The 272108-nt window shown below is 49.8% G+C and overlaps 21 protein-coding genes, 1 long non-coding RNA gene and 2 other non-coding genes across 49 annotated transcripts; 15 read left to right on the forward strand and 9 right to left on the reverse strand.

The window, feature by feature from the left end:
* Window positions 1-583: 583 nt before the first annotated feature.
* On the reverse strand, window positions 584-3884 carry POLR2G (RNA polymerase II subunit G). Its single transcript, XM_027532274.1, has 8 exons — window positions 3773-3884; window positions 3531-3640; window positions 2159-2318; window positions 1577-1627; window positions 1405-1470; window positions 1230-1301; window positions 1006-1039; window positions 584-800 (listed from the first exon to the last, which is right to left on the reverse strand). The coding sequence occupies exons 1-8, from the start codon at window positions 3782-3784 to the stop codon at window positions 787-789; spliced, it is 519 nt and encodes a 172-aa protein (XP_027388075.1). The 5' UTR covers window positions 3785-3884; the 3' UTR covers window positions 584-786.
* A 20908-nt stretch (window positions 3885-24792) lies between these two features.
* Window positions 24793-27119, forward strand: ZBTB3 (zinc finger and BTB domain containing 3). The gene is given in 3 exon segments (XM_027532513.1): window positions 24793-24823; window positions 25263-26837; window positions 26839-27119. Coding segments are annotated over 2 exon segments (1758 nt in total). The 5' UTR covers window positions 24793-24823; window positions 25263-25313; the 3' UTR covers window positions 27073-27119.
* A 3848-nt stretch (window positions 27120-30967) lies between these two features.
* TTC9C (tetratricopeptide repeat domain 9C) lies at window positions 30968-40623 on the reverse strand. 2 transcript variants are annotated; one of them, XM_027532515.1, is made up of 4 exons: window positions 40535-40623; window positions 39232-39524; window positions 33912-34094; window positions 30968-32685 (listed from the first exon to the last, which is right to left on the reverse strand). In XM_027532515.1, the coding sequence occupies exons 2-4, from the start codon at window positions 39467-39469 to the stop codon at window positions 32591-32593; spliced, it is 516 nt and encodes a 171-aa protein (XP_027388316.1). In that variant the 5' UTR covers window positions 39470-39524; window positions 40535-40623; the 3' UTR covers window positions 30968-32590. The 2 variants fall into 2 exon arrangements, with proteins under 2 accessions (XP_027388316.1, XP_027388315.1); XM_027532514.1 differs by lacking the exon at window positions 40535-40623 and adding an exon at window positions 39949-40316.
* A 361-nt stretch (window positions 40624-40984) lies between these two features.
* Window positions 40985-52942, forward strand: HNRNPUL2 (heterogeneous nuclear ribonucleoprotein U like 2). Of its 2 annotated transcripts, XM_027532516.1 has the most exons (14): window positions 41201-41815; window positions 43745-43880; window positions 44179-44255; window positions 44424-44563; window positions 44864-44954; window positions 45043-45155; window positions 45366-45629; window positions 45801-45923; window positions 46302-46430; window positions 46949-47117; window positions 48454-48654; window positions 49668-49741; window positions 50002-50112; window positions 50232-52942. In XM_027532516.1, exons 1-14 carry the CDS (start codon window positions 41275-41277, stop codon window positions 50310-50312), a joined length of 2250 nt encoding a protein of 749 aa, XP_027388317.1. In that variant the 5' UTR covers window positions 41201-41274; the 3' UTR covers window positions 50313-52942. The 2 variants fall into 2 exon arrangements, with proteins under 2 accessions (XP_027388319.1, XP_027388317.1); XM_027532518.1 differs by lacking the exons at window positions 49668-49741; window positions 50232-52942 and having other exon boundaries at window positions 40985-41815; window positions 50002-50095.
* Window positions 52943-55068: 2126 nt separating this feature from the next.
* BSCL2 (BSCL2, seipin lipid droplet biogenesis associated) lies at window positions 55069-70431 on the forward strand. 8 transcript variants are annotated; one of them, XM_027531425.1, is made up of 13 exons: window positions 55812-56219; window positions 58061-58267; window positions 59780-60096; window positions 61331-61412; window positions 64771-64914; window positions 65615-65749; window positions 65938-66035; window positions 66607-66748; window positions 66890-66956; window positions 67138-67218; window positions 67316-67396; window positions 67523-68560; window positions 69086-70431. In XM_027531425.1, the coding sequence occupies exons 2-12, from the start codon at window positions 58181-58183 to the stop codon at window positions 67663-67665; spliced, it is 1377 nt and encodes a 458-aa protein (XP_027387226.1). In that variant the 5' UTR covers window positions 55812-56219; window positions 58061-58180; the 3' UTR covers window positions 67666-68560; window positions 69086-70431. The 8 variants fall into 8 exon arrangements, with proteins under 8 accessions (XP_027387223.1, XP_027387225.1, XP_027387226.1 ...); XM_027531422.1 differs by lacking the exons at window positions 55812-56219; window positions 69086-70431 and adding an exon at window positions 55069-55154 and having other exon boundaries at window positions 67129-67218; window positions 67523-67765; XM_027531424.1 differs by lacking the exon at window positions 69086-70431 and having other exon boundaries at window positions 55745-56219; window positions 67132-67218; window positions 67523-67765.
* On the reverse strand, window positions 56159-58855 carry GNG3 (G protein subunit gamma 3). Of its 2 annotated transcripts, XM_027531432.1 has the most exons (4): window positions 58674-58855; window positions 57455-57674; window positions 56957-57056; window positions 56159-56687 (listed from the first exon to the last, which is right to left on the reverse strand). In XM_027531432.1, exons 3-4 carry the CDS (start codon window positions 57053-57055, stop codon window positions 56559-56561), a joined length of 228 nt encoding a protein of 75 aa, XP_027387233.1. In that variant the 5' UTR covers window position 57056; window positions 57455-57674; window positions 58674-58855; the 3' UTR covers window positions 56159-56558. The 2 variants fall into 2 exon arrangements, with proteins under 2 accessions (XP_027387233.1, XP_027387232.1); XM_027531431.1 differs by lacking the exon at window positions 58674-58855 and having other exon boundaries at window positions 57455-57923.
* Window positions 67780-70431, forward strand: LRRN4CL (LRRN4 C-terminal like). Of its 2 annotated transcripts, none has more exons than XM_027531430.1 (2): window positions 67780-68560; window positions 69086-70431. In XM_027531430.1, exon 2 carries the CDS (start codon window positions 69091-69093, stop codon window positions 69787-69789), a length of 699 nt encoding a protein of 232 aa, XP_027387231.1. In that variant the 5' UTR covers window positions 67780-68560; window positions 69086-69090; the 3' UTR covers window positions 69790-70431. The 2 variants fall into 2 exon arrangements, with proteins under 2 accessions (XP_027387231.1, XP_027387230.1); XM_027531429.1 differs by lacking the exon at window positions 67780-68560 and adding an exon at window positions 68615-68943.
* Window positions 70432-77082: 6651 nt separating this feature from the next.
* UBXN1 (UBX domain protein 1) lies at window positions 77083-79768 on the forward strand. Of its 2 annotated transcripts, none has more exons than XM_027532271.1 (10): window positions 77083-77188; window positions 77296-77383; window positions 77522-77575; window positions 77662-77768; window positions 77855-77924; window positions 78161-78352; window positions 78448-78499; window positions 78616-78732; window positions 79266-79458; window positions 79623-79768. In XM_027532271.1, the coding sequence occupies exons 2-10, from the start codon at window positions 77325-77327 to the stop codon at window positions 79670-79672; spliced, it is 894 nt and encodes a 297-aa protein (XP_027388072.1). In that variant the 5' UTR covers window positions 77083-77188; window positions 77296-77324; the 3' UTR covers window positions 79673-79768. The 2 variants fall into 2 exon arrangements, with proteins under 2 accessions (XP_027388072.1, XP_027388073.1); XM_027532272.1 differs by having other exon boundaries at window positions 77662-77756.
* A 1569-nt stretch (window positions 79769-81337) lies between these two features.
* On the reverse strand, window positions 81338-82292 carry LOC113886267 (ubiquinol-cytochrome-c reductase complex assembly factor 3). Its single transcript, XM_027532343.1, has 2 exons — window positions 82084-82292; window positions 81338-81992 (listed from the first exon to the last, which is right to left on the reverse strand). The coding sequence occupies exons 1-2, from the start codon at window positions 82201-82203 to the stop codon at window positions 81831-81833; spliced, it is 282 nt and encodes a 93-aa protein (XP_027388144.1). The 5' UTR covers window positions 82204-82292; the 3' UTR covers window positions 81338-81830.
* Window positions 82293-84040: 1748 nt separating this feature from the next.
* LBHD1 (LBH domain containing 1) lies at window positions 84041-85546 on the forward strand. Its single transcript, XM_027531945.1, has 3 exons — window positions 84041-84680; window positions 85232-85459; window positions 85527-85546. The coding sequence occupies exons 1-3, from the start codon at window positions 84290-84292 to the stop codon at window positions 85544-85546; spliced, it is 639 nt and encodes a 212-aa protein (XP_027387746.1). The 5' UTR covers window positions 84041-84289.
* A 365-nt stretch (window positions 85547-85911) lies between these two features.
* On the reverse strand, window positions 85912-96117 carry CSKMT (citrate synthase lysine methyltransferase). Of its 4 annotated transcripts, none has more exons than XM_027531727.1 (4): window positions 87350-87499; window positions 86999-87068; window positions 86747-86880; window positions 85912-86584 (listed from the first exon to the last, which is right to left on the reverse strand). In XM_027531727.1, the coding sequence occupies exons 3-4, from the start codon at window positions 86811-86813 to the stop codon at window positions 85929-85931; spliced, it is 723 nt and encodes a 240-aa protein (XP_027387528.1). In that variant the 5' UTR covers window positions 86814-86880; window positions 86999-87068; window positions 87350-87499; the 3' UTR covers window positions 85912-85928. The 4 variants fall into 4 exon arrangements, with proteins under 4 accessions (XP_027387528.1, XP_027387526.1, XP_027387525.1 ...); XM_027531725.1 differs by having other exon boundaries at window positions 86987-87068; XM_027531724.1 differs by lacking the exon at window positions 87350-87499 and adding an exon at window positions 96094-96117 and having other exon boundaries at window positions 86747-87068.
* LOC113886629 lies at window positions 87146-87294 on the reverse strand. The gene has a single exon (XR_003509512.1). It is a non-coding gene; the product is annotated as a small nucleolar RNA SNORA57 (small nucleolar RNA).
* On the forward strand, window positions 87481-90876 carry C29H11orf98 (chromosome 29 C11orf98 homolog). The gene is made up of 4 exons (XM_027531729.1): window positions 87481-87567; window positions 87717-87841; window positions 90023-90120; window positions 90203-90876. The coding sequence occupies exons 1-4, from the start codon at window positions 87529-87531 to the stop codon at window positions 90310-90312; spliced, it is 372 nt and encodes a 123-aa protein (XP_027387530.1). The 5' UTR covers window positions 87481-87528; the 3' UTR covers window positions 90313-90876.
* A 452-nt stretch (window positions 96118-96569) lies between the features above and the next one.
* INTS5 (integrator complex subunit 5) lies at window positions 96570-101215 on the forward strand. Its single transcript, XM_027532865.1, has 2 exons — window positions 96570-96711; window positions 98071-101215. Exons 1-2 carry the CDS (start codon window positions 96632-96634, stop codon window positions 101045-101047), a joined length of 3057 nt encoding a protein of 1018 aa, XP_027388666.1. The 5' UTR covers window positions 96570-96631; the 3' UTR covers window positions 101048-101215.
* A 196-nt stretch (window positions 101216-101411) lies between these two features.
* On the forward strand, window positions 101412-116807 carry GANAB (glucosidase II alpha subunit). 2 transcript variants are annotated; one of them, XM_027532866.1, is made up of 25 exons: window positions 101412-101516; window positions 104572-104676; window positions 104822-104930; window positions 105180-105307; window positions 107844-108023; window positions 108496-108561; window positions 109389-109458; window positions 109633-109720; window positions 109807-109903; window positions 110125-110305; window positions 110860-111013; window positions 111232-111467; window positions 111550-111676; window positions 111778-111857; window positions 112077-112220; window positions 112313-112409; window positions 112691-112792; window positions 112967-113210; window positions 114056-114120; window positions 114310-114386; window positions 114495-114569; window positions 114721-114834; window positions 114959-115071; window positions 115529-115629; window positions 115719-116807. In XM_027532866.1, exons 1-25 carry the CDS (start codon window positions 101479-101481, stop codon window positions 115826-115828), a joined length of 2901 nt encoding a protein of 966 aa, XP_027388667.1. In that variant the 5' UTR covers window positions 101412-101478; the 3' UTR covers window positions 115829-116807. The 2 variants fall into 2 exon arrangements, with proteins under 2 accessions (XP_027388667.1, XP_027388668.1); XM_027532867.1 differs by lacking the exon at window positions 108496-108561 and having other exon boundaries at window positions 115719-116804.
* A 2296-nt stretch (window positions 116808-119103) lies between these two features.
* B3GAT3 (beta-1,3-glucuronyltransferase 3) lies at window positions 119104-123925 on the forward strand. Of its 2 annotated transcripts, XM_027531345.1 has the most exons (5): window positions 119127-119426; window positions 120558-120732; window positions 122060-122420; window positions 122577-122867; window positions 123445-123925. In XM_027531345.1, exons 1-5 carry the CDS (start codon window positions 119345-119347, stop codon window positions 123541-123543), a joined length of 1008 nt encoding a protein of 335 aa, XP_027387146.1. In that variant the 5' UTR covers window positions 119127-119344; the 3' UTR covers window positions 123544-123925. The 2 variants fall into 2 exon arrangements, with proteins under 2 accessions (XP_027387145.1, XP_027387146.1); XM_027531344.1 differs by lacking the exon at window positions 120558-120732 and having other exon boundaries at window positions 119104-119426.
* Window positions 123926-124067: 142 nt separating this feature from the next.
* ROM1 (retinal outer segment membrane protein 1) lies at window positions 124068-127404 on the reverse strand. The gene is made up of 4 exons (XM_027531346.1): window positions 127305-127404; window positions 125274-126272; window positions 124675-124921; window positions 124068-124573 (listed from the first exon to the last, which is right to left on the reverse strand). The coding sequence occupies exons 2-4, from the start codon at window positions 125861-125863 to the stop codon at window positions 124355-124357; spliced, it is 1056 nt and encodes a 351-aa protein (XP_027387147.1). The 5' UTR covers window positions 125864-126272; window positions 127305-127404; the 3' UTR covers window positions 124068-124354.
* Window positions 126378-135664, forward strand: EML3 (EMAP like 3). The gene is made up of 22 exons (XM_027531339.1): window positions 126378-126731; window positions 127566-127737; window positions 127825-128082; window positions 128177-128287; window positions 129312-129379; window positions 129544-129667; window positions 129886-130056; window positions 130250-130319; window positions 130398-130508; window positions 130749-130844; window positions 131197-131352; window positions 131515-131656; window positions 132074-132225; window positions 132306-132431; window positions 132516-132647; window positions 133101-133168; window positions 133709-133797; window positions 133869-133966; window positions 134083-134170; window positions 134638-134736; window positions 135026-135156; window positions 135239-135664. The coding sequence occupies exons 1-22, from the start codon at window positions 126710-126712 to the stop codon at window positions 135440-135442; spliced, it is 2688 nt and encodes an 895-aa protein (XP_027387140.1). The 5' UTR covers window positions 126378-126709; the 3' UTR covers window positions 135443-135664.
* A 262-nt stretch (window positions 135665-135926) lies between these two features.
* Window positions 135927-144758, forward strand: MTA2 (metastasis associated 1 family member 2). 2 transcript variants are annotated; one of them, XM_027531341.1, is made up of 18 exons: window positions 135927-136459; window positions 137218-137285; window positions 137660-137753; window positions 139590-139707; window positions 139837-139900; window positions 140084-140201; window positions 140480-140582; window positions 140784-140883; window positions 141057-141245; window positions 141349-141423; window positions 141549-141607; window positions 141758-141855; window positions 141965-142104; window positions 142361-142589; window positions 142914-143003; window positions 143340-143458; window positions 143559-143701; window positions 143923-144758. In XM_027531341.1, exons 1-18 carry the CDS (start codon window positions 136432-136434, stop codon window positions 144086-144088), a joined length of 2001 nt encoding a protein of 666 aa, XP_027387142.1. In that variant the 5' UTR covers window positions 135927-136431; the 3' UTR covers window positions 144089-144758. The 2 variants fall into 2 exon arrangements, with proteins under 2 accessions (XP_027387142.1, XP_027387143.1); XM_027531342.1 differs by lacking the exon at window positions 135927-136459 and adding an exon at window positions 136837-136860.
* LOC113885738 lies at window positions 144591-146435 on the reverse strand. Its single transcript, XR_003509319.1, has 2 exons — window positions 146354-146435; window positions 144591-145428 (listed from the first exon to the last, which is right to left on the reverse strand). It is a non-coding gene; the product is annotated as an uncharacterized LOC113885738 (long non-coding RNA).
* An 84-nt stretch (window positions 146436-146519) lies between these two features.
* On the forward strand, window positions 146520-155979 carry TUT1 (terminal uridylyl transferase 1, U6 snRNA-specific). The gene is made up of 9 exons (XM_027531340.1): window positions 146520-146675; window positions 148116-148306; window positions 151010-151325; window positions 151491-151591; window positions 152444-152913; window positions 153789-153898; window positions 154046-154156; window positions 154332-154418; window positions 154789-155979. Exons 1-9 carry the CDS (start codon window positions 146594-146596, stop codon window positions 155934-155936), a joined length of 2616 nt encoding a protein of 871 aa, XP_027387141.1. The 5' UTR covers window positions 146520-146593; the 3' UTR covers window positions 155937-155979.
* On the reverse strand, window positions 152089-152161 carry TRNAG-UCC. The gene has a single exon. It is a non-coding gene; the product is annotated as a tRNA-Gly (tRNA).
* A 959-nt stretch (window positions 155980-156938) lies between the features above and the next one.
* Window positions 156939-166609, forward strand: EEF1G (eukaryotic translation elongation factor 1 gamma). Its single transcript, XM_027531343.1, has 10 exons — window positions 156939-157042; window positions 158134-158292; window positions 158971-159034; window positions 159191-159333; window positions 159844-159987; window positions 162502-162631; window positions 163038-163251; window positions 165765-165937; window positions 166025-166149; window positions 166372-166609. The coding sequence occupies exons 1-10, from the start codon at window positions 157031-157033 to the stop codon at window positions 166528-166530; spliced, it is 1323 nt and encodes a 440-aa protein (XP_027387144.1). The 5' UTR covers window positions 156939-157030; the 3' UTR covers window positions 166531-166609.
* A 9535-nt stretch (window positions 166610-176144) lies between these two features.
* AHNAK (AHNAK nucleoprotein) lies at window positions 176145-268755 on the forward strand. Of its 8 annotated transcripts, none has more exons than XM_027532590.1 (6): window positions 176145-176336; window positions 186144-186243; window positions 186517-186673; window positions 187097-187284; window positions 225277-225376; window positions 268437-268755. In XM_027532590.1, the coding sequence occupies exons 3-6, from the start codon at window positions 186517-186519 to the stop codon at window positions 268442-268444; spliced, it is 453 nt and encodes a 150-aa protein (XP_027388391.1). In that variant the 5' UTR covers window positions 176145-176336; window positions 186144-186243; the 3' UTR covers window positions 268445-268755. The 8 variants fall into 8 exon arrangements, with proteins under 8 accessions (XP_027388391.1, XP_027388386.1, XP_027388385.1 ...); XM_027532585.1 differs by lacking the exons at window positions 225277-225376; window positions 268437-268755 and adding exons at window positions 188195-202522; window positions 202685-206769 and having other exon boundaries at window positions 176191-176336; XM_027532584.1 differs by lacking the exons at window positions 225277-225376; window positions 268437-268755 and adding exons at window positions 188195-201118; window positions 201281-206763 and having other exon boundaries at window positions 176191-176336.
* The last annotated feature ends 3353 nt before the right edge of the window (window positions 268756-272108 follow it).

Consider the following 272108-nt stretch of genomic DNA (forward strand, 5'->3'; position numbering starts at 1 on the left):
GTTGTGTTATCCCAATGAGATTATGAGCCCTTGCATATGTTCAGTTAGTATATTAATTGATTAGTAAACAAAGGCTATTGTTTATGTGCCCATCCTAAGGACTGGGACCCCACAATCTGTATCATTACTGTTCTATTATTCACCTCCGCCAACCCTACTGTCTCCTCTTCCCCCTCCCCAGCTACAATCTTGGTTATTTTAAAAGCTGAGAAGAGGGCAAATTCTCTGAAACTAGACCGGGGCCCTAGACTAGAGTAGCTCTAACGATACAACCATTTGCTGAAAACCAAAGACCCAACAAACTCTGGGAGACAGTGAAGGACAGGGAAGCCTGGCAAGCAGCAGTCCATGGGGTTGCAAAGAGTCGAACATGACGAAGCGACTGTACAACAACAACCCAACACTACAGCCTTACCTTCAGTGAGGTCAACTTGAGACCTTGGCAAGAGGGTCAGTCAGATCCCCTGGTGGCTGAGGCTAGTTAAGGCATCAGGCCTAGAAAAGAGGGGCTAGCAAGCCACTGGCCCTCCAGCCTTTTTACAAAATGAGTTGTTCTTACCAAAGAAAGGAGAGGACACTTCCATGAAAATCAAGGACCTTTTATGGTTAGAACACACAGTCAAAAATCTGGGAGTGGCTGCTAAGCCATAGGAAGAGCCAGGTGTCTTCTGAGGGCAAGGAACCCTCCTTGCCTCCCGATAGCAGCCAGACTGGGCCTCTGGACACCATGGGAAGTGTGACAGTCACACCTCCTAGACAGGGACCAAACAAGGTGGGTCATGGTGCTCAGCTCACAAGCCCTGCCGAGAACAGAAAAAGCACAGTGCTTAGACCCAGAGCTCGGGACAGCCCTAACCATGCACTTCTCATTCCAGGGGGCAAGTGTCCTTGGTCTTCCAAGCAGACAACATGAGAGTTTCTTTCATCAGTGGCTCAGGCATCAAATTCCATATTCACCTCCTGTGCCCACACACCCCTCCTCCAGACAACAACCCTGGCACTCACCCAGGTAATCATCCATCAGGGAGCCGATAGCAAACTGCAGGAGGAAAGAAAAATGGAAATGAAGCCAAAGCAAGCAGAGTGCTCTCCTCTAACCCTCAGCCCCAGGCCTTCTGCCCACCCATCTCTTCTTCCTGGCAGGAGAGCACAAAATCCCCAGGAACTCTGAATAGGAAGAATGCAACAGCTCGGCCTGGTATGAGCACGGTGGCAGTCAGGAGACTCACAATGTCATTCTTGTCCACACGGGTCCCCACAATCTTCAAGCGGATCTCATCATCCTGCTGAATCACAATGTCCTGGGGAGGAGGGAACAGTACATTCAGAAACCCCCAGGCCTATACCCTCCCTCAGAGTGGCTCATTCCCTTGGCCCTCTCACCAATTTCTTCTGCCCACTCACCTCATCCATCGTTTTGTAACACGGTGGGTTGGAGTTAGGATCAAATTCCATCTCTGATGGGATGGACTGAAAGTAAGGTCAAACTGGGTAAGAGCACTTGAAAAGGATGCTTCAGTAGATTCTCACGAGTACAGGTCTCCTCCTTAGACCCACCCAGCGTGCCTAGACTTACATGTCGAGAGATGAAGCAGGACATGGGCCCGATTTCTGTGAAGAGTCCAACCTAGAAGGGAAAAGAGAGACCTTGCTTTTTCTTTTGTCCCCCAAAGTCTCCTAAGCCTCCCATCTTTATCTGGTTCCTAACAATATTCTTCATGTTTTGAAACCACTGTGAAGTTTGTTGTGTGTTTGTTTTCCCAAGCTTTCATTTTAAGCTAAGGAAGTATAGTGGTAAACAGCTAAGACCTAGAACTTGTCATTCTGGGCTTTGAACACTTGTTGGACACATGACTGTGGCCAGGAGACTCAACTTCTCCAAGCTTCAGCACGGAGATAAAAGCACTCATTTCAGAGTCATTCCGAGACTTTGCACACCACCTGGCCCACAATGGAGGCTACTCCTGTTTTGACTCACTATTGACTTACACGCCCCTGAGTGAGGCAGGGCAAGATTACCATACTATTTGACAGGTGAGGAAACTTGAAGCATAGAGAAGTGATTTGACCAAAGACACAGAATTTGACCAAAGTGGGACCCATCCCAGATCTTCTAAAAGAGGGACCTTCCCACTACCTCCCCTGTGGATGGTCTTACCTTGTTGACCTGAGTGACCACCGCATCCACGACCTCCCCTTTAAAGGGCCGGAAAACAATGGCCTTGTACTTAACCGGATAAAGGACAAAGCCTCGGCCTGGCTGGATCACACCAGCACCGATATTGTCGATGGTAGTGACGGCAATTACAAAGCCATACCTGCAAGGAGGCAGAGAAACTGAAAGGCACTGTGTGTGGAAGGCCTCTGAAACCATCTGCCACGGCAGGGCTTCCCTGGTGGTCCAGTGGTTAAGAAGTCCCCTGCCAATTCAGGGGACGCAAGTTCAATTCCTGGTCCGGGAAGATTCCACACAGCACAGAAAAGCTAAGCCAGTGTGCTGCAACTACTAAGCACAAGCCCTAGAGCCCGTGTGCCTCAACAAGAGAAGCTACCACAATGAGAAGCCCACACACGGCAACTGAGCCCCACTTGCTGCAACTACAGAAAGCCCGTGCAGCAACAAAGACCCAGCGCAGCCAGGAAAAAAAATACAAAAAAGCATCTACTGCAAGAGTCACTGACCCTGGAGGTAAAGGGGGAGCACAAAGGGGGAGTAGTTGGCCCCCTGGCCCCAGGAGAGCTTAATGATCAAGAGAGAAGACAGGACAATCAGCAGCAGCTATAATGCCAAACGCTGCTCTCATAATTTCACAGTGTCCAAAAGAGCTGCAGTCCTTAATCTCAATCTTGGTGATGTCTCAGAATCACCTGGGAGAAACTTATTAAAATGCCTGTTCCTGGGCTGGTCCCCAGTCTTGATGCTGTAGGGATGAGATAAGGCTCAGGAACCTGTATGTTCAAAAAACACCTCAGCTTACTCTGATGCTGGATACCTGAGTACTCTATAGCCCTGCTCCTCCCCCCTCATTTACTTAACCTGTGCGGAGCTCCTCTGTGCAGAGCCCAGAAATGGTCAAGTCTCAGTCCTCTTCCTTCCTCCCGCTAACTCTCAATCTGCCTTATCCTGCCCATTCATTCAACAAACTTTTAGTGAGGCCCAAGATGTACCATGCCAGGTCTCTGGGTATGAGGGATAAAGAAAAACCAGCTCCACAAGGGCTGACCTCATTTTGTCTTTTTCACTGCATTGTTCCCAGGGCCCAGTACAGGGCCCTGGCACACAGCTGGAGCTTCAGAAATGTTTGCTGAGTTAATGACAAATGTTGGCTGAACAAAGGAAGTTGTTACGGAGCTTCCCAGAGGGCACCGTAGGAACCCAAAGCAGGAAGCAGCTAACTGCCTGGGAGGGTGAGAGAGTTTGCCAGGGTAGGTAGCAGAAGCTTTCACGGTGTGTAGGCGCTGGGAAGGGGATGCAGGCATAGAAAGCCGGGTGCGCAGTGCTTAAGCGGTAGGGAGGGTGCGACACTCACTTGCCGGTGCAGGTCCCCTCCACCTCGGTGAAGAGCTTTTGTTTCACCGTGTTGAGCAGGTTAGGGCCGAAGTATCGCGGGTGCAGAAGAATCTCGTGCTCCAGGGAGATCTGTGGGGAAAGTGGAATGGATTCGGGCAAGGAGCGGGAGGAATATGAGGCAAGAAGCCGCCCCTAGTCCCGGCCTTCTGCTTCGCTCCTCCTCTTGACCCTGCCCTCGCCGCCACCCGGTGCCCTGCTCACGTGGTAAAACATCTTCCAGGAGGAGGCTGAACAGGAGCGGGGTCTACGGCTTCACGAGCAGCAGAGCCTACACACCGACCGGAAATACAGCAACTTCTCCAACCCCGTTTCCGGGCCTGTCCCGAAAAGTGGGCGGGACTCACAGCCTCCGCGGGTTCCCATTGGGCTTCGCTGTCGTGGGCGGGGAAACCCATGAGGCTCCTCCCCTCCGTCCAGCCGTCAAAGTGCCCAACTCCCTTAAGCGTAACAGTATCTCGGATAGATTAGATGCTTAGCAAATACCTTTAAAAGGAATTAATTAATGAGAGATCGCATAAATAAAGCGCTTTAGTAAAGTCTATTCATTCTGCAAAGAGTTGAAGACTGCTTTCACATAGCAAGCATAGTAAGAAGCTATCCTTATCTCAATTAATCTATACAGCAACCCTACCCGACAGGCTTTGTTATTACTTTCATTTACAAATAAGATCCCAGGCTCAGAAGGGTGAGGTCACTCAGGGTCGGGATTCAAATTCAACATGCCTGACTCCAAGGCTCTTGCATATTCAGGCATTTATTACCGGGCTCTAATAGTTTAGAGTTGAAACCGGCCTAGTCAGAGCCCAGAAGGCAGCGCCCCCTCCCGGTGTGAAAAGAACCTCAAGTCACTGCTCTCCTCTAACCACCCTCCCTCGCCCCCTTACACACAAAGGCCTGTAGAACGGGTAAGCAAGCCTTGCCTGTTCCGTCAACTCTACCCCTACTTTTGCAGATAGTCCCTTTATTAAACTCAGCACGAGAATGAGCATGTAGTCTGTGGGCTGCTGAGGCTCGGATTGATAAAAGGGCCATGCGAAGAGAAACAGAAACACCATGAGACCCGCCCCTATGACAAAGGCTCAGCAAGGACTGCTGGTTCTAAAGCGACAGTCCCTGTGGTCTTGAACAAACCCGCCTGTTGCCTGAGCAAGTTTTAGTATATTGTAAGCAAGAAAGCCTGATTTCATTAGAGCTGTCACACACCGGTTTCCATTGATGCTGCCCATTTCCTAGAACGACTGAGGTCATTGGTCAGCTGCTCAGACTCCATGGGGATCCCCTCCACCTGAGACAGCACAAGGAAGCAGACAGCAGATCAAAGGGCAGGGCCTCAACAGCCTCAACTCCCTCCTTCCCTCTTTTGAAACCAGCCTCCCCGCAAGAGCAATGGTGTGGTGTGCTGGAGACCCTTACAAAAGCCAACTGTTAGTATTTCAGGCACTTTGCAAGCCAGTCGTTAAACACAGCTGTTATGAAGAATTTAGTTGTCTTAACTTACAATTAAATGAATTATACTAAAGAAGGCAAAGACGTAGATGAAACAAGTTTGCTATGCTATGCTATGCTAAGTCACTTCAGTCGTGTCCGACTCTGTGCGACCCCATAGACGGCAGCCCACCAGGCTCCCCCGTCCCTGGGATTCTCCAGGCAAGAACACTGGAATGGGTTGCCATTTCCTTCTCCAATGCATGAAAGTGAAAAGTGAAAGTGAAGTCACTCAGTCGTGTCCGACTCTTAGCGACCCCATGGATTGCAGCCTAACAGGCTCCTCCGTCCATGGGATTTTCCAAGCAAGAGTACTGGAGTGGGGTGCCATTGCCTTCTCCGTAGCAATATATTAATAATCGTTGAAGACAGATGATGGATAATGGTGGTTTCTTACACTTTCTTCCTTCTACTTTTCTGTGTTTGAAATTGTTCATAATAAAAAGTTTGAAACAAGACAAAAGTAACTGTGATATTTACAATAAAAACACCAACACATATATACTTGGTCTTCTTCCCCATTTCTGTCACAGAACTCCTAAAACCCTTGGAATTGCCTAAATGATAAAATGATAAAGATATCTTGATATTCATAACAAACCTCTTTCAACTACACCTGAGTTTATATCAGTGAAGTGAATTTTGGAAAGCACCTAAGCCAGGAGATAGAACCAAGTGCTGACCTGGCTAATGAATTAATCAACCCTGCCAGTGTAATGAAAATCTCCATAAAACCAAGTGGATGTGGTTCAGAGAGTCTAGGGTTGGTGGAGACCTGGAGAACTGGGAAGACTAGTGAGTTTGGACGGAGTATGGGAGCTCCACGCCCTTTTCCCAGTCAGAAGCACAGGTGACAGCCCGACTTACAATTGCCATTGGAAGGAGAGGGCAGTCTTGTAGGGCTGAGCTCTTAACATGTGGAAACCTGTGTTATCTTCGTGCTGATGGTGTCAGAATTGAGTTAAATTGTAGGACACTCATCTGGTGTTTGTGATTTGCTTGGAAGTATGGGAGAAAAAAACACACACATTGTAATTAGAGTCAGAGTCTTAAAACTCTCACTTCCTGTTTAATATAGTTTACTGTTATAAATGCTCTTCAGGTTATTTATACCCATTGTGTCTGTGTGGTGTAAATGTTATATATAACTGTAAATGCCATTACAGGTATATGAGTTTCAGTTGCTCTGACATCCTCACCAGCACTTGGTATTGTCAGCACAGTTTGTTTGTTTATTTGTTTGCTACCCTAATAACTGGTTGTAATTGTGGTTGTAATTTTCAGTTGCTTAATGACTAAGGATGTTGAGCATCTTTTCATGTGCTTATTTGCCAAGAGTGATATTTTCAAAACTTAAGTCAAATCGTATCAATCCCCTGCTTAGAACCCAATGGTTTCCCAAGGCACCAGAATAAAACCATCACTCTAATCTACCAGACAGGGGCCAGATTTAGTCGACTCTATTTTCTGCCTCTCTTCCTTTTGCTTTCTCCACTCTGGCCACACTGGCCTCCTCTCCCACCTCAGGAGAACTTGTTTCCTCTGCCTAAAATGTTGTCGGCTCTGATTTTCACCTGATGGGGATGTGGGAGCTTCTTCTCATTTTTCAGGTGTAAGCTCAGTGTCACCACTTCTGAGAGGCCTTCCATGACTACCCTGACTTAAGTAGACAAACCACAGTCACACTCCTCTATTGTATTGCTTTGTTTTATTTTTGTCACAGAAGTTGGCTCTATTTGGCATCTTTTTTCCTTTGGCTGTGCTTAGTCTTTGTTGCTGCATGCAGGCTTTCTCTAATTGCAGCAAGCGGGGCTACTCTTCATTGCAGCATGCAGGCTTCTCATTACAGTGGCTTCTCTTGTGGCAAAGCAAAGGCTCTAGGGCATGTGGGCTCAGTGGCTGTGGCACACAGGTTCAGTTGGCCCAAGGTATGTGGGATCTTCCTGGACTAGGGATCGAACCAGTGTCCCTTGCATTGCAAGGCAGATTCTTAACCACTGGATCACCGGGAAGCCCTGACATCATCTTATTAATTTATACATGTATATACTGCCTGTTTCCCCTCAAGATGGGCAGGGATTCTTGCTCTTGTGTTCCTCTATATCTCTGAAGCCTAGAAGAGCCCCTGGCACACAACAGGTGCTTGGGATGTATTTGCATCAGTAAGTGAATCTCTAGCACCTAACAGTGTGCTTGGCAAATAATCAAAGTGAAAATTGCTCAGTCGTGTCCAACTCTTTGTGACCCCATGAACTATACAGTCCATGGAATTCTCCAGGCCAGACTACTGGAGTGGGTAGCCATTCTCTTCTCCGGGGGATCTTCCCAACCCAGGGATTGAACCCAGGTCTCCTCCTTTGCTGGCTGATTCTTTACCAGCCGAGCAACCAGGGAGGCCTTAACAGTGGGCTTGGCAAATAATGGAGTTTAACAAATATGGGTGGACTGAACCTCATTCTTGTATTGAATCTATTATTATCTCTTCAAGCTCCTTAGGCTTTGCATGGCCATATAAATTCTCCCCTAGCCCTCATATCTTTGCATCCAAAGCTTCAGAATTCAGAGACAAGCTAGAACAGAAAGGAAATAGCAGTGAAGAACAATCACCTGTATTGACATTCGGAATACAAAGAAAGTCTGCTGACAGATTGTTTCATTTAGCTTTTGGTGCACAACAAACAACTCAAAAGCTTAGTGGCTTAAAACAACCACAGTAATTTATTTTTCTCATAAATCTACAATTTGAGCAACACTCAGTGGGGAAGGCATACTCCTGTTCCAGGCAACATCAGCTGGGGCAGTTCAGTTGGGGACTGGAGGATCCACTTCCAAGATGGCTCAGTCACATGGCTGGCAAGTTAAAGCTTGCTGTTAGCCAGGAGCCTGGTAGTGGCTGTGGCTGAAACACTTACAGGTACCGTCTTCATGTGGCCTGGTTCTTCACAGAATGGTGGCTGAGTTCTAAGTGCAAGTACCCCAAGAGGACCAGGCAGATCTATCTCTTCTTATGACTTAACTTTGTAAATCACATAGCATCACATCTCTCTGAGGTCACATCACATAGCATCACACCGCCCAGACTCAAGGTGAGAGATCTTACAGCAAGGAGCATCAGTGTCAAACTGTAAAAGGAGCATGTGGGAGGGAAGGTCTTGTTAAGGCCACCTTAGAGAACAAAAGCTGGTGCAAGAATAGGTCTTGCCAACCTACATAGTAGAGACGAGCCTTTGCGATGATGTCTGCCACCTGATGTCTCCCAAAGCTATATACGCAAGCAGCAGGTCCAGCCCCTGGAGGGCAATCTCTGAGAGAGGACCATCCAGCCCAGCTGCCCCTCACCCTGGTTCTAGGCTCCTCAGTAGAGAGGGTAACAGGCAGGAAGGCCAGGGGTCTCCAAACAGAGGAAATAACCTGCAAGTGTCAGACATTTTTTCTCTCTCTCAAAAATGGCAGGAGGAAACAAACTACATGTGTTAAGATTTTTTTCCCCTCTCTATATAAATGTAAAAAGGTTTCTCTTAAAATTCTGTGATGCCATGAGGACACCTGGCTCCACCCGAACTTAACTTTTCCCCAACCTTGAGCTAACCAATGTGGTTTTCTTATGGAAATGTTTGTCTTAAGCTATGTTAATGAACCATGTATTTACCCTAGACTCGTCTTCAAGAGTCTTCAACTTGGACGAAAAGTTATGACCAACCTAGACAGAATACTAAAAAGCAGAGACATTACTTTGCCAACAAAGGTCTGTCTAGTCAAGGCTATGTTTTTTCCAGTAGTCATGTATGGATGTGAAAGTTGGACCATAAAGAAAGCTGAGCACCAAAGAATTGATGCTTTTGAACTGTAGTATTGGAGAAGACTCTTGAGAGTCCCTTGGACAGCAAGGCGATCCAACCAGTCCATCCTAAAGGAAATCAGTCCTGAATATTCATTGGAAGGACTGATGCTGAAGCTGAAACTCCAATACTTTGGCCCCGTGATGGGAAGAACTGACTCATTTGAAAAGCCCCTGATGCTGGGCAAGATTGAAGGTGGGAGAAGAAGGGGACGACAGAGGATGAGACGGTTGGATGGCATCACCAACTCAATGTACATGACCTTGAGTAAGTTCCAGGAATTGGTGATGGATAGGGAAGCCTGGAGTGCTGCAATCCATGGGGTTGCAAAGATTTGGACACGACTGAGTGACTGAACTGAACTGAATTATCTTCAAGTCAGTTCTGCATAAGACTCAAAACTGACTTAACAAACCAGTATGTTTTACTCATGCAAATGTTCTCTTAAGCTATGTTCATGAGACTGTATTTGCTTGGAAACCTGCCTTTCTTCAAGATTCATGTCAATCATTTTATGGCCCGGGACAACTCCCCTTGTGCCAATGTTATCTCAAAATGCATGATGTGGATGAGGGGCCTGGTGCCAGTCTCTGAGTTTTGAGACATTTCCTTTCTCTAATTAGACTGCTAGGAGCTATATAACATCCAGCTAAAGACTAGCAGGGACCACTCTTTCTGTCTGATGTCTATGTCAGAAGCTTTCTCTATCTCTTTTATACTTAAATAAAACTTTGTTACACAAAAACTTTGAGTGATCAAGCCTTGTCTCTGGCCCCAGATTGAATTCTTCGTGTCTTTCATGGTTCAGCAACATGAACCAAGTTTCATCAACATGAACCAAGTTTCATCTTGGGGGCTCATCCAGGATTCTTCAGGACTAGGTAAAGATGCTTGGAGCTCTAGTTCTTTGTTCTTCTAGCAAAAATGTTTTCTGCTGTACTTTATTAACTCTATGGTGTGTTTGTGTGAATGAATGACATACCCTGTGCAAAGCAAGTGAGGAGCCCTGCTCTGCGGTTCCGCGGTGACCTCATAGGGCTTATGGCAGAAACCCTTTCAGGTTTTCTACAGACCTGCCAATGCCAAGAGGCACACAGTATCTCCTTTGGGGATGGGCCAGAAATGGGCAAAGCAGATAGACTGAACTCTCCTTTCTCGGTCCGACATTTTGGTCTCTTTGACCATTTCATAACTTCCTGGGAATTAGAACTACTAACCTGATCTGTCAGATCATAGACTTTCAAGGGACTTCTGATCCATGATGTTACTGTGTACTGTTACTTAGGTCCCAAACTTAGACTGATAGTCAGGAAGCACCTAACCTCACTAGGAGTCGAAAGTTCGGAGGCTAGATGGAGCTCTAGCTCCAAGAGCATCTCTCAGGTTAAAGGTTACTCAGATAGGAAGTACAGCTTCTTCCTTTGGTAACACTAGCTCTTAGTGGACCAGAGGAGGCTCTCCAGTGGCTTTTGTCCCAACTCTTTAGATATTCTTTCTGTGAAATTGTGGGAATGAACTGGAAGGACTGGCCCTAATAACTCGAGGACAAAAATCACTTTTTCCTCACTGGCCAGCCCTTCACCATCTCTTTTGCTATCGCTTATATCAGACACGACTGAGCGACTGAACTGAACTGATACTGGTGTGGTGACACTCGGAAGGAACATACCGGTTTTATGTTTGTACCAGTCTTATCGTGGTCAGGAATATACTGAGGGTCGTGCACAGGCACTCAGGTGATGAATGTTTCCCTCAGTGGTCTTAGCTTGGGAGGCATTCCAGAAGGTTACTCCGATTGCACCCCAGGTGGCATAAGAGGCAAGCAAGGTTCTAATGGTGAGGAACTGGACACTAGTCTGGGATGCCATCAGGTCTACCCCTGGTGCATCTCTACCCTGCCTCGGTGGTAGAGCCGGGAGGAGTGAGTATGGTGCCAGGGAAGGAAAGCTTTGGTGAAAAGTCTGTCTACACCCCCATCTAGAGCAGGAAGGGATGCCTCTGGTAGAAAGATGGTGCTTGTCACTTTTTTCTCTCTTACAGATTGGAGCTAACAATTCCAGCCTCACTCCTTTGAACTGTATCCTGAAAAACTGGGATAGATTTGATCCCCAGAGCTTAACGAATACATGCCTGGTCTTCTTATGTGATACTGCATGGCCATGGTATCCATTGGAGGACGGTGAACGGTGGCTGGTTGGAGGGTCTCTTAATTATAATACTGTTTTACAATTAGACCGGTTCTGTAGAAAACAAGGGAAATGGGTAGAAGTAGCATATGTGTTGCCCTTTTTCTCTCTGCGAGACATGCCAGCCTTATGTCCTAAGGGTATAGATTTGTGTGTGAAACCTTCAGCCCCCTCTTATCCTCCTACTTTGCCTCTGCACCGGGGCTCCAACCTGAGCAAACTGAAAGTCAGAGAACACCCACAGGAAGGGTTGCCTTGGTCTCAGTAAAAACCTAAACTGAGATTCAAACTGCCCAAGTAGAGGTCCAAACAACCCATCTCAGTACGACCTCAGACTACTCTGGTTTCAATAGAAACTCAGGCAATCAAAGTAAGAGAAGCTCAGACAGCAAAAACTAAGGGTGAAATACAGGATGATATGGAGGATGGGAGACAAAGAGATAAAGAAAATCAGGTTTATCCAATCTATCCCTGGGATCATATGCACAGAGCAGCCAGAGAGGCTGAGAAACAGCCACACAAGCTGTTGCCTCTTCATGAAACACCCACCAGGAGAAATAATCAGTCTATGAGAGTTAATATGCCATTTTCTTATCAAGAAATACAAAGAATCAAGGAGGATCTGGGAGACTACTTAGAGGACCCAGAAAAATATATTAGAACTTTTAAAGGTGTTACTCTGCTTTATGACCTTACTTGGAAAGATGTGATGTATATCCTGGGACAAACACCAAGTGCTGACTTGAAAACTTGAGTTTTGGGGAAAGCGGTTGCCTATGGAGATGAATGGCTTGGTAATGAATCAGTAGGGAAGAGGGAGGATGAGATAGCCGCCCTCCGCACTGGGAAGCAGGCAGTCTGAATTACAGAATCAGATTGGGACTATAACACGGCTAAAGGAAGATGGGATCAGTCATTTTGTCAGATGTGTTCTTGAAGGACTCAGACAAGCGGGTGCTAAGATTTTAAACTCTACCAAATTGGCAAACATAGAACAGGAAGAGAAGGAAGCTCCTGGTAAATTCCTAGATAGACTGAGAGAAGCCCTTCACAGATTCATTGAGATTGACCCCAAAAGTGAAGAAGGAACAGTGATCTTAAAATATAGATTTCTCACTCAGTCCACTCCAGATATCCGCTGTAAGCTATTAAAACAGGCATATGGACCAAAGCAGTCTTTAAATAATCTGTTACAACTATTACAGCTATTACAGCAGGGGTTATGAGGGAAAGAAAGAAAGGCAGAGAAAGACAAAGGAACAGGTGGAAGCCATTGTAATGGCTGTCAGAACCATTCTTAAACAGCCTGAGAAAAATGCCCAGAGGGACCCAGGTGCAAAGGGATGGGCTTGCTATTACTGTGGAAAGGAGGGCACTTCAAGGGGGATTGCCTTTAGGGATCTAAGCCGCCCTCGGCTCCATGTCCAGTCTGCAAGGGACCACACTAGAGGAGAGACTGCCCCCAGAGGCATACGTTTCAGGGGTTGGACTCTCAACACAATCAAGACTGAAGGTGCCCAGGGGTCCCCACACAAACTCCCGTTCTAATTACACCTGAGGAACCCCGGGTATTAATAACTGTGGGGGGCTAATCCCTAGATTTGCTTTTAGACACTGCTTACTGAAGCCCCTGGCCCACTTTCTTCCCTATCCGCTTCCATAATGGGACTGTCTGGACTAGCAAAACGGTATTATTTCAGTTGTCTTTAAGCTGCAACTGGGACTCTGTGCTATTTTTCACACAAGTTTCTGATCTTGCCAGAGTCTCCCTCACCCCTTTTGGGGAGGGATATACTGAGCAAGGTCCATGCCTCTATTTTCAAGAATATGGAGCCCTCCCTTTCTCTCCCATTAATTGAACAAAATGTAAATCCTATAGTGTGGGCTGATGGAAAATCTATGGGTCAAGCACAAAATGCTTTCCTGTAGTTGTCAAGCTCAAAGACCTGCATTTATTTCCACATAAAAAGCAGTATCCACTGAAACTTGAGGTTAAGGAAGGGTTAAAACCCATCATTGAGAATTTAAAGGAGCGGGGGCTAGTTATTCCCTGTAACAGTCCATGCAACACTTCTATTTTGGATATAAAGAAATCAAATGATAAATGGAGACTAGTTCAAGATTTATGAATAATAAATGAGGCTGTAGTTCCTTTACACCCCTGGTGCCTAATCCTTATACTCTATTGTCTGAAATTCCTGAACGAGCCAAATATTTCTCAGTAATTTATTTAAAAGATGCCTCCTATTCTGTGCCTTTGGCAAAGGAAAGTTTTTTGGTTTTTTTTTTTTTGCCTTTGAAGACCCTATGCCGCCAGCTTCTCAGTTAACCTGGACAGTTTTGCCCCAGGGATTTCACGACAGCCCCCGCCTATTTGGGCAAAGTTTGTCACAGGATCTACAAAACTTTAATAGCTCTGAGTGGTGCTACCATATGTAGATGATATTCTACTCTGTGATGAAACAGAGGAAGCTTGCTCACAAGCCTCAGAAGATTTCTTAAACTTTCTAACAGGCTGTGCTTATAAGGCTTCAAGGGAAAAGGCTCAGCTTTGTCAACAATCTGTTAAATATCTGGGCCTAATCTTATCAGAAGGACTAGGGCCATAGGCCCTGAGAGAATTAAACCTATACTAAATCATCCCCTACCTATGACTTTAAGACAATTGAGAGGATTTTTAGTAATCACAGGCTACTGCTGCATTTGCATTCCAAAACCAACAAACTGGTTTGGTCTCCAGATTCTCAAAGGCTTTTAAGGCTCTTCAGACTGCTCTCCTGCAAGCTCCCACTTTGAGCTTACCCACAGGGTCAGAATTTAATTTGTTTATCACTGAAAGAAAAGGTATGGCCTTGGGAGTTTTGACACAAGCCAGAGGGCCTCACCAGCAGCCTATAGGAGTGGAATCTTAAACTCTAAGATTAATATTTGGATGATAGATAGTAGGCTTCTTAAATACCAGTCATTGTTGTTAGGACCAATAACTAAGCTTAAAGTTGGTGGAAATTTAAATCCTGCCACTTTGCTTCCTGAGAAGGAAGATGAAACACCTGATCAAGATTGTTCCTAATTTCTAACTTTAAACTATGCAGCTCGGGAAATCTGATGGATACCCCATTAGACAATCCTGACATGAAAATATTTACAGATGGCAGTTCTTTTGTTGGGATGGGAAGCATAAAGCAAGTTACGCCATGGTGACGACTGAACAGGTTTTAGAAGCAAAATCTCTCCCCTAGGGAATGAGTGCTCAGCTAGCTGACTGGAGCTCTAGAGTTAAGCAAAAGGCAGCAAGTAAATATCTACACTGATTCTAAGTATGCTTATTTGACTTAACAAGCTCACGCTGCAATGTGGAAAGAAAGATAGCTTAAAACGGCAACAGGAGAACCTAGTAAGCATTTCAGAGAGATCAAGAGACTTTTAACTCCTCTATATTGTCCTAAAGGGAGAAGGCAATGGCAACCCACTCCAGTACTCTTGCCTGGAAAATCCCATGGATGGAGGAGCCTGGTAGGCTGCAGTGCATGGGGTTGTGAAGAGTCAGACACGACTGAGCGACTTCACTTGCATGCACTGCAGAAGGAAATGGCAACCCACTCCAGTGTTCTTGCCTGGAGAATCCCAGGGATGGCAGAGCCTGGTGGGCTACCATCTATGTGGTAGCACAGAGTCGGACATGACTGAAGGGACTTAGCAGCAGCAGCAGAGCATTGTCCTAAAGAAGTAGTTGTTGTGCATTACAAAGGGCACAGCAGGGACAGAGTAAAGTAGCTGAAGGTTGACTGTCAAGCCAGAAAAGCAGCACTTGAGGAAACCCCTTCACTGCAGATGCCTTTGATCTGGACAGGTCCTGTGGAATAGGAAAAACCACAATGTACTGAGGAAGAATTAGAAAGATACTAGAAAAGAGGAGCAAGGATTACTGATAAAGGATGGTTACAATTCGAGGATGGACAATTAATAATTCCTGAAAATGCTCAATGGAAAAGTTTTCCTAAAGCCTTGGAATTAACTAGTTATGTAACTCAACTCTCAGCTTTTCAGCAGGCATTAATGGAACTCCAGGAGGTGACTCCTGACCCAGCCATTGAGTCAAGCAAGCGTCTATTTGAGCCAGGAACCAAGGTCCTGATAAAAACATAAGGATCTGGGGGCCAATCCCTTGAGCCCCTCTGGGAAGGCCCTTACAAGGTTATTCTTTCTTCTCCCACAGCTGTCAAAGTGCCCGGGATTGATTCTGGGTGCACCACTCTCGAGTTAAGAGGTGGTACCTGACCAGAACTAAGTGATGTCATTTTATGTCTTTACTTTCTATATTCTGATTTTGTACTTTTCAGATGGGCCTGATAATCTATGTGAGCCTGCTTTTGCTGACTCTTAAAAATCCTGAGTCTGCCATTTGATCCTCAAGACAATGCCTTCCTGTCCTGGGCTCACTCCTACACTGCATTCCACAATCAGTCTAACTGCTGAGTCTGTGGGGCCCTCCCCTCTTCATCAGTAGAAGGCTTCCCTTGGTGGACATCTCCACTTCAAGGAAAGGACTTTCTCCAAGTCTGTGACTACCTTCGACAACAACAATCATACTGATGCCTCGTCTTAATCTGATGACATTTAACAATCCTAAAATGGCCTGGTGCAACACTTTGTACCTTAACTATGGACATAATGGGGCTTTTAACTTTGCTGATTGTTCTGTTTTTGCTATTTGCTCCCTGCATCTGTAACTGTATAGCTAGATTTGTTTCTAGTTGCAGGAAGGCTTTTAAGTTCCAAATGGCAGCTTCCCCCAACTACCTGGGGCCCCTGGATCATGAGACCCTCAATATGAGGGTTAGGAAAATATATTGCCTAACCAATTTAGGGACAACATCCCTTATCAGCTTGGAAGCAGTTACGGAACAAGAACAATGCCCCTTTCCCTTGGCAACATAATTCTCTTAAAATAAAAGGGGGAAATGAGAGGGTAACAGGAAGGAAGACCAGGGATCTCCGAATGGAGGAATAGGCTGGAAGTGTCAGACATTTTTTCTCTCTCTTAAGTGGCAGGAGGAACAAGCTACAAGTGTTAAGATTTTTCCCTTTGTCTACACAAATTTAAAAAGAGGTTTCTCTTAAAATTCTGCTTTGCCATGACACCTGGCTGCACCTGAACTTAACTTTTCCCAAACCTTCAACTAACCAATGTGTTTTTCTTATGGAAATGTTTGTCTTAAGCTATGTTAATGAGCTGTGAATTTACCCTAGACTCCATCTTCAAGTCGATTCCACCTAAGACACAGAGCTGACTTGACAAACCATGCAAATATTCTCTTAAGTAATGTTCATGAAACTGTATTTGCTTGAAAACCTGCCTTTCTTCAAGATTCATGTCACTCATTTTATGGCCGGGGACAACTCCCCTTGTGCCAATGTTATCTCGAAATGCACGATGTGGGTGAGGGGACTGGTGCCAGTCTCTGAGTTTTGAGACATTTCATTTCTCTAATTAACAGACTGCGAGGAGCCTGGTGGGCTGCAGTCTATGGGGTCGCTAAGAGTCAGACATGACTGAGTGACTTCACTTTCACTTTCTTTTTTTCTTTTTTTTTCCGCCGCCGCGCCCCGCTCATTGCACTTTCACTTTCCTCTTTCACGCATTGGAGAAGAAAATGGCAACCCACTCCAGTGTTCTTGCTTGGAGAATCCCAGGGCCAGGGAAGCCTGGTGGGCTGCCATCTATGGGGTCACACAGAATCGGACATGACTGAAGCGACTTAGCAGCAGTAGCAGAAGCAGGAGCTATATAAGTGAAAGTGAAAGTCGATCAGTCCTGTCCGACTCTTTGCGACTCCATGGACTATACAGTCTACGGAATTCTACAGGCTAGAATACTGGAGTGGGTAGCCTTTCCCTTCTCCAGGGGATCTTCCCAACCCAGGGATCGAACCCTTGTCTCCTGCATTGCAGGTGGATTCTTTACCAGCTGAGCCACAAGGGAAGCCCAGTAGCTATAAAACATCCAGCTAAAGACTAGCAGGGTGGCACTCTTTCTGCCTTCTTCTGATGTCTATGTCAGAAGCTTTCTCTATTTCTTTTATACTTTAATGAAATTTTATTACATGAAAGCTCTGAGCGATCAAGCCTCACCTCTGGCCCCGGATTGAATTCTTCTCCTCCGGAGGCCGAGAATTCTGGCATCTTTCATTGTTCTGAAGGAGGAAACAGACAAAACAGGCTCTATCTTGAAAGCAGAACTCCATCTTGGGCCGGACTGTGGACTTTGAGCTATATGCCCAGTATCTATGGAAATGACATATCAACTGGAAAACCAGGCGCCTCGGATGAAGAGGCCCAGGGCTCGTACCTAGACTCTCCGTTGCCTAAAAGAATACCCTAATTATCTGTATAACCATATAGAATCATACATTCTATTATGCTTATTGGGGTATGAACACAGGCCTGTTGATAATTGTCCACTGTTAACTACCTATGCTTAAGGCATATGAATCACGGGTTAACTTTGACTGTATCTTTCTTTTTCCTTTGTTCAGACTAGTTTGGGAATTTGGGGAGGTGGGTTTGTGCACTTACACTTACACAGGGTATATAAGGTTTTCACAAAAACTGGTCAGGGTCCTTGGCTAAGAAGAGACTCTGCCCTGGGCCCACCAGTGTAATAAACTGCACTCCACTATCTGCATTGTCCTTCTGAGTGAGTTTTTTTCCCAGAACGTGTGGCTTCAACAGTTCAGCAACAACCTTTCACTACTTCTGTGCCACTGGTTCTTCCAACAGCCATGATAATATGGCCCCCAACTGAGTCTGAATTCTCTGTCCATGGGTACTACAACAATCTTGAAGACCACCCATTGGACACTCTAAGAAGATAAATCTACAAAGTGGTCAGGAGTGTGACTTTGAAGATAGACCTAGATTCAATCTCAGCTCTGCCTTTTATCAGCTGTGTGTCTTTGGCCAAGTTACTTGTGCAAATCTCAGAAGAACCTCAGTCTCTGGTCTGAGGATAAGAAAGTGGTGGCAGAGATAAGAAAGGCTGTTATGGAATTAGAGATCATCAGTATTCAGTTCAGTTGCTCAGTCATGTCCAACTCTTTGCAACCCCATGGACTGCAGCATGTCAGGCCTACCTGTCCATCACCAACTCCTGGAATTTACCCGAATTCATGTCCATTGAGTCTGGGATGCCATCCAACCAGTTCATCTTCTGTCATCCCCTTCTCCTCCTGCCTTCAATCTTTCCCCACATCAGGGTCTTTTCAAATGAGTCAGTTCCTCCCATTAGGGGGCCAAAGTATTGGAGTTTCAGCTTCAACATCAGTCCTTCCAATGAATAGTCAGGACTGATTTCCTTTAAGATGGACTGGTTGGGTCTCCTTGCAGTCCAAGGGACTCTCAAGAGTCTTTTCCAACACCACATTTCAAAAGCATCAATTCTTCAGCACTCAGCTTTCTTTATAGTTCAACTCTCACATCTATCCATGACTACTGGAAAAACCATAGCTTTGACTAGATGGACCTTTGTTGACAAAGTAATGTCTCTGCTTCTTAATATGCTGTCTAGGTTGGTCATAACTTTTCATCCAAGGCACAAGAATCTTAATTTCATGGGGGCAGTCACCATCTGCAGTGATTTTGAAGTCCCCCCCCGAAATAAAGTCACCCACTGTTTCCCCATCTATTTGCCATGAAGTGATGAGACCAAATGACACGATCATAGTTTTCGGAATGTTGACTTTTAAGCCAATTTTTTCACTCTTCTCTTTCACTTTCATCAACAGGCTCTTTAGTTCTTCTTCACTTTCTGCCATAAGTGTGGTGTCATCTGCATGTCTGAGGTTATTGATATTTCTCCCAACAGTCTTGATTCCAAATTGTGCTTCATCCAGCCCAGTGTTTCTCATGATGTACTCTGCATGTAAGTTAAATAAGCAGGGTGACAATATACAGCCTTGACGTACTCCTTTCCCAATTTGGAACCAGTCTGTTGTTCCATGTCCAGTTCTAAATTACTTCTTGATCTGCATACAGATTTCTCAAGAGGCAGGTCAGGTGGTCTGGTATTCCCATCTATTTCAGAATTTTCCACAGTTTATTGTGATCCACACAGTCAAAGGCTTTGGCATAGTCAATAAAGCAGAAATAGATGTTTGTTTTTCTGGAACTCTCTTGCTTTTTCAATGATCCAACGGATGTTGGCAATTTGATCTCTGGTTCTTCTGCCTTTTTTAAATCCACCTTGAACATGTGGATGTTCATGGTTCATGTACTGTTGAAGCCTGGCTTGGAGAATTTTGAGCATTACTTTCCTAGCATGTGAGATGAGTGCAGTTGCCTGGTAGTCTGAGCATTCTTTGGCATTGCCTTTCTTTGGGATTGGAATGAAAACTGACCTTTTCCACTCCCATGGTCACTGCTGAGTTTTCCAAATTTGCTGGCATATTGAGTGCAGCACTTTCACAGCTCGCGGGAGTGGTGGCTGCGCGGCGCTGGAGCCGTGGCTATGAGGAGATACCCCACATCCAAGGGCAAAGGAGAAGCCCCAGCAAGATGGTAGGAGAGGTGAATTTGCATTTAGAATCAAACCCCATACCCACCAGAGATGCTCAGAGGGCTCAAACATACCTTGTGTGCACCAGGACCCAGAGACCCCACAGAGACTGAGACAGAACTGTGTTTGGGTGTCTCCTGAGGAGGTACAGGCCAGCAGTGGCCTACCACAGGGGCAGGGGCTCTGGGTGCAGCAGACCTGGGTATGGCAAAAGTCTTCTTGGAGGAGGTCGCCATTAACCCACCATAGAGCTGCCAGAACTTACACAGGACTGGGAAGCAGACTCTGGGAGGGCACAGATGGAACCTTGAGTACACCAGGACCCAGGAGAAAGGAGCAGTCACCCCACAAGAGACTGACCAAGACTTGGCCATGAGTCTCTGGCGGGGGTATGGGTCGGTGGTGGCCTGCTGTGGCATTGGGGGCTCTAAGTGTAGCAGTGCATGCATGGGATCTTTTGAAGGAGGTCACCATTATCTTCATTACCTCCACCATAGTTTGGTCTCAGGTCAAATAACAGGGAGGGAACACAACCCCAGCCTTGAACAGAAAATTGGATTAAAGATTTACTGAGCATGGCCCCACCCATAAGAACAAGACCCAGTTTCCCCCTCAGTCAGTCTCTCCCATCAGGAAACTTCCATAAGCCTCTTATCCTTCTCCATCAGAGGGCAGACAGACTGAAAAACACAATTACAGAAAACTAACCTATCTGATCACATGGACCACAGCCTTGTCTAACTCAGTGAAACTATGAGCCATGCTGTGTAGGCCAAACCAAGATGGCCAGGTCATGGTGGAGAGTTCTGACAAAGCATGGTCCACTGGAGAAAGGAATGGCAAACCACTTCAGTATTCTTGCCTTGAGAACCCCATGAACAGTATGACAAGGCAAAAAGATAGGCACTGAAGATGAACTCCCCAGGTCGGTAGGTGCCCAATATGCTACTGGAGATCAGTGGAGAAATAACTCCAGAAAGAATGAAGAGACAGAGCCAAAGCAAAAACAATACCCAGTTCTGGATGTAACTGGTGATGGAAGTAAAGTCAAATGCTGTAAAGAGCAATATTGCATAGGAACCTGAAATGTTAGGTCCATGAATCAAGGCAAATTGGAGGTGGTCAAACAGGAGATGGCAAGAGTGAACGTCGACATTTTAGGAATCAGCGAACTAAAATGGACTGCAATGGGTGAATTTAACTCAGATGACCATTATATCTACTACTGTGGGCAAGAATCCCTTAGAGGAAATGGAGTAGATATCATGGTCAACAAAACAGTCCGAAATGCAGTACTTGGATGCAATCTCAAAAACGACAGAATGATCTCTGTTTGTTTCCAAGGCAAACCATTCAATATCACAGTGATCCAAGCCTATGCCCCGATCAGTAATGCTGAAGAAGCTGAAGTTGAAAGGTTCTATGGAGACCTACAAGACCTTCTAGAACTAACACCCACAAAAGATGTCCTTTTCATTATAGGGGACTGGAATGCAAAATTAGGAAGTCAAGAAATACCTGGAGTAACAGGCAAATTTGGCCTTGGAGTACAGAATGAAGCAGGGCAAAGACTATCAGAGTTTTGTCAAGAGAAGGCACTGGTCATAGCAAACACCCTCTTCCAACAACACAAGAGAAGCCTCTACACATGGACATCACCAGATGGTCAATACTGAAATCAGATTGATTATATTCTTTGCAGCCAAAGATGGAGAAGCTCTATAGAGTCAGCAAAAACAAGACTGGGAGCTTACTGGGGCTCAGATCATGAACACCTTATTGCCAAATTCAGACTTAAATTGAAGAAAACCACTAGACCATTCAAGTATGACCTAAATCAAATCCCTTATGATTATACAGTGGAAGTGAGAAATAGATTCAAGGGATTAGATCTGATAGACAGAGTGCCTGATGAACTATGGACCGAGGTTCCTGACATTGTACAAAAGGCAGTGATAAAGACCATCCCCAAGTAAAAGAAATGTAAAAAAGCAAAATGGCTGTCTGAGGAGGCCTTATAAATAGCTGAGAAAAGAAGAGAAGAGAAAAGCAAAGGAGAAAAGGAAAGATATACCCGTTTGAATTCAGAGTTCCAAAGAATAGCAAGGAGAGATAAGAAAGCCTTCCTCAGTGATCAGTAAAAAGAAATAGAAGAAAACAATAGAATGGGAAAGACTAGATCTCTTCAAGAAAATTAGAGATACCAAGGGAAAATTTCATGCAAAAATGGGCTCAATAAAGGACAGAAATGGTATGGACCTAACAGAAGCAGAAGATATTAAGAAGAGGTGGCAAGAATACACAGAAGAACTGTACAAAAAAGATCTTCATGACCCAGATAGTCACGATGGTGTGGTCATTCACTTAGAGCCAGACATCCTGGAATGTGAAGTCAAGTGGGCCTTAGAAAGCATCACTATGAACAAAGCTAGTGGAGGTGATGGAATTCCAGGTGAACTATTTCAAATCCTAAAAGATGATGCTGTGAAAGTGCTGCACTCAATATGCCAGCAAATTTGGAAAACTCAGCAGTGACCATGGGAGTGGAAAAGGTCAGTTTTCATTCCAATCCCAAAGAAAGGCAATGCCAAAGAATGCTCAGACTACCAGGCAACTGCACTCATCTCACATGCTAGGAAAGTAATGCTCAAAATTCTCCAAGCCAGGCTTCAACAGTACATGAACCATGAACATCCACATGTTCAAGGTGGATTTAAAAAAGGCAGAAGAACCAGAGATCAAATTGCCAACATCCGTTGGATCATTGAAAAAGCAAGAGAGTTCCAGAAAAACAAACATCTATTTCTGCTTTATTGACTATGCCAAAGCCTTTGACTGTGTGGATCACAATAAACTGTGGAAAATTCTGAAATAGATGGGAATACCAGACCACCTGACCTGCCTCTTGAGAAATCTGTATGCAGATCAAGAAGTAATTTAGAACTGGACATGGAACAACAGACTGGTTCCAAATTGGGAAAGGAGTACGTCAAGGCTGTATATTGTCACCCTGCTTATTTAACTTACATGCAGAGTACATCATGAGAAACACTGGGCTGGATGAAGCACAATTTGGAATCAAGACTGTTGGGAGAAATATCAATAACCTCAGATATGCAGATGACACCACACTTATGGCAGAAAGTGAAGAAGAACTAAAGAGCCTGTTGATGAAAGTGAAAGAGAAGAGTGAAAAAGTTGGCTTAAAAGTCAACATTCCGAAAACTATGATCGTGTCATTTGGTCTCATCACTTCATGGCAAATAGATGGGGAAACAGTGGGTGACTTTATTTCGGGGGGGGGGGGACTTCAAAATCACTGCAGATGGTGACTGCAGCCATGAAATTAAAAGAGGCTTACTCCTTGGAAGGAAAGTTATGACCAATCTAGACAGCATATTAAGAAGCAGAGACATTACTTTGTCAACAAAGGTCCATCTAGTCAAAGCTATGGTTTTTCCAGGAGTCATGTATGAATTTGAGAGTTGAACTATAAAGAAAGCTGCATGCCGACGAATTGATGCTTTTCAACTGTGGTGTTGGAGAAGACTCTAATGAGTCCCTTGGACCGCAAGGAGATCCAACCAGTCCATCTTAAAGGAAATCAGTCCTGACTATTCATTGGAAGGCCTGATGTTGAAGCTGAAACACCAATACTTTGGCCACCTGATGCGAAGAACTGACTCATTTGAAAAGACCCTGATGCTGGGAAAGGTTGAAGGTAGAAGGGGATGACAGAAGATGAGATGGTTGGGTGGCATCACCAACTCAATGAACATGAATTTGGGTAAACTCCAGGAGCTGGTGATGTACAGGGAGGCCTGGAGTGCTGGAGTTGCAAAGACAGACACGATTGAGTGACTGAACTAAACAATAAATATTGTATGGCTTGGAAGACTATCTGGAAGAAGTGAGCTCTCAACCTGAGAGCAGTGTCGCCTGCATATCTCTAGTATAATGATGGAAGGTAGAAAGATGAACCGTCCCTAATTCTACTTAGATCTGATGAGTGCTTGGCTGCAGAATAAAGTGGAGATGCTAGGTGTGGCAGGTCAAGGGGTGAATAGTGGATGAAGCGCACTGTGGAGTTACCAGTGCCAATGGCCCGCTTCCCTGGTGGCTCAGCAGTAAAAGAATCTGCCTGCCAAAGGAGGAAATGCATGCTCGATTCCTGAGTCAGGAAGATACCTTGGAGAAGGAAACGACAACCCATTCCAGTATTCTTGCCTGGAAAATCCCAAGGACTGAGGAATCTGGTGGGCTATAGTTCATGGGGTTGCAAAGAGTCAGAAGCGACTCAGTAACTAAAAAAACCTTGTCAACATACTGTCCCTGTCTGAGGTCAGGCAGGTATCACTGACTCCCAATTTACAGCCCTTTCCTCTGGTTCCTCTAGGTACTTTGGAATATTTCTTAAGTAGCCACACTCTTTATTTTCACGCCCAGGGACATTTTAGGGCTGTGAGCCCATTCTCTCCTCTCCTATCAGCAACTGCCCACTACGCTCCAGACACAGAGAAGGACACGCGTCTCTTCACTAGAGTTCAGGCTAGGGACATTACAATCCACACAGCTGCTAGTTCTCTGACACCACCACTGCTGAGCCAGGAGCCTGGATCTATCAGACTGCGGGGAGTAAGGCAGTAGGGCATCTTCAAGTTTTTGAGGGATGAAGAGACCTTCAAGAGACAACTGCAGATTAGAGAGGTGTAGCCATCGCTCACGGTTAGGCAGAGCCGAGTCTAAGACCCGGACCTCCTGGGTACCACACCATTTTCTTGGTTCTCCTTTTCCCGGACACTCAGCAGCCGGGGTGACATGCTGCCTGCTAAGACACAACGCTCTGCGCCGTGGCAGGCCTCGAGCCCCGCCCCGAGGGCGTCGCGCTCCACTGCTCACAGGTCCCGGCCCTCCCACAGCCTCAGGTAGATGGAGAAGCTCAGCCAATCTCAAGGGCTCCGAGGCAAAGAAGGCGGGACGAGAAGAAAAAGTTTAGGACAGGAGCGCTAACCAATCGGGCGCCTAGCTGCCTGAGCGACGGCCACCAGCATCCACTTGGAGACACCGCCCTGAGTCGGGGGCATGGTTAGTAGAGAGTGAACTAATCCGAGACGAGGGAAGACAAATTTGAGCCACTTAAAACTAAGAAGGCGGGAAGGGGCGGAGCTCTCCCGGTGGCTGCTCGTTGGTGGGTGAGGGTCAGCTTTCTCTGCTAGTTCCCACCCTCGGACTTCTTAGCCCCTCGAATTCGAGAGAGGCTCAGGGAGTTCCCGGAGTAGGGCGAAGAGGTATCACCCGAGAAGGCCTGGGGTCGAGACTCTAGTTGGACGAGGTGCTGGAAGCTACCGGGTGGGCATCGAGGAAGCGGAGGCTGCCTAAGGGGCGGGACTTCCGGGGAGGGGCTTTGTGGAAGGGGCGGGGCCTGCTGCTACGGTTAGGCCGAGGGGCGGAGCTAAAAGTAGACCACTGGGTGTGACCTGGGAGAAAGAAGGGTAGTAATGTAAGGGAGCATCTTGGGGTCGGGATGCTGCTGCCAGAGGCTTTGGGGTGGCAAGTAATAGCTCAGAGCTGACGTTAAGATATATAGGGAGGTTACCTACCCTAACCCACTTTCCTCTCTTCCCAAGGGAGCCACTGGAGAGGATCTTCCTAAGGTCCCTTTCCCTTTGTGGAGTGCTATGGAGTTCCCAGAACACAGCCAGCAGCTGCTGCAGAGCCTCCGAGAGCAGCGGTCCCAGGGTTTCCTTTGTGACTGCACCGTGATGGTGGGTAGTACCCAGTTCTTGGCTCATCGGGCTGTGCTGGCCTCCTGCAGCCCATTTTTCCAGCTTTTCTACAAAGAGCGGGAACTGGACAAGAGGGATCTGGTGTGTATCCACAACGAGATTGTCACAGCCCCGGCCTTTGGACTGCTTCTGGACTTTATGTATGCTGGCCAGCTGGTCCTGAGGGGGGATACCCCTGTGGAGGATGTGCTGGCGGCTGCCAGCTACTTGCACATGAATGATATTGTCAAGGTGTGTAAGCGGCGGCTGCAAGCCCGGGGCCTGGCAGAGGCGGATAGTACCAAGAAGGAAGAAGAAACCAACTCACAACCCCCTAATTTGGAGTTTTTGTCCAGCACTTCCCGTGGTTCCCAGCCTTCGTTGGCATCAGCAGAGACATCAGGGCCCTGGGGCAAAGGGGAATGGAAAGGCTCTGCAGCTCCCTCACCTATCTGTCCTCCAGATGAGCCACCGATGCCAGCTGGGGCTGACACTACACAGCCTGGCGTGGAGGTTGAGTCATCGCATCTTCGGGCACCTCCTGTACCAGTGGCTGATGTCTCTCTTGCCAGCCCCAGCAGTTCCACAGAGACCAACCCTGCAAACTACTTCTCTGCGGGCCTCCCAACTGTTTCAGTGGAGCCACTGGCTCCACTTGATGTGGGTTCTGAGAGCCTGAGGGTGGTAGAACCAAGGGCAACTGGAGGACCATTGCAAGGCTTCTATCCTCCAACTTCAGTTGCAGTCCCAGTTCCATCCGAGGCTCCAGCCCCCGCGGAAGCTGAGCTGGTACAGGTGAAAGTAGAAGCAATTGTGATTTCTGATGAGGAGCCTGACGTGTCAGAGGAACAGCCTCGAGGCCCCGAGGGACTCTTCCCTCCTGGAGGAGCCATGTATGGTGGACAGCCCCCCCAGCCAGAGGCCTTTGAGGAGCCACGGGCAGCAGGATTGGAGGAGGTGGGGCCCAGTGACCACTTCCTGCCGCCAGATCCGCACCTACCCTACCATTTGCTGCCAGGTCCAGGGCAGTATCATCGAGGACTGGTGACCTCGCCCCTGCCTGCTCCACCCGCCCTGCATGAGCCACTCTACTTGCCTTCTGAGTATGAAACAGCCCCAGGAAGCTTTGGGGGTTTTACTGAGGATGTTCCTACTTGCAAGACATGTGGGAAGACCTTCTCATGCTCTTACACACTGCGGCGTCACGCCACAGTGCACACGCGGGAGCGACCCTACGAGTGCCGCTACTGCCTGCGCAGCTACACGCAGTCAGGGGACCTGTACCGCCACATCCGCAAGGCTCACAATGAGGACCTGGCCAAACGCAGCAAACCGGATCCAGAGGCTGGCCCCGTCCTGGGAGCGCAGCCCCTCCCTGGCTCCCCGACCGCAGACAGACAGAACAGCAGTGTTGGAGGGCCACCCAAAGATTTTGTACTTGGCTCCAAAAACTAACATCCGGGAGAGCATGAGCCGATGCCAGGCCTGCTCTTGCTGCCACCAGGGGGCAGCACGGGAGGTGGAAGCACCTGATTTCCTCTGCTGGGGACTGAATGAAGATTCTGCCCAGGCTGAAGGTTCCTACCCTTTTCTTTTCCCAGCCAGAGAGGACTTTATGGGTATTGCATCTCAGCCAACTCCTCGCCGCCCTGGGAATTTTCCTGAGATGTAATCGCTCTTCACTCTGCATTTTGGACCATAAAACTGGCAGTGAAAGTATTCCTCTGAACTGGTTGGCTGGTTTCTTCCACAAACCTGCATGCCTCCTGATTTTTTCATAGCTTTCCTCCAGGCTTTTTAGGAATCTGACACCTGCATTTGGGGTAGGGGTCAGGTTGCTTAGGAGGAAAAAAGTGAGATAAGTAGAGGGTAATGTAGACTTTACTTAGGAAAAGTATACGAATTAGGTTATTTTACACAGTTATGGTTTATTGTGGGAGAAGGCAGTGGCAACCCACTCCAGTACTCTTGCCTGGAAAATCCCATGGACGGAGGAGCGTGGTAGGCTGCAGTCCATGGGGTCCCTAGGAGTCGGACACGACTGAGCGACTTCACTTTCATGCGTTGGAGAAGGAAATGGCAACCCACTCCAGTACTCTTGCCTGGAGAATCCCAGGGACGGGGAAGCCTGGTGGGCTGCCGTCTTATGGGGTCGCAGAGTCGGACATGACTGAAACGACTTAGCAGCAGCAGCAGCAACATGGTTTATTGTTGTATTTGAGCTCCTGTGTCCTGGGCTGTATTGGGGACTTCATATACACATTTAATCCTCAACAATTTTTGAGGTATTATCCCTCTCCCCATTTTTTTCCCCACAGACAAGGAAACTTGAGACTGAACAATCTACGTTAACTTGTTCAAGGTCACAGAACTAGGTAAAGCGCAGGCCAGAATTTGAACCCTGGCTTATGACTTCATGCTGGTTTAAAACTTTGTTGAAGATGGTTAACTTTGAACTAGAAGCTGTTTCTTTTTTGAGTGTTGGGTTTTGTTGCCTTACCCCTTTCTGTCTGCTTTCCATGTAGAAAGACTTGGTTGACTGTTTCAACGACAAATACTGTATTAATGACTTGAAATTTTTGCCTGCGTCTTATATGTGGATTGAGGTCTCTGAAGACGACAAACTGGAAGGCAGGAAACACTACTGTGGTGGTAGGTGTGGAGGTTGAGGGCCTGTGAAATGGAAATGCTGGGTACTTGGGAAAACTAAAGCAAGAAACACTGGAAGAGAACCTCAGAGTTCATCTAGTCCAACTTTCTCACTTAAAAGGTGTGATGATAGCCTAGACAGGTCATATCACTCATCTATGATCACACAGGTGTTACTGGCAATAGAGATAGCAAAGAAATGGGAACTTGGGGTGTTGATGTGGCATGGAGGATAAAGCATTCTAGAAATCCAGGAGAAGGGTCTGCCCCTGCCTGTGGTAGAGTGGTATTTGTACGATGGACCAGAGGGCTCCCCACAAACCCTTTCTCTTTGACACATAAGGAACTGAGTGCAAAAAAAGCAGGAAGGAATATTTAGATGAAAATATGAGTGAATTTCCTGAATTTCTTCTCTTTTTGGATTTATTACATTCAGCACTGTGAACTCTTACTAGTAGGCTACTGTTTTTGAGTCATAGGAAGGAGACAGAGCTGAGCAAATATTTGGTCAAAGAAAGTTCCTTACCTGGTGCATTATGGAGAGCAAAAGTTGATGCTTAACATTTCCAAGGTTGGGAGTAAATTCCATGCCTTTCGTTTTCCTCGTGTTGGAATAACCTTTGTATCTTTCAAATGCCTAATTTTATTTATGCAAATACATTACTGCCTTAACTCCTTGGTGAAACAAGGCAAGATGTACATAAACCCAGTAAGAGCTATTTTAGCTGAGTGGAGCACCTTTTCCAAAGTCTTTCCTAGAGTAACTATCACGTCAAACTGCCTATAAGAATCAGTTGCCTTTAAAAGAGTGAACTTTATGATTGTGAATTATCTGTCAATTTTTTAAAAAGACATGGGGCTGGGGGTGGGCGGGGGGAGGAGAAATCGGTTGCCTCAGAATGGTTCCTAAAAGCAAGGCATAATATGTGTATATGTATATATCATGTATATAATTTCTCTGGACATCTGGGGGACACAGGAACCATTGTTACTGTCTTGGCCAAGTGCAATACAAACTAAAGAGGATCTGTTACTTGGTGACATTCTCTCCTGAAGAGCATTTATTTTTAGTTCCCAGCATGGAATGCTTTCTTCATTGGAGGTAGCAGCTAGGAATTTGTAAGACATTTAAAGCAGCAGCCAACACACTTACTGCTGCAGTTGCCTCTCTTTATCCATCTGCTGGACACCAAGAATGGTTTATGCCTGTCCGTAGAGGTGTGATCAATAGAGAAGTTTCTCTGGTTTCCACTTCTCTTGACGGCCCCATCCATGGATTCAAGGAGACATAGGTCAGCTCATCTAACCTCTAGTCCAACACTGGATCCTCCTTTTGCCAAGTGTTGAACCTCTGCTTGAAAGAGAACTCACTATCCCTAAAGGAAATCTATTTAACTGTTGGGCAACCCTTATCACTGACTAATGATTACTTCTACTGAGCCAAAATCGGCCTCCAATGGTGGGATGGATCAGGCCCCAGGCTACTAAGAGTTTAACCCCAAGAAGTTACTTGCTTTTGAGCTCCAAGCTGATTTAAGTTTTCAGACAACCAACCTTTGCTCTCCAGTTTTAGAAACATATTCCTAGCTTAGGATTTCACTTCTTTTCTTAATTGGCTATAAGCATATGCCTTCACTTGCCCTTAGCTTCACAATACTCACCATTTAGCCCTTCACATTTGATTTCAATTTCTCCAAAGCCAGCGATTCCAAAGATGATTTACTTGGTTATATACTAATACTTTTTTTTTTTTTCTAATACTTATTTTTATGGTTGGTTGGTTGTTTCGTTTTTTTGGGCAAATGATATAAAGTGCTCTAAAGTCCCCACCTCAATTTTATCAGTAAGCAATTTCAGCATGCCATCTCTAAAAGGACTCTTAAAGAAGAAAAAAGAAAAGGACCAAATACCATGATCACTTGGGTCAGAAGATACCCTAGAGAAGGAAATGGCAACCCATTCCAGTAATCTTGCCTGGGAAATTCCCATGGACAGAGGAGCCTGGTGGGATCCAGTCCATGGTGTCAGAGTCGGACACGACTGAATGACTAAACCAACAACCACTATGATCACACCCAACAAAACTGATAATTCCTGTTCAGAGCTTCCTGATTGTCCCATACTTTTTTTTTTTTTTCTCAAATCAGAATCCAAATTCTAAGGGTTTTAGGAGCTCTGTGCCAGGACTTCGGAGGAGACCTATACATATAATTTTTTTTCATTATTTCAGTCTTATAAACTTAGTTTTCTTCAAATAAGAATCCAAAGTAGAGTCATATTTATTTGGTTGATGTGTCTCAAACCTCTTTTTAAGATATAAAATCCCCTCTCCTTTTCCTTGCAATTTATTGCAGAAATTGGTTTTTGCATCTTATGGTTTCAGTCTGGGGTTTGCTGATTACCTTCCCATGATATCATTTAACATGTTCCTCTGTCCAAAAATTCCTTTCAAAATATATATTTAAATAAAATGTTGACTAAAAAGTAATATAGGTGTGTGTTATTTTGGCAAAATTGTAAAGATAGTGGGTATCAATTTGGCGGAATGCCATTCTTAATTGTTCCTTATGTGCCAAAGTACGAATCTTCACATCACCATGAATGCTTTCTCTAAAATCAAACCCTCAAATCCTGTGTGGAAACCCTTAAGGACTGGTAAGGTGCACTGCTTCCCCCTCCACAAACTTCTGAGTACACAGATTTAGCTACCTGATTTCTTCAGGATGTGGGCTGGGCAGGCCTCCTCCAGACCCATATCTGACTGCCTACCTTTGTCCACTTTCCCATTCATTAGCATCTTTGTTAGAGCTGGCCTTCAAATTAAAGACCAAAATGTAAGTCTGACCACTTTGTCTCTTAGTAATGCAAAAAAAGAAAAAAAGAAAAAAAAAAAAGATTAGTACAATATACATCTACAATACATTTTTAAATATCAGCTTTATTTTTTCCTCATTGATACAGAACATAGCTTACTATAACATCAAGTCTTAGTGGGGAAAAAAGAGAAAATCAGAAAGCAAAACCAGCCCCAAACAAAGATAACACACAACCATGACATAATTTGGCAACAGTCTAGGCTTAGAAATTTAAGCAGCTTGGAAGAGGACTAAAATATTCCTCTTTTGTTAGCTGTGTCCTTGGACTTAAAAGACTATTTGGTATAAAGACTTTTTGTTAAAAGCTGATGGTTGTACTATTTAAGAGTACAGGGAGATACAAAGAGGAGCCTAGTTCATCAAGAGAGACACATTACTGATTAAGAGAGAAGAGCTCATGTACACTTGGCAAGACCAAGAAGTTTTTGTCTGTAAACTGTGTTTATATGATGGCTAATGACATGTCCTTATTCCTTTCATTCATAAATACAGAGGCAGAGCTATTATGGCCTCATCTACTCTTGTACAACTCATACATTGTGGACATTAGAATAAGTGTGCAGAATGATAAAGGTGCTCCGGTTGAGGAAGCCTCCTACGGAGCCATGGCTGTACCAGATCTGCAGCCTGCACCTGTGCCCAACAAAGCTTCCAGAAAGTTCTGTCGGTGCTTAAAAGGCACAAAGGAAAGAGAACCTTTCCTCACTGTTTCCCTCCTCTTTAAGGAATGGAGTTCTTACAAAATACGAGGTGACAGGTAAAAAACAGATCTATGTTTCTATCCTGCTCTTTGTCGCATTGTTTCTAGAAGACTTGGTAAACTCTTGCCTTTCTTAGAGAAATGAGCATCCTATAGGTATGCAACTTAAAAATTCAAGCGTTTACAAGTTTTCTGGCATGAGGTCTTTTGAAAGGTTATAAAATATATACTTAGATGCTTGACTCCAGGGGTTTTAAGACAGAAGGGTTTAATAAAAAAAAATAAATAAGTATACTATATTAATGATCTGAGTGTGAGCAATAGCAAGGCTACAATAGTTAGAAATTATCAAGAGAAACAAGAGGAACTAGATACTTTTGTGGAGGATAAAGAATCTCAATGTATGTGGAACATTAAGAAAAAGGAATTAATGAAGTAGTTACTTTTAAATCTTTCATTTTGAGGCATGTGGGTCCAATTTATTATTGTCTAGTTTTACAGTATGTATTTGCCAGTTTGTGACCTGTGTAAGGGCTTCCCATTTTGGCTTTAGAAATCTGAGGAAACGAAGGGAAAACATTCCTTTCTGCCTGTCCTTATTACTTCATCTTCTGCTAAGCCTTATCCGTTGTATATGACTACATCTACCAACATCTATCATCAAAATCTATGCCAGAGCTATGATTAATCCACCTATAACTGATGAGTGTTTTCTGGTTGTATTTCTCAAGGCAAATGTTTCTGATATATAATACCATATATTAAAAGCCATATAAATAGAAAGATGGGGAAACAAAAACACAGCCTATGTAAGTGATAGAAGAGTTTGTGCAGCACTAGAAGCAAAACAGAAGTTCACCTCAGTCAGAGGTGTGGGGGTAATTTCTCTTGCTGAGGCTCAGGTTTCCCTTTGATGGGTCTCTAATGGTTCATCTAAGTTCAAGTGGAGGAGTATCTTTCTTCTTTTAACCAAACATGCCCAGGTAGAGCTGCTTCTCTTTCCGATGGTAGCTGCTGAGTTCCAACTGTGTCCGCTGAAGGTACCTCCGGACGTTGGCGTCTTAGAACAGGACAAAGGAGCCAATCAGAGACAGACCCGTAATTGTGCGTCCAGACAGGAGAGGACTGTGAACACCCTTCCATTTCTGAAAATTTCTAAGATCTGCGTATATCACAACTATTCTATGCAACGTACATTTCCTTCATTAATACCACTTTTAATCTCTAAAGAATCTCGTACAGGGACTTCCCTGGTGGTCCACTGGTTAAGAATCTACCTTCCAACGCCGAAGGTTCGATCCCTCATCAGGGAACTAAGATCCTCTCTAGTTGTGGCACAGGGACTTAGCTGTCCCACAACATGTATTATCACCTATTTTCAACAACATGTGGGGCAACTGAGTCCCTGTGCCACAACCAGAGAGGTCACACGTGGCAATAAACCCTGATGCAGTCAAATAAATAAATATATATTTTAAAAAATTATTGTACAAGGCTGAGCTGGTTTCTAACTTAATAATGAAAAGCATCTGAAGAAACAGTAATTTTAAGAGCACAGCCTCTAAACCTACTATACATGGGTGGCAGTTAATCTGTGTACCTGAAAGAAACATGAGCAATGGTTCATATTTTATATCTTTATTAATTCATGACTTTTCCAGGCTTCCCTGGTGGCTCAGATGGTAAAGAATCTGCCTGCAACGCAAGAAACCAGGGTAACTAACACTTTAATGACTTTTCCATTCAATTAGAGTGGTGCTGCTGAGTTATTTTACGTTTGGGGACCCCTCACTTCAGTAGCTGCTCTAAGCCATAATGCAAAATGGGAGACAATTTTCAGAGCTGAACCACCAACACAGGAACAAGTTTATCATTCTCTTAACAATATCCTTTTTGCCTTGGAAACAAGCCTCAAGTTCTCAGGATGCCTGTTCTTCTAGGTCATACCTGGGGTTAGCTGAGCTAAAGGATGAAAGGACAGTCATGCAAAAGCCAGACCTCAGCTGGAAAACTGGTAGAAACAAGGATTATCAAGTTTATTCACTGGAATCTAGATCCTATTTTAGTCTCCATCTAGGAACTGAAACTTGGAATTCATGAGTAGAAGGTCTGTTTGTTATACATCGTCATACACCTTTTTATACTTTTTTACTACTGAACGTGTGAATATATTATTACTTATTTTCACAATTCAATACATTGGAAAATGAACTACAATCCTCTCCCACAGATACTACCTCAGTGGGACTATTTTTTGTACTTCCCACTTCAGCCCCCTTCTCTCACCTTTTGGCTTCCTACTGACAGCAGCCATGAGGTAGTGCCGGGCCTGGTCATAGTCCTGCAGGTGGAAAAAGGCCACTCCAGCCCGATACAAGGCCTTGGCATTATCAGGCTGCCGCTCCAGGACTTTCTGGCTGTATTCTTTCACCCGTTCATAGTTTACTGGTTCCATCTGAAGGAGACAGGCTAATGGCAGCAAACGGAAGGAAGAGAGAAGAGGACCTTGTTACACGATGCCCCATCGCCCAACACAAGGAAGCACCAAATCCAGGATGCTACAGCAACACTCACTCACCCAGCAAATGCATCTGCATGTCCACCGTGCGCCAGACATCATGCTAGCCACTGGGGATACAGCAGTGGATACAAGTTTTACACACCTCACGGTTTACTTCACTATCTGTCAAATGCCCATTGCGTGTTGGGCTGGCCAAAAAGTTTGTTTGGGTTTTTCTGTAAGATGTTATGGAAGAACTCGAAGTTTTTGGCCAACCCAATACCTAGCGTGGGTCAGGCCCAGCTATAAAAGTTGATAAGACTAGGGCTTCCCTTATGGTCCAGTGGTTAGGAATCCGCCTGCCGATGCAGGAGACACGGGTTCGATCCCTGATCCGGAAAGATCTCACGTGCCACGGAGAAGCTAAGCCCTTGTGCCACCACTACTAAGCCTGTGCTCCAGAGCCTGGGAGCTCAACTACTGAAGCTCGAGTGCCCTAGAGTCTGTGCTTTGCAACAAGAGAAAGCCACCCAACAGAGAAGCCCGAGGCACCGCACCTGGAGAAAAGCCTGCGCAGCCACATTAAATCAATAATTTTTAAAAAGTTGATTAGACTATACTTTAAATTTATGGGGACTTTCCTGGCGGTCCAGTGGTTGGAACTCTCGGGGGGCAGGGGTTTGATCGCTAGCATGCCACGTGGTGAAAAAAGAAATTATTTAAAACTCTTCATTGTCTCTCTTCTACTCAAGGCTCTCTGTCTATCTTGACTCTCCCATTTCACAATTCTTGTCCTGAAGTCCTAGTAACAACAACGACTGCCATTAATAGTGTGAGTAAACAGTAAGCACTGTGCCAGGGGCTTGTTTAATCTTCTCATCCACCCTCTGAAGTCAGTTATGTGTTAGCATCTCCATTTAATGGATGAAGAAATCAAGGCTCACAAAGGTAAAGTAACTTGTCTAGGATCCCACAGCTTTTAGGTGGAATGAGTAAGAAATCTGAACCAAAGACTAACTCAAAAATTACCCTTCTCAATGATGATATATTATCTCACAAATTCCTTAGATAAAAGGATGGGACCTCAAAATACAAATCTGTGTAGGAGACAATGTTCAGGTCAATGTTCTGTCTTTCTGTAATTAAGAAGGGAAATGCATTTCCTGTTTAACAACTGTGGGAATTACACACAGCATTATTAAATCATGTGCTGGGAAGGAAGGAGTATCAGGGCTGTGTCTGCGTCCCTTCTACAACATCCCCACCAAGTGGCCATATGGTTCATACTTAAGTATTTCCCCAGCGTCAGCTAACCCATCAATGATGGGTTACCATGATGTAACCCATTGTTCCTTCATTCTACAACTAGTTCTGGGGTAATGACCATGTGCTAGGTGGAGGTAGGAGCAGGAGAAAAAGAGGAACAAGACAGACACCTTGGTGAGTGAGTAGAGCTTGCATCCTAATTCCCAGGCAGAAGGAACACACTAACAAATTCACTTATTTATTAGTGCTTTGTGGAAAATAGAACTGTACTGGGACAGAGACTGAATGAGGTCAGAGTGATGCTTGATTACAGAAGGCGTCCCTGAGAAAGTGACTTTTGGGCCAAGATCTGAATGACAGGGTCATTCAAGGGACAGGGCATTCTAGCCAAGAGAAGAGATCCTACCCAGCCGGAAGGTGGGTGTGTGCTTTGTGAATTCAGTCTACGGAGGAGCCAGATCACGTCAGGTTGTGCAGGTGAAGGTCAGAGTTTGAATATTTTCCTAAGTACAATAATATGCCATTGGAGGGTTTTAGCGATGAGGTCTGATTTCTTTATCTATGAAGTAGGGAAAATCATTACTACCTTGCAGAATTTTTGTGAAGGTGAGAGGTACTATAAATAAACTGCCCAACACATAAATTTCACTCTCATGTAAGTGAAATTTCTTAATTTTAGTGAGTCTTTAGGAAACATCTACCAAGCGCCTCCAAGCAGAGGGTCTACAGATGGATAAGCCAGTCTCTGCCTTCAGGTCCACCTGGACAGTCAAGATGAGTATGTATCTCATTTCCTTGATTTCTGACCAATTCCCCAAGGTGTATTCTATTCTCTAACATACAGTATTCTGCAATAAGAACTTAAGTACAGAGGCTTCCCTGGTGGCTCAGTGGTAAAGAATCCACCAGCCAATACAGGAGACATGGGTTCGATCCCTGATCTGGGAAGATCCCACATGCCAGAGCAAATAAGCCTATGTCTCACAACTATTGAGCTTGTGATCTAGGGCCCATGAGCCACAACAAGAGAAACCACCCCAATGAGAAGCCCAAGCACCTCAACTAGAGTGGCCCCCGCTCGCCAAACTAGAGAAAAGCCCTCGAAGCAACAAAGATCCAGCACAGCCACAAAAAAATTGGACTTGCCAGGTTTAATTTTAGCTCCACCACTTACTAGATGTTCCTTAAATCTACCTCAAAGGATTGCTATGATACTTAAGGTTTATATGTATATGTGTATCAAGGGCTTATACATGGCATTTCATAAATGTCACCTTAATGAGCCTTCCCTGACCACTACCATGCCTACGGCACTCACTATTCCCATTTTCTTTCTTTTGGCTATGCCACGCTGCATGTGGGATCTTTGTTTTTCCACCAGGGATAGAACTGGCACCCTCTGCTTTAGAAGCGTGGTGTCTTAATGACTGGACTGCCAGGGAAGTCCATACACCCATTTTCTGCTTTATCCGTTTCCACATTACTTATCATCTTTGTCAACTACAAATTGGTGCTTGCCAACAGCAGGAGGCTGAATCCTGGGCTACTGCAGCTGTAGGCCTTGACACGCCCTGAGGGAGTTCAGAATGAGGCACTTTGTGCCCCAAGAAAACAGGTCTTTAGATTGAACTCCCCCTTCACAAAAATCTTATATACTAACCTCCCCACACTGCCTCTTTGGAGCAGTTTTTTTTTTGGAGCTGTCTGAGGTGCTGTCTCCTGGGCTGCAGTCCTCATTTTGCCCCAAGTAAAACTTAACTCAAAACTCTCTCCTTGTGCCTCATTTTCAGTCAACATCGTCTAATACACAAGTTACTTCTTTTGTTAACTATCCATCTCCCCATGACAGCAGGGACCTTTATCTGTTTTACTATACTGCAATATCCTCAGTATGCTGCTACTGCTACTGCTGCTGCTAAGTCACTTCAGTCATGTCCAACTCTGTGCGACTCCATAGATGGCAGCCCACCAGGCTCCCCCGTCCCTGGGATTCTCCAGGCTTCAGAACACTGGAGTGGGTTGCCATTTCCTTCTCCAGTGCATGAAAGTGTAAAGTGTAAAGTGAAAAGTGAACGTGAAGTCGCTCAGTTGTGTCCAACTCTTAGCGACCCCATGCACTGCAGCCCACCAGGCTCCTCCGTCCATGGGATTTTCCAGGCAAGAGTACTGGAGTGGGGTGCCATTGCCTTCTCCAATCCTCAGTATATCAATAAATATTAATTTATTCAAAAAATAATTACTGAATGAACTGAAATAGTAGCTACTATAATTACGGTTACTTGAGTCTAAGAATAGCTTTGGACACACACTGTAAAACAGCTAGAATTTCACCAAATCATTGAGGACCAGGGTAGTAAAAAGGAAAAAAATTTAAACAATGATTACAAAGTGTATACTTCAAAACAAACTTAATTAGCTCTATGGTTACTTTGCCTGCCACAGAACAGACTTCAGAAGTCTCCTTTCTTTCAGCAGATGAATCCTAGTGATACTAACTCTGGACTATTTCTCCATGCAAGGCCAGCTGGATATGGAAGGTACAAGTTACCCAAGGTATCATCTAGCTGCTTTATATAGGAAGCAGGAAAATGAGGAAAAGCTATCCAAAACATCTAAGATGGATGACTTACACCACCAGCTGAAGCAAGTGCCTTCTTTCCTAAATTTTAAATATTAAAGAAACAACAGTCTAAACATAGGTTTGATACTGTGCAGGGTCTTTGGGGCTCCTGGGCACAAGGGCTTTGTGTCTGCCATTTCTTCGATTATAAGAAACAGTCTGCATTCAGCCTCTACGACCTTCCCTGAGGTCTGAAGGGCAGACTCAAGCAATTGTTAATTAGGGAAGGGTGGGGCTGGGAGACCAAGGAGAAACAGTCAAGAGCAACCTTGAGGCAAGGTCCTGTTTCCCCAACAGACAGTCTCAACAACATCTTAAGCTATTTTGTGGATACAGAAACGACCTCCAGGTGGGAGAAGTTAACAATTAACAATGGTATGCCACCCAGGAGCAGTGTAGACCCCAGAACAGCTGAACTGGAAGGTCAATGATGCTTAGCCTTACTTACTTCACCACCAACCCATTAGAAAAAACGTCCATGAGATGATTACATTCTTTGGACAATTTATACAAAACCTCACAGTATCTTCCCCAGGTGGGGACTTGTGGTTTTGAGGGCAGGAGCCTGCTCTGTTCCCCTTTGCCTGGCAAAACAAAAGAGCTATTCTTTTCTACTTCACCCAAAACTCTGTCTGTGAAATTTGATTCGGTACCAGTGTACAAACAAGCTGAGCTCAGCATCAGGTTCAGTATTTTCTCTGTGTGTGTTAGGTCCTCGATCGTGTCCAACTCTTTGCGATCTCATGGACTGTAGCCCTCCAGGCTCCTCCATCCATGGGATTTTCCAGGCAAGAATACTGGGGTGGGTTGCCATTTCCTTCTCCAAGGGATCTTCCCGACCCAGGGATTGAATCCACGTCTCCCGCATTGCAGGCAGACTCTTTACCGTCTGAGCCACCAGGAAGTCGTGCAAAATTTCTTAAACCTGTTAGCCATCACCTGGGAGTCTGATAGAAACGCAAATTGGTACACACAACTCACAAACCTCAGACCTATTAGATCGGAATCATGGTAGGCTCAAGAAGTTGTGTTTATCAAACTCTCCAAGTGAAGTCTAGAAGCACCGAAACTCAATTAGAGCCCCATAGATTGAAAGTATATTGCAATTCATGGTAGAATAACTAGATAACGACAGAAGAGCCGTCAGTGTTTTTCCCAATATTCTCAAACTTTCATATACCGGCCTTGACACTGTACCCTCCCGTCGGCCCTGTTCTTACCAGCCAGGTTGTTGTAGCAGTCTGTCTGGGTGGTGTGAAGTAGGTTTTCTTGTTCAGGTGTGAGGGCCGGGCCCTGAGGTCCCAGATTAGGTATCGGGGAGGGCAGACTTGGATCCAGACCCCGCAGCTGCAGCAGAGCTCGATGGTACCCACTTACAGCATCCCGGTACTTCCCTTCCCGGTAACACTGGTTCCCTTTCTCCTTGTACAGCTGAGCCTCCTGCAGGCGTTTCTCCATAACTCTGTCGCCCAGTGCTCTTGAGGAATTGGGACGTGAAAGAACAACCGAAGCTCTAGGAATAGGAGCGAAGCAACGAATTTTGGCAGCTGACTTAAAAAAGCAAGGAAATTCTCCTTCTCCAGGAGGCCTCTCAGGGAATGACTGCTTGATTCTACTACAGCCCCTTCCTTTCTTCTCTACAGTTACTTTTTAATCTCTCGAAGTGCAAGCATCTGATCAGGAAGTAGATGTGGGAACAGCAAAGCCTGAGATTAATTGATTTCCCAAAGCGGCGACTCCCGGGTGAGAAAAAAACACGAAAACTATAACGCAGTAACTAAAGAATCGTGGCCCGCGTCTGAACGCCGGCGGCTCTTATTTCCTCCTTTCGTTCGGACACGCCTCCCTGACTCGGAAGCGGAAGGGAGTAGGCGGGAATAACTGCTAAAAAGGGTCTAGGGGGCTTGCCTCCATCCCAGCTCTTTGTTTGCCCTTACTCAACAGCATTCGTTGACTTCTGGGCCGGGAGTTGGAGAACCGAGGTGAACGCAGTCCGTGCACCCCAACCACAGGCCGATGGTGGTACAGCCGTAGCGCCGCCCAGCTGCAAGCCCCCTTACCACCAGCGGCCAGCTCCCCGCCCCCCTGCAACAGGCCAAACCCGTAGTCTCTTCGCCGCACTTCGCTTTACAAGCCGGGAGCACGGAGAGGGCAGGGTCCAGCCTCCCGAGAGTTTGATGTCTGAAGGGTCGCGCGCATTGCACCACGCGCCCAATCAGAAGCGGCCCGGGAAAAGGAATCCCACAGACACGACCCCGCCTCTCTAGCCTCCCCTGCGGACCAACCCAGTGGGGAGAGGGGAATACCCCTGGCTGCTTCGCCAATTGAAAAACAAAACAAAACAAAACAAAACAAAACTGCAAGATCATAGAAGACCAATCAGAATTGCAGATGACGATTCAAGCTGGCCAACAAGGCGAGGTCAGAGTGTGTGTTGCTGGGTAGAAGTTGAAGGCTTGAGGAAATAGGAGGGCTTGGGTTAACTGTATTTCTTGGGTTTGTAAAGTCCTTTTGTTAACTAACCAGAAAGACAATTGCCAGCAGGAGTTCACGTTTCAAGATTCTCCTTTCTTCCTTTCTGGCTTTTTTCCCCTCAAGAAGTGGCTGCATGTATAAACTAAAGGACAAAAAAATAAATAAATAAACTAAGGGACAGAGACTAGCTAACAAGCCCTAAGACGACAGCACGATCGGATCAGACGGGACTGGCGGTGGGGGGGGGGGGGTGACGGAGTGGGAGGCGCGTGTGGCGAAGGAGCGCCAGGCGGCTGCGCAGCCCCGGCTGGAAGTACGGAGAGTGGGGTACGCACACGCCTCGTTGCGACGAGGCACTTGGGCCGAAGCCAGCCTTTCCCCGACTCCGGCTCCGGTGCGGCTGCGCCGTGAAGCCGCCGGCGGCGATTGGCCCAGGGGGTGAGAGGGGCGGGAGGTAAACGGAGGGAAGTCCGTCGTCCTGGGCGCGCGCCCGCCCGCCCGCGGCAGAGAAGCCGATGGTCGGCTGGAGAGGAAGCAGCTTCCCGCTGCGTTGTTTTGGGCCCCGGGGGCCGAAAGGGGGAGGGAGGAAGAGCGATAAATAAACACTACGTAGCGGAGGCTGCGCGCTGCCCGCCGCCTGCCAGCCTGCCTGCCTGCGTGCGTGCGTGCGTGCGCTCGCTCTCGCGGGCTCCGTGCTGGCGCGTGAGGCGGAGGCGGCGCCTGCGCAGTCGGGCTCGGTCGACGGTTCGCAGGGGAGGAGGTGGCGGGAGGCGGAGGAGGCGGCGGCGATGGAGGTGAAGCGGCTGAAAGTGACCGAGCTGCGGTCGGAGCTGCAGCGGCGCGGCTTGGACTCGCGCGGCCTCAAAGTGGATCTGGCGCAGCGGCTGCAGGAGGCGCTGGACGCTGAGATGCTCGAGGACGAGGCCGGCGGTGGCGGGGCCGGGCCCGGCGGGGCCTGCAAGGCGGAGCCTCGGCCTGTGGCCGCGTCGGGCGGCGGCCCGGGTGGGGACGAGGAGGAGGACGAAGAGGAGGAGGAGGAGGACGAGGAGGCGCTGCTTGAGGACGAGGACGAAGAGCCACCCCCTGCCCAGGCCTCGGGCCAGGCCGCGCAGCCGCCGCCGGAGCCCCCAGAGGCGGCAGCCGTGGAGGCCGAGGCGGAGCCCGATGCTTCCGAGAAAGCGGCGGAGGAGGCCACAGCCGAGTCAGGTGGGGTAAACGGTGGCGAAGAGCAGGGCACCGGCAAGGGGGAGGAAGATGAACCGGAGGAGCGGAGCGGGGACGAGACGCCGGGATCCGAGGCGCCGGGTGACAAGGCCGCAGAGGAACAGGGTGAGGAGCTGGCAGCGGAGCCGGGCTCCAACCTGCCGGGTGCGCCCCTGACCCAGCACCGAGCCCTGCACCGCGGGGTCCAGATTCCCATCGCCGTTTGGGGAGGTGGTTTTCGTCCTCTCTCCTCCTTTCCGGAGGGTTTGTCTACCTCTGGTGGCCCCACTCTTTGCAGGAGGGAGGTTCCTTCCTAACTTGATTGCTTACTTGGTGGTAGTGAATGGAAATAAAGCGGTTTCCCATGCGAACTGCTTACGAGCTACCTGTTGGAGCAGCCTCCCGCGGTGCTGGTTATCTTTTCCTAAACCGGGAATGTGCTGAGGAATTGTTGATTACATGGACAGCCAGACCGACTGTTGGAGGCTTCGGCCTTTGGGCCACCGGACTGTTTACTTTTTCGCCATAAAATTAAGCAATAAGCTAAGTTCGTCAAGAGTTCGCCCCATCAAAAGCTCATTACTAGAGTTTGAGCTACGCCGAAAATCTGGAAATCTAACCTTGTTCCTGCTTTTGCAGCAGTAGCTTGCTTCAAGTAGCTTGCAGTGTGAGGGTGTCGAGTTTAATGGTTAACTACGAAAGAGAACATCTTAATCTAGAACATTTAGAATAAGTTAGCTAACGTTACTTGGCTAGGGGTTTTACCTTGCCTGAATTATGATTAAAATTTAATCTTTCATTTGAGTGGATATCGAAGGGCAAATTTGTATGTTTACTATACACTTAGCTAGCCTTTTACATTTTGGGTCCCTGATTTCCTGAATTGAAATGATTGGGGTGTTGGTGGGTCCATTGAATAACCTTGTGGAAGAGAATGTATAGAGGTGCCCCAGGGAGTTAGTGACCTTCCTCACTTCCTTTGAAGTGATTGGATGATTACAGCTGATCCATAACTATCTGTCAGAGTGGAAGGAAAACTAGAGCTGCTTCCCATTCTTACTATGAAGTGGCTTGCTTTTTAGTTCCTTTTATAATGCAGTTTTTAGGCTGCTGCTGGGTATGATGGTATAGTTGGAACCCATTCTACAACAGTTGCATGCAACTTGCAGCTTGTACTATGTCCTGGAACAAAAATCCCATTACATAATCTTTGTCTTAATGTGTACCCCCAAAGAGCAGGTAAAAAAGCTCGAGAGATAAAGAACTTCTTTAGAGAGGTTATTACAAAAAAACCTTTAGTGTTAGTGTTGCAAACCACAGAAGTCCAAGGAAAAATTCTGTTGTTTTTTTTTTTCTCTTGTAAAAAATGTTACTAAATATATGACAACACCTTTCTGCCCCAAATTATGTGAGGTAAAGATGCAGTATTATTTATGGCTCTCTTGTGACTTAATGGTTTGTTCTTGCAAGTTTCAGTAAAAATCTATGGTAAGAGCTCTGTATAAAGTGCCAGAGTTCATTTGCTATGTAAGTAAAGCTGTGTATGGCTGTGCATTTTAAAGGTGGAAAGTCAAACTCTTCAAAAAAGAAAGAAAGAAACAAAATGAGGCTTCTGTACCACAACACTGGGAAAGTGTTGAAAAATATATATTAAGTCTCTAGCTTAAATCCAAATCTGATAGTCAAGAATCAAAGTTAAGCAATGAAGTTTTTAAAAAACTTATGGCATGTTTCTTTTATGTCATGTAAGTGGGAAAATCTGCAAGTTTGACCTGATTTAAGCAGATAAATTTAGAATGCAAAAATTGGCTAACTTTCAGTATACTTTTTGACTGAAATTAGCCCATAATGTCCTTTTTTTTAAAAAAAAAAAATAATCCCATCCAATGACAGAAAAATAATCTTTGGAAATAAAACATTCTGTGGATGCAGTGGGGATAACCTGGCTCTTCTGATTAGACAGATATGCCAGTCCTCCTTTAGTTTCTGTTGGTTCTGAGCTTATTCTACACTCCAGTATGAAAACTGCTGATTTTCTTTCCCTCATTTTTGTAGGAGATGACCAAGATAGTGAAAAGTCAAAACCAGCAGGCTCAGATGGTGAGCGGCGGGGGGTAAAGAGACAGCGGGATGAGAAGGATGAACATGGCCGAGCTTACTATGAATTCCGAGAGGAGGCCTACCACAGCCGGTGAGGGAAACAGTCCCTTTCATTGAAGGCAGTCTCTGCTCCAATTTTGGTATACCTGAGGTTGACTGGAGAGTCGGGAGAAAGGGGGTGGATTAAAAATGGAATAGGTTCTTATAGGCCTAAGTCTTTGATCGAATCTACCCTGAATGCTTCCATTGCCCTTTTCTCATTTGCTGAAAGAAGCTGCCTGCTGGAATTGTATATTCACTGGTAGTTTAACAGACCTAAAGTCATGCAGACACCTCTCGAATTAAAGGACTTTGGTTACATTATATTTGCTTTTCTTTCATACATGTAGCTCAAAGTCTCCACCACCCCCAGAAGAAGAGGTGAAAGACGAGGAAGAGGATCACACTCTTGTGAACCTGGACACGTGTATGTATAAGGCAGACAGGTTGGGGTTTTTAACCAATCAAAAGAGATTTTGGGGATTAAAAACTTCCTGGCCTGCAGCTTTTAAGAGATTTAGATTTTGTATCCATGCTTGAGAACTGGGTACCTTTGTGTTCCATTGGAGTAAAAAGATTGCTTCTTTCTTAACAGATACCTCCGATCTCCATTTTCAAGTCAGCAAAGACCGCTATGGAGGACAGCCACTTTTCTCAGAGAAGTTCCCCACCCTTTGGTCTGGGGCCAGAAGTACTTATGGAGTGACAAAGGGGAAAGTCTGCTTTGAGGCCAAGGTAGTGTGTACACTACCATTAGGACCATTCATTTATTAAATTAGTCATTAAACTACTCTATACTGGACTTGCAGCCACCAGTATTTTATCAGAGAAAGGTACCATACTTGAAAGATGACCTTAGCTCTAGTAACCAAGGAATTAACCCTCATGACTTTGGTTTACGTTCATTGACGGTTGTTTTTCTGACACTGAGTTGTGATAGTTGTTTTTGGTTTGTATCAAAATTTTGTTTTCATAACTCAGACTTTGCTTGAGTTGGTCAGAGTATCTGAAAAGTTCCTTTTCTGACTTGTCCAGGTAACCCAGAATCTCCCAATGAAAGAAGGCTGCACAGAGGTTTCTCTCCTGCGAGTTGGATGGTCTGTTGATTTTTCACATCCGCAGCTTGGTAAAGTTACCTTTAACTTAATCATGTTTGTGTTTGCTGCTCTGTGGGAAGTTTGAGTGTAGGTAAACTAATTTGCTGATTTTTCTAGGTGAGGATGAATTCTCTTATGGTTTTGATGGACGAGGACTCAAGGCAGAGAATGGGCAGTTTGAGGAATTTGGCCAGACTTTTGGGGAGAATGATGTCATTGGATGTTTTGCTGTAAGTGCTCCTGAAAGTTGTGGGTTTGTAGCAAAGAGTGGATGGAGGGCCCTGGAAATCCTTTGCTTCCCATCAGCTGCGTCTCTTCTGCAGTTGATGCGTTGCTTGCATAGTTGTGTAGCAATTGAAGTTGGGGGAAAAAGATTGAACTGCGAGATTAATCAACTACAAGGCCTGTGTGCCCATAAATGCTCTTGTCTTTTGTTGTAGAATTTTGAGGCCGAAGAAGTAGAACTTTCCTTTTCCAAGAATGGAGAAGACCTCGGTGTGGCATTCCGTATCAGCAAGGAATCCCTAGCAGATCGGGCCCTTCTACCCCATGTCCTCTGCAAAAATTGTGTTGTAGAATTAAATTTTGGTCAGAAGGAGGAGCCCTTCTTCCCACCACCAGAAGAGTTTGTGTTCATTCATGCCGTGCCTGTTGAGGAGCGCGTGCGCACTGCAGTCCCTCCCAAGACCATAGAGGAGTGTGAGGTATGCCAGAGAGGGTGCAGAACCTTGGTGCTCATGCTTGGTTGGTCACTTTTCTGCTCAAGCTTTGCCCAACTGGGAGCTGGGGAGGATGTTCTGAAGTTGGGCTTTGTAAACATTCCCCTCAGGTTGGTTGGTTGTTTTTATAGCATTCCTGGTTCTGTTTACTTGCAGGTGATTCTGATGGTGGGACTCCCTGCATCTGGAAAGACCCAGTGGGCACTGAAATATGCAAAAGAAAACCCTGAGAAAAGATACAATGTCCTGGGAGCTGAGACTGTGCTCAATCAAATGAGGGTGAGTTGGTGGGAGGGGATAAATCACTCTGGTGTTTGCTTTTAAATACCAAGAAACTTATATAATCTTTTCCCAATGGAGTTGAATCTTTCAGGTGTCTGAGATCAGGGGCCCCACAAATAAAGAAATGAGTTTTTGGTTTTTTGTTTTCTTTTCCTTTGCTGTGTTATCAGATTTCTGAAAGCTGGTAAAGCCTGGGGTGTTTCAGGTATATCCAGATTGAGACTGGAAATAAGTCCTGTAGGAAATGGACAGCATTCACAGCTCTAAGGAATGGCAGTGAACCGATATGGTGGCATTGGTGGCGTTTACCAGTGACTCTTGGGCTTTAACTTACTTTGTAATTTCTTGTGTTTCTCTTCCTCTTAAACTCATCAGATGAAGGGGCTCGAGGAGCCAGAGATGGATCCCAAAAGCCGAGACCTTTTAGTTCAGCAAGCCTCCCAGTGCCTTAGTAAGCTGGTCCAGATTGCTTCCCGGACAAAGAGGAACTTCATTCTTGATCAGGTATTGTTCAGAAATTCAAAAGAAATCTAATTTAACAATATTCCCAAAGATAAAAGATTTGGTATCCATTTGATTTTGGTATTTGATAAAATTGTTCAGAGTCAAAATAAGGTGCATATATAAAGACTAAATTAAGGAACAGAATCAGGTTACCCAGTTATAACCAAGAATTATGGTTGTAATGTTTTTTTGGATTGAGAGATACACTTCTCAGTGTTTTTACAAGAGAGCATTTGGACCCAGGCTGTAAAACACACTATAGAGGTGATCGAGTGTTCTAGCTTTGGATTCATGACTCCACCACTTACTAGGTCTGTGACCTTGGACAAGTCTTGGTCTCTCTGACTCTCAAGTTTCGTGTTGGGTAAAACAGGATAACATCATGTAGCTTTTGAAGAATTCAGAGACTGTATAAATAGTCCTCTTAATCTAGTGCCTCACTTGTGAAGGATTCTCAGTAAGTGTTGGTTGAATTTAACTTTTACTCCTAAAACATCTATTACTTCTCCTGTCCCTAGTGTAATGTGTACAACTCTGGCCAACGGCGGAAGCTGTTACTGTTTAAGACTTTCTCCCGGAAAGTGGTGGTGGTTGTCCCTAATGAGGAGGACTGGAAGAAGAGGCTGGAGCTGAGGAAGGAAGTGGAGGGAGATGATGTGCCTGAGTCTATAATGCTGGAGATGAAAGGTGGGCTAACCTCTACGAGTTAGAGATCCTGGCCTTGGTCCATGCACACCTCCCTAGGGCCTCTTAGCACCTGGAGCATTCTTCACATGTGTAAAGTATAAATCTGAGGAATAAATTAATGAATGTGATCACTTGTGGATTAATGAATGAGCAGAATGAATGGTGAAGCAATAACCCCTTGATTCATTCTGATAAAATACAAAAAAAAAAAATGGTGATAGGTCACAGGATAATCAAAACCCAAGGCAGAGTGAGTCAGTTATTCATTCAGTAAATACTTAGGAGTGTCTGCTATTTGTCCAGTACAGTTCTAGACCTAGGGAAAGAATGAATGAAATGAAGCTCTGCCTTCATTGAATTTATATTCTAGAGATGGAACATTCTGATGGTTCAGATGGAAATGGTAGAGGTTGGAGTGAATGATCTCAACAGTATGTTTTGATTTCTATATCACATTAGGCTTGTTTTGTTTTTTACTTTTGTTGTTTGTTGGTGTTGATTTTTGGTATGTGCCGTATAAAGCCTTACAGCAAGGTTCCCTGGAAGGCAATATTAACCTTCTTTATTGAGCTGGAGTTCTGCTCTTCACCTCTGAGTTTGGTCTTTCCCCATGCTGCCTTCAGCTCCTGGCATCCCACCCAGAGCCGTCAGCTATTGGCTCTTTGAATTCTGATAATGCCTGGGCGTGGGAGCTGGTTTCACACTAAAGAGCTCAAGTTTACTCAGAATGAACTAGACCAGTCCATAACTCATTTGGGGGCACTTGGAGGAATTTAGTTCAGTTTTATGAAACTAAGGGCTAATTGGATTCACTTATCAATCAAGAGCACCTCATTGAACTGAGTTCCACGGGGACTCAGCCTCTGAACTTGATGTCCAGAGACTGGTGCTGGCCCATCCCACACAGGTGGTTAGTGAGACCCCTGTACTCTTGCTTCCTGTTCTCCTCAAATGGATGAGTAAGTGCCTTCAGGCTTGGGTCAGTTTCTTCTTGAGTCTCTTTTAAAAGTGTATTTCTTATCTAACTACACCAAAACTTTCTCAGTTACTTTTACCCTCTGGCTGCCTGCTTCTGTCCTGATAAGGAACCTTAACCCAGTTCACTCTTAATTTATTATGGATCACTTGAGAACTTGTAAATCTACAGTTTGCAGATAGCCCTTTGCCTGGGGCTGCTGCAGTTAGCGAGAAACTTGTAGAGTGAACCGAGCACATTTTTGTGCATTTATAGATGAGGCTTAGAAAATCTTGTTCTTGCTGTAGTGGAGTTTTCGTTATGAGATATTACCCGTTTTTGCAGTTGGAGGCTCACAGAGCTTCTCTCTTACTCTTGTAGCCAACTTCTCTCTGCCTGAAAAATGCGACTATATGGATGAGGTGACATATGGGGAGCTGGAGAAGGAGGAAGCTCAGCCCATTGTCACTAAATACAAGGAGGAGGCAAGGAAGCTGCTGCCCCCCTCTGAGAAGCGGACAAACCGCCGGAACAATCGAAACAAGCGTAACCGGCAGAACCGAAGCCGAGGCCAAGGCTACGGTAAGTCCTGGGGACCTGCCAGCCCTAGCCTCAGTCTGTTCTCTGTGTGAAGTGCAGCTGGACCCACAGGAAAGGCCAGGCAACCACATCGGGCCACCAACATTAAGGACATCCCTTTATGGAGCTTATTTCTTCCTGTGTCCTTTACTCCTAGCTTCTTGTGCTTTTCCCATAATCGAAACAAAAGGTAGTTATTTTTCAACAAAAGTATTTGTTTCCTTGAAGAGCAGTGCTTGAACCTGCACATTTATCAGTTTTCATTTTTACATATGGATTCCCCCTTCACGCTTGTAGTTTATCTGAAGGATTTGTGCAGGATTCTTTTTTTCTTTGTCTACTGGGTCAACCCAGCTATGTAGATCAGAAAGTGAATGCATTATTCAGTAATTTGGGGGATTATGAAGTAAGTTAGCTTATTAGTGGAATTAATTTCCTCTCTCAATTATCTAGTTTTGTCAATTAACTCCCTTGATCCCCTTCCCACAGTGTGCATTCAAATGTGTGTGTGTGTGTGTGTAATTTTAAGTGTAAGTCAGCAAAAAATTTTTTGAGTGTTTGCTATGTGCTAGGCCCTGGAAATACAAGCAGTTCCTGCTTTGGAAGAGCTTGACATTTAGACTTTGTTCAGTTGTGTAAAATGGGTTTGGGCTGCATGATACCCAAGATCGCTTCCAGGGCTGAAAGTCTGCACCTCCACGAGTGGCAGTTTCACTCGTGTTTCTAACTCTGCCATGTGTCCTTTGCCATCTTAAATGTTTTGCAGGAATTGGGGAGCTTCAAAAAGTGAAACCAAGGTGGCTTAGTTTTTCTTATGTCTCTATTCCTCTGCCTTCCCCCCTCAGACTTTTTAAAAGATCCTGGCTGGTGCTTTAATTAACATTGTGTGAGCCTGACAGAAGCAGGCCTCCTATTCCCCCAGAATTGCCTTTGGCTCCGACTTTTTGATTTCCACTCAGATGTGGAGCCAGGACCCCATGCCAGCTGTCTGAGCGCGCTCTCCATTTCTCTTCCAGTGGGCGGGCAGCGCCGAGGCTACGACAACCGGGCCTACGGGCAGCAGTGCTGGGGGCAGTCTGGAAACAGAGGGGTGAGTGCAGCTCTCCTTCTGCTCCTCCCTCTGGGCCGTGACAGCCATTCCTGTTGGCTTTGGGGAGCAGAGTGGTTTGGGCTGTTTCCTCAGGGCTTAGGGTTTTGCCTGTTTAATTTGTTCATCTGGCAGAATTTATCCTGGGAAGATGAAACCTGTATATAATACGAAGCAAAGATATATCTCATTTAAGATGGGGGATAGCAGTGGATTGTGATGCTACAGACCCATGCATCTTCACTCCTCTCTCCTTTTCTCAGGGTTACCGTAACTTCTACGATCGGTACAGGGGAGACTACGATCGATTCTATGGGCGAGATTATGAGTACAACAGATACAGAGACTATTACAGACACCAGTATACCCGGGATGTAAGTATCATCTGGGAATGGAGAGATGAAGGGGCGGGCAGGACAGGGGGAGGAGTATCGTGCCTCTCTGTCCTCAGCCCGCTGTGGCTCCACGTGACAGGGTCTCCCCTCTCTTCTAGTGGCAGAATTACTACTACCACCATCCCCAGGACAGAGACCGATACTACAGGAACTACTACGGTTACCAAGGGTATCGGTGAAGCCCCTGCCATTGTCGCCTGTCAGCCACGAAGCTGAATCTCTGGGGGTGCCAAGCACCCCTCAAAACACAACCAAGGAAAACAGGGGCTGTCGGGGTGGGGCTGAGCTGCCGGGGAGGGGCGGTGGGGGGAGGGTGCGCAAGCAGGGGTGGGGGAGGGGGGAGGTGGAAACAAACAACAAAACTGTACATTTTTTTTAAAGTTTGTTGAAAAGAATATTGTCTTATTCTATAAAACATTTCAAACCTAGTTAGATATTTGTAATCAAAAAAAAAACATTTGCTCAGAAAGCAGCACTTAGGGCTGCCTGTCCTATATACCCTGCAGTCGGACAGGAAAAGAACTGAATATGTCACCCTTCTGATATTCTAAGGCAGCTGGACTGGCAGCTGAGTAAGGGAGAGTGATGGTGAGGTGATGCGGAGAGGGTGGGAAGCGTTCGAGGGTGCCCACTCTCCGCAGCAGGCAGGAGCGGGGCAGAGGGCAAGCTTGTGACTGGGGCAGTGAAAATAAACGATTGGCTCTTATCAATCACTTGCACCAACTAACCGTTTGTATTTTCTTTACCGACCTTTCCCTCTCGGGATATCTGGTCCGGTGGGCTGGGAGGCCATAGTGTCCCTATCTCCACGTGCCTGTGCCTCTGTGCTGTTCGGCCAAGGCCAAGCTACCAATTGGGTGGTTCTATTATATAGGATCCCCAGGCCAGGGAGGCATGGGGACTGTTGGTGACTGGAGAGTAGAATAGTTTGTAGCCTCTCTGTACCCGTTTATGGATTTCCATAAAATCTGGAAGAAGAGTTGGGATTACAGCCCCCAGTCTGAAGATGGTGATCTGCCGGTCTCTGCTCTCTTGTCTTCCAAGGCTGAGACAGGCGGGAAGTCTCTGAAATCATCTCTGTTAGAGAATCTGTCCTCTTCTAGTTCTAGAGAAGGAACGTTTCTCAGGGTTTCAGCTCACACAGAAACGAAGCAGGATTCTTTTCACTGCAGCAGGATATGTATATAGGTGAATCCTGTGGTGTGGGCTACTGGGCCCAGGTGCTGAGAATAGCGACTATTTTATACAGTGTGGAGGGCCAGGGCCGTGCTGGCTTTTTTGATACACAGGTAGAGAGTGACTAGAAAAGGGGAGGGTGGGGGGGGTGGGAGGCAGCTCAGTGGGGCTGCCGGAACTTGGGAAGAGCGTGAATGTGAGCGTGTGCATGCACAGGAGCACCCTTTCCCGACTTGTGGCAACAGGATTCCTCCTGGGGCATCTTCCCTGCGTGGCCCAGAGAGACATCTAGCCAAGAGACTTCAGTTGGGATAGTAACTTTGCCGACACCCTCCTAGTTCTTGACAGCTTCAGGTCGCTGGTTCAAGAATATGGGTGGGATGGGGGAATGCTCTTTGGATACTGAGCTTCAGTTTTCATTCACCTTCCTGCTCAGCATTGCATCAGCCAAGAGCTTACTCAGCGAACACCTCACATTGCTGTACTTCCTGGGAGGGGACTCCCAGGTTGTGCTACCAGAAAACACTTCACTTCCACTTCCTTACCTGGGCAGTCCTCTGCTGAAAATTTTGTGCTGAGATTCGATCTCCTTTCCCTCTCCCACGGTTACTGCCGTGCCCAGGAGGGTGCACAGGCTCTGGTTCTGGCCCTCTAATCACCTGTCTAGGACACCTTTCTGCTCCACCAGGACCTCTGACCCAGAGGCTGGAATGGGTGCTGGTAGGCAATATGTTTGCTTGCTCACCGTGACATCCTCTCTTTCTTCGGACACCTGCTGCTTCTGTGGGTTTGTGTGTGGCAGTGGGTGAAGTGATTGCCTGAAGTTTTCTGTAACCCACTTTTTATTACCATTAAGGGGAGTGTTCGAGAAAGCTTTAGTGCTTATAGTGTCAGGGCAAGGAGATAAAAACTGGAGCCCAAAGAGATTCCCCTTAGGGAGGGCAAGATTATAACAGAAAATGGACTCTCTGGCAGAAACTGCCAGCCCTATTCAAATGTTTAGTCCTGCAGCAAATAGCATCTTTTTATAATCTACAGCACGGTGTGGGGATGCTAGGCCCTCAGGGCGGGGAGGGGGAAGGACAGAATTTAAGCCGCTTTGGGTTTTTTTGGGGGGCGGGGGGTACTTGCTGTTCACTTTTGACACTGGAAAGTCATCTTTTCATAAAAAGCTCTTTCTAGGTGGGTGGAGAGTGAAACTGCCACGTCCTTGTCAGTTTAGTCCAAGAGATCACTCGCAACAACAGTAGATGTCTGGGTTTTGTTTGTGTCTGTCTTTTTATTATGGAAAAAAAAAAAACAATGTTAAGGGGGGAAATGTGGATTAACAGGAGGGATCCCTAGCCTTGTTTTCCTTAGAAGACTTGTTTAGTGTTTTATCAGACGTCTGTTGTAGGTGGAAAAGCTTGTGAGAAAAACAACCACCACATGGAGCCTGTAAATGTTTTTGCACAACCTGTAAAGCATTCTTGGAAGTGGCCAGTAAAAAAAGGGTTTTACCGTTTTAAAAAAATGTAACTGTGTCATTGTTTACATCTGTAACTTTCTCCTCCCCTGTTCTCATTACAACATTCTGGCAAAAATGTAGGCACGGTAGCTACCAGTTTTAGAATAAATAACCATTTGGATTGAATTCACCTTCTCTTCTGTGGCTGCACTGACTGGGTAGAGTGTGTCATTGGGGGCTTTCCTTATGTCTGATGCTGCTCCTTAAGCTGTACTGGGTTCCAGCTAAGGGTGGCTTTCCTCTTTCAGAGCAATTTCTCCCTTCCATTCTACCATGCTTTCACTGGGGAACCAGCCACACCTTCAACTCAGGGTTTGTTGGCTTACTTAAGTGCTTGCTTTTACTAAGAGTTTGAACAATTGGTGTAGAAGAAAATAAGTTATAACTCATGACTTCTGTGTATTTGGTGTATACTAAAACCAGTTGAATGTGTGAGGTTAAATGTAGGGTTGTCCATTTAGGGGCCACATAAGTTTATTTGTGAGTAGTTACCACTTAGGGAAGCCTTGGTGGCTCAGTGGTGAAGAATCTGCCTGCCAATGCAGGAACCGCGGGTTCAGTCCGTGGGTCCAGAAGATCTCCTGGAGAAGGAAATGGCAACCCACTCTAGTATTCTTGTTTGGGAAATCCCATGGACAGAGGAGCCTGGTGGACTACAATCCACAGTCGAAAAGAGTCAGACATGACAGCGACTAAACAACAAATTACCACTTAAAAGGAAGAGCCTACTTATTCAGCAGAAGATGTTTGATGGAGATCTTTCCTAGTGAATTAGTAGAATGAGAGGTAACTTTAACTGACAAAAACATTTGTGTCACTAGCAAAAAGCATCTGTGTCACTAGCATGGAACTGACCTTGATTGTAATTTCTAATGGTCAGGGACTTACTAAGGCTGGGATACCACAGGCTTATGACATGTAGGGTTTTGAAGTAATGATGATAATAAACTGCTGTAACGCCTCCCTTTGGACATGACACAGATTCTCACCCTAGAGGCTTATAGCTTCGAGTCCAAAGGCTATCCTTGATCTCAGTGTCTGCCCATTCTCTAGGATGCTTAAAGTCACTCAGTGTTATAGCTACTCATTTTAAGTGGTTATTTATAGCTTATGCCTTGTCTCTATTAACCTCTAATCACCCCCACCCTTTCCCTAACTAGGGCTGCAGACATTCACATCTAATCTGATGAGTTATGAAAATCCAGTATGTAGAACTGAGCAGAGGCTGCTTTTAAAAAACAACAACAACAACAAACAAACATCAAGTACATTTTTTGAGTACTCCTGATTTTTTATGAAGTGTGAGCAGATGTGGAAATTTTCACTTACTCTTCTGGAATTTGCCCAACACTGTGATAACAGGAAAAGAGAGATTGTTTTATGCCCTGCTTGCCATTTTGTTAGATATTTAAATGCCTGCTATATGCCAGACACTGACAGGATGCAGAAATTAAAAAAAACTTGATCCTTCGAGGAGTTTTCAACAGGCACTAAGAACTAAGCGGGATTCCCTGGTGGCTCAGATGATAAAGAATCCGCCTGCAATGCGGCAGACCTGGGTTCTATCCCTGGGTTAGGGAGATCGCTTGGAAGAGGGAATGGCAACCCACTCCAATATTCTTGCCTGGAGAATCTCCATGGACAGAGGGGCCTGGTGGGCTACAGTCCATGGAGTCACAAAGAGTCGGACACAACTGAGCGACTAAGCACAGCACAAGAACTAAACAGGTTCCAGAACAGAATCTGGGTAGGTCCCCACTTCAGGAGGGAGACCAGGTTACTTTCTCGTTTCTTCTGCTCTAGGATGAGGGAATTAAATATCTCCAGGGCCTATTAGGGATCAGGGATTCAGCAGCAGCTCCCCAAGTTCACAGGGTACCCCTGTAGACTGTGGAGACATGCACAGGAATCTAAGTTATTCCCTTGGTTTCCTCTCTATTCTCCCCGTGCTTGTCTTCTGTGTGACAGTGTAAGGAAGCTGGGGGTGATATGCTTTCTCTAATACAGGTCACCCACGCCTACTGCAAAGCAGCTCCTACCCCTAAGTGTATCCCAGGACACAGCATGAGCTGATCTAGGTTTCCCCCCCGGAAAGGATGTATTCCTGAATGGGGGGTGGGGAATCTTAATCCACGAGAAGCAGACATCCTGAGACTACTACCTTCTCTGCCTTGGCCTTTGTCCCACCTCCGTATGTCTTTCCTTCCCTTGGAAAGAAAAGGCTGCTAGAAAAAGTATTCTGGGGCTTTATAAGCCTCTGCCAAGGCTGAGCCCAGGAGGCGCTCGTGAGACAAGCCTCTGACCGGGCAGCTTGCTGGCTGGACCACTACGAGGGGTGGTAAGTGAACCAGGGGCGGGGACATTAATCCTAGCGGATGTGACAGAGTGGGCCTGAATGGGAAGTGGGAGAATAACAAGCCCCAGTTCTACCAGGAAGCCAAAACTGAACAACTTAGGGCTTATCCAACTCCTAGGGAGAACGAGAGCCAACCAAGGAACAGCACCCCCAAACCGAACAGTGCGGGAATTGTCACACTTGTGTTTCCGCTCCGAAGCAGCTTCCATTAGGCAAGCTGTAGGGACCTAGATCCTCATAAGATGCACGCGACCGGCGCCTACTATATCGGCGTGCTTGCTGGGATTCCCTTGTCCCAAGATCCTTGGTTATAGCCGCCCGTGTGCCTTCACCCGGATCGGGTGGACGTCGGCGTCCAGCCTCCGGGTTGGGGCGAAGTAGGTATCGAGTTGGCGCGGACACAGGCAGCCATTTTGAGACAGATGAGCACGGAAGGGACCATATTGAGACCGCTGGATGCCTGGGGCCGCCATTTTAAGTATGGGCCCAGCGGAGAAGCCCTGTACGGTGCAACGCTGTGACGTGCGGCCGCCGTATTGGCGCGGGCCCCATGGCGGCGGCCATCTTGGAGGGGGCCTGCTGTGGGCGCAGCCATCTTAGAAGTAAAACCGGCCCCTCCTCAGGAACTGGAATTGAGCTCCTCCCCTCTCGCTGGGTACCTCCTGTCTTCGACTTCCCTCGGGAATCCCTTCCTAAGTTCACCCGGTTCGGTCTGTTTTCTTTTTCATTTGTCTTCATTGCGTTCTTGTGTACGTGTAGGAGTGCTCTCTGTAGCCTCTGAGTGCCTGTTTGTAACAGTTCTTCCACTTGAGACCCTTTTGCTCTCCATCCCCTCTAACCCGACGGATCTCTGATCCTAGAGAATGTCTAACGCGCTTTGACTGGCCCCGTTCCCTAGTTATGGCAAGCTTTTCTACCTATCGCACCCACCACCGAATCTATTGACTGATGAGCCTCTCCCCCCAAGAACGGTAACACAGGAGCTGTCCTCTGAGACTCTGGATGACTTTATTCTTCACATGGCTTTAGCCTCCCAATAGCTCCAAGGTGAGACTGAGAGCAAGCACCCAGCCCATCCCTCTCTCCATTGTCTGAGCAGGTCACAGAGGGAAGCCGGCGGGACGCTGACAGAGTCTGACAGCCCTTCTGTGGGTGGAGCTACGGGTGCCCCGAGTCACAGGGTGCTTTGGGTCTGCCACAGTGGGCAAGGAAATGGAATCAGCAGACAGGTGAGGGAGGGCTTGGGCTTCAGATAACCTCACAGGGTTGGGCAAGGGCTAGGGGTGGGATGCAGGAATCCTCGGGGGCTCACGACAGTTACTGACATAAATAAGGAAGGGCCCGGGAGAGGGAAAGGTGAAGAGTTGTGAAGAGGAACAGGGCAGCTCAGAGGAGAGCACAGAAGAATTTCTTCTCCCGGAAGGGGTTCTCCGAAGTGGGCACAGGGGTGATGAGGGGATCCTCACAGGCGTGGGCATCACAATAAGTCATCAGGTCTGCTGCTGCCTTGGACACCTGGGGCACAGCCAGGAGGGGAATTGTTAGCCAGAAATCCCGAAGGGGGCTGCAGCCTCCTTCCCCAAACAGATTATCTTTTGCGATCTTTAGGACTTCGTAAGACAGTCTTCCCTCAGCACCCACAGAGACCTGGAGCCAGCTTTCCTTACAGACGCCAAGACTCCTTCCATGATCTTAAGGAGTCAGTGAAAGAAAGCCTCTCTTAGCCTCAGGTTTGGGTACCTAGGTACAGCCTTCCAACTAATGGGATCCAGGGCCCCACCCACCTTTATCCGGCACAAGCTGGCTTCAATCTTAAGCTGTTCCACCATCTTGCGGGCTTGCCCAATACTCATAGTGCTGTTCACAGGGGTCTCCCCTTTCATCCTGGAGGAAAGAGACAGCTCAGAGCGTGCTAGAGGGCCCTGCACAATCTCAGCTGAAGGTCCCTTCCCCCATTACGCCTCATCAACCATTGCAAGGCTGGGTCATATGCCCTAATATTTTACTCCTCTCTTATCCCCAACCTCCCTGGCCTTTCCCATCTCCCAGTTCCTCAGCTAAGGAAATAGAGAAGTGAAGTGAGATGCTCCCAAACTCGTACAAGGGCTGGGCTTCAGATCATTAAACATATGGATGACTGCAGGCTTTACAGCCCTCAAGCTATGTGTTCCCAGCTCTGAAAACCACAACTATAAAGAGCCCCGCCCTAATGAGGAGGGCACATAACCCCCACCTGCCCCCTTGAGCCCCAAAGGGAGAAAAGCCGGATGCTCCTTACTCACCTGAGGCCACAGGCAGCGACAGTCCTGGGGAATCTGATCAGTGGGGTGCACCAAAACCTTCTGCCTGAGATGGGTGCCCCCACCTTGCAGGGAGTTGCAGCTGAGAGTATCTGACGCAGCAGCAGAGGCAGCTAATACAGAGAAGGCCACTGGAGAGGGTCAGGTCAGAGGCCAGTGGAGGGCTGGTCCCTGTTTCTGCAGCTCCAGCACTAGCTGATACCTGAAGGATGAAGGATGCTAGAAGGAGCAGCTCAGATCCTGGCATATACCAACTGTCTGGCCAGTGGGGGAGCCTGGCTGCTGCCTGCAGCCCCTGTGCACACCCCCACTGTTACTGTCTCACTGCCTGCCCTTCCCCATAGCAGGCATCCAGAGCCTGGGCTAGAGCCCTCCCCAAAGGAGCTGGAAGTAGCTGAGCCCCAGGCAGACACCCCCCTCAAATGGGGTGGTCTGGACCTGTGACAGCCCCTGCAGTGAAGTCAGTACAGACTGCGTGAGACCCTGCTCATTTGAAATTCTGACATCAGCTGGCCAGTCGCCCCCTCCATCCCTCCTCCCTCTACTCTGACACAGCATTTAGCACCTGAATCTTCGTTTCTCTTCCAGGGACCCTCCATTCCCCATATCCAGGAAAATGTGATGAGCTACAGGTTTCAGCTTCTAGATCACCACTTAACGTTCTAGCTACAAGTGGAAAATCCAAGGGCAGCAAGGTCCATCAGAAGGATGTCTGAAGAAATGGCAGACCAAAGAGAAGAAGCTGGGGAAAAAGAGGCATGCAGAGACCAGATCAAAGAATCCGACAAAGAAGAGGTAGGGGAGAGTCGGTGGGTGTTTCTGGAAATAGATGGGCTTACTGGATGCGTGTGTGTGTGTGTGTGTGTGTGTGTGTGTGTGTGTTGGTTTGAGAGATTGCCTCTTACGTCTGCAGCGTTGTGCGTGGTGCTGTGGGGAGTGCAAAGATGTGCGCAACACTGACCCTACCCTCCGAGGAATCTTGTTTAGGGTGAATAGACACATACAAAATAGAAAGAGCCACCCACCAAGACCTAGTCTAGATAATGCGCTGTGGGAACTCAGAGAAAAAGTCTGGTTAGGGTCGCAGGAGGTCGATGACGCGTCTTTAAAGCTGGAGACAAGTCACGGGCCTGAAATGCTACCACTCTTGTCAGCAGGTGCCAGCCAGCCCGCCGGGGCATCACGCAAAATTCCCAGGTACCTGCAGATTGCAACGTTCTCGGGGTGAATGCTCTCTGCCTTGGAAGCCCAAGGAGATGTGCGCAATAAAAATCAGCGCCTGTTAGACGCCCGCTTCTCCCCCATTTTGGGGTTAAATGATAATGAAGGTGTAGGCGGAGTGCCGCGATTGCGGCCTCAAGGGGCTGGCTGGGAGGGATGCTGCTGACTCATAGCATTTCCTGGAGCATATCTTGGAGCCTAGAGGGAGATGCCTATCCGCTTTGGTTTTGGTTACCAAAAGGGGAGGGGGCAACGGACCACGGGGAGGGAGAGAGCCGGCGCTTGGAGGTGGGAACCTGGCCTCCTAGAAGGCCCCGCCCCCTGCGCTGGGCCCCGCCCCGGACGAACCCCGCTCCCCTGCGCTACAGAGGCGGCCGGCGGAAGGGGGCGGGACTTCCCTGGGAGGCGGAAGAGCCTTCTCGCCGTTGCCCTGGCAGCGCGCGTGGCTGGTGAGTCTGCGGAGCCGCGGCTGCGGGCTGGATGGTTTCTATGGTGGTGCGGTTGCGTGGGGACTCCGGGCGCCGTGCCCGTCACCGAACCGGAGGGGTCTGGCGGGGAGCGGCCGTTGGCCGCAGGACACCCTGCCTGGCGCGGTCTTGATTGGGAGCGAGCGCAGCTCCAGGAGGAGAGAAGCAATTTGGGAAGCAATAGTGGCTGCGGTGAGGTTGCTGGCTTTGAGTCCAGCTGTGCGACCTTAGGCAGGTCGCGAACTCTCCGTGCAGCCACCTCGCAGTGTGGAATCGTGTGCATAAGTCCGCCTTAGAAGAATTTTAAGGCGTTCATCCTCTGTATGTAATATGTTTCTATGAATGACCATCAAAGTGGCCTGTCCTAGAATCAGGTGACCCGAGGATGGGTTCAACTGAGGAACTCTAGCACAGGGGGGTGGTGAGAAAGCTCGGTGGAGGAAGGGAAGGGATAATTGGCTGAGAAACACAATCAGTTGGAGAAAAGCCATATAAAACAAAGGCTTTGCTATGTCTTGCTGTCTCTGGTTCCTCAAAGCCTTTCTGGTCAGTGTGTCCTTTTTGTCTTCACCTCCCGCGTGAAACGAGCCATTCTTTCCCCTTCTCGGTCTTTTTCCAGGAACCACCAGCTGCTTCGTCCCATGGCCAGGAGTGGCGTCCAGGTGGCAAAGCACCTAGGAACCCAAAGCCTGAACCCGGGGCCAGACCCCCTGCACTCCCCGTCATGGTCAATGACCCACCAGTACCTGCCTTACTGTGGGCCCAGGAGATGGGCCACGTCATGGCAGGCCGTGCCCGCAAGCTGCTACTGCAGTTTGGAGTGTTCTTCTGTACCATCCTCCTCCTGCTCTGGGTGTCTGTCTTCCTCTATGGCTCCTTCTACTATTCCTATATGCCGACAGTCAGCCACCTCAGCCCCGTGCATTTCCACTACAGGTGAGAAGGGTCTTCTATCGAAGTAGAGGAATCCTGTGAGAGCATTGCTGCGAGCACCGTTGGCACTTGTTGAGGACAACCCTCTTACTTACAGACGAGGACACTTGAGCCTAGTGCACTTGTATTGATTTATAGCCCAAGGTTGGGGCAGGTCTGGGCTGGTAGGGCTCTAGGGTCCTAGTCCTGTCTATGGTTAACTGAAATCTGGTTTAAAAAAACAAAAAAAGCCCTCTCCTAGACTGTCACTATGAGGGTCAGTTCAATTTAGGCTGGATCAGACCTCTCTCAGGGCTACTGTAGACTTTTGAGCTAACCCAACCTCTCAAGTCATCTCAGAACTAATCTGGCCTTCAGTAAAGAAGATATGAGGAAAGCGGTATTTGCCTTTCACATTACTTCTTCCCACTCCTATTTGTCTGCTGCAACAGAGCTTATGAAAACAACAAGGTGTCTGGGTTCATAAACTCCGAGAGTCCTACTTGTCTGAGTCCTCAGTTCCTTCCCATTTTACAGATCCTGCCAAATTTTCTCCCCTTCTTTTAAAAATGACTACAGGACCAATCAAGAGTTGCTATTAACAATGGTCCAAAGTTGTTGTTTTTTTTCCTTTCCATGTCCTGAATCCCTGGTCATGAGCCATAATTTCTAAGGCACAGCTGCTTAAATTTTTAGGAGGCATGGATCTTATGAAAGCTATGGCCCTTCCTGTCATAAGAACCTACTTACTGATACATGCCCATGTGCAATTTTGCCTACAATTGGAAGGGTTTGTGAGTAAAGGGTTTAAGAGTAAAGATCATCTGTGGGTCCCTTTGGAGGAATTTTCTTGAACTAGGGCCCAGATCAGAACTCTGGAATCAGAATCTAGAGAGGTGGTACCCAGGAATCTGTTTTATTTTTTTAGGAATCTGCATTTTTATCAGCTTCCCAAGTAAGTCTTTAGAAACACTTAAGTCTGAAACTATTCAACTAAGTGTCCATAGGTTCCCATTTAAGAATGTCTACCTTAATGAGAAGAAATAAACACAAGTAGCAGGAAGAGAATTTAAAAGACTCATTCTAGTGTCTTGAATCTCCTGGCTGCACTTCTTCTCCGTCTCTCTGTAACAGAGAAGGATGCCTGTTCTGGAAGAAAGGATGGGGGACGGGAAAGGGAGTCCCAAGGGCCCAGGAGCTGTGTGGATAAGTAAGACAGACTATAACTTAGCAGAATATCATCCTCATTCTCATTTAGGACGGACTGCGAATCCTCCACCTCCTTACTCTGCTCCTTCCCTGTTGCCAATGTCACACTGGCTAAGGGTGGACGTGATCGGGTGAGTATGGGAACTGAACAGAGGTTTCATTAGTGCTTTGATGACTTGAAACAAGAACACTTGGGAAAGACCTAGGTACCAGGGACTGAGTAAGAGAGACTGAAAGGAAAGCTTTCAAGGAAAGGGAGGTTAAAGAAAAACTGAAGTCCAAATGAATTGAATGGGTTATTCTTTCCTCCTTAAATTGTTTCAGCCAGGCCATATCTACTAGATAAGGGGTGTTTTAGATCTAAATGAACTTAAAGAAACCAGCTATCTCACTGAACTAGGATAGAATCCACCCAAGAGTTTTGAAAGTATGTTATTAATTATGACACAACTGAGAGATATACGTAACCTTCCATTACAAAGGGTACTGTGCCAGAGGACTGGCCAAATGCCAGTATATCTTTAATAAACCTGAAAGCCCTGAGAAATGCAAAGTGGGAATGCATCCTTTATTAGGCAAGTTGGTGGAAGCTCTGCAAAAGGGTAGGATCCCAGAACACTTCAGAAGGACTTTGGAGGATCAACAGTGTTTCTGGTCACCAGAGGATTTTGACTTGTCAGCAGCATAATGAGAAATTATCAATGGGCAGACTAAAAGTTTAAAAATCATTTGAAAATGATTTTTGAAAAATTGTACTCAGGAGGATACTGACCTGAAGATAGAAAATATGGAGGATAGAATAAATGGTCATTCTGAAGGGAGGAATGTAAGCTATAGAGTTTTGGACCCCTTGGGGTTGACAATGCAAATAACCCGGAAGACTGTGTATCTTGTGATATCTTCCAGTGGACCACCAGAGTACCACTATCCAGAAAACTTACCAGGTGGGATGAGTGGATCCCAAATGGGGATTTCAAAGTGGTGAAGTGGAGAATTTCCTGGCAGTCCAGTGGTTAGGATTCCGCACTTTCACTGCCGAGGGTCCTGGTTCAATTCTGGTTCAGGAACTAAGATCCTGCAAGTTGCACAGCATGGTCAAAAAAGAAAGTAGTGGCGTGGAGTGTTGGGCCTTGTGAGACAGAGGATTATCTGTTTAGTTCTGCTACTCAGGAAAGTAATGTGGAGAGTACTATAGAATATTCTGTGAAATCATTGGTTCAATCTGTTTTTGTGGCTCAATAAAGTAATAAATGGAATATATTGAGAGGGGAGTAGAAACAAGGCCACCGTACATCTACACCTGGGATGGTGCATGCTGTTATGTGGCTTCCTGTTGTAGATCATAATGGTTGGTGACCCAGGGAGCCTAAAACCATCGGGTACCAGGCTGTTGGATGAGGAAGGAATGGAAGGATGAAGGGTGAGGCCCAAGTTCCCCAATAAGTAAAGCAGGTTGATCATTTCATTGATTTCTGGTGAACATTTTTGAATGAGTGAGTGAAATAATGGGTCTATTTTATGGGTAACAGCTTGTTTAGAAGTAGATTTTGTCCTGCTTCAAAGAGCTGACAGGATTGACGGAAATCTCTACATTGCATTAAGTAGCAAAGATGCAGTTCCTGCATTTCAGAAGAATTTGTGAAGAATTAGGTCTTCTGGAGACGATGGTGATGGTGAGGCTCAAAGTGGGAATGGAGGAGAGTTTTCTGTCAGGCAGACAAATGTGAGTAAAAGCAGAAGTCCTTCACAAGATTCTGGTATTAGCGATTTTTGGATACCCTTGGAGGAGATGACATAATTACTGGCTTAAAAAGAAAAAAGAAAAAAAATATATATATATATATCAATTCAGTTCAGTCGCTCAGTCATGTCCAACTCTGCAACCCCATGGACTGCTGCATGCCAGGCCTCCCTGTCCATCACCAACTCCTGGAGTTTACTCAGACTCATGTCCATTGATTTGGTGATGCCAACTCTAAATAAATACATAAAAATCTTCATTGCTATATAATTTGAGTAGTATACAAGTCACCCATTCAAAATGTACAGTTCAGTCATTTTTAATATATTCAGAGCTGAGCAACCATCACCATAATCAATTTGAGGACATTTTCATCACCCCAGAAAAAAAACTCATACCCACTACCTGGCAGTCACTCCCCATGTCCTTCCTGCTCACCCGGAGAACTACCTGTTTCAATGATTCAAAGAATTTAGTGAAGCAACCAGCTTAGATTCACCTGACCTCTACATGGGGATAGGACTCTCATGGGATCCATTTTTTTCAAGACAATTCAGACTGAAGGGACTTCCCTGGTGGTTTAGGGGTTAAGACTCTGCACTTCCAATGCAAGGGGTGCGGGTTCAATCCCTGGTCGGGGAACTAAGATCCCATATGCTTCACAGTGTGGTCAAAGAAACGAACAACAAAAAGCTAAAAAATAATAATTCAGACTGAAAATAAGAATGTATATAAAGAAAGATTTTGATCAGTGGATTTTCACCTATTACTCTAGGGATAAAATGCTCAAAGTACCTTCATAGCAATAAGTCTAGATGTTTCACTATTAAGGTTGTGTGCATTTGTGCTAAGGTACTTCAGTCTTGTCCAACCCTGTGGAACCCTGTAGACTGTAGCCCACCAGGTTTCTCTGTCCATGGGATTCTTCAGGCACAAATACTGGAGTGGGTTGCCATGCCCTTCTCCAGGGGATCTTCCCAACCCAGGGATCGAACCTCGGTTGGCAGATTCTTTACCATCTGATCCATCAGGGAAGCCCTCACTATTAGGCTTAGGATACTCTTTTTAAAAAAAATTTTTTTTTCTTTTAATCCATTCCCTCTTTGGTTAAAACCAAAAGCTTTACCATCACCCCTGGAATCCTTGTGGATCACCCTGAGGGGGTCATGCACAGGATAAGCATAGTCGAATATAGGATTAGAGGAGTATAGGAATGGTCAGGAATAACTAGGGTATGTTTGGTGGCAAATCTTTAATCTTTTGAGGTTAATACCAGTGAAGATGCCTTCCCACTGTGTCTCAGGGTTCTACCAACAGGACCAAGGTAAGGGACCCAGAAGGACAGAGTTACTGTGGGAGAGCTGGCTAGGGAAATGGTGAGTGCTTCTGGCACTCTGCTAATTAGTAATGTAAGTGAAGGCAGGCTGGGCCCGAGGGGATGGCCTCATGGGGACAAAGAGGCCTGAGTCACAGATGGCCCAGTTAGCAACATGACGGTTCACTTTTGGAAAAGAAATGTGACACAACTTTTCTCGAACAGAGTGATTCAGGAGTGTAGATACTGAGGACCTCAGAAGTGGGAGGGATCCAGCTACCAGAAGGGGGCAGCAGGTTCTTGGGAAGAGGGAGATTTGAGAGGCCTGTTTTGATAGCGGAGGGAATCGTATTTGGAAGGGTAGCCGGGAGGTGGGACAGGGACAGTGCAATTAAAAAATTTTTTTGAAAGAGATGCCGTCCACCTTGGGCAGGTACTGATGTATGGACAGCCGTACCGCGTTACCTTAGAACTTGAGCTGCCAGAGTCTCCTGTGAATCAAGATTTGGGCATGTTCTTGGTCACTATCTCATGCTACACCAGAGGCGGCCGAATCATCTCCACCTCTTCACGCTCCGTGAGTGTCAGTGGCCTGTCCAGGAGGTTGTGGAGAATAACAGATGTCCGAGTATCTGGGTGGGGCTTCAGGAGAAAACATTCTGAGGTCTGAGACACAGACACACCATAGCAAGAGGTGTCAGTTTACCAGATAAGCACCTCCTCCTGCCGCCAGACATCCGATGAGCACATCCATCTTTGAGTGGAGCCGCCCTGAAAACGGGCTTTTTTGGAGCCAGACAGACCAGACTCCGTTCTTAATTGTCAACAGAACCGTCTCGTGAAGCAAATTCCTGAATGTCCACGTGGGAGAAGAAAGCCTCAGATGGTACACTGGCACGTGTACTGGTTCCAGTGTACCAGAATAGATGGTACACTGGTCTAGGTTATAGAACCATTCTGGGGAAAGGTAGATGACAGATGGTGTGGGGCTTCACCTGGGAGGCTTTCTTAGAAGAGGAGACTTTGTTGTATTGGAATAGAGACATGGTTGGGAAGGGCAGGCCAGGGATGCCTTCAAACTTTTGCAATGAGGGGGTCAAGACTTGGGGCGTGGTCGGAAGTGAAAGGGACTAGGGGACCTAAGGAAGAAGCCGCCTTCATACCCTGCTCAGGGGTGGTTTTGAGGGTAGGCACCCACGCCCAGCCTCTACTCCCTGTTCAGGAGTGGTTTTGAGGGTGAGCGCCCGTCCCCAGCCTCTCTTCCCTGGCCCTGTCAGGTGATGCTACATTACCGCTCAAGCCTGCTCCAGATGCTCGACACGCTGGTCTTCTCGAGCCTCCTGCTGTTTGGCTTTGCGGAGCAGAAGCAGCTCTTGGAGGTGGAGCTATACCCAGAATACAGAGAGAACTCGGTAAGGAGAGGAGAGGAGGAGGACAGGAGACAGCCCTCCCCACAAGCCCAGGATTTTACCTGAGGAGCTTCCGGGCTTGGGCAGGAGGGACCACGGTGGAGGCTGGAAGCAGGCCTCAGACTGGGCTGGTACGAGTGACAGCAGGGTCCTGGCCTGATGTGCCGCCGCCACCGCCCCCCTGCCCGCAGTACGTGCCGACCACCGGAGCCATTATCGAGATCCACAGCAAGCGCATCCAGATGTACGGAGCCTACCTCCGCATCCACGCCCACTTCACTGGGCTCAGGTGAGGCAGTGCCCACGTGGGCTGGGCAGCTCTCCTGGGGCTGTCCTTAAGAGGGTCCTAAGCAGAGGTGATGGATTTTACCTGGGCTACAGGTTCTCAGCCCTGGCTGCACATCACATATCAGGAGCCTGGGGAACTTTTAGAAAAATACCGATGCCTGGGCCCCACCCTCAAGACTAGGATTTGTTACAGTCATATTTGGCTGCCAGACTTTTTTTTAGCATTTATTTATTTGGCTGTGGCAGCTTTCAGTTGCAGCTTGTGGGATCTTGTTCCCTGACCAGGGATCGAACCCAGGCCCCCTGCTTTGGGAGTGGAGTATTAGCCATTGGACCTTAGATAGGGAAGTCCCCAGCCATCAGACTTTCTGAAAGCACCCCCGGGGGAGATCATGTGCAGTCAGAGTGGAGAAATGCTCTCTTGAACCACTGGCTCAGTGGGTGGGAGGCAGAGGGTGGAGACCAGCTCTTGCCAAGCTCTGGTGAATTGCCCTAGAAATTACTTCTGGGAAATGAGAAGGCTGGTACTCCCTGGTAGCTGCTACTCCTCTCCTGCCTACTCCCTGCTTCAGGTACCTGCTGTACAACTTCCCGATGACCTGCGCCTTCGTTGGTGTCGCCAGCAACTTCACCTTCCTCAGCGTCATTGTGCTGTTCAGCTACATGCAGTGGGTGTGGGGGGGCATCTGGCCCCGACAGCGCCTCTCTTTGCAGGTCTCAAAGGACCCCTTCCTCTCCCCTTCATGGTTCTTCTTTGGGGAGTGGGCCGGGGCGTGTTGGGCGCTGGGGTGGAAGGGCCCAATCACTCTGGTGAGGGAAGGCAGTCCTTGCTGCTCAGGAGTTTCCCCTCCACAGGTAAACATCCGAAACCGAAAACGTTCCCGCAAGGACATCCAGCGAAAGGTCTCTGCCCATCAGCCAGGTAGAGGTGATAGCTGGGGGCTGGGTGAGGGGGGGCTCCTGTGCCATCCAGAATGAGGCTTTAGGTGCTCACCTACTAAGCTAAAGGTCAAGAGAAAGGTGGATTGGGGTGAAGTTGGCACTGCCATCCAGGCACAGCCACCCTAGTCCTGCCCTATCCTCTACCCCCTTTGGAGGCACAGGGCCCCAAGGCCAGGAGGAGTCCCCCCAGCTGTCACCTGTTACAGAGGACGGTGAGAGCCACGCGGATCCCTCTGGGACAGGTACAGTGCAGCTGCCCGACCCCCTTCCTGACTCCTCCTCAGTCCTCCCCTTCAGCCTCTTCCAGACTAACCTCTGCCTTCCCCCCTGGGGCTGCAGAAGGCCAGCTGTCCGAGGAGGAGAAAACAGAACAACAGCCCCTGAGTGGCGAGGAGGAGCTGGAGCCCGAGGCCAGTGATGGTGAGGGACCCTGTGCGGCAGGACCCCAGGGGGCATGTGGGCAGGGCGGAGGCTACCTTGGGCGGGGCAGGGACCCCTGGTCTGGAATTTCCCCTTTAGAATTTGGTTTTCTCTCCCCTGGCCCAGGTTCAGGCTCCTGGGAAGATGCAGCTCTGCTGACGGAGGCCAACCTGGCTGCCTCTGGCTCTGCCCCTGCCCCAGAGACCGTGGGCAGCTCGGAGCCCTCTGCGGGCTCTGTCCGACAGCGCCCCATCTGCTCCAGTTCCTGAAGCGAGTAGGGCCGAGTCCCCATATTCTGGCCCTTTCCCACCTGCTCCCTTTCTCTCTCTGGGGCTCCCCCAATAATAAACTATTTTCGTGCCAGCTGCCTCCCTGACTCTGAAGTGGATTCAGGGTCATTTAAAAACCTGGTATTCCCTAGGCATTCCCCGCCCAGGCTGGAGGAAGTTTTCTTGTCAGGGGCCACAGATGCAGAAGACCTCCAGGCCCTGGACTATTTTAGGCACAGCTGTTTTCATTCATCAGCCTGGAAGTCCAGGGAGTGAAAACCTGCCCACTCGGTCCTCTCCCTCTGGGGAGGGGGATAGCATAGGGTGGGGCTGCAAAGCTGGGATACATCATTCTGGCCTCCGCACCCCTCCCTTTCTCAATCCGTGGGGAGGCAGAAGACAGGAAATGACTGCCATGGATGTGGTATGATTTTTTTACTGAAACAGCATTTTGTGGCCTAGGCCTCATGCTGTCCGTAGCTGTTTTCCTCTCTGATACCAGCCAGGTGGCCCCGTCCCTTTCGCTCCTCTCCTCACCCCTTCACATGACTTCAGCCTTTGGATTCTCAGCCCCTGGCTGCTTTCCACATTCCACTGCTCTTTCAGAACCCAGGCATCCCGACCTCCAGCTGAAACCGTTGCATGTGGCTCCCCCACCCTTGGCCCCGTGACTCAGGCCTTCTGAAGGGACCAGCCCTCTTCTTGGCACTCACCAGGGAGGGGAGCAGGGGAAGGGGGGCCAGGTGGTGACATCACAGTCAAGGGGTATAAAAGCTTTGGGCCAAAACAGAATTGAAATTGAAGACACTGACAGAACGTGACCGCACAGCCTGTGTTCCGGGGGACCTCTTAGGAGCCCCAGCCTGCTACTCGCCGCATCAAGGCCTACCTGCTGGTAAGGGGGTGCCTGTGAGATAGAAGTGTGGAGGGCAGGGAAGGACCAGGCCTTCGACAGGTGGGGAGGGAGGGCTCCAGGGCCTCTGTGTTTCTCTCTTCTCCGTTCTAACTTCCATCTCCTTTCTGGCTTTGTGCATGTGTCGCTGACTAGCTGGTTGCTCTGAGTGGCAGCTGGTAACCATTCCACCTTCCTTACCCAGGCGGTGTAAATCATTTCCTCCTCTTCTCCTCCCCAGCTCCCCCCAGCACTGTTTATTCATTAACTATTTCCAGCGCTTCACATGTTGCTGATCGCACCTCTCTCTGTTGGCTCAGACCACATTTCATTCTTTTCCCCAAAACCAAGCACATAAGCTGTTCAGAAGCTGGACGGACACATGGGTGGGTCGGGGTCGTTCCCACCTCTTGCTTGTTCTCCGGGTTCCCTGTCCTGTTTCCCTTTGCTTACAGGTTTTGTTGAGGGACGGGGGGCCTGCAGGGTCTGGGGGCTGAAGAGCCTTTATCCTTTCACCTTCCCTTCCAGATTCCATGCCGCACTCTCCCTGCCTTCTGTGGCTCCTTGCTGTCACCTCCCTGGTTCCCGGAACGCAGCCCTTGGTGGCCGGAGACTTGGAAGGAGACGAGCTAGATGAGACACCGTTACCGGCCGTCCCCTGTGACTACGACCACTGCCGCCACCTGCAGGTGCCCTGCCAGGAGCTGCAGAGAGCCGGCCCGGCAGCCTGCCTGTGCCCCGGCCTCTCCAGCGCCCTGCAGCCGCCGCACCCGCCACGCCTGGGGGAGGTGCGCGTGGAGGCCGATATGGGCCGCGCCGAGGTGCACTGGTGTGCCCCCTCCTCCCCGGTCAACCAGTACTGGCTGCTGCTTTGGGAAGGCGGCGGGGCTCCGCAGAAGGGGCCCAGCTTCAACTCGACAGTCCGCCGAGCGGAGCTGAAGGGCCTGAACCCTGGGGGCGCATACGTCGTCTGCGTGGTGGCCGCCAACGACGCGGGAGAGAGCCGTGCTCCCGGGCCCGGGGCGGAGGGCCTCGACAGCGCCGATGGCCCCAACTTAGGGCCCTGCGGCCGGCTGACCGTGCCGCCGCGGCCTCTCACTCTGCTGCACGCGGCCATGGGCGTGGGCTCGGCGCTGGCCCTGCTCAGCTGCTCCGCCCTGGTCTGGCACTTCTGCCTACGCCAGCGCTGGGGCTGCCCCCGCCGAGGCCGCCCCAGCCACGCAGGGCTTTGAGGCTGCCCGGGCTTCCCCAGGGGGAGATGACAGCCCACGAAGGCCAGACTGAGGCTGGCACAGAAGGCCGGGCACTGGGCCCTTGCTGAGTGGGTTTATGCCCCAAACTTTCCACTCTGCTCCGAAGCTGAGGTTTAGAAGGAGTAGAGAAAGCTGACAAGATCTTTTTTTAGTGGACCAGATAGTAATTTAGGCTTTGTGGTTCCAGGGGATAAAATCACAGATATTGTGTGGGTACTTACATAACCATGTAACAATTTAAAAATGGTTCTTAGCTCGTGGGCCTCACAAATCAATCTACAACCAGGTTCCACGTGTGGGCCCTGTCACTGTGGTGGCTTCCCATGGGGTTTTGAGAATCAGCTGCTGTGGGAATGGGAGTCTGGGGCTAGAGACCACACCTCACCTGCTGCCTTTTGCTTAGATAGTAAGGATGCACACTGAGTTACAATCTGCTGTGTCTTAAGTCGGGTAGAACTAAGTGACTGACATGGGGTGGAGAAGAGGGTTGTCCAAGTGGCTGTCTGGGACAAGCTTGCTTATAAAAATATATTAATAACAAAGGATTTTCCCTCCCCCCATTTGTGTTTACTGTGTATTATCTGTGTTTGTTGTATAACATTAAAGGAAATGTAAAAGGAAGACCTTTTCATTTGTCATGATCCTTTTTGTTTAAACTTTTTATTTTAGAGTATAGCTACAGCCCATGGGGTCGCAAAGAGTCAGACCCGACTGAGTGACTGCACTTTCAAAACATAGCTATCATGATCTTTTTCAATTCCCTGTCCTTGGGACTTAGCTGGCAGCACAGTGGATAAGAATCTGCCTGCCATGCAGGGGACATGGGTTCGATCCCTGGTAAGATCCCACATACTCCAGAGCACCACAACTAGAGAGTAGCCCACCCCACCACACGCTGAAACCAGAGAAAGCCTGCGAGGAGCATCAAGGACCCACAGCAGCCAGTAATAAGTACATACATTTTCAAAAAAATTTTTTTAGAAACCCAGGCCCATTCACTGGGAAGGCAGAATCTTAGCCATGGGACCACCAGGGAAGTCCCTTGAGTTTATTTTTAAATTAGCTGGATGTAGAAAAGTCTAGGTTGCTACAGAGTTTATTCCTCACTTTTACTGCTCTTAAATCTTTAAAAAATTATAACATATTTCAAGCAAAACTTGATAAAAGGAGAGTTCTCCTCAAGAGGTAATTACCTGCAGCAGAGCAAATCTTTCCCTAAGCAATGGAAATACATTCTTGATTTCATTCAATATATTATAGACAATGTGCCATTGGTAAATCACAGCCTTCTTGGTTATGTGAATGGCCTAACTTTCCATTGGATGATGCTCCTTAACTGACACTTCCCATGGCTCCTTGTTAGAACATTTGTCTTCAGTGTTTGCTATGGACATCCTTGTTTGTTGGCATATCCTCACATGATTAGGTATTTCCACAGGGTACTTACCCAGAAGTAAGTGAGAGAGGTAGTACTATACAATTTAGTCATTCTTCTCTTTTTTTGTTGTTTAGTCACTATGTCGTGTCCAACTCTTTATGACCCCATGGACTGCAGCACACCAGGCTTCTCAGTCCTTCGCTATCTTTTAGAGTTTGCTCAAACTCATGTCCATTGTGTTGATGCCATGCAACCATCTCATCCTCGGTTGCCCCCTTTTTCTGCCCTCAATCTTTCCCAGCATCAGGGTCTTTTCCAATGAGTAGGCTCTTCGCATCAGGTGGCCAAACTATTGGAACTTCAGCTTCAGCATCACTCCTTCCAATGAATATTCAGGGTTGATTTCCTTTAGGATTGACTGGTTTGATCTCCTTGCAGTCCAAGGGACTCTAAAGAATCTTCAGCACCACAGTTCGAAAGGGTCAATTCTTCGGAGCTCAGCCTTCTTTATTGTCCAACTCTCGCATTCATACATGACTACTAGAAAAATCGTAGCTTTGACTATACGGACCTTTGTCAGCAAAGTCTCTGCTTTTTAATACACTCGCTATCTAGGTTTGTCATCACTTTCCTTCCAAGGAGCGAGCACGTTTTAATTTCATGGCTGCAGTCACTGTCTGCTGTGATTTTTGGAGCCTAAGAAAATAAAATGTCACTGTTTCCACTTTTTCCCCATGTATTTGCCATGAAGTGATGGGACTGAATGCCATGATCTTAGTTTTTTGAATGTTGAGTTTTAAGCCAGGTTTCTCACTCTCCTCTTTCACTCTGATCAAGAGGCTCTTTGGTTCCTCTTCACTTTCTGCCATTAGAGTGGTATCATCTGCATATCTGAGGTTGTTGATATTTGTCCCAGAAATCTTGATTCCAGCTTGGCATTTTGCATGACGTACTCTGTGCCAGGGTTCCCTGGTGGCTTGATGGTAAAGAATCCGCCTTGAATGCAGGACACCTGGGTTCAGTCCCTGGGTTGGGAAGATCCCCTGGAGGAGGGCATCACAGCAACCCACTCCGGTATTCTTGTTTGAAGAATCCCCAAGGACAGAGGAGCCTGGCGGGCTACAGTCCATGGGATCGCAGTCAGACACAACCGAGTGACTAAGCATGGCACAGTACTCTACATATGTTAAATAAGCAGGGTAACAATACATAGCCTTGACAAACTCCTTTTCCAATTTTGAACCAATCTGTTCTTCCATGTCCAATTCTAACTGTTACTTCTTGACAACAGTTTGTCTGGTATTCCCATCTCTTGAAGAATTTTCCAGTTTGTTGTGATCCACACAGTCAAAGGATTTAGTGTAGTCAACGATTCGGAATTGATGTTTTTCTGGAATTCTCCTGATTTCTCTATGATCCAACAGATGTTGGCAGTTTGATCACTGGTTCCTCTGCCTTTTCTAAATTCAACTTGCACATCTGGAAGTTCTCAGTTCACCTGCTGAAGCCTCACTTGTAGAATCAGCATTATCTTGCTAGCATGTGAAATGAGCACAATTGTACAATAGTTTTAACATTCTTTGGCATTGCCTTTCTTTGGGATTGGATGAAAACTGATCTTTTCCAGTCCTGTGGCCACTTCTGAGTTTCCCAAATTTGTTAACATATTGAGTGCAGCACTTTAACAGCATCATCTTTTAGGATTTTAACTCAGCTGGAATTCTGTCACCTTCACTAGCTTTGTTCATAGTAATCTTCCTAAGGCCCGCTGGACTTCACACTCTAGGATGTTTGGATCTAGGTGAGTGACCACTCCATCATGTTTATCTGGGTCATTCAGACCTTTTTTGTATAGTTCTTCTGTGTATTCTTGCATACATTCTTAATCTCTTCTGCCTCTGTTAAGTCCTTGCCATTTCTGTCCTTTATTTTGCCCATCCTTGCATGAAATGTTGCCTTGGTATCTCCAATTTTCTTGAAGAGATTTATAATCTTTCCCATTCTATTGTTTTCCTCTATTACTTTGCACTGTTCACATAAGAAAGCTTTCTTATCTCCTCTCACTATTCTCTGGAACTCTGCATTCAGATGGATATATCTTCCCTTTTCTCCTCTGCCTTTCACTTGTCTTATTTTCTCAGGTATTTGTAAGGCCTCCTCAGACAACCATTTTGCCTTTCGCATTTCTTTTTCTTGGGGATGGTCTTCATCACTGCCTTCTGTACAATGTCCATAGTTCTTCAGGCACTCTGTCTACCATATCTAATCCCTTGAATCTATTTGTCACCTCCATTGTATCATAGGAGATTTGACTTAAGTCATACCTGAATGGTCTAGTGGTTTTCCCTACTTCCTTCAATTTAAACCCGAATTTTGCAATAAGGAGCTCATGATCTGAGCCAGGGTCAGCTCCCAGTCTTATTTTTGCTGACTGTATAGAGCTGCACTATCTTCAACTGCAAAGAATATAATCAGTCTGATTTCAGTCTGACATCTGGTGATGATTCTGTGTAAAGTTGTCTCTTGTGTTGTTGGAAGAGGGTGTTTGCTATGACCAGTGTGTTCTTTTGACAAAACTCTGTTAGCTTTTGCCCTGCTTCATTTTGTACTCCAAGACCAAACTTGCCTGTTACTCCAGGTATCTCTCTCTTTTTAAAAAAACAAAAAACACTTATTTATTTTATTTGGCTGTGCTGGGTCTTAGTTGTAGCATGTGGGATCTAGTTCCCTGACCAGGGATCAAACCTGGGCCCCTTGCATTGAATGCATGGAGTCCCAGCCCCTGGACCACGAGGGAAGTCCCTCCAAATATCTCTTGACTTCTTACTTTTGCATTCCAATAACCTATGATGAAAAGGATATGGGAATGACAAACCACTCCAATATTCTTTCCTCGAGAACCCCATGAACACGATGAAAAGACAAAAAGATATGACACTGGAAGATGAGCCCCCCAGGTTGGTAGGTGTCCAATATGCTACTGGAGAAGAGGGGAGAAATAGCTCCAGAAAGAGAGTTGAGCAAAAGCAGAAACAACGCTCAGATGTGGATGTGTCTGGTCATGAAAGTAAAGTCCAATGAGTAGAGGACAATATTGCACAGGAACCTGGAATGTTAGGTCCATGAATCAAGGTACATTGGACATGGTCAAGTAGGTGATGCCAAGAGTGAACATCAACATTTTAGGGATCAGTGAACTAACATAGACGGAAATGAGCGGATATAATTCAGATGACCATTAGATGTACTACTGTGGCCAAGGATCCTTTAGAAGAAATGGAATAGCCCTCACAGTCAACAAAAGAATCTGAAATGCAGTACTGGGTGCAATCTCAAAAATGACAGAATGATCTCAGTTTGTTTCCAAGGCAAACCATTCAACATCACAGTAATCCAAATCTATGCCCTAACCACTAATGCCGAAGAAACTGAAATTGAATGGTTCTGTGAAGAGCTACCGGAGAAGGCAAAGGCACCCCACTCCAGTACTCTTGCCTGGAAAATCCCATGGGTGGAGGAGCCTGGTGGGCTGCGCCCATGGGGTCGTGAAGAGTCCGATATGACTGAGCGACTTCACTTTCACTTTTCACTTGCATGAATTGGTGAAGGAAATGGCAACCCACTCCAGTGTTCTTGCCTGGAGAATCCCAGGGACGGGGAGCCTGGTGGGCTGCCATCTATGGGGTCGCACAGAGTCGGACACGACTGAAGTGACTTAGCAGCAGCAGCAGCAGCATGAAGACCTACAAGACCTTCTAGAACTAACATCAAAAAAAGATATCCTTAAAAACAAAAAAAAAAGATATCCTTTTTAAAAAAAAATATTATTTTTTTTAGGGGGCCATGTTCTGCAGTATGTGGGATTTTAGTTCCTGACCACGGATCGCACCCATGCCCCCTGCATTGGGAGCACAGAGTCTTAACCATTGGACCACCAGGAAATCCCTAGTCATTTTTCTCTTATTGGAACTCTAGAATAAATTTAGAATATATTTGCTATCTAGAATATACTCACCACATTGCCACAAATTCTTTATGTACATTTGATTCCTGTATTTCCTCAGCATTTCAGTTCAGTTCAGTTCATTTCAGTCGCTCAGTCATGTCCGACTTTTTGCAACCCCATGGACTGCAGCACGCCAGGCTTCCCTGTCCATCACTAACTCCTGGAGCTGACTCAAACTCATGTCCATCAAGTCAGTGATGCCATCCAACCATCTCATCCTCTGTCATCCCCTTCTCCTCCTGCCTTCAATCTTTCCTAGCATCAGGGTCTTTTCCAACAAGTCATATACAAATAATGAGGGTCTACTCCCTCATTTTTTTCATAATTTTTCTTACCTACTATCTTATTATTAAAGACTCACTTTAGAGACTTCCCTAGTAGTCCAGGGATTAAGATCCTACACTTACACCACAGGGAGCACAGGTTCGATCCCTGGTCAGGGAACTAAGATCCCACATGCCACATGCCTCGTGCAGCAGAGCCAAACATACAAAAACAAAAAACCATGAAGACATGCTTTACATACACTCTCACTTAATTCCTATCACAATCATTCCAAGAGATGGTGTCACTTTTTCACAAATGAGAAGCAAGCTTGAGGTTCTCAACACTTTGAAGCTACAAGTCAGGATTTCAGCCCAAATTGCATCAAAAGCTGATGCTCTTGACTCCACTACAGAGAGACAGCACAGCTTAGCTGTTTGATAGCGCACACTGCATGGGTTTGAATCCTAGCTCTCCTACTTTGTCAGCTCTGTCACCTTTGGTAAATTAGCTCACCTTTCTGTGTTTGTTTCCCGTGACTACTAATAGTATCTACTCATTAGAATTATTGGGATGATTAAATATTAATTAACCATATAAAATTCTCTAGTGCATCTATTATCAATATTAATAACTTTAAAATATTAGTCTGCCTCTAATAAACATTTAAAAATAAGTTTTAGGGACTTCCTTGGTGGTCCAGTGGTTAAGGCTCTGTGCTTTCACTTCAGGGGCCACAGGTTAGCTCCCTGGTGGGGAACTGAGATCTCACAACCTGTATGGCTTGGTCGAATAAACAAATAAGGAAAATAAAAGTGAGTTTTAACTTAGGCGACCTAACAGCCTAGGTAGCAGTGGAAAGCTAAGTAAACAACAAGACTACACAGCAGGGGGACAAATGCTAATAGAGAAAATAGTGGTGCTGGGAGATAGAGATGTGGTGGTCAAAGCACGCTTTCTTTAGAAAGCAAACCGCAGGAGCTTCTATCGTGGTTCAGTAGTTAAGCTGAGGCACTTTCATCACAGGAATGCAAATTTGATCTCTGGTCCGGGAATTAAAATCCCACAAGCCATGCTGCCCAGAGAAAGAAAGGGTCTGTTTTGCAATCTGCACAAGTTACCCTCAAGCAGTGAAAGATGAACTCCGTGCTAACTACCTTTACCCAGTGCAGCTTGCCAGACACCTAAGGTTGGTGCTATTGTTATCCTCACTTTATAGATGGAGAATTAACAAGAGACGGCAGGAGGAAGCCATTTAGGTGACTGAGGTATCATGGAGAAGTCTTAACCGAGGAGGTGATGACAAGATCTGTTATTACGTTTTGCAAAGATCCCTTGTGGCAGTCGAGCGGAGGATGGCTCAATTCTCCGGAGAGGATGAATAGGTCAAAGGGTGCATACATTTCTAAGGCTCCTGATAAACACTGCTTGCGGTGTGCTTAGGGGCCATCTGGGGAGCTGTCTTCATTCGCCCATGGGTTTCAGGACAGCATCGTTCTTTTTCTCTAGCACCAACGGGCGCCCGTACTTGGGCAGGGGAGTGTTGGCTGCCTCCTAGAATGCGACTCCCAGGCACCGCCCATTCGCGTTCTCTCAGCAGCGCCAGGCCGGCGTTTCTGGCACTCGGCGGCACCCGTCCACGCCCGCCCCCACGTGACCCAAACAGATTCGGGCACTTCCGTCTCGCCTAGGCTTTCTTCTCGTAGGTGTCCGCGGCTGGTCCGCAGCCGGTGAGTGAGCAAGCACCCGGCTGGGGCGGTCGCGGGCAAGGTTGGGCGCTGGTGGGAGGCGCCTCGCGCTGACTCCCTTCGCCGTCTTCGCTCCCCTCTTTCCCCAGGTCCCCGCGGAAGCGGCGGTGGCGGCGTCATGGCGGAGCTGACGGCTCTGGAGAGTCTCATCGAGATGGGCTTCCCCAAGGGACGCGCGTAAGGGAGCCCCCTAACCCAGGGCCGCGGGGTCGCGCACCTGCCCAGGCCTTTACCCCAGTGTGGCCTCAGGCTCTACGCCCCAGCCTGATCGTCGCCATGGCTCGTGGGCGCTATTCACGGTGTTTCTGCCCTCAGGGAGAAGGCTCTGGCCCTCACAGGGAACCAGGGCATCGAGGCTGCGATGGACTGGTGAGCGCTCAGACCGGTGGCAGGGGACGGGGAACTGCTGGGAGGGCAGCCTGAACGTTAATCTCCCTCCTGACTTTCCCTGCCAGGTTGATGGAGCACGAAGACGACCCCGATGTGGATGAGCCATTAGCCACCCCCCTTGGACATGTCCTGGGACGGGAACCCACCCCCTCGGAGCAAGGTGGCCCCAAAGGTCCTGACTGAGGAAAACAGTGTGATTATTCAGGAGGGCCCGAGGAGGAGGATGAAAGGGTAATAATACTGATTGATTGTTTGTAGGACCTGGGTCTGCAGTGGGAGAAGGCAAACCTGTTTTGACTGAAGAGGAAAGACAGGAACAGACGAAGAGGTAGGAAGAACAGGCTCACGTTTCTGAGAGTCACTTGCCACCTCTCCCCACTACACAAATCTGGTCAAAGAACTCTCACTTCCCACGTTGTTTTTTCTTGGCCCTTTCCTTCTTTGTTTTTTTTGTATCTGTTTTGGGACTGTGTTTCTGGGTTTTGTTTTCTGAGTCCCTTGTTATAAACTCACTTTCGCAATTTATATACATGTCTCTTGAATGGTTTCCTTTCTGCAACATAGGATGTTGGAGCTGGTGGCCCAAAAGCAGCGGGAGCGTGAAGAAGGAGAGGAGCGGGAGGCATTGGAACGGGAACGGCAGCGCAGGAGACAAGGGCAGGAGTTGACAGCTGCCCGACAGAGGCTACAGGAAGATGAGATGCGCCGGGCTGCTGAAGAGCGGAGGAGGGAAAAGGCTGAAGAGTTAGAAGCCAGGTCTGGATTCTGGGAGTGTTGGGCTAAGACATGGCAAAGGAATCAAGATTTGCTTTGTCAATGTCTGACCTTCTTGTGTCCTGTCTGCATTCCAGACAAAGAGTCCGAGAAAAGATCGAAAGGGACAAAGCAGAGAGAGCCAAGAAGGTAGGTAATTGGGTGGAAATCCAGGATAGTTTAGTGGAGGGGCCAGTAAATCCCCTTTTCTAGCTTCAGAGGGCGAGGATTGGCTTAGTGCCTGATTATTGAACTTTGTCTTCTAGTATGGTGGTAACGTGGGTTCTCAGCCATCCCCACCAGCAACAGAGCCAGGCCCTGTTCCCTCCTCTCCCAGCCGGGAGCCTCCCACAAAGCGGGAGTATGACCAGTGTCGCATACAGGTACTGATTCGGATTCCAGTCTTGCTCCTGGAACCCTTTGTTGGCTTACAGGGCACCCAACCGAGCCCAGCCCAGAGCTTTTTTCAGTTACTTTTCCTTTGCCAAACCTCTCCCTTCTTTGTAAATGACTTTTGAAATCCTACCTCCTCTGCTCTGAGGGAAGATATCAAATTTCACTTGTCCCAGTCTTATTTAAACCCATACCTCTCTCTTATTCAGCAGTTGCCTTTTTACTTGTTCATAGTGTTTTCATTTAGATTATGCAGCTGTTTGCATGATGTGTGATATCTATCCAGATGTTTTATATAATTTTGCATTATGTTTTCGTTAAATTGTGAGGGAGCCAGGGGTCTCTTTGTTCATTGCTGAGTAAAGCGCATTCTAAGTGGTTGTTCATTAGGTGCTTTCAATAGTAATTATCCTGGTCCAGTCCCTCTAAGTGGAAGGAGAAACCAACTTTGCTCCTTTTTCTTACTTGCGCACCTCACTCAGTTACGATATTCACAATACTGTATCTCTCTCTTGCCCTTTAGGTCCGGCTGCCAGATGGGACCTCACTGACCCAGACATTCCGGGCACGGGAACAGCTGGCAGCTGTGAGGCTCTACGTGGAGCTCCACCGTGGGGAGGAGCTAGGCGGGGCCCAGGACCCTGTGCAGTTGCTCAGTGGCTTCCCCCGGCGGGCCTTCTCAGAGGCTGACATGGAGCGGCCTCTGCAGGAGCTGGGTATGACACGTGGGATCTGAAACCAGGACTTGGGGGATAGCGGATGCTTGAGGAGAAGGGATGCAAAGAAGGGACTTTGTATAGAGATGGTGTGAGGGCAGAATGTGGGGCAGTGGGGGGAAGCAGATATCTTTGGGTTCAAATCTGTTTTCTTCCATCTTCAGGACTTGTGCCTTCTGCTGTCCTCATTGTGGCCAAGAAATGTCCCGGCTAAGAGGCCTTTATCCCACCATCCCTCTTTGACCTCTCTTCATCTTTGATAAAGCACTGACATTGCCTTCTTAATAAATAGACTCTCCTGAGTTCTGTATGTGCCTGACTCCTTCCTGAATGGCTGGGAGAGACAAGGAAGGCTTTCAGAATAGACACTATGCTTTATGTTAAATTTCCAAGGGAGACTTGTTTCTAATCTCCACATCTGATTAGTTGTCTAGGAGGTTAAAGTGGGGCGGCCCCAGCAAAAAAGTGGGGATAGCATTTTTTGCTCTATGAGTAAGACAGTACCTAAGCTTGAAATCTTTACTAGCTATGTGCCTTGACTTCTTAAGTCTAGTTTCTTCTTTAGTAAAATCTGGATAATAGTACCTGTTATTTGGGGTTGTGGGGGTTACGTAATGCTTTAGCACAGTGCATGACACCTAACGAGTCCCCAGTTACTAGCTACTAAAAGAGTAGTTTTTAAAATGTGGCCATTCACAAAAAGTATTGAGTGCTTAATATGTACTGTGTATTAACTGAGATATGAAAGCACTATTATCTAGCAGTGGGTACAGTTATTCCATTTTAGAGACCAGACGTGAAAGCACATGACTTGTTCAAACTGACACAGGTAGCAAGTAGTAGAACCTGAACACACTCCTGGGGAGCTTGACTTTCAGGCTCAGGCTCTGAACTGCCAATGCCAAGCTCCTGCATTCTAGCCCCTCTTGCTGTTGCTGCTCACCTCATCTCCATGCTCCCTCAAGCAGCTGCCTCCTTCCTCTCATACCCTGGCTAGGAAAGAGGCCACAACTAAATTTAAAAGATCACACATGACAAATGTGTTTATGACCTCACAATCTAGAAGCACAAAACTGCACCACTGCTCGTACATGGGAACAGACCTCAGTGTTACCAAGCTTTATGCTTTATGTAGTGTTCCAGCTTTAATGAAAACAGCCTCCCCTGCGCCCCCACTGTTGCAATAGTTTGGAACCACAGGTCGGAAAAATAAAAAGGAGAGTGAACTTATTGACTTAGCTGTGGGGCTGCTGCCCCACTGACAGCTTTACCTCATCCCATCAGTGGCATCTCCAATAGATTCTATGACCACATTCAGACTGAAAACCACTGCAATGAACGCCTTATGGGAGGAAAGCCCCAGTGCATTTAGTGAGAGGCTGTCCTGTGCCTGGCACTTACATTCCTAAGTTCACCTTCTGACCACAACTCTCAAGATAATTGTCACCTTTATGATCAGGACTTCCCAAGTGGCCCTAGGGGTAAAAAACACCCCCACCCCCACCCCCATCCGCGCCAATGCAGGAGATGTAAGAGACGCTGGTTCGGTCCCTGGGTGGGGAGGATCCCCCAGAGAAGGAAACGGCAACTCACTCCAGTATTCTTGTCTGGAGAACCCTGTGGACAGCTGGCGGGCTACAGTCCATAGGGTCGCAGAGTCGGACAGGACTTAAGTGACTTAGCACACACGGAACAGGAGGACCGAGGCTCAGAGAGGTTCTGTAACATACAGGAGTTGAAACAAGATCTGTCTCAAAGTACACTCCGTTTTACTAGTACCACAGTGGCCTCCAAAACTTAAGGCCACAGAAGGCATCACGGCATATGTTAATTGCTAGAAGCCCCTCTTCAACCTCATTCGAAAGACAGGAAACCAAAGTGTCCTCTATGGGTGTTTATTGCACAAGAGTTTCCAGGCTACTTATAATTTCAAGAACATCATTTGGTTATCCACTCACACAAACCACAGATCTGACTTGTGTTTTGAAAATGTCGTCGCTCTGCCTATTGGGCTTCAGCCTCACATAAGGGCGGGCGTGGCAGCCGGCAGCCGCACTCCAGCCAGGCCGCAGCACCTACCCGCAGAACACTTGGCTTTTATGGGCGTCCAACCGCAGGGCTCACTCTCTGGATGGAGGAACATGATTTATTGGTTCCTTCAGTTAGCCACAGCCCGCGATGTGGACGTTAAAACGTAGTCCTTGCAAGCTGTGGAAGAGAGCGCGCTCACCCGGCGGCAGCTCCCGAAGTCGCGGAGATGCCTGCGCTTGGCATCCGGGTCTGGACTCCCCGCCGGCCCACGGAGGAGTCAGGGCGGCTTGGGCGCCTGCGCTGCAGCATAAGTCCCGGCGCCCAGGGGAGCAGGTTCTGTCTCAGGCTGACCTCCCGCCGCCGCCGCCGCCGCCGCCACTCATCCAGTTCTTTCTCCAGGCGACGTTCTCTTGCGTGGCCGCTGCTTCCTGCAGAGTGGCCAGCAGCAACTCTTTGGTCCTGGCCGCCTCGTCCCTGCGCTGCGGGTACTGCTCCGGCATCTCCTGTAGGCAGAAAGAGTGGTTCGCAGCCCCGGCCACCAGCCCGGGGTTCTCCGCCCGCCCACCCCACCTCTGCCTCCCCAACTGCTCCCACCTTCAGCATCGCCTGCTTCCGCTCCTCACCCGGGGTCACAAGGGCAAAAAGCGCGGTGCCCACGCCAGCCCCGGCGCCCAGCAGTGCGCCCACGAGCAGCAGCTTGCGCAGGGTCGTCATGGTCGACAGCGCAACCAGCGAGAGGACCTCTGGAGCCTCCAGTAGCCCATCCGGGCCGCCGCGACGACTTAATCTGCGCAGGCTAGAGCGCCCCACACAAGAGACCATAGAGACGGGCCCGGGCTAGAGAGGACCTAATCGGAGAAATGTTTCGAATCTGAAGCCTCTAGGTCTTAAGACTAGGTTTAGCTGAGAAGGTTGAGCACGTCAAGAGGTGTTGGGACCCAGGGCTGAGGGTGGGACCCCTTGTCATGAAATCCCGAGTAGGATTGCTAACGGGAGAGTGTCTTCATGGTTACTGGGAGTTTGACAATTGCCCGGTTCCGGAATGTCCAGATCAATAGAGGGCTAAGCCTGTGCTCTGTAGTTTCCTAGGATTACTTGTGCTTTATCCAAACTGCAGTATGTAATGACGTCCACGTGTTTATAAACATCAGTCTGTTGACTCCCTTCAATCTCTTCAATCCTAAACACTGAAAAACCAAGTGTACCGGATGGGGAAAATGATATATTAATACATTTTCCTTTTATTTTACTTAGTAAAAGCAAAATTACCCTTCTCTTAGGTAAATAATCTTGGCTTTTTTTTTTTTTTTTAACCATGAAAACCATGGATGTTGTGTAACTTACCGAATTCTAGTTTGGTGAAGAAAACACCTCTTAGTTGTGTGACTCTGGATAAGTCATTTAAGTTCTTTGTTTTACAGTTTCTGCATGGGAAAATGAGGCTAATAACAGTGCATATGGACATGTTAATGGACATGAATTTGAGCAAACTCTGGAAGATAGTGAAGGACAGGGAAGCCAGGCATGTTGCAGTCCATGAGGTCACAAAGGGTCAGCCATGACTTAGTGGTTGACCAACAACATCTCACAATTTTAGGATAATTAAACAATTTATATGACATGCATTTAAAACAGTTCCTGGTATCAACTACAGATTGGCACTTGCCAAGAGCATTTGCCAGTGACTGAACAGCAACAGTCACTGTTGGATGGGTGGATGGCATCACTGATTGGATCAACATGAGTTTGAGCAAGCTTCAGGGAAGCCTGGTGTGCTGCAGTCCATAGGGTCATAGAGTCGGAGGCGACTGAGCTAAATGAACAAAAACAAGAAGGGCATTTGCCATCTGCCTGTGTTGCTGCAACTGCTGACCTCTACACTCCCTAAAGGGAATTCAGGGTGGAGAGTGAGGCACTCTGTGCCCCAGGGAAACTGGTGGAACAGGTCTTTTAACTAGTTAGATATTTTCAGGAACTGATTTCATGATTTCATTTCTTGCATCTCCTCTAGAAAAGCACTAAATCCCTTCATGCTGATGTCAGCTCCTCCTCCTGACTAGCAGAAAACCTTTTATAAAATGAGTGCTTGATTGCACTGAACTCCCCCTTCACGAAAATCTTATATTTTGACTTTCGCCACTGCTTCTTTGGAGCAGTCTTTCAGACCTGTCTGAGGGACTGTCTCCTGGGTTGCAGTCTTCATTTTGCCCCAAATAAAACTTGACTCACAACTCTCACATTGTGCTTTTTTTTTTTTAGTTGACACTATATAAATATTCATTAAATAAGATACCAAGAAATGTGAACTTGGAAGACCCTGTAAGAATCAGGAAATTTCAAACTCATTATTGAAGCTCTTTACTCACAGGGCTTTAATCCAAATGCCCTCCTTAACTCCTACTCCTCCTGCCTTTCTCTGTGTCACCAGAGTGAGTGCGCCTCTCTGGTGGCTCAGACCGTAAAGAATCTGCCTGCAATGTGGAAGATCCCCTGGAGAAGGAAATGGCTACCCACTCCAGTATTCTTGCCTGGAGAATCCCATGGACAGAGAAGCCTGGCAGGCAATACAGTCCGTGGGGTCGAAAAGAGTCTTACACGACTGAGCGCCTAGCACTTCACTTCATCCCACCTCCTGGCATTGGCCCCTCCCCTGGAAGGTCCATAATCTCCTTTCAGCTTCCTCTCCTCAGAAGTGATTAAGGGGCTCGGCTCCAAAGCGATTAAAGGAGCAGTCTGTGGGGTGCACTGGGCAGGGGTGCTCTACTGAGTTCAATTGTCCTGCATTCTAGAATCAGCACCCATGGCCCTTGTGCCGGGGAGCAGTGAGGATGGGCCTTGGTCTAGAGATAGCCCAGGCTCTTCCCAGCGTGCAGACAGTCCTAGACTGACCAACCCGCTTTGGAAGGACAAAGGAGAAATTGACAGGGTTGAAGGTCACCAGGATGTTCAGGTTAGTACTTTCCCACCTTGCGTCCTGCTGTTGGTTCACCCTCCACTTTGGCCCGGTTCCCCTGCTGTGCCTATCCAGGTTATGTGTCCGCAGACCCGCCTCCCCTCCATTGTGGTGGAAGCCTCTGAGGTAAGTGAAGAGAGTGGGGAGCTCCGGTGGCCACACGAGGAGCTGCTGCTGCTGACTGACGATGAGGAAGAGGAGGTCGAGGTGTTCTTCCAGGACCAAAGTGAAGAACCAGGTGAGGGAGGAGGCTCATTCAAATGGGGCTGTTGCGAACTGAATGTTCTAAGCAAAACAAGAGGGACAACTTAGTTGTGTCCCCTGCATTAAACAGCACCCAGTAGGTGCCCAGTAAACATCGTGAAGAGAAATGTAGAGGTGGGAGAGAAAAGTCAAGGTGGCTGAGGGACTTCCTTGACGGTCCAGGTCCAGATCCAGTGGTTGGGACTCTGAGCTTCCACCTCAGGGAGTGGGAGGAAAGGGCTCAGGTTAGATCCCCATCTGTGGAATTAAGATTCCATGTGCCGTGCAGCTTGGCCAAAAAAATGAAAAAAGTTAAGGTGACTGGCAAAGTTGATGAATTTTTTAATTTTTTTTTGGCCACCATGCCACACAGCTTGTGGGAGTTAGGCTCTTCATTTCAATTGCTGTATTATTTTTATAAGCAAAAAGAATTAAACAAATTTACCTCAAAAAAAAAAAAACAAAAACCCAGTCAGGTACCAGGTATATTTTTCTCTGTTCTTTTATTATGTATTTTTCATTGTTAATGGGTTCTTTAACTCCCAGGCTGGACTTGGAGCTCCCTGGACCCTAAGTCTCCTTTAAGAACCTTTAACCCAGAACTCAGCTGGGGGCAGGAACGGGTAGATCAAGATGCCTCCTGGATCCCAGAGGACACAGACTGTCAGGAAGCTCCCAATCCCTGTCCTCTCTGGGACCCACCATCAAGCTCCCATGTCTGCAGAAGCTGCTTTGTGGAATATTCCCATTTCCTGCCTCCCAGGAGCTTTGAGGGTAAGTATCACTTTCTCCCTCAAACATTTTACCTAGGTTTTTGAAGTCCTTCCATCCATCCCTTCAGTCTTCCTCATCTACAAGTGAGAAAAATGGGGCTTAAAGGTTAGACCCCAGGGTCACACCAGTGATAGTCAAGGAATCTGAATTAAGAACTCTCGTCTGTGCTTTTAAGATTTCAACTAGTTGGAGATGGGAAATAACCCACTTGTACGTTTTCTATTTAGCACTCATTTTGTGCCTGGCACTGCTAAATGTTTCACCTGTCAACTGTATGTAATCACATAACTTCAGGTATTATTCCAGCCTTGCAGGTGAGTAAATGGGGCACAGAAATATTCAGTACCAGGTGCACCCATCTAATAAATGTGGAAACCAGCACCCAAATTTTCCAGTCATCTTGCAAAGACAAAAGTTTTCTCCACCTCCTCACCAAACGGAAAACAGTAAGATCAGGTCTAAAACATCTTTAATCAGAGCCTTGAACCACATAAGCAAAGTAGGTGATGCCCCTGAAAGGGCCCAGCTCCTGCACTGTCACAGTCCAGCCCTGGGACCCTTTCTCTAGGCAGGGGAGCCGCACATCAGGATCCTCATCTGAGAACTGAATCAGGGTCCCCTGGGGGCTTAGGACCCTCAGACATTCTGCCAGGAGCTGGTAAGCCCCAGGCAGACCACCCCGGGCAACAGCATCCCAGGTGCCCTTGTCCAGGACTAGCTGAAAGGAGCCTGAGGAAGCCACTGGCTGCAGATTCTGGCCATCAGCCTGCATGAAATGGAGGCTTGACTCAGGGTGTCCAGGGCACAGGGGTGTTTGGCCTTGGCCACCTTCCAGGAGACTGTTCATGTGGGCCACTGCTACGGGAGAGAAGTCCACCCCCAACACGTCCACGGGGTGCGGGCATTTGGTATAGAGGCCTGGACACAAGCTGGAGGTCCCACAGCCCACGTCCAACACCCGGGGTGGACAGGCAGCCCATGATTTCTCCAGCAGCGGCAGCAGGAGCCCCTGGGCTTCTTCGTATCCAAAGAACCAGTCGAAGGTGCGGACGCTGCCCTGACGGGGTTGGGCGTGGAGCTTATCCCAGAGGGAGCGGTCTGCCAGGCAGCTACCAGCCAGGGAACCTGAGGACGAGGGGAGGACACGCATCACCCAGCGCCCGGTTCTTTCAAACTGCTGCAAAATCGGCGCCATGTGCCCTGGGGTTTTCAGCGTCACAATTTCAATGACCAGACTATTGGGTAACGAAGAGCCCAGCTTGCCCTCCCAGTGTCCACCTTCCCTACCCGCCACGGTGCGGCGCGTCCCCGCCGCCAGGCTCGCCAGATGGAGGGTTCGGCGCAAAACAGCCATCCGGAGGTGCCGGCAAGGTCGCCCAGAGAAACTTGTGTGAAAATGTCGCCCGTACTCCGGCTGGGGCCTGAGATCCAAGGGAAGATTTGCAAAATCCGCTGTGCGGAATGACGCATAAAGCTTCCCTAACCCTGCAGCTTCGGAAAAAGAGAATGCGGACACAAACTTAGTACCGTACGAATGACCTTTATTGTTTGCAGCGGGAAGTGGAAGAGGGGATATGGCAGCTCCGGCTCTTGGGGTGGCTCCACAGACCTGAAATCAAAGGAGAAGGTGTGAGTACCCCCGGGAGGAGTCTGCTGAACCTCGGTTCTGCCCTGCTCCTTGGAGCTCTGTGTCCCGGCGCTTGAGGATAGAACCGGCGGACAGCTGGCCGCCGGTACCGAAGACATGACGCCGAGGGGGCCAGAGCCCGTTCTCTCTACCTCCGTACATTACGCGGATCGGGACTGCACGCCCGACCCGCGCCAAGAAAAGGAGGGTCCACAGGCACCGTCCCCACTCCCCAGGAACACCAGCCGGACACCCACACCTACCAGACCACACTCAATCAGTCGCCGCCCTCGAAAAGGCTTATGCGCGAGCCGGGTTCATTTATATAGTGCCAGGGCCCGCCCTCGAGTTGCGATTGGCTAGCACAGAGCTGAGGGCGGGGCGCACACGGACCCTGCGCACAACGGAAACGTGGACCCCGAGCCGGCCTAGCGGCGCAGCTATGGGTGCTCCGAGTGGAAAGATCAACCGGCCGCGAACGGTGACTCTGGGACCCCCGACATGGTTTCCCAAGCGTCCCAGAGCCTTTATTCTCGCCCGAGATGGAGTCTATGGGCCAGTGTCGCCGGGTGCGGGGTCCCAGGTCGCAGGGCGCAGCCGCCCTCTGATTAAGCATCTTCCTCTCCCCAGGAGCTGAAGAAGAAGCTGTTCAAGCGACGACGAGTGTTGAACCGGGAGCGGCGACTGAAGCATCGGGTGGTCGGAGCTGTGATAGACGAAGGACTGATTACGCGGCACCACCTCAAGAAGCGGGCGTGAGTGCCAGACCCTCTCTCCCTGCGTCCTCCCCCATCAACCCTCCTTCCCTCCTTGTCGAGCTCCGGAGTAGCTTAACACCATTTTGCTTTCCTTGTATACTCACACTTACGCAAGGAAAGTTTGTGCCTAAACTTTGTTAGCCTCTCATTATACCTGTAACTTGCAACCTTTTTTTGGTTCTTGGACCCCACTGAGAATCTAAGGAGAACTGTGGCCCCAGCCTCCCCAAGTAACATATATTCACACAGATTTCCTATAAGTAAATTTAAAAGCGTACACATGAGTGTGTGGTGAATCATTCGATGAATTTTCACAAAGGTTCATGTGGGATATTGCATAGAAGTTTCAAGGCCACTTGAGTTCTTGTGGAAGACTTCCCATCCCATTCTTTCACTGACTTGTTTACTATAATATTTACTTTATGAATTGGCATAATAAATATATTTGGTCCCTGTCGGGTTTCTGACAGAGCTAAAGCCATTGGAATTTGCTGAGTGATAAGAGTGCCTTTTATTTCAAAAGGATCCCCTTTTGAGCACACCTAAACTTAAGCTCGGAGAAGGCAATGACACCCCACTCCAGTACTCTTGCCTGGAAAATCCCATGGACTGAGGAGCCTGGTAGGCTGCAGTCCATGGGGTCGCTAAGAGTCCGACACGACTGAGCGACTTCCCTTTCACTTTTCACTTTCATGCATTGGAGAAGGAAATGGCAACCTACTCCAGTGTTCTTGCCTGGAGAATCCCAGGGACAGGGGAGCCTGGTGGGCTGCCGTCTATGGGGTCAGCATAGAGTCGGACACGACTGAAGCGACTTAGCAGCAGCAGCAAACTTAAGCTGGGCTTCCCTGTTGGCTCAGACGGTAAAGAATCCGCCTGCAATGCTGGAGACCTGGGTTTGATCCCTGCATTGGGAAGATCCCCTGGAGGAGGGCAACCCACTCCAATATTCTCGCCTGGAGAATCCCCATGGACAGAGGAGCCTAGCAGGCTGCCATGGGGTTGCAAAGAGTTGGACACAACTGAGCAAAGAACTAAGCACAAATTTATGCTAATAGTGATTTAGGGTGGGGCTGGTCATCCAAAAGAAGACATGATTAGAGGACTGGAAATTTAAGCCCTATGCACTGACCTTTGAGAAGAGGGCAGGTGCTGGAGATTAAGCTCTATAAAACCTCTTGATAGCTTCCTGATTGGTGAACAGGTGGAGGTGCTGAGAAGGTTTAGCTGGAGAAGGCATGGGAACTCTGGTCCCTTCCATACCTTGCCCTATGCCTCTCTTCCATCTGACTGTTCCTGAGTTGTTCAGTTCAGTTCAGCTCAGTCGTGTCCAACTCTTTGCGACCCCATGAATCGCAGCATGCCAGGCCTCCCTGTCCATCACCATCTCTTGAGTTCACTCCAGCTCACATCCATTGAGTCAGTTGGCCATCCATTGGTCATCCAGCCATCTCATCCTCTGTCGTCCCCTTCTCCTCCTGCCCCCAATCCGTCCCAGCATCAGTCTTTTCCAATGAGTCAACTCTTCGCATGAGGTGGCCAAAGTACTGGAGTTTCAGCTTTAGCATCATTCCTTCCAAAGAACACCCAGGGCTGATCTCCTTTAGAATGGACTGGTTGGATCTCCTTGCAGGTTGGATCCTGAGTTGTATTTTGTAGTAAATCAGTAAATGCAAGTATGTTTCCCTGAGTTCTGTGAGCCTTTCTAGCAAATTACTGAGTTTGAGAAGGGGATCATAAGAACCGAATTTATGGCTGGCCAATCAGAAGTCTAGGTGACAACCTGGATTTGTGATTGGTATTTGAAGTGGGGGAAACCCTGTGGAACCAAGCCCTTAACCTGTGGTGTCTGATGCCATCTCCAGGTATATACTGTCCAAATCAAATTTAAATTTGTAGGACGCCCAGTCTGTGTTCACTGCAAATACGGAGAATTACTTGATGTGGGAAAACCTACCATATCTGGTGGCAGAAGTATCAAGGATGAGAGGAGGAAAAGTTTCCACTCGATACTAAATTTTAGCAATTAATGTTACTTTATGTATGTGTTAAGGTTAGTTTTAAGTAAGGTAACAGTTCTTTAACTTAGATCCAAAGACCTTTCCGGTAACCAGAACCACTGTGTGGTCTGTTTTGGTTCAGATTCAACTGGTATTTTTGCTCCTACCAACCCTTTAGGTCCAGTGCACGTGCCAACATTACTCTGTCTGGGAAGAAGCGCAGAAAACTCCTCCAGCAGATCCGACTTGCCCAGAAAGAGAAAGCAGCCATGGAAGGTGAGGCTAGGGCCCAGAAGCTGGGGTGATACAGCCTGGATTCATTCGGGTTCTTTAATGCTTCCTCTTTTCCTTTGTTCAGTGGAAGCCCCTCCCAAGCCAACCAGGACTAGTGACCCACAGCCCAGATCAAAAAAGAAGACAAAAGCCCCCCAGGATGTAGATATGGAGGACCTTGAAGATAAGAGCTAAATCTGAATCTCACACCCTTTCCACCAGAAGATTCTCAAGCTGGAGCCAAAAGGACTCAAAGGTTATTTCAGATGATTTTGGAGAAAGCATTGCTCCTTTTCATTCTCCCCGTATACCCCCCTAATGGCCTACTGACCTGCCCTGGAGGGATGTATTGAGAAAAAGAGAGTAGAAAAGAAAAATTGGAGAGGGAGTCCTAAGCAGTCAACTGCATTTGTAATAAAGCCCCCTCTTTCCCACTGAGATGTGTGTGATTAAATGTGGGAATTGGGATGGGAGAAGGAAAAGGGGCTGTGAGTGTGGAAACAAGACAACTGGAAAACAGGACTCACAGCACTTACTTGAGCAAAGGCAACAAGAAGTTAAGCTCCCTGGTGGCCCTGTCTCCCCAGTGACAAAATTTCTAACAAAACAGGATTATTGTAGAGATGTCAGAGGAGGCAAGGCTCCTGATATCAGCCCTGCCACCTCCACTGTGTGACCAGGGTGGACAAGTGACCGTGATTATCTCTGCTTCCATTGCTGATTATATTTTTAATAAAGTGAACATTATTTTTCCCTTTTTATGCTCAGAAATTCTGTTTGTTGGAAGCCAGGGCTGGGGTGGTTAATTAAAGTGAGAAGCTGAATGTGCAGAGATGTGGTCACTGGGGAAAGAGCAACTCTCTCCTTGCCCTGTTTAATCAGTGCAAGCTTCCTGAAGAAGGGATTTTGAAAATTTCAAACCTTCAGTCAAGTTAAGAGATTAGCACAATGAGCCCTTATGTATGCACTCTACCTCGGTTTACCAGTTTTTAACATTTCTCTCGCTATGCTTGATCTCCCTACCTGCTTGCAAATATGTGTTTGTTCAAGTACATATCACTGTTGTCTTTGCTGACTCATTTGAAAGTCAGTTGCAGGTGAGATTTTATCCCTAAGGCTATGTTTCTATATAGCCAAAACACCTAAGACACTTAACATTAGTGGAATAGCTAAAATTCAGTTTTTCATATTCAAATTTCCTCAGTTGTCCCAACAATATTCCTTATAACTGCTTATTGTTTCCTCAATCCAGAAACCATTAAGAATCACACATACTATTTAACTGTCATGCCCCTTTAGTTTTCAAATGAAAAGAGTACTCCTACCTTGTCTTAGATGACTGGTATTTTTTGAAGAGTCCAGCTCAAATAAAAGAGTATCTCACAATCTGGGTTTGTCTGAGTGTTTCTGTGCATTTCCTCATCATTAGTTGTAGGTTAGGCATTTCTGGGAAGAATTTGATGTAGGATATTGTGCACTTCTCATGGCATATCATCAGGAAGTATGTGTTGACTGAAAAATACACAAGATTGCGGACAGGAGAAGGGGGCAACAGGATGAGATGGTGGGATGGCATCACCAACTCAATGGACATGAATCTGAGCAAAATCTGGGTGATAGTGAAGGACAAGGAAGCCTGGCACGCTGCAGTTCATGAGGTTGGAAAGAGTCGGACGCGACAGCGACAGAACAGCAACAAAAAGTTGAGAATTATGTTTGATTTGGCAGACTTGCAGAGGACTTAAAAGCCCAGAAGACAGCCTCTCAGATGACTGAAGGACTGCTCCCAAGAGGTAAGGGAGGAGCCTAGATAGTTTTTGTGACAAAAATCCGGTAGTCAGGAACTCCCCTGGTGGTCCAGTGGCTAAGACTCTGAGCTGTCAGTGGGGCCCTGGGTTTGATCCCTGGTCAGGGAACTAGATCCCACTTGCCATAACTAAGACCCTGTGCAGCCAAATAAATACAAATATTTTTTAAAAAATCAGACCATCAAAGATTATCATTAATTAGAATTAGACTTCTCAGGACATTCCTGGTGATTCAGCACTTAGGAGTCCACACTTCCAATGCAGTGGATGCAGCTTCCATCTCTGGTCAGGGAACCAAGATTCCCACAAGCCTCAGCCAAAAGAGAAACTTATAGCAAAACACTAGACCTTTCGAGTTAATGAACTTAGTGCTCTTTTGTTTTTTCACTCTTTTGCTATGCACCTTAACTATCTATGGCCAGTATCCTGTTCTTTTCCTTCCTGAATTCCCTCGGGGTTCACCTCTGGGGATGGCTGCAGAGGTTGTCCTCGTTTGATGGCCAGAGACCCTTACAGGTGACTATAGTGGCTGACTGGTTGATGGTCACAAGATTTTTTTTCTGATAGGCAACATTTTTTGTTCACATGTAATGTCAATTTGTCTCATTGGTGCTTCTAAGTGTTAAGTGGGTATCTGTTAGATTTCTCCACTGTTAAAGTATTCTTTTCCTTTATAATTAATAAGCAATCCATGGGGGCTTCCCTGGTGATCCAGTGGCTAAGATTCTGAGCTCCCAATGCAGGGGGCCTGAGTTCAATCCTTGGTCAGGGAACTAGATCCCATATGCTGCAACTGAAGCACAACTAAGACCTGGCACAGCCAAATAAATGAATTAATAAGCATTGTTTTAAAAAAGCAGTCTATGAGTGATACTTTGAGACTATATGATTTTCCTATTCCCAATGACATCGCAACAATGGTTTTAGTATCCATGCATCTGTGGTACTCATTTGATATACTCTGTAAAGGAAACCCCTACTCTCTTTTTTTAAAAAAAATATCATTTAGGTTGTTTTTCAATGTTTTAATCATGTTACTATCAATTTTTCATGCTCAAAATCATACCAAACTGACCAGCCAGCCTCTTTAAGGAGCTTCCTGTGGCTTCCCTTGTGGCTCAGCTGGTAAAGAATCCTCCTGCAATGAGGGAGACTTGGGTTTGATCCCTGGATTGGGAAGATCCTCTGGAGAAGGGAAAGACTACCCACTCCAGTATTCTGACCTAGAGGATTCCATGTATAGTCCATGGGGTCGCAAAGAATCGAACACGACTGAGCAACTTTCACTTGCACTTTGTGTCCTTTGGGCTTTCCAGGTGGCTCAGTGGTAAAGAACCTGCCTGCCAACGCAGGAGACTCAGAAGATGTGGGTTCCATCCTTGGGTTGGGAAGATCCCCTGGAGGAAATGGCAACCCACTCCAGTGTTCTTGCCTGGAGAGTCCTATAGACACAGGAGTCTGGTAGGGTTGCAAAGAGTCAGACATGGCTGAGCTACAGAGCATGCATGGATGCTGTGTCCTTTTGATACACCATCAGTATTTGAGCACTTTCTTGCTGTTGGGCACAATATGTTCCAGGCTCACCTGCTTCTCCTGGTCTAAAACTTGGTATCAGCCATTTTCCCAGGGAAACAGTATTATGTCCAGTTTTGAATACAGAAAGGAAAAAGTGCTAGTGTGAAACTGAACTGTATTCAAGTGAAGTAGAGGGGAGAAGCTGAGGGGAGAAGGAAATGCAATTTCAACATCTTGGTATCCCCATTACCCTGAATAATTTTCTTCTGCCCCTATGCCTAAGGTGGGAAGGAGCTTGCTGAGCTCAAAGTAGAGTTTCTGTATCTGGTATTGTGCTAAGCTCTTAATACAAATAATCTGCAGTGATCTCTGCAAAAAGCTTGTGAGAAACATACCCATTTTACAGATAAGGAAAGGGGCTCCAAAACAGCTGAGTCACTTGCTCACGGTAACATTGCCATTAAATAGCAGACAGGAATCCAGATCTAACTCCAAAACAAGCACCCTTAGATTATGAAATCTTTAGGGGCAAGAACCACATAATAGTCTCATAGCTGGAAGAACTCCCCTGGTTCAAAAGTCACTTCTCACAGATCAAAAGTTGAGGCTGAGAGAAGGAAAGTATTGGGTCCAAGCCTGAAGCAGAGCTGGAAGCAGAAACTGTCTCATATTTACTCTCCTAGAACACATATTTTATGAATGCTTGAACTTCTAAAATCTAAGAACAAATATAGAACCACCAGAATTAATCATTTAGCTTTTAAAACACAGTCACAGGGCTTCCCTGGTGGCTCAGAGATAAAGAATCTGCCTGTCATTGCAAGGGACATAGGTTCGATCCCTAGTCCGGGAAGATCCCATATGTCAAGGAGAAACTAGGCCCATGCCCCACAACTATGGAACCTGTGCTCTAGAGCCCAGGAGCTGCAACTACTGAAGCCCGAATGTCCTAGAGCCTGTGTTCCACAACAAGAGAAGCCGCTGCAATGAGAAGACCCTGCACTGTGGAGCCCAAGATCTGCTATTACGGTAGCCCCTGCTTGCCAAAACTGGAGAAAAGTTTGCGCAGCAGTGAAGACCCAGCACAGCCATAAGTAAATAAAATCTTTTTAAAACCCTATTTTAAAACACTGTCACTTCAAAGATACCTTTAGGACCTACCATCTGCTGATCTTCTAACTCACACTTCCATTGAGAACAGTAAGCTGTCTGGTTAATAAATGCCTCAGAACCTACTTTCCCTTTCTTTCATCTAAGCAACTATTAGGAACCTACTTAAAAAAAGACAACAAAAAAACCCCCAAACCTACCAAGTGCCAAGCAGACACCATTGTATGTGATGATGGTGAAGCCTTTAACAAAAGCGGGAACTACCTGTTGCCGAACACTTATCTTCTAGAGTTCATTGAAGAAAGAAAATAAAAACAGCAATTGCATGTATAACGTTTACCTACCATTGCAGACACCAAGTGTTATACAGTAATACTATTTCCTGGTTTCAATTTTCACAACAAGCCCCTGGAGTAAGTGTACTATTAATCATCGTAATTTCCGGAAAAGGAAGCAGGTACAGAAGGCAATGGCACCCCACCCCAGTACTCTTGCCTGGAAAATCCCATGGATGGAGGAGCCTGGTAGGCTGCAGTCCATGGGGTCGCTAAGAGTCGGACACGACTGAGCGACTTCACTTTCACTTTTCACTTTCATTCACTGGAGAAGGAAATGGCAACCCACTCCAGTGTTCTTGCCTGGAGAATCCCAGGGACGGGGGAGCCTGGTGGGCTGCCGTCTATGGGGTCGCACAGAGTCGGACACGACTGAAGCGACTTAGCAGCAGCAGCATAGACAGCTTAACTGAAGCACACAGTCCGTTAGCGGAATAGCTGGAATTTGATCTCGATAGACGGGTTGGAGAAGGCTCTCTTGATAAGGAGTATTAGGTCCTTAGAAAGTTATCAAACTCTCTGCTGCAGGTGGGAGAAGGTTCCTCCTCTGGGAGACTGGGGAGCCTGAGAAGGCTTGTGGTGACAATTTAGAGCTGGGAGGACACCTTCAGCGTGGCCAGCTCAATTTATTTCAGGCTTCCTCCCCTTCATCTCTTTTCTTGTCTTCTCTTCATCTTCTTTTAGGGGTTTTCTCTCTTTACGCTTCTCCTCCTTCCTCTTTCCTTTAACTGCTTTTTCACCTTGTCTCTGGTTACTGATTAAAAGGTTTCCTAGAGCTTCCTTTTTTTTTTTTAACCTCGAGAGTTGAACATTTTGTATTTTTGGCTTAATTAGGAAAATTAATGAAATCCAATTAAATGGTCTCAGATAGCTTTAGAGAAGTGAAGTCGCTCAGTCATGTCCGACTTTTTGTGACCCCATGGACTGTAGCCTACCAGGCTCCATCCATGAGATTTTCCAGGCAAGAATACTGGAGTGAGTTGCCATTTCCTTCTCCAGAGGATCTTCCTGACCCAGGGATCAAACCCGGGTCTCCCACATTGCAGGCAGACACTTTACCGTCTGAGTCACCAGAGAAGCCCTTCAGATAGCTTTCAGTTCAGTTCAGTTCAGTCGCTCAGTAGTGTCCGACTCTTTGCGACCCCATGAATCGCAGCACGCCAGGCCTCCCTGTCCATCACCATCTCCCGGAGTTCACTCAAACTCACGTCCATCGAGTCGGTGATGCCATCCAGCCATCTCATCCTCTGTCGTCCCCTTCTCCTCCTGCCCCCAATCCCTCCCAGGATCAGGGTCTTTTCCAATGAGTCAACTCTTCGCATGAGGTGGCCAAAGTATTGGAGTTTCAGCTTTAGCATCAGTCCTTCCAATGAACACCCAGGACTGATCTCCTTTAGAATGGACTGGTTGGATCTCCTGGCAGTCCAAGGGACTCTCAAGAGTCTTCTCCAACACCACAGTTCAAAAGCATCAATTCTTCGGCGCTCAGCTGTGTCAAAGACCCTTGCGAGGCGCGGGAGGGTGGAGAAAGGTTGCGTAGAAGGTGGGTCGACTTCCCGCTGTTATCGACGCAGCCTCTAACTGGGACGCCGACTCAAAGCGGAACCAATGTGTGAGGGTCACGAACAGCGCCGGATGGGTTTTCTTGAGAAGCCTTTTCGCTGGTTCCTTTCGGGTTTCCAGTCAGCGCGCATGCGCTCCCTGCGCTCCGCCGCTCCCGCCTCAGGCTCGGTCTAGGGCTCCGGGATGTCTGCGTTGTGCGACCCTCCCGGGGCCCCAGGGCCTCCCGGGCCTGCCCCGGTCACTCACGGTCCCGCGCCGCTCAGGTAGTCAGAGCCCCTGGCATCTTTCCCTCCCACGCGGTCCCGCGCCGATCCCCAGCTTTCTCGGCAGAAACCCGGATCCTACCTCGAGAACTCGCGTCGGGGTTCTCAGAGATTCCTGGTCCGGTCTTCCCCGAACTCAGGGACTGACTCACCAAAACTCTGGGCTCCAGTGCCCGCACTCCCAAGGTCTCGGTACTGCCTCCCTCTAAAGCCCAGTGTATAGTTACCCCCTATCCTCGCCTTGCTTTTCCAAGAGTTGGGAGTATCAATTCTTGGGAACCCGGGTGCCCTGTCCTTTTTAGACCCGAGCTAACGCAGAGTCCCCTGACTTCATGGGGACTCCCTGAGCACCCAGGCCCCCAGAATCCCACAGAATGCTTTCTAGCCTTTCCCTCGCCTTCCAACGGAGACACTCCCCTCACCGTTGAGTGGTTTTGGTTTTTGTTTTGGAGGAACCAGAGAGGAATGGCACAGTCAGAGCTTACCAGTCTCTAGAGGATGCTGTCTTCTTTGGCAGAAAACTCACAAAGAGGAAGGGAATTTTGTCTCTTCCCATGATACTGCCTCCTGAACCTCTTAGGACTGAACCCATATGTTTTAGGGTGGGAAGGGCTGGAAGGCATTACCTTGTCTCTGCCCTGGGCACCTTGGTTCCTGGGGCATATTGAGGGTACTGGGACGGTAGTGGTTGTTGATGTGGTGGAGTCCAAGTGGTGGGTGGTTAGGGTGCTTGCAGAATATGGAAAGAAGTTTGGGGAGGAAGAGCCCTTAATGAAGGGCAAATTTGGGCTTAGAATTTTCTTTCCATTAAGGGCAAAATCCAGGGTACTTGAGTTGTATGGAGGGGGGAGTGCTGTAAAGCTGAAAAGGTGTGTTTAAGGCAGATGTTATAGGAACACAAAATATACTTACTCAATTCAACGAATTATTATTTCCCATATTCCAGGGGCTCCAGGAGAAGGGGATTCAGTGTTGAAGAGCAGAGAACTGTTAACTACCCTCTTGGAGTTTAGAGTCTGATTATTTAACCTTGGTTTCCTTCTCTGTAAAATGGGATCATAATGGTACCTACCTTACTGGGTTGTTACCTGTATTGAAATAATACACGTAAAGTACTTAAAAGAGAACTTGATCTATTCCAGGAGTTACCTAATACTGATTCTGTTGTTATTAAAAGAAAAACAGCTTGCATTTATTAATTAGTGTGAACTAGATATGGTGCTTCCATACTTTGTGAACATTATGAGGGAGGTTCAGTTATCCCTATTTTACATAGAAAAATACTGAAGCTCACAGAGGGAATGTAACTTGTTCTACATCTTCCAACACTCTCACTCTGCTTTTTTTGCTTCCTTACAGTGCTCAGGAGCTGTCCCAGGAAATTAAGGCTTTTCTGACTGGTGTAGACCCTGTTCTGGGCCACCAGCTCTCTGCTAGGGAGCACGCTCGCTGTGGCCTTCTCCTGCTCCGCTCTTTGCCACCTGCTCGGGCTGCCGTGCTTGACCACTTGCGAGGTGTCTTCGATGAGAGTGTCCGGGCCCACCTGGCTACCCTGGATGAAAGCCCCGTGGCTGGCCCACCTCACCTCCGTCCACCCCCACCTTCCCATGTCCCTGCTGGGGGTCCTGGTCTAGAGGATGTGGTGCAGGAAGTGCAGCAGGTGCTGTCTGAGTTCATCCGGGCCAACCCGAAGGCCTGGGCACCTGTGATTAGTGCATGGTCCATTGACCTCATGGGGCAGCTGAGCAGCACTTACTCGGGCCAGCACCAGCGTGTGCCCCATGCCACTGGGTCTCTCAATGAATTGCTGCAGCTGTGGATGGGCTGTCGGGCCACACGCACATTGATGGACATCTATGTTCAGTGCCTCTCGGCTCTCATTGGCAGTTGCCCAGATGCCTGTGTGGATGCCTTGCTGGATACCTCCGTCCAGCATTCCCCACACTTCGACTGGGTTGTGGCACATATTGGCTCCTCTTTTCCCGGCACCATCATCTCTCGAGTTCTCTCCTGTGGGCTTAAGGACTTCTGCGTTCATGGTGGGGCTGGAAGTGGAGCTGGTGGCAGTGGTGGAGGCTCCTCTCAAACTCCCTCTGCAGACCCCTTCCCTGGATCTCCTGCCGTCCCTGGGGAGAAACGGGTGCCCAAGATTGCCTCAGTTGTAGGCATCCTAGGGCACCTGGCCTCCAGGCATGGAGACAGCATCCGACGAGAGCTCCTCCGAATGTTCCACGATAGTCTGGCAGGGGGCACTGGTGGCCGGAGTGGGGACCCCTCCCTTCAGGCCACAGTTCCCTTCCTCCTGCAGCTAGCAGTCATGTCACCAGCTTTGCTGGGCACAGTCTCTGGAGAACTGGTAGACTGCCTTAAGCCCCCAGCCGTGCTGAGTCAACTGCAGCAACACTTGCAGGGATTTCCCCGAGAGGAGTTGGACAACATGCTGAACCTGGCTGTGCACCTAGTGAGCCAGGCCTCTGGGGCAGGTGCCTACCGCCTGTTGCAGTTCCTGGTGGACACAGCCATGCCTGCCTCTGTCATTACCACCCAGGGCCTGGCTGTGCCAGACACTGTACGCGAGGCGTGTGACCGGCTGATCCAGCTGCTGCTGCTGCACCTGCAAAAACTGGTTCATCACTGGGGACCGTCTCTAGGGGAGGGGTTGTTGAGCTCACCCCCACCCCCCCGCCCCGTGCCCTTTCTAGATGCGCTCAGAAACCACGTTGGAGAGCTGTGTGGAGAGACGCTACGTTTGGAACGGAAACGCTTCCTCTGGCAACACCAGCTCCTCGGCCTGCTCTCCGTCTATACCCGGCCTAGCTGTGGACCTGAGGCCTTGGGCCACCTCCTGAGCCGGGCCCGAAGCCCTGAAGAGTTGAGTCTGGCTACTCAGTTATATGCTGGGCTGGTGGTCAGTCTCTCTGGCCTCCTGCCCCTGGCCTTCCGAAGCTGCCTGGCTAGGGTACATGCAGGAACTTTGCAACCTCCCTTCACAGCCCGGTTCCTGCGAAACTTGGCGCTGCTTGTGGGGTGGGAGCAGCAAGGTGGTGAGGGTCCTGCGGCCCTAGGGGCCCGGTTCGGGGAGTCCGCCTCAGCTCATCTGTCTGACCTGGCTCCTCTCTTGCTCCATCCTGAGGAGGAAGTAGCCGAAGCCGCTGCCTCCCTCCTGGCCATTTGTCCCTTCCCCCCAGAAGCCCTGTCCCCTTCCCAACTCTTGGGACTGGTGAGAGCTGGAGTGCATCGCTTCTTTGCTTCTCTGAGGCTGCACGGCCCCCCAGGGGTGGCTTCCGCCTCCCAGCTTCTTTTGCGCCTCTCCCAGACCTGCCCGGCGGGGCTCAAAGCTGTGCTGCAGCTGCTAGTTGAGGGAGCCTTACATCGTGGCAACACAGAACTATTTGGAGGGGAAGTGGATGGGGACAATGAGACTCTCTCCATTGTGACAGCTCCTTTGGCGTCTGCCTCCCTGTTGGACACAAACCGGCGGCACACTGCAGCTGTACCAGGTCCTGGAGGGATTTGGTCTGTGTTCCACGCTGGAGTCATTGGTCGTGGCCTTAAACCACCCAAGTTTGTCCAGTCACGCAATCAGCAAGAAGTTATCTACAACACCCAGAGCCTCCTCAGCCTCCTGGTGCACTGCTGCAGTGCCCCTGGGGGTACTGAATGTGTAGCCTGCTGGGGGGCTTCCACCCTGAGCCCAGAGGCAGCCAAAGCAGTGGCAGTGACTTTGGTGGAGAGTGTGTGTCCTGATGCAGCCGGTGCAGAGCTAGCCTGGCCTCCTGAGGAGCATGCCCGGGCCACTGTGGAGCGGGATCTCCGCATTGGTAGGCGCTTCCGGGAACAGCCTCTGCTCTTTGAGCTGCTAAAGTTGGTAGCAGCTGCTCCCCCAGCCCTGTGCTACTGCTCTGTGCTGCTGCGGGGGCTGCTGGCTGCCCTCTTGGGCCACTGGGAAGCCTCTCGCCACCCTGACACAACCCATTCCCCCTGGCACCTGGAGGCATCCTGCACCTTGGTGGCTGTCATGGCTGAGGGAAGCCTCCTGCCACCAGCCCTGGGGAATATGCACGAGGTATTTAGTCAACTGGCACCTTTTGAAGTGCGTCTGCTGCTGCTCAGTGTCTGGGGCTTTCTCCGGGAGCATGGGCCCTTGCCCCAGAAGTTCATCTTCCAGTCGGAGCGTGGTCGCTTCATCCGGGACTTCTCTAGGGAGGGTGGGGGTGAAGGTGGACCCCATCTGGCTGTGCTGCACAGTGTCCTCCACCGCAACATTGACCGCCTGGGCCTCTTCTCTGGCCGTTTCCAGGCACCTTTACCGTCCACTCTCCGGCAGGGCACATAGCCTTTCCATGCTCCAGAAGCCGAGGGAGGTTGAGCCATGAGAGAGGGGGCCAAGGTGCTGCAGAAAGGTGGGAGGTTTCTCTTCTAAGACCTTGGCTTAAAAGAGCGCTGTCACTTTCTTCCTCCCCACCCTTTTTTCTAAATAAAATTTGCCAAGTTGAGAAAAACAGGGTTCAGTGCTTCTGTCTGATGTTTAGGACCAGCCAAGTCGGACAGCGCCTGGCTCAACAATCCCGCCCCCTCCCTCAAGCTCCGCCTTGGCACCGCCCCCATGAGCATTTAGCGTAACCCTCCTTCCGCCAATGGGACAAACGCCCGGCCTCTGTGCGGTCGGGCCAATCAGGAGGCCGGAAGGGGCGGGCGCTAAGATACGTGGCTCAACGCGCGCTGGGGGAGGGGAAGCTCCGGGTCAAGGAGCAAACCCGGCACAAGATGGCGGCGATAGCGGCAGTGGAGGCGCGTAGGAGGCGGTGAGGAGCTCGGATCCCGGGGGCGCGCACGGGACGCCCCCAAGCCCCTAAATCCCGTATCTTTCCTTTCTTTATGTTATCCTGAGACTCCGCCATCCCCGGCCTCGTGAGGACTCTTTGTTTCTCTGGAGCTGGCCTCAGGTTGCCCCAGCCTCCTCGCATTAGATCCGCGCGGCGTTGGGGGCCCCTTATTTCTGGGGCTCCGGACCGGTGGCTTTAGAAGGCCGCAGCCGTGCGTTTTTCTTGGTCTGGGCCGCTCTCAGCCGCCGCCCTCCCTGGCGGATTGCGGCGGTTAACGCTGCCACCTCTTTCCTGCAATGCGCGGGGCCGTCGGGGCGGGGGACGAGACGCGGCCAGGCCTCCGGGAATGCAGCCTGCTGCCCTGCGGCCCCCAGCCGGGCTGGAAGCACCGTAGCCGGCAGTGTTGCTTTCCACTGCCCTTGCCCTTCTCTCGAGAGGCCCGGACCCTGCCCTGCCCTGGTCTTCACGTGGACACCATCCCTGGCTTGTTCGGTGTTCACGGTCGTTGGGCATGGCTGGGGCAGGATCTCGTAAGTTAACAGTCGACCTGGACGATGTTGCTGAAACACAACAATGATTTGGTCTGCGTTCTCTAGTTAATATTACGGAAAAAACGGCTTGAAACAGTCAATCAGTGCCACAAAGTATTTACCAGGATCTAACGGATGTATTAGGGTGGGGAGAGGCGTGTACTGTTGGCAGCAGTGGAAAAGCATGGATCGGAAATCCTATTCTGGAAACCTGTGATCTGAAACAATAAACGGGTGCACCTTTCCCTGCGACTCATTCCTAAACTTGACTTGTGACCACCTCTTGCTCAGAGGCGTTCGAGGCCTTCCGGAGTTCTTAGGGCCTTCCAACAGGTTACATCTGAAAAATCTTCAGAAATCCTATCCACATTGGCATCTCTCCAAACCCATTTTATAGATGTTGCAAATAAGACTCCAGAAAGTATTTAACTCACGTACTTCTGCTTACTTCTGCCTTGGGCCGGTATAGACATGGGGTCAGTGGCTCAGAGTGTCTGCTGCAGTCACTCCTGTTTGTGGTGTGGGGGTGAGGGGCCGCACATGCCTTGCTTTTGAGTTTTCTGGGAGCATTTCTTCTGCTTGTTTTGCTGCTCCTTGTTCCTGCTTGGCCTATTAAACCACAAAGCCTGGTGTTTCCCTCACCTTTCTGTCTGGCCTGGTATGCTTTGCCCTTTCTTCTGGAACTGGAGGGCTTACTCTGTTCCATAATCTCCTTCCTGGTGAATTTCTTTACCTTTAGCTTTCCAGCTGATACCGAGGCTAGTGGTGGATACCGTGTGTTTAGTAGGCCCTACTCTCTGGCTAGCAGGGTTTGAGTGGTGAGAAGTCTGTGTTTTGTTTTTCCCTCTCCTATATGGAACGCTTTCTCAAAGTGTGCTCCTAGATCAGTCACTGGGAAAAAATGCAGATTCCCTGGGACCTAGGAATTTTCATTTAACAGTCACTGCTCATAATTCTTAACAGACACTAAAGTTGGAGAATGCCTGTTTAGGATGTACTCAGAATGGAGAATATATCCTTAACAAACTGACTTGCTTAAATAAGCCTGTTAGTCCCTTGTCTGTCACTTGATGGCATGTTGGGGAAGTGGCGGGTTTGTAGTAACCTTAGGGGGACGGTCCTCAGTGAGGCAGGCCCTGCTGGTGGTTGGTGCACCTTGCTGTACATCGTGCAGTACCTGAGCCCCGGGGTCACACACTGTTCAATCCCGCTGGCGCCTCATACTGTTCAGTCTTGGATGAATTATTGAATCTTTTATGTCTCAATGTACCCATCTGAGATCAATTCCAATCCTACCTTCACCAAGAAAACAAAGGGAAAAGAGTTAGTGCATAAAAAAGTTTGGTTCTGAACACTGGTTGCCCATCGGGACTGTTTTGTTATTGTTCAGTCCGTGTCGTGTCCAACTCTTTTGCGACCGCGTGGACTGTAGCCTGCCAGGCTCCTCTCTATGAGATTTCCCAGGCAAGAATGCAGGAGTGGGTTGCCATTTCCTTCTCCAGGGGATCTTCCCCACCCAAGGATTGAACCCACATATCCTTCCTTGCAGGCAGATTCTTTACCACTGAGCTGCCCCGGAAACCTTAGAATTATTTAGGGGAGTTTAAAATCTGATGCCCAGGTCCCATTTCAGGCCAGTTAGATCAGAACTTTGGGGTGAGACTTGGGCATTGACACTACTGAAAACTACAGATGGAGTTAAAAACTATAATGCAGTTAGCCAGGCTCCTAGATGTAAATTAGGACTCCGTACAAGTTGAAAGTCGCTCAGTTGTATCCGACTCTGTGACCCCATGGACTATACAGTCCATGGAATTCTCCAGGCCAGGATACTGGAGTTGGTAGCCTTTCCCTTCTGCAGGGGGTCTTACCAATCCATGGATTGAACCCAGGTCTCCTGCATTGCAGGCAGATTCTTTACCAGCTGAACTACAAGGGAAGCTCAGTACAGGTTAGCTCTTGTTATTCTTTTCAAGCTCAAGTGGTGATAGTGGTGACTTATGTCAAAGATACAGGAGTGGAGGTCTGAGGAGCACGATGATTAGAGCGTTAGGGATGTTAGGACCCCAGGAAGTGTGGCCAGCAGGCTAGCTGAGGGTACATCTTTAACTTTTTCACTGTCACTCCCCCTAGCGTCTTGCCCATGGAAAGGCATGGCTTGACTTTGTTTCTCTGTTCTACACGTATGATACTACCACCTCCCCTGGGATTGGCTGTTACTGTGCCTTTCCTCTGAGAGGCTGATGTAACCTGAGTCAATACCTGGCCTCTGAAGGCCAGGGATCCTTTGTCCACTTCCTCTGCCTTTTGAAGGGAAGGTGTGAGTGAGCCAACTCCTCAGGCCTTACACTTAACCCTGGGTCCAGTTTGCCTTCTTTTGCTGTTTAGTGGGAGTCTTACCTTGCTCCCCTTTTAGGGTTGTGGTGGGGAAAGGCCTTCACCTCTGAAGTGGGGCCCTTTCTGACCCTGCTCTGATTATTCCCTGGTCATCCTTTTCCTTCTAGGTCTTGGACCGCTTTGGTACTGGCCTGTTTAGGGGTCTGTCTGGGAATTACCTTTGCTGTGGATAGAAGCAACTTTAAGACCTGTGAAGAGAGTTCCTTCTGCAAGTATGATATTTCTGGGAGACTGGAATGGAAAGTAGGGTAATGTGGGAGGTGTCTGGCAGGTGAGGTAGCGTGGGTCACTGCAGCTGATGGAAGGACTTAGGGCCTTGGGGAAGCCCACCCCCTTCTCAATTGTTTCACTTGACAGGAGGCAGCGAAGCATACGGCCAGGCCATTCCCCCTACCGAGCCTTACTGGACTCTCTGCAGCTTGGTCCTGATGCGCTCACAGTCCATCTGATCAACGAAGTCACCAAGGTCAGGGGAGAAAAGGAAGAGTCAGATGGGGGTGGAGAAATAGCCGGGGGGAATTGGGGAAGGGGAAACCTATGGCCCACATCCCATGCCATCTAACTGTGGGACTTTTACTTTGTGAGGAATTCGGGTCTCAGATCCCTTAGGCAAAGGGCTAGAAGGAGGAGATCCCCTCAGGAGAGAAGTGGGTTCAGAGGGCATTCCTCGGTGTAGCTCTTTCCTTTCTCCACTCCCTGACCTCTGCCCCCACAGGTGGTGCTGGTGCTGGAGCTCCAGGGACTTCAGAAGAACATGACTCGCATCAGGATCGATGAACTCGAGCCCCGGAGGCCCCGATACCGTGTGCCGGATGTGCTGGTGGCCGATCCCCCCACAGCTGGGTAAATTTCCCCTGAGAAACATAGCCATCTCCATGGCCCTTTCGTCCTTCCTAAGGAACCTTCATTTGGCGGCTGACTTTCTCTTCCACGTTGGAATGATAAATGAGTAGCACCTTGCTGCTCTCAACCTCCCTTCATCTCTTCCTTTGTTTCAGTTGTTTTCTCTGTTGATTGACTGACTGAGCCAGGTGGCTTGTGGGATCTTAGTTCCCCCACCAGGGACTGAATCTGCACCCTCAGCAGTGAAAGCAGAGTCTTAACCACTGGCCACCAGGGAACTCCCTTGCTTGGTTTCTCTTTCACCTTTTATCTTTGTGCATTCAGCAGACAAATACAGCTTTCTCAGTATAAGAGGAAATCAGCAAGGCCATGGAACTTGCCTTCCAGGAATACAGCGTCTCTGTAGTTGGTTCCTCCCTTCCCGTCCCATCCCACTGTCTTGTCTGTTTTCTTCTCTTTTCTTTTCTGTTGTCTTTTTTCTTTCTTTCTTTCTTCCCTCCCTTCCTCCCTCCTCTCTTTCTCCCCACTTATTCAGGATAGGATTATTCAAGTACTTGGGCCACGACACACTGTCATTATTCCATGCATGGCTCTCTGTTAAGTATTTAACGTAGAAAATAGCATGATAAACCCTTCACCCAACCCAAACACATACATCTTACTGCCCCGTACCCCTGCCTCCTTCAGAGGTGATTGTTACTCGAAAGTTTATTACTCCCTTGGTTTTGTCCTCACAGTTATGTTGTGTGTATATGTACATAAACATACGTGTACATATACGTACATACATACGTGCATGTGCAAAGTGATAAATTCTGTGATTTTGTTTGTTTTTGAGCTTTTGTTTGTTTTGAGCTTTGTAGGGAAAGTATTTTAGTAAATGAGATCTTTTGGGATTTCTTTTTTTTCACTTACGTATTTAACTCTGTTGCATGTAGCTTTAGAAATTCATTTTTACTGCTGTATAATACTATGTTATATGAATATTTCCCAACTTCACTTCTCCATTTCTGTGTTGATGGGCATTTGGGTTCTTTCCAGTGTTTTACTCTTCACAGTGTTGGCTTGAACGTTCTTGTCCATGTCTCCTGTCTGCCTGTGCAGGAGTTTCTCTGTGATGTAGAGCTAAGAGAAGAACTACAGAGTATAGAACATGGAAGTAATCAACTTTCCAAGATAAAGCCAAAGTGGCTTGCCAGTTTACACTTCCACCAGCAATATATGAGACTTACTGAACTGCGTCTTCTCCAACCCTTGGTACTGTTGGACTTAACTTTTGTCAGTGAAGGGCTGTAGGATGATACCACGTGATGGTCTTGGCTTGCTTGTCTTTCCAGTTTATGAACGATACATTGAGCATGTCCTCATCTTTCTATGTTTATCTGTCATTCTGGTTTACTCTTCTGTGAATCGGAAGTTTACGGCTCTGCTCATTTTCCTTTGATGTTGTCTTCGCTGATTTGTAGAAATTTGTTAGTCTTGATACCAGTTCTTTATTATGTACATGTTTTACAGCTGTATCTTCCTGGGTTATAGTTTATCTTTTCACTTTTGTAAAATTATAGAATAATTTTAGATTTATAGGAAAGTTTCAAGAATATTATGAGACTTCTTCTATACCTTGAATTCCTATTTTCCCCTGTTATTTAACATCATTGTTGTATATTTGTCATGCCTAATGAATAGATCATTATTGTTAAGTAAAGTTCTTAAGAAAATTCTTTTTAAATTTTGTTTTCATTTTTTTTAGTTGAAGTGTAGTTGATGTACAGTATTATGTAAGTTACAGGTGTATAATATAGTGATTCACAGTTTTTAAAGGTGTTACTCCATTTATAGTCACTATAAAATATTGATTATATTCTCTGAGTTGTACAATATACCCTTGTAGCTTAAAGTCCATATTTTATTGTTTCCTTAGTTTTTAGTCTTTTTTCTGCCTGACAGTCCCATTTAGGATTCTGTTTTATATTTAGTCGTCAAGTCTGCTTAGACTCCTCTAGATTGGGACAGTTTCTTAGACTTTTTTCTTGTTTTTGACTACCCTTAAGGTATCTATCAATAAACCAAAATTCTGAAGTTTATATTGTCAGGTATATTAGCCTGGTGTTCACAGTTTCTAAGTTGTGTTTAAATAATCTGAACCTCAGGGTCAAAAAAACGTTTCTTTATAGTTTCTTCCAAAGGTTTTGCTTGAAAATTTTAAGTCATAATCTGTCTGGAGTTGTTGTATCTGAAATGAGATAGGATTGTGATACCATTTGTTTCCTCTACAGAAAATGTGTTTTTCTTATCATTGTTAACGTTTTTCCTCCTGACCTCACTGAACTGCCACGATGTCTATTACATTTCAAAGTTCTGAGTATGCCTGGGTCTGTTTCCAGGCTCTTTATTTGGTTCCTTTGGTCAAACTTGTCTGTCCCTGTACTGTTAACCACACTTCCTGTATAGCTCTTAGCACTTGCCCTTCTTCTAAGTGTCATGGCTACTCTTGGCCCTCTGCATGTCCTTAGATCCTTTTTGATCTCTTTCCTAGGCTGTCTGTCTCTGGCCGGGATGACAACAGTGTGGAGCTCACCGTCGCCGAGGGACCCTATAAAATCATCTTGACCGCACGGCCATTCCGCCTTGACCTGCTGGAGGACCGCAGCCTTCTGCTCAGTGTCAATGCCCGAGGACTCTTAAATTTAGAGCACCAGAGGACCCCCAGGGTCTCGTGAGTACAGGGGTCAAGCACTGAAGGAGACCTAGTGTGAAAGAACCTAGAGGTGTTGAGGGGTCTGGCACTGGGGCCCTGGGAGGAGATGAGGTGGCGGTGCAGCCAGGTGGGGGCTGGGGCTGGGAGAAACTGACCAGCAGGGAGGGTAGGAAGCAGACCTGGCTCGATGTTTTCTCCATGTCCTGTACAGACCAGGAGGCAGTCTCATTGTCCATTGTCTGTACCCTGGGCACCTCCTCGGGGAGGCCTGCCTAGATCTGCCTTTCCCTCTTCCCCCTCTCACACCATCACACTTCCCAGATTTATTTTCTTTCTTTTTTTTGGTTTTTGGTTTTTGTTTTTTGTTTTTTATTTCTTCCCCTGCCCCATCTCTGGAAGTTTGTCGACTGAAACTCACTTTTATGTTTCTGTTTTTGTGTTGGTTTTGTGCCTCCTTTTCCCCTTCCCTACCCATCTCCTCCTGCCCCAGTTTCTCGGATAAAGTTAGTCTCACGCTCGGTAGCATTTGGGATAGGATCAAGAACGTTTTCTCTAGGTAAATCCATGACCACTGGTACTGTATCTGTTCTTCTGCCCTTACCCGCCCTTCACTCTGGCCCCCAAGGAAGGTGCCCCGGACCTTTTCCATGCCCTTCCCTTCATTCACCCATTTACCCCAGCTATATGGTCTCTGGTTCCTGTCCTCCATTCCCCTAGCTGGGAGCCCCCTGGGAGAAGGAAGATGAAATGTTGAACGAACTTGAGGAGTGTAGGGAGCTCCTTGCTTTGCCAGAGGGTGGAGAGATGCTGCCTGTTTCTGGGGTTCCTGGCTCTCAGCTGGCATGCACTGAGGCCCTGGGCAGACTGCTTGCCAGCTGCCCTTGAAAGCATTCTTTGGCAGAACCTCTTGTGTTAAGTTCCTGCGTATAAGCCTGACCGTGTGTAGAGGTTTGACCATGGTTGTGACTCACTTGCCTTTGCAAACCCGTGTGTCAGCCCAAGAGGCTGAGGCCCAGTGAGGGAAGGTGGGGCCAGAGTCTCTTGGTAGAGGCAGCAGGGCCAGGACTGGCATTCCGAACCCACGCCCTTGAACCTGCCTGCCTGTCTCTTCTGGAACGCTGGCAGAGGCTGGTGGCTGGGGCTGTGTTTGGAAGGCACCTCCAGGTGGCATTTCCTTCTCATTTCCCTTTCTCATGTCTCTCCCCATCCTCTGCATACTTACCTGCTCACTGGGGATCCCTCTCCAAGCTTTGACATTCAGTCCGTTCCTCCAATGCCTTCGTTCCTTTGGACCCTTGGCTCTCTATTCCCTCACCCCTCCTTCCACTAGCCCCTCGTCCCCGCCCCCTCTGGATTGGAGCAGACAGCTCTCCTACCTTCCAGGCAAGGATCAAAAGAACCAGCTGAGGGCGATGGGGCCCAGCCTGAGGAAACACCTGGGGATGACGACAAGGCAAGTCGGTGATGGTGGGTAGTTGGAGCACGGGGCTGGCTGGAAGGTCGGAGGGGAAAGGCCCACAAGAAATTTGAGCTTAGTCTTGCCATTAGGGATGGGATTTAGAAAACAGGCAAGGAAAGAGAGAGAACTGGTGTGTGATTGGGCAGTGGTCCACTTTCCTCCTTCCAGCCAGATGAGACCCAGGGGAAGCCAGAGCATGATGAGCCGGGAGCCTGGGAAGAGACGTTCAAAACTCACTCTGACAGCAAGCCTTACGGTAGGGGCTGGGAGAGCTTTGGGCAGGGGTGCAGGGAATCCTTGTCAGGCAGCAGCTCCGGAGCTTATCTTTTGCTTCTCTTCCAGGCCCCATGTCTGTGAGTTTGGACTTCTCTCTGCCAGGCATGGAGCATGTGTATGGGATCCCCGAGCACGCAGACAACCTCAGGCTGAAAGTCACTGAGTGAGTCCCACAGTGACATCAAGGTCGGGGGAGGTAACGGGTCAGAAGTCAGGGCTGTGGGGAATGTGCATACAGATTGGATACTCCGGATGAGCCTGGATCACTCCCCATGCCCAGGGCGCCTTTGGCGGTCAGATTTTCTGCTTGGAGAAAGGGCAGAGGGGCCAATGTTTATCCTGTGTGTACCACGGTCAAGGGCTGGTCTGTCTGTCTACCTGTAGGGGTGGGGAGCCGTATCGTCTCTATAATTTGGACGTGTTCCAGTATGAGCTGTACAACCGCATGGCCCTGTACGGGTCTGTGCCCGTGCTCCTGGCACACAGCCCCCTTCGGGACCTAGGCATCTTCTGGCTCAACGCTGCAGAGACCTGGGTTGACATATCCTCCAACACTGCTGGGAAGGTGAGAGCACAGGCGTGGGGAGGGATCGGTGGGCCTTGAGCCAGATGTACGTGCTGGGCCATTTGCTTTGAAGAGGCTGGTAGGGTGGCCTGTCTGGTTACCTGTTGGGGATTGGGTGAGAGACAGGCCTTGGCCTTGTGAGCAGCCTATGAGTTCCCCAGTCACTCCCCGAAGACACAACCCATGGGGAAGGTGTTTCTCTTCCTTCATTTATCATCAATACGTTTTTATTGAGTTTGCAATAAGAGCTAGATCCCTTTATCCATATGGGGAATATACTGTATGTTGAGTTAGGAAAGGAAGAGGACAGAGGTTAAATAGGTAATAGGTCTAGATGAACTCAGTGGTGGTAAGCGCTGTGAAAGAAATACAGCGGTTGTGGGGGGAGGATGGGTAGGGCTGCTTGTGAGGGGGCTGAGAGAAGCCTCACTGAGGAGGTGACGTTCAACCCCAGCCCGAAGTGGCTCAAGGAGCCTGCTGTGAGAGCACTCAGGAGAACACTGGCTTGGGAAGCAGGAGGGTGGGGTCAGACCTCTCTCTGGTCCTCCCTGCAGACCCTGTTTGGGAAGATGCTGGACTACCTGCAGGGCTCTGGGGAGACTCCACAGACGGATGTTCGCTGGATGTCTGAGAGCGGCATCATCGATGTCTTCCTGATGCTCGGGCCCTCTGTCTTCGATGTCTTCCGGCAGTACGCTAGTCTCACAGGTGTGTGGCGCCCCTACTCCATGGGCCTGCAGCCTGCTTTCCTGATCCTTGTCTCCCTGAGTGGGAGTGGGTGACTGTGCATTTTCAGCAGTCCTGTGCCTCGGCCTGTTCTCTGGCCCAGTCCCGGTGTACCTCCCTGAATTCCCGGGCATCTCCATTGGCTCCAGGTTGAGCCTGACCCCGCTGTGACCCCGTCCCCCCCCACCCCGAACCTGCAGGGACCCAGGCATTGCCCCCGCTCTTCTCCCTCGGCTACCACCAGAGCCGCTGGAACTATCGGGATGAGGCTGACGTTCTGGAAGTGGATCAGGGCTTTGATGACCACAACCTGCCTTGCGATGTCATCTGGCTGGACATTGAGCATGCCGATGGCAAGCGGTATTTCACCTGGGACCCCAGCCGTTTCCCACAGCCCCGCAACATGCTTGAGCATTTGGCCTCCAAGAGGCGGAAGGTAAGAGGGCTGCAGCTGTGGTCGGTTTTCTCAGGCATGACTTCCCTGGAGAGCTCTGACCACCCGTGGTCCTTGCCCACAGCTGGTAGCCATTGTGGACCCCCACATCAAGGTGGACTCTGGCTACCGTGTACACGAAGAGTTGCAGAACCTGGGTCTGTATGTTAAAACCCGGGATGGCTCTGACTACGAAGGCTGGTGCTGGCCAGGTAGGTGGGTCCAGAAATGAGGGGGAATGATTAGGAGACCAGGGAGCTTGCGTGGAGGCCGGTTTGCCCTTCGTGGGTTTAAAGCCATCCTTGACTTTTAGGCGCAGCTGGTTACCCTGATTTCACCAATCCCAAGATGAGGGCCTGGTGGGCTAACATGTTTCACTTTGACAATTACGAGGTACGGCAGCCTGTCTTTCCCACACTACCTCTTGGAGTCAGTCTCTGCCTGCCAACCCTGCTGTGGCTGGTTGCTTGTAAGATATCAGGGCCCTTGATGATCCTGGGAGGACCCTGAGAGGTGCATCTGTCTGGACTCCCAGGAGCTCTCTGCTCTCACACTGTTTGTCTTCTTCCTCCCCTCTGTCCTCTGTTCCCATTTTCCGCCTTGTGTTCTCAGGGCTCGGCTCCTAACCTCTATGTCTGGAATGACATGAACGAACCATCTGTGTTCAATGGTCCTGAGGTCACCATGCTCAAGGATGCCCAGCACTATGGGGGCTGGGAGCACCGAGACGTGCATAACATCTATGGCCTCTACGTGGTAAGGGACTGAGGCGAGACCGAGGCCTGAGAACTGGTGCTGACGGCAGCTGGTTTTGCCCCTTACCACCGCTCTTTCCTGTTCCCATGCAGCACATGGCGACCGCGGATGGCCTGGTCCTGCGCTCCGGGGGCATTGAACGCCCCTTTGTCCTGAGCAGGGCTTTCTTCGCTGGCTCCCAGCGCTTCGGTAAGATTTGGAGGAGAGATTTGGTGGAGGGACCTGGGTCTGGTTCTAGGGGAGGTCTGTCCATGCAGCCACCCTTTGAGTGGTGCGCTTCCTTCCAGCTGTGCATTTAAAGGGAGGCAGGGCATGGGGTGGCCAGTCCCTGTTTGAGTGCTCTGGTGAACTCCGCCACTTTCAGCAGGACCCTGGGGGCCCCAGAGCAGGTGTGACAGGTCAGAGAGGTCAGCTGTCTTAAGGCCGAGCCCTTCACTGTACGTAAACTCCCTCCCTCTTCTCTTCCTCAGGAGCCGTGTGGACAGGGGACAATGCTGCTGAATGGGACCACATGAAAATCTCGATTCCTATGTGTCTCAGCTTAGGGCTGGTGGGACTTTCCTTCTGTGGAGGTGAGAGGAGGAGGAGTAATTTGGGGCCTTGGTTTGGCGGGAGAGGGACAGGGTAGAGGGCACAGATGGACCCTAGGCTTGAGCAGAGAACCGATAGTCCAGGCCGGGGCCTTGGGGGGCTCCTTAGCCCTCCTTCACCCTCTTCTCAACTTGCTTTCTCTCTCCCCTCTCCAGCGGACGTGGGCGGCTTCTTCAAAAATCCAGAGCCAGAGCTGCTTGTGCGCTGGTACCAGATGGGTGCCTATCAGCCATTCTTCCGGGCTCATGCCCACCTGGACACTGGTCGGCGGGAACCGTGGCTGTTACCGTCTCAGTACCATGAGATAATTCGAGATGCCCTGGGCCAGCGATACTCCTTACTTCCTTTCTGGTACACCCTCTTCTATCAGTCCCATCGCGAGGGGATCCCAGTCATGAGGTAAGGCATTCGCTTGGGTCTGTGGAGAGTGGACTGAGGTTGCTCGGAGACAGTGGGGACAGGGTTCCATCTCTGGGCTCTTTTCTTCATTCGCCAGGGCCTTGTAAAGGAGGGAAATCTGATTGCAAGGGGAAGAGTGAGAGGAGACCAGTGGGGATGAATAGCAGTAGACGTCCCTGAGTGCTTATTGACATGCCAGGGATCATCCATCATGACCTGCAGAGCCTGAAACAAGTTAGACAAGTGTCCTACCCTTGTGAGGAAGACAGAGAGACGTGTAGACAAATATATAAATTTGAAAATCGCCAACACTGACAAGCTGTTTGTAAAAAGTAGAACACGGTAATGGAATTAAGTTCCACAAACAGGCCACGTAAAGATGAGGCCGTCTGATGAGTAAGACAGCCACTTGTGGTCCGAGAATGTTCCAAGCAGGAGAGATTGCAAGTGCATACATATGAAATGGAAACCAGTTTGGTGTGTTCCAGCAGTGGGAAAAAAAAACAGCGTGTCTCAGGGGTAACAAACCAGAGGGAGAGGTAGGTGAGGTGGAGTGGAAAATACGACCTGATCCTGGAGGGCCTTGTAGGCCAGGATAATAAAGTGGCCACTGGAAGGTCGCTCTGCAGAACATTTTCCAGAAGGAGCTGGGGAGGAGGCAGCAGGGAGGTGGGTTGGGAAACCAGATGTCAGGTCCAAGGTTAGGTTGCATAGCTGAAGCCTTACTGGTTGCCAGATCCGGGTCTTAACGCCTGTGCTCTTCTTATTGCCAGTTCCTGGGGTAGCATCTTTGACTTCCACCAAAACAGCAGGTGTCTTCCTTTCTTGTCTTGCTTCCTTCCTAGGCCCCTGTGGGTGCATTATCCTAAGGATGTGACCACTTTCAGTATAGATGATCAGTTCCTGCTTGGTGAGAAACGAGGACAGTTAGTGGTGGGTTGGGGTAGGGCTGAGAAGAAGCAAGCACTGTGGGGGATATGTCTGTGGATGTGCAGGAAGGGAGGAGGGTCAGAGGCTGCTGCTGCAAAGGGGCAGGTGCTTTAGGGTTCCCTCTTTGGGAACCGATCCCCCAATTCAGAGTGGATTCTGCTGTGTTTAGGGGATGCATTGCTGGTTCACCCTGTATCAGACTCCGAGGCTCGTGGTGTGCAGGTCTATCTGCCTGGCCAAGGGGAGGTGAGTTAAGGAAGGGCATGGTAGGGAAAGAAGGTGGAGGTCAGAGAGAGTGAAGAGAGTGGGGTCCTCTGTGCAGCGAGTGACCGAGGCTATCTTCTGCACCCACAGGTGTGGTATGATGTTCAGAGCTACCAGAAGTATCATGGTCCGCAGACCCTGTACCTGCCTGTAACTCTAAGCAGTGTGAGTATGCCTGGCCCAGCTGCCAGCTCCATGTGCCTCTAGGTTTCCAGAAGGGGAGAGAGTGTGTATGGTGGAGTCCAGTTCCTAAGGGGGCACAGACTTGCAAGAGGTACAGCACTGCTGCTTCATCCTGGCACTGGTCTTGCCCTAGATCCCCGTGTTCCAGCGTGGAGGGACCATCGTGCCCCGGTGGATGCGAGTGCGGCGTTCTTCAGACTGCATGAAGGACGACCCCATCACTCTTTTCGTCGCACTCAGCCTCCAGGTGAGCGCGTGGGCAGGGAGCCGCCACCTCCATCTGTCCACCCTCCTAGAAGGCAGTCTTCCAGGGCAGGTGCCCCTCACTCCCTCTGGGGCTCAGGCTCTCACCTGTCCCACTTCCTGCTCAGGGTACGGCCCAAGGAGAGCTCTTTCTAGATGATGGGCACACGTTCAACTATCAGACTCGCCATGAGTTCTTGCTGCGTCGATTCTCATTCTCTGGCAACACCCTGGTCTCCAGGTAAGGAGGAAGAGCTTTCTTCCTTGGCAGCCTTTGCAGGAGGAGGTGGAGAAGGCAATGGCACCCCACTCCAGTACTCCTGCCCGGAAAATCCCATGGACGGAGGAGCCTGGTAGGCTGCAGTCCATGGGGTCGCTAGGAGTTGGACACAACTGCTCGACTTCACTTTCACTTTTCACTTTCATGCATTGGAGAAGGAAATGGCAACCTACTCCAGTGTTCTTGCCTGGAGAATCCCAGGGACAGGGGAGCCTGGTGGGCTGCCGTCTATGGGGTCGCATAGAGTCGGACACGACTGAAGCGACTTAGCAGCAGCAGCAGCAGCAGCAGGAGGAGGAGGCTGGGCCCCGGGATGCGCACAGCTCACTGTGCTCTCCTGTCTTGACCTTGCTCTGCTCTCCTCCTTTCTGCTCTGATAATTGTTTTCCTGCTGGGTATCCATTTTTGCTTCCTCCAGCTCCACAGACCCCAAAGGCCACTTTGAGACACCAATCTGGATTGAGCGGGTGGTGATAATAGGGGCCGGAAAGCCAGCAACCGTGGTACTCCAGACAAAAGGTGAGTGATCTGGCCTCCGGGTTGGGGACCCCCACCTATGGGAAAGTAATTGCTGTTGATCCTGGCACTCTTTCTTCCTCCTCCATCAGGATCTCCTGAAAGCCGCCTGTCCTTCCAGCATGACCCTGAGACCTCGGTATTGATCCTGCGCAAGCCTGGCGTCAATGTGGCATCTGACTGGACTATTCACCTGCGATAACTGAAGGGATGTTGGGGTGGGGTGTGAGGGTCATGATAGTACTCTTCCTTCTGCCCTGGAGTTTGACCTTCCCCAGGCTTCACCTTTCTGATCTCAAGATCCAGGTTCTGCCAGCATCTGGGCAGGATGAGAGGGCTGTCCCTGGGCTCTGAATTTCTTTTGTGATCTCCCAACCTCTCCCACCCCATTGACTCTAAATCTCCCTTCATCTCCAAATATCCTGTTGCTCTAACTGGAGCACGTTCACCTGTGAAGACCTGGGGATCATAGGGTTCTTGCTGCCCTTCGCTTTCTTTTGGGAGCCCTCAGTCTCCTCCACACCCTCTCCATTTGTTTCCCTTGCGTGTTGATGCCATTTCTTAGAAGAAGATGACCGCAGCTTTTGGCCTCCTCTTCTCCTTCCCCTTCCTTCCCCACCAAACTGCTTCTCCCTCCTTTTATTTCTTCCTCCTGGTTCTTCTCTGTTGTCAGCCCTCCCCTGATACACTGGGACCACCCCTTACCCTGAGAAGGGATGAATGGATCAAAGGAGTGAGGTTGCTGGAAATCATTCTCTTCCCTGGCATCCCAACCTTTCCTCTCCCCGCTTCTATCTAGAGCTACTGCGGTTCTGACAGGGGCGTTCTACCTCCCCTGTCCCTTGGGGGAAAGAAGTTTACACTCCTCAAGATGGGAGTGGGCAAGACTTCTTTTGCCTCCTAAAATTTTGTCCCCTTGAGGGGCATTCAAGATGGAGAAATCAGTTGTGGTTTCATGGAATCACGGTCACCTGTATTTATTGCTGGGAGGAGGCTGAGGGTGGGGGACATGATCATGTGTGCCCAGGGCTGGCCCAAGGCCCTGGGTAGCGGGTGGGGGAGAACTCACTGGGGACAAGTGGGGGGGATATTTGTGGGAATTTTTTTTTTTTACTTCCTTTTGGCCCCCAGCTGTGACAGGTTTTGATAAAAGGAGAAACAATAAAGAGAGAAACCATTAATTACTGTTGGTGTCTGGATTCTAGTTCTGGCCTGAACCACAGACCCTTAAAAGCCCAAGGACCTGACATTTTCAGCCTATGCCTTGTTGGTTGAGCAGAATGACTGAGTGCAAGCCTTCATCAGCTTGCTTGATGGCCAGTATGTCACGAAGGAACCTAGCAAGATCGTCAGACTTTAGTGGGGCCTAGTTCATAGTGGTGACTAGAGCTAATGGGGTCCCTCTAGAAATAGCTGTATGTTAGATGGTCTCACACTTAAGACTGCTTTTCTTTATTTAGAATTTATCTTTGGCTGTGCTAGGTCTTCACTGCTGCGTGGACTTTGCTTTAGTTGTGGAGACTGGGGGCTGCTCTTCATTGCAGTGCATGGGCTTCTCATGGTGGCTTCTCTTGTTGCAGAGCATGGGCTCTAGGGCGCTCGAACTTCAGTAGTTGTCACTCGTGGCCTCAATAGTTTCAGTTACCAGGCTCTAGAGCACAGACTCAATAGTTGTAGTGCACAGGGGCTTAGTTGCTCCTCAGCATATGGGATCTTCCCAGACCAGGGTTTGAACCTGTGTCTCCTGCATTGGCAGGCGGATTCTTTACCACTGAGCCACCAGGGAAGCCCAAGACTGCTTTTCTTTAGCAGTATTAAAAAAATTTGTGTTTGTATCAGTGACAGGAGATGGTTTCCTCCATTTTGCAGATTGGCCACAGTCTTAAGAGATTATTTTAACAAGAAACTAGGTTGGTTGGTTTGGGAAAACTACTGCTTAGGATGGTTTATGCCGGTGAGGAGTTGGGGGTGTGTTCAGGAAATTCCTCAGCTCCAGAAATATTTCCAGTTAATTCCCTGGGAGATAGCTCATCGCCTTGGCATCCCACCCCCATCCCTATTGTCATACGTTTATGAAGTGTGGGTCAGAGGAAAGAAAAAGTACAAGATCCTGGAGTCAGGTATCTAGAAGGCACATAGAAAATTGCACAGTGGGGATTACATTATTTGGGGCAATCTTAGTTCCTTACCTGTAAGATGGGGACAAAAATCTATCTCACACCCAAGTGGACAGGTACTGTGACAATGCTGAAGAGCAGTTTGCTCTTAAACTACTGCTGGATGTGCTGGGAAAACACTATCGATGTAAACTCTTCATCCCAGCAAGGGACCTGATTCCAAGTGGACATACTAGAACATCTACAAGAGGTTGATTAATCATTAATGAAATGCCAGAAATGAATGCCCTTTGCTATTTTCCAGTTCATTATATTACTGTTAGTTTTGCATTTTTGCCATGATCAAAATTCTGCAACATCAATTTTTAGAGTGATAGTATTCTAAATTGTGGTTTTCCTTGGTTCATATGGTAAAGAATTTGCCTGCAGTGTGGGAGTTCCAGGTTCAATTCCTGGAAGATCCCCGGAGAAGGGAATGGCTACCTACTTCCACCAGACCGAGGAGCCTGGAGGGCTATAGTCCATGGGGTCGCAAGGAGTCACACACGACTGAGTGACTAACACACAGACATCCTAAATTGTATTAAGATTATCAAAATAGGATTATATGGGACAACCAGAGCACAGGCTTGGCAGTTTAGTTCAGTTGCTCAGTCGTGTCTGACTGCAACCCCATGGACTGCAGCATGCCAGGCTTCCTTGTCCATCACCAACTCCTGAAGCTTGTTCAAACTCATGTCCATCAAGCCAGTGATGCCATCCAACCATCTCATCCTGTCGTCCCCTTCTACTCCTGCCTTCCATCTTTCCCAGCATCAGGGTCTTTTCCAAGGAGTCAGTTCTTCGCATCAGGTGGTCAAAGTATTGGAGTTTGAGCTTCAGCATCAGTCCTTCCAATGAGTATTCAGGACTGATTTCCTTTAGGACTGACTGGTTTGATCTTGCAATCCAAGGGACTCTCAAGTCTTTTCCACCACCACAGTTCAAAAGCATCAATTCTTCCTTGCTCGACATTCATTATAGTCCAATTCTTACATCCATACATGACTACTGGAGAAACCATAGCTTTGACTATATGGACCTTTGTCGGCAAAGTAATGTCTCTACTTTTTAATATGCTGTCTAGGCTTGGCAGGGCTGTAGATTTCACTCATTCGTGTAGCAATTATTTATTGAGCTACTGTCACTGCGTGCAGTGGCTGGTGGATGGGTGAGTGAATGAATGTAAGAAAAAATGCTCTCAGGGACTGGAGATCAAGGCGGAGGGTCTCAAAGCCACTCCCACGTCACCTTACTTTGCTCCTGACCACCGGCCAGGCACGCTTGACACGCCGGATATGACGTCGCCCACTCCCGTGGTTCCCAGAACTAGGCAATGGGACCGGAAATTACCCAGAGGGAAGGGGGTGTGCAGACTGACCGGAAGTGGGCCCAGACGGGCGCTGCCAGCGCTAGCTCCCAGGAGCCTCTCGAGACGAGCGTGAGGAGGGCGGGACACGGGGCGGGGCCGCTGCAGGGGCGGGGCTTTCAGGCGGGCGGGGGGCGGGAACCCCTTGTCCCCGCCGGACCCCGCCTGCCCCGGCGGCGGCGGCGGCGCGGCCATGAAGCTGAAGCTGAAGAACGTGTTCCTCGCCTACTTCCTGGTGTCGATCGCCGGCCTCCTCTACGCGCTGGTGCAGCTCGGTGAGCGGGGCGGGGCGGGGGTGCGGCGAGTCGGCCGGAGGGCACCCCTCCGCTGTGCATCCCGCCCTGGGGATGAAGCCCCGCGCAGACCCCATTCATCCAGCTCGGTCCTCCGACAGCCCCTCTGCGGCCCCTGGGCGCACTCCCCTCTCCAGAACGCACCGCGGCTGCCCGCCGCACCTCGGGTGAAATCAGACTCCTTCCCAGAGCCTGCCAGGCCCCGCGTGATCCCGTCGCCTTCTGCCTCTCTAACCCCATTTCCCATCCCTCTCGCTCGCTCTGCTCCAGCCACACTGGCTTCATGACAGTTTCTCGAAAACCCCACGCTCGTTGCTCTAAGCACTAAACCTGTCTCTGCTGTAACCTTTTCTCCTAGTTGTTCCCCAGCTGCCTCTTTCTCATCCTTCAGGTCTCAGCTCGCTGACATGTCACCGCCTCACAGAGGCCTTCCTTGACCACCTTAGCTAAAAGTCACTCTTCTTACTCTGGGTCCTCTTTTAAGTCTCCCTCCTATTTGTTTCCTTCATAGCCCTTACCACAGTTTCTAATAATTTTATTAATTTCTTTGCTTAGTGTCCAGCTCCTCCACTAAACTGAAACCTCCATGAGGGCAGGGACCATGTCTGTGTGGTTTCCTGCTGCAGCCCTGGCACGTAAGGCAGTGCCTCCCAGGAGGAGCATTCAATAAATATTTATCCAGTGATGGAATCAATGAATTTAATGAGTCTTTGGTCACACAGCCAACGGAACAGATTGAACCCTGCCTCTTATGCAGGGATTTAGAGACTGGGCCACTGCATGATTCTCAGGTATTTGAAAGACTGCCCTGTTTAGGAGATCAACTTGTTCATTATGCTTCCAGAAGGCAAAATTAGGCCCAGCAGGTAGAAAGGATGGAGGCAGGTGATCAGCTTAATAGACACATGAAAATTGTAATGGATGGAATTGTTAAAGTTGGAGAAGCGCTGCTATTTAAGGTAGCGAGTTCCTCACCACCCTAGGTGTAGAAAAGCTGTTAGAGAAGTTGTAAGGAGAGCCCCGCATTGGTTAGTTGAATGGGAAGGTTAATGGCCCTTTGGGATGCTGAACATCCTGTGGTTCTCTGCCCCCATCCCTGTTTCCTGGGACCAGGCCAGCCATGTGACTGCCTCCCTCCCCTGCGGGCAGCAGCGGAGCAGCTTCGGCAGAAGGATCTGAGGATTTCCCAGCTGCAAGCCGATCTCCGTCGCCCACCCCCTGCCCCTGCCCAGCCCCCTGAACCCGAGGCTCTGCCTACTATCTATGTTGTTACCCCCACCTATGCCAGGTATGGGCTCTGACTCACCCAGGATCTGCCTGGACCAAGAGGCTGGGGTTGATGATGAGTTTCAGGAGGCACTGGGCCAGGGGATGTTCTTCAGGCTAAGGCATTGCCAAATGTCAGGCTAAATGAACCACATCATTCCCCAGAGATCTTGGGGAAATTGTTTTTTTCTATAGACAATAGACGGGAGGACTTCCCTGGTGGTCTAGTGGTTGAGACTCCGGGCTGCCATCGTGGGGAGTGCGGGTTCAGTCCCTGGTTGGGAGCTCTAGGATCCCGCATGCCATGTGGCATGGCCAAATGTGCCATGAAGTACTGTAAAAAATTCCTGAGAAATTTTAAGATACAACAATAAAGTTTCAAAGAAATTCTGAACTTGAACTTGCCAAGTGAGTTCACTCTGACTCCTTAGGGAACCTTTGGTGAGGAAGTTTGAGAACCCCTTGACTAATGTAAAGTAGAGGACGACTTGGCCATTCAGTCGTATGGTGGTCTAGAAATAGTTACACCAGTTGTTACGTAGTGTGTGTACTCTCTGTCCCACACTGTGCTAAGTGTGTTCCTTTTTAAAAAAAAATAAAATAAAATAAAAGGTAGCTTTATTAGTGATACAAACCAACTGGGGAATGTGGTTTTGAAAGGAGCCAAAAGGGCTTGCTGACATCTGCCTGGAATCAGATGGCTGGCCCACCTAGGCTAGGCATCTTAAGACCCTCCCCTCTCCATGCACACACTGCCAGCCCTGGGGCGGGCAGGCCCATCTGAAGGGCAAATAAACTTATAAGAGACTCGGTGATGACCTTGGTTCAATCATTTTGGTCTAAGAAGGCACTGCCCTCTGCCCAGCAATGACAGACATCAGGAGACAGTGTCTATAAGACTCCCCCACCTCAGACTCCGGTTCTGTATTGTCTACAGAACCGGAAATCAAAAGGAGACTTGGACTTCTCTGGTAGTCCAGAGGTTAAGACTGTGCTGCCAACGCAAGGGGCACAGGTTCAGTCCCTGGTTGGGGAACTAAGGTCCCACATGGCATGCAGCATGGCCAAAAACATAAAAATAAATAACAGGGCAGGTGAGGGAATTCCCTGGTGGTCCAGTGGTTAGGGCTCTGCACTTCCACTTCAGGGGGCACAGGTACCGTCCCTGATTAGGGACCCAAGATCTCACAAGCTGAGCTACTCACCCAAAAAATAACAACAGGGAGTTTGGGTGCTGGTCAGGGAAATGTCGTGAGGGTGCTAGGAGTGGCCCAGAAGAAGACATACGTACCTGCTGGAGTGGGCAAGTGGTGGCCACCCCTTTCCCTCCTGCATCTTTCCCCCTGCAGGTTGGTGCAGAAGGCGGAGCTGGTGCGGCTGTCCCAGACCCTGAGCCTGGTGCCCCGGCTGCACTGGCTGCTGGTGGAGGATGCTGAGGGCCCCACCCCATTGGTCTCGGGGCTGCTGGCTGCCTCTGGCCTCCTCTTCACACACCTGGCGGTCCTCACCCCCAAGGCCCAGCGGCTCCGGGAGGGCGAGCCAGGCTGGGTTCGGCCCCGAGGTGTAGAGCAACGGAACAGGGCCCTGGATTGGCTCCGGAGCGGAGGGGGTGCTGTTGGGGGAGAGAAGGACCCACCCCCACCAGGTACCCAGGGAGTCGTGTACTTTGCTGACGATGACAACACCTACAGCCGGGAACTCTTTGAGGAGGTGAGCACTGGCTTGGGGCTGGGGAAGCAGGCCCGGTGGGACCCGCTTCATCACTGTCCCTGGGTGGGGAGTGGTGGGGCAGAGTGACTCAAGTGGTCCTTGCTCCTCCTCTTCCTCTGGGCCACTTCCCGTCTCTTCTTTTCCGACTTCCGCTAGATGCGCTGGACTCGTGGTGTCTCAGTGTGGCCTGTGGGGCTAGTGGGCGGCCTTCGATTCGAGGGCCCTCGCGTACAGGATGGCCGGGTTGTTGGTTTCCACACGGCCTGGGAGCCCAACAGGCCCTTCCCAGTGGATATGGCAGGATTTGCTATCGCCCTGTCTTTGCTGTTGGCTAAACCCAATGCCCGGTTTGATGCTACTGCTCCTCGGGGCCATCTGGAGAGCAGTCTCCTGAGCCACCTTGTAGATCCCAAGGACCTGGAGCCGCGGGCTGCCAACTGCACTCGGGTAAGGGGATGGAGGTAGGCATAGAAACCCGGTTCTGGGATGGACAGGAGATGGGAGAAGTGGAATGAGGCCCTGCGGAGCAGGATCGAGGATGGGTGTTTGAACAAGGAGAGACCCTGCAGAGCTTGCTTACTCTACTGAAGGGGAAGTCAGAGAAGGAAAGTGGTCTCTTGGCACCCCTGAGACAGAGAAAGGGTAAGGGATTAGGCCCCATTTCAGAGGCACTGGTTTCCCTTGTGGCTCAGATAGTAAAGAATCTACCTGCAATGCAGGAGACCTGGGTTCGATCCCTGGGTCGGGAAGATCTCCTGGAGAAGGGAATGGCAACCAGCTCCAGTATTCCAGCCTAGAGAATTCCATGAAAAGAGTATATAGTCCATGGGGTCGCAGAGTTGGAAATGACCGAGCGACTAACACTTTGACTTTCAGAGGCACTAAAGCCTCCCCCTCCCCCTGCCCTTCATACTTGGCAGCCAACATGGTGTGTGTCCAGGAGGTGGGAGGATCCATTCTATCCTGAGTGCCCCAAGGCTTGGCTGAGGCTGGGCCTGGCTCTAACTGAAACCTCCCTGGACAGGTTCTGGTGTGGCACACACGGACGGAGAAGCCCAAGATGAAGCAGGAGGAGCAGCTGCAGCGGCAGGGCCACGGCTCAGACCCAGCTGTCGAGGTGTGATGGTGGCCCTACCCTGCCCACCAGCTCACGAGGCACAGAGCTGTGGGACTGTGCCCCTGGCCCGCCCAGGATGTGGTTTTCCAAGTCCTGACCCCTCAGAGCCAGGAGCGGCCCCTCCACCCCTTCAGCCCCTCCCCTGGCCTGCCATGTGGCACTGCCCACAGGCTAGGGACAAACAGCCCTCCTATTGAGCCAGACTGGCCCTGTCTGGGGCGGAGCAGAAAACAGACAGACTCAGGAGGGAGGGCAGCTGAGTCACTGGGTAACTTATTGGGGCTGGGCATGCACTGGGGGGGCTGGAAGAGCTGGGCTGGATCCTCCCCACCTGAGCATGCTGACCACCCCCCTCCTACCTCCAGAATAAAAACTCAACCTGGCGGGGCCTCTGTGTTCCTTCACTTCCCACGTCAGGTTCTTGCATTTGATTCTTACCAGGGTCAAAACCCTTGGGTCCTGGCTTCTCCATCAGATGGAAATCAGTTCTTTCAGGGCCCCCCACCCCCTTGAAGAGAAAGATCAGGAGCTTCAGTCCAAAAGCTTTATTGAGTGTCCACCAGAAGTAGCCTCCAGGCCTTCCCATGTCATTTCTCCCACCTTGGTTTTGTTCTTTTTCTGTCCCCTGGTGGTTCTGGCCATGGACTAGGCCCTAGGACACCTGGTTTTTTCTCCTACCCCAGTCCAGCTCACTGACTATCCTTAACCCTCTAATCCCAGATTCCCCCCTCCCTCACCGGGAGCCTATAAGGAGTTGTGAGCTTTCCAGTCTTGTCCATCCCTCCCCTTCCCCCCACCCCCATCCCCACCTTAAGTTCTAGGCCTCAGGCAGACACTCCTTGGGAGGTTTCTCTTCTGGTGGGGTCTCCCCAGGTGCTGGCCTATGGGGCCCTGCTCCCTGTAGCCAGGCTGTTTTCAGCATGTCTTTCAGCCCAGCAGGAAAGAGGTAGCCCTGGGCCTCTCCCTCCCCATCAATGACTCCTCCGAGCCCCTCCAGTGCTGTCTGCAGGTACCGCAGGCCCAGAAGTACCAGAGTCTGTGGGGGGAAGCAAGAGGCAAGAGGTCAGTAAGGGTCAGCAGTTCCGGGGTCCCTGGGTTGGAGGCGGTGAGGAGGCCTCAGAACCTCTGCTGACTCACCTGCAGCAGGAAGGTAACAGCCAGCATGTTGCCCAGTGTGCTTGCCAGCCCCTGCAAGTGCCCCAGTAACACCTCGTGGCATCCTTGGGACCAGAGGTTGAGGTTGGGCTGTCGGGGATCAAAGAGGGGGTGGGCATGGGGGTCTGAGAGCTGGCTTTGCAGGCAAGGTCTGGGTGAGTGGGGATTACAGCAGGAGAAAGGGACCCCATCAATCAGATACAGGCCTTCCACATTGCTCTGGATCCGGCTGCAAAGGGAGGGGCAGGGGTGTTAGGATATCTGGTGATAGAAGCCTGAGGGAGAAGCTGCAGGGTACAGAAGTTGAGAAGGGAGAAACGAGGGAAACATTTACCAACTGCTTTACTATGCCAGGCAGGCATAATTCACTGTTGTAATCGTTACAACAACTCTGTGAGATGGTAGTTTTATCATCTCCAGTTTACAGACACATGGGCCCAGAGCAGTTTGGTACCATGCCCTGGGTCACACAGCTATTGCCCCATTCCCTCATTCACTATATGAATTACTGCCTATCTGGGTGAGGGGGTTTCAAGGAAAGAGAAGGAAGAGAAGAAGGAGGGGAGAAGCAAATCACTCACTCAACCACGTCGGGGTCATTGGGATCCAGGTAACGGTTGCTGACCCACTGGATTCCAAACCAATCCTTGTAGCCATGACGGCCACAGCAGTGGTGCCTCAGCTGCAACTCATCCAACAGCCGTTTGGCTTGACAGCGTCCGGGCACCTCTGTGTCCTTGTAGTGAACCAAGGCAGACCCCAGGCCCTCCTCCAGGCCCGTGTCCAGAGTCCCAGGTAAAGCCAGGGCTAGTCCCAGGGCAAGGACCAGGAGACCCCCGCCCCCCGCTGTGCCAGCCACCAGCAGCGGGCCTAGGACCCCTCGCCAGGGAGGGTATTGTTCTGCATCCAGACTGGCCCGGCTAGCTCCTGAACCCACCAGTCCTGTGCCCAGAGCCACTGCACTGGCCGCCAAGGCAACCTGGGGCAGGGCAGAGAACGGGCAAGAGGGAGCCAAGAAGGTACCAAGGTGCCACAGCTGGACCAGGAGGTGCCCGCTACAGAGGAGGGTGAGGCCACCGACCAGCACGAGCAGCCAGGAGAGAAGCCCGAGCCCCTGCGCCAGACGGATGCGGGGCTGGAGGGGCAGGACCAGGGGCAGCACCGGCGCCATCTCCCATCTCTGCCCGAGGGACAGCAGAGCTGTCAGGGGATGGGGTTGGCCGTGGCAGGATGCTGCGTCAGCCCGGCCCGGCTTGAGCTGGGCTAATGCCACCCTGACCCCAATACCCTGGGCATCCTCCGCCACAGCCTTAATAACCCGCCGCCCGGGTCCTCAGCCAGTCCCAGTTCGGGATGCTTCGGCTTTGCCCCTGAGAGAAAGCCCCGCCCCCGGGCAAAGGGCCGATTTCGTGACCCCGCCTCTGCCCCCTCGCGGAAGTGGGGAGGGGCTGGTCGGTTCTGCCCCCCAGAAGCAAGGGGCTGGGGGCGGAGACCTCGGGCCCCGCGCTCTTTCCCGGGTCCCCGGGGAGTCCGAGGGCCAGGATCCCGGAAGGGCCCGGAGGGCGGTGGCCCGAGGGGACCTGTGGGGGGGAGGGGTCAGAGGGTTGGCCCCGCCCCCGTACCGAGCCGCCAGGCCCGGACAGGGAGGGGTTACCAGGCGGCCCGGCCCCCCCTCCTCGTCCCGCCCCCCCTCCCGCGCTTCCTGGCGGCTCCGCGTCCGGGGCCTGTTTGTGCTGCGGCGTTGGGGCCCGGGACGGCCCCGCCACCCCACCCCCGGGAGCCGAGAGCGGCCCGGGGAGAGTCCGAGGCCCCGGCGAGCCCCAGAGCCTGCGGCCCCCTCCCCACAGCGCCCCCTCCAGGCCCTTTGCCCGCGCACGACAGCGCCCCCGGGGGGGTGGCTCGGCTCCCTCGCGCGCGCGCCCCGGGGTGCTTCCCCTTCCCCTCTCCCTTGCCATGGCCCCCGCGGCTTAGACGCCTCCTCCTCCGCCGCCGCCGCTCGGAGCAAGCCGGGGGCCGGATGGACGGGGCCGGGGGGCCCGGTGAGTACGGGGCGGGGCGGGCGGCGTGCCCCTTCCCGGAGCGCCGGCCAGTCTGGCGCTGCCATTGCCCGACGGCTGTCCCGGGCGTCCCCGCGTGCTCCTTGCCCCCGGGGGCTCCGAGCATCCTTCACTGTTCTCAGGTCGCTCCCCCTAGTTACTTGGGTCCTCCAACTGTCATTTCGGACTTCGACAATGCCATCCTGCCCCCCGTATTACTCTGGGCCCCTCCAAAGTTTCCGAACCTCCTGTGTTACCCTGGGCTTCTTTCCCTACTTTGGTGGGTCTTTTTACTCCTGACCTCCTCTGTTACCCTGGAACCTGCGCTGGGACCTCTGCTCTCCGCTGCTAACCCTCTCCTGTCACTCCGGACCTCTTCTCTTCTGAGTCCTCAGGATGACTGTCCTCTGAGTCCCCCACTTCTCTCCTGGTGCTCCCTCGCAGTTTCTCTGCCTTCCCTGGAGTCCTACGGTTACTCTGGGCTGGGCCCTGTCGTCCCTCATGCGCCTCCGTCTGTGGTTCCCACGTTCCTCGGCAGAACTCCATATTTCCCCCCTGGTACTCCATGGTACTCACTGTCTTTGCGGAGGCTGGGACAGGCAGCAGGAAGGGACCTCTGCCAGGTTCCTCGCCTGCCCTGCCAGAAGGAGGCCCTTGATCCTTTTCCCACCGTCTCCTCCCCTCTGGGAGCGCTTCCAAGCCTGGAGTTGCTTGGAGTGGGCAGTCCTATTGGACAGATGCAAAGTTAGGGGGAGAGAGAATCCCCTCAAGCCTTTCCCCAGGTGTGTGTCGGGGGCAGGGGGGTGACATGCTGACGGCTTCTTGCCCCTTTCCCAGGTGAGGGCCCGGCTCAGGAGGCCCTGCAGTCCTTGAGCCGGCGGCTTCAGGTGCAGGAGAAGGAGATGGAGCTGGTGAAGGCAGCCTTGGCAGAAGCTCTTCGCCTGCTGCGGCTGCAGGCACCCCCCACCTCCCTGCAGGACCCTGGCACCCTGGGCCCTCCAAGGGACAGGTATGCATGTGGTCACTCCCTCCTCCTCCTCCTCCTCCTCGATGGGGCCTCTAGGGCCATCAGGTTGATGCACTGTCTCCCCATCAGCCCCGCAGCGCCCCCAGGACTGCCACCCACGTGCAGCCCCTCCTTGGTGAGCCGAGGCACCCAGACGGAAGCAGAGATGGAGGTGGAACCATCCCCTGGCCCCCCTGGGCTGAGCAACGGGCCCCCAGCCCCTCCGGGGGGCAGTGAAGAACCTAGCGGGACCCAGTCTGAAGGAGGGGGCAGCAGCAGCAGTGGCACGGGCTCCCCTGGCCCCCCAGGGATCCTCAGGCTGGCTCAGCCCCCGCAGCGCACTGACACGTAAGTCTCCTGTGGTCGAGGCTGGGAGGGGAGGGCGGATAGGGGAGCCCCAGCGGCAGGAATGACGTTCACCTGCTCACTGTGCTCTGCCCAGGCCACGGAGAAATTCTTCCTCCTCATCACCCTCAGAGCGGCCTCGCCAGAAACTCTCCCGGAAGGCAGCTTCCTCGGCCAACCTGTTATTGCGGTCAGGGAGCACAGAGAGGTGGGCGAGGCTCCCCCCGCCCGCCCCGCCCCCAACCCCCTCACCCCAGGCTCAGGTTCTTGACTTTCCACATCCCTCACCTGGCTTCCCTGGGTGGGGTGGGGGGCCTCATTGCCCAACAGGAAGAAAGGAACAAGCGCTCCTGGGGCGCCTGCTGTGTACCCAGCACTGTGCCAACCCCTCGACCTCCTCCATCTCATTCAGTCCCCACGACATCCTTGGGGGGTAGGTGGTCTCATGCTGTTCATTGGCCAGGTGAGGAAGCAGGCTCAGAGAGGGTAAGTCATTTGCCTGGGATCACACAGCTAGAGCCAGGATTTCAACCAAACTCTTCCTGACTCCAGTTGCCCCTGCCCTCTCCACCATATCACAGCATCCCTTTCAAGTTCCCAAGAGGGTTTTCCAAAAGTATTCATGGTTTCCATGGGTGACTCTCCTCAGATTCCAGCTCTCTTCCCCAACCACAGCCTACTACGCTTTAGAGAGCAAGGGGGAAATCCCAGTGGATTGTCTCAGAGTGTGTACAGGCTCCAGGACACCTGAGTGTTTATTCTCACCCTATCCTTGGCCTCTCTTTTATTCTCGGAAGAGAGGTTGTCAGCTTATTATCCTCTAACGACAGTGATCTCTGGAATTCCCCTTTCACTTTCCCCTTGAGAGATAAGGACTTTCCTGCTGACCTCTCAGATCCCCAAGAGGCACGGCTGTGGACCTTCTAGAGTCACTATGGGCCCATTTTACAGATGGAGAAATGAAAAGGTTGATAGGCAGAGGCCTGGTGGTCTGGAAGAAAGTGTCACCGTACACTACCTCTTACAGCGGTGCTTGGCCCCTTTAGTCTCGGTCTTCTCACACCTTACATGGAGCCCATCTACTCCAGAGCCCTCACTGCTCACGATACAAACTTAGAGTGTGCAGAGGTGACTGTGATCTCTAGGGTGATCTCCTTTCTTGTGTCCTGCCCCTCCTCAGTTCTGTCTTGGGACCTGACTGCAGTCCCTGTGCTTTTCTCTCTGCCCAACAGCCGTGGGGGAAAAGACCCCCTCTCCAGCCCCGGCGGTCCTGGCTCTCGGAGGAGCAATTACAATTTAGGTATGTCCAGAGGGATCTGGAAGAACTTGGATGATGGGGTTGGGGCTACAGCCCCAGGAACTGTTGGGGGGGAGCTGTGAGGTATGGTGGTTGGAGCTCTGCCCTGACTTTCCTAGAAGGGAAGCTGCAGGACGGTGGTTGACACCTGCTTGTTTTCACTGTAGAAGGCATCTCAGTGAAGATGTTCCTCCGAGGCCGCCCCATTACCATGTACATCCCGTCTGGCATCCGCAGCCTGGAGGAGCTGCCCAGCGGCCCACCCCCGGAGACCCTCAGCCTTGACTGGGTGTATCCTGCTCCCTTCAACCCCCTGGCAACCACCCTTCCCATCATGAACCCTCCCCACCCCCTGCTTTTTTACGATTTCCTCCTGGGTCTGCAAGGAGAGGGGGACCTCCCCATCTATCCTCTGCCAGTGGCGCTGCTGGCTGGAGCTCTGTCTTTCTCCTCTTTTCCTCACTGTGCCCTTGATCCAACCCTTTCCTTGACCATGATCCCCACTCCAGGTATGGGTACCGGGGTCGTGACTCCCGCTCTAATCTGTTTGTGCTGCGCTCTGGGGAGGTGGTCTACTTTATCGCCTGTGTGGTGGTGCTGTACCGGCCTGGGGGAGGCCCTGGGGGCCCTGGAGGTGGTGGCCAGAGACATTACCGGGGGCACACGGACTGTGTTCGATGGTGAGGGTCCGAGGGCTGGGGAGTGGGCAGCTCAAGGCGTGGGGAGAGTGGGCTTGGCAGAAAGAGGGTCTTGGGTGGATGTGGAGAAGCAGGAGAGGAGAGTGGACTTGCTGCTCTGCAGGCCCAGGGACGGTGTCCTGGGTGGTCTTGAGAGACCGACCCCCTTCCCTAGAGTGTCTCCTCCCCCACTTAGCCTGGCTGTTCACCCTGATGGTGTGCGTGTAGCCTCAGGACAGACAGCCGGCGTGGATAAAGATGGAAAGGTAAGGCCACAGTCAAACACCAGGGTGAGATCCCGGCCCGGCCCTCCTTCACACCCCTGACTCCTTCTCCTCCACCAGCCCCTGCAGCCTGTGGTTCACGTCTGGGACTCCGAGACGCTGCTGAAGCTGCAGGAGATCGGACTGGGGGCCTTCGAGCGGGGTGTGGGGGCCCTGGCCTTTTCAGTTGTGGTGAGCTGGCCCTGGTGCCTCGAGGCCCTCATTTCCTTGTCTGGGAACCCCCTTCTTGTACTTCACCAGGAAGCCTCAGAGGTCCTGGCCTTCCCAAGCCCTGCCCAACTGGTTCTCCTAAGAGACACGTGGCCCCTTCTGCTCTCTCAGCCTGTCATAGCGCCCCTCGCCTCATTTAGACCCTGAACCCCCTGACTGCCAGGCCTCACTCAGCCCCTCTGGTGTGTCCTCTGGCCTCAGGATCAGGGCGCTTTCCTCTGTGTGGTGGATGATTCCAACGAGCACATGCTGTCGGTGTGGGACTGCAGCCGGGGCACGAAGCTGGCTGAGATCAAGGTGAGGTGTTCAGGGGGCCTGGCGGGGCGCCGGGCAGGGTTGGGTGCAGAGACCTCCAAACTTCCCAAACACGAAATCTCCCTTCTGGCTAAGTCCCCTGGAGCAAGCCTCCTAGCCTCTCTGAGGCTGTAAAGTGGGGACCACAGACATTCTGACCTCATGAGGGACAATGTGTAAGGCATTAGCGAGTGACAGAGAGTGGCGCTCTTAGGGGACCAGGGCCTTGGAGGAAGGGTTGTCCTGAGGGTTCTGGCCCTCAGTAGACCAGTTGTCAGGGTGCCAACTGAAGACAGTCTGGTAGAATGAAGGTATACAGGGCTTGGGGTGGCTGAATCTAGTATCTTCCCTTCAGAGTACAAATGACTCAGTCCTCGCCGTTGGCTTCAACCCTCGTGACAGCAGCAGCATCGTCACCAGTGGGAAATCCCACGTCCACTTCTGGAACTGGAATGGTGGAACAGGGGTTCCTGGGAACGGGACCCTCACAAGGAAACAGGGTGTCTTTGGGGTGAGGCGTGGATGGGTGCGGGATGCGGGGGAAGGCAGGGTGCAGATGAAAGCATTGGTCTGAGTACTATAGACCCTAATGCTACCCAACTCCCAGTGGCCCCTTAACTTGTAGTCTTTGCCCTACCCTTTGACCTCTGCTCTCTGCTTGCCTCGCCCCTAGAAATACAAGAAGCCCAAGTTTATCCCCTGCTTTGTGTTCCTCCCCGATGGAGACATTCTCACTGGGGACTCAGAGGGGAACATCCTCACCTGGGGGCGGAGCCTCTCAGATTCCAGGACCCCAGGAAGGGGTGGGGCCAAAGGTACGATGTGATGGGGGTGGCATCCTGGAAGGCTAGTTCCCCAGAGGGTCTGTGAAGACAGAGGAGAGGATTTCCCATTCTTTTACCTGGGGAGTTGATGGGTTCTGTCAGAGGGTGGGGCTCTCTAGGCAGCCAGAATAGAAGGGTGGTGGGCAGCATGGCAAAGGGAGGAGGCTGGGGCTTTGGAGTCTGCCAGGTTCTGGGCTCACCTCTAGTTCTGGCCTTTAGGAAGTTACCTCACTTCTTTGAACCTTGGTTGTTCAGTCTGTAAATTGGGGAGAAGAGCCAAGGATCAGAGACAGCATTCAGCGGGCACTCAGCAACTGGGAGTTATTACTGTATTGTGACCGCCTAGGCTGCTCTTGTTCCCTCCTTCCCTGCACCCTACAAGCATGACCACCTGGACTTTGCCAACAGAGACCTATGGGATTGTGGCCCAGGCCCACGCTCATGAAGGTTCCATCTTCGCCCTGTGTCTCCGGCGGGACGGGACTGTGCTGAGTGGTGGTGGGCGGGACCGCCGGCTGGTCCAGTGGGGGCCCGGGTTGGTGGCCCTTCAGGAGGCGGAGGTGACGGCTGGCCTGGGGTCAAGGGAAGGAGGGGGACAAGGAATGGACAGGGGGCCCCTGACGTTCTGTACCCCCTGCAGATTCCTGAACACTTTGGGGCCGTGCGGGCCATTGCAGAGGGGCCTGGCTCTGAGCTGCTGGTGGGCACCACGAAGAATGCGTTGCTGCGGGGAGATCTGGCCCAGGGCTTCTCCCCTGTAATCCAGGTTTGGGGGGGGCCAAGGGTTTGGGGAGCGGGGAGGGAAGAGCTGTGGGGGAGGGGCAGAGATGACAGCCGTGCTCCGCTCCAGGGTCACACGGATGAGCTCTGGGGGCTCTGCACACATCCCTTCCAGAACCGTTTCCTCACCTGTGGCCATGACCGGCAGCTCTGCCTCTGGGACGGGGAGGGCCATGCGCTGGCCTGGAGCATCGACCTCAAGGTAGAGAGCTCTGTGTCCCCGGATCCTCGCTGTCACACCCACCGTGACTTCTGTGGCCACCACTCCTTCCCCAACATCCGCTTCCCTTTTGCTCCCACAGGCAGCCACCTTGCACTGGTATGACTGTACTGGCTGCTAAAATATTTATTCTTCTGTACTGATGGTGCCACTGTCCCTGAGTACCGTCCGCCCCCCAACCCCTAGACCCCGTGAGTGGGCAACTAATGGTTAATCTCCCGCACAGCTAGGGGTATCAGTTCTGGTGGCTAAGTGTTTTGAGTAGCACCTCTGTTTAGGCTCTAGAGGCAGCCTGCCTCCCATCCCAGGTCTCCTGTGCCTCTCCTCCTCGGAAGGAGGGGAGGCTTTGCCATTGTTATCAAGATGACAAGGTATCCATCTTAGTTCCCTCACTCGAAAGGCATCTTCTTGAATTCACCTTCTCCCCTCTCCCAGGAGACTGGTCTCTGTGCTGACTTCCACCCCAGTGGGGCAGTTGTGGCCGTAGGACTGAACACAGGGAGGTGAGAGGGAGCCAGAACTCCTGGGAGGGGAAAGTAGGAGGTATGGGAAGGGTTTCTGGTAATGGGGGGCAGTGGAGGACTGTGATCGCTGCCTGTTCAGGAGCCCCAACTGCACCCTCCCACTCCTCAGTGCTTTTCCCTGCAGCCTGGGTCTCCCTTGCTCTCCTGTGGCAGCTGTCATCACACCCTCCCCCATCCACTCCCCCTCCTCTGGGAGTGGAGGAGGTGGCAGCTCCAGATAGAGGAGCAGGGGGGATGGGCGGGGCATAGGGGAAACTGACACAGGGAAGTGACAAGCTTACAGAATCCACAGAGCCCTGTCTTTGGGCCCTTGGACTCCTTTTCGGCAGGTATCAGGAGCCCCTCAGCTTTTATCTGCCCTTAGCCCCTTTCCACTTACCAGCATATAAATGCAATGACAACCTCCCTGTCTGTATCATAGCCTTTCTTTTGGTGTCTCTGAGGCTCTCTGACTTGCCAACCCGCACCCTGCTCGGGACAGGTATCCTCACACCTGTTTTCCACTTCCTTCCCTTCCAGGTGGCTGGTTTTGGATACAGAGACCAGAGAGATCGTGTCTGACATCACCGATGGCAATGAGCAGCTATCAGTGGTCCGGTACAGCCCAGGTGGGAGCCACCTCCACCCCGGACCTAGACTCATCCCTGGTCCTTCCCTCTCTGAGTGACTGTCTTTGTAGATGGGTTGTACCTGGCCATCGGTTCCCATGACAACATGATCTACATCTATAGCGTTTCCAGTGATGGTGCCAAGTCCAGCCGTTTTGGCCGCTGTGTGGTGAGGAAGCTGGGGTGGAGGGTGGGGCATTGCCATAGCAGGTAAACTAATACCCTTCTGGGGGTGGGGGTGGGAAATGGTGGCTGCATTTTTAGTCTCTTGACCCTTGCTCCCAGGGTCACTCCAGCTTCATCACTCACCTTGACTGGTCCAAGGATGGGAACTTCATCATGTCCAATTCTGGGGACTATGAGATCCTTTACTGTGAGTGACAGTAGGGGAGGGCATGAGGAGAGGGGAATTGGGGTGGGTTTTATTTATGTGTGTGGGCTCTTGGTTGGGAGGGGATGAAGGAAATGTGAGGGAGCTCCCAGTAGAGGGGCTGAAAATGTGTTTATACACAATAGGACAGAAAAACCACACACACAGTTTAACACCATGTTTTATTCCCACCAGGCCTTAAGAGAGTTGAAAAATGTACTAGGAAAAAGATTGTTCTGGAAAAGTTTCTCAGGACAGGTGTGGAGGGGTTGACTTAAATCTAGAGAGGAGAACTTCAGATGGGAACTCAGGAAGCACAAGGGGCTGGGTTTTGCCCTGGGCTGAGGGCTACCACTCTGACCAGATCACATGCCATGGCCTCAAGCCAGTCTTTCCAATTTGGCCTCCCATGTTATCCTCCCCACGGAGGACTGGGTGAGAACTGAGCTGGGTGGGCTCCCTCTCCCCAGGGGACGTGGCTGGAGGCTGTAAGCTGCTGAGGAATCGCTATGAGAGCCGAGACCGGGAGTGGGCCACCTACACCTGCGTGCTGGGCTTCCATGTCTACGGTGAGAAGGGGCACAGGGCCGTGGAAACTTGCGTGAGTGTGGGGGGACAAGGTGCAGCCCGCCTGGGGCTCGGAATGCTGGACATGTGTAGGGGGTGGACGTCAAGAAACTGGCAGATCCAGCCCAAGAGGCCTCCCCCACCCCCGCCCCACCGGCCCTCGGGACTGGGAAGGATTGCCTGGAACGTGGTGGGTGGGTGGCCGGGCTGCCTGAGCTAGGGGGAAAATGGTGCAGCTCTGGACCGCGGGTGGGGGCGGGGAGGTCGGGCTGAGGCCGGCTGCTGTGATAGGCGTGTGGCCAGATGGCTCGGATGGAACTGACATCAACTCCCTGTGCCGCTCCCACAACGAGCGCGTCGTGGCCGTTGCCGACGACTTCTGCAAAGTGCACCTCTTCCAGTACCCGTGCGCGCACGCCAAGGTGAGGCCCCCCCGGGCCTCCGGGGCAGGGCGGGCGGCAGGGGTCCCGCGGCCGCTGCAGCTCCATCTTCTTTCCGGCCCAGGCGCCGAGCCTCGTGTACGGTGGTCACGGCAGCCACGTGACCAGCGTCCGGTTCACGCACGACGACTCGCACCTCATCTCGCTGGGCGGCAAGGACGCCAGCATCTTCCAGTGGCGAGTGTTGGGCGCTGGGGGCACGGGGCCGGTGCCCACCACGCCCTCTCGAACCCCCTCCCTGTCCCCTGCCTCCTCTCTTGACGTCTGACCCACCGGCCCTGCAGTGTGGCCCTGCCCCACCCACCCAAATCCCCGGACCGGGGCGACCCTGTCCTCGACTTCGAGACATTCCCAAAAGTGCATTTCCCTGGAGGGGGCGAACGGCACCCCTGCACACACTGTATAGACCCGCTGGCTGAGCCGGGCAGCCCCAGCCTGGGCCCTGACTCCCGCTGCCTGCTGAGGGGCAATAAACCAAAAGCAAAGTCGCCTCCCGGTCCTTTTGTGGGGCGCGGCTGGGCGCCTCGGGGCTTTATGGGGGTGGGGAGGAAGGCAAAGGGGAATGCGGAAAAGGTGAGGGAGGGTGGACTTTTTATGCAAATAACAGGCGAAGCCTCTTGCAAATAACTGCGAGGTTCTAAGGCGCTACGAGTTTTTCCGCGGCCGCAGGCGGAGCTGCAAGACTCCAGCTAGCAGAGAGTTAAGCCCAACTCCTCTCCCCGCCCTCGGAGGCGGGGCCGAGCCGCCACGGAAATAGCCGAGTGCTGGGCCGCGGTTGCCCGGAGGGAGCCGAACTTCTTCCGGAAGTAGCCGAGCTTTGCGGTCTTGCTCTCCGACCGGAGCCGAGTGCTGGGCCTTGTTCTCCGGATCCGCCGAAGGTGTTCCGGAAGGAGGCGAACCCCGAGGCGGGCCGGCAAGTCTTCGCGGCGGCCCTCAGAGTCCAACGTCTGGTGGGACTCGGCGAGGGCGGGGGTAGCTGCAGCCCGCCTCCGGTCCGGCGAGATCCGAGGTCGTTCCGGAAGAAGCCGAGCGGACCGGCGCCGGTCTCGGCGTCCCGGGCGTGAGCCTATAGAGGCGGCGGCGACAGCGCGGGCCGGGATGAGCCGCGACGGCTGAGGCTGCGGAGGCGCCGGCTGCGCGGGCCCGACTGAGACTTCTGCGAAGCGCCGGCCCCGCGTTCAGGGCTTCGCTTCGAGTCCTGCCCTCGGGAGCCTTCCGGACCCCTTTGTGCGGCCGGAGGCGGCGGCGGGAACGGCCATGGCGGCCAACATGTACCGAGTGGGAGGTGAGTACCGGGCGTTAGGGGCTTCGGGGCTTGGGGCGGGAGAGGTTGGGCGCTGGGGTCAGAAAGGCTCGGCTCCCAGCGGCGCGGGGAACCGCGTCTAGGGCGGCGTGGTCCAGAGCGCGGACCGGAACCGGAACCGGGAGCATGGGGAGCGAGAGCGCGGGGATCGCGACGCGGCCGGGCTCCAAGACTCCCGGGGAGGCTGCGGGCGGCCCGACGTCACTCTCAGGGCAGCGTCTGGGCCGCCGGGGTCGTAAAGCGGGATTGCGAAAGTGGTTCCAAAGGGGCTGACAGGGCAGGCAGGGGGCGCGAAAGGCCGGGGCGACTGCTTGGCCACCAACGGGGGAGCGGCCGGGAGGTTTCCTCTTCCCAGGCGTTATTGTGCGCCTCGGTTCGCAAAGGTGGGGGCCCTGTACAAAGTGAACAATTGCTCTCTTGACCGAGACTGGGATGCAACTCCATCGCTGAGTTGTGGGGACTGCTGAGCAGGGGAACCCCCTGCTTCTCTTGTCTCCTCCTTAAGGCTCACTTTTGAGCGGAGGATCTGATTTAAGAACTGGGTGATTAGGGTTGGAGGGTGGAACGTCTCTCCATTATTTTCTGCTAGTCTGTACACTTGCACATTTCAGCGTCCTCTCTACCTAGACCCTTATCTCCTTTTGGTCTACTCAGGCCTCCTTTCGCTCCTCCCACTCTGGTGCTGGACTCTCCCATCTACTCCTCTGATCTTCCCGGTTCTTCCCCACCCCCTCCTACAGATTACGTCTATTTTGAGAACTCCTCCAGCAATCCTTACCTGGTTAGAAGGATTGAAGAGCTCAACAAGGTGAGTGGAGCAGAGGCCCGCCACTCCCCCCTACCCCCCAACCTCCGTCTTCTTTTTTCAGAGATCTGTAACTTCAGGTGAATGAGAGACAGAGATAACACAAACCCTGTCCTAAGTACCCATGCATATTCATTCATTCATTTATTCCACGCATTCAGGAAAGGCTATTAAGAGCTTAGTGGGAACTTTACTGTTCTGTTTTTTGGGGGGCCGAGGAAAGGGATTTGGAAGTCTGTCCTTAAATGTGAATCTCTTGATTCATAATTTGAGTTTTTCTTACATTCTTTAGAAACTTGTTCACTGATGTTAGTCTCTTCTTTATGCATTTCCACTTTCAAATGATTAGTTTTCACCACCGATTTTTCTCTCCTTAGACTGCAAATGGAAACGTGGAGGCAAAGGTCGTGTGCCTCTTCCGGCGAAGGGACATTTCTAGTAGCCTCAACAGCCTGGCTGATAGTAATGCCAGTGAGTGTCTTTGTCCCCACCCCCGGTTTCCCTGTCTCCCACTGCCCATGATCTGAAGCCTGGGCATGTCCCTGCAGGTGTTCTCTTGTAGCATGCCCAAGGCAGGGGTGTGAGTTTGGGGGTGGGAAGTGCCTGGTCTGCAGAGGGAGGCCTGTTTTTACATGTTGGTTTAGAAGCAAGGTGGAAAGGCCATGATAAGGAAAGCCAGAATTTGGCTTGTGTGTGAGTTGTATATTTGTGAATTTGCCTTTGTGAATGGTGTATGTAAAAGAGATGATAGTATTTAAATCGGGGATGAGGAAGCACTTTAGAGAAGCAGACCTCTAGGGGGACAGTTTCGGTTATATTGGGATGATAGGTGGTGACTGTGAAGAGAAGAGACTGTACTGAGAAGCGTGCATAATAGGAAAGCAGGTTTTTGGTGTGATCATGAGGTGGTAAGGCTACACTGATGGGAGAAAATAGGAAGCCAGGAACATTTTCTTGCGCTTTTCCTCTATTCTCACCTCGCCTAGCTTCTCTCACCTAGCCCTGTACTCCATTTTACATCTTTCCCTTTTCTTTTCACCCTATCCTGCTTCTCTTGATGCTTTCATCTTTTTAGATACATAGCTTTCTGTTTTCTTTAGTTTCTTTTTCCTTTCCTGCTTTGGCTTTCTTTCCCCTTTCTCTTGTTCTTCCTTTCTAAATTATTTTCCTTATTTTGGGCTTCTTTGAGCATTGGGCGTGAAGGGGTTAACGAGGACTTGGGCCGACCAAGTTCTCTGGCTCTCTGGGGTTTCCAACCCTGTCTGGCAGGGGCTGACCTTGGTCTTGTCCAATCGGAAAGGCTGTGGGGGGTGTGGTCCCCCTTGCCTTAGCACAGGGTTTCCGGAGCACACAGGCAAGGGGTGGAGCCTACTGCACACCCCTGGCCCCCCCCCCCCCTTCTCCTTGAGGTTGGGAACAATGCACCAATGAGCCTGGGCCTGTGGCTCTTCTGCCCCCTCCCTGTTTGGTTGGCACCCAACCAAGTTAACCCTTTCCACTAAGGTTTCAGGGCAAGTTGCAGCTCCTTGGGGGGGAAGGTGTTGGCACTGGCTTGAGAGGTACTGTCCTTGAGAGCCCCCAAAACAAACTATTATTAGCAAGTAGAAAACAAGAGAGTTAGGGTTGCATGTGATGTTTAAGAGCAGAGTCTCCTGAAATTTGCAGAGGAACTGGTAAACACAATTTTGTGTGATGCTTTTATTTATTTATTTATCTTCACTGAATTTCTGGACCCCAGGCTAGTTTAGCAAGAGACAAGTGTGATATTCTCGCTGGGCCTGGTGTGGGCAGATGTGTGCTGTATGAGTGGTATCTGAGCATTGGCACCTGGGTTTGCCGTGTGTTTCTGTGGCAGCCTTTGTACTCTCAGCATGTGTGTGTTCAGTGTGTCTGACTCTTTGTGGCCCCATGAACGTAGCCTGCCAGCTTCTCTGTCCACGGGATTTCCCAAGCAAGACTACTGGGAGCAGGTTGCCATTTCCTTCTCCAGGGTATCTTCCCCACCCAGGGATCCAGCCCTGTCTCCTGCATTGATTGGCAGGCAGATTCTTTACCCCTGAGTCACCTGGGAAGCTCTTGTACCCTGAGCAGCTCTTCCCTAAGAGCACTCATTAGTGATGAACAGTTGGGAGCACCTGTGATGGCAACGGGAGGGCTAAGAGGTAAGGGTGGTGTGGTAAGGATATGGAAGGCAGGTCCCTGAGGAATGTGAGGAAAACATTAAATATTTTCCCTGGCTTAGAGTTTTTAAGGTGGCTTCTTTCTGAATTAGTTTCTGACTTGCTTTCTTCCTCCTAAATCTCCCAGGGGAGTTTGAGGAGGAATCGAAGCAGCCAGGGGTGTCAGAACAGCAGCGACATCAACTGAAGCACCGAGAACTTTTTCTTTCTCGGCAATTCGAATCATTGCCAGCCACCCACATAAGGTATGGGGCAGTCAGGGCCACTTGGCTTGCATGTACTTATTTAGAAGGTGGAGAGGAGGGGCTGGTGTGCAGGAGATGCCGCGCAGAGGAAATGAGCTCACCCAGGGTTTTCTGACTTCTCTCCCGTAGGGGGAAATGCAGTGTGACCCTCTTGAATGAGACAGATATCTTGAGCCAGTACCTGGAAAAGGAGGTGAGAAAGAAGTGTTGGGAGAAGAGGGAGGGAAGTGGGTATTGCCCCGAAAGGCAGGAAGAAAGTCTGACTGGGATGAGGTACAGGTTGACAGGCTGCCTGTCTTGGGAACTCTGGATAACCCCCGTGCCCCCTGCCTATGAGGACTGCTACCCTGCTTACCTTCTCTCTTTCTGTCTCCAGGACTGCTTTTTTTACTCACTGGTGTTTGACCCTATGCAGAAGACACTTCTAGCTGATCAGGGAGAGATCCGAGTTGGTTGCAAATACCAAGCTGAGATCCCAGATCGCCTGGCAGAGGGTATGAAGCAGGAGAGACTGGGTTATGACCACTGGGATGTCTTAAGATCAAAGTCTCTGAGTGGTGGGCCTTGGCTTTGTGTGGTGCACAGTCTGCGTGGCTCTGTGTTAACAACCCGGGCAGAATGGGACCTTAGGAACCTGAAGGGGGCAGACGGGCACACTGGGAAGAGAAGTCTGAGAGTTAAGATGGCTAATAGCGTCCAAGGAGGAGATGAGGTGTTATTGTGTCAAGGCACCTATTTTTCTCCTGGATGATACCACTTCCCCACTCCCCAGGAGAATCTGATAATCGGAACCAACAGAAGATGGAGATGAAAGTCTGGGATCCAGACAACCCTCTCACAGACCGGCAGATTGATCAGTTTCTCGTGGTGGCCCGGTGAGGGGTGGGTGGATGGGGAAGATGGGCTGTGGGCGGTGTGGACGTAGTTCTGAGTCATGTTCTTAAGAGATGGACTTTAATTATTTTTGGCCTGGGTGTTGTCCTTTTTTATCCGCCCCCCCCCCCCGCCTCATCTGGCTTCGTTCCTCAGCCCACTCGAACTTTCTTCTTTCCCTGACTTCTCACTCTCTCCTTTAGAGCTGTGGGGACCTTTGCAAGAGCCCTAGATTGCAGCAGTTCCATTCGGCAGCCAAGCCTGCACATGAGTGCAGCCGCTGCCTCCCGAGATATCACCCTGGTGAGCAAAAGTTGGTGGGTAGTTGGGTGGGCTGTGTTTTGTGGGGACCTGTAGAGCCTCGGAACTCTGCAGGGAGGAGGTTATCTCTGAGGTGGGGGGAGTACTTAAAGAGCAGCAGGGGAGTGGTGCTGAGAGTTTTAGGTCATCAGCATTGCTTCCCACCTTTTCTGTAGTTTCATGCAATGGATACGTTGCAGAGGAATGGCTATGATCTGGCTAAGGCCATGTCAACCCTGGTGCCCCAGGGCGGGCCAGTGTTGTGTCGGGATGAGATGGAGGAATGGTCAGCCTCAGAGGCTATGCTGTTTGAAGAGGCCCTGGAGAAGTATGGGAAGGATTTCAATGATATTCGCCAGGACTTTGTAAGTTGCTGGAGCTAGGAGGAGAGGTGGAAGAGGTGGCAGATGAGGGAACCAGGCTCTGGGGCCAGATCCCAGCTCACCCTTCTTCTCTCTGTCTCTTCAGCTACCCTGGAAGTCACTGGCCAGCATAGTTCAGTTTTATTACATGTGGAAAACCACAGACCGATACATTCAACAGGTAAGGTCTGGGCTGGGGAGGCTGGACCAGAGGCCCCCTGCTCACCTCTGCTTTTGAAGTTGATGACACCCCCCACCCCCAGCTGAGATGCTCTGATCCTTTTTTTCTTTTTCTCCTTCCCGCAGAAAAGATTGAAAGCTGCTGAAGCAGACAGCAAACTAAAACAAGTCTACATCCCTACCTAGTAAGTATGATGGGTAGGGTGTGTTTCCTCTCTCTGCCCGTAACCTGTGCTTTTCTAAGTGATGGGGGGTGCACAGGAGACAGGGGCAAATTATTATGGGGACAAAGTGGAAGTCTTTCCTTGACCAGTTCCTGGTTTCTCTCCCATTAGCACCAAACCAAACCCTAACCAGATAATCTCTGTGGGCTCAAAACCTGGCATGAATGGGGCTGGATTCCAAAAGGGCCTGACTTGTGAGAGTTGCCACAGTGAGTTCCAGAGGGGGATAAGGGATGCCGGGGGTGAGTGGGGTGTTTGCCTGAGAGGCTCAAGTGGCATTTACCTCCTGACTGTTCCCTCCACTCCATGCTCCCACAGCCACACAGTCTGCCCAGTGGTACGCCTGGGGCCCGCCCAACATGCAGTGCCGCCTCTGTGCTTCCTGTTGGATCTACTGGAAGAAGTACGGGGGACTGAAGACCCCAACTCAGCTTGAGGGGGCTGCTCGGGGCACCACAGTAAGGATGGATGAGGAGCAGGTTGGGGAGAGCAGTAAGCTAATTGATGTGAGCTTTAGGCGAAGGCCAGAACACCCAGCTCCAGTAAGGTGATGGCTTGACTGCGGGTGGTGGAGGTCGGACTTGGTGTAGTGGTTGGGGAGCCAGGTGGTCAGGACAGCAACAAAGAAATCAGGTGGGAATAAACCCTCTGCTGGCAGTGGAAGAAGGGAGCCTTGGTGACTGACTGTTTTCCCTTTATCCTCTGTCCTTCCAGGAGCCACACTCGAGGGGTCATTTGTCCAGACCAGAAGCCCAAGGTCTCTCCCCCTACACAACCAGCGCCAACCGGGCCAAGCTGCTGGCTAAGAACAGGCAAACATTCCTGCTCCAGACCACAAAGCTGACCCGTCTTGCCAGACGCATGTGCAGGGACCTGTTGCAGCCAAGGAGGGCTGCCCGACGACCCTACGCCCCTATCAATGCCAACGCCATCAAGGCAGAGTGTAAGGGCAGGAGTGCTGGGCTGGTGGCAGGTTCGGGTTGCTGTGGCCAGAGACCAGGGTTTTCTCTGGGTGTTTAATGACAGCAGGGGTAGTAGGCTGCAAGGGCTTGTTAGGAGATTAGACATGGTTCCTTGGGACTTCCCTGGTGGCGCAGGGGTTAAGACTCCATGCTCCCAATGCAGGGGGTGCAGGTTCAGTTCCTGGTTAGGGAACTAAGATCTTGCATGCTGCACAGTGTGACGAAAACCAAAAGACTTGGCTCCTGGCCCCCGAGGAGACCTGAATAGTGACGCACCTTCAGAAGCTTTCATCTTTGTTCTCCAGGCTCCATTAGACTTCCTAAGGCTGCCAAGACTCCACTGAAGATTCACCCTCTGGTGCGGCTGCCCCTGGCAACTATCGTCAAAGATCTGGGTAAGGGATGGGGAGCTAGATGACTCAGGGTGGGTTTAGGATGGGGAGCCGCTAGGTGGTGTCTGGCTTTTATTAAAGACCCTTCTCTTCCCCTGCTTTTTTCTTTCTCACTGAGTCCAGAGAGGGTTAGTCTTAACTGTACTTTTCTAGGATAAAAATGTTCTTCTCATAAGCTATCCAGTATAATTACATACTGATTGATGGAAGAACATGTTCATATATGACTTTTGAAATACTGCTAATTACTTGTCAGACCCCTCTCCCATCACTACTTTCGGGTATTCATAGAGAAAGTGTGAACGTTCTCCATGGTTTCTTTTAATTTTTTTCTGACAGTGGCCCAGGCACCTCTGAAACCAAAAACACCTCGGGGTACCAAGACACCGATCAACAGAAATCAGCTGACCCAGAACCGGGGACTGGGGGGCATCATGGTGAAACGGGCCTATGAGACTGTGAGTGAGCCAAGTGGAGTTGGGTGGGCTTTTATAGCTTTTATATCTAATGGGTGTCTGGGAGTCCGCTCTCTCACTGTGTTGCCCCACCTTTTTCCAGATGGCAGGAGTTCCTTTCTCTGCCAATGGAAGGCCTCTGGCCTCAGGGATTCGCTCAAGCTCACAGCCAGCAGCCAAGCGTCAGAAACTCAACCCAGCTGATGCACCTAATCCTGTGGTGTTTGTAGCCACAAAAGATACCAGGTAGGGAGCCCTCCATGGGAGGGGCCAAGAGGTCAACAACCCAGATGGGTGGGTATGGGAAAGGAAATAGGAGGATCTGAGCAAGAGCAGCTCCCCGAGACTGGGTTGCAGGGAGGGGGGATGCTGGGAAAAGATGGGCTGGAAGGTGGCATTGTAGTAGAATGTGGAGCTTCACCTTGATGGTCTTTGGTTTTTTTGCTGCCTCTTCTCTTGCCGGCCAGAGCCCTGCGGAAGGCTCTGACCCACCTGGAAATGCGGAGAGCTGCCCGCAGGCCCAATTTGCCCTTGAAGGTGAAGCCGCCGCTGATGGCAGTGCGGCCCCCAGTCCCTCTTCCTCCTTCGTCACATCCTGCCAGCACCAATGAGCCCATTGTCCTGGAAGATTGAGCACCTGTGGGGAAGGGAGGTGGGCTGAAAGCTAGAGGGTGGGTGCACAGGGCACCTAGCCTCCCTTCCCTCTAGTATCAAAGGGAATGAGGAGTGAAGGAGGGAGGGAGCAAATGAGTGTGTCCTTGGAGGGGCCGGGCGCCCTCTGGTGTTAGCACTTGGAGGCTTGTCCCCTTCTAATGCCTCTCCATGCCTGGTGGTGGAGGGCAGTCTGCAGGAACTTGGCTCATTGTGGGAACCTAGCCTGTTTTGGGGGGTAGGAACCACAGTTGTCTTGGACAGTTTGGGGGGGAGGGTTTTTTAATTTTTTAAAAATTTTGCCTCCCTTTGTGAAAGGGGATAGGGAAGGGGAAGAATAAACAGATACCAGGTGGTGGTATCTGGTTGGGGGAGGGGGGCGTGCACTGCCATGACTGCCATGTCTTTTTTTTTTTTTTTTTTCCTAATTGGGGGTTTCTCTTGCTGTCCGGTGTCCGGACTTTCCTAAATGGAGTTTGAGGCCCCTAAGCTGGTATCAATCCCAGCCTATGCTCGCTCTTTCCTTCCCTCCCCTTGTCCCCTCTGCCTTTTGTACGCCAGTTCTCAGAAATAAAGACCTTTTGTCTGTTTTTTTAACCTCGGATTCTGTAATTGGTTCTTATAGTAACAAATAAAAAGCTGTTTTCTTCAGCTCCTCCTGGCTCAGCTGTTCTCTGCTGTGTGTGTGGTGGCTTCTGTAGGAGGGGGTGTTTGTGTGTGTCTGGTGGCTTCTATAGGAAGGTGTGTGTGTGGTGGCTTCTATAGGACGGGGTGTGTGTGTGTTGGGGTGTGTGTCTTGGATTGGGAAAATAAAGGACAAAGCACAATAGAGAAGGTGCAGATGGGGCTTGCTCTGGGAACAGCTTTACGTGCTATGTAGCCTGGACAGGTGGCTTGGTCCCGTTATTGCTTTCCTGTGGAGTCCAGACTGCTCCCCAGCTGCCTACAGTACTGCAGCCCAAGCACCATCTTGGACCAGCTTCATTAAAACAGTTGCGATGTGCTGGTTCTCCGAATTGACTAGTGGATTCCATAGAGGGAGGGGGTGTGCGTGTGTGTCTAGTTTCTTCTTTATTTTCCAACTCTTACTCCCCCTCTTCTTTTTACTGAAGGAATTCTGGGAGTTGCTAGAGGCCAGAGCAGGATGTATACCACTTTGGAGGGTACTGTAGGATCATGCCACCTACTTTTCTGCTACTTCAAGGATCCCCAAGGCCAGCCTCAGCAGCTGCCTTGATATTGAGGTCCCCCTTGTGGTGTTTCCTGCCTTTTCGGGTTTGGGAGACCGATTAGACACGAGCTGATTCCAATGAGAGGAGCACCTTGGGAGAGAAAAGTTAAGCTTACTGTCTGCTCCTTGAGCACTTTCTTTAGAGATAGGGAAAAGCCTAAGCAGCAGACTTACCTCGAGTTTAGTTTGAGACGCCTGACTCAGGTCGGCTACTCTTTTCACAGCCCAATGCTGTGGGTTGATCAACACAGCAGGAGCTCCGTAGCCCAGCTGATACGCCCCTCTATCTCATGGTCCCTGTCTCTGGGGCCTCCTCAGTTCCCTTGCTCTCTTCCTGGTCTAAGCCAACACCTCTAGTGTCGGGAGGAATGACCACTACAGCGGTCTGCTGTGGTATCAGCACCCTCCAATGTTTTTACGCAGTTGCCATCACAGCAGTTTAGGCTGCATGCCTTTAAATGGGCGGGAGGCTCTGGCATCTGGTGAATACTCCACGCAGACGGCTATTGAAGAAGAAAGGCCATCTGGCTGTGGGCCCGTGGAGTTCTAACGGTGCGCGCGGGGAAGAGCTCCCCAATCAGGGCTAGGAAGCCGGCGCAGAACAGCATTCTGAGAAAGGACCGACGGTAGAGGAAAGAGGATAAGAGTCCTCAGAAGGTTTGGAGACTAGGAACAGCCCGGGCCTGAAGGACCCGCCTTTATCTACCAGGGAAATGGCAATCCAATCCCATGGACAGAGGAGCCTGGTAGGGTACAGTTCATGGGGTCGCAAAGAGTCGGACACGACTGAGCGACTTCACTTTTAAATATGGGGTTGAGGATACAGCCCCATGGGTCTCTACTGCCCCTCGAAGGAGGGCACAGCCTGCCCTAGGTCACCCAGCAAGGAAACCGCCGGCTGTCAAGGAGGGTGCCAGGCAAGAAACCCGGCTCAGACCTTGTGGCTGCCTTGTGAATATTCATGCTCTTGGGGCCAATCAACGTCTCAACCGCTCAGAGCACACCAATTGGCTTACCGCATGCAGATAAGCATCGTGGACAGTTTTCCAAAAGCTGGTAGAGACCTAACTCCGGCAGGACTCGGAACCCTGAGCCGAAAGAGCTCGGTTTTAGCAGGCGTGTACCGCGCGATTGACCGACGGCACGTCACTTCCTATTGGACCGGCGGAAGTTGCTTCCCAGAGCGTTGCCATTTGTAGGAGGGAGTTCCGGTCGTGGCTGAGGTGGTTGCATTTTGTTAGTACCGGAGAGTCACGATGGCTGCAGTGGATTCAGATATCGAGCCGCTGCCTCGTGGGGGTTTCCGCTGCTGCCTCTGCCACATCACTACAGCCAACCGTAAGCGGTGGCTACTCGGGGGGCGGTTTAGTTTTTGGGTCCTAGTGAAGATAGGGTTACAGGTCATAGTTCTTGCCAAGTCTGCTGGTAGGGTCTCACTTCCGTTTTCTCTCCGCCGTCCGGAGGGATTACAAAGTGGGGAGAGTCCCAGCACCTTACACCCCAGCGTCCCGGTATCTGAAATCTCCACGACGGAAATTTCGTTATTTTATTCCCTCTTTAACTATCCAACTCTAGGGCGGGGAGAGGGAATTTAGAGAGGTGAAGAAGCTCACAATCTAGAGATGGAGATAATTTTCAATACCCTCTGTTTGGAAAGCTGCAGGATCACAGAGAAGGTAGTAGGGAAAGGAGCCCTACAAGAGGAGCTCCCCAGAGATGGTGAAGTAGCGTGGTGAAGTAGTATACTTCCAAGTATACGTATTTGGAAGGTGGGTTTAGAAAAGGAGACCACGTCCTTTTATGACAGTGCGAGAGGCCCCGTGAAACCTCAGCTTCCACTTCTGAAGTCTGGAATCATAATCTCACCTAAACATCTTTCATTTTTCTTTTTCATTGTGAATGAAAAATGCCCTACCACTGCCCAGTAGGGCAAGCCAGAAATCCAGGGTAGTCTTCTCTGGCCCCACATAACACTTGGTGATGTCAAACAGGTGACTCAAAGGGAAAGAGAAAATTAAAAAGTCAGCTAAGTTTCTCCACATTCATCATGTCCCAGACTCGGGTGAAGTGCTATGTGTGAATAGTATCTATGTGGTAGGAAGTATTAATATCTCCATTTCATACCTGAGGAGACATGAATAGTGAGGTTAAGTTACTTGCCCAAGATTTCATACAGCTTGACAGAGCTAGGATTTGTTTCTTGATAGTGTGACTTCTGATTCTGCCCTTGGAATCTCTGTATTATACTCAGAAATGAAAAGTGGGAGATAGTGTAGGGTCCTGATTTATTTAGTTCACCTATGTATTGAAGTCAGGAGGAGAAAGGGACGACAGAGGATAAGATGGTTGGATGGCATTACTGACTCAATAGACATGAGTTTGAGCAAGCTCCAGGAGTTGGTGATGGGCAGGGAAGCCTGGCAATCCATGGTGTTGCAAAGAGTTGGACACGACTGAGCAACTGAACTGAACTGATATATGACCTAGATAAGTTACCTGTTAGTTTCTTTACCGTGTGCAGGTGTTGCTCTATCTTACACTTAAAGGTGGTTTAAGAAATACTTGTGTACAGCCAGTTCTCCTGGTGACCACTTAGAATGCACCGTACAGACAAATGGACAAGAGAGGAAGCTGAAAGGAGCCAGGACTTTGTTATTCAAAACTCACATTTTCAGCAGCTTGGAAGAATCACTAGGATCTAGGTATGCAGAGAACAAAGTCAGAGTAGGTACACTGAAGCGCGATTCAGATGCTTTTGTTTCACGCTTGTCTTTGCAGAACCCAGCCTTGATGCCCACCTGGGAGGCCGGAAGCACCGGCACCTGGTGGAACTACGAGCTACTCGAAAGGCCCAAGGACTTCGAAGCGTGTTTGTCAGTGGCTTTCCCCGGGATGTGGATTCTACTCAGCTCTCTGAGTACTTCCAGGCATTTGGACCTGTGGCCAGTGTTGTCATGGACAAGGACAAGGTAGAGTGAATGACTCTGGGGGTAAAGAATGAGTCACGTGTGCTGCACACTAGAAGAAACGAGGGAGAGAAACCAGCAGACTGTTTCTGCTGGTTCCTAATGTGACTTGACTTTGCTGGGCACTGCAGTACTTGGGGGCTAGTCCAGCTTTGTGTCTCTCACCCTCACCCCCGACCCCTGCTGGGATTTTATCAGTTTGTCAGACTTAGTCACTGGGGACCTTGTTGGTCATTTATTTATTCTATCAGTCTTTCATTTGCCAAATATTTGTTAATTGCTAATTTTGCACTAGGCTTCCCTGTCAGGGAACTAAGATCTTGGGCAAGTTACTTAACCTTGCTATTCATGTCTCCTCAGATACAAAATGGAGATAATAATAGTACCTACCGGGCATGCATGCTCAGTTGCCTCAGTCATGTCCGACTCTGTGACCCAATGGACTGTAGCCTGCCAAACTCCTCTGTCCATGGGATTCTCCAGGCAAGAATAGTGGAGTGGGTTACCATGCTCTCCTCCAGGGAATCTTTCCAATCCAGGGATCGAACCCCCATCTGCATCTTCTGCATTGGAGGTTGATTCTTTACTGCTGAGCCACCGGGGAAGCCTTAGTACCTACCACATAGATATTCATATATAACACTTGGCTGTGAGTCTGGTACATAGTGAATGTGGGAAAACTTAGCTAATTTTTTAAAGAACTTTATTTTTGGCTGAGCTAGGTCTTCATTGCTGTGCATGGCTTTCTCTAGATTTGGTGAGCGGGGGCTGCCCTTCATTGCAGTGCACGGGCTTCTCTTGTTACGGGGCACAGGCTGTAGGGCACGGGCTTCAGTAGTTGCAGCACACGGGCTCGGTAGTTGTGGCACACAGACTTAGTTGCTCCATGGCACGTGAAATCTTCCCAGACCAATGCATGTCCCCTGCCTTGGCAGGTGATCTTTACCATTGAGCCACCAGGGAAGCCCTTTAGGGTGTTCTGTATAAAAGGTCATGTCACCTGAAAATAGTGATAGTTTTGCTTTTCCTTCCCAATCTGATGCCCTGTATTTCTTTTTCTTGCCTAGTGGTTCTGGCTGGGACTGTGCTAAATAAGAGTGGTGAGAATGAACATCCTTGCTCCCAATTTTAAAGGAATAGCTCTCAATTTTTTACTATTGAGAATGATGTTTACTGTGGGTTTGTCATATATGACTTTTATTACGTTGAAGTACATTCCTTCTATGCCTGTTTTATTGTTTTTATCATAAATGAATGCTGAATCTTGTCATATGCTTTCTCCTGCATCTATTGAGATGATCATATTTTTATTCTTCAGTTTGTTAAAGTATGTGTCATGTTGATTGATTCATGGATGTTAAACCATCCCTTCATCCCTGAAATAAACCCCACTTGATTGTGGTGTATGATCCTTTTAATGTATTATTGTATCGGATTTGTTAATACTTTTTTGAGAATTTTTTCATCTGTGTTCCCCAGAGATAATGGCCTGTAGTTTTCTTTTTTTGTATTGTCTCTGTCTGGTTTTTATATTGGTGACATTGACTTTGTAAAAATAAGTTAGGAAGTGTTCTCTCCTCTTCAATTTTTTGGAGTAGTTTGAGAAGGATAGGCATTAAATTTTTGATGATCCTAGACTTTTGTTTTTTGGGAAATGTTTTGATTACTTTTTCAGTCTCTGTACTAATGATCAGTATTCAGATTTTCCATTTCTTCCTGATTCAGTCTTGGAAGGTTGTATGATTCTAAGAATCTGTCCCTTTCTCTAGGTTGTCCAGTTTGTTGGTGTATGGGTGTTCATCTCATAATATTCTCTTGCCTTTTGTATTTCTGTGGTATCCACTGTTATTTCTCTTCTTTCTTTTCTGATTTTATTTATCAGAGCCTTTGCTCTTTTTTTCTTAGTGAGTCTAGCTAAAGTTTTGTCACAGTACCACACTGTCTTAATTACTACAGAGGGCTCCTTTTTATAAGCAGAATGAGGTTCTAACTTTACCACTGAAGAGAATGTAAAAGAATATGGAATGGGAACTTCCGTGGTGGTCCAGTGGCTAAGACTGTACTCCCAATGCAGAGGGCTTGGGTTCAATCCCTGGTCAGGAGACCAGGTCCCACATGCCATACATAAGACCCAGTGCAGCCAAATAAATAAATTAATTAAAAAAGAATATGGACTTAAAACAAGAAACAGGGTTTATGTGTTTATGTTTACACCTAACACAGTGATCATTACATGGATTCTTAATGTTAAAAGAATCTAATTAAAGCAGGAAAAGTTAGGGGATGAGTTTAGTGTAACCAGTGAAATGTCATTGGGATGACTGGGGTTTGATGAAATAAGTAAAATGAAGTTTTTCAGATGCAGGGTTGGTGAGAATCAAATGTGTGCAATTTGAGTGAGAGAGATAATTGCTTTTCTAAATACGTTCCCCAGCAGGAATTCCCTGGTGGTCCAGTGGTTTAAACTCTGCACTTTCACTGCCGAGGGCAAGGGTTCAGTCTCTGGTTGGGGAATTAAGATTCCATAAGCCTTATGTCACAGCTAAAAAATAAATAAATATGTTCCTTGATGTCCTGGAAATAGGAAGCAAATATTTCCAATTTATAGTGTGGTCCCCATTTTGAAGAGTCCCACCTACTGTTAGACCACATGTTTGGATTCTTGGTTCCAGAACTGTCATCATTGTCCCTGTGGTGGTTTGACAGGGTGTGTTTGCCATCGTGGAGATGGGGGACCTGGGTGCCCGGGAAGCTGTTTTGTCACAGCCCCAGCACAGCCTGGGAGGACGTCGCCTGAGGGTCCGGCCACGGGAGCAGAAAGAGTTCCAGAGCCCAGCCTCCAGGTCCCCCAAAAGAGTGGCCCCCGACAGTCACCAGCTGATCAAAGCACTCGCCGAGGCCCCGGACGTGGAGGCACAAATGGTGAAGCTCGTGGGGCTGAGGGAGCTCTCCGAGGCTGAGCGGCAGCTTCGGAGCCTTGTGGTGGCCCTAATGCAGGAAGTCTTCGCAGAGTTCTTCCCTGGTGAGTCACTGCCCTGCTCTGTCTGAGCCCTCTGTGTCTGCATCCCAGCCTCCCTCAGCTAGTGGTGTTCACTTGCTTGCTTTTCCATCTTTGTGCCACGTTATGTTCTTCTACCACTTATTCCCTGCAGTGTCTCTTGACCTTTATTCTCTTCTCGGCACCCAGGCTGTGTGGTCCATCCTTTTGGCTCCTCCATAAACAGCTTTGACGTCCATGGCTGTGATCTCGACCTCTTCCTGGATCTGGGGGACTTGGACGAGCCCCAGGTATGTGACCGTGGAGGCAGCTGTGAAGAGTTAGTGGGAATGGTCGTATGATGCTGGGCGATCCCTTGACCCCTCATGCCTTAGTTGCTGTCTGTAAAATGGGGATAATGGGACCTGCCTGAAAGGGTTATTGTGATTGGATAAACATGGATGTGATTGGATAGGATAAAATGAAGCGACATGGAATAGGTGACATTTGTAACAGGGGAAAAAAATTTCAAAATGGCAGTAATATCTTACTGGAAGAGAGATATATATATGAAATGACACACAATAGTGGATTATGTTTTTGCTTATCTGTGATTTGTAACATCTAATGTACAGTTTCTGCCTTGGGAGTAGGAAAGGGTTATTATTTTTTAAATAAACTATTTTTTAGAACTGTTTTAGATTCATAGCAAAATTGAGCAGAAAGTATAGAATTCCCATATATCTCTTCCCTGCAAAAGGTTGTTTTTATTTTTTTTGACTGTACCATGCAACTTGCAAGATCTTAATTCCCTGACCAGGAATCAAACCTATGCCCCCTGCAGTGGAAGTGCAGAGTCCTAACCACTGGACCACCAGGGAATTCCTCCTTTAGTCTTATTCAGTCTGAAACAGTTCCTCTACCTTTTTTTGCTTTTCCTGACTGTAATATTTTTGTAAAATGTAGACTGTTTATTTTATGGCATTAAAAGGTTAATTTTAAAAAAGGCTTGTAAGGATTAAAAGAGTTAATACTTTTATAATAAAGCTTTTAGAATAGGGCCCAGCCCATAATAAATTGTAATAGATATATCTTAGAGATGGAATGTTCCTCAGTTAGGGGGCAGCAGGAAAGACAGTTACTCAGCCCATTTCCATCCACAGCCAGCCCCAAAGGCTCCAGAATCTCCCTCCTTGGACTCGGCCCTGGCATCCCCACTGGATCCTCAAGCCCTGGCCTGCACCCCAGCCTCCCCTCCAGACTCACAGCCTCCAGCTTCTCCTCAAGACTCGGAAGCCCTGGACTTTGAAGCCCCTTCCTCCTCACTGGCACCTCGGACTCCAGACTCTGCTTTGGCCTCTGAGACCCTCGCCTCTCCCCAGTCCCTGCCTCCAGCCTCGCCGCTGCAGGAGGACCAGGGAGACGGGGACCAGGGGAAGGCGGTGGAACTGGCAGAGGCCCTGAAGGGGGAGAAAGCAGAAGGGGGAGCCATGCTGGAGCTGGTGGGATCCATCCTTCGGGGCTGTGTTCCTGGAGTGTACCGAGTCCAAACCGTGCCCTCTGCCCGGTGCCCTGTGGTCAAGTTCTGCCATCGGCCTTCAGGTCTCCATGGTGACATCTCCCTCAGTAACCGGTACCTTTGAGGTGGTGGGGGAAGGCCAGCTGGTACTCTGGGGAGGGGGAGGGGGGTGCCCTGCACCAGCTGAGCCTTGAGGTTGTCCTTACTTAGTCCTGTCTCTCTTTCTGACACTTATCTCATGTCTGGCTTTCATTTCAATGTTTGGAAAGTATGTTTCTTGGAATACTGATTTTAAGGACTTAGGAAAGAGTTCCTAAATTGAGTTGGTTGAATAAGTTTGGGAAATGCTAAGTTAACACAGGCCAGTTTCTCCCTTCCCTCCTCTCCTACTTGCTCTTTCCTCCTTCTCACTCCCTGTCTTTGTTTCTTTGCATAGTAAATGTTCTGATCAATCTTATTAATAACATGCTCTGTGACTCTCCAAGACATTTATAGGATGTAGTGTTTCCCAAACACATTTGATGTGTGTTTTTTTCTTTAAGAAGCAACATTCACTTTTTTTTTTAAATTATTTTCGGCTGCACTGGGTCTTCATTGCTTGCAAGGGCTTTCTCAAGTTGGGGTGAGCGGAGCTACTCTTTGTTGTGGTTTGTGGGGTTCTCTTGTTGTGGAGCACAGGCTCTAGGCACGAGGGCTTCAGTAGCTGTGACACAGGGGCTTCGTTGCTCCGAGGCATGTGGAATCTTCCCAGACCAGGGATTAAACCCATGTTCCCTGCATTGGCAGGCGGATTCTTACCGACTGTGCCACTGGGGACATCCCATCTGATGTTCTTTTGTACACACTCTATCCAGATCACGTCAGAGAAACACCTCGGGAAACCCTCTTTGGCCTTCTTCCAGCTGGCCGCCATTACACAAGTCTGGAATGAGAGCTGCAGGGGGTGACAAGCTCCTGAGCCCTGACACCCTGTGTGCCCTCTGTCTTAGGCTGGCCCTGCACAACTCCCGCTTCCTGAGTCTCTGCTCTGAGCTGGATGGGCGAGTACGGCCCCTTGTGTACACTCTGCGCTGCTGGGCTCAGGGTCGAGGGCTGTCAGGTGAGAATGAATCAGGACAGACCGGGGCCTGCGTTGGTGTCTGGGCAGAGGCAGGGATTCGGGGAGGGAAGGAAGCGGGGTTGAGAAAACTGCCAAGGAGGGGGTCAGAACTGCCTCTGATCTAACCAGAATTAATTATTTATGCAGGGAGTGGCCCACTTCTCAATAACTACGCCCTGACCTTGCTCGTGATCTATTTTCTTCAGACCAGGGACCCTCCTGTGTTGCCCACTGTGTCCCAGCTCACCCAGAAAGCAGGTATAGCAGCCCGGCCTTCACCCGCCCTATCTCCTGACCTTCATCTCTCTTCTTCATCTTAGACATACGGAGCTTCCTGGGAATGAGATCTCTGCTGTCACTACCATATCCACCCCCCAAGCCCCCACCCATCTTCCTGCTTACAGGCTGAGCTTCAACTTTTTTACTTTCATAGGCGAACAGGTGGAGGTTGATGGCTGGGACTGTAGTTTCCCCAGAGATGCCTCAAGACTGGAGCCCAGCACCAATAAGGAGCCTCTGAGTGAGTCTGGGGAGCCTGGGAGAGGACTAACAAGTGGTGTTAATGACACAGTTATTGGCACACAGCAGCCTTGTGGGTTAGTTATCATTATTGCCGCTTGACAGATGAAGAAACTGTGCCTTGGAGTAATGAAATGGCTTGCCCAAGGTTATACTGCTAGCAGGGGGAAGGGGGAGTATCTGGGGGGCACTGTGGGGAGAGAGGTTTGACCTCTTGTTTATTAGGATCAGAGGAGCCTGGCTCTGGCACTCCTCTGAGCCACTTGGGAGGGAAAAGGCAAGTCCAGCTCAGGGAATGGCTGTGGCGCAAGGCTGATCTCAGTTCTGGCCTCTAAGGGACCCCTTTTCCCTGCTCTTCCTCTTTCCTCCAGGTTCCCTGCTGGCCCAGTTCTTCTCTTGCGTCTCTTGTTGGGATCTTCGTGGCTCCCTGCTGTCCCTGCGGGAGGGTCAGGCACTATCTGTGGCAGGGGGCCTGCCCTCTAATCTCTCAGAGGGCCTGCGCCTCGGCCCCATGAATCTCCAGGACCCCTTTGACCTGAGTCACAATGTGGCAGCCAACGTGACCAGCCGGGTGGCCGGGAGGCTACAGAACTGTTGCCGAGCGGCAGCCAATTACTGTCGAAGCCTCCAGTACCAGCGGCGGTCTTCCCGGGGTCGGGACTGGGGCCTGCTTCCCCTTCTGCAGCCCAGCTCCCCCAGCTCCATCCTCTCTGCAACACCTATCCCCTTACCCCCTGCTTCCTTCACCCAGCTCACTGCTGTGCTGGCCCAGGTGTTAAGGGAAGCCTTAGGGTGCCATATAGAACAGGGAACCAAGAGACTGCGGTCAGAGGGAGGTGGCCCTGGGGAGCCCCCCCAGGGAGGGACAAGCAAGAGAGCAAAACTAGATGGACAGAAAAAAAGCTGTGAGGAGGGGCCAGAGGAGCAGCAGGGATGTGCAGGGGAGCATGGTGAAGATGGCGTGGAAGAGATGGTCATAGAGGTTGGAGAGTCGGTGCAGGACTGGGTGATGCGGAGCCCTGGGCAGCTGGGGGAGCTGCCCCTGATGACCGGAAAGCATCTAGCCACCAGAGAAGAGGGGCAGTCAGGCACCGCAGCGCTGGCCAAGCAGGGGCCCAGAGGACCTGAGGCAGCCTGCGAAGGGTCTCAGGCCGAGGCCGAGAAGCGGGTGTCGCTCACAGTGAGCTGGCGCTGCGCCTTGTGGCACCGTGTGTGGCAGGGGCGGAGGCGTGCCCGGAGACGCCTGCAGCAACAAATCAAGGAAGGAGGTGGATCTGGTGCTCGCTCGGGAGCAGAGTGGCTGGCAACTGAGGCTCAGGTCACCCGGGAGCTGCGGGGACTGAGCAGTACTGAACAGAGGCCAGAGGCTGAGCCACTCCTGACCTTCGTGGCATCCACCTCCCAGGCTGACCAGAGTCTCACTGTGACCCCACTCCAGGATTCTCAAGGCCTGTTCCCTGATCTCCATCATTTCTTACAGGTTTTCCTCCCTCAAGCACTTCGAAACCTGCTTAAGTGAAGATGGGAACCCTGAAAGGCAATAAAGCTGCTAGTTTAATGAACACTAGTTTCCTCTATTTCCACCTGGTGATGATACTCCTTCCCCACTAAGTGCTTAGTGCAGCCTCAGAGGTACCTTGTCTTGTCACCCTAAAACAGATCTGTCTCCCAGGCTGTTTCCTTTCATGCCCAGGGCAAGTGATTGGCACCTGGACCCCCTCAGTACTGAGTTCTGGAAAGATGGAGTGCTGGGTGGTGGCTTGAGCTGCACCTGGGAAGAACCGTTTCCTTCCTCATTTACATTACTACCCAGATTATGAATGGTGACGGGGCTTGAAATTTGGGTTCAGGGTTATAAGTCCATTCTCTTCATATTGGGTAAAAAATGTTCAGATCTGAGCACAGGTAAAGGACAACCCCTCATTTGAACTGTCAGCCCCTCCAGGGTGACAGGACTTGGCTGTGTTCTTCCTCAGTCCCTCCTCTGTTGCGGATCCCGGAAGAGTGCCTCTTCTCTTATTAACAGCATCTCTGAGCTGCAAAGTGGTTTAATGAAAAAAGCCTCACTTTTACGGAGGGTTTCAGACCTGGGCTTGGGTTAGATGTACAATCTCTCCTCTAGAAAGCTGGAACAAAAGGAGCGTGGGACTCCTTCATCTCCACGCAGTTGCCACCCCAATGATCGTCACACGACCAAGATGTGGGTCTGGCACGACCTCTACCAAATCACCATGGGGCAGGCGACCCGGAGGGAAACGCCTCTGGTGCCCCGCGAGATGCCGAGCTGGCAGCTCTGCCACGTAGCAGCAAGGGGCGGCTTTCCAGCCAGGACTCAGCGTCTCCGCGCGGTCTACCTCCGCGTCCTGACTCGGATTGGTCATCCCCCACTGCGCCGGCGCGAGTTTTTTCCGCGCTGGCCAGCAGGCCCCACCCACTTCTTTTTCCGTTCAGCTGCTGCGGGATACCGAACTGTCGTGCGTAAGCCTTCTATGCCGTCCTCGCTTTCCGGCTGCTGTTTCTCCACGGCTCTCCCCTTCCCTCCTCCCTTCTCTCCCTGACGGCTTACTTTGCGGCAGCGCGGAGGGCCCCACCCCCTTTCTCTGCGGAATCACCATGGCGGCTGGGGTAAGTTTGCCGGCTCCGGCGATCCAGCTCATCCTATCCGACGCCATCCTCTGCCCGAGCGGGCTCAGCCGGCGTCAGAGGGGTTCTGCAGCTGAGTCGGGAACTGATCCGGGGTTTAGAGATCGTACTGTTCGAGAGTAGGGCCTCCAGGCCCCAGAGGGGAACTGAGGCTAGGGCTCTGGGAGGCCGAAGAGGTGAAAGGGTCTGGGGTAAAGGAGAAAACGGATGCCAGATTCTGGCAGTCTGGAGCTTGATAAAGCAGTTCGGGTTCATTGCCGCCTCGAGACGTGGGATCCGGGCAGGTTGGCAAAACTTTTGCGACCGTTTTGTGGGGCAACAGGAGGGACAGGGCGAAGAGGAGGGTCTTTATGGGCAGGTACGGCTGGCCACGGTTAAGGGTGGTCCGGCGGGGAGGTTTGGGAGCGAGAAGAGTCTCCGGACAGGGAAGTCAGGCCAATTGGACCTCTCTGGCCAGGTTAATAGAAGAGGAGAAGGCAACCCGGAGAACTCACTGCGGGACAGGACCGAAGAGATGGAATGCGTGACAAGAAATGAAAGGGTTTTAGGGAGACCGAGTTGATTTAAGATGCCATTCGGTTCCCGTGGCTATTTGGAGGGGGCTCCGAAATGTCTTGGTCGATGTGTGTGTCTTGGAAACAAGGGTAATACTTCTGAAGGGTGAGCGGCTCAGCAGTAGAGTAGTGAGGCACTCGGGAACCATGAATGAATGAATGAACAAGGGCTCTGGGAAGGGAGGGCTGTGTATTTGTCGGCAGATGGAGTCTGAGGGACTTAGAAGTTCTGTATTTCTTGGAAATATATTTGAGGGGAAGAGAATGCTTCTAGAGACGTCCTTAGAGAAGGTCAAATCTGTCAACAAGCTTTATTTAGCAGTCGGTGTGTAGTTCTGTCCTCGGTATTTCAGGGGACTCTGGTTACACTTGACAGCAGCCACGGAAGAACTAACTTGGTTCACCAGAGGGAGTGAGGTGAAACGGATCGGGGTTACTCAGGGAAGTCATTCCCTGGAAACATTTAGGACTGGGACCCTTCTAGTCATTAATGTGTTATTCCCCATCTTTTCCCCACAGACCCTGTACACATATCCTGAAAACTGGAGGGCCTTCAAGGCCCTCATTGCCGCTCAGTACAGCGGGGCTCAGGTCCGCGTGCTCTCCGCACCACCCCACTTCCATTTTGGCCAAACCAACCGCACCCCCGAATTTCTCCGTAAATTTCCTGCTGGCAAGGTGAGTAGGGAAGTGGAAGAGGGGCCTTTGGTCCTGAGAACCCAAGGAAAACGGAGAAACCATCACTCTGAAAATGGCTTCCATCTTTAAACGGGATCTTTTCATGTTATTTTTTTTCCCTACACTTCAGAGACTTAAAAAAAAAACTTTTTATTTTGAGATAATGGTGATTTATTTGTAGTAAAAAATAGTACAGAATTCCTCAGTGATTTCCTGTAAAAGACAAGCTTCGAGGCAGACTGAATGGATTTTGACTGATTTCAGTGCAAATGTCAATAGGTCAGATATCTGCTGTGAGTGAAATTCTTGCCCCAAGAGGCTTACGGAGGTAGATAAATAACCATGCTAAGTCAAGTCCAGTGGAGTAGTACGTGGTAATGCTCTGGATAATATAGACAGCAGTAGAGGACTTGGTTTCTTGCCTTTTGCTTATCTGATTGAGGAATTATGTACAAATATCTAATAATATCTAAATTTGGGGGGTTTCTTATGTGAGTTCACATTGTAGGGGGTAGCAAGTTAGTCATGTAGTTTTGGTTCTTGAGTTTTAGATACTAAAGAGTTCGGTTAGCAAGGGATATTAGCCTTATATAAAAACTTCTATTCAAAACAGTTGCCTCCTGGACTTGACTAGTGAGAAACTGCTGTGTATTTTACTTTTGACTATTTTGTCACCAGGTTCCAGCCTTTGAGGGTGACGATGGATTCTGTGTGTTCGAGAGCAATGCCATTGCCTACTATGGTAATCTGCAGTGGCTGTGGGAGTGGGAGGATCTGGAGGTGGTGAGGCGTGGGGGAGGGTGGGGGAGCTGGAGTGGACAAAAAGAGGAATTTCCAGGCACCTGGACTGGTCTTGGCATAACCCCAGAGTTCTGACCTTCATGTCCTGCCTCTGCAGTGAGCAACGAGGAGTTGCGGGGAAGTACTCCCGAGGCAGCAGCACAGGTGGTGCAGTGGGTGAGCTTTGCTGATAGCGACATAGTGCCACCGGCCAGCACCTGGGTGTTCCCTACCTTAGGCATCATGCACCACAACAAGCAGGTGAGCCTTGGAGCTTGGGGGAGACCACGGGCTGGGGTGGCATCAGCTTCCTGAGCATCTGGGAGGAAGGAATAGGAAGGGCGATGCCAAGAACACCTAAATAGTTAAAACCTAATCTTTGGGATGTAAGCTGGGAGTGCTGGGGAGCGCTGGGCCGTTGATGGTAGCTGGACTCTTTGTCTAACAGACCCAGTGGAGGTGGGAGGTCTGAGTGGACAGACCAGAGATTTCTGCTGTAAAAAGATTGTTTCAGATGGTAAGGGAGTATAGTTAGACCAGATGACCTCTAAGGTGACTTCTAAAATTCAAAGACGTATGACTATGATTAGTACAGTTTGCAATGAAGCCAGACTGCACCCTGAAGAAATTTAACATTGAGAGCTTCATTTGTGATACATGTGCAGCGAGCCAGGACTCAGTGGAATAGCTATTTTGGTTCTGTTATTGGGGGAGAAGGGCAGGGACAGGGCTTGCTACCCACTGCTGAGTCTGATCATTTTAAATCAATAGGCCACAGAGAATGCAAAGGAGGAGGTGAGGCGAATTCTGGGGCTGCTGGATGCTCACTTGAAGACGAGAACTTTTCTGGTGGGCGAACGCGTGACGCTGGCTGACATCACAGTTGTCTGCACCCTGTTGTGGCTTTACAAACAGGTGAAATTTATAAAGAATCTGGGTCGGGAGTGGGTAGGTGAGGGTTAGAAACAAAGTGACAAGTCTGCCAGGTTGCCTGTATTTTGCTGATGTGAGAGGGTCTGAGGTAACAGCTAGTCCTTTTTTTAAGTATTTGTTTATTTATCTAATTGTGCTACGTGTTAGCTGGGCATGCAGGATCTTTTTTTAATAGCTGTACTGGGTCTTCATTGCCTCCTGGGCTTTTCTCTAGCTGCGATGAGTGGGGGATCCTCTGCGTCATGGTGTGCAAGCCTCTCATAGCAGCGACTTCTCTTGTTGCGGCACGCAGGCTCTAGGGTGTGGGCTTCAGTAGTTGTAGCTTCCAGGCTCTAGAATAGTTGTAGCACAAGGGTATAGTTGTTCCGTGGCATGTGGGATCTTCGTGGATCAGGGCTTGAACTCTTGTGTCCTGCATTGGCAGGTGGATTCTTTACCACTGAGCCACCAGGGCAGCCCCATCAGCTAGTCTTAATTGAGGACCGCTGTTACTGGGAAACCGGGCTTGCCTCTTGAGGGGCGTTGAGCCAAAAAACTACCAGGCCAGAGATCAGGATAAAGAAGGATTTATTATTATCGCTTGTAGCAGGTAAGGAAAACAGCAAGCATCTATCCTAACAGCAAAATTGGAAGTTTCAAGCTAAGGTGAAGGAAATGGAAACCCCCAATATTCCTGCCTGGGAAATCCCATGGACAGAGGAACCTGACGGGCTATAGTCCATAGGGTCATAAGACTCAAATGTGACTGAGCATGCACGCACACGCATTCTCATGAAGGGGCCTGGGTGGCTAATGGTTTGAACCTTAGTTGAAGTCATGAGGGTCAGAAAGTGCCATCATCATTGCCCCTTTGGTTCCAGTTGATCCGGTAGTTGAGGGCTTTAGGCTAATCTTATCACTGAAACAAGATTGGGAGTCTTTACTACTGATATAATATTTTTGCTGTTGTTAATTTTCTTTCTGTAGTTTTTTGTTCCTGTGATCTTTTATTCCTTTGATGGTTGATGGTTTAATCGCTAAGTTGTATCTGACTTTTGTGACCCCAGGGACTGTAGCCCACCAGGCTCCTTTGTCCATGGGATTCTCCAGGCAAGAATACTGGAGAGGGTTGCCATTCCCTTCTCCAGGATATCTTCCCGACCCAGGGATTGAACCCTCGTCTCGTGTGGCTCCTGCATTGCAGGCGAATTCTTTACCATTTAAGCCACCAGGGAAGGCCTTAAGATCATTCATTACTATGACCTGTTCAAAGACAAGTATTATAGCCAGGTTCAGGTCACAGAATGGCTTAGGCCAAAAATGACTTCTGTTATGTCGAGAAAGTCATGCCTGGTTCTCTTTTAACATGGACCCCCAACCCCATCTTCTTACATCACAACTGCTTCCCCTCCTGAGAAGTTCGGTATTCTTCTGTCGCCCGTAATTTCCGTTTGGCAGCTGTTATGTGTAGTTTGTTCCCATGTTTCTAGGGCAGCCTGTTTGTGTTTAGTTGTGAAGACAGAGTTGGGGTTGGGGCTTCAGCATTAGGATCTTTGGAGGCAGAACTTGGAATAGTTCTTGGCTTCAGTACTCATTGGCTGTTGAGGGAGGTGGGTGTTGGAGGGGGCTGTGTGTGTGAATTCCATTAGTCTTTTTCTCCGCATGGAATCTGTAAAACTAAGGTAGTAATAATCACCATTGAGGTTACTGGTTTAAAGAAGATGGCACATTGCTGGTTCTAAACAGCAGTCCTTGAACCGATGCTGGTCCAGAAGAGTAATGTGATAACTGCAAAGAAACAAGCACCTACTCTTGTCAGAGCCTGTGCCAGGGCCTAACGGGGACCATCTTAGTGAGTCTTTGTATGTTGTGTGGGCGAGAGAAATGTAGCCCGCCAAGGACATGTAGCTTGAGAGTCGTGGGGCAGGATTTGAGAACCAGCCCTACAGAGGTGGTGGTGGCGTGGCCCTGATTGCATTGTTTTCCCTCTGATCTTGGTAAATGGAAACAACGGTAAATGAATTTTTCATGAAGCTGAGTTTAAGGACTGTCGTTCTGAAATAAAACATTTTTTTTGCCGTCAAACATTTACTTTCTGAACGTTGATGATACGTGTATTTCTCATGTATCACGCAGTTCATGTAGGTAGTTTTTGTTATTTATTTGGCAGAGGGAGTTGGTAGCCCTCTGTTGGTCCCAGCCTTTTCAGTTTTACTGACGCATGAAATTGTAGGTATGAAGTGGCTTTGTAAAAGGAGTAAGGGATGATTTCAGTATTCCTGCCAAGTCCATGCATAGTGAATGGACGGTGGGACCAGCATCCGTTAAACTGGATGGGGCTGCTAGAGAGAGACCAGTAAGGTAGATGGGCATAGCCCTCCTGGGAAAGCTGGTGTCTGGGGGCTGAAAAGGAGCTGGAGCTTCAGTGTAGACAGAAGCATGGGGCTCTGGCTCTGGCTCAGACACATCAGGATGTTTCCTTCCACTGACTTCATGTCCATTCTCGCATCCTGACAGGTTCTGGAGCCTTCTTTCCGCCAGGCCTTCCCTAATACCAACCGCTGGTTCCTCACCTGCATTAACCAGCCCCAGTTCCGGGCTGTCTTGGGAGAGGTGAAACTCTGTGAGAAAATGGCCCAGTTTGATGGTAAGTCTGAGGTCCGGGGACATACGGGCAGGATCAGGGGACTGGTTTGCTCAGTCTTAACCCCTTGATTTCCTGTCTGGGTTTTGGGTTATTGGACGCACAGAACATAGGGCATCGTGTGTAGTAGCTAATCTTGTGTGACACTCTTACACATTGTTAATTCTTACATACCCATATGCTGGCACTCTTTTGTGTTAACACGTAGAGTCCTGGTGTGCATGTATTAGTTGCTGAGGGTTGCAGTCTTGGTCAGGGATGTACAGTGAACTGGCGGCAGGCACTGTAGCATCTGGATCCCTTACTTGGCCCCCTAGCAGTTTTCCTCCCTTTACTATGCTTGTACCTGGTTTGGGAGGGATGTGGAAAGAGGCCAGACACTGACTTTTCTCCCTCTCTTTTGCACCAGCTAAAAAGTTTGCAGAGAGCCAGCCTAAAAAGGACACCCCACGGAAGGAGAAAGGTTCTCGAGAAGAGAAGCTGAAGCCCCAGGCAGAGCGGAAGGAGGGCAAAGAGGAGAAGAAGGCGGCTGCCCCCGCTCCTGAGGAGGAGCTGGATGAATGTGAGCAGGCGCTGGCTGCCGAGCCGAAGGCCAAGGATCCCTTTGCCCATCTGCCCAAGAGGTATGGATGTTGGAGGGCTTGGGATTTTAGGTTGTTCATACAAAATTGAGTTGCTTATCAACAACAGATGGGTGAATTTTCAAAAAGCAAGTTTCTAGTGCATCTGGTATATGAGAATATCAGAACTTCTTTCTAGCAAAGAAAGCAGACGGGCCCAGAATTCAGTGTGGAGGTGACTTGCTCATGACTTGTTTTTGGTCTTGGGTGCACTTGTCGAGATTTGAGATGGCTGGGAACTGGTACATCGAGGGGTGCAGGAAGGGTGAAGATGCAGAGAGCGCCTGGCATCGGCTCTGCTGGGCTGGCTTTGCTGAGGCAGCAGACACCGCATCAGTAGCCTTTGATTGTCTTTTTGCTGCACCAGCCTGTATCAGAATTGCTCACTAAGAGAAAGAATGATGACTATGGCTATATAGTGCTTGTCTGGTTGTTTCCCAGACGAAGGGAGTTAAACCCCTCAAGGAGACAGAGGCAGATGAGGTGGATGACTGTGTAGGGTTCTTGGAAGAAAGAGTACAGTAGAGGGGAGATTTTTAGAATCATATCTTTCTTCAGCCACTGCTCTAAGTCACCTTATTAACGAGTTTCAAGCAATATGAGAAGTGTCTTTTCTGTAGTCACATGACTTAGTTCTCTTTTCTGTTTTTCTTGCCCACTCACTCTGCCTTTCCCAAAGCCATCTGTCTTGTCACTAGTTGGGCCTTTGGGATGCAGGATTGTTTGACCTCCCCATTTTGTAGTGCTTTGTATATGGGATGAAGGAGCACACACTGGTGGTGGGCATAAGAAGTATGTGTGGTTATAAGCGACAAGCATGGTACTGGATAGTTGCTGTAAGAAACCGCTGCTTTCCAATTTGGGGACCAACTTGGGCTGTAGCTGAGATATCTTCCTTCCAAGCATGAAGTGGTTCCATACAAGAGGTTCCTGACACAGCTGCTCTTTAAAGATGTGTTTCTGAACCGTTGAGCACAAGATCAGGTCAGGAGTGAGCAGCATTTTTGGTATGTGATAACCAACCCAAACTGTATATGCTGTTGTGACAGATAGCTGGAGACATTCACATATTTTGGGTCTGTACACTGGGCAGAAAATAAATCAGGCAGTAAACATTAATAAATCTTTATTGAACTGTGCATTCTTTGTTACTGTTTTGGCATGTCTGTTCATACCTGTTGGTGGCATTACCGTGGTGCTCTCCTGAGCTGCCCAAATGCTTTACCCCAGGATTCTTAAAGGGGGTGTCTTCAAAGAGATAAGACTCAAATGAGTCCAGAGTTAACTTCAGTTATTTTAAGGCCTTTCAGCTAACTTGTTTCAGGAGCTGTTTAGAGCCTGTGTTCAGTTTAGGAGGAGAAATGGACACATGGTCATGAATAATAAAGTTCAGGAGGAAGTGAAAGAAAACTCCCCAGCTCCACTTTCTGAGGTGGTTGAGGCAGTAAAGCTCCTCAGATGAGGTCTCTGATGTGCATTTGGGAAGACCCTAGGACCTCTGGTTAAAAGACAGTTCTTGGCTACATTGTAACAGTGAGCAAGTCACACTACTTAACCGTATTTGTTTATAAAAGGAGGGACGGTAACAGTCTCTGACTCTAGAAGTTTGTTGACTTATTTATACTAATAATTGAACAAGTTAAACATTAAGAATAACGGTGTTTAAGAGATTTATGTCACGTTCATGCAGTCGAAAATCATTTAGCCATTAAAACATTTGCAAGACATTCTCAGTAGCCAAGCAATGAACAAATTGTGTAAGGCACAGAGCTACATCTTTGGAACACCACCAGTGGGAAATACATTAAAATATTAAGGCATCACAAGTGATCTTCTTCAGTCAGCATCTGTTTTTATGATTGGAAAGGACAGAACGGAAGCCCTGCTCACCATGGTGGGAGACACCTCCTGTTCTGACCCTGGCATCCTTGGTGTCTGTCCCCTTGCTAGATTGCTTCAGAGACCACCTGGGGGGTTTTTAGCACCTGAACTTGTTTCTGGGCAGAGTAACTAAAGGACACGGTTGTAGGATTTGGCATGGCGGCCCTTTGAAAACATTCATCTCTTACATTGCTGTCATATTATAGTGTGTGTAACCCGAAGAGGCCTGTGTGATGGGGGTGGGGGTGTGGGCAGCGACTTGGGTGAGTCAGGAACCAAGTGTGACTCATGGAGAGGAGCCCTGGGAGGGGCCAGACAGGAAAAAAGAGGAGTTCTCGCTGTGAGCCTCCACCAGGGGGCAGCAACTCCCACATCTTTCTTGGGGCAGATGGCCCTGGGGCCCTCCTGGGCCCCACCCACCCCGGGCCTTGCATACCCTGGGCCTAGCTGCCCTGGCCCCCTCTCCTACCCCTCAGCTCTCCTCCCTTGAGGAGATATGCATCTGCCAGTCCAGTGACTTCCTGTAAAGCAGTATGTTGGAGTGAAACGCCCTTAGCTTCTTTCAGCCTGGCGACATCTGTTGCCTCAGTAGGACCTTCCCCACCTTGACTTCTTGCTTTATTCCCTCCGTGCAGTACCTTTGTGTTGGATGAATTTAAGCGCAAGTACTCCAACGAGGATACGCTCTCCGTGGCGCTGCCGTACTTTTGGGATCACTTTGATAAGGATGGCTGGTCCCTGTGGTACTCTGAGTATCGCTTCCCTGAAGAGCTCACCCAGACCTTCATGAGTTGCAACCTCATCACTGGTGAGAAGATGGCTCTGGGGGGAGGAAGGGAGGCCACGGTAGTGGGCGATGTGATTTCAAAGGCTGAATGTTCTTATTCCCCTTTAGGAATGTTCCAGCGATTGGACAAACTGAGGAAGAATGCCTTTGCCAGTGTCATTCTCTTTGGAACCAACAATAGCAGCTCCATTTCTGGGGTCTGGGTCTTTCGAGGCCAGGAGCTTGCTTTTCCGGTGAGGAAGGTGCAGGGAAGGTGGGGCAAGGATTTGGGAAATGCACTCATATTCCTGAGTCAGAGGGCGCCCTGGAGAGTTCAAGGAATGTGTCCATGAAAGAGCAGTCATGTTCACAGGCGTCCCGGGCTCTGATGATGGGTGTCTGAGCTGGAAGTAACAGGTATGGGACAGTGTCTGATAACCTGACCACATGCTTCTTACCTGACTTTTTCTCCCCAGCTGAGTCCAGATTGGCAGGTGGACTACGAGTCATACACATGGCGGAAACTGGATCCCGGCAGCGAGGAGACCCAGACGCTGGTTCGAGAATACTTCTGCTGGGAAGGGGCCTTCCAGCATGTGGGCAAAGCCTTCAATCAGGGCAAGATCTTCAAGTGAATACCTCTTGCCATCGCCCAGCTGCCTGCACCTGCCCTTCGGGGAGAATGGGGGTCATTAAAGGAAACTGAACATTGAACCCTTCCCTGTGCTGCCTCCTTTGTGGGTGATGGCTTCTTCAGAGGGGAGTAGATGTGTTGGAGCAGGGTTCTGTCTGTGCCTGCAGGACCTCCCTGCGCAGGAGAGAAGTCTTCAGAAGAGCAGAGAGGCCGCTCCTCAGTTTTTGTTCTACTGCGTTGCTTCTTCCATGATGACCATCTTCTAGCCTAGCTGGGAAAGATTGGATGTAGTTAGGAGGTGGTGACACGGGGCTTTGTAACTACCTAATTCCAGACCCTCCCCTGTGACGGGGGAGAGTACCTGCTGGTGGGGTGAGAGCGCAGCACGCACAGCCACTTAACATGACTCCCAGCAGCCATTCCCAAGGATCAGAGTTTTAACACTTCAGACCAACAAGACAAGGCACAGACTCCTTGGAACAGATAACTGGCCTATGGGCCCAACTTGGCAGCGGATCGTCTCTGGGGTATCCCTACTTTCTCACAAGGAAGTGGGGTTCCAAGATTTAAGTAACTTGCCTGTGATCACATGTTTTAGGTCGTGGAGGCAGAATTTTGAACCCAGTGGGTGTCCCTGGATCCTGTAGCATAAACACACCCTGCTGCTTCCTGGAATGTAGAGCAGTCATAAATGCCATTTAACAACCCTGCTCAGACCAGTGCTGGTTGTTTTTTTTTTTTTCCTTTGAGCTTAATTTTTATTACACCCTTTTCAGAGATAACTTGCCCTTCTCTGATGGTCTTTTCTGTCTTGTAAAAAGCCTTATGGATCTCCCTGTAAATTTAACAGCTCAGGTGAAGTTGGAAACCTGGTTTGGTTCACATTTTGAGGCATATGCAGAAAGTCTTGAGTCTGGTCTCCAGGTTATAGGTAACTGGTTATTTTTTCCATTCCTGTTAGTCCAGGCACAAAGAAGGGGATTCTTGGCTAGAGAGGGGAACACAGTGATCTCTCCTGGTACAGGTGGGTACCTGGTACTGGTGGGTATGGGCTGGTAGCTTTATAAGACCTTGACTGCAGTTGGGGTTCTGTGAATAAATGATTGGGAACGTTGTGATTTGGAATCCAGTTGGGTGGGGATGGGTTGATTCTTGCTCAGACTTTGCTCCCTGGTAGCTCTGTCTTGAGTTGGATCCAAACCTGCTACCTACCTGTCTTGCTTCTGAATATTCTGGGCTCCTCTAGGATAGGATCTAAGAGTGCTAGGTGCTGGCCAGGATGTGCCCTAGGCTGGTTGCTGGGGCCTCACAGAACCTGTCAGACCCCTCCCGGATTCCATTTCCCTCCACACCTCCTGCTCCTTGTCTTGTGTAATCTTCCCGACCTTCCTGGGTACCCTTAATCTTCCCAGGACCTTGGAGACAGGCAGGAGAAATCGAGCCGGGCAGGTAGGTTTGAAGGGTTAGCCTGAGAGGCCCAGGGGAAGCCGCGGCGGTTCCGCGCGGTGGGCCGCAGCTCGAGCTGCGGCGGGCCTGGCAGCCCACGTGGACAGCGGAGTTCTGGCGTGGGGGGCCTGGACCGCCTCCCAGCCTCCTTCGGAGACTGCAGGAAGAGTGACTCATCCACACGTCCTGCCTCCAGCGCCTCTAACTCGGGCGGTTTGGTGCCGGGAAGTACGGCCAGGTTGTCGGAGGCCAGGCCTGCGCTTGGGGGAGGGCCAGGACCCGCAAGCCAGAGGTGGGGTGGGAGGCCGAAGGGAGGGGGTTGTGGCCTCTAGAAGGCTTGCTGTTGGCCTCCCAGGGGGAGGCGGGGTGAGATGGGAGGGCCTCTACCCTGCAGGGGTGGGCTCGAAAGAGATGAACCGCAGGAGTTTCTAGCGGCAGATGTGGGGCGGGGTAAGGGGGAATACATCTGTAGCTAGTTCGGTCCCCACCCTGCCCCGGGGAGCCCTGAGTCACCTCACCGCCGCAGGCTGGGGACTCGCGCCCTAAAGGATCCAGCTGGGCGCCCCCCTCCCTCGTCCTCCGCGCTGCTGGCTGCAGCCCCGCCCCTTTCTCCGCCCCTCCCAGCGCGGGGCGTGGGCGCTCCCGGCCCGGCCCGGCCCGGCCCGGCTCGCCACCAGCAGCCAGTGAGAGCTTGCGCGGTGGGGAGGTTTCCCGTGGCAGAGTCACTTTCGTGACGTGCAGGGGAGGCTCGCGCAGGAGCTGGCAAACCCCGCGCCCAGGGTGCGGCTCAGGCCGACAGGCGCTGGGGTCGCGGGGTGGAAAGGGATGAGGGCGCTGCGAGTGGGTCGAGAGCTGAGGACAGGGCAGAGTCTTGGAGAAAAGGGATGGGGGAAAGAGGAGGCTGTTTCATCCGCTTACTGGACAGATTCTCAGCGCCTCCAGAAAGAGAGGGTGAGAAACTGGAGAGGGGGCCAGGGCTCAAGAGGTGCCTTTGACTGCAGATAAAATCTTTACAGAGGCTAGAGTGTCAATGGGAGGTCGAGTCTTGGTTTAACTTGTAGATAAACCAGTAGATACTGGTCAAAGCAGCTCTTTATTTTAGCTTTGTTGGTGCTTCTGCTTAAGTCACTTATTAAAAAGTCAAAAGCCTTTTAAGTTCTTCCAAGAAAGACCTAGATTATCTTTTCCTCATGTCCTGGTTGGAGCCGGAGCTGGACAGCTGCTGCTCACACTGGGTCGGACCCATCCCACCAGCTGCCCACATGCCCCACGTGTGCCAGTTCCCCTTTTGAAGGGTGGGGGAAGGGTCTAGAATGTTGAAGAGAGAGGCATGAAGTGCTTTGAAGACTCCACCCAGTCATTTCTGAAACTGATACAGTGGTTTTCATGGCAACCTTTCATGGCATGTCCTCAGAATGCAAACTTTCCCTCCAAACATGAAATGGATTTTCCTGGGTGAGTGTGGCTTCCCTGATTCACCCATCAGCAGTACCTCTGGGACACTGTCACTTCCCCCACGTGATTTGATCGGTTCTGTGTATGTCAGAATGTCATTCTGGGGCATCCACTGTCTTTATTCTTTGCCTAATGCTATGGAGCTAAAATATTGGCGCTCCAGAAAGGTTAGAGAAACTATGCCACCTGCTCTTGTCTGTTTGCTCTAATCAGGCTGGCATGGCTCCCAGAGGAGGCTGTGTTTTACTCCAGTGGACTGACTGGGGTGTCCCAGTACCTCAGCACCCGAGGGATGGGTGGAGTGGTAGGTGATGGAGGTTGCTGGAGAGTAACCCTATATTCACTTGAATCTCTTGTAAGAGGGAGAATGTCTTGGGTAGTTAGGGCTGGGTCAATGGCAAAGGTATCCTTCGTGACCCTGGATCTCTAGACGTTCCTGGATTTTTTTCATTCTTGGAGCCCCCTCCCCTGCTGTAACCACCCCTTTTTGTTTTCCTAATTTCCTCGGGATTCCAAAGACAGCCTGTTGACCTTACTTTGTTTTATACAATGGGCAGGCTTTGCGCTGAGCCAGAGCTGGATGGTCATTCAGTGTTTGGGGCTATTTCTGATCAGATCTCCCGTGGAATGTGCCTCCCTCTACTTCCAGCTGCCCCCTCCCCTCCGCAGCAGGAACAGCTGTCATGTGAGGGCCTCTCCCGCTGGCTCAGCCCTTTTGCAATCATCTGGCTGGCTCTGCCAGGATGGGGGTGGATAGTGAGGATGGGCAGAGCCAAGGGGTAAGCGAGGGGACATGGCAGGTCAGGGGAGCCATTGGAGGGTAGGGAGGGCTATGGAGTGGAAGGCAGAAGGATTGCCAAGGCCAGGCAGGAGGAGTGGGAGCCAGGTCGGGGAGGTTAGGGCACTCATCAAAGGGACGCGGGGGCCCACACTGGAATTGGAAGCTTTCTAAGTTGTAAGGGAGAGTTGGTTATAGCGGGACCTTGGCTGGTCATTCTCCACGGAGACCTGCATTTCCCTGACTCACAGGGGAGCCGCGGGGTGCCTTCCTGCCTGTCGGCCTCTGTGCGGGGACCTGAGTCACCGAGTTGCCTGGGGTGTTGGCTGCCCTACGGTGGCCTTGCCTGTGGCCATGCCCCGCCCACTTCTACTGTTAGGACAGGGGTTAGCAAACACACCCCTTTTATCCCACTGTGTTCAATAGCAACTCTCCATCTCTTTGACTCAGTCTTACAGAATGTACCTCTGGGAGACCACAGCACGTAGTCCCTTTCTTTCACCTAAGAGGAAACTGGAGTCCAGAGAGGGAAGTGACTTATCAGGGGTGCATGCTTCTCTTTCCACAGTTCTTGCAGCCGCTCAACTGAGTCACTTTTGCTCCCAAAAAAAGAGCAGAAGGGTGCTTCTCCCAAAAGTGGTGGACAAAGCACACTAGGTTTTGGAAGCCAGGAAGAGGGTGGTATCAGCCCGAGAAGGACAGCCCCGACCTGAGTAAGGCTCGTGGAAGTGGAGCAGGTCCTAGGGCAGGGTCAGCCCTAGCAATCCAAGTCCCTGGGGCGGCGGGCAGAGGGCACAGGGTGTAGCAGAGGCGGGACTTCGAGTGACAGGAACCTCAACTATGTGGTGACTCAGGCTCTGGGCAGCCTAGGCCCTTCCTTCCCCGCTCAGTCTGATCCCCTTAAACTGGACTTGGGAAGTGTGAGCAGAGGACGGAGAGGGAAGCCCAGGCTGGTCTCCCCTTCCCCGGGGAACTGGGGGGAAAGCAGAGGAATCTGGAAAGTGTGGGAGAAAGGCAGAGTCCAAAAAAGGGGAGAGGAGACTGGTGCTCCCCTCTCCCGGCGCCTCCCTCATGCTCCCCGCTCCCTGCTGGGGAGGGGAGCTGGCTGGGGCGTTGGCTGCTTCGTTCATTCCAGCTCCCTCCCTCGGCTCCTGTTTACAAGTCCATCCGCCCAGTCCCTAGCTCAGCTTTGGGCTTTTTTTTTTTCTCTCCCTCCCTCCCTTGACAGTCTCATTCAGTCCTGTTTTGCCACTTCTTTCCCTTAATCCTGGGTCCCCATTTCCTGTTATCTTTTTGCTCCCCCAGCATCCTAGCCCCAACAGCGCAGGGCCATCTAGGAATCCAGTTGTCACTGTGCATCCTCCCGCCCCACTCTCCCTGCTCCCTTTTTGCCCCCCTTCACTTGCCCGGACAGCATTTCTTTGCCTTCTTACCTCCCAGTCTCTCTACTCAGGGCCCTGGGTCTTGTCTCTTGTTCTCTAATCAGCTTTAACTTGGGTTCTGCTTGGGCCTGAAGATCTCAATTAGGACTGAGTGTAATGGGAGGGTTTCCGGTATCCCAGCTGTCTGATCTGAGCAATTCAGGAACTCCTTATTTGAAGCCTGAGCTTTAAATACAGGCTAGGATTTGAATTGAGCTGGAGGAGGATGGGTTGACTTGGCTTCCTATGTTGAGTTTGAGTTTGGAGTTTGAGAATTGCTTAGAAAATAATGTTTGGATCCCAGAATCACCCAATAAACTTGCTGCTCCATTGGGGAAGATGATAGATTAGGAATCAAAAGTGAGAGACTTCCCTGGTGATCCAGTGGCTAAGACTCTGATCTCCCAATGCAGGGGGCCCGGCTTCGACCCCTGATCAGGGAACTAGATCTCACATGCCAAAACTAAGATCTGGTGCAGCCAAATAAATATATATTTTTCAAAGAATTGAAAGTGAATGGAGAAGGGCCTGGTGCTTGGCAGGGATGCTCATGTCTGAGCTGGTGTGTTGTATAGGGTGGAGAGGGGGGTCTGGGAAATGCCCTGTGACTCAAAAAAGGGGTGACAGTAATTTCTGTGCTCCTAAGGCTGACATGCCAAAGGGCCCTCGACTGGACGAAAAGTCTGCTTTCAAAGAGATTGAGAACAGATTGCACCTTTCACTTCCTTCCTGGGATCAGAGTTTAAAAGCCATGATGACTCGTAGAGCAATCGCATCTTTTCTTCCTCATCATGCACTGATTTCAGAGAAGGGGACTGTGGGGAGAAGGGAAGGGAAGGGGAATCCCCTGGCACAGGGCCTGCCCACAGAGCGCCCCTTTGGGGTTGCTATGGAAACAGGCATAATAAGAACAAAACAGAGGCATGTTGCCTGGCAACACAGGAGCCCAGGGTTCATCACACACATACTACCTACAAATCAGGGAACCCCCGGGGAGGGAGTGGCACTTTTGGTGAAGCTGGGGTATCCCAGTGATGACGAGTCCTAGAGCTGACCTTGCTTTTCCAGTGGGTCTGGAGGACTGTGTGGTGTGTGACACTTCTGAAGGGCAGTGGAGGACCAGCGGGAAGGCTGAAGTCCTCTCAGATCACTGGGTAGCTCTTACTTTGATGGGGAAATCTGAAACAATGTTCAGACGGAGGGAACTCCTTTTAACTAAAAAATAGTGTGTCTTTGTGGGGGGAGTAAGATATGGGTGTAAAAGATCTGGAAGAAAAAATGACATCCAGTTTTTCCAAAGCATGGGACTCACAGTACAAGGTAGCTTAGCATCAGAGGCTAGATCCTTCTGGACTAAGCACCTGGGGGCAGGGATTCCATCTTGTCAAGGACTCCGTTACCTGTACCACCACCACCACCATCACCTACCCCTGGCCCAGTGCTGGACACAGTAAATGTTTGTGCAAAGCTGCATGAGAGAACTACACGTGGGGGCTGAGAGTGAGGGGAACCTCGTGGGGTACAGGATGCTGTTGTATAAAGAACAGGAACTTTGGGGGGAGTTCTCTGGTGGGCCATTGGTTAAGACTCCAAGCTTCCAATGCAAGGGGCGCAGTGCAGGTTCGATCCCTGGTCAAGGAACTAAGATCCTACATGCATGGCCAAAAAAATTATTTAAAAAAACAAGATGAACAAGGGCTTTGGGGCCAGTTATATCTGCAGTTTATTCATTCATTCATTCACTCACTTTTTTAGCAAAGTGTTCTGGCGTGATTGCTAGGTGCCAGCCACTGCTGTAGACACAGAGTACGCAGCAGGAAACAAACAATGCCTGCCCTCCTGGAGCTTAGATGTGGATGGGAGCTTTGAGTCCGGCTTCTGAAGGTTATGTGATTTTAGGTAAATCACTGCCCCTCTCCCAGACCATTTCCTTCCTGCGTGTGAGGATTAAATGGGCTGACACACGAGGTGCCTACAGCAGTGTCAGACAAGATCACCATGAAGGTAGCTCTTGGGGAGGAGGGGTGAAAGACGGGGGCTACAGCAGTAGGCAGAAGGAGAAGGGGTGGCAGAAATCTCTCAAAGTGTTGCGTCTCCAGTTGCACCATTGAAGACTGTTGAAAATATTCCCTTTCCCTGCCAGCTTTGGTGTGGCAAATAGGGTCATGGCTTTTTAGGGGCAGAGTCTAGTTTACCCCTTCTGTATCCTCCTAGCCTAGAAGCAGGGAGGAGCCACTCCCCAGGACCACCTCCCACCAGGTATCCTGACACTCGTGCCCCTGAACCAAGTACCTGGACAGTAATCCCTGCTCTGCAGCTGCTCCCCAGACCGGCCTCTCCTGCCTTCTTCTCTGTTGACCAAGAGGGTGGCCAGAACAAACAATGGAGCTGATAAGTTGGCTCTGAGCCCAGGACACCAGCCTCTGCTCTTTCACTCCTGGGGGGTTGAGGGAGTCCCAGCTGAGTCGAAGGCGCAATATTCACACCCTCCCACACTCTTCCTTTCCTGTTTCAGCCCCTCCCTCTAAATTCCCATGGCCCTTTGTGCAGACCCCTATCTTTGTGGCATATGTCATATCGTAGCTATCTTTCTGAAAAACCTGTCGATCAGCTCCCATTTTAACATGCACTGGAAACCCTCACACTTTCAAGGAACCAAATGATTCATTTCGTAAAGTTAATACTCCTCTGATAAACTGTTAACTGTGGTTATTTTGGGGGAGAGGGACTAACTTGGGGGTGGAGGGAATCATCTACTTTTTACTGTTCTGCTTTTCTGTACTGACATCCTTCACCCTATAGAGGTATTGATTTTATCTCTGAAACAGCAACAAGGATTAATCAGATTTGTAGGGTCACGGGCCACTTTATCTGTATTCTTGGTCTATATTTAAAAAACTGAATACATGTTATTTAATATGAAATAAAATTTAAAAAATTGATATCGGAAATACTTAGCTGTTGGTTTTATTTTTTTAAAGCATCCCAAAGTTGAATTTTTTTTTTCTTTAAATAAGGTAGGTGCTGGGAAAGAGAAGCAGACCACAATGGAGGTGGAAGTGATTCTAAAAGTCTGGGTTTCTGATTCTGTGCTTGTGATACAGGTGGTGGAACTGCCTCTGCTCTAGGTTCGAGTCACTGTGTGTGCGAGAGAGAGAGAGAGAGAGAGAGAGAGAGAGAGAGAGAGAGAGAGAGAGAGAGAGAGACAGAGAGAGAGAGAGAGACAGAGAGACAGAGAGAGAGACAGAGACAGAGAGAGAGAGAGAGAAAATATGAGAGATTGCCAGTGCCCAAGTCTGTGCTTTGACTATGTGTCTCTGCATGTCTGTGCCGGTCTGAATGCCTACACACGTGTCTCCACCTTTCTGTGTCCATTATCTGCCTGCCTGCCTGTCTGTGGCTCCTTTGGCTGGGTCTTCCCTCCCCCACGCCTGTACCCTATGCCGGTAACTGGACCTGGGACACAGCCCCCAGGGCTGGCAGCGGAGTTGGCTGTTGGGTATTTTTAGCCTGTAAACATGTTTGCCATTTCAGAGGACAGGGCCGCTGGTCTCAGCCCCAGCCCACTCAGGATGGGACAGCGGGCCAGGTCTTCTCAGGTCTCCAGCCTGGGGTCTCACTTCCCCAGCATTCCAGAGGAAAGACAAACTGGCTCCACGTGGGCAGTGGGTGGTCATCCAAAAGAGAGGATAAGAGGATTCATGGGGGTGAAGCCAGAAGGCCCCCCCGCACCCCGTCATTAAACGTTTAATAAAATCTCCGTGTAGTTAGAAGTGGCTGTGGGAAATGGCTGTAAAATTGGAAACTCAGCGTCCAGGGGAGTGGGGCGGTGGAGGAGGGGGTCCGAGCAGAAATAGAGAAAAGTGGGGGACAGGGAGGCAGGCAGCGCGGACTCTGATCCTGCAAGGGGTGCGGGCCTGACTCCCGTGTCGCTGCAGCGGCCAGAGAGGCACGGTGGCGCGTGGGGCGCTGGTGACCCTGACTCCAGCAGGTGGGGCCAACGTCTCCAGGCCGGTTCTGGGGGCGGGGAGGGGCTGAGGGGCGCCCAGAAAGAGGGAGGGCGAGAAGTGGGCGCGGCTGCGTGAAGAACCAAGTGAAGAACCCGGGGCCTAGGATTAGAAGGGTAGTGGGCAGCGTTGAGAGAAAACTCAAAGGTCCGCTTCAGGCTGGAGGTCGCGGCTGAATCACTCAAGCCCCTCCAGGCGCCGGACCCCTTGGGTCCTTCCTGCAAAATGGGCTGATTTGCAGGTCCAGCTTCCAAGAGTTTCTTGCAGAAGAAGCCACCCGCCTAAGTCAGGGGGCAAATCCAGGCCCGGTGGGGCCGGGGTGGGCAGTGGATGGGGGCTGGGGAAGGCAGCACCTCGGATGTGCCGCGCCCCCGGGTCCCCGCGGCCCCGGTGCCCTCCCAGCAGCCCGCTCTCGGGTCCCAGCAGGGTCGGCCCGGCTCGCCCGTCCCAGCCCAGCTCCGGCCCCGCCCGGCCCCGCCCTCTCCCCACAGCTCGGGGCAGACCCGCCCGCTGGAGCCGGAGTTACAAGAGCCGCCTCCGCGCGCAGGGGCCCGGCCACTCGGAGCAGCTCCGCCGCGGGGACTGCACCGCCCGCCCTGCCGGACCCGCCCCGACCGGGGCTCGCCGCCTGCAACAGCCGCAGCACCGCGACCTCGGGCTCCGCGCCGGCTATGGCTGTGCCCTGGGGCTGAGCGCGCAGGTAGGGGCCTCCGGCGCACCTTGGCGCGATCGGGGAACGCGACGCCGGGAACGCGGGAGGGGAGGTGGGTGGCAGGACTTGGGCGAGGCTCTTTGGATGGGTGTCACTGTGAAGGCTCAACTTGGAGCAAGGTGGGCAGTCCCGGGCCGCCACGGGGAGGCCAACCGTGGTGTCCTGGAAAAGGAGCTCTGCCTCTGGAGTTGGGGCGTTGGAAGGGGCGCAAGTCGGGCAAAGTTGGAAAATCCTCCGAGGAGCGGTTTGCTCCAGTCCGTCTGTCTCTCGAGGGCTGATCGTTGTCCCTGCTGCACGGCCGGGCTCCGGTTCTTTGCCCAGTAACCCGTCCCACCCCCTCCTTCTCCATGGGGCGGTGGCTCGGCGAGCTGCTCCGCGCCTATTCCGTGTTTACTGGAGAAGTTTCCGAGATCGCGGCGCGGCCCCTCGGCCCCTCCCGGCGCCCCTGAGCCCCCGCGCCGCGCACCCCGTCCGCCGTCCCTCCCCGCGCCCCACACCTCCGCCCCTGACTTCGCGTCCCGAGTCCTCCGGGCCCCACCCAGTTCTGCACCACCAGCCTCTCCCTTTCTGGCTCCCGGCGGCCCCTCAGCCTCCCTTCGGCTGCCCCGCCCTAGTCTTGCCCCTCTGTGTTCCCAGCTCCAGAAAAAATCCCTTCTTCCTCTAGGGCGGCGGAGCCGGGAAGTTTGCAGCGCGCCCCGCGGCGGGACGGGTGGGAGTGGGGGTGGGGGACATAATTGGGGAGATTCTTGCACTGGGGGTGGGCGGGGAGTGGGGCTGTGCAGCGGCGCGGCCCTCGGGACCGCCCCTTCCCCTTCAGAGGCGGCGCTCTCTCCCCAACTCCACTCCCAAACCCGTCCGGGCGGGATGGCCCCCGCCCCAGAGCCTGGCTCGGCGCCAGCAGCCTGAGGAATGTGGTGGTTGGAGCCGGTGACTAATTCAAACCAGAACTCGGGGAGGAGTGGCGAGGGGTAAAGGGGAGGGGGGCGACGGGGCTTGTGTGGGAGGCGGGGGCCGGAGTCCGGCGGGCGTAGGGGGAGGAGGGCTCAGCTCCCCTCCCCGGACCCCTCCGCTCCCGCGGCGCGCTCTTGGGGCGACGGCGGAGGGGCGAGGTCCTGCTGGAGAGTTGGAAAGTCTCCGGGCTTAGGGTGTGTTCGGAGAACTGTGTTATATAAGGCTTTCCCATGCCGGGAGAGGGTGTGCAGTGCGCGAGGGCTGGCCCTCCGCTGGCGGGCTCGGTGCCCCCTGCAGTGCCAGGGCCCCGGGATGCGGGGGCGCAGCCCTTTGGCGTCGCTGGCCACGAGGGACACGTGGGTCTGAGCAAGGCTGACTCTGCTCCGTGGGTGGGAGGGGAGCCTAATGGGCAGAAGGGGCATCCAGCTGGACCCCTGCACTACGTGGGGAGGGCACTGGCGCCTCTGCACGTTGTGGCCCCAGAGAATTGTGAGCCTCGTGTGTGCCTGTCGCAGGGCGTGGCTGCCACCCAGGAGGTGGTGAGGTGCCCCCAGGGAGCCTGCTGCTGGGTGCCCTGTTCTGCGGAGTGGATCTCTGAAAAGGCACCGTGGGATCCTCCCGTGCCAGCGAGGTCCTTAGCGCAGGTCCTGGACCTTTGCAGGAAAAGGGACCCAGAGAGTTACCTCCGGGTTCTGAAACAGTTTCCTCGACTAGGATCCAGCCTCTGACTGCAGGGATTGTGTGCCCTGTGGTGCACAGCCTAGAACGTGAGAGAGACTGGGTTGATTTTGGGCAACACAGTGATGCATTGGAGGGCTGGGGTGATAGAAGAAGGCAACGGAGTCAGGGGAAAGGAGAGAGGTTGAAGATGCATTGGAAGGCATTTTAGGGCCCCCTCACCAGGGCTGGGTCTAAATTCGGGGAGTAAGATTCTCCTTTGGTGCTCTGTCTCTTCTGCCCCCAGGAGGGAAATCCCTGGGGCAGGGTGTGGCACTCACTTCCTTTCTGAAGCTCATTGGGGAAGCTTCCTTCTCGTTGGCCCCCAAGGATGATGGGTTGGGCTAGCCCTTGATTCGGGTGTGTATGCAGAGTGGGGAGAGAAGGGAGCCCGCAGCTGAGGGGTGAGGTGGGGGGGAGAGGACGGGAAGGGGGGTGGGGGCATGAGAGGTGGGCTAGCAGAGGACGAAGGGTCTGGAGTATTGGCAACGGGGATCGGAGGGTGTCTGTGGCCCTCCCCAAAGCCTTGTCCTTGAAGGTTATACGCAGCGACATTGTTCAGGAAGCCAGGACACATAAGAAGCCACATAGGTGGGGCTTACTGCTGATGCTGGGGGGCCCCGAAGCAGTGATTCGGGGGTCCTTGTCGGGGCAAGTTTGTGAAGAGCTGAGGACTTGAACCAGCCAGACTCTGGTTGGCTCCCCTCCCACCCACGGAGCAGAGTCAGCCAGTTGAGGGGAATGTGACTGCAGGTCCAGGGCTCAAAGTGGGACCCAAAAGAATGACTCCTGGGAGACCTGTGAAGGGAGATGGCCATCATCGGTCAAGGGCAGGGAATGGGCAGGGGGGTCCCAGGGTCACCTTCATCCCAGGAAGGCCTCGGCTGGGGGTTTCTCGGGCACCACCAACCTGGATTCCTAGGCTCAGTTGGAATGGGCTGGCTGGCCCTGGCCGAGCACGCCACCCCAAGCCTGAGGAGCTGGTTTGAGAGGTTGGGGCGAAGCTGTGGAGGTGGAGGAGTGTGTGGATCTCTGGGGCGTGGTCATCACCTTCCTCAGCACTTGGGAACCGCCTGGGGACAGGCAGAAGCAGACTGGAAGAGCTAGTCCGACTCCTGCTGGTAACTCTCCCCTGCTGACTCTCACCTCCCCACCACACCCAGGAAACCCCAGCTTCTCTCTCTCCCTGGAGCTGGGCTGACCAGGGGCATGTGCACATGAGGCAGGGGGGTTGCCCCTGGAGAGGGGTGGGAATGGGACGTTTCAACTGGTGTTTGCTAGGGCTTTCTGCTGTCCCATTGCCCCCTGACGGGCTTCATCCAGGCTCCCAGGGAGCTGGCATTTCCCTGGGCTCTGACCATCCCGCTGGGCTCCCGGCCTTCCCGAGCTGACTGGTTTCCTCCAGGCTTGGGTGAGCCTAAGAGGCATAGTGGGGGGAGCGGGGGTCTCCTGGGTGGGCCACAGTGGGCTCAGCAGGAATGTGTGTGTTGATGGACCCCCTCTTCCTCCCTTCAGCTTCCAGACGTCCAGATGGGCTGTTGTAGGGGAGGTCCCAGCTCTGGGGTCACTGTTTCATGGTGGCTTTGAGACTGACTGCTCATGTCAGAGCCGAGAATGTTACCTGTGAGAGGGCGTCTCTGGCTGGCGGGCCGGTCCTGAATGCGTCACCTCTGCTTGCGTCTGGGGCGCAGCGGGCAGGGGGTAGTCGTGGGACTATGCCCCGGTGGTGGTGGAGGTTTCATGGGGGCTGCGGGGGGAAGGACTCCAGTGAGTTTCTCTGTCTTGGACAGTTCTAGGCCCTGGAGTTTGTGTCCAGAGGCCTGAGGGAGGGTGAGCACAGGCCTGGGCGTGAGGCCGTGGCTGATGGAGGCTTCAGGGAGGGGCATCCTGCCCTGTCCCCCGGGGGCCGGAGCGGAGGTTCTAGGGGAAGGGGAAGCGCCTGGCCAGGCTGGGGGTGGCTCTTTGGCAGCTGGGCCGAGCAGCCTGGCCGCGAGCCCCTGCACTAGCGGGGCCCGGCCGCTGGGCGGAGAGCTGGACCATGGTAGCTCCCAAACTGTAATCTATCCCCCAGGGCGAGACTGGGAGAGGGAGTGAGCTCACCCCTCCTCAACTCAGCAGGGTGCTTCCCACCCACCCACCCCACATCCTTGAGCTGGTGTCTTCATCCTAGCTGTCCTGGGTCAAGGCCCACTCTTCTCTGGAGAGGTGGCTAGGTGTGGGGACTGCTCGCATGGGGAATGTAAAGCTGCCCCAGAGCCCCCCCACTCCAAGAACCCCCCAGTTCCACAAGGAAGTCCCTCTGGGTCAGGGAAGGAAGATAGAATCTCTTTTCTGGCTGGAAGCTTGAACTTGGACCACTGGGGCTAGGGGAGTGAGAGGGGCCAGGGGACAGAGGTGGAGAAAGACCTCTGGGCCTAGCCCTGGAAGCAGCTGGCCCCCAGGGGTGGGGGTAGGGAGCTGCCCTGGAAGCTGAGGTGCAGGGAAACTCCAGCATGGTGATGAGGGGCCAGGGAGAGGGACTGGAGGGGAGGATAGGGCTGGGTGATGAGGCTGGAGAAACTTCTTCCTGGTGGGAGGTGTGGGCGGGGCCAGCGGCCCAGGCAGCCAGGGAGGAGCTCGCAGGTGCACACAGACTCTGGACACCAGGTTAACAAGAAGCAGGCTCCCTCCGTGATGGACAGGGCTTGGGGCTGCCCAGACTCGAGTCTGCTGTGAGCTGGTGGAGGCAGGGACTGTGAGCCTGCTCTGGGCTGGGAGGGGTTGGGGATTCAGGAGTGTCTCTGCATGCATTGGGTGGGTCGTCTGTTGGCCTTGCGAGTCTTTGATCATCTCACCAGTGCCCATATTGCCCGTGTCTTGCAACATGTTGGTCAGATTCTCGATGATAATTCGACCTCCCCAACACACACACCCTATGCAAGTTGAAAGTGCCCCTAGGGGTGTGCTGCCCAGAATCAGCTGACCTCAGAGTTCTTGGTGCCAGCGTAGACTCGGGAGATAACTGTGCAATCTACTCCATTTAGAATGGGACAGGTTTTTTTTTCAGACCGAGGTCTGGCAGCTGCGTACATGGAGATCCATTTGGAGGTTTTAGCACCCAGGAGAGAGGCCACCCCTCTCTTCCTCCTTGTCCTCTGACCTGGGCTCTGCCTGTCAGGGCTGTTCCCATTTCCCAGTGATTGGGAGTGTTTGCCTTAACCTGCTGGGGCCTGTCTCCAGGTGGGCCTGTCTCTTGGTCTCACCTGCTGGGGTCCAGAGAGTCTCCAGGTGAGCTGCGTTCTGGATAGCTCAGGACTTCTGAGTCCTAGGGACATAGTGCTGAGATGCCTAGAACCACAAGGGCCCTCAGATCCTGGGCTTTGGGAGACCTGGGGCTCTGCCCATTCTGGGTTTGGGGTCTCCGAGCTGGGTCGGGACGAGGCTGGTGTGTGGGCACAGAGGCTGGTGGCCACTCACCTTTCCTCCTATGCTTGTGACACTTGATGGGCATCACTGCTTCCTGGGGGTCTCCTGCCCCTACCCAAACCTCAAGCCCTCTCTTTCTTGTGTTTTAACATCCCCTGAAGCATCCTGGTCCCACTCTGTGGGTCTCTCTTTGGACGAGTCTGGAGGCTTGTCCGGCCCCCTGTGGGTATGTCTCTCCGGCGCTCACTGGGCCTTCCTCCACGTAGATCTCTCTCGCTTGTGCATCTTTCTCTGTGGTTTCTCATCCTGTGTCTGTGTTTATTCGTGTCTTCATCCCTTTCCCTGGTTAAGACTGTTGGCCTCGGAGTCCGAGATCCCTGGGCTCGCATTTCACTTCTGTCTCATACTCGGGCAAGTCATTTAACCTCGGGGCCTGTTTCTGCACTCTAAAATAAGGATATTAATTCTTAATCACATGGGATTGTTTGGGAAAGAAAGGGGACCCCAGGCATGGAACCAGCACAGTCCTGGGGCACTATGGGAGCTTGGCAAAATTCTTTCTCTTCACCTGGGAGGGGTTGTTTCTTTTAATGTGGCTCTTTCTCTTCCTCTTTACAGCCTGGTGAGTTCGCGAGAGTAGATGGCCTCTCTGGGTGTGTCTCTCTTTTCTCTGAATATCCCAGCCCCTGGCCCTTGGCTCTGTGTGTGTTCGTGGCTTTCTGACTGGTGGAAGTCTCAGCTCTGGTTGTGAGTCATCTTGTTCTCACCTTGGGGTACTGCTTCTCTGGGGCCTGTGTGTCTGGTGGGTCAGTTTGCCCGTGTGCTAGGTAGAAGTGTTGCTGTCTGTGTCCTCCCCATTTCGGGCTGGCATGCTTCTTTCCGTCTTGGCATGTCACCTTTGATGTCCTGCCTTTGGAGGGCATATGCAGAAACTCAGGTCCCTCTGCTGTGTATCTTGACTTCAGGTGTGGTGCGTGGAGGCACTGAGGCGTACGGACCTGACTCTCAGGGTGTGTGTGTGTGTATCAGTTCCTGTCGTCTTGACACTGACCCTGGCTGCGACGTTGTCTTTGGCTGCTGCAGCAGTTAGGCTGCGCCCCTCCCTGGCTGTGTTCACACTGGCTCTCGGGCAGAAGGGATTTCCTGGGACCAGTGGGAGAACATGCCCTTCTAGGGGGTCACAGCTGGCGGGGACCATCTTCCCCGGGCAAAGGGTCTGCTTCCTGGTCTTCTCCTGGGTCTGCCTGGGTGTTGCCCACCCAGGGCAGAGATCTGCAGAGATGGCATGGGCAGAACCCTGCTGCATGCACATCCTCTTTGTGGTTTTGAATCATCAGGGCAGCTTCGTTCTTCTCTAGCTGCTTCTGGCCTGAATTTCTTGCACTCTGTCCCTGCAGCCTCAGATGTGCGTCCTCTGCCTTGAAGCGGGAGTGTCCCTGCCACGTCACTCCTTTTTTGCCCTCCAGGCAGCCCTCTGCCTTAGAGGGTCTCCACTCTAGCCCTTCCCACCATGAAGGTTGCTGTGAGCTGGTGTCAGGTGCCAGGGGCAGCTGGCAGACCTGGGCGTTCTAGGGCCCCAGCATTCCCCCATTCTCAGGGCTCCAGACCCCACTCTCCCCATCTGTCAATAGCAGGCAGTGCCGTCCCACAGAACTTTCTGCAGTGGTGGCAGTGTTCTGTATTTGGGCTTGTAATATGGTAGCCATGCGTGGCTGTTGAGCTCGTGAAATGTAGTTCCTACAACCTATGGGCTAAATGTTTAATTGAATTTAAGTTAGGGCTTCCCTGGTGGCTCAGATGATAAAGAACCTGCCTGCAATGCAGGAGGACCCAGGTTCAATCCTTGGGTGGGGAGGAGCCCCTGGAGAAGGGAATGGCAACCCACTCCATTATTCTTGCCTGGAGAATCCCACTGATAGAGGAGCCACATGTGGCCTAAGGGTTCTTCCAGCTCCAAGGGCTTTGAGAGCTTCTGACCCTTGAGGAATGTGTAGAATTCCCCAAGGCTCCAAAGACTCTGCTTTGGGCAGCAGCAGGGTGGAGCCCCTAGCCCCCCGGGAAAGTTGGCTTCACCTGACATGTGGGAGAAGAAGGAATGACCCCCTGGGTTTGCTACAGGCCCCAGGGGTGGGGGAGACCACCGGCTGGGATCCAAGTGCAGAAAATAGGCCCTTGCCACTGTGGCCTCGAATCCCCTGTCAGCACCCCTGTGTACCGCCAGGTCAGATGTAAGGGGAGGGGAGGGGAGTCTTGCCTGGCTGTGCCAGGAGGTGAGGCCTGAGCCAGGGCAGGCAGGGTGGTTGGCAGCCCCACCTGACTGGGAAGCCAGCGGGTGCCCCGCCAGGATCAACCTGCAGCCTCTAATCCAGCACCTCCCTTTCTCACAAGCTGTGGTCCCTTCTCCACTCATGATGTCCTTCTCATTAGCCCCTGGGGTGGAGGCATGTGGCTGATCCCCGCTTCTGAGTTTCCCACTTGGGCTTCCGGGGGCTCCGGGCCGGGGGCTCTGGGCCAAGCAGCTGGCAGGGAAGCCCATTGCTTCTTCCTGGAGCCCCAGCCCCTCCGGCACCCAGGGCCCTGGCCCATGAAGCGGGTTTTAGGTGTGACCCTTGGCGTGTCTGGAGCTGTTGCAGCCGCAGTGACTCACTGGGGAAGGAGGGAGGGTGGGGCTGAGATGTGGGCGAGGGTGAGCTTACTGGCTCTCCGCCCCCCTTGCCGGCTGCTGGCTCAGCACCAGGATGCGAGGCTGAAAAAAGGGGCCCTGCTCAAGGAGGAAGAGAGGGTGCCAGCGCACTCAGTGGCTTCGGGGAGCTGCAGAGCCCTTGGGTGGAAGCCTTTTTCTTCCCCTCCAGGTCTGGCTCCCCCCTTGTCTGCCGGGCTGGCTACTCAGTGCTGGAGGCTGGGGGAAGGACTGTTGAAGTCCCGGCTTTTGCTGTTTCTCTGTGGGAAGGGTCAGCCGGACTTCGGTAGGAAGGGAGGAGGTGATTGCCCCAGCTGACACCTGTACCAGCAGGCTGCCCGCTGGCCTCTTGGCCGGCACCTGCGCTGACATAAATACCACACGAGAGTACCGGTGGTTGGGGAACAGTGTCTGTGGCTGTCTTCATCGGTATTATGATCTGCCTGACATTGGAAGTCCTACGTGCTCATGAATTTCCATAAATCTTATCCTCAAAGGCAAACTCAGTACCTTCAAGATCCCGTTTAGATTTCATCCCCCCTCCAGAAGGCTCCCAAACCTTCTGGAACATTCTGAGGCCAGATTAGTCACGCCCTGAGCACCTTGCTCATAATTTATATCTGGGACAGGAACTAAATCTTTTTTTTTTTTTTTGGCTTTGCCATGTGGCATGTGGGTTAGTTCCTTGATTGGGGCTGGAACTTGGCCCCTTGCATTGGGAGCTCAGAGTCTTAACCACTGGGCCATCAGGGAAGTTCCAGGAACTAGGTCTTTTAACTCTCCATATGTGGCCCGTGGAGTGCGTTTGGAGGATACATCAGTGACGTTAGGTAACAACCTCGCGGAGCGTGTAATTCAGAGCTGGGCTGAGTGCCTCCGTCCCTTGCTGGTTTTCTCTGCAGCGGCCTGTACAATGATACAGGGGCGATCGGTATGCATGTATTAATTGATTGGTTGGCTGATTTCTGGATGTCAGCGGGTTTTCGGCTTTGGGCGAAACTCTCCACGACTTAATAGCGCCCCCTCGCGGTTTCACAGACGTGCTTCTGGGTGGCTGCCGCTGCCATTTTGTGTGGATGGCTGGAGGCTGGAGGCCCGCCTGCTGTCTCCCCAGGTGCCCCCGCAGCCAACAGCTGTAGCTGGAGGGTGTCTTTGCTCCTCACCTATGGGGACCTGGCTCCGGGCCCAGCCGGGGCAGCCCGATGGGCCCTGGCTTGCCACGTGCCTGAGATGGCGCCCCTGGACTGCAGCCTCTCAGGCTTGGGCCAGTGCTGAGGGGCCTGGGGCCTCCATTGCTCAGCCTCTGCCTGTAGCAGGGCCCCTGGAGCTCCAGCTGGCGAGTGTCCCCCTGGACCCAAGGCCGGGTTAGACAGGGTGACCCAGTGTCGCTGACCTTTGGCCAGCACCGGCCCGGCTTGCAGGTTGCCCATGACCCCCAGGGCTGGAGGCTCTGAGGAGGGGGATCTCACACAGGTTATAGCTGCACACCGGATGTGGTGTGTCAAGGGAAGAGTTACAGGCTCAGAGCCCAAGCATGTTGCTCTCTTATGGTGGACCCCGGCCGGCTGGCCTCTCTGAATCTCAGTTTCTCCATCTGCGCTGTAGGGCAGTAACATCTCCCTCCTGAAGCTGTTCCAAGGGACCCAGTGAGGATGTGGATTTGGGGAGGCTCCCGTGGGCCAGAGCTTTCCACTCATGCTCTTTCTCCTTCCTTCAGCCCTCATGGGGATCCTTTATTGTCTCCATTTGCACAGATGAGGAAATGGAGGTTCAGAGAAGTTAAGTGATTTGGCCTGGGTCACACAACTGGCAAGATGCTGTGCCAAGATTGGAATCTGAGTCTGGCCTCTTCCAAAGCTCCTTCCCGTGATCCCAGCCTTGGAGAGTCACGTGTGAACGGAGTTGATGACAGTAGCGGGGTTGGGGTTTTGGTTTGGCCCCAGTGGACAGGACATCCAGCCATCTCTCTTGCAGAGCGGCTGGGGTGGGGCTGCGAGCGAGCCACCTGTTGAGTGAGAACCTGATTGTGACCTTTCCCCTAGACAGTGTGACCGAGATTCCCAAGAGATACCCTGAGGAGAGAAGAGGAAGGAGGGGCGGGCTCCTGGCAAGGCATCCGCTCCTGACCCAAGTCCTGCGAAGGTCAGTAGGAGGGAGGGGAAGGTGAGCGGGTGGGGAGTGGGGAGGGTAGAGACCTGGATGGGGCTGTAGCACGGAGCACAGGGCGGGGAGGGGCTTGGATCGGGGTGAGGGGCTGATTACCTCCGTTGTGGTTGCATCCACTGGCCCATTTCCGATTTGCCCCTTGTGCCTTGGGAGCTTGCCCACAGCAGAAGCCGGCACCTTGGAGACAGTGCCCCACTCCATGGCCTTCCACCCCCACTGCCCTGAGCTCTGTTTCGTTATCCCAAACAGATGGAGAAAGAGGAGGAGACAACCCGGGAGCTGCTGCTGCCCAACTGGCAGGGCAGCGGCTCCCATGGGCTGACCATCACCCAGAGGGATGATGGCGTCTTTGTGCAGGAGGTGATGCAGAACTCCCCTGCGGCCCGCACTGGGGTGGTCAAGGAGGGTGAGTCTTCTCGGGGTGCGGGCTGGGGCTGGGATTAGTGGGGAGGCTGGTGGAGGGGAGGGCAGGGGGCAGCACAAGCGGGTGGGTGGCTGTGGAGTGCCCGGTCTCAGTGGCATCAGGATGGTCGGTACCCAAGCCCTGCCCTCCCCTGCCCACTCTTTGTTGCTTGTTCATTCACAGTCCTCGTGGGAGGCGGTCCTGTGGATTGGAGACGTTGTGCGTCCTCGGTTCTGACTCCACCACCCAGGAGCTTGGCCACTTTGAGCCAATTAGTTGTCCTCCTTGCCTCAGTTCCCTCATCTCTACCATGGGTGTTACCACACTTGTGAATCAGTCCAAGGGCCCAACGCAGAGTGCTGGGTTGTGGGTTGTGTCCCCGAGACTCTGGGTGGTCTTACCCACGTCTTGCTCCTTCCTGCTCAGGGGACCAGATTGTGGGTGCCACCATCTACTTTGACAACCTGCAGTCGGGTGAGGTGACCCAACTGCTGAACACCATGGGCCACCACACCGTTGGCCTGAAGCTGCATCGCAAGGGGGACCGGTCCCCTGAGCCTGGCCAGACCTGGACCCACGAGGTCTTCAGTTCCCACAGCTCTGAAGTGGTTCTGGTGAGTTCCTGGATGGCCGGCTGCTCCCTGAGCTCCTCTGGCCACTCAGCTCCCTTTCCTGGGCCTCGCTTGTCCTTCCTTGCTTTTCTGTCCCACTCTCTCCCTCTGCTCTGTCGAGCCAGCCTGTTTCTCCTATTCATGTGTGGCCGCTACTGCTGCTAAAAAGTCTTCCGTTGGTCTCCTCAGAGGCCCCTGTGTGTGGGGACCCACTGATCAGTCTGGTCCGAAGTGCCGGGAGGCAGGCCGGCTGCTTTGCGAGGATCTTTGAAAATTATTTTCTCGGTGCCCAGCTCTGCCTCCCAGACATCATTTTTCTGTTTCCAGAGGCCTGGACTCGTCTGTGAGTCAGAGGCTGGGCAGCGAAGTGCCTGAGGGACGTTTCTCTGCTCCTTCCGATGGCTTGTTTATTTAACAAATAATGAGTCCCTCAAAGTGGAAGTGTTGAGCCCAGCACAACCGGGCTCCACCGATGCTGTCCGAAGGGTCCCTGAGAGGACTCCCCTCTGGATTAAACGAACAAGGCCAGGCAGTTGAGAGCTGAGAACTGAACTAAGTCAGCACAGAGCTGGTCGCCGGGAGGCGTCTGAGAAACTTGATGGGCTGACTTGAATCTAGGATTGGTTGTGAATCCTTCTCCCAGGCCCCAGTGTCTAGGAGTCTACTGTCCCCAGTCTTCCCCATGGCTTTTGCTTGCCAGAGTTTCCCCAAATAATTTGTTTTCTTCCTGTGATGTGGCTGTCAGCCCCTCTCTTTAGCCCCTCATGCTGGGTCCCAGAAGGCTCCATGGCCCTCCCTAACAGTCCCGGCTTCTTTGGGGAGCAGGTGACCGTACTGTCGGCTGGGCTGTGGCCGGGCGTCTGTCACTCACGCAGACTCTGCTGCAACCTGTACGGGGCGTGTGTTTCTGCAGAGCGGGGATGACGAGGAGTACCAGCGCATCTACACCACGAAGATCAAGCCTCGGCTGAAGTCAGAGGATGGAGTGGAAGGGGACGCTGGGGAGACCCAGAGCCGCACCATCACGGTGACCAGGAGGGTCACAGCCTACACTGTGGATGTGACAAGCCGTGAAGGCGCCAAGGACATTGACATCAGCAGCCCAGAGTTCAAGATCAAGATCCCACGGCACGAATTGACCGAAATCTCCACTGTGGATGTGGAGACCCAGCCTGGGAAGACAGTGATCAGACTGCCCTCGGGCTCAGGGGCTGGGTCTCCCACCACAGCCTCCACCGTGGACATCCGAGCAGGGTCCATTTCCACTGCAGGCCCAGAGTTGCCAGGGGCTGGCCACTCGAAGGTCCAGGTTACCGTGCCTGGGGTAAAGGTGGGAAGCCCGGGTGTCAGTGTCAATGCCAAGGGCTTGGACTTGGGTAGCAAAGGAGGGATCCAAGTCCCAGGGGTGGACGTTTCATCCTTTCTTGGGGGCATGGCCGTAGAGGGGCAGGGCCCATCTCTTGACGGGAAAATTAAATTTCCCACCATGAAGGTGCCAAAATTTGGTGTCTCAGTAGGGCCTGAGGGCCAGGCCCCCGAGGCAGGGTTGAGCGTTTCCCCCCCTGAACTCTCCGTGGGGCACAAAGGTGGCAAACCAGGCTTGACCGTTGCTGGAAGCATCCAGACCCCTCAGCCCGAAGTCAGTGCTCCCTCTGCCAATACTGAGGGGCTTGAGGGGAAGTTGAAGGGCCCCCAGATCACTGGGCCATCTGTTGAGGGTGCTCTAGGCCTGAAAGGTGCCAAGCCACAGGGGAGTTTAGGGGTGGACATCTCTGTGCCCCAAACTGAGGGCAGCATCTCTGGCTCCAGGGTGGAAGTTCAAGCTCCTGACATTGACATTCATGGGCCTGGGGGCAAAGTGAATGTGCCCAAGGTGAAGGCCCCCCAGTTCTCTGTATCCGGTTCTAAGGGAGACAGGCCTGGCATTGATGTGACACTGCCCACAGGTGAAGTGACGCTTCCTGGGGTCTCTGGGAATGTCGACCTGCCTGAGGTTGCTTCTGGGGATCTGGAAGGGAAGTTGAAGGGTCCTAAAATCAAGGCTCCTGAAGTGACTATTCAGAAACCTAAAATCTCCATGCAGGATGTGGATCTGAGCCTTGGGTCCTCTAAACTGAAAGGAGACATTAAGGTTTCTGCTCCTGGGGTGAAAGGTGACGTTAAAGGCCCTCAAGTGGCAGTTAAAGGTGCCAAAGTGGACATAGAGACACCCAGCCTAGAGGGAACCGTGACTGGCCCCAAACTTAGTGGTCCTTCTGGGCAAGCAGGAACCTGCAGGATCTCTATGGCAGATGTAGACTTGAACGTGGCTGCACCAAAAGTGAAAGGGGGTGTTGATGTTATGCTTCCAAAAGTAGAGGGGAAAGTCAGTGTCCCTGAAGCTGATGTCAAAGGCCCCAAAGTGGATGTGAGTGCCCCAGATGTGGAAGTTCATGGTCCGGACTGGAATCTGAAAACGCCCAAGATGAAAATGCCCAAGTTCAGCACTCCAGGAGTCAAAGGGGAAGGGCCAGATGTAGATGTGAGTCTCCCCAAAGGTGATGTCAGTATTTCAGGGCCCAAGGTCAATGTGGATGCCCCAAATGTCAATATCGGGGGCCTGGCAGCCAACCTTAAAGGCCCTGATGTTCAGCTGCCTGAAGTGAGTGTCAAGACACCAAAGCTGTCCATGCCTGATGTGGATTTTCATGTGAAAGGCCCCAAAGTAAAAGGAGAGTATGATGTAACAGCACCAAAACTTGAAGGAGAGCTGAAAGGCCCCACAGTGGACATCGATGTCCCAGATGTGGATGTCCAGGGCCCAGACTGGCACCTGAAGATGCCCAAGATGAAAATGCCCAAGTTCACTGTTCCAGGGTTCAAAGCAGAGGGCCCTGAAGTCAATGTAAACCTGCCTAAGCCTGATGTGGACATTTCTGGGCCCAAGGTAGATGTCAGTGCTCCAGATATGAGTATTGAGGGACCAGAGGGGAAACTGAAAGGACCCAAGTTTAAGATGCCTGAGATGAATATCAAAGCACCAAAGATTTCCATACCAGATGTGGACTTACACTTAAAAGGCCCTAGTGTAAAAGGAGAATATGATGTCACAGTGCCAAAGGTTGAAGGTGAGATTAAGGTTCCTGATGTTGAACTTAAGAGTGCCAAAGTGGACATTGATGCTCCAGATGTGGATGTTCATGGCCCAGACTGGCACCTGAAGATGCCCAAGATGAAAATGCCCAAGTTCAGCATGCCTGGCTTCAAAGGAGAGGGCCCAGAAGTGGATGTGAACCTGCCCAAGACTGACATTGATATTGCTGAACCCAAGCTGGATGTTGAAGGTCCAGATGTGAATATTGAAGGACCTGAAGGAAAGCTAAAGGGTCACAAGTTTAGGATGCCAGAGATGAATATCAAGGCCCCCAAGATCTCCATGCCTGATGTAGATTTGCATGTGAAAGGTCCCAAGGTAAAGGGAGAATATGATGTTACAGTGCCAAAGCTGGAAGGGGACCTGAAGGGGCCCAAAGTAGACCTCAGTGCACCAGATGTTGAAGTTCACGGTCCCGACTGGAACCTGAAGATGCCAAAGATGAAGATGCCCAAATTCACCATGCCCAGCCTTAAAGGAGAGGGCCCAGAATTGGATATGAATCTGCCCAAGGTGGATCTTGACATCTCTGCACCAAAGGTAGATATCAATGCTCCAGATCTGAGCCTTGAAGGGCCAGAAGGAAAGTTGAAAGGCCCCAAGTTTAAGATGCCTGAGATGCACTTCAGAGCTCCTAAGATGACCCTGCCAGATGTTGACATGGATCTTAAAGGACCAAAAATGAAAGGCAGTCTTGATGTGTCTGCACCAAAAATAGAAGGTGAGATGAAAGCTCCAGAGGTGGACATCAAAGGCCCCAAATTAGATGTTAAAGCACCAGATGTGGAAGTTCAGGGTGCAGACTGGAGTCTGAAGATGCCCAAGATGAAAATGCCTAAATTCAGCATGCCCAGCTTCAAAGGCCAGGGCCCAGATGTGGACGTGAACCTGCCCAAGGCTGACATTGACGTCTCTGGGCCAAAGGTGGACATCGAAGCCCCAGATGTGAGCCTTGAGGAGCCTGAAGGAAAGCTCAAGGGTCCTAAGTTTAAGATGCCTGAGATGCACTTCAAGGGCCCCAAGATCTCCATGCCTGATGTGGACTTAAATTTGAAAGGCCCCAAAGTCAAAGGGGATGTGGATGTGTCTGTGCCCAAGATAGAAGGTGAAATGAAAGTGCCAGATGTGGACATCAAAGGCCCCAAAGTGGACGTTGATGTCCCAGATGTGGATGTCAAGGGCCCTGACTGGCACCTGAAGATGCCCAAGGTGAAAATGCCCAAGTTCAGCATGCCTGGCTTCAAAGGAGAGGGCCCTGAGGTGGATGTGAATCTGCCTAAAGCTGATATTGACATCTCTGGACCCAAGGTGGACATTGAAGCCCCAGATGTGAGCCTTGAGGGGCCTGAAGGAAAGCTCAAGGGTCCCAAGTTCAAGATGCCTGAGATGCACTTCAAGGGCCCCAAGATCTCCATGCCTGATGTGGACTTAAACTTGAAAGGCCCCAAAGTCAAAGGAGATGTGGATGTGTCTGTGCCCAAGATAGAAGGTGAAATGAAAGTGCCAGATGTGGACATCAAAGGCCCCAAAGTGGATGTTGATGTCCCAGATGTGGATGTCAAGGGCCCTGACTGGCACCTGAAGATGCCCAAGATGAAAATGCCCAAGTTCAGCATGCCTGGCTTCAAAGGAGAGGGCCCTGAGGTGGATGTGAATCTGCCTAAAGCTGATATTGACATCTCTGGACCCAAGGTGGACATTGAAGCCCCAGATGTGAGCCTTGAGGGGCCAGAAGGAAAGCTCAAGGGTCCTAAGTTTAAGATGCCTGAGATGCACTTCAAGGGCCCCAAGATCTCCATGCCTGATGTGGACTTAAACTTGAAAGGCCCCAAAGTCAAAGGGGATGTGGATGTGTCTGTGCCCAAGATAGAAGGTGAAATGAAAGTGCCAGATGTGGACATCAAAGGCCCCAAAGTGGACGTTGATGTCCCAGATGTGGATGTCAAGGGCCCTGACTGGCACCTGAAGATGCCCAAGATGAAAATGCCCAAGTTCAGCATGCCTGGCTTCAAAGGAGAGGGCCCTGAGGTGGATGTGAGTCTGCCTAAAGCTGATATTGACATCTCTGGACCCAAGGTGGATATTGAAGCCCCAGATGTGAGCCTTGAGGGGCCTGAAGGAAAGCTCAAGGGTCCCAAGTTCAAGATGCCTGAGATGCACTTCAAGGGCCCCAAGATCTCCATGCCTGATGTGGACTTAAACTTGAAGGGCCCTAAAGTCAAAGGAGATGTGGATGTGTCTGTGCCCAAGATAGAAGGTGAAATGAAAGTGCCAGATGTGGACATCAAAGGCCCCAAAGTGGACATCGATGTCCCTGATGTGGACGTTCAAGGCCCTGACTGGCACCTGAAGATGCCCAAGATGAAAATGCCTAAATTTAGCGTGCCTGGTTTCAAAGGAGAGGGCCCTGAGGTGGATGTGAATCTGCCTAAAGCTGATATTGACATCTCTGGACCCAAGGTGGACATTGAAGCCCCAGATGTGAGTCTCGAGGGGCCAGAAGGAAAGCTCAAGGGTCCTAAGTTTAAGATGCCTGAGATGCACTTCAAAACTCCAAAGATCTCCATGCCTGACATTGATTTAAACCTCAAGGGCCCCACGGTGAAAGGGGATGTGGATGTTTCTCTGCCCAAAGTTGAAGGGGATCTGAAAGGGCCAGATGTGGACATCAAAGGCCCCAAAGTGGATGTTGATATCCCAGACGTAGATGTTCAAGGCCCAGACTGGCACCTGAAGATGCCCAAGATAAAAATGCCCAAATTCAGCATGCCTGGCTTCAAAGGAGAGGGCCCAGAAGTGGATGTGAATCTGCCCAAGGCTGACATAGACGTCTCAGGACCGAAGGTAGATGTTGAAGTTCCAGATGTGAACATTGAAGGTCCCGATGCAAAAGTAAAAGGTCCTAAATTTAAATTGCCAGAAATGAATATAAAGCCTCAGAAGATATCCATGCCAGATGTCAGTTTGCATTTGAAAGGCCCTAAAATGAAAGGAGATTATGACGTTACAGTTCCAAAAGTAGAAGGAGAGATTAAAGCCCCTGATGTTGACATCAAAGGTCCAAAAGTGGACATTAATGCACCAGATGCAGGAGTTCATGGTCCAGACTGGCACCTGAAGATGCCCAAGGTGAAAATGCCCAAGTTTAGCATGCCTGGCTTCAAAGGAGAGGGCCCAGAAGTGGATGTGAACTTGCCCAAGGCTGACATTGACATCTCAGGACCCAAGGTGGACATTGATGCCCCAGATGTAAATATTGAAGGTCCAGAGGGGAAACTAAAGGGTCCCAAATTCAAGATGCCAAGCATGCATATACAGACGCACAAAATCTCTATGCCTGATGTTGGACTTAATCTGAAATCCCCTAAACTTAAAACTGATGTAGATGTTTCTCTTCCTAAAGTGGAAGGAGACTTGAAAGGTCCTGGAATTGATGTGAAAGCCCCCAAAATGGATGTGGATGTTGGTGATATAGATATTGAATGTCCAGAAGGAAAGCTTAAGGGGCCCAAGTTTAAGATGCCCGAGATGCACTTCAAGGCTCCCAAGATCTCCATGCCTGATGTGGACTTAAACTTGAAAGGCCCCAAAGTCAAAGGGGATGTGGATGTGTCTGTGCCCAAGATAGAAGGTGAAATGAAAGTGCCAGATGTGGACATCAAAGGCCCCAAAGTGGACGTTGATGTCCCAGATGTCGATATCAAAGGCCCTGACTGGCACCTGAAGATGCCCAAGGTGAAAATGCCCAAGTTCAGCATGCCTGGCTTCAAAGGAGAGGGCCCTGAGGTGGATGTGAACCTGCCTAAAGCTGATATTGACATCTCTGGACCCAAGGTGGACGTTGAAGCCCCAGATGTGAGTCTTGAGGGGCCAGAAGGAAAATTGAAAGGCTCTAAATTTAAGATGCCTAAGTTGAATATCAAAGCTCCCAAGATCTCCATGCCAGATGTGGACTTGAATTTGAAGGGACCAAAACTGAAAGGAGAGATAGATGTTTCTGTGCCAGAACTAGAAGGTGATCTCAAAGGTCCTCAAGTTGACATCAAAGGTCCCAGTGTAGATGTGGAGGTGCCTGATGTTGATCTGGAGTGTCCTGATGCAAAGTTGAAAGGCCCTAAATTTAAGATGCCTGAGATGCACTTCAAGGCCCCCAAGATCTCCATGCCTGATGTGGACTTACACTTGAAAGGCCCCAAAGTCAAAGGTGATGTGGATGTTTCTGTGCCAAAATTGGAGGGAGATTTGAAAGGCCCCAGTGTGGATGTGGAGGTGCCTGATGTTGATCTGGAGTGTCCTGATGCAAAGTTGAAAGGCCCTAAATTTAAGATGCCTGAGATGCACTTCAAGGCCCCCAAGATCTCCATGCCTGATGTGGACTTACACTTGAAAGGCCCCAAAGTCAAAGGTGATGTGGATGTTTCTGTGCCAAAATTGGAGGGAGATTTGAAAGGCCCCAGTGTGGATGTGGAGGTGCCTGATGTTGATCTGGAGTGTCCTGATGCAAAGTTGAAAGGCCCTAAGTTTAAGATGCCTGAGATGCACTTCAAGGCCCCCAAGATCTCCATGCCTGATGTGGACTTAAACTTGAAGGGCCCCAAAGTCAAAGGGGATGTGGATGTGTCTGTGCCCAAGATAGAAGGTGAAATGAAAGTGCCAGATGTGGACATCAAAGGCCCGAAAGTGGACATTGATGTTCCAGACGTGGATGTCCAGGGCCCAGACTGGCACCTGAAGATGCCCAAGATGAAAATGCCTAAATTCAGCATGCCCAGCTTCAAAGGCCAGGGTCCAGATGTGGACGTGAACCTGCCCAAGGCTGACGTTGATGTCTCTGGGCCAAAGGTGGACATTGAAGCCCCAGATGTGAGCCTTGAGGGTCCAGAAGGAAAGCTCAAGGGTCCTAAGTTTAAGATGCCTGAGATGCACTTCAAGGGCCCCAAGATCTCCATGCCTGATGTGGACTTAAACTTGAAAGGCCCCAAAGTCAAAGGAGATGTGGATGTGTCTGTGCCCAAGATAGAAGGTGAAATGAAAGTGCCAGATGTGGACATCAAAGGCCCCAAAGTGGACGTTGATGTCCCAGATGTGGATGTCAAGGGCCCTGACTGGCACCTGAAGATGCCCAAGATGAAAATGCCCAAGTTCAGCATGCCTGGCTTCAAAGGAGAGGGCCCTGAGGTGGATGTGAATCTGCCTAAAGCTGATATTGACATCTCTGGACCCAAGGTGGACATTGAAGCCCCAGATGTGAGCCTTGAGGGGCCTGAAGGAAAGCTCAAGGGTCCCAAGTTCAAGATGCCTGAGATGCACTTCAAGGGCCCCAAGATCTCCATGCCTGATGTGGACTTAAACTTGAAAGGCCCCAAAGTCAAAGGGGATGTGGATGTGTCTGTGCCCAAGATAGAAGGTGAAATGAAAGTGCCAGATGTGGACATCAAAGGCCCCAAAGTGGACGTTGATGTCCCAGATGTGGATGTCAAGGGCCCTGACTGGCACCTGAAGATGCCCAAGATGAAAATGCCCAAGTTCAGCATGCCTGGCTTCAAAGGAGAGGGCCCTGAGGTGGATGTGAATCTGCCTAAAGCTGATATTGACATCTCTGGACCCAAGGTGGACATTGAAGCCCCAGATGTGAGCCTTGAGGGTCCAGAAGGAAAGCTCAAGGGTCCTAAGTTTAAGATGCCTGAGATGCACTTCAAGGGCCCCAAGATCTCCATGCCTGATGTGGACTTAAACTTGAAAGGCCCCAAAGTCAAAGGAGATGTGGATGTGTCTGTGCCCAAGATAGAAGGTGAAATGAAAGTGCCAGATGTGGACATCAAAGGCCCCAAAGTGGACATCGATGTCCCTGATGTGGACGTTCAAGGCCCTGACTGGCACCTGAAGATGCCCAAGATGAAAATGCCCAAGTTCAGCATGCCTGGCTTCAAAGGAGAGGGCCCTGAGGTAGATGTGAACTTGCCCAAGGCTGACATTGACATCTCTGGCCCCAAGATGGACATTAAAGGCCCAGATGTTAACCTTGAAGGACCAGAAGGAAAGTTGAAAGGTCCCAAGTTCAAGATGCCAGAGATGAACATCAAAGCCCCCAAGATCTCCATGCCTGACTTTGATTTACACCTGAAAGGCCCCAAGGTGAAAGGAGATGTGGATGTTTCTCTGCCTAAGGTGGAAGGTGACCTAGAGGCCCCTGAAGTTGACATCAAAGGCCCCAAAGTGGATGTTGCTGTCCCAGATGTGGACGTTCATGGCCCAGACTGGCACCTGAAGATGCCCAAGATGAAAATGCCCAAGTTCAGCATGCCTGGCTTCAAAGCAGAGGGCCCAGACATGGACGTGAACTTGCCCAAGGCCGACATTGATGTCTCGGGACCCAAAGTGGACATTGAAGGCCCTGATGTTCATCTTGAAGGACCAGAAGGAAAGTGGAAAAGCCCAAAGTTTAAAATGCCGGAAATGCATTTTAAAACTCCAAAGATATCCATGCCAGATATTGATCTTAATCTGACAGGTCCAAAGATAAAAGGTGATGTGGATGTCACGTGCCCCAAGGTAGAGGGAGATTTTAAAGGACCTGAAATTGACCTCAAAGGTCCCAAAGTAGACATTGATGTCCCAGATGTGGACGTTCAAGGCCCTGACTGGCACCTGAAGATGCCCAAGATGAAAATGCCCAAGTTCAGCATGCCTGGCTTCAAAGGAGAGGGCCCGGAAGTGGATGTGAACCTGCCCAAGGCTGACATTGATGTGTCAGCACCCAAGGTGGACATTGAAGGCCCTGATGTTAACCTTGAAGGACCAGAAGGGAAGTTGAAAGGTCCTAAGTTCAAGATGCCAGAGATGAACATCAAAGCCCCCAAGATCTCCATGCCTGACTTTGATTTACACCTGAAAGGCCCCAAGGTGAAAGGAGATGTGGATGTTTCTCTGCCTAAGGTGGAAGGTGACCTAGAGGCCCCTGAAGTTGACATCAAAGGCCCCAAAGTGGATGTTGCTGTCCCAGATGTGGACGTTCATGGCCCAGACTGGCACCTGAAGATGCCCAAGATGAAAATGCCCAAGTTCAGCATGCCTGGCTTCAAAGGAGAGGGCCCAGAAGTGGATGTGAACCTGCCTAAAGCTGACATTGACATCTCAGGACCCAAAGTGGACATTGAAGGCCCTGATGTGAGCCTTGAAGGTCCTGAAGGGAAGCTCAAGGGTCCTAAGTTCAAGATGCCAGAGATGAACATCAAAGCCCCCAAGATCTCCATGCCTGACATTGATCTTAACCTGAAGGGCCCCAAAGTGAAGGGAGATGTTGATGTGTCTTTACCAAAAGTGGAAGGTGAGATGAAAGTTCCTGAAGTGGATATTAAAGCCCCCAAGGTGGACATTGATGTCCCAGATGTGGATGTTCATGGCCCAGACTGGCACCTAAAGATGCCCAAGATAAAAATGCCCAAGATCAGCATGCCTGGCTTCAAAGGAGAGGTCCCAGAAGTGGATGTGAACCTGCCCAAGGCTGATATAGACGTCTCCGGACCCAAGGTGGACATTGATGTTCCAGATGTGAACATTGAAGGTCCAGATGCGAAACTGAAGGGTCCCAAGTTCAAGATGCCAGAGATGAACATCAAAGCTCCTAAGATCTCCATGCCAGATCTGGACCTTAATCTTAAAGGCCCTAAAGTGAAAGGAGAGGTGGATGTTTCACTTCCAAATGTAGAAGGTGATTTGAAAGGGCCTTCTCTTGACATCAAAGGGCCAAAGATGGATGTAGATGCACCTGATATTGACATTCATGGCCCAGAAGGCAAATTAAAAGGTCCAAAGCTGAAGATGCCTGACATGCATGTAAACATGCCCAAGATCTCCATGCCAGAAATTGACCTGAATTTGAAGGGCTCAAAACTTAAGGGAGATGTTGATGTTTCTGGGCCCAAATTGGAAGGTGATATTAAAGCTCCCAAGTTGGATATAAAGGGCCCAGAAGTGGATATTTCTGGTCCTAAGCTGAATATTGAAGGAAAGTCAAAGAAATCACGTTTTAAGCTTCCTAAATTTAATTTTTCGGGCTCCAAAGTTCAGACACCTGAGGTAGATGTCAAGGTCAAAAAGCCAGATCTTGACGTAACAGGTCCAAAAGTTGACATTAATGCTCCTGATGTTGAGGTCCAAGGAAAAGTAAAAGGACCCAAGTTCAAAATGCCTTTCCTAAGTATTTCATCTCCTAAAGTGTCAATGCCTGATGTGGAGTTAAATCTGAAAGGTCCTAAAGTCAAAGGAGACTTAGATGTTGCAGGTCCTAATTTAGAAGGTGATCTTAAAGGACCCAAAGTGGATATTAAGGCACCAGAAATTCATCTGGATGCACCTGATGTGGATGTTCATGGTCCAGACTGGAATTTAAAAATGCCCAAGATGAAAATGCCCAAGTTCAGTGTGCCTGGGTTAAAAGCAGAAGGACCAGATATGGCTGTGGATCTGCCGAAAGGAGATATCAACATAGAGGGTCCCAAAATGGACATTGAGGGCCCAGAAGTCAAAGTGGAAGGTCTAGACGGAGGCTTAAAAGGCCCCAAATTCAAGATGCCTGACATAAATATCAAAGCTCCCAAGATCTCCATGCCTGACATTGATTTAAACTTGAAGGGCCCCACGGTGAAAGGTGACGTGGATCTCTCTCTGCCCAAAGTTGAAGGTGACCTCAAGGGCCCTGACATTGACATCAAAGGCCCGAAAGTGGACATTGATGTCCCAGATGTGGACGTTCATGGCCCAGACTGGCACCTGAAGATGCCCAAGGTGAAAATGCCCAAGTTCAGCATGCCTGGCTTCAAAGGAGAGGGCCCAGAAGTGGATGTGAATCTGCCCAAGGCTGACATAGACGTCTCCGGACCCAAGGTGGACATTGATGTTCCAGATGTGAACATTGAAGGTCCAGATGCAAAACTGAAGGGCCCCAAGTTCAAGATGCCAGAGATGAACATCAAAGCTCCCAAGATCTCCATGCCTGACATTGACTTAAATCTGAAAGGACCCAAAGTAAAGGGAGATGTGGACATTTCTCTGCCTAAGGTGGAAGGTGACCTCAAGGGCCCTGAAGTTGACATCAAGGGCCCCAAAGTGGACATTGATGTTCCAGATGTGAACATTGAAGGTCCAGATGCAAAACTGAAGGGTCCCAAATTCAAGATGCCAGAGATGAACATCAAAGCTCCCAAGATCTCCATGCCTGACCTTGACTTTAATCTGAAGGGTCCCAAACTGAAGGGTGATGTGGATGTATCTTTGCCAAAAGTAGAAGGTGACCTCAAGGGTCCCGAGGTGGACATCAAGGGCCCAAAAGTAGATGTTGAAACTCCTGATATTAACATTGAAGGTTCAGAGGGGAAATTGAAGGGGCCCAAATTTAAGATGCCAGAGATGCACCTAAAGGCTCCCAAGATCTCCATGCCTGACATTGACTTAAACCTGAAAGGACCCAAAGTGAAGGGGGATGTGGATATTTCTCTGCCTAAGGTGGAAGGTGACCTCAAGGGCCCTGAAGTTGACATCAAAGGTCCCAAAGTGGACATTGATGCTCCAGATGTGGACGTTCAAGGCCCAGACTGGCATCTGAAGATGCCCAAGATAAAAATGCCCAAGATCAGCATGCCTGGCTTCAAAGGAGAGGGCCCGGAAGTGGATGTGAACCTGCCCAAGGCTGACATTGATGTGTCAGCACCCAAAGTGGACATCGAAGGCCCTGATGTGAGCCTTGAAGGGCCAGAAGGAAAGTTGAAAGGTCCTAAGTTCAAGATGCCAGAGATGAACATCAAAGCCCCCAAGATCTCCATGCCTGACTTTGATTTACACCTGAAAGGCCCCAAGGTGAAAGGAGATGTGGATGTTTCTCTGCCTAAGGTGGAAGGTGACCTAAAGGCCCCTGAAGTTGACATCAAAGGCCCCAAAGTGGACATTGATGCTCCAGATGTGAATGTTCATGGTCCAGACTGGCACCTGAAGATGCCCAAGATAAAAATGCCCAAGATTAGCATGCCTGGCTTCAAAGGAGAGGGCCCAGAAGTGGATGTGAACCTGCCTAAAGCTGACATTGACATATCAGGTCCCAAGGTGGACATAGACACTCCCGACATTGATATTCATGGTCCAGAAGGAAAACTGAAGGGTCCCAAGTTTAAAATGCCTGACCTGCACCTCAAGGCACCCAAGATCTCCATGCCTGAAGTTGACCTGAATCTGAAGGGCCCCAAGGTAAAGGGTGATGTGGACGTATCTCTGCCCAAAGTGGAAGGTGACCTCAAGGGCCCTGACGTTGACATCAAAGGCCCGAAAGTGGACATTGATGTCCCAGATGTGGACGTTCATGGCCCAGACTGGCACCTGAAGATGCCCAAGGTGAAAATGCCCAAGTTCAGCATGCCTGGCTTCAAAGGAGAGGGCCCAGAAGTGGACGTGAATCTGCCCAAGGCCGACATAGACATCTCCGGACCCAAGGTGGACATTGATGTTCCAGATGTGAACATTGAAGGTCCAGATGCAAAACTGAAGGGCCCCAAGTTCAAGATGCCAGAGATGAACATCAAAGCTCCCAAGATCTCCATGCCTGACATTGACTTAAATCTGAAAGGACCCAAAGTAAAGGGAGATGTGGATATTTCTCTGCCTAAGGTGGAAGGTGACCTCAAGGGCCCTGAAGTTGACATCAAGGGCCCCAAAGTGGACATTGATGTCCCAGATGTGGATGTTCATGGCCCAGACTGGCACCTGAAGATGCCCAAGATGAAAATGCCCAAGTTCAGCATGCCTGGCTTCAAAGGAGAGGGCCCAGAAGTGGATGTGAACCTGCCCAAAGCCGACATAGACGTCTCAGGACCCAAGGTGGACATTGATGTTCCAGATGTGAACATTGAAGGTCCAGATGCAAAACTGAAGGGCCCCAAGTTCAAAATGCCAGAGATGAACATCAAAGCTCCCAAGATCTCCATGCCTGACCTTGACTTCAACCTGAAGGGTCCCAAAATGAAGGGTGATGTTGATATATCTCTGCCCAAAGTTGAGGGTGATCTCAAGGCTCCTGAGGTGGACATCAAAGGCCCCAAACTGGATATTGACGCTCCTGATATTAGTATTGAAGGCCCAGAAGGAAAACTGAAGGGGCCTAAATTTAAGATGCCAGAGATGAACATTAAAGCCCCGAAGATCTCCATGCCTGACTTTGACTTAAATCTGAAAGGGCCAAATGTAAAGGGTGGTGTGGACCTTTCACTGCCTAAGGTAGAAGGCGATCTGAAAGGGCCAGAGGTGGACATTGAAGGTCCTGAAGGGAAGCTCAAAGGACCCAAATTTAAGATGCCTGATGTCCACTTCAAAACCCCACAAATCTCCATGAGTGACATTGATTTGAACTTGAAAGGACCTAAGATAAAAGGAGATTTGGATACTTCCATCCCTAAATTGGAAGGCGATCTGAAAGGCCCAAAAGTAGATGTTAAAGGCCCTGCGCTGGACATAGATACTCCTGACATTGACATTCATGGTCCAGAAGGAAAACTGAAGGGTCCCAAGTTTAAAATGCCTGACCTGCACCTCAAGGCACCCAAGATCTCCATGCCTGAAGTTGACCTGAATCTGAAGGGCCCCAAGGTAAAGGGTGATGTGGACGTATCTCTGCCCAAAGTTGAAGGTGACCTCAAGGGCCCTGACATTGACATCAAAGGCCCGAAAGTGGACATTGATGTCCCAGATGTGGACGTTCATGGCCCAGACTGGCACCTGAAGATGCCCAAGGTGAAAATGCCCAAGTTCAGCATGCCTGGCTTCAAAGGAGAGGGCCCAGAAGTGGATGTGAATCTGCCCAAGGCTGACATAGACGTCTCCGGACCCAAGGTGGACATTGATGTTCCAGATGTGAACATTGAAGGTCCAGATGCAAAACTGAAGGGCCCCAAGTTCAAGATGCCAGAGATGAACATCAAAGCTCCCAAGATCTCCATGCCTGACATTGACTTAAATCTGAAAGGACCCAAAGTAAAGGGAGATGTGGACATTTCTCTGCCTAAGGTGGAAGGTGACCTCAAGGGCCCTGAAGTTGACATCAAGGGCCCCAAAGTGGACATTGATGTCCCAGATGTGGATGTTCATGGCCCAGACTGGCACCTGAAGATGCCCAAGGTGAAAATGCCCAAGTTCAGCATGCCTGGCTTCAAAGGAGAGGGCCCAGAAGTGGATGTGAACCTGCCCAAAGCCGACATAGACATCTCAGGACCCAAGGTGGATATTGATGTTCCAGATGTGAACATTGAAGGTCCAGATGCAAAACTGAAAGGCCCCAAGTTCAAAATGCCAGAGATAAATATCAAAGCTCCCAAGATTTCCATGCCTGATGTTGACCTGGATTTAAAAGGCTCCTTAGGCAAGGGTGATTTTGATGTATCTGTTCCTAAGATTGAAGGCACTTTCAAAGGCCCAGAAGTAGACCTTAAAGGTCCAAGTCTAGATGTTGAAGGCCCTGATGCCAAACTCAGTGGCCCACGTTTGAAGATGCCATCACTGGATATTTCTGCTCCTAAAGTAACTGCTCCTGACATTGATTTGCATCTCAAGACACCCAAAATTGGAATTTCTGGTCCCAAATTAGAAGGTGGTGAACTGGACCTCAAGGGACCCAAAGTTGATTTAGAAGCTCCAAGCTTAGATGTACACGTGGAGAGCCCAGATGTTAACATTGAAGGGCCAGATGTAAAAATTCCCAAATTTAAGAAACCCAAGTTTGGGTTTGGGGCAAAAAGCCCCAAAGCTGACTTCAAGTCACCTATACTTGATGTGACAGTTCCTGAGGCAGAGCTGAACGTTGAGGCTCCTGACATTAGTGTTGGTGGCAAGGGCAAGAAAAGTAAGTTTAAAATGCCAAAAATTCACATGAGTGGGCCTAAAATGAAGGCCAAGAAGCAAGGATTTGATTTGAATGCTCCTGGGGGTGAAATTGATGCCAGTCTCAAGTCTCCCGACATAGATGTCAATGTTGCGGGGCCCGACGCCTCACTGAAAGTTGACGTGAAATCTCCCAAGACCAAGAAACCTATGTTTGGGAAAATGTACTTCCCAGATGTAGAATTTGACATTAAATCTTCTAAATTTAAAGCTGAGGCATCTCTCCCTAGCCCCAAAATAGGGGGTGAAATCCAGGCGCCTGATCTGGATATTTCTTCACCAGGGATTAATGTGGAAGGTCCTGACATCAAGCTGAAGGCTCCCAAGATCAAGGCACCAGGTGTCGATGTCTCAGGGCCAAAGATAGAGGGCGACTTGAAAGGCCCCAGGGTGCAGGCAAACCTGGATGCACCTGACGTCAACATTGAAGGCCCAGATGCTAAAGTCAAAGCACCATCATTCGGCATTTCTGCCCCTCAAGTATCCATCCCTGATGTGAATGTTAGCTTGAAAGGACCAAAGATAAAGGGTGATGTCCCCAGTGTGGGACTGGAAGGACCAGATGTAGATCTGCAAGGTCCGGAATCGAAAATTAAGTTCCCTAAGTTTTCGATGCCCAAAATCGGCATCCCTGGTGTGAAAGTGGACGGTGGGGGAGCTGAGGTCCAGCTACCTTCTCTTGAAGGAGGCTTGAACGCACCAGACGTCAAGCTTGAAGGGCCTGATGTGTCTCTCAAGGGGCCAAAAGTAGACTTGCCATCAGTGAACCTCTCTACGCCAAAAATCTCTGGACCTGACCTTGACCTGAACTTGAAAGGACCAAGTTTGAAGGGAGATATGGATGTATCTGTTCCCAGCATGAGGGTGCATGCCCCTGGGTTTGACCTCAGAGGTGCCGGTGGAAAGGTGAAGGTAGAAGGTGATGGAGTGAAGGTGCCTGGAATCGATGCCACAGCAGCGCTTGACATTGGTGTGCCAGATGTGACCCTGAAAGGACCAAGCCTGCAGGGCGACCTGGCCGTCTCTGGTGACATCAAGTGTCCCTCGGTATCAGTAGGTGCTCCTGATCTAAGCTTGGAGGCACCTGAGGGTGGTATTAAACTTCCCAAGATGAAGCTGCCCCAGTTTGGCATCTCCGCTCCAGGGTCTGATGTGGACATCAACGTCAAGGGGCCTCAGGTGACTGGAGAACTCAAGGGGCCTGGCATGGACGTGAACCTCGGAGGCCTGAACCTGAAAGGGCCTCAGATCTCTGGCCCTCAGATCTCAGTGCCGGATGTGGACTTGAGCTTGGAAGGACCAAAAGTAAAAGGCAGCCTCGGGGCCGGTGGTGAGATGAAAGGCCCCACGGTCGGTCTTCCGGGCATCAGTGTTCAAGGCCTGGAAGGAAGCCTCCAAGTGCCCGGGATGAAGTCATCTGGATGTGATGTGGCGCTGCCAGGTGTGAATGTGAAACTCCCAACCGGGCAGATTTCTGGTCCTGAAATCAAAGGTGACCTGAAAGGTTCAGGGATAGGTTTCCGTGGAGCTGCGCCTGACATTGACGTGAAAGGGCCTTCATTGAATGTGGCATCTCCTGAGTCAGATTTCGGTGTCAGCTTGAAGGGCCCGAAAATCAAAGGAGGCATGGATGTTTCAGGGGGTGTCAGTGCCCCAGATATCAGCCTAGGTGAAGGGCACGTGAACGTCAAAGGTTCCGGTGGGGAGTGGAAAGGACCCCAGGTCTCCTCTGCTCTCAACCTGGATGCACCTGCGTTTGCTGGAGGACTTCATTTCTCAGGACCAAAGGTAGAAGGAGGTGTCAAAGGAGGCCAGGTTGGACTTCAGGGTCCTGGACTGAGCGTGTCTGGGCCTCAAGGTCACTTGGAAAGTGGATCTGGAAAAGTAACATTCCCCAAGATGAAGATCCCCAAGTTCACCTTCTCTGGCCGGGAGCTGGTGGGCAGAGAAGTCGGGGTGGATATTAACTTCCCTAAAGTGGAGGCCAGTGTCCAGTCTGGTGCTGGAGAGGGCGAGTGGGAAGAATCTGATGTAAAACTTAAAAAGTCCAAAATCAAGATGCCCAAGTTCACCTTCTCCAAACCTAAAGGGAAAGCTGGCGTGGCCGGCTCACCAGAAGCATCCGTTTCGGGCTCCAAAGGTGACCTGAAGAGCTCCAAGGCCAGTCTGGGTTCCCTGGAAGGCGAGGCCGAGGTCGACACATCTTCACCCAAAGGCAAATTCTCCTTATTCAAAAGCAAGAAGCCAAGCCACCGCTCAAATTCCTTCAGTGACGAAAGGGAGCACTCTGCCCCTACCACCCCCACGGGGACTTTGGAGTTCGAGGGTGGGGAGGTGGCGCTGGAAGGCGGGAAAGTCAAAGGGAAACACGGCAAGCTGAAATTTGGTACCTTTGGTGGATTGGGGTCAAAGAGCAAAGGTCATTATGAGGTGACTGGGAGCGATGATGAGGCAGGCAAGTTACAGGGGAGTGGAGTGTCCTCATCCTCTAAGAAGTCCCGACTGTCGTCTTCTTCTAGCAACGACAGTGGGACTAAGGTTGGCATCCAGCTTCCCGAGGTGGAGCTGACAGTTTCCACAAAGAAAGAGTAGCCGGCCTCTGTGTGTGTATATATCTGTATAGAACTCCATCAGCCTTGGTTGTGTTTGTATATAAACTCCAAAGAGAAACACGCCAGCAGCCTCAGCGACAATGCAAAGATCTGGCCTCTGCCAGGGGCAAGTGCTGAAAAGCCAGCTGCCTTTAGGCTCCTCCCGGAGCTTTACAGATAGGTTCCAAGTTCTTCGTCCAGCCCATGTGCAAAATCAGCAGTATTTGCCTTCAGATTTCAGTTTTTTGTTTTGTTTTCTTTTTTGCATTGAATGCTGAGAGCTCCTGTTTACTAAGCCAGCTTTTGTGTTTATTATCTTCATTTTTACTGAACATTGTTAGTGTTGGGGTCATGGAAACCCACTTTTTTCATTGTAATGACTTTTGGGGGCTTTTGTTAGTAAGGGTGGGGTGGGGTAGAAGGCAGTAGAGGGGAGCCAGACCTTTTTCTCCTACAATTGGGTCTACTCAAGCAGCAAACACCCAAAGAGGGCTGAGAGGAGCCAGCCGGTGGGGTGTGTGGGTGTTTCTAGAACTGTGTATCATTGCTTTTTGTTTCCCCAGGGGTGGCGGTCGGTCCCAGCCTGTTCGGTGCTCACGGGGGAGAGGGGATTAGAATCTTTTTGTAAATTAGGCCACCCACTTGCTCCACACGAGGGCCTTTCATTCTGTGTGTTGTAAGAGAAATGTTTTCTTCGTGATCGCCACGTTCCTGATATTAGTTCTGATTTCCTTTAACAAATGTTATTGTGATTAAGAAAATTTCCAGCACTTTAATGGCAAATTAATTGAGAATGTAAGAAAATTGATGCTGTCAAGGGCAAATAAAGCTGTTTATTAACCCGGATATCCTGTGCCTTTGCGTTCTGTGTTGGGAGGATGAGGCCTGGGGAGGCTGCAGGCCCAGTCCTGACAGGTCAGACTGGGTCCACTGAGTGGCGTTGCTGGTTGCAATAGTGGGTAGTGGGAGGGATTCTTTGCTTCTTGATTCTCACAGGGAGGCTGTTTGCACCACCACTGAGAAATCGAGAGAGGCTGGGCATGTTGGCAGCCCAAAGCTCAGGACCTGCCCGCCAATTTGGCATCCTCAGATAGGAATATACCATACAGAAATGATTCAGACGTAAATGGATAAAAAGGCCTGTTAGAGTGACAGAAAAGGACCTGGCCGTGGGTCACAGGCCTGCCCACGCTTCCTGGCTTGGCTGCAGGTTTGCTGACTGGCCTCATTACCTGCCATCCTGGGCCTCAGTATCCTCTCATTTGAAATAAGGGCGCTGATCTCATGTCACATATCTTTATGATTCCTTCTAGGCCATGTGAGGGCTAAACTTTATGAAAAATGTCTTCTGACAAAAGCCCCCCCCTCCTTTTCTTTTTGGTTACGCCATGCAGCATTGTGGGATCTTAGTCCCCTGACCAGGGATCAGATCCGTGCCCCCTCCATTGGGAGCACAGAGTCTTAAGCACTGGGCCACCAGGGAATTCCAAAAGGTCCCTTTTGATTTCTAGTTCTGTGGACAATGCATGGTGGGTGGAGGAGCCTCCTAGAAACTGGTTCCTGACGTCTGTCATTGCTGGGCAGAGGGCAGTGCCTTCTTAGACCGAAACGATCGAACCAAGCTCAGCCCCGTGGCCATGTCTCAGCATTTCCATCTTACCGCCAGCGGAGGCAGCTCTGTTCCTCTCCGGTCATCCCCCGAGTCGAGATGCCAGCTCCCACCCCTCCACCCTCTCCAGAGCCAGTTTGTCTGTGGGTCTCTGTGCAGAGCAGTGGGGTCTCCTGCCCCGAGTGAACTCCACCTGCCCTTGTTTGGATTGCAAATGGGCCTCAGCCAGCTTCATCCATTCACACCTCAGCCAGCAGAGTCTGTGTCCTTGGCAGGGGGGTACGGTTTGGAGCTCAAGGGTGAGTCTAGGTTTTGGAAAGGATAGGTGATAAGGGAGGCACTTGATTGCCTGTGGTTTTTAAATTTTTTATTTTTTTAATAAGTATTGCTGATTAACAATGTCGTGTTACTTTCAAGTGTACAGCAATGTGATTCGGTTATATACATGTATTCTTCAGATTCTTTTCCCTTATAGGTTATTACAAAATGTTGAGTATAGTTCCCTGTGCTATACGTTAGGTTCTTATTGGTTATCTATTTTATATGTAATAGTGTACATCTGTCCATCTCAAACTCCTAATTTATCCCTCCCCTCCGTGGCTTTTTTAAAGCTGCTTTTGTGAACTGGGGAAGAGTTTCCTCACCAGTTAAAACAGGGATAGCATCCGCAGGACCAGAGTCTGTTCAGGTATTTGGGGTGTCTGCTGTGCAGGGACACCACATTTAGGCGTGTAGCATTCATGTCACAGCTGTGTTTGTTTATTGGGAGCACGAGGGTGGGCACGGAGTCCTAGAGAGGCAGGTGTGAGCCCTTGCAGGCACACAAACGTTAGAATGTGCATACCCGCCTACATGCATTTGTCTTCTAACTGGGTCTGGGCATCCCACAAAGGTGCTTCTTACAACCACAGCTCAAAGCTCAATTCTCAATCCTTCCTCCATTCTCAAGCTGACACGGGTGTTGGGATGGGACAGAGTGTGCATGCTCCCTGAGATATGTGGCCCTGGTGTTCAGAGAGGTTAAGTGGCTGACAGTGTGGTCCCCTTGTGTACACAGCCAGGGGGCAGCTCACTGGGATGCTGGAAAATCTCCCAGGCAGAACTAAGCAGGTTGTCTAATAATATAGCAATTTAAAAAAAAATTCTTTTTTTTTCGCTTGAGGAAGGGGTGATGTAGGCTAGGGTGGCCCTCATTGTCCATTCACTCAGCAAGTAGTTTTTGAGCATTATGTGGTTAGGTGTTGTCCCAGCCCCACCTGGTCTCAGAATCCTCCTCTGCCAACCTCCACAGACCTAATGCTGTCATGGATGTGGGACACTGGTCTGCTCTGAACACTGGAAATATACACACTTGTAAGCAAGGCTTCTACCAGGGATGATATGGGTGATGGTGATGGGGCCTGGACTTTCAGGGAGAGATGTTATTGGCTGGGACAGTCAGGGGTGGTGAGTCAGATGGATGATGAACGTGGCAGTGGGCCAATCAAAGGTGAGAAACTTCTCAGCCACCCTCCTCCCACATCAGGCCCAGGGTGGAGGCAGTAGTGGTCCCAGGACAGGATCCGTCCCCTCTGCAGTGACCCTGACCACAGACGAGGGGGCATGTAGGAGGTGCCAGGGGCTGGAGAAGCACGCGGAGGGCCCATCCCAGCGGACTTTTCTTGGCTTGTCCTGCCCCACCACTCTGAATTCCCCCTTTGCTCTGTTCTTCTCACCTCACCATTTACCCCTGCCCTCTCTCAGTCCCTGATGGGGATGGTCCAAGGTATTCCCCAAAGTCCTGCGGGGCCCAGATCCAGGAGGTCTTAACACTCTGCAGTCCCAGTGCCGGCATTCAAGGCCAGGAGTGGCCTCAGGAGACCTGGAGGGGGTGGGCCTGGGCTCCTCAGGGTCCTTGGTTGGAGCTCCAGGGCTGAGTCACAGCCCGGGACTTGCAGCCTGTCAGTGCGCCTGGCTTTAGGCAGTGTGACTGACTGTGGATGTGGCTCAGGGGACACTTGGAAAGTTCATTTATTTTGAAACACATCCCATGCTCACAAAAGACAGTAAATATTTTTCAGCCACTCAAACTCATTTCTGTATGTGTCAGGGTCCCTCCCGGAAATGTAGTTGAAGATAGTTCAGCTACAGAGACTTTAATGGGGACTCTTTATGCAGTAGTGGGCCAGGACCAAGAAGACAACAAGGGGTGTGAGACCCCCAGGGGCAGCAGGAGGCTGGTAACCCCCAGGTTACCCCTGGACCTGAAGGGGCCCGGGAAGAGATGGTGTTCCTGGAATCCAGTCATGCAGGACCACAGCATCTGCCAGAACCGCCTGCAGGGAGAAGCAGGAAGAAACACCCTGAGTTTCTCCCTGATGGTTGCTCGTGCTGGAGGGGAAGCCAGCCCAGTGTCACAGGTAGAGCAATCAGCCTCCTGGAGGCACAGAGTGAGGCAGAGACGCAGGGAGAAAGGGTCTGAGGGTGGAGGGCCAGATAGAGAACAGCCAGGACAATGTCTTCGTCCTCATTTTTCTGTTTGGCGAGTTTGACTTTCCATATATTGAGATTTCTTTGAATAGCCACAATTATGTGGGATACATCTAAGATATGATCATAAAATACTATGACCATTTTTGTTTTGAGCACACACAGTTATATTTGGGAGATGCTGTACTTCTGTGAAAATTTTACTGTTAAGAATGTTTTAGTCCTCTGTCTTTAGGAAGTGCTCTCAACATCACTTGTGCATTTAAAAAATACCAGTTTCCTTGGAGAAGTACAAATCTTCCTCTCTTGAGGGCTGCAAATAGCCAAAGGGCCTGGAAGATACTCCAGGGCTCCTAGGACAGAATGCTGAAAAGATTCTGGGAGTCAGTAGGATTCTCCATGACCCTGAAGAAATGAAGCCCCCCAACCTTGAGCCTCAGTTTCCTTATTTGTAACGTGGATAAGGCATATATTCTCTAAGGCCCTTGCCAGTTCCAAGAGTCTCTGATCTTAACAGAAGCAAGGCTGGTTAATTACGTGGATAGGGCTGTTTGGGGTCAAAAGCAAAGCATGATTATCATGTAGTGCAACTAATTTTCCCATGTGACCAGTAAATAGTCTCAAACGTTTTGAGCAACAGCACTGTTGAAATACTGCTATGTTTCCAGTGTCCCAAAGCCAAAGTACTGCACCCCCAAGACTCTGCATGTTGCTGGCACATGTGTCTCGTTTCTTGAGTCCCGTCTTAGCTCTCTGGCATTGCGCTTTAGCTGTGATGTGAGAGGTGCAGCTAAGTATGTGACTGATTTTTTTTAAGTGGATTTATTCACTTTAAACCTATACAGAAATTGCAAGAATGACACAGTGAATATCCATATAACTGAGACTTCCCTGGCCGTCCAGTGGTTAAGACTCTGGGCTTCCACTGCAGGGGACATGGGTTTGATTCCTGGTTGGGGGAACTAAAGATCCCACATGGCACAGTGCAGCCACACACACACACAAATATATCCATATAACTTTCACTTAATTTCCCAGTTTCACCTTGTTGGTTTTAATCTCTCTCTCTCTCTTTAGATGTTATAATTATCATTGTATCTGCTGACTCATTTGAAAGTGAATTGCAAACACCATGATCCTTGATTCCTAAGCCCTTCAGCATGTATGGACATTCTCTTACATAACAGTATCAGAACCAAATTTAGGAAACTAAGCATTGCTACTATTATCTGACATATTGCCCATGTTTAAATTTTGCCAGTTGCCTCAATGATTACAATTTCCTTCCAGCAATGTCTATTTTCCCAGTGAGGCCCCAACCATCCATGATCCCACATGGCATATAATTGCCATGGTCTCTTTAGTTTCTTCAACCTGGAACAGTTCCTCCGCTTTTTGTTGTCGTTTGGACACTGATTTTTGAAGTGTAAGGGGCCAGTTGTTTTGCAGAAACGTCCCCAATGTGGGTTTGTCTGAGGACATTTCTTCACGCTTTGGTTCAGGTTTTGCCTTCTGGGGCAGGGAGCGCACAGAAGTGGAGTGAGATCCCCGCTGAGGACCCTCAGGACTCGGGTCCCTTGATGAAGGAGGAAATTGCCTAGTTTCTCCATTGTAACAGTACCATGCATTTTTCCCCCTTTGGAATTAACAAGTAAACCCAAGTTTTCAAGAAAGAAGTCCAAGTTTGGGCAAGTTTATTTTGCAAGCGTGCTTGAAAGAGCTGGTGGCCTGCACGCCTCGGCCTTGGCGGGCTCTCTGGCTGGGGTTTGGAAACCGGAGTTCTGGCTTCGGGCTCCGCAGCACAGAGCAGCTCTCTGTCCGTCCTCCCAAGGACAAAGAATTCGGTGCATGAATGCTTGCCATGGGGTGGGAATGCCAGAGTGTTTACCAGCCTCTGAATGGCCGGGTGTCAGGCATTTGATTCCCAGGGCTGACCGATCCCAGCAGAGGCTCTGCCCTGCATGGGCCGCAGGACATGTGTGGGGAACATTCTGCTGAGCACGGTGATTTCAGTTCCCTTTAAAACCCTCTGTTGTTTTCCACCACAAACTTGAGGCCTGGCCTTCATGGAAAAACTTGCCAGCAGTGAGGCCAAGTATCAGAAAGAGTTAAGGATGAAAAGACCTTCTCTAGGGACAGGGGACCTGCTGGTCCACAAGGTGCCCCTCTCCTGAGATTTCATGCTGGCTTCTCCCTGTGCTTAGTCGCTCCAGTCATTACTCTTTGCGACCCCATGGACTGCAGCCCGCCAGGCACCTCTGTCCATGGGATTTCCCAGGCAAGAATACTAGAGTGGTTGGCATGTTCTCTTCCAAGGGATATTCCTGACCCAGGGGCTGAACCCTGGTCTCCTGCAGCTCCTGCACTGCAGGTGGGTTCTTTATCTCTGAGTCACCTAAATACTGTGTGCAAAGCCCTTTTCCTCAAAGGAACCTGCAGTCTAGTAGAGGAATAATAATGATGATAATGATAGCTCTCAGTTCTGCTGCTTCCTAGCTGTGTGATCTTGGGCAAATTACTACAACTCTCTGTGCCTCAGTTCTCTTATCTATAAAATGGCAATGATATGTTATCTCTCTTATAGCTTTCTTGTGAGGATGATGTAAGTTGACACATATAAGGTGCTTGGCATATAGTAAATACTGGAAGTGTCAGCCATTTCTATGGAATACTTACTTTGTGTTAGGCACTGTATATGTACTGTATATGCTTTATCTCTTTTGATTTCTGCAACATCCCTCTAAGGTGGGTATTGTTTTCCTCACATCGAAACTAAGGCTCAGAGAGTTTAAGCAATTATTTTCAGGGTCACACAGCTAGTGAGTGGCAGAAACTGGAGAACTCCGGGCAGCTTGGTTGGTTTCTGGTCCAGCCCAGAAAAGGCTGTTATTCATCTAGGGAGTAAGGGGAGGCTCCAGGCTTCAAAAAAAGTGAACTCTTGGTCTGGGTTCAGCCTCCTCAGCAGCTGCCAACCCCTCCCACCCACTATTACCCTAGGTCTTTTCCCCTTTGGAGTATTCAGAGTATTCACTCTTCTGGATGATAATAAACAAGGGAGAGTCCACAATCAAAGTGTTTGCATTGTAACTGGCCCCACCCACTGTCCCTGACCACAGTCCAGGCAGCCTGGAGGCCCCTTCCACCACCCTCTCCAGTGGAAGGGTTGCCCCCAGCTGTGGGAATGCAGGCCAGCTGAGGCCTGTTGGGCACATCTCTGGGGGAGGGCCTGAGAGCATGAGGGGACTCCAGAGAGTAGTTTTGGGCAGGACGTGGGTGTGTGTATTCAGTTGTGTCCAACTCTTTGGGACCCAGCGGACTGTAGCCCATCAGGCTCCTTTGTCCATGGGATTTTCCAGGCAAGAATACTGGAGTGGGTTGCCATTTCCCACTCCAGGGGATCTTCCCAACCCTGCATTGGCCGGCGGATTCTTTACCACTGCACCACCTGGATAGTGGCTCCCAAAGTGGACAGCCTTCCTTATTCCTTTTCCTGCCAGCTTCCTAGGCTCCAAGGCTGAGAGGACTCTGGAGCCCAGCCTGAGAACTCGCTAACGGTCATCTGTTATGGGAGTGAGCCAAGGACTTGCTCAGTCCCACCCACCCACCACCGGCGCCCCACCCAAACGGAATGGGAAGGAACTGGAGCCTCCTTGAGGTTGGACCACTCGCTCTTTACTGTGGAGACTATGGGGGTCCGAGGGAAGAAGGAAGCAAAAAGCAATCTATAAGGGAAATAGAAGCGCGAGCCCGGGAGAGGATAGAGGTGGATAGGGCGGTGTGGCGGGCGGTGGGGGCCGGGAGGGAGAAGCCAGTAGGGGTGGAGCGAAGCCCCAGGAAGAGGGGAGCGGAAAATGGGGAGGTTTGGAACGAGCAGCTGGGAACGTGACAGGGCGTGGTGACGGAAGGAAAGAAGAGAGGCTTTACAGGGAGCAGGGACTGTGCCAAAGGGCTTTGAGGGATTTTAGCCCTGCTCCCCATCTCTCTAAGTCCCTCCTAGCGCCTCAAATGAATTTACGACCTAAATAAAACAGCACCCTTGCAATGTCAGGTTCTTCCACTCCAACCAGAAACTAGATGACACCCCTAAGCTCCCCATAATGTAGTCATGAGGCCGCTAGCGTCCAAGGAGCGAGAGAACCACGCCGAGACCCGCGGTCCGGGAGAAATGAGAGGGAGCGAGGGAGTGAGGCACCCGAGAGGAGGGCGGAGGGCAGTTTCTAGGGAGCCTGTTACGCCACGCCCCCTTCGACGGAGCAGCCAATCGCCAGGCTGTATCCTGGTCTCGTTACTTGTTGCCAGGCAGATTTTTAGCCGCCTCTAGGCTGCCGTGAGCCCCCAGCCTAGGTTTGGATGAGGAGGGTCGGGCGCGGGGCACCGCGGGCAGGGAAGAGGTGGGGAAGAAAGTGAGGGGGTGGGAGGCTTCGGAAAGCTGCTGGAGGCCAGTAACACTTCCCAGGAAGGGCGTGGCCGCAGGAGCTAGCCCCCTCTCCCTGGTGGGTCCCTAAGCCCGAAGCCTTGCGGGGACACAGGCTTTTCCCATAGTCAATCGACAGCTTTGTGCTCTGAGAAACTCCTGCGCTGCGGAGAGCCAGGGCCCTGTATGTTAATACTTCGGGATATTTACATGTAAAAAGAGGACTTTGGGGCCCTGAGGGGTGGGTCCGTCTGGGTGGTTATTTCAGGCCTTTGGGCAGGTCAGCTCTGAGTATTTTGGGAGAGGAGAGCCTTTTAGCAAAGCCTCACAAACAACGCCAGTAGGTGCCCGCGTGCCCGCCTTACTTTCTCCCCCAGGGGCCTGACGTGGCTTCTCGCCTGTAACCTGGAGTTTGACCCCTGCCTGCTGCCTTTTTTGTTTTGTTTGACCACACCCCATGGCTTGTGGGGCCCAGACCAGTGGAAGCTCAGAATCTTAAACACTGGTTGTTGTTATTCAGTTGCTCAGTCCTGTCCAACTCTTTGCAACCCCATGGACCGCAGCATGCCAGGCTTTCCTGTCCTTCACTATCTCCTGGAGACTGCTCAAACTCATGTTGGTTGAGTCGGTGATGCCATCCAACTTATCTTATCCTCTGTCCCCCCCTACTCCTCCTGCCCTTAATCTTTCCCAGCATCAGGGTCTTTTCCAGTGAGTCAGCTCTTCACATCAAGTGGCCAAAGTATTGGAGCTTCAGCATCAGTCCTTTCAATGAATAATTCAAGGTTGATTTCCTTTAGAATTGACTGGTTTGATCTCCTTGCAGTCCAAGGGACTCTCAAGAGTCTTCTCCAGCACCACAGTTTGAAAGCATCAATTCTTCATTGCTCAGCCTTCTTTATGGTCCAACTCTCACATCCTTATGTGACTCCTGGAAAAACCATAGCTTTTATTATATGGACCTGTATCAGCTAATTGATGTCTCTGCTTTTTAATATGCTTCCTAGGTTTGTCATGGTTTTTCTTCCAGGGAGCAAGCGTCTTTTAGTTTTATGGTTGCATTCACTGTGTTTAACCACTGGACCACCAGGGATTCCCATCCCCTGCTTGTCTTAAGGTGCCCCACTCCAATCCAGGTGAGGGAGAAGGCTTTTGACTACCTCTGGCTTTCCAGCCAGTGCCCAGTGGGTTTTATCTGGGAGTGTGGTCTCCTCCAGGGCACAGGGCTGGATGCTGGCCTCTAATCTCTGGCTTAGTGGGCACGCAGTGGGGAGGGCTGGAATGTGAGCAGGGAGGAGAGGATAATGCCAGGGGCCTTTTCTGCTTGTAAGAGTGCAAGTTCACTTACAACTTGAATTTCAAGTGGGCCCTTCAGGCAGATTAGGGAGGTCAAGTGAGAGTGTGGAGGCAGCCGCTGTGGATTGTCTAAATTCCTAGAAAATAAATTCTAGGAATTTAGCTGCAGGAGGGAGGTGTGCCAGGTGAGTACTGCCAGTGCCATGTATGGCTGGGGTTAGAGTTGGTGGTCCAGGAGGACTGGAGGGGAGGAGGTGGCTTTTTGCTTCCCTTCCTCTATTCTAACACTTCCGTATTCCAAAAGTTACTTGTTTCTTGAATAGTATCTAAGAGACGAATGCTTTTAGCTAAGGGCTTTAAAATTTTATTGCTTCTTTTAATTAAAAAAAAAAAATTGTGCTGCAATCCTCTTATGGAGGAGAACCAGTCCCTCTAAATACTGTTTTTGGGAACTGCCCTTTGTTTGAAGTAATTATTGTCCCTAAAAATGGGAAATTACACATACTGTTTATCAAAAGGAAATAAACACCTTGGACTAACAGAGTTCTCGCCACTGGATGGTGATTCCAAACCTTGCCAGCAACCCGGGGAAATGGCCCTCACTGCACGTTGGACCCACACACGCTTTTGGTGTTTTCCATTTTTTAAAGGGGAAACCGTTGGATTCTGTGTGTTCCTCAAAGGCTGCTTGCCCTGTTCTTGTTATGTGATCACGGAGAACCTTTGATAGGGCTTTTCTGGAGGCCAAAATAAGTCCAGGAAAAAGCATGGGGAGTGGGACGTGTCTCCCACTCGCTTTGCTCTGACTCGAATTGGCCCTTTGGTTGTTTTGTGTTCACGGGTGTTTGGTGAGGGATGCTTTATTGAGACAGCATGTGGGTTCACACAGGGAAGAAAAGGTCTTGGAGGGGGCTCCGGGTGTGGCTCAGCCTTTCCTGCTCCACCCAAGGCCCCAGGGAGTGCTCCAGTGCTCCCCGATTTTTGACTCTGGTCATTGTCAGCCGAGGCAGCCTCTGGCCGGCCTCTCCAGCCACACCCAGCTCTTTCATCCCCTGCTCACTCTAACCTCTTGGCTTTCAACAGACTTCTCTTCCTCAATGCTTCAGAGTTTCAGCTTAGGGAATTTCCTCCTAGAAGTCTTCTTCCCCGAACACACAAAGGCCCCTCCACCCTACATCCTCCTATGGTCTGTGTGCCCATGTTGCTCTGTACTTTCCTGTTCTCAGCACAATTTGTATTAGATCAGCAGTAACTGGTTGCTTGTCTGGCCACCTCCTGATATTAACATTGAAGGTTCAGAGGGGAAATTGAAGGGGCCCAAATTTAAGATGCCAGAGATGCACCTAAAGGCTCCTCCAGGGAGGAAGGCGGTTGGCTTGTTCACCATCATATCGCCAGCACAATGCCAGGCACGTGGTATGTGACTTGTGGCAGAAACACCATTAGCCCTTCTATCACTATCTTATCACTTAACATGCTTCCTCTTATCAACATGGGCTCCTATTCTCCTTCTGTCCATTACTGGTAGTTCCTTGATCTCCAAGGCATTCGCTTAGACTTTGGGTGAAAACCAACCAACCAAAACCAAACAAAACAAAATCCAAAAGCAAACAAAAGAAGCAAACACCAGAACTGATTCCTTAATAGGTTATTACACAAGTTGTACAAATCAGCTGCTCTCCTGGAGCTATTGATGAGCCTGACTTAACTTCAGTAAAGGAGGGAAAGTCAGCAGATTTCAAAATCCACACTTTTCCAGTGTGCAGGACGGCCTTGTTAGGGGTGGAAAAGGAGATAGAGCAAAAGCTTGGAGAGTCAACCTTGTAATAAACTATAATGTAAAAGAATCTGAAATATGTATATATATATATATATATATATATATATATATAACACTAAATCACTTAGCTATACATCTGAAACTAACATGTTATAAGTCAACTATACTTCAATTAAATTTTTTTTTTAGAATTAGAGTGAAACGGTGAAGAGCTGATCTAACCTGTGGGGTGGCAGCCTCAGAGGGATGCTGAGTGGGGAAGAGATCTGTGGGGGTTTCAGAGGAGACAAAGGTGAGTCAGGGGTGGGTTGGAGACGACCCTCACCAGAATTATAGCAGAGATTAAAAAAAAATCTTTATTTAACTGTTGGCTGCACAGGGTCTCCATTGCTGCACTCAGGCTTTCTCTAGTTGCAGTGAGTGCAGGCTCCTCTTTGTTGTGGTGCATGGGGTTCTCATTGCAGTGGCTTCTCTTGTGGAATTCAGGTTGTAGAATGCCCAGCCTTCAGTAGCTGCAACACGCTGGCTCAGTAGTTGTGGCACTCAGGCTTAGTTGCTCTGAGGCAGATGGAATCCTCCCAGACCAGGGATCAAACCCATGTCCCCTGCATTGGCAGGCAGATTCTTGTCCACTGCGCCACCAGGGAAGTCCAGAGATTTTTTTTTTGGCCGCACCGCATGGCATGTAGGATCTTAGTTCTCTGACCGGGGATTGAACCCATGTCTCCTGCAGTGGAAGCAATGGAAGCGCAGAGTCTTAACCACTGGACTGCCAGGGAAGTTCCCACAACAGGTACTTAATGGCCAAGAATTGCAGTTGAGGAAGGCGGAGGGGGAGAAAGCTGGGGTAATGAGGAGGAGAGGACTCCCCAAATCTGATCAGTTTGGTCCAGTACCTGTGACTGGTATCTGAAATGTCACTTAAGACTGGGAAGTATGACTTTTGACTGTTCTGTTCTCAATTGATTACTTTGTTTTTATTAATTAAAAAAAATACATCTTTTGGATGAGATTCTGATGCCCCGACCAATTTGTTTTATTAAGGGAGTAATACAAAGAAAGCACCTTCGTTTTCCTCCCTCATCCCTTCCTTCCTAGTGAGATCTGTGACCAGAAACCCCAGCAGGATGTGCAGAGTGGTGTCTGCCCCCTGAAGCAAGTTGTGGGGCCGACCCTCTCTCCGTGGCAACTCACTGCCACCCTCCACCCAGCTCCCACTCTTTTTGAGCTGGACAGACACAGTGACAGTGGTTCCGATGCCAGTGCAGACCGTTGCAGACTGAGACAAAGCCCTTGTGTATTTTGCTAGGAGGCACTTGGCCATGAAGCAGTGACATGTGAGCAGGGGCGCATGTTTGGTGACATCCACGCCTTTTGGGTGTTTGTTTCTAAGACTTCTTTGAGGACAGCGAGACTGGCGTTTGGCAAATGTGTTTTTCTTTCTCAGGTTTGGGCAAAGTCCTTCTAGAAGTAGATCTGAAAAAGAAGATCTGGAGGCCTCGAGATCAGATATTTCCTGGGGAAGTGGTAGGGAATTGTGTATTTTAAAAGTGTTGTGTGTGTGAGTAATGTCCACCTCCAATTGCTAAGAGAGAGACCCTGTGTCAGCCCCGTGCAGATCTGTGCAAACGGCCGTTGACCCAGGTGCCCTGTGCTGATCCTTGTCCACAGAGCAGGGTTGTGAGCTGGGAAGGACTTCTCAGCTGAGGGTGGGAAGAAAAGATTATTACCTTAAAAATTAAAAAAGAAATTTGTTCAAATTTAGTTGATTAAGAATGTTGTGTTAATTTCTGCTGTATAGCAAAATGATTCCGATACATTCTTTCTCCTAATGGTTTATCATAGGATATTGAGTATAGTGCCCTGTGCTATACAGTAGGACTTTGTTGTTTATCCATTCTCTACTGAAAGGATTATTTGCTATGTGAAGTGGTGGGTCAGGAAACTCCCGGTTTATTCTGAGTTCAAAGTGGAAAAGAAATGAAGTGGAGGTGGTTGTTAACTTGAGATCCAGTCTGGTCAACTGGGCATGGCAGTTTTAAACCCACTAGGATCTTCAGAACTCCGCAAAGCTGCTCAACCCGCCCTGTGCGTCTCCCTGTCCGGCTCTCTGAGGGACAGCACGTAGGTTTGGGAAGAACAGGTTCAGACCTATCCCTGATCGTTAGCAGAGCCGGTCTTCATTAGCACACGTGACTCTCCAGGCCAATCACACGACCTCCCTCTCCCAGGACCCGTGTGAATTCCTATCGCAGGAAGCTGGCTGGGCCGGGTTCAGGTGGGGCAACCTGGGGCCTCGGAGGGATGATTTGAAGGCCTCAGGAGAGGCTGCCAGAACCTGAAATCTCTCTCTTGCTGGCTCGTCAAGGATGTCTGCCATTTCACTATTACTGAGTCATTCCTTTGTTTGTATCGTGGGGCCCCCTCTTTGCCATCCTTCTGTGAATACGGGTTGTTCTGGGATACAGGATTCCCTTAAACTTTCCCCTTTCCCCTTAACTTTCCTTAACTCTTTCCCCTTAAACTGTATATTTAATCTCTTGCATAGGCTCAGCTGGTAAAGAATCTGCCTGACATGCAAGAGACCTGGGTTTGATCCGTGGGTTGGGAAGAACCCCTGGAGGAAGGCATGGCAACCCACTCCAGTATTCTTGCCTGGAGAGTCCCCATGGACAGAGGAGCCTGGCGCAGTCCACGGGGTCGCAAAGAATCAGACACCACTGGGCGACCAAGCACAGCACAATCTATTGCACAAACCACAAATTCAGTTCCGTTTTTACTTTTTCCAGCTTTATTGAGATGTGATCAGCATATAATGTTGTGTTAGTTTTAAGTGTACGAAATAACGATTTGATCTATGTATATACTGCAAAATGATGACTCCGTTAAGCTTAATCTCAGTTCTGCTTTTTCATGTTGGGTCTCTCTGGAGTCACTTCACCTACCCTGTTCCCTATACCATTCAGCTTAAACAGGAAACAAAGGGAAGCCAGGTGGCCTGGGGTGGGGACAGAGGAGTGGAGGGAGGGGAAGTGAGGATGCTGGGGACCGGCAGGTTCTCTCATGGCTCCTGCACGGTTGGGGCTGCTGGGTCTTGCTCTGGTGACAGATGACACACGAAGGGAGAGATGGTCTCCCCGCTTTTGGCCGAGGTAGAGCACCGGCAGCTCCTCCGCGAGCTCTCCTCTCTAATCTCATTTTCTTCCGCTCACTGTCCTCTTCCTGTCTGTCTCTCTGTTCTCTTCCTGCTGGCTCTCAGTCATTGTCATTCTTAAGTGGCCTTGTGCAGGCAGGAAGGGAACTCTCCTTGGTGGCCTTGAGCACCCAGGAGCTCCTAAGTCAGACCAGACTTGGCTGTCCCCTTTCTTCCCTCTGTAGGTTGCTCTCAATCCCTCCATGAGGCCTGGGTGGTGGCATTGCAGCTGACCAACTGCAGACAGCTTTTCCTCTTTCCCTGGCCTCAAAGGGCTGACCCTGACTTGGGCATATTTTATCAACCCCTGCCTCTCTCCCAGAGACCCGTCTGCTGTCGACAAAGAAGATGATGCCATAAACTCCTCTATAATGTAAATTTCATGAAGGCATATATATATATATATATATATATATATATATATAACTAATATATATTTTAGCCACTGCACTGGGTCTTTGTTGCAATGCATGGACTTCTCTTGTGATTGCCACAGGTTTAGTTACCCTGTGGCATGTGGGATCTTAGTTCCCTGACTAGGGATTGAACCCATGTCCCATGCATTGGAAGGGGACCACTGAACCACCAGGAAGGTCCCCTGAAGTCAGATATTTTGAAGATTCCCCAGAGTCTAGAAGAACAGTGCCTAGCCCTGTAGCAGATACTCAATAAATATCTGTTGAATGACCCTCCTCTTCTTGGGATAATCACCCTCCCAATGCTGATGGACACTTGGGTGGGCAGGTAGACATTTTTAAAGCTAACAATTCCAAAGATTTAATTTTTAATTATGCTGTGTAGCAATTAATTTTTGCAAAAATCTTAAACAAGGGACGTTCTCCTTGTCTCAAACCCATTTGCACAGTCCTTTGTAGTGCTGACCACTGTCATCACCTTGGCATGCCTCCCTTGCAGACATTGCTTGAAGTTTTTTGACATATCTGTTCAATAATCCAGATGTTTACAGTTTGGTGAGTTAAAAGAAATCATAAATAAGACCGTACCATATTATCTTGCAATATGTTTTTTTTCTGCCTTAATGAGATGTTTTGGAGATGTTCTGTGTAGGTAGAGACAGATCGGTATCATTCTCCTTCACTGTTGTGAATTATTGTGTGGCCCAAATGAAGTCCTGTATATTGCACGTCATTTCCCACATCTACAAACAGCCAGGCACGTGCCATTTTGAGCACACATAGAAGGATTTTACTTGACTACCTAGCGGTGAAATTGCTGGGCAAAGGAGCACTGCATGTAGCATTTTAATAGCTGCTCCCAATCACCCTCCCAAAAGACTTGTATTCTTGTGCATTCTGGGTATGAAAGCCCATGCTTTCTGTATATCCTTATTGATTTTTATTGAGCTCTATTGTTTTTCACCAATCTGTTGGTCAAAAATCCATGATCTCATTGTTAGAATAAAAATTTCAGTTCGGTCTTCTTGGCCAGGAAGTTGTGAGTGATTCACGTTAGTAACATAATCACATGTATAGTAGTAGCACCATTTAACCACTGTGTGCTTGGTTTCTATTTTACACTGAGTGAGTAAGGAGGTCTCTACTCTTTTGCTTGGGAAGATAGTTATGTATCAGTTTTCTCCACACAGTTCTCTACTGTCTTATCCACGTAAAAAAAAACCAGCATCTGGGGTCTTGGAGGCCCCCTGTGGAATGGCTCCCCTCCCCCGCACCGCATATCCTCTCTTCTCTGGAGTGGCTCCAGCGAGTTCTTTGGTCACAGGCTGCCCTTCCTCCATGTCCTTTCCTGCCACACAGTGGTCATGTCCTGGAATGACGAGGCTGATTGTCCGGTCTGACACAGCAGTGCATTCTCTGAGCCTGCCTCCCAAGTTTCTCCTTTGATTAGTGCCGGACACGTCAGCAGAAGTTGTTAGTCTGTCCCTTGCTTGGCCTAGATGATATCAGGCCTATCTTCTGGTACATCAGAAGCTGTATCACTGGCTGGACCTTGTCTTAGTCTTTCCCAAGCTCACAGGTCACCTAGTCCAATGTTTTCCACAGAGGATTCCCTTTTATTTATTACTAAAAAAATTTTTTTGGCCATGCCATGAAACATACAGGGTCTTAGTTCCCTGAACAGGGATCAAACTCAGTGTCCCCTGCAGTGGAAGTGTGGAGTCTTAACCAAAGGACCACGAGGGAGGTCCCAAGGAGTTCCTTTTAAAAGGAAAAACTTTAAGAGCATTTACAATTTTACACCATTTAATTTCATGATTCTTCCCTGTGCCCACCTCAACATCTTGAGTTCTTTCTTCTATTTTCCTCCTCATCTGTATTCAGGAAAATGCTGAAATGGTGGCTGTGAAAGGATTTTTCTCCCTGAAAGTTTTCTCTGGGCTTGGTTCTCTGTTACTAACATGATACAGCTTAAAATCATTTAGTGCCTTAATATTTATCTCTGGGGATTGAATTGGACTCACCACTTAGTACGGCTGAATTTAATAATGGTTTCTGCCCAAGGTTTACAGTTGTTAGAGAGAACATAGGATTTTAAGGCAGTGTGACTTGTTTTGATGGTTTCAGATTAATTTCCTATTTGTATCAGAAATTCATTGCTGGATGATTTGATTATTTCTTTTCCTAAAGTCAGTTGAACAATTATGTAAAGTTTAAAAATAAAATAAAATTAGAAAAGAAAAAAAAATACTAACAGTTTTCAAAAGAAAAAAAAATATAAAGTCAGTTGAAAACAAATTTGTCTTTTACCCCTTTATCCAGTCCAACTGCTACAGAATCTTTTTTTGATGGTTTATTAATGGTAATATTATTCTGTTATTTCTAAAGCACTCTAGTTTTGGCTATGAGTTTGCCAACAGGACACAGCAGTACAATCTATGTAATTAGCTTAGGACCATATTTCAGGATAACTTCTTCTTTTGGAGATCTTGGTAACTTTGCCTTGGACTTTTTTTTTTCCCTTTCATATTTTCTAATATTTGCTGCAAAACGTGAGTGGATGGTTTGATGGTTTTAAGTGTGGGTTCATGAAACACATGGCCTGGTTTCAAATCCCAGCTCTACAACTTCCCAGCTGTGCGATCATGGGCAACTTACTTGAGGTCGCTGTCTCAGTTTTCATGCCACTGGTTGTTAAAGAAATGCAAGTACAGTGAGTCCTCTACGTAGAAACCTTCAAGCTGCGAACTTTCAAAGATGCCAGTGTGCTCGCCGCCTCCTGTTGACGATCCTTCAGCTCTACCATCTCCTACGTCCTCTCCCTCCTCCAGTCAGTAACTCTTCTTGCCTGTTCACTCGATGCCAGCCCCTGTATGCTAGCTATTATCCTGCAGTACTGTACTTTTCAAGGTACTTTACTGTAAGATTAAAACTTTTATTTTTGTGTTTTTTTTAAAATATATTATTTGTGTGAAAAGTATTATAAACCTATTACAGTCCGGTACTATATAGCCATTTGTGTTAGTTGGGTACCTAGGCTAACTTTGTTGGACTTGTGAGTGTGCTCTTGGAAAGGAACTCGTTTGTATGTAGGGGACTTACTGTGTCATTTACCTGAAAGAGCGAATACATGAAAAAAAACAGCCCATGGAAGCTATTGACGTTAACTGTGTTCTCCACACACCGATTTCCATGTTGCTGCAGGACAGGATTCTGACATTGGCCAGGGAATCCTGCACTCATATAGACTTTCTGTCCTGATAGGACCCCTACTTCGAGATGCTGGGACCCCTGCATTGGAGATCTACCACGTAGATTTCAGGGACTCTTCATGGAATCCAGTCCACTGGTTAGCCCTCCTGCCCCATGGTGCCCAGTCAGCATGGTACAGAGAAAAGATACACACTGGACAGTAACTCACACCTTCCTTTCTACACATTCTTCACTTGACAGCATCTTGTTCCTCAGTGTTGAATTGCACCTTATCTCTTTTCTTTTGCCACTGCCATATCCTTGAGGACAGAGACTGGGTCTGCTGCACTGAGGCCCGTGAAATGGCATTGTCCATCCCCATTATTTCAGGGTCACTGGACTTTAACAGAGGATGTCTTTCAGCTGACGCCAGCTCCCTTCTTAAGATCCTGTTATCTCTTCTACAGACAGAGCTTCCAAGCAAGGGGTGGGCTAGACTGGGATGCGGTGGGATATAAAAGTAGGCCCCTGGTTTTATTTATGCATTATTATTTTTGAAAAATTATTATTTATTTACTTTATTATTGTTTTTATTTTTGACTGCGCTGGGTCTTCGCTGCTGCATGCGGGCTCTCTCCAGTTGTGGTGAGTGGGGACTGCTCTTCGTTGCGGTGTGTGGGCTTCTCATTGCGGTGGTTTCTCTTGTTTTGGAGCACAGGTTCAAGGGCGTGTGGGCTTCAGCAGGTGTGGTACGTGGGCACAGCAGTTGTGGTGCCTGGGCTTATCTGCCCCATGGCATGTGGGATCTTCCCGGGCCAGGGATCCAACCTGTGTCCCCTGCATTGGCAGGCGGATTCTCAGCCACTGGACCACCAGGGAAGATCTTTTTTTTTTTTTTTTTTAAATATAGTACGCATTTGAGAAACATTAACTGGTTGGATGATTTGATGTGCGACTGGTAACAACCCTTGTCCTTGTTGTTAGAACCCACCACAGCCATCAGTCCTGGAACGCAAAGAGCAGAATAAACCCGAGGAAGCCACCAGCCAGGCCCAGGCAGAGTCAGTCTCCACCCCAAACACAGGTGAGAGAAGGTCATGGGGACTGAAAGAACGATGACTTGAATCGTAATAATGATGCCTCCATCCAGACATGAGGCTCATGGGAGCCTCCACAGGTGACCAAGCCTTCCTGGACCAGAAGTCACTCAGCAGAGAGCTGGTTCAGAACACCAGGGACCCCGCCCCTCCCTCTCCAGGACCTAGAAATTCCACAGGCGTCTCAGGGTTTCTTGATACTTAAGTCCTCCTCTTTCACCTTTCAGCTGTTTGAAAAGTCAATGGAAAATGCACTCACTCTGGAGGAATAATTGACTCCTTCCACAGGAGTCTCAGGGTTTCTTGATACCTAGAGCTGTTAACACTCGTGGTATATATGGAATGTTTACACGGTTATAGGACAGTATCTGGGTGTCCCTGGTGGCTCAGACGATAAAGAATCCACCTGCAATGCGGGACACCCAGGTTTGATCCTTGGGTTGGGAAGATACCCTGGAGAAGGAAAAGGCAACCCACTCCAGGATTCTTGCCTGGAGAATTTCGCGGACAGAGTAGCCCGGTGGGTTACAGTCCATGGGGTTGTGGAGTTGGCATGACTGAGTGACTAACACACAGGACAGTATCTGTTGAACTTGGAGTTCAGAGTGGGGCAGATACCCGAGACTTAGAACTTCAGGGTTAGAATCTACTGGTGGAGATCTACTGGAGTCTAGGAAAAAGGCTTTTGGATCCTGTAAAGGAAATGCCTTCTCCAGAGGGGAGACGCCCACATGAAGGGCGAGATGAGAGGAAGAAGTAACCATGGGAAAAGGAAATCCTGCTTGCAGGGGGCTTAATTTGGGCTGCAGTCAGGTCTTGGGCTTACTGTACTTGAGGTGGTTGCAAACACTTGAAAAATCAGATTTCCAGAAAATCGGGAATGCATTCAAAAGGAACAGCCTAGCTTCTCTTGAAATGGCAAGAAATCTTTGCCCAGTCTGCATCTCACGTTTCACCACCAGCTGGAGCAGATAAGTCACAGCCTATCCCTGGGAAACTGGGGTTTCCTGTCCCTTTGTCCCATGGACAGCCCCCCCACCTCCCTCCGCGAATTAGCCTTGCTTCCTGAGGCTAATCCCTCCAGGGGTTCCGTGCTTCCCCTTCCCTCACCTCTTTCAGTCACCCCTACTCTCCCTGGCACCCACCTCTATCCTGGCATCTTCCAATAAATGCGCACGCTCCCCTCCCCGCGTGAAGAAACCCTCCCTCAGCCCCTCCCCCCTTACCGTGGCATTGTCCCTGTAGCACCAAGCTGTTTGAAAAGGTCACCTACTTTTCCTATCACCTCTGCCCCTGCCATGGGGCTTCCTCCGTCTCCACCCAGAGCTGTTCTCGCTCATCCTTCATTCTGCCCAGGGTGGTCTCAGGGCACTTGGTGCTGTGCTTTCTCCCTGCTGGAAGCCCCCTCCTGCCTTGGCTTCGTGATTTCTGTCTCTTTTTTGTGAGCTCTTAGGGCTTCCCTGGTGGCTCAGTGGTAAAGAATCTTCCTGCAATGCAGGAAATGTGGATTTCATCCCTGGGTCAGGAAGATCCCCTGGAGGAGGAAACGGCAACCCACTCCAGTATTCTTGCCTGGGAAATCTCATGGACAGAGGAGCCGGGCAGGCTACAGTCCATGGAGTCGCAAAGAGCTGGACATGACTTAGCGATTAAACAACAAAGTTCCCTGGCTAGGGATCGAACCCGGGTCCCAGCAGTGAAAGTCCTGAGTCTTAACCACTGGATGGCCAGGGAATTCTCTAGTGATTTTTCTTCTGCCTGCATGGTTAGGACCACTTCGTCCTCCTTTCCCAGGCCCCTTATGGCCTCCTCTTTTCCCATAACCTCACAAATGGCAGAATTTCTTGCCTGAGCTCTTCATTTTTCTTGCTGGGGACTCTCTGGACAACCTCTTGGGGCTGCTGATACTTAAACCTGCTTTCCAGCACTGGACCCAGCTCTGCCTCCCCTCAGAAAGAAAACTCAGACCCCCGTTGAGTTTTTTTTTTGCCTCTGATCAGCTCTGTAACCTTCTGCTTACCACAACAGTCACCCCTGCCACTCCTTAATATCCCCAACATCTTAAACTTTCATTATTTACTGCAATTGTCTCCTAATTGGTTTGCAGTCTTAAACCTTTCCTTCCAAAGAATGGAGTGGGCTTTAAGTAGAGGCCAGTCTAAAATAAAAATCAGATCATGTTTCTCCCCTCCTTAAAATTCTTCAGAGGCTCCTCTTGACTTTCAGGGTGAAATTCATGTCCTTGACTTAGCACCCAAGGCTGCCATGACCTGCTTCCATCTCATCACCCCGCCTTGTACCTTTCATCCCAGCCATACCCAAGCGCTTGCTGGTACCCAGGTTCATGATGCTGGTCCCTGCTCCTATCTTCACAATGCTCCTCCACACTCCTTCTGCCCTCTGTTTCTCTGGGCCTTCGAGTCACCACCCCAGACACCCCTGAGCCTCCGGGTCTGGGCTCTGTGCTCCTCCTGTGTGCTCTCCCGTAGTGCCAGGCACCCCTGTTGCAGCTCCAACAGTACTGGGCTTCTGCCAGACTTCACATCCCCTGAGGACCTAGGAAGGTCCCCAGGACAGCATGCCTGGCACGTCAGAGAGATGATGGCAGGAGCTTCTGGCTGGCTTCCCAGCACTCACGTGGCTCTGTACTCCTCTCTTGTTTTCTTGGGAGCAGCTTCTAGCCTCTTAGGGTTTGCATTTTCAGCACAGTATTTTTTTCTGGTATGATGTACCTTGACATTTATTAAGTGTCTCGAGATTTAAAGATGATGGAGACTTGACCCCTTTCCCTAAAGGCTTTGTTATACACCAGATGCATCCATCACATGTATTCATTCAGTGAGTATTTATCAACAGCCAGCATGGAAAGAGGTAGAATTAATGCAGCCAGGCACAGGGATTCATGTAAAGTCTGCGGAGCTTAGAAGAACTTGCTGTGGTTTTTCATCTTCACAGGCTTTGCTTTAAATGACGGGAGAAAGATTATAGTTATCCTTGCCAGGCACTCCTCTATCAGCCAGGTCAGAGGCTTTTCCCTGGTCACAAATGTTTCCTTTGAAACCTGCTTGCATGGACTTTGAAGTTGGGGTTTTGTGTCAACATGACTTCATCAGAAACAAACCTTTCCTGCCCCTGCCGTTGGCCTCTGGCTTTCTCTGCATCAGCTTCTCAAGAGAATTCTGCCGTGTTCCCTCATAGTTAAACACACAACAGAGCTCGGGGCTGGCTTTCTCACGGCAACGCTGCCGTCCATTCTTGCCATAAAGTCTCTTTTTGTAAATAAACAGAAAATCAGCGTGTCTGATCTGAGAGCCATGGCTGGACTTGGAGATAAGGCTGTGGAGTTCACACCAGTGGGGCTTTTGGATGGAGACATCTGGCCCCATGGTGTTTTAAATGCTTAAGAGGGTTTTGGAAGATGAACTGCTGGAAAGTGCAATCTGTAAATGTCAGCTCCCAAAGTCGCCGTGCTGCATGTCACACTGTCTGGCATTGAGAGCTGGGTAGCCTAGTGGTTAAGAGCTCCACTCTGGAACTCTTGGGCTGCTTGGGTTTGACTCCTTTTTCTGATACTCTAATCTTCTAATGGGGGTGAGTTCTAGTTTCCCCATTTGTGAAACCAGGATGATTTGAGTATTTCCCTTGAGTGGTGGTTGTGAGGATTAAGCCAGTTAGTAGCTGTGCAGGGCTTAGACACAGTAAGTACTCGGTAATGTGAGCTTTTGTATAATTATGCCCTTGTATCAGCTTCTCAGGGGACATTAAGCACCATGACTTTCTCTGGGTCACCAAAGCTGTAACCACGTGTCCCCACCTCTGGTGGCCCACAGCATCTCTGAGCCCATTGTCAACCCTCTTTGCTCACTTTGTATCTCTGACCATCTAATTCCAGTCCTTTCTCTCTCTCTTTTTTTTTTTCCGTCTGCACCACAAGGTTCATAGGATCTTACTTCCCCGACCCGGAATGGAAACTGGCAGTGAGAGCCCTGAGCTCTAACCACTGAACCACCAGGAAATCCCCAGTCATACCTGTTCCGCATTGTTCTCTGTGCCTGGAATGGGCTACTATTGCGTCTCTTCCCCTCCCCCAGTGCTCTCCTTCTTCCTATTCTGAAGCCCTCTTGGTGGATTGGGTACAGGAGCCATAGGGAAACTCTAGGATGATTTGATTTTTTTTTAATTTATAGATCTCTAACGCCTTGCCAGTGGACTAACCTGTGAGATTGCCATCTGTTTTTTTTTTAATTATAAAACATGCCTAAGATTTACTGTTTCAACCATCTTTAGGTGTACAGTTCAGTGGCATGAGTGCATTCACATTTGTTGTGCAACCATCTCTGCTGTCTGTCCCCAGAACATTTTCATCTTCCCAAACAGAAGCTCTGTACCGATTAAACAATAACTTCCCCTTTCTTCTCTCCAGTTCCTGGCAACCATGATTCTGTTTTCTGTCTCTATGGATTTAACTGCGTTAGGTTCCTCGTACCAATGGAATCATACGACATTTGTCCTTTGGCGGCTGGCTTACTCCACTTAAGCATAATATCTTTAAGATCTATCCATGTTGTAGCATGGGTCAGGATTTCCTTTCTTCTAAAGGCTGAATTGTATGTAAGGTCACATTTTATTTATCTGTTCATCTGTTAATGGACATTTGAGTTGTTTCCAGTTTTGTTTTGTTTTTTTGCCACTTCCCACAGCATGTGGGATCTTAGTTCCCTGACCAGGGACAGAACCTGCGCTTGCTGCATTGGAAGCACGGAGTCTTAACCACTGGACTGCGGGGGAAGTCCCTGTTTCCACTTTTTGGCTGTTGTGAATAGCACTGCCATGAACACTGGTGTACAAGTATTAATATGTATAAGTCCCTACTTTCAGTTCTTTTGGGTGTTATACTCAGTGGTGAAATTGCAGGCTCATAATGGTCCATCTTTTATGCACAGTTGACTTTATAAATCAAGATAAGAGCTTGAACACCTGCTGGGAGAATTCTCTTGACCTCCCTTCTCCCCCACCCTCACCCCGCCCCAGGCCCTCTCATGGACTTTATCTCCATCAGTGTCAACTCTACACTCAGATTCTTCCAGCTAAAGCTCTGGTGTAATCCTGGACTTCTCGAATTCTTTTACATGTTTAGACAATGAGCAGTTCCCATTCGGTCCATCTTCTGTATCCAGAATTGAGTCACTTCTCTCCATCCCACCTTTGCTGCCTGGATCCAGGGCCCCACGGCTCTCATCTGGATCAGGACAATGGTTTCCTGACTGTTCTCTCTATTTTGATCTTGGTCCCCCTGTGGTCTGTTTACGAGCACAATTGGTTCAACCTTTTTAAGTCATTATCAGGCTTCCCTGGTGGCTCAGTGGTAAGGAATCCACCTGCTTATGCAAGAGATGTGGGTTCGATCCCTGGGTCAGGAAGATCCCCTGGAGAAGGAAATGGGAACCCACTCCAGTATTCTTGCCTGGAAAATTCTTCATGGACAGAGGAGCTGGGCAGGCTACAGTGGCAAAAAGACAGACAGGATTGAGCGACTAACACTTTTAAGACATCAATCAGGTAATGTTTCCTGTTGACCTTCCAGCCTCTCACTGTCCATCTCACTTGAGACCAAATATAAGTGGTTGCAAAGGTCTGTAGGTCTCCACTGCTCTTCTGACCCTATTTCTCCTTCCCTCCTCAGCTCAGGTCATGAGTTTCCCCTCACTGTTCTGCCTCAGGGCTTTGGAGTTTTTGGAGAACTAACCTCAAATGTTCTTACCTTAACAAACCCTTCACCCTCCAAGGTCACTTCTGGAGAGCGCCCTGCTCTGAAACTTTAAGGTAACAAACTCTCACTGTCCTGACTCCAGGCATCACTCATGTCTTTTACCCACTCACTTAGCGCTTTCTGACATAGATTCACTCCCCAGTTTGTTCATTTCCTTCCTCCTCACTAGAATGTGTATATGTGTATATGTGTGCCCAGTCGTGTCTGACTCTTTTGCGACCCCATGAACTGTAGCCTGCCAGGCTCCTCTGTCCATGGGATTCTCCAGGCAAGAATACTGGAGTGGGTTGCCATTTCCTTCTCCAGGGGACCCAGGGATCGAACCCACGACTCCTGCATCGGCAGGCCGATTCTTTACCACTAGCGCCACCTGGGAAGCCCCCTTGTAAGCTTCATGGTGTCATGATGTCAGGGACTGTGGTTTCCTGTCATATTCTCAGTGCCTATAACAGTGCCAGGCACATACTAGGTGCTCAGTTTGTATCTGTTCCATGAATGGATGGATGGTGCTGTGAGGTCCCCAATCGAATGGCCCATAGGTGTTCCTAGTCTCTGAGAGATAGGCAGACACATCAAAGTCCCACTGCTATCAGGCTCCAGTCTCATCCGTGTGGTCCAGGGCAGCTTCAGAAGGAAGCAAACCGGGTGGATCACTTTTTGCAACTCTCTTTAGCCTTAGCAATTCTTATAAATGCCCCTGATCGCTGCAAAGATTTATCCTATAGCAAACAGCCCTTCAAAAACCTGTATGATATTCAGGTTCCCCAAACTGGACCCAAGGAGTCTTCGTGTTAGTCCCGCTCAGTCCTGTCTGACTCTTTGCCCTCCAGGCTCCTCTGTCCATGGAATTTTCCAGGCAAGAATACTGGAATGGGTTGTCATTTTCTTCCCCAGGGGATCTTCTTGACCCAGGGATTGACCAGGTCTCCTGCATTGCAGGCACATTCTTTACTGTCTGAGCTACTGCCGCCTATACAAATCAGCTATTGTTTTTACAACAACCTAAGGGGGAAAAATGGAAACAAAGTCTTGGTCTTTTAACCACTGAATTACAGCTAAGGATGTCGTGTTAGTAGTGCCAGGGTGGTGTGTTTCCATTTGTGTGTGAGGTATGCTGGGTACCCAGGGAGCCCCTGAAGTGATGGTCTTTAACTCTCAGTTGTTTAAACTGGGGTCACTGGTTCGTGGATGTCTTCTTGCAAATTGATGATAATTTCTTCCCCTGTAAGTGTGTCTGAATGAGACATATTCAGACTGCACAGCTAATAATCGTGAGCTACAGTGCAGACTGAAATACAATACAGGAGAGAAATCTCCCAGGTTCCAGGCCACAATTTCACATGGGTCTGAGTCAGCCTGGGGCAACGGGGTATGAAGCAGAGAAAAGAACGTGGTCTCAGAGTCAGGAGACTGGAGTTGCAATCAATCTTGGCTTCTGAACTAACCGTGTGAACCTGGGTTTGTTGGCCCACTCCTTTCTGGGTTTCATTCTTCCTTGATAAAATGAACCAGAGAATCTCTAAGTTCTCTTCCAAGGCATACTCCTCTTTTGTGAGGTATGTTGGGCAGAAATGCTCATTTGGACGCCAGGAAGTGTACACTGTTGGCACCAAGCCCTGAGTACTGGCCATGAGGATAATAGTGACATTTACTGAGGTGTCCATTCAAGGCTCATCTTCTCTGAGTGGTCTTTGCTGGGACTGTACCTAGAAATCACACCTCCATTTCTATCCTGTTTACCCTGGTTGATTTTTCTTCATATTCGTCTCCTGCAGTTTTGAGGAAATCTGATCTTTATTAAAGGTATTTCTTATTACCTATCTTCTACTTCTATAAGTAAACTCTATAAAGAGGGTTTTTTTTTGTTGTTGTTTTCTCTCAAGACTGTGCCCCAGTGCCTTGGAACAGTATCTGTCTCTTAGTGGGTACCTAATCAACATTTTCTGAATGATTTGGGCACCTCCTTTGCTTTGGGTACTGTGCAAAGTGCTTTATATTTTAATCAATAAGTGCATGAAGTAAGTATTATTATTCGCCTTGTGTATTGCCTGAGAAAATTGAGGCATCGCAAAAATCAGATAACTTGCCTGTAAGTATCAGAGCTGAAACTTGAACCCAGGTAATTGTACACCTTGCTGGATTCATCCTTGGCCTTGGCACCTCTCAGCCAAGAGGGCTGTAGTGCCAAGTGCATCAGGTTGTACTGTGTCTCTGTTTTTTTTCCGCATTCTTTTCTGCAGCTCCGTGTATGGGGATGGAGAAATTAACCTCTCATTTATTGAAAAGACTATCCTTTCCCCATTGTATATTCTTGGCTCCCTTGTTGTAAGTTAATGAACTATAAAAGGATGGTTTTGTTTCTGGGCTCTCTATTCTGTTTCATTGATCTATGCGTCTGTTTTGACTATTACAGCTTTGTAATATAGTTTAAAATCAGGACGTGGGATGCCTCTACCTTTGTTCTTCTTTCTCAGGATGGCTTTGGCTATTTGGAGACTTTGGGGATTTTTTTTTTTTTTTATCTGTGAAAAATGCGTTTGGAATTTTGGTAGGGATTGGATTGAATCTGAGGAGTGCTTTGGGTAATACTGACAGAAATCAAACTCTCAGAGTCGTCCTTGACTATCTTTGCCTACTCTGACTGTGCAGAGAACTCACTGTGCAGAATTATACAACTGAGTGGTTTGTTAGCTCTCCTCTGGTTCCAGCAACCTCCTTGTTTTAAAGCTGAAGAAATAGAGACCTGAAACAGCTGAGTGCCTCTTAACTCCCATGTTATCTTGATCTATGGAATGACTGATTCATGAACTTTCAGCAGTCTGGGTGGTAAACCAGAAGTCCCTTGGCAGTCACGTGGGAGCCTGCACAGTGTTGGGGGCCTACCCCATCCTGATACTATCACCATCTGCTGGCCCCTTGGGCCCTGGACCTTTGAGATCTTCCATTACTTGAGGTGCAGTTCAGTTTCCGGGAGTAGATGCTGGCTGAGGGCCCTGCCTCTGGTCAGGCCACTCCGAAGACAGTGCTTCTTGATGTGAAAACCACATCTGTCAAAATATCATCTTCTTGGTGTTCAGACACACCAGTAGGATGGGTTTCAGGACCATTCTGTGGGCATTTTTGTGTCTTCCTGCTCCTGACAATTTGTCCCCAACTTTTCCTTTCTAGGTCTCTTAGGGGTTAAATGCTACCAGGAAGAAGTGGGGCAGTTTCTCCCCCCTTATGCTGCAAGTTAAGAATGAGGAATATTTTATGTTCATGAATAGGCTATTGCCTATTGGTGTTCTGATCACAGATAAAATGTCCTTGTTCCTGTTTGTTACACATGGAATCACAGCGAACAATACAAGACTGACTCTAATTAAATACTTGAGTGATGTGGTCTCTACAATACCAGGTGTAGAAATTCAGGGAAAAGAGTATTGGAAAGGATGGGATGATCAGGTAATAATACAAATGAAATAAGAACCAATGCCTATCAAGTGCTTTCTATGTGTCAGGCACAGTAAAAAGCTTTATGTGTCTTAACTCACTTAATCCTCATAATAACCTTGCAAACTCCATACATCCCCATTTTGCAGTGGAGGAAACTGAGGCCAAGAAAGATGAAGTAATTTGTTTAAAGTCATCTGGAACTGGAAGGGCAAAGCCAGGGTTTGAATGCAGACAGCCTGAGTCCAGGGTCTTTTCTCTTAAATTCTGCACCTGACGGCTGTGATGAAAGTTTTGTGAAGAAGATTAGACTTGAACTGGACCTTGAAGAAGGAGAGGGCCAACAGTGTGGGAACAAATCTGAGAGATGGAGTGGGCATGGCAGATCCCAACCAGAGAGAAGGGACTGGCCTCATTTGGCAGAATGCACATGTTGGAAAATAGTGGGGGAGATGATGGGACTGTAGGGTGGGGACATATTATAAAAGGTCTTAGCATCGAGGCAGAGCGTTTAGACTTGATCTGGGAGGACCTTGTCTTTGAAGAGTGTTGAAGGGTGACTTGCTAGAAGCAGACGTTTTGGGAGGCTTTTGGGTGGCGGTGGTAGGTCAGAGGGTAGGAGGTGTGCAGGCAGTAACGAGGCGCTGGAGGGTTGAGCCTGGAATGCTGGTCTCCACTGAGCCAGCTCGGGAGGGAAGATGGATGTGGAGTGGGGAGTATGAGGGACAGCCTGGCAGAGCTCTCACCACCTGTGATCTCCATGATACAGCTACCTGCAGGTCAAGCTGGGGCTCCACACCCCAAAGTTGCACACACCCGGCCTGGAGTGGAGGGGCTGTCCCACCACCAATGAGTGTCTGAGCCACCCTGCATCTGCCTGCCCTGCTCCACCCTCAGAGTGCAAAAGGGCTTGCTTTCTCTCTGCCCTTCAAGTCCACACACCTTCTTCCTGTGGCCACCCCAACCCAGGACCCCATGGAGAGGGAATTCTGGGAATTCCACGTATAGGGTTGGCCAAAAAGTTCATTCAGGTTTTCCATTACATCTTACAGAAGCACGCAAACAAACGTTTTGGCCAACCCAATACCTAGTGGATTTCCTTCATTCTTCTCTTTTCCGCCTGAGCAATTTGATTGGAAAGGCTTTCACAGATGCAGCGTAAACTCTCTTAACAAATCAGTTGTAGCCAAACATCATAGCTGAGGATCTCTTGCCATCCCTGCAAGTTCTTAATACATCTCACCTCATCTCTGAACCTCCCAAAGTTTCTCTCTGTCCCTTGCACAGGGCATGTGATTTTCTACAGCTGCATCTTCTGTACTAGTTTGCTTGGGCCTCTAGGGCAAAGCACTGTCAACCAGATAGCTGAACATCAGGCATTTGTTTTTGCACAGTTTGGAGACTAGAAGTCCAAGATAGAAATGTGGCAGGGAAGGTTTCTTGAGACCCCTCTTCTTGGCTTATAAATCATGGTCTTCTGTCTCCTCATGGTTGTTTCACTTGTAACTGTGTCTTTATTTCCTCTTGTTATAAGGACACTGGTTGTATTGTGTTAGGGGTCACCTTAATGACCTTATTTTAACTTAATTACATCCTTAAAGTAGTCATGTATGGATGTGAGAATTGGACCATAAAGAAGGCTGAGTGCCGAAAAATTGATGCTTTCAAACTGTGGTGCTGGAGAAGACTCTTGAGAGTCCCTTGGACATCAAGGAGATCAAACCAGTCCATCCTAAAGGAAATCAACCCTGAATGTTCATTGGAAGGGCTGATGCTGAAGCTGAAACCCCAATACTTTGGCCACCTGATATGAAGAGCCAACTCTCTGGAAAAGACCCTGATGCTGGGAAAAATTAAGGGCAGGAGGAGAAGGGGGTGACAGAGGATGAGATGGTTGGATGGCATCACAGACTCCATGGACATGAGTTTGAGCAAACTCTGGGAGATAGTGAAGGACAGGGAAGCCTGGCAGTGCTGCAGTCCATGGGGTTGTAAAGAGCCAGACATGACTTATCAACTGAACAACAACTTCTTTAAAGACCATCTTCAGGGAATTTCCAGGCTGTCCAGTGGTGAAGACTTTGCACTTTCACTGCAGGGGGCCCAGGTTCAATCCCTGGTCGGGGAACTAAGAGCCTGAAAGACGTGGCGAGGCCAAAACAAAGCACCCACTTCAAATACAGTCACATTCTGAGGTACTGGAGGTACTTCTACATATGGATTTGCAGGGCAGGAGACACAATTCAGCCCGTAACACTTTCCTGCTCATCCAAGTTACCTCGGGGTGAAAGGTCACCCAGCAACTACCCAGGCTGTGCAGTTTTTCTGTCCGGTTCCTCAAGGCAGGCAGCCTCTGGGCTTTCCTGTGAAGGTCCAGGGTGTTTCACTGATGTGCAGTTTCCTAGGCTGGGTTGTCCTCCTCCAGGCGAGGAGCATTCCTCCATGCACACATTCCAACTTGGTCAGATCAGAAAGCATCAAATCCAGGAGGGATTTTTTTTTAACTGAGTGCAGAATTCCTAGCATATCAGAGAGCTCAGGAAGGAAGGCCCTGCTTGAGGACAGAGGTCAACACGTCGGAGTTCAGAGCCTCTGAGAAAGGGTTAGGCCTAATCCTGTTTGCCTGATTAGCCTCTGAATGAATGCAATGATTTAATGCAGGGGTCCCCAGCCTCCGGAATCTAATGCCTGATGATCTGAGGTGGAGCTGATGTAGTAATAATAGAAATAAAGTGCACAATACATGTAATGCACTTGAATCATCCCGAAACCATCTTCCACTCCCACCCGTCCATGGAAAAATTGTCTTGCACAAAACCAGTCCCTGACGCCAAAAGGGTTGGAGATGCTGATTTAATGTAACCCTTGAGCTTTATTTTCTTCCACTCTTAGAGCATCAGTCACTAGGGGATCTGGAAAGGAGCAAAGAGACAAGATTGGCAAAGGAGAGGATTCAGTGGCTTTCAGGGCTCAGGACAGCTGGCCAGAGGGTCCAGCCTGCTTCCATAGCAGGTGTGAGTCTGGACAGAGGCCTCCCTGCCTAGCACGAAGTGGGGGTCTGGGCAAGACTTTTCAAGGCCTGCCTACTCCCCTCCTGCTGGAAATGCTAACCTTCTACAGATCCAGCAAAATCAAGCCACAAGGACACCCAGCATCTTCTCTCTCTCTTCTCTGGATCCCAGCTCCCAGGCACCTGCCAAATTGCCATCGCTTTTTATCAAAGTGAAAAGCACTTCACTGAAGTGAAATATTTGAGCTAGGAATACTCTAAAAAGCCATTTTGGAAAACTTTCAAGAACGGTTTCACAGGCAAAACAAAGAAAGGGACAAGACTGCATGCAAAGCTGGATCACCTGCTTGGAGAGTCTGTTCTAGAAAGACGACTTGGATTTTACACAGAAAGGAGGGAGGGGGTGGGAGGGTTGGGTTGGAGGGCTGAGGCCTGGCACTCGTCCAGGGTGACTCCTCGGCACGTGACAGGCCCTTGGGGAGACATCTTAATAAAGGGGTCACAAGCCACCTGGCAGACTTCCAACCCTCCTGGTACCCAAGACAAAAATGCTGGCCTGGCGAGACTGTTTAGGTAATTTCCTAGCACATTTACCACTTCACAGACCCTGAACTACGCAAGTAAATGGATCTTTTTTTTTTTAAGTATTAAAAATGTCCAACTATCTTATTACCGTAAGAGCTGAAGTAGGCATAATTTGTAATCTTAACTGTCGACATTAGAGAAACGTTTTTATCCCCAAAGGCCTGGGAGGTATTATTTGAAAGTGATTTTTGTACTGGCGTAAACTTTCTTCTTTTCTAAACATAGCTAACGGTGGTCAATTTGGGAAAAGTAAAAGAGGAAAAAAAAAAAGAAAAGAGATGTTTTTCTACTGGTGTTCGCCTGAGGTCTAGAAAGTGGTAGAAAGGACGTGAGTGAGACCTGAACCAAGTGCCCTGGGTCTGGGAGGGGTGGGGGAGACTGGTGGCCAGAGGGGTCCAGTTTTGGTGTGAGAAGGCCTGAGATGGGAGCAACCCCACCCCTCCCAGGCCCCGGGCTCTTGCTGAGAGGAATGGAATGTATGTGTGCTGACCAGACCTGCCTGACTGAGTCTGTGGGAGGCACAGGCCACTGAGGGGCTGAACGCTTTGTGCTCTTAAGATAACACTGTCTCCTTGGAGGGGGATTCCCTTGAGCACAAGAAAGAGATTCCAAGCTGGTTCCCAGCAGGGGCTGCTGATTGGGGTGGTGGTAGAGGGGGCTTTTGGGATCCAGAAGCTTCTGAGTAAAACAATCTGCATGCCAGGCTTCCTTCTATATGCCAGGCTCCCGCCTGCATCAGTATACCCTTCCCAGTCCCCACCACCTGGCTTCTGCTCCTTCCCAAACACACCAGCGGCCTCTGGGCCTTTGCACATGCTACTCCTTTGGCCAGGAGTGCCCTGGCCACCCCCTAAGTCAATTAGCCCTCAGGATCTGGTGCAACCCTCACCCTTTCAGGAAAGCCTGGACCCTGGCCTGGGTCCCCGTCCCCTTTTACATGCTCAGAGGTCTTCCTGCCCCTCCTGCCTCTAACTTGTCCTCTCCTTCTCCCGGCCTGTGAAGGAAACTGCGGAGGATCACTGGCAGGGCTGAAGGGGTCCAGTTTTGCTGTGAGGAGGTCTTGGGGGCCAGCCCCACCCCTCCCGGCCCCTGGACTCTTGCTGAGAGGAATGGAATGTGTGTGCTGACAGATCGCCAGGCCCAGGCCTCTAAGAGGTCAGGAACCTCCTCAGTGGTTGCCAGGTGTGGCTTCTGGCAAGTAAGTCTTCAGAGGCCTGAGAGTGGGGGAAGGAGACTCCTACTTTGTGCACCAGCTGGGACTGCAGGGGTGCTGCGGGCAGGCCCCTGCTCAGCTTGGTACCCAGGCTGCTCAGTAAGCGCTGTGGTGTGTGCTCCGTTGCTCAGTTGTGTCTGACTCTTTGCGACCTCCTGGACTATAGCCCTCCAGGGTCCTCTGTTCACAGGATTATCCTTGCAAGAATACTGGAGTGGGTTGCCATTTCCTCTTCCTTGGGAATCTTTCCCACCCAGAGATTGAACCCGCATCTCCAGCATCTTCTTTATTGGCAGGCGAATTGTTTACCTCTGAGCCATCTGGGAAGCCCTAAATGCTTGTGGACCAACTGTCAAATTTGCTTTTGCTGGGCAGCTCCCACACACCCAGCACTTTATATTCCTCATCTCGTGTAACCTGCACAAGAACAGGTGAGGAAAGTCTCATGTCCATTTCCAGACAAGGGAGTTTGGGCTGAGTACGTTCTGTGACCTGACTGAGGTCACACAGCTAAGTTGTTCGATCACCAAGTCGTGTCTGACTCTTCTTGACCCCATGGACTGCAGCATGCCAGGCTTCCCTGTCCTCACCATCTCCTGAGTTTGCCCAAGTTCATATCAGTTGAGTTGGTGATGCCATCCAACCATCTCATCCTCTGTCACCCCCTTCTCCTCCTGCCCTTAATCTTTCCCAGCATCAGGGTCTTTCCCAATGAGTTGGCTCTTCACATCAGGTGGCCAAAGTATTGGAGCTTCAGCTTCAGCATCAGTCCTTCCAATGAATATTCAGGGTTGACATTCTTAAAGATTGACTGGTTTGATCTCCTTGCTGTCCAAGGGACTCTCAAGAGTCTTCTCCAGCCCCACAGTTTGAAAGCATCAATTCTTTGTTGCTCTGCCTTCTTTACTGTCCAGTTCTCACATCCATACATGACTCCTGGGAACACAACTAAGAGGCCATAACAATTCCCCGCTTTCACACTGAGGGGGCATAAGAACCAGTGGGAGCTGCTTAAAAACCTGAGTTTCTTCACACTTCCCCCAAAATTCTGATTTTGTCATAGGATTTTTTTTTATCGTGACAAAATATACAAAATGGAAAACTGACCATTTAAACCATTTTTAAGTGTATAGTTGAGTGGCATTAAATACATTCACTATGTTCTGGAACTTTTACCACCAACCATCTCCAGAACTTTTTTCATCTTCCTAAACCGAAACTCTGTCCCCATTAAACAACCATGCCCCATTTCCCCTCCCCCAGACCCTGGCAACCACCACTCTACTTTCTGTCTCTGAATTTGACTACTCTAAGGACCTCTATTTGGAAGTTCTTGGTTCACGTAATGCTGAAGCCTAGCAAGCAGGATTTTGAACATATATATGGGAGATGAGTGCGATTATCCAGTGATTTGAGCATTCTTTAGTACTGCCCTTCTTGGGAATTGAGAGGAAGACTGACTTTTTCCAGTCCTGTGGCCACTGCTGGGTTTTCCAAATTTGCTGACAGATTGAGTGCAGCTCTTTGATAGCATCATCTTTTAGGATTTTGAATAGCTCTGCTGAAATTCCATCACCGCCACTAGCTTTATTGACAGCAGTGCTTCCTAAGGCCAATCAATCTTAAAGGAAATCAACCCTGAATACCCACTGAAAGGAGTGATGCTGACGTTGAAGGTCCAGTACTTTGGTCACCTGATGCAAACAACCGACTCACTGAAAAAGACCCTCATGCTGGCAAAGATTGAAGGCAGAAGGAGAAGAGGGCGACAGAGGATGAGATGGTTGGATGGCATCACCAATGCAATGGACGTGGACTTGGGCAAACTCTAGGAGACGGTGGGGAACAGGGAGGCTTGGTGTGCTGCAGTCCATGGGGTTGTGAAGAGTCGGACACGACTTGGTGACGGAACACCAAACAACAGGGACCTCTATAAGCAGGATCACGTAGCGTGTGTCCTTTTGTGTCTGGCTTATTTCACTGTCACAGTATTTTAAACAAGGGCCCCTGGCAATCCTCCTGTAGAGGTCTGGACCTTGCTGAGGAATTCTGGCAGAGGCTGGGAGGAGGGTGAGGGAAGCACGGTCCTGCAGAGGCTTTGCTGGCTGAGTTACATGGATGGGAGGGCTGGGGTGAGTCAGGGAGTGTGCGCTGAAAGGTAGGAAGGGGGAGGTGACCCTGTGGTGACAGAGGGACCCTGGGGTGGGCAGTGGCTGGCTTCTGGCAGGTATTGTTCAGGGTAGGGTGTTGACTCATGCCTAAGAGCTCAGGCAGGAGGACGGGAGGGACAGTCGTGTGGACTGGTCAATTCAGGGAGGGTCCATGAGCCCTGGCTCACAGTCCGGGGTGAGGAATCTGCAAGGGAAGGCCAAAGGAGGGCAGGAGTTCTAGGTTTGGAGGACTATGTGGGGTCCACAGCGGTGAGACAAATCAGAGGTGCCTGGTGGGCGAGAGCCCCCTGGGCCAAGTGGAGGGTCCCACAGAAGCAAGTGTCAGACCCGCCCCAGGTCTAGAGGCCTGCCCCAGGTCTAGAGGCCTGTGGTGTAGATGGCATGGGAAGGGGGAGCAGGCCCGCCAGAGGGCAGGATCGGAAGAGCAGGCGGGTGGGCTCGGGAGGACTTGACACGGAGCCAACCCTGTGCCCGCACAGGAGACTGCGCACCCTCCCTCTTGAAGAGGCAGACCCCTGACCCCAGGGAGCGGTCCAGGGCCCGCGGGGCGTGGGTGTGGCAAGAAGGGCACCCGTCCCCCGCTCCAAGGAGCACGGCCCGATGGGCCTCTCCCGCTGTCTCATCTCTCTTTATTCACGCTCTTCTTTCATTTCTGAGCTCCCCTTTTCCTCTTAGCTTCTTTCTCCTAACTGCTGTGGAGGATGGGGGAGGCACCGGAGGCACGCATCTCCCTCTCCCGCCCCTTCACCGCTGACCTGGCCGCCGTCTGCCTGGCCTCCTATTGGTTGCCTGTCCCGGGGCGGGTCTCCATCCATCTCTAGACCTCACTTTCCCGGTTTATAGCGTTTATCGTTATAGTACCAACCCCATAGGCCTGTCGAAAGGCTTAAATGAGAGAATTCCTGTAAAGGGTTTAGAACAGTGCTTGTCATAGATGGCTGTTGTCTAGTTGGAAGTCGTACCCGACTCTTTGCAACCCATGGACTGGCTCCTCCATCCATGGGATTTCCCAGGAAAGAATACTTGAGTGGATTTCCATTTCCTTCTCCAGAGATCTTCCGGACCCAGGGATCGAACCCTTCATCTCTTGGGTCTCTTGCATTGGCAGGGGGATTCTTTACCACTGAGCCACTAGAAAGCCCATAGATAAAGTGGCCATTATATCTATTTATAAAGGATATAAAAATATCCATTATTGTAGGGGCTTCCCTGGTGGCTCAGACAGTAAAGAGTCTGCCTGCAGTGCAGGAGACCCGGGTTCGATCCCTGGGTGGGGAAGATCCCTTGGAGGAGGGTATGGCAACCCACTCCGGTATTCTTGCCTGGAAAATCCCATGGATGGAGGAGCCTGGTGGGCTACAGTCCATGGGGTCACAAGGAGTCAGACACAACTGAGTGACTTCACTTTCAAATATCCATTATAACTCAGAGGTTTGTGGTGTGGGGGTGTGACTAGCCGCAACTGTTTTTGTTTTGTTTTCATAGTAAGGCAAATACAGACTGGGAGAAGAGGTGGAAGACTTGTATTAATAGCTGCAGGTTGAACTCATAGCGTGTGTAGTGAGAGTGGTAACGGTGGGTGGTCCCTATGCCAGTTTGAGCCCCTGCCAGTCTTCTGTTGTGTTTCAGCCTCTCTTTCTCTCAGCTGTGTGAGAATATAGCAAGTAAGAGGTCGTTTTGCAAACCAGGAAGAGGGTTCTCGCCAGAACGCCACCATGCTGGCACTCTGATCTCAGACTTTCAGCTTCCACAGCTGTAAGATACAGTCCTGTCGTTTAAGCCACCACTATGCTATATAGTATATGGTTCATTAGCAGCCCGAACCTACTAAGACACTTGGGATGCACAGACCCAACTCCCAGAACCAAGAATTATCCAGCACGAAATGTTTGCAGTGTCCGTTTGAAACTCTGCTCAAGGGTAGCTTAAACTCTGCTGCAGCCAGAAAGCTCTCCTCCAAGGACTGCCTGCCTCCCCATGGCTCCAGATACTGACCCCTTTATCCTCATCCTTGTGGCTGCAGGAGGCTGAAGTTCTAGCCCAACTTCTCCTGTATTGGTGCAAATAAATCAGAGGTTCTTTAACTTGCAACAGTAGACCACAGGTGGAGCAGGCATCTGGGGTGTGGCAGGGAAGGTTACTCTGAGGGCTTGCAACAGACCCATTATCTCGTATTATCTATGTATTCAATTGAAATTCACCAGCTGGTTTAGTAAGGGGTTACTGCAGACAATTTGATTCTTTAGAAGGTGCGCCACTCCCCCATCCTCCTCCCGGAAAGCACAGAGATGAGAGAGAAAGATTTGCAGGATATGATGATCTGCGGCAAACGGTCTTCACAAAGTTATTGACCTTGCCCGCCTTCGATGACCAGTGGTTGGACCCTTTACTTAGCATTCAAGCCTCAGTCTGTGGCTGTGTGATGAAGCAATTGGACGATTAGACGAGTTTTAATCTTCTCAGCTTTTGTGGTTTTGGTGGTTAGGAACCAGAGCCCTAGTTACACGAGTATTTTCTCAACTCTATGAGGTTTTTCCACGTAATTTTTGGTTTATGATCCAGCGTTCATACATAGATGAACTGTGCTTTCTGCTTTCCCTGCCTTGTCTACATTGTAAATCTGAACAGTTTCACATGTCACCTTTTCTGTCCCTGACACCTCTCCCCCTCGTGGAAAGACCCGGCCCTTTGTCTGCACCCACACAGCCCCTTAAGTACTCTTCAACCATAGCTCTCGTTAAAGTCTGGTTATGTCAGTATAATCCCAATATAATTAATGTAACTCGTATAATTCCCCCCAGTGGAAGAAGGTTCTGGAGGGGAGGAAGGACATGTTTTCTCATCCTTGAGCCTTCAAACCTGGGGCTGGGTCAGATTGCAGGAAGTGTTTGCTGAGCTGAACTTCAAAAGACTAGGCCATGTGCCATGATCTGATGGGTGAAAATGGCAAACCTGGGCCGCTCGATATATAGATGGAAGAAGGAAAGAAAGACACTGCTGTAAGTTCTAGCATGGTAGTTGGAAACTGCCTGAGAGCATGTCCACATTTCTTTTTCAAGCCAGCTACAGCTGCTGGCATGCTTTCCTCAGTGTCAAAAGGACTGAGTGTTTCAAGATACATTTTTGGGATGCTGGGCGAGTCATGTGGAGAATAGAAACATCGAGACTTTAAGGTGTTTATAGGATATGCTTTCTGCTGAGATCACTGCAAATATTTGAATTGTAGAATATGTCTTTTCTTTTATATTTATTTATATTATTATATGATTTATTATATATTACTATTATATTTTATTTATTTTTTACCATGTGGCATGTGGGAACTTAGTTCCCCAATTAGGGATCTGACCCATGCTCCCTACAGTGGAAATGCAGAGTTTTAACCCCTGAATCACCAGGGAAGTCCTTGCATTTTCTTTTTTTTTTTTTAAATGCAATTACATTACTTTGAAGGCTATCCTTAAAGTGTTATGAACTAAGCTTCCAGGAAGGACCTAGGCTTTGCATAACCATCAAGTAAACCAGGTCTTTTAGAGGAAAACCTTGGGGACCGTAATGTGTATACAAATAATCATAATTAACAAGCAGGTTGTTTGTAAATAGTTTGTTATCCTACGTAGTTTAAGTGCTTCCTCATCTTAGATATACTGTCAGTTTGCTTAATAACCTCTGTCTAAATAATCACAGATTCTCAATCAGGGACATTTTCGAACTGATAAGGTTTTACTAAATTCATTGATCTAACCAGTATTTATTGAAAGTCCATTATGTTCCGGGCCCTAGGAATAGCAATAAGCAAGATCAAGTCCTTGTCTTCTTGGAATATTCTAGTGAGGCAAGGCATAATGAGCATTGCAAAAGTCAAAATAGCTAATATTCTGGATCATTAACTTGCTGCAACGTTGAGGCACTGTTGTGTTGTCCTGGAATAGCTGAAGGTGGATACATCATTAGGAGCACATTTCTGGTCTGTAGGACTTTGAGATAAAAACAGAATGACACCTTGACCCTCACCTTGGATTTATTCCGTTAGGGCTGTTTACACTTACAGGATGGGAGGGCTTCCTCGGTAGCTCAAAGAATCTGCAGGAGACCCAGGTTTGATCCCTGAGTCGGGACGATCCCCTGGAGAAAGAAATGGCAACCCACTCCAGTGTTCTTATCTGGAAAATCACATAGACAGGAGCCTGGTGAACTACAGTCCATGGGGTCACAAAGAGTTGGATGCGACTGAGCATGTGCACACTCTTACGGTGCAAACCCATTACAGCCACATCATCCTTTGCTTCATCTGCAGAAACATTTCAGAGGCTTTTTTATACCCAACACTTCTTTGCAATGAACAATGACGGTGACTTGCATGAGCAACAATTTAACACTGATAGGAGTAAAAAGTCGCTGTCAGGCTTGACTTCACTGATCTTTGTATCAAAGGAGTTCAGCTGGAGTGCCTGTTTTTACTTATTCTGCCCATTCTCTTGGCAGATTTTAGATACCAGATATTTTCAGAGTAAGTGATTCAAGAAGTAGCAAAATATATGGATTTGGAGTTAGAGGGCCTGGATTCACGTTATCCACCTGCAGTTTATTGGTCAGGTGACCTTATAAAAACTCCTCTAACCTGGAGTTCTTAGTTCCTTCATAAAAATGTGGCTAAAACTGCCCCTGCTGGTTACTTTGAGGGTGTAAGGACTTCATGAAAAATTTTAAATGAAAATGTCCTGGGTTGAATGATTGTGGGCTGTTGCTATGGTTGTTTGCAACACAGTTCCATGACTTTTTTCAATGGTTTTCAGTTCTGTAGCTTTAATAAATAGAGACAGAGAAACCTGCTGGCCCACTGGACATGGCAGCTGAGTTTTCAATAACTGTCAGTCCTAAGGAGGGATGAGGAGCAGGACTAGAGACTAGAGATGAAATGAGAGGGGTGGGAAGAGATGGCGGGCATGAGGAACAGGGGTGTGGCCCAGTAGAGGGGCTGTGGTTATAGAGGGAAAGTTTTTTATTATTTTAATTGATTTGCAGTGTTGTGCCAATCTCTACTGTATAGCAAAGGGACTCAGTTATATACATAAAACTATAATTTAAAAAATATTCTTTCCTACTATGGTTTATCATGGGATGTTGAATATATAATTTCCTGTGGTATACAGTAGAAACTTCTTGTTTATCTATCCTATATATAATAGTTTAAATCAGCTAATCCCACACTCCCAGTCCTTCTCTTCTCCACCCCTTCCCCCTTGGCAACCACAAGTCTGTTCTGTTTCTAGTTTATAGAAAGATTCATTTGTGCCATATTTTAGATTCCACATGTAAGTGGAATATGATATCATAAGATATCATATGGTATTTGTCTTTCTCTTTCTAATTTATTATTAGGTTGGTGCAACCTAGCATTAATACTTCACTTAGTGTGATAATCTCAAGTTGCATCCATGTTGCTGCAAATGACATTATTTTGTTTTTTTTGATGGCTAAGTATATATGCACCGCATCTTTATCCCTTCATCGGTCAATGGACATTTAGGTTGTTCCCATGTCTTGGTTATTGAGAATAACGCTGCTACAAACATAGGGGTGCGTGTATCTTTTTGAAATATAGTTTTGTTTGGGTATATTTGCAGGACTGGGATTGCTGAATCATATATTAGTTCTAGTTTTAGTTTTTGGAGGAAACTCACACTGTTTCCATACTGACTGCACCAACTTAACATTCCCACCAGCCGAGTGAGAGGGTTAGAGAGGGAAAGTTCTTCATGAGTAGTTTCAGGCACTCTTAAGCTCTAGGGTGCTGCCTAGAAATGGGGTTGGTGACATGAGGTCCTGGGCACTCTGTTTTAGAACACAGGAGGCCAAGAGGCCATTTTAGAAAGACTTCTATTTAAAAGTTGAAATGTCTGTCCCTTAAAGGTTTCATCTTCAGCCATTCAGGAAATTCTACTCCATAAAGTGACTCATTCATTCCCCAAGGGTTCCGAAAGCCAAGGTTTTATTGGGCCAACCACAGAGACATCCATTCCTGGAAGATTGTTCCCATTTGGTCATGGACTTGGAGGGAATATTTTTGAATTCTCAGTTACAAAGAACTCAAAATACTCTTTTGAGATCAGTTCGAAAATCCTCAGATATTGTCCTTCCTTTACTATTGAGTGTGAAAAGTGGAAATGCCTTATGATCTCCAGATTAAATCATCTTAATGTGCTTTAAAAGGCAAGTTAGAGTCCATTCTTACAGCAATACAGACACCCCCCGTCTCCAGGATGTCCATGACCACCTTCCTTCCAGTTAATGGGGGATCCTTTGATTTTTTTTTTTTGTCTTTGATCCCAGCCTCGACCTTAAAATTCCACCATCCTTCTGCTTCTGCTTCTGGCTAAGCCCAGAGCTCAGGGCTTAGCCTCCTGCTCTTCTCTATCCACTAAAGAAAGATTTCTTTTCTCTTGAATCATTTTTTTCCTTTTTCTTTTTTTTATTGAAGGATAGTTGATTTACAACATTGTATTAGTTTCAGGTACACAGCAAAGTGACTTGGTTACACATAGATGCATGTATATATCTATATTCTTTTTTAAAATTTTCTTTCCATTAGTTTATTATAAGATAATAAATATAGTTGACTGGGCTATACAGTCCATTTTTAAGGATATGAACAAAAAGCCAGCATTTTACTAATTATCTCATACAACTCAAAACGGGTGAAAGGGAAAAGTAGACATCACCCCAGGTGTGCCCCGTCCAAGGTAATCCCCACTTGGCCGAGTACACACTGTCTCTGGGAGGTTCTCCCAGGCTGAAGGCTTAGGGACAGAATCTCTGGATCCAGATCTCCAGCTCCAGCTCCTGGTGGTCCAGCCCACCTTTCTGTTGAACACTGTCACAAGAGTCCCTCATTTCAGATACAGCGAGTCTTAACATCCATTGGCAGAATCCACTTCTTTAGCCACTGTGGACAGATGACTTGCAAGGTAGTTTTCCTGTACATAACCATGGAAACTACACTGGACCTCTGTGTACCTCAGTTTCCTCATCCGCAACATGGGTTAGAATACCATGAACCCTCACATACTCTTTTGCTTTCATCAGTCTATGTGTCCAGCCTCCTCCTCAATTAGTATTTCTAGCTCCCCCTCTTGCATGGGTCATTATTTTTTTGCCCAGTTGGAGAACTTATGGAGCAGTGTGGAGACCAGGAGGACAGAGGTCACTTTGGGGCTGTTAGCTGTGTGACTTGCCAATCACATGGCCCTCGGGACTGTAGTTTTCTCCTCTGAGAAATAGGGGACCAGGGCTGTCTGGTCTCCAGGAGACTTTCTGGTTCTGACACCATGTGAGTCTCATGACCCTCTCCTGCCCAGGGTGACCCCTCTGATCCCAAGGGAACAGTCAGCTCAGGGCAGGCATTTGCTGCTTTCAGCACAGGGTGGCAACAGTAGGTTTTGGGGAGGGGACAGCCTAGGGAAGATGGACCCTTTTCCAGAGCCCCCGAGTCAGTTCCTCTTGGTCTGACTTCCTTTTGTCCTTTGAAGTGTTGTGAAATCCCATCACATCATCAATGCCCACATTCAACTCTGAGTACCTCTCAACACCATTCCAACTTCAAGTATGAGCAATTTGGAGATAATCCCTCACTTGTGAGCTTGGGCACTCCTGCTTTTTGTCCTTGTATGTTTTGTTTTGGGTTTGTTTTTTTTTTTAATCTTTTATTTATTTATTTAGGTTGGTGCCACACAGCACTTGGATCTTAGTTCCCTGACCAGGGACTGAACCCATGCCCCATGCAGTGGAAGGGCAGAGTCTTTATTTTTATTTTGACATTTTCCTTTTGATGTGGACCATTTTTACAGTCTTTACTGAATTTATTACAGTTTGTATGCTTTTTTTGGCCTCAAGACATGTGGGGTCTTAGTTCCTGGACTAGGGATCGAACCTGCACCTCTTGCATTGGAGGGTGAAATCTTAACTGGACCACCAGGAAAGTCCCTCGTGTGGAGTTTTGAGAGGAGCTAGGATAACCAACCATCCTGGCTTGTCCCGGACTCTTCCGGCTTTAGCCCTGGGAGTCCCCCGTCCCAGGAAACCCCTTAGTCCACACCTGGTTGGTTGGTTCCCAGCCTGATGGTCCCCATCAGGGCCTGGCCTACTTCCTCAGTGGGATGGGCCGCAGTTACATAAAGGAACCAGCAAGACAGTGAACCTCAGAATCAGGGGAGTGCTGGATACACACAGATTTCTGCGCCCCACCCTGGAGGGTCTGAGTCAGTAGATCTGGAGTGGGGGCCGGGAATTCGATGTCATCAGGCCCCCAGGTGGGTCTGGTGCAGGTACCACACCTGGAGAGACGCATGCTAGGCTTGGGGCAACGAAAGGAGGCAGAGCTGGCTCCTGCCTGCACGGAACTTATGACACAGACAGGAGGAACCAGGAAGGGGACCCTTTGCCTCTGATAGGCAGGGGAGAGAAATCAGAGCTGTAAAGTGAGTAACACAAGTACCAGCCAATTTTTTCCCTCCACCCACCTCCGAAGTCATTCCGTGCTTAACAAAGCTTGGCTTTGTTCATTCTGAGGGCTGACTTTACATTTTTTTGCAAGGGGCCAGCAGGGAGGGTAGGTGAGGGGGCTGAGGGGAACCATTGCTAAGGCCCATTGCAGCTCTGACTTTCCAGCCCCTGGGAACGTGAGGATGTAGCTCCGTCCTCATTCTTAGTGGGCAGCTGTCACTGCTGTTGCTTACGAGCTCAGCCTTATTCTAAGGTGAAGTGATGCTCTAGGGTCTTCAAGGGCCCTCAGTGATAAGGATGATGGAGGAGGACCTGGAGACTGAGTGGCCAGTAAGGAGCTCACATACTCCCTGGGCTTGGGGATGCTCCCTTGTTCCCTACCGCCAAAGGATCAAGTGGCAAAGGCAGCTCCTTCTTCACATCTCTTGTTGTTATTTCAATTTTTTTTTTAAAGTTTTAATTGAAGGGTAAGTGCTTTGTAGTTTTGTGTTAGTTTCTGCCAAACAGCGACATGAATCAGCCACAGGTACACCCATGTCCACTCCCTCTTGAACATCACTCCCACGTCCCTCCCCATCCCACCCCTCTCCAGAGCCCCCGTCTGAGTTCCCTGAGTCGTACAGCAAATTCCCATTGGCTGTCTATTTTGCATATGGTAATGAATGTTTCCGTGTTACTCTCTCCGTATATCCCACCCTCTCCTTCCTCCCTGCCCCACTCCCCGTGTCCATAAGTCTGTTCTCTACGTCTGTGTCTCCATTGTTGCCCTGCAAATAGGTTCATTGGTACCATCTTTCTAGATTTCATGATGGTTTGGTTTTTGATAGCTTCTTTGTTTGTGATCATTCTGAGGGTGCCGGCGGGCGGTGGAAGATGGCATTCCTTCCAAACCCTTTGGTAGCCTCAGAGTTAACTTGAAGCTTCCGACTGTGCCTGTGGCAGTGTGTTTAGACACAATCCTCTTGCTGAGATGTGTTCTGGGATCAGAGTGCCTACATCCAGACCTAGAATTCAAACTACACCTCCCACTTCCAGGCTCCTCCAGTCCCCACTCCTTTGGGTGAGCTGAAACCTCCTGTGGACACCAGGCTGTAACCTTCATGGAAGGCAGTGGTGCAATGCCAAGTTCAAGTCCTGTGTTCACATCCTGGTTCTGCTATTGACTAGCCAGGTCTTCAAGAGAAAAACATGGCAGGCACTGTGATGGCTCTAACGAGGCTCTAATGAAAGGGGACTGTTCTGACAATTCCTTCCTACCTTCCCCAGTTCAGTTCAGTTCAGGCACTCAGTCGTGTCTGACTCTTTGTGACCCCATGGACTGTAGCCCGCCCGGCTCCTCTGTCCATCACCAACTCCCAGAGCTTGCTCAAACTCATGTCCATTGAGTCGGTGACGCCATCTAACCATCTCATCCTCTGTGTCCCCTTCTCCTCCTGCCTTCACTCTTTCCCAGCTTCAGGGTCTTTTCCAATGACTCCCCCAGATAATAGCAGCTAATAAGAAACTATAGGAATCAACAGACCCCCAAACCATGGACTCATGGAATCAGAGCCCCCTCTGCAGGCAGTGCAGAGGAACAGGCAGCGTAGTGGGTAGGACCTCTGGCTCCTGAGAGAGGCTGCCTGCATCCAGTCCCAGCTCCTTCTCCCCTGCTGCCACTTACAAGCTGTTCTCTAGCCTCAGTTTCCCCCTGGCTAAAAATGGGGACAATAAAGCAGTGTTCATGGCAGTGCTGTTGTACAGATAAGATGGGATTATAAATGTGAAATACTGGGCATGCAGGCAGGGCTTAATAGATACTATCTGTTATTGTTGTTACTCTCATCGAAGTGGGGTGTGTGATCTGCCCGTGCCTGCTCAGTCGTGTCTGACTCTTTGTGACCCTATGGACTGTAGCCCGCCAGGCTCCTCAGTCCGTGGGATTCTCCAGGCAAGAATACTGGAGTGGGTAGCCATTTCCTTCTCCAGGGGATCTTCCTGAGCCAGGGATCAAACTTGGGTCTTCTGCATTGCAGGCAGATTCTTTACCATCTGAGCCACCAGCAGTCCATCTGCAGGCTCCTTAAGAATATATGAATTGCAGGACTTCCCTGGCAGTCCAGTGGTAAAGACTCCATGCTCCCACTGCAGTGGGCATGGGTTTGATCCCTAGTTGGGAAACTAAGGTTCCCCATGCTATCCAACCTATAAGATTAACACATATTTTTTTGAGACTAAAGGCTTCTGCCATGAAAATAAAAGATGCTTGCTCCTTGGAAGAAAAGCTATGACAAACCTAGACAGCATATTAAAATGTGGAGACATTACTTTTCCAACAAAGGTCTGTATAGTCAAAGCTATGGTTTTTCCAGTAGTCCCATGTATGGATGTGAGAGTTGGACCATAAAGAAGGCAGAGCGCTGAAGAACTGATGCTTTCAAACTGTGATGTTGGAGAAGACTCTTGAGAGTCCTTTGGACTGCAAGGAGATCCAACCAGTCAATCCCAAAGGAAATAAGCCCTGGAAATTCATTGGAAGGACTAATGCTGAAGCTGAAGCTCCAATACTTTGGCCACCTGATGTAAAGAGCCAACTCATTGGAAAAGACTCTGACACTGGGGAAGATTGAGGGCAGGAGGAGAAGGGGACGACAGAGGATGAGATGGTTGGATGGCATCACCGACTCAATAGACATGAGTTTGAGCAAGCTCCGGGAGATGGTGATGGACAGGGAAGCCTGGCGTGCTGCAGTGCATAGGGTAGCAAAGAGTTGGACATGACTGAGTGACTGAACAACAACAAAAGGCTTCTGGTCTTCTAGAAAGGCTTGTTAATGAGGAAACCTTCCAGGCGATCACTAGCAGCTCTTCTGCCAGGTTTCTGGCTGAGCAAGAACCTGGGGTGGACGTGAGGTGCGTTTCTGGAGGTGAAAGCTGGGCTGTGGGGGGTGGGGTGGGGTGGTGTGGGAGCGACATTGGGTTGGGGGACAGCCTTTCTCTGCCCATACATTGTTTCCTGGGCTTGTGTTCCCTCAAGACCTTCAGTTGTTGGTTTCCTTTAGTTTAGAAATCTTGCTCCCAGGATGGTTCTGAAGTTTTGTTGGAGGAGAATTAAGTTGAGAGCTATTCTTGGCACTTGGAGGCGATGGCACTGACCGCAGCTGGGAGGGCTGGCCCGAGATGCTGGCTCCTCCTGGAATCTTGAACTGAGCTCCTCACCAAATCCTTTTTAAAAAGGTGATGAGCTCTTGATATTTACATCTGTCTGCACTCCTGAGTAACTGATGCTATGCTAGGTGCCTGGGATGCAAGTATGAGAGAGACGTCCCAGACTGTGGGTCCAATAAGCTGAAAGCTGGGGATCTCTCTTTTGACAACTTCCCGCCTCCTCCCTGGTGGAAAGGGCAAGGAGGGTGCTCTGGGCACAGAACCAGTGGGAGCGGAGGCTCAGAGGTGCCTTTGGGAAGCGTGAGTGGCAGGGCATGGCCGAAAGATGTTTTGCGTGGGGGAGCCAGCCGGTGAGACACGGGCATCCTTATCTTTGGGGAGACCCGGGTGTCCTTATCTTTGGGAAGTGGGAGCCACTGGAGGTTTTCATATAGGGAAATGACACCAGCTGACTTTTGTTTTCAGCATCATCAAAACAATAGCAATCACAAAATCAGTATTAGGCACTTCCTTTGTGATAGGCATGAGCCAAATGCCTAATGTGAATTAGCTAGCTCACTTAATCCCACTTTGCAGAGTTCACAAAGCCCCATCATGCAGCCGGGACAAACCCATATCTATCCAACACCTAAGCCCTGGCTGTGACCGCTTCTCAACCTCCCTGAACCTCAGAGTCTGCATCTGTGATAAGTTGCCTTGCAGATAGGGTTGTTTTATGAAATGAGGGACTATATGTGAAGCACTTGGCACAGGGCCTGGCACATGGTTAAGTGCTCAATAAACATTAGTCATTGCTATTTTTGTTATTGTTGCTGATATCTGCTTTAGAGAGGGCCCCTGGCATGCTGGCTGTTGGGCGGTACCTTTAAGTTTGAAACCACATGGGTTGGTGCAAGGGAACTGGGCTAATAAAGCCAACCCTGGCCAGAGATGGACTTTTAATAGGGTGCTCAGCTAGCATCTGCCATTCCTTCCCTGGTTGCCGTGGTTACTGACCTGGGCACATGGTTCTCTCTCTCTGTTGCTCTGCCTCTCCAGCTCAGGTCTGGGTGACCCTGTTCCCTCCTGGAAGTGTTCCATGACAGCTTCTCTGAGGCCACCTCCTGGACTTGCTGGTTTTGTTTTTGCTCCTGCTGAGCAGAGGCAGACTCCACAGGTGGCAAAATGAAGGATGAACTGGAGGGATCAGAGGCCAGGAAATGGTTGAAAGTCTCCAGGGGAGACAAGTGAGAGCTGGAAGGACCCCAGCCATGGGAAGGGAGAGAGGACAGCTTTAAGACGTGTTCTGAGTTTAGAACTGATAAGGTAAGTCTAACACATGAACAGAAGAGAGACGAAGTGAAAAGGAAATGATAGTTCTAACTTGAATGGCCCTATTGTGTTCTTGGAGCTTCACTGGTGGCTCAGTAGTTAAGGAGATGTGGGTTCAATCCCTGGATCGGGAAGATCCCCTGGAGATGAAAATGGCAACCCACTCCAGTATTCTTGCCAGGGAAATCCCAAGAACAGAGGAACCTGGCAGTCCATGGGATCTCCAGGTTCATGGGGTCGCAAAAGAGTCAGATACAACGTAGTGACTGAACAACAATTCTATTCTTACTATGCTTCACTCAGTGGATCTCATTCATTCTCGTGGCTTTAAAGACCCTGTGTAGGCCGTTCATCTCCAAATTCTCAATTCCTTGAGCCCTAACCTTGCCCTCTTCACTTGGAGGTCTCTAAGGCATTTCAAACTCAGCATTTCCAAAATGGAGCTCCAAGAATGGCTTCCTCCCTCCTTTCCGAACCTGCTTCTCCGTCTCAGTAAATGGCACTCTTCTCCCGTGTGTTCAAGGTGGAGCATGTGAGTGCTAGCCTCCATGTCTCCCTCTTCCTCCTCTCTTGCATCTCACTCATCAGCAAGTCCCATAATGTGCACCTTGGGACCACATCGCGAAGTAAATACACCTCTTCTCTCCACCTCTATTGCCACCCTCCTGGCCAAGCCACCACCGCCTCTCACCCAGGAGACTTCTAAGTCCACGTGGGGTTCTCACTTCCACTCTGGCTCCGAATTCCAGCCACAATGACCTTTTAGGAACAGAAATTTGATTGCTAATCCTCTTGCCCGATGACCTCTTACCGCACCTAACGTGACAACCACCACCATCCTGTGACTTAACAAGTGTCTATCCCGTAATCTTCATCTGACTTCCTGCCTCCCATCACTCACTTCTCTTTGGCCTCACTGGCTTCCTTGGGATCCCCGTAACATGCCAAATCTTTCCTTCTTTGGGTTCATCCTCCATGCCACTGTCTGGAATGGCCAGCTTCTTCTCATTCTTCACACTTCAGCGTAAATGTTGCCTCTTTGATCACTGTCCAAGACCCAAGGAGACTCCACAGCCTTCTCAACATCCTCTTTAGCTAGTCATTTCACTCAGAGCACTCACTGATCACAACTTGGCATTCTTATTGACTCATCTTGTTTATTTTTTGTCTCCCCACCTGAGTGTCAAGTCTGTGAGGGAAACCTGGCACAGAGAAGGTGCCAAAAGGTATTTGCTGAATTGATGAACAGGTGACTGATAGGGGTATGCACGCAGGGAACACAGAGGGCCAGGAGAACACTGATTTTCAAGGGGGTGGTGGAGGGGCTGTCCAGGAGACTTGAGAATGAGGGATAGGAGGGTGGAGTCAGCAAGAGGAGAGGCATGACACATTGATTCAGTTCAGTTCAGTTCAGTCGTTCAGTCGTGTCCAACTCTTTGCGACCCCATGAATCGCAGCACACCAGGCCTCCCTGTCCATCACCAACTCCCGGAGTTCACTCAAATTCATGTCCATCGAGTCAGTGATGCCATCCAGCCATCTCATCCTCTGTCGTCCCCTTCTCCTTCTGCCCCCAATCCCTCCCAGCGTCAGAGTCTTTTCCACTGAGTCAACTCTTTGCATGAGGTGGCCAAAGTACTGGAGTTTCAGCTTTAGCATTGGTAGGGGACCCTTTTGGCTACAGCTAACAGCAAATCTGTCCAGTGATGATGTAGACAAGAGGGATTTATTTTTAGTTTTAAAAATTGAAGTACAGTTAATTTACAGTATTGTGTAAGTTTCAGGTATATAGCACAAAGATTCAGAATATATATGTATATACTCTTTTTCAGATTCTTTTCCCTTATAGGTTATTACATCATATTAAGTAAAGTTCCCTGAATTATACAGTAGGTCCTTGTTGCTTATCTCTTTTATACACAGTAGTGTGTATATGTTAATCCCAGCTTCCTAATTTATCCCTCCATTTCCAGTTCTATTTCAGTTGCTCAGTCGTGTCTGACTCTTTGAGACCCCATGAACCACAGCACGCTAGGCCTCCCTGTCCATTACCAACTCCCGGAGTTTACACAAACCCATGTCCATTGAGTCGGTGATGCCATCCAACCATCTCATCCTCTGTTGTCCCCTTCTCCTCCTGCCCTCAATCTTTCCCAGCATCAGGGTCTTTTCAAATGAGTCAGCTCTTTGCATTAGGCGGCCAAAGTACTGGAGTTTCAGCTTCAGCATCAGTCCTTCCAATGAACACCCAGGACTGATCTCCTTTAGGATGGACTGGTTGGATCTCCTTGCAGTCCAAGGGACTCTCAAGAGTCTTCTCCAACACCACAGTTCAAAAGCATCAATTCTTTGGCACTTAGCTTTCTTTATAGTCTAACTCTCACATCCATACATGACCACTGGAAAAACCATAGCCTTGACTAGATGGACCTTTGTTGGCAAAGTCATGTCTCTGCCTTTTAATATGTTCTCTAGGTTGGTCATAACTTTCCTTCCAAGGAGTAAGCGTCTTTTAATCCCTCCACCCACCCCCTTTCCCCTTTGGTAGCCATAGTTTGTTTCTGTGTCTCTGAGTAAGAGGGATTATTTTTTCTCATGGTTAAGATGGTCAGTAGCAGATCTCTGGTCAGTGTCACCGAGGTCCTCTTGACTTTCCCTCAGCTTCAGGAATCGCATTCTCACACGGCTAAGTTCAAAGACAGGAAACACAGCCGCCTGGGCAGAGCAGGAAACAGCAGTCTTGTCCTCATGTCTCCGTCTTATTTGTGGGGGTGGGTGGTGGTGGGGGGCTGTCCCCAGAAGACCCCAGCTGATCTCCACCTATGTCCCACTGGTCAGAAAGGACCTATGTTGCTGTTGGACTGGAAGCTGAAATAAAAGAATCTCCTTCCTGTGTTTGACCCAAGTTGGGATTCTGCCAGCTAAGGAGAAGGGAAATGGCTTTGAATAGGCAAAGAGCAGTGCTTGCCCTATGTACCTCTTGCAAGGAAGAATCTTTTCTTCCTTGGGTCCTTTTCTGTTGGGTTCATTGCCAAAAGGAAGTCAAATGGAATGGGTGTTGAGAGAGTGGCTGTGAGTTTCAATGCTTCTAGACTTTTTGTGACTCTTGAGAGGCAGTTTCCATTGAGTAGCCAGGCTGGGTTGTACACGGCAGGGGCCTTAGGAATCCTGGGGGGAAGTTCAAGAGATGAAAGTGGGCTACCGGGAAGTTTGGAGTTCAAGGTAAGAGGAGAGATGGGGCCTCTCTGGGCACAGGAGGCAGACACAGGAGGCCTGGTTTTTCATTCGAGGCATACTTGAAGGTGTGTATAGGCAGAGCAGAAGAAGCCAGCAGGAGAGAGAGGGTGAGGATTTTGAAGCAAGATTGCAGTTGATTCCTGTGCCCTGAAAGAAACCTGGGGGTGAGATCACTGCACAAGAGGTGCTGGCTGTTACTGGAACACAGGGGAGGTTTTTCTGGAAAGACTCAGATGCCTTCTGAGACTGGAGGTGGGCAGGATGGTGAAGACCCCCGGGGGGGATGAAATTTCCTTATTTCCCTTGACATGACCACGGGCTTATTTAGAAATTGAATCCGTAACCCTGATCTTTACATCAACATTTGTCTTAACATTTGATATAATAGACTCTCGAGAGATCTCCCTGGACTGGCAAGGAGATCATGCCAGTCAATCCTAAAGGAAATCAAGCCTGAATATCCATTGGAAGGACTGATGCTGAAGCTCCAATACTTTGGCCACTTCATGCAAAGAGTTGATTCATTGGAAAAGACCCTGATGCTGGGAAAGATTAAAGGCAAAAGGAGAAGGGAGCCAGAGAGAATAAGATGGTTAGATAACATGGTTAGATAACATCACTGACTCAATGGACTTGGAATTTGAGCAAAGTCCGGGAGACAGTGAAGGACAGAGGAGCCTGGAGTCCATGGGGTTGCAAAGAATCGGACTAGACTTAGCAACTGAAAAACAGCAACATACCAGACTCTAAAGAAACAGATCACACTTGTGTGATCGTACACTGGAGAGTCCAAGAACAAAGCTTATCCTCGGGTTTTCTTGTTCAGATGGATGCAGCAGCCCAGGACATGGTCAGAGGCATGGCTACCTCACAGTATGATCCCGAGGGCGGAGGTCACTGCACACACAGCACGGGGCTGTCAGATCCTGAAGCCAGTGGCCAGCAGGGTGGACAGCGAGAGCCCTGGGCTGGACAGAGAGGCCTTGGGATCCAGGTCCAGGCCCATCACAGACAAGCTGGGATTCGCTGGCAGTTTCCAAGTCTGACATCATATGCAGGGCTGTGGGTCATGGCGCCCGGCTCTTCCCTCCGCTGCCCACAGTTAGAGAACTTGCTGGCTCCTCACAGGGGTTAAGGGAATGGCTCCCTGCCCCCTCCACACCCCTCTCTGGGGAGTTGTGACCCTGCTCAGTAGCCCCTGGAATAGAAGAGCGTTTTTCTTCCCCATTAGCCCTGGTCCGTCACTCCTGGCATCTTTCCCCTTTGTTTGGGGGAATGGTGGCACAGCGCCCAGCTCGTAGGACTGGGAGCCAAACCTCTCTCCTCTGTTTATTCCGATCGTAGCTATGGCTGCAGCAGAAAGCAAACAGCAGTTTGACTAGAGGCATGAGCTCAGTATTCCACAACATTGGAGGCTCGTGTCTGCTTATGTAGGCGGCATATAACACAACATTATGTTAAAATGAATATTAGCCCCAACAGGAACAAAAATGCATTTTTAAGGAAAAGTTCTTAGCAGGAGTGTGCGGATGCTGAGTTGGTAAGATTGACACCTCCTCAAAAACTCCTTCGTGTCCATCCCCAGCCCGTGCTGTCTCTGGGTTGTGGGTTCTGAAGGGAATACATCGGTTCAGGGATCATCCTCCTTATCCAGCACCTGGGGTAGGACTTTGGGCTTCATACACATCTCATGGAGTCGCTGGGGGAGGCTGACATTGGTGAGAAGTGAGGGGCAAGATGGTCTGATCCTGTCAAAGCTGCCACATTGGATCAGTCCCGCCCCGTTGGCTGGGTTGCCTGGACCCCACTTCATCATCTCTTAGAGGGGGCTCATGATAATTTCTCCCCTACAGGGTGGCTATGGGGAGAGTCAATGAGTTTATACCTGGGAAGTGCTTAGACGGGTGCCCAGAGGGAATCAGTCACTCAGTCAAAAAACACAGGGTGCCCGGAGCTTGTCGCTGTTATGCCTTGTGGGAAGGAAGCTCCAGATGTGCCCTCGAGGAACCACCAGCATCTCAGTGGAGAAGGAAAATGGACACCGTGGACAGCAGCAGGGAACAGCAAGGCCTGGGGGACCAGCCCTTCCCATGGAGTGGTGTCCTGGAGGGCCCGCAGCTGCTGGGTGGGGTGAGCTGTCAGCCAGCCCCGCTGCTTAATCTCCTGGCAGCCGAAGCAGGGAGAGAGGAGAATCTGGTATTCATCGTATGGTTGTTTCTAATTTCCTTCTGCTTTCGAGATCCTCTTCTGCGAGAGAACAATGCCCTGAGAGGCTCAGGCTTCCTCGGCTGGGCATCCGCCCAGCTCTGGGGGAGGTGGTGCCCAGGAGCCAGCCAGACACTTGTAGGCCAATGACATCTGATTCCCATCTTGAGAAATCCCTGGGGATGGTGGGGTTTGGTGGCTGGTTCAAATTCCCTCCTGTTATTTGTCATTATATCCCTGGGGCTTGGAGTGAGTCCTCCTGATCTCACTTATGAGTGTTCTCTGAAAACATTCCCTATTTGCCCAGGAAGGACAGTCCTTCGTGTCCCACCAGGAAAGCAGTACCATTGGAAGCTGGCTGAGCAGAGAGGGCTGTCGAATCCACGGGACTTCCTGTAGGCTCTTGAGACAGGAGCCACAAGGCTGCTCCATGCCACCATGTCCCCAGGAAGAGGGGGGAGAGGGCAGGGTCCTTGGGCACATTGTCCAGCTCACAGAACAGTGCTGGGGAGAGACCCTCAGTGGAGGACCCCCTGGGGCTGGCATGGCCCCAGCCTCAGAAGTCCAGCTGGGGGCAGAACGCCCAGGACCAGGTCCAAAGAAAATGGGGTGGGGTTTCCTCATTCCTTTCTGTCATCACACTTGGCCTCTTACTTGTGGATTTGAGTATATTTATCAGCCTTGCTGGGTTACTCTTTCATCACCAGAAAACAGAGAAAATCCTAAAATAGTGACCCACATGTGGAAAGGGGCAGAGACGGCGGAGAGCTATTTGACTCTGATCTTCAAGGCTGTTGAGAAAGAGGTTCTGAGGATGGCAGTGGGGAATAAGAGGTGTGAGGGGACAGCCCAGGTCTTCAAGGGGCTCCGGCAGGGGTCAGCTCTTCTCAAGACGAGACGAGACCAGAGCAGCCTTGCCCACACGTAAGTCCCTCATCAGAATTTCTGTCACATCCACATGCCATCACCTGCTATTTGTTTGATAGCTGTCTTTAAGTAGGTTTATTTAAAAAACCTTACATTTAGGGCTTCCCAGGTGGCACAGTGGTAAAGAATCCGCCTGCCAATGCAGGAAACCCAGGAGATGCTGGGTTCCATCCCTAGGTGGGGAAGATCCCCTGGAGAAGGAAATGGCAATCCACTCCAGTGTTCTTGCCTAGAGAATCCCGTGAACAGAGGAGCCTGGCGGGCTACAGTCCATGATGTCACAAAAGAGTCTGGACACGAATAAGAACCTGCCTTGCAATGCAAGGGACGTTGGTTTGATCCCTGGTCCAGGAAGATCCCACATGCCGTGGAGCAATTAAGCCGGGGCGCCACAGCTCTGAGCCTGTGCTCCAGAGCTGGTGCTCAGCAACAAGAGAAGTCATGGTAATGAGAAGCCTAGGAGCAGCAACAAAGACCGAGAGCAGCTGTGAAGTAAATAAATTAATTAAGAAAATAAATTTAAAACTTATATTTAATTACAAAAAAATCTCTATATCACTACCATAAATGAAACCTGGACGTTTTCTAGTAAGCACTGAAACTAATTCATAACTGCTAAAGTAAAAATGTTCATCATGTACCACTAAAGTCTTGAGCGCCATCCAGGGCTTTGTGTAGGTTCTTGGCCTAGGCTTTTTAAAAAAGATTATTTATTTAAATTTACATTTGATTTACTATTTATTAATTTTGGCCATGACACTCGTCTTTTGGGATCTCAGTTCCCCATCCAGGGATTTAATCTGGGCCCTCAGTAGTGAAAGTGCAGAATCCTAACCACCAGACCAACAGGGAACTCCCTTTATTTTTGTTTAAAAAAATTTAAATTGAAGTATAGTTGATTCGCAATATTGTGTTAGTTTCTGGTGTAAAGCAAAGTGATCAGTTATACATATAAATATATATTCTTTTTCATATTCTTTTCCATTATGATTTATTATATGGTACTGAATATAGTTCCATGCTATATAGTAAGACTTTGTTGTTTATCTATTTTGTATATGGTAGTTTGTATCTGCTAATCCCAAACTCCTAATTTATTCCTTCCCTACTCTCTGCCCCCTTTGGTAACCGTAAGTTTGTTTTTCTCCTATGCCTGTGAGTCTGTTCCTATTTTGTAAATAAGCTTGTTTCTATTGCATTTAAAATTCCACATATAAGGGATATCCTATGATATTTGTCTTTCTCTGACTTACTTCACTTAGTATGATGACAATCTCTAGGTCCGTCCATGTTGCACAAATGGCATTATTGCATTCTTTTGTATGGCCGAGTAGTATTCCATTATATACCTATAGGGATAGGTATATACATACAGGGATAGGCGTTTACACACCAGAGTGCCTCCACACTTGTGTAAGGGGGTGAGGTTGACATGGGCTACAGTAGGAGGGGGGTGATTTGTATTGCCTTGTGACCCCATAAAGATGCTCCCGGAGAGCACCCCGATGCTTGACCAAGGTTTCCCTGGGATCCGTATCAGCATCTCCAACATGGGAGAATGACAGTGTCTCCTTCAGAGGCTTGGGGAGGAGGGACTGAATTCATGTATTCACAGGCTGTTTAGAACAGTGTCCAGGGCATAGTAAGCACTCAACAGGTGTTAACACCTACCGTGTGACTTGGGAGATTCTGACCGAGGGCTCTCCCAAGCCATCTGCCTGCCTGGAGACAGGCCAGGACTGACACGGTCTCAGGGCTCCCTCCTGCTCTCATGGATCTCTTGCTCTGTAACTTCTCCACTGGGACAGGTGTGGCCAGGTGGCCTGACCTTCAGTTCCCTCATAATTATAGGATTAAGCTAAGATTAGTCATATATATATGACTTATAGCATTAGTCATCATGAAACACCCTCGCTGATATTGTGGTCATCTGTGTCCACTGGAAGCGCTGGCATGGGCTGCCAGGGACCAGCACTCCTGACCCCATGCTGGGGGCTTGTTGGTTCTGGTTCTGTACCTCCATCTGACTAGTACTGGGTTGTTTCTGGAATGGGGCTCGTGGCTTGGAGAGAGAAAAGAGCTGTGGGAGGCAATTCCAGGTTCCCTGGTGGGACTGGAAATTCTGCTTCAGGCCCTGGAATTTTGATTTCCTCTGTGGCCTGGCACTTGCCTTCCCCTCCCCCAACCCACCCCTTATTCCCTTATTCGTCTCTGATGCATCCTCCCCTCCCCCACTCAGATCCGTTTCCTCATCTGTAAAAGCGGGGGTTGCACTAGATCATATCTGAGGCCCGTGTGAGCTTGAAAAAGCTATGATTCACCTCCCAGCCACCCCCTCACTTTTCCTGTGGGTTTCTTGATTGACAGGGAGAAGAAAGGTAGGAAAAAGAGAAGCAGGGAGAGTCCTGCATCCTCCAGTGTAGAGACCCCCACCCACCAGCACAGGAGTATTGGGTCCACAGTGAAAACAGGACTGAGGTTGAGAAATGATGCTTTTAGGGATGGAGAGACAGAAGGGAAGAAATGATTTAAAAGACAAACGTATAACAAATGCCCCCAGCTGATAAATGGCTAGACAAATGATAATGAAAGGGAAATTTTAGGGAGCAAAGGAAATGCATGGGGAAAGGTTTTTAGAGGGGAAGAGAAGGATGTGCTTGCAAGGTGATCACCGTGGGGGGTGTGAGTGTGAGTTGCTGGGCCCACGCTGAGGGGGACTGCCATCTTCTCCTCCGTGATTCACTCTAAAAGATGCTGCTCCTCTCTTAGGGGCTCCTCCAGTGAAATCTCAGTGGTGCAGCCAGTCAGCAAGGGTGCCTGTTGATGCCGCCAAAGAGCAGGCTGGATGGTCCTAAGACCTAGGCAGTCATTACCGCCTGAGCATTATCATGTGAGCCCGTCATGCTTCATTAATGTTTCCTGTGAGAACTTTGCTCCTCATTGAATTAACAATCAATCTCCAACTTGACAGGAAGATACCACGAACATGAGATTATTAAAAGAAATTAATACAGAGTGTCTTCATGACTATGGAGGTGGGCAAACATTTCTAAAAGAGAACACCAAAAAGCACTTCTTAACCATAGAAGAAAAATAGATAAATTGGACTTTATCAAAATTAAAAGCTTCTCTTCATCAAAGTGGAAGTGAAGTCACTCAGTCAGGTCCGACTCTTTTTGACCCCCATGGACTGTAGCCTACCGGGTTCCTCCGTCCATGTGATTTTCCAGGCAAGAGTACTAAAATGGGTTGCCATTTCCTTCTCCAGGGGATCTTCCAGAGCCAGGGATCGAACCCAGGTCTCCTGTGTTTCAGGCAGGCACTTTACCCTCTGAGCCGCCAGGGCTCGTCATCAAAAGCACTGTTAAAAACATGAAAAGAGGAAAACTCTAATTAAAAAAGATACGTGCAGCCCCAATATTCATAGCAGTCTTATTCATAATAGCCAAGGCATGGGAGAAACCTAAGTGCCTATTGACAGATGAATGGCTAAAGAAGATGTGATATATACACACAATGGAATATTACTGAGCCATAAAAAAGAATGAAATAATGCCATTTGCAGCTTCGTGGATGACCTAGAGATTATCAAGCTAAGTGAGGCAAATTAGGCAAAGAAATGTGAATATATGTTATCACTTATATGTGGAATCTAAAAAAATGATACAAGTGGACTTATTTACCAAATGGAAATAGACTCACAGACGTGGAAAACACACTTTTAGTTACCAAAGGGGAAAGGGAAGGAGCGATAAATTAGGAGCTTGGGATTGACAGATATACATTGCTATGTATCAAATAGGTAACCAACAAAGACCTACTGGGAACTATACTCAATATTTCATAAAACCTATAATGGAAAAGTATATGAAAAAAAAATCTGAATCACTTTGCTGTACATCTGAAACTAACATAACACAGTAAATCAACTTCAAGTAAAAAAGTAAATTCGTAAAAGGCAACTTTAAAAACATGAAGTGGAAAGTCTCAGTTTTGGACGAAGATAGCTGCAATATATATATCTGTACATATATCATTTCCAGAGTCAATGAAGAACCACTATAAATCAATAAGAAAAAGGCAAACAACCCAGTAAAAGCCGAGCAAAAGCCTTGCAGACACTCACAGAAGAGCATGTACAGATGGCCAAATAAAGTATGAAAAGGGGCTCAATATCATTACTCATCAGCAAAATGCAAATTAAAACCACAAAGAGATACCTCTACACAGCCACCAGAAATACTAAAATAAGAGTGAACGCCAGGTGCCATTAAAGACATGGAGCCACTGACACTACGGTGCATCGCTGTGGGCGACATAGACATAGGAAAGCCTCGTGGAACAGTGACAGATTCTAGCACACTTAAAGCTCTGCCTACTCTCGAATCCAGTAATTCCTCTCACAGGTATATATATATATCTCCAGTGCTTGGGCTGACCAAAAATTATGTACAGAGTATTCAAAGGAGCTACTGCCCAATCCCGTCAATGAAGACTGGAAACACTGATTGTGGTACGATGGTACTGATTCATACGATGGAGTGCCACACACGCAACCTTGACAGATTGCACGTTGTCTGCATTCATCCGAAGTTCAGTGCAGTTCAGTTCAGTCGATTAGTCATGTCTAGCCCTTTGCGACCCCATGGACTGCAGCACGCCAGGCCTCCCTGTCCATCACCAACTCCCAGAGCTTGCCCAAACTCATGTCCATCGAGTCAGTGATGCCATCCAACCATTTCACCCTCTGTCGTCCCCTTCTCCTCTCGCCTTCAATCTTTCCCAGCATCAGGGTCTTTTCCAATGAGTCAGTTCTTCACATCAAGTGGCCAAAGTAAAGTCTTTTTAAAGTGGAGTTTCAGCTTTAGCGTCAGTCCTTCCAATGAATATTCAGGACTGATTTCCTTTAGGACTGACTGGTTGGATCTCCTTGCAGTCTAAGGGACTCTCAAGAATCTTCTCCAACACCACAGTTCAAAAGCATCAATTCTTTGGCAGTCAACTTTCTTTATAGTCCAACCCCACATCCATACATGACTATTGGAAAAACCATAGCTTTGGCTAGACGTCTGAAGTTCAGGGAGAAGCAAAGAGAAACTATGATGAGTCTGATGATGGTTGTGTTTGGTGGGTATATGGAATGAGAAGGTACACGAGGGAACTTTGGAGGGAGACAGAAATCGTTTGTATACGGACTGGGGTGGTGGGTATATATGTGCATATAAATGTAGATGATTATCAAGCATATAAAAGTAGATGATTTAGTAGATGAATGCATTTTATGTACTTTTTACATGTGATGCTTTGGTTTAAAAAAAATGAAAAGGAATGCAGAGTCTCATGTCTAAGGGAAGTAATAACAGTAATAATAATGTATTAAACACCTTATATGTACCAGGAGCTTCATATAGATTATTTCACTTCATCCACCCAAAGTCCCCTTTGGCCAGGTAACTATGCTCATTTTATAGATGAGGAAACTGAGGCTTAGAGAGGTTCATTAGCTTGTGTGAGACTCCCAGCTGGTAGGTGCAGGGGTCAGGACTTGAACTCCACAATCAGAACTCTTGCCGCTGCCCAGGGATCAAACCCATACCCACTGTATCGGAATCACGGAATCTTAACTGCTGGACCACCAGGGAAGTCCTTAGATACCATATCTTACAAAGAATTTCAGGGCTTTCCAGGCGGCACTGGTGGTAAAGAACCCATCTGCCAATGCAAGAGATGCAGGTTCCATCCCTGGTTCGAGAAGATCCTCTGGAGGAGGGCATGGCAACCCACTCCAGTATTCTTGCCTGGAGAGTCCCATGGACAGAGGAACAGGAGGGCTACAGTCCATAGGGAAGAGTTGGACATGACTGAAGCGACTTAGCACAGCACAGCACATAGAGAACTTCGGCATGTATCCTGATATTCCAGGAACTCAAATCTCTTTTTCTTCTTTTTAAAATCCCTTTTATGCATCCTTTCCATGAATTTGTTCCAATCGGAAGAAGAAAGAACTCATGGTTTCCTACCCTGCCAGTTCACCCTAACTGTTCTGTGTTGTAAATTCTCTGAGAATGAAGTACTGATTATTGGCCATAGCAATCCGTGTTGTGAGCCAAGCCTGAACTCCAGCTGTGCTCCCCTTAAACTGTGAGGCTCTCGGGAAATTTCTCAAAGCCCTTGTTTCCTTGTCCGTACACAAGGGACTGCGGTACTTACCTTGTCGTCTCATTGAGAGGGTAGAACGAGGTCCTACATAGGAAGTGCTCAGCTCAGTGTCAGCCCCACAGCAAGCGCTCAGAAGAGGGTGGTGTAGAAATGTCAGAGTTTTCCCTTTACTGATTCCCTTTTAATGATTCCCTCCAACACCGTTATTATTTTAATTTTTTGGCCAGGATGCACAGCATGTGGGATCTTAGTTCTCCCAACCTGGGATTGAATCTGGACCCCTACATTGGAAGTATGGAATCTTAACCACAGGACTGCCAGGGAAGTCCCTCAACCTTCTTAAAAAGGCTTTACTCCACTAAACCATTCAACACATGTTTGGGTGGGGGAAAAAGTTATGCTAATGATTTCTTCACAAAGCGGAGATACAGAGAGAAGGGGGCAGAATCATAGTGCTTCAGTGAGGGAGAGGGGATGGAGGTTATTTTCAACCAGATTGATCAGCAGGATGGTATTATTTGTGTGGACCTTCAAAAACGGGTAGGATTTGCACCTAGAGAGAGAACCGAGGTCATTCTAAGTCAGGGGAGGGAGAAGGAGGGGGTGCCTAGAGGAGGTGGGACTGGGGGAGAGTGAGCCCACCATTTGGGTGAGTGCCTAAGATTTATGTTGAGATAGTGGAAGATCAAGTTGGAAAGGAAGACCGGTCCACCAAGAAGGCCGGACATTTTCTAGAGGAACTGATGTCGTGGAACATTCTTGAGCAGGGTGGGTGTAGGAGGAAGGTGGGGTGTGCAGACCCACATGGGAGGTGAAATCAGCTCGGCCACAGGTAGAGATGAGTGGAGGGGGTGGGACGGAAGGAGGGTGCAGGTAGATGGCAAAGGGGGAGAGAGGACTCAAGTCTGGGAGCTCCTCTCTGGCGTGTAGGAAGCAGGAAGAAAGTCGGTTTGGAGAGGATGATGAGAGGCTCCTTAATGGCTAAGACCAGAGGTCGCGCATCTCACCCCGCCCCAGTTCCTCACCACCTCCGGCCTGCTGTTGGCACGTTCTCAAGAACACACTGTCCTCTCTGGCCTCAGACTTGCTCGGGGCACCCGAAGGACAGACCCTGCCTTTCTCCGGGCTTCCTTTCTCCCCCTGCCACATGGGAACCCACAGAGGGAGGCGTGTCAAGACCAAAACAGATTCCACTGTGGAATCACTTCCAAACTGACCCCTCCCAAAGGCAAGCATTTGTTAGGATGCTCTTCCAAGGGGTGGGGGGGAACATTTTTTGTCTTCAGCCTGTGCACAGTTAACTAGAAAGCCCTCCTGATTTCGTGGGGGAGATGCAAACCATGTTTTGAATAAAAATCGCTTTGCTATTGTTTTACAGGGCTGTAGCCGAGGCCAGGAAGAAACCCGCCCCCTCCGAAGGTTGTTTTTGTGACGGTTCTTTGGAGCATTGTTCTAAAAATGGGAAATTACATATCGCTGTGCCAAAGGAAACAAACACTGCAGTTAAAGGAACACCTTCCACGAGGTGGCTGTTAGCGCCCCAGCCGGTTCTAGAGGCAGGACTGCTGAGTGCCAGCTGCTCCCGGTGCATTCGTCACTTCCCAGGGGAGCGGGTTTGTAACCAGAGTGGGCTTTGGTGACAGGGCTTAGGTGATGGTTCCTCACTTATTTACTCAATAAACATCCTATCGAGCATCTATGCTGAGTCAGCCTTTTCACTACTCCCTTCCCGGGCGTTGTTAAAGTTACTGGGCATGTTGATGACAGGCAGCAACTGTCTGACACTATTTTTGAGAGTCAGTATCTGACTTCTGCCCCCAAGTGATGAAGACACAGACCATCAACTCCTTCTCTCCTTCCTCTCCTTTCTTTCTCCATCTTTCTTCCCTTCTCCTCTCCCCACTTTTTCTTCATTTTTGTTGTTCAGTTGCTCCGTCATGTCCGACTCTTTGTGACTCCATGGACTGCAGCACACCAGGCTTCCCTGTCCTTCCCCATCTCCCGGAGTTTCTTTATTAGTCTACACACACACACAAATCAATATTTTCAACACATCATTCAATACATTTCTTTAGGCAAAGAATTTTTCAAAGTTTAGGGTCACTGGGGTACAGTCTGAGATTGTTGTCTACAGTGTAGATATCAAAAGATAATTTTTTTTTGGTTTTGGGTTAATACTTAACATCTTCAACGTCAATGCAATTGCAGAATAGTCAGGTCTTGAAATTTATCAATCGTGAAGTGAATACATTTCAGATGGGTTTGTGGGTTCAGAGAATCCAGTTTCATTGGCCAATCTCATCTTTATGAGAGACAAGAAAGAAGAAAGGAAGAGTGAGTTTCTGATTTTGGGGAATGTGTTGATGACTTTGGTTAGAACTTCCTGCCCACAAAGTGCTTGCCTTCCTCCAATAGGTTGGCCAGAGAGTGATGGCCCTGACTTTGGGAGTCAGGGTTACCTCCCTGGCACCATTTGGTCATCAATGTGCTCCCACCGGGAAGAAGAGAGGGGGAATAAAAAGGCTCTCCATTCCTGTAATGTACTTAATCTACAGTCTTAGTTTCCGCACTGGTCTTAACTTATCCACTAGAGGAAGAGTCCAGGAGCTGAGTTTTGTTTTGCTTTTTTTTACAAAGATGTATTTTTTCTTTAAAGTTTAATTTATTTATTGTATTGTGTTTTGACCACATCAGGTCTTAGTTTTGGTTTATGGGTTCTAGAACCTGTGGGCTCTGTAGTTAAGGCACATGGGCTTAGCTGTCCTTCAGCGTGTGGGATCTTAGTTCTTTGACCAGAGTTCAAACCCAAATCCCCTGCATTGGAAGGTGGATTCTTAACCACAGGACCACCAGGGAAATCCCAGGAGCTGAGCCTTGAAGGAATCTTAAAGTTGCCAGATTTCGCAAATAACACTATTATGTTGGTCAAAAAGTTTGTTTGGGTTTTCCCATAAGACCAATGCAAGATGCCTGTTTAAATTTGCATTTTAGATAAAATAATGAATTTTTAAAAATATATATTATATATATAGCTATGTCCCAGACGTTGCATAGGGCACGGAGGACGGAGCTTGGGTCTTCAGGTGACTTTTTGGAAAGGGGAGACTAGAGTCTGGGGAGGTGGGAGTAGCATGGGTTTGTTGCCTGTTTCAATATTAATGTGTGCTGCGTGGTAATGCAGAAAGTGTCACCCGAGGAAGGAGGTCTGCCACCAGGAAGATGGTCTGTCCTGGGCTGGAAGCATTAGGACATGGGCCCTTTGCTCTCCCTTCTGCCCCATGCCCCTGGGTTGGGGACTGATGAGAAGTGGGTTCTGGTTACCCTTAGACAGCCCTGCCCGGGTATACCTCGTGGCTCTGTAGCCTCAGGACCTGCCTGAGGGACACAGTATAAGAGTTGCATTTCCCAGGGGCGGCTGCACACAGCGTCCAGACTGAGAGCTGCAACCAGAAGCACTTTGGTGGAGGGACTTCCCTGGTGGTCCAGTGGTTAAGAATCCGCCTTCCAATACAGGGGATGCAAGTTCAATCCCTGGTGGGGCAACTAGGATCCCACGTGCTGCAGGGCAACTAGATAGCCCATGCAAACTATAGGCGTACCACCCTGAAAATACGAGATTTTGTCTAGAGAGCCCATTCACCACGACTAGAGAAGCCTGTGTGCAGCAACTAGAGTAGCCTATGGGCAGCCAAAAAAAAAAAAGCATGTTAGCAGGTTCATCAATCAGAGGCTAGTTAACCGAAAGGCACGCCGTCTCCTGCAGATGAGCGTCAGGAAGGTCCGGAGGCGAGTGCAGTTAGAACCGCTAAGCGTTCTTCCACCGCTCTTTCTCTCCACTCAGGACCCCCGTGCCTCCCTCTCGATGCAATCCATTTCCTTCTCTTTGGCCCAGGACATCTGGTTGGAGTTCCATGTCCTACACGACACCCACATTCGAGTCCCACACCCCAGATGACTCTCTCATCACCCTGGTGGAGTGTCGGGTGTAGCTGCATTCTTTCCTCCTAGTTAGAGACCATCTCTTAATTCATTCCCCAGAGATGGCTCACTGCATTCATTGTCTATGAATGGACCAACCTAACCTGGAGGGCAGCTTATTTCCAAGCCTTGTCCACTGCTGTACACCCGGTGTAGGTGGGGGAAGCAGCAGGATTTGAGTCCAGAGCTCGGGCAGGGTCAGGCTCCCAGGAGGGCCTCCCAGGCTATCGAGGAGTCTGAACTTTATCCTGTAGGGGACTGTTAGCAGAGAAGGATTGTCATCAAAAGCATTGAAGATGACTCTTTGATTTTTAGCAATCGTGGGAAGTATATTGTGGACAGGGATGAGATTGACATCTTAGAGGCCATTTAGGAGGTAGGATAACGGTCTCCCAAAATGGCCATGATCTCATCCACAGAAGCTGTGAATACATTAGGTTACATGACAAAGAGAAAGGAGGGTGGCAAATGGAATTAAGGTTGCTAATCAGCTGATGCTGAGATGAAGCGATCACACTGGATTACCCGGCTGGGCCCAGAGCAGTCACAAGGGTCCATCCACATGGAAGAGGGAGGCAGAGGAGGAGGCCAGAGGGAGAGTGGAGCCTGCACCGCTGACTTTGAAGATAGAAGCAGGGGCCGCAAGCCAAGGAATGAAGGTGGCCTCTAGAAACTGAAAAAGGAAGGAAACACACTCTTCCCTGGGAGTCTCCGGAAGGAGCACAGCCTGCCAACACTTTGGGTTTTAGTCCAGTGAAATAATTTTGAATTTCTGACCTCCAGATCTGTAAGATAATACGTTTGAGGATTAAAAAAAAAAAAAAAACAAAAAAAACACATTAAGTTTGTGGTAGTTTATTACAGCAGCCATAGGAGACTAGTTCAGAGGTTATTTGCAATATCCCAGGCCGCAGACAGCGAAGGTGTGGTACTGGGATCCGAGTAGAGAGAAGGGGGCACATTCAAGGTAAATTGAGAAAGCGGTGGACTCAGAGACCTATGGATGCATAAAGTCAGAGGTCAGGAGATCCTTCTTCTGGCCCCAGTGCCCTGAGGTCGGTCCTCATCTCCT

This window comes from Bos indicus x Bos taurus, chromosome 29 (assembly GCF_003369695.1).
Source record: "Bos indicus x Bos taurus breed Angus x Brahman F1 hybrid chromosome 29, Bos_hybrid_MaternalHap_v2.0, whole genome shotgun sequence".
Lineage (NCBI taxonomy): Eukaryota > Metazoa > Chordata > Mammalia > Artiodactyla > Bovidae > Bos > Bos indicus x Bos taurus.

Bases quoted from the DNA above. Each gene is read 5' to 3' on its own strand.
- CSKMT (XM_027531724.1), bottom strand. The intron at 86,585-86,746 runs GTAGGGAAGGTG...CCTCGTCCTCAG, and splicing joins GACGCGCCGCACCGTGGCGG to GTTCCCTGGCTGGTAGCTGC.
- AHNAK (XM_027532582.1), top strand. From the start codon at position 186,517: ATGGAGAAAGAGGAGGAGACAACCCGGGAGCTGCTGCTGCCCAACTGG. The intron at 186,674-187,096 runs GTGAGTCTTCTC...CTTCCTGCTCAG, and splicing joins CACTGGGGTGGTCAAGGAGG to GGGACCAGATTGTGGGTGCC. The intron at 187,285-188,194 runs GTGAGTTCCTGG...GTGTTTCTGCAG, and splicing joins ACAGCTCTGAAGTGGTTCTG to AGCGGGGATGACGAGGAGTA.
- MTA2 (XM_027531341.1), top strand. From the start codon at position 136,432: ATGGCGGCCAACATGTACCGAGTGGGAG. The intron at 140,583-140,783 runs GTGAGGGGTGGG...TCTCTCCTTTAG, and splicing joins CAGTTTCTCGTGGTGGCCCG to AGCTGTGGGGACCTTTGCAA. The intron at 141,424-141,548 runs GTAAGGTCTGGG...TCCTTCCCGCAG, and splicing joins CAGACCGATACATTCAACAG to AAAAGATTGAAAGCTGCTGA.
- EML3 (XM_027531339.1), top strand. From the start codon at position 126,710: ATGGACGGGGCCGGGGGGCCCG. The intron at 133,798-133,868 runs GTGGGAGCCACC...CTGTCTTTGTAG, and splicing joins AGTGGTCCGGTACAGCCCAG to ATGGGTTGTACCTGGCCATC. The intron at 133,967-134,082 runs GTGAGGAAGCTG...CCTTGCTCCCAG, and splicing joins GCCGTTTTGGCCGCTGTGTG to GGTCACTCCAGCTTCATCAC.
- LBHD1 (XM_027531945.1), top strand. From the start codon at position 84,290: ATGGCCCTTGTGCCGGGGAGCAGTGAGGATGGGCCTTGGTCTAGAGAT. The intron at 84,681-85,231 runs GTGAGGGAGGAG...TTTAACTCCCAG, and splicing joins GGACCAAAGTGAAGAACCAG to GCTGGACTTGGAGCTCCCTG. The intron at 85,460-85,526 runs GTAAGTATCACT...CCATCCCTTCAG, and splicing joins GCCTCCCAGGAGCTTTGAGG to TCTTCCTCATCTACAAGTGA.
- ROM1 (XM_027531346.1), bottom strand. From the start codon at position 125,863: ATGGCGCCGGTGCTGCCCCTGGTCCTGCCCCTCCAGCCCCGCATCCGT. The intron at 124,922-125,273 runs GTGAGTGATTTG...CTCCCTTTGCAG, and splicing joins AATGACCCCGACGTGGTTGA to CCGGATCCAGAGCAATGTGG. The intron at 124,574-124,674 runs GTGAGTCAGCAG...TTCCCCCCACAG, and splicing joins CTGTTACCTTCCTGCTGCAG to ACTCTGGTACTTCTGGGCCT.
- EEF1G (XM_027531343.1), top strand. The intron at 158,293-158,970 runs GTGAGTAGGGAA...TTTTGTCACCAG, and splicing joins GTAAATTTCCTGCTGGCAAG to GTTCCAGCCTTTGAGGGTGA. The intron at 165,938-166,024 runs GTGAGAAGATGG...ATTCCCCTTTAG, and splicing joins GAGTTGCAACCTCATCACTG to GAATGTTCCAGCGATTGGAC.
- B3GAT3 (XM_027531344.1), top strand. From the start codon at position 119,119: ATGGGACCGGAAATTACCCAGAGGGAAGGGGGTGTGCAGACTGACCGG. The intron at 122,421-122,576 runs GTGAGCACTGGC...GACTTCCGCTAG, and splicing joins GCCGGGAACTCTTTGAGGAG to ATGCGCTGGACTCGTGGTGT. The intron at 122,868-123,444 runs GTAAGGGGATGG...CTCCCTGGACAG, and splicing joins GGGCTGCCAACTGCACTCGG to GTTCTGGTGTGGCACACACG.
- BSCL2 (XM_027531422.1), top strand. From the start codon at position 58,181: ATGTCTGAAGAAATGGCAGACCAAAGAGAAGAAGCTGGGGAAAAAGAG. The intron at 58,268-59,779 runs GTAGGGGAGAGT...GTCTTTTTCCAG, and splicing joins AAGAATCCGACAAAGAAGAG to GAACCACCAGCTGCTTCGTC. The intron at 66,957-67,128 runs GTAGAGGTGATA...CTACCCCCTTTG, and splicing joins GGTCTCTGCCCATCAGCCAG to GAGGCACAGGGCCCCAAGGC.
- HNRNPUL2 (XM_027532516.1), top strand. From the start codon at position 41,275: ATGGAGGTGAAGCGGCTGAAAGTGACCGAGCTGCGGTCGGAGCTGCAG. The intron at 44,955-45,042 runs GTAAAGTTACCT...TGATTTTTCTAG, and splicing joins TTTTTCACATCCGCAGCTTG to GTGAGGATGAATTCTCTTAT. The intron at 50,113-50,231 runs GTAAGTATCATC...CCTCTCTTCTAG, and splicing joins GACACCAGTATACCCGGGAT to TGGCAGAATTACTACTACCA.
- UBXN1 (XM_027532271.1), top strand. From the start codon at position 77,325: ATGGCGGAGCTGACGGCTCTGGAGAGTCTCATCGAGATGGGCTTCCCC. The intron at 78,353-78,447 runs GTCTGGATTCTG...TCTGCATTCCAG, and splicing joins GCTGAAGAGTTAGAAGCCAG to ACAAAGAGTCCGAGAAAAGA. The intron at 78,500-78,615 runs GTAGGTAATTGG...TTTGTCTTCTAG, and splicing joins AAGCAGAGAGAGCCAAGAAG to TATGGTGGTAACGTGGGTTC.
- C29H11orf98 (XM_027531729.1), top strand. From the start codon at position 87,529: ATGGGTGCTCCGAGTGGAAAGATCAACCGGCCGCGAACG. The intron at 87,568-87,716 runs GTGACTCTGGGA...TCCTCTCCCCAG, and splicing joins AGATCAACCGGCCGCGAACG to GAGCTGAAGAAGAAGCTGTT. The intron at 87,842-90,022 runs GTGAGTGCCAGA...CCAACCCTTTAG, and splicing joins CACCACCTCAAGAAGCGGGC to GTCCAGTGCACGTGCCAACA.
- TTC9C (XM_027532515.1), bottom strand. From the start codon at position 39,469: ATGGAGAAACGCCTGCAGGAGGCTCAGCTGTACAAGGAGAAAGGGAAC. The intron at 34,095-39,231 runs GTAAGAACAGGG...TGCTGCCATTAG, and splicing joins CTGCTACAACAACCTGGCTG to CCTGTCTCCTTCAGATGGAA. The intron at 32,686-33,911 runs GTGAGAGAAGGG...TCCTGTTCTAAG, and splicing joins TGTCAGTAGGAAGCCAAAAG to ACGCCAACGTCCGGAGGTAC.
- TUT1 (XM_027531340.1), top strand. From the start codon at position 146,594: ATGGCTGCAGTGGATTCAGATATCGAGCCGCTGCCTCGTGGGGGTTTC. The intron at 148,307-151,009 runs GTAGAGTGAATG...GTGGTTTGACAG, and splicing joins TTGTCATGGACAAGGACAAG to GGTGTGTTTGCCATCGTGGA. The intron at 153,899-154,045 runs GTGAGAATGAAT...TTATTTATGCAG, and splicing joins TCAGGGTCGAGGGCTGTCAG to GGAGTGGCCCACTTCTCAAT.
- LOC113886267 (XM_027532343.1), bottom strand. From the start codon at position 82,203: ATGACGACCCTGCGCAAGCTGCTGCTCGTGGGCGCACTGCTGGGCGCC. The intron at 81,993-82,083 runs GTGGGAGCAGTT...TTCTGCCTACAG, and splicing joins GGAAGCAGGCGATGCTGAAG to GAGATGCCGGAGCAGTACCC.
- GANAB (XM_027532866.1), top strand. From the start codon at position 101,479: ATGGCGGCGATAGCGGCAGTGGAGGCGCGTAGGAGGCG. The intron at 109,904-110,124 runs GTGAGTCCCACA...GTCTACCTGTAG, and splicing joins CTCAGGCTGAAAGTCACTGA to GGGTGGGGAGCCGTATCGTC. The intron at 112,793-112,966 runs GTGAGAGGAGGA...TCCCCTCTCCAG, and splicing joins GGGACTTTCCTTCTGTGGAG to CGGACGTGGGCGGCTTCTTC.
- GNG3 (XM_027531432.1), bottom strand. From the start codon at position 57,055: ATGAAAGGGGAGACCCCTGTGAACAGCACTATGAGTATTGGGCAAGCC. The intron at 56,688-56,956 runs GTGGGTGGGGCC...GCTGTGCCCCAG, and splicing joins CCAGCTTGTGCCGGATAAAG to GTGTCCAAGGCAGCAGCAGA.
- POLR2G (XM_027532274.1), bottom strand. The intron at 1,628-2,158 runs GTAAGACCATCC...TTTCCCTTCTAG, and splicing joins TGGTCACTCAGGTCAACAAG to GTTGGACTCTTCACAGAAAT. The intron at 1,471-1,576 runs GTAAGTCTAGGC...CCTTACTTTCAG, and splicing joins CCTGCTTCATCTCTCGACAT to TCCATCCCATCAGAGATGGA.
- INTS5 (XM_027532865.1), top strand. From the start codon at position 96,632: ATGTCTGCGTTGTGCGACCCTCCCGGGGCCCCAGGGCCTCCCGGGCCT. The intron at 96,712-98,070 runs GTAGTCAGAGCC...GCTTCCTTACAG, and splicing joins CACGGTCCCGCGCCGCTCAG to TGCTCAGGAGCTGTCCCAGG.